General features: G+C 36.5%; 2 protein-coding genes across 3 annotated transcripts; both read left to right on the top strand.

Annotated features, from left to right (window-relative positions):
• Window positions 1–49,370: 49,370 nt before the first annotated feature.
• On the top strand, window positions 49,371–49,988 carry LOC131559346 (uncharacterized). Its single transcript, XM_058807675.1, has one exon. The coding sequence runs from the start codon at window positions 49,371–49,373 to the stop codon at window positions 49,986–49,988; it is 618 nt and encodes a 205-aa protein (XP_058663658.1).
• A 56,868-nt stretch (window positions 49,989–106,856) lies between these two features.
• On the top strand, window positions 106,857–222,902 carry PRKD1 (protein kinase D1). 2 transcript variants are annotated; one of them, XM_058806283.1, is made up of 19 exons: window positions 106,857–107,182; window positions 164,445–164,583; window positions 180,233–180,364; window positions 181,045–181,205; window positions 183,926–183,949; window positions 193,036–193,246; window positions 194,876–194,953; window positions 197,822–198,026; window positions 200,488–200,611; window positions 201,384–201,461; window positions 202,034–202,313; window positions 204,603–204,655; window positions 205,730–205,802; window positions 206,758–206,864; window positions 207,286–207,447; window positions 208,792–208,890; window positions 209,933–210,200; window positions 219,708–219,793; window positions 221,986–222,902. In XM_058806283.1, the coding sequence occupies exons 1-19, from the start codon at window positions 106,994–106,996 to the stop codon at window positions 222,202–222,204; spliced, it is 2,688 nt and encodes an 895-aa protein (XP_058662266.1). In that variant the 5' UTR covers window positions 106,857–106,993; the 3' UTR covers window positions 222,205–222,902. The 2 variants fall into 2 exon arrangements, with proteins under 2 accessions (XP_058662266.1, XP_058662267.1); XM_058806284.1 differs by lacking the exon at window positions 183,926–183,949.
• The last annotated feature ends 65,456 nt before the right edge of the window (window positions 222,903–288,358 follow it).

Genomic DNA, 288,358 nt, shown 5'->3' with positions numbered 1-288,358 from the left:
CATCGGAGCACTTATCTGGTTCTCTTCTTGAGAAAAGGTCTAGCATGTGTTGTCAGTATCTGTTCATTTCTTAGAGGTTTTCCAAAGAATTATGGTTAAGTTCCTCTATCTATCCATAATTTCCTTGAGCTGCCAGAAAGTTTTTGGCACTCCCCCAGAAATATGCTTCCACAAGTTCTGCTAAGATTCTCAGAGCAGATTTGCCTACCTAGAGCAGAATATCAGAAGATGAGCTGAAGCTGTACAGCTAATGTGGAAACAGTGCACCACTGGCTCCTAAATATTAAATCACATCAATGTTAGAGGCTCTGCAACACAAGTCCATGACAGCCTAGCTTTTGATCATATCTTTCAGGGAATATTTCCCAACTTTTCCTAAAGCCATGCTGCCATACAGGAAAGAATACAAAATTAAATGTATCTAGAAGAACATGAAAATGGGAATGGTGTTCTTTGCCACAGGAGTTTTCTTGTGTGGGAAGAAGGACTTTTGGATTCTGACATCTCTAGTTAGGGTCTTGTATTTTCTATGGACTTGTCATTAATTAAAATGTACGGAGGAAAGGGGAGGTAGCAGGCTATTTAAATTAATTATTAAATGTGAATTGAAGTTTCCACATTAGTGTGCTCATCATGAAAATATTATTTTGATACTCAATAGCAAATGAATAACAGAGTTAAAAAATTATATGTATTTTAACTTTTGCATCTCCAGATATGTTCTACTGTCTTGGAATTTGAAATTTGATGTAGACTACAGAAGTATAAGGCCACGAAATGGTCAGTTCTTTGATGGAACTTCTGCTTGGGTTTTCAGCATACTTTTAATAGTTCTCAAAAAAAAAAAAAAAAGCAAAAAAGCACTTTTATGGGGCTTAGAAGGACACTTCATAGAAGGCTTCATTTATCATTATCCTTTTCTGTCTAGCACTTTCCATGCAGACAGGAAGATAACACAGAATGGAGATGAGATCATTCTACTAAGTAATAATACCATATTGCATGAAAACTCTTTATTGCCTGTATTTGCTCAATTCAGACAGTAAAAGTAAAGCAGTGATCAATAGAATTTCTAAGCTTAACCCAGCCATATGAGATTCAGAAAGAGTTCCTCAGGCAAGTCTGTTCTAAATGAAAATTCTGTGCAGACAAGGGTAGCATAATTAGCGTGCTGCATATGCACCTATAAAATAATTTAATTCTTAGGTTTTATGAATTAGAATTCCTAATCATAAATTTCTCACAGCAATATCTGTAAATGTAGTGTTTTATTAGAAGAAGGTATGTTGATTCTTTTTTTGATGTGGGTGTTAATTTGGAATTTAAATGCTGTAAAACATGAAAATTATGATCTCAGAAGGAGTACCAAAAAAGTACCAATGAAAACACTCCCAAATGACTGAAGAAAATGAAAGTGAACCTTCTTGTTAACTGTGCACACTTTTGATCCCTTTATTTATCCTTCAGCAACAAATTTGCAAAATGAGGATACAAAGTGATGTTCATTACAGGTTAGACTATTCTTATTTCTATGTAGGCTGATTTTGAGACCCACATTTTATAAGCCCACTGTCACATAAAAAGGAAAAACAATTTTAATGACTCAAATTCAATATTGATTTTTTGAAATGCCAATTATAATCCATAAGATATGGGCGTAATTTCTAGTTGTTGAAATAGTATTTTGAGTTCTTCTAGATCACTAATCCTGCTGTCCTATATACTTAAATAGTGCTTAGAGAAACATAATTGCTTTCATTTTGATATCTCATTAAGTGCTTTAAACAATTGGGCTATTTTCAAACAAATGTTTGAAGTGGCTAAAGCTCATGTAATACATGTAATACATTTTTTCCCCAAGATGTTTCTTCTCATCTCTATTTCGTGAGGTTTTTTTTTTTTCCAGTTTTATACTGGTGATCTGAACACATTCACACTGTTGGGTAACTTGTGTCTGATTCATGGACAGGGAGTAAACTAGAAAATTCCAAGTCATAATTCTGGCTTAAAACAGTTACAAAAATATATCTATATTTTTTGTCCTTTCATATATTATAAAATACATTATATATAGTTATATATATAACTATAAAATGTATTTTATATTTTTTATTAATCTTTATTGTTTATATGTCAAGTCCACAGGACCTGTTCCCTTATACTTAACAAGAGAGAATATAAATCTAATTTTGTTCAGTCCTTTAATTATGACAACACTTTCATATTTTCTGTCTCAACTGGACTGCCTAAGCATTTTTTATGATTATTTAAAACTTGAACTTTTCTTTTTGAGTCACGCACATAATTTTTAATCACTAACTGTAGCTCTTGCAAAAAAAGTAACAGCTTGTTACTTGTATGAGTCAGAATCTAAACAGAGCTATTTAAAAATCATTTGGAAAATGTGTTATTAGTTAATTAGCATAATGTAGTTATAGAGAAGATATACAATCCAACATGTTTCACTGAATCAGTTCATAAACAAAAACTGCAATTAGCTACCATTTCCTTTGCATTATTATTTTCCTTGAGATCCTATCATATGGCCAAGCGAACCTAAGTGTTGTCAAACAGATTTCAAATCTGAAATGCCATGCTGCAGCTAGAGCACACCTTTCATTTTTCATGCATTACATTCCAACACTTTCTACTGAAATGTTTGCACCAAATTTATGCTTCGTGTCTTAATAACTTTATAATTACTTATATGCATAAGAAAAGATATCTTCTTCTAGCTTACTATTTCCATTTAAATTGCCTAGATTAAAAATCTGAAACAGTAAAACTGAGCAAGAAAGAACAATTTGTTTTTTCTGGACTCAATGTTGAGTTGAATTTCCGTTGAATTAAAAACACACTGAAACAGGAAAATTAACCAACTTTTTATGGCCATTTTAATTAGTTGTTAGAATTTTGCTCCAAAACGGGATAGTTGTAACCATTTGATCATCTTATGGAGTCCATGTGAAGTAATAACAGATAACAGTCCATAACTCTGGCCTGACTGGTCTCTGAAATTTTCATTCATCTGTGAACTTTAGCATGTCTTACAAAGCTGGGCCACATTCTCCTTGAAGTCAGCAGAGATTGCAAGGTATTCACCTTCTAGAATCCCTAAGCTCGCCCATAAAACAGGAAGGCCTGAGAGATTTCAGGGATCATTTCTTGACATTCACAGACTATCTCTACATCCTGGTTACACTATGTTTCCTGGGCCTCTAGAGAAAAAGAATGAAAGGCTTTTAGCCACCATCTAAAATTTCCCTGCTCTACGCAGACTTCTGATATACTCACATAAAAACCAGCACAGAAACCAGGATAGGGGAGGAAAATGAAAGAGAAGACAGATTATAAATGTAAAATTATTTCAGATTTTGAAAAGAAATTTTATAACAGTGTAAAAAAGTGATACCATCTGTGTTCAGAGTGAATATCATAGTTATTTCCAAGAAAAAGGACAAATTTATATTTTAAAAAATCTTGAGGCCACACTGGCTGATGTGTTAGTGATACTCAATATGCTACCGGTGAGGCCAAATTTTAACTGATTTTAGACTACAGAAGCATCAGGAACATCAAACAACATTTGTCTGAAGCTTTGTAAAGCAAAAAGCAGTACTTTTCAAAAAAATGTAGTATAATTTTAAAGCTATTTTAGAGGAGAATACTACCTGTCACTGGGCATCTGTGGTTATTAAACTGTTCCCAACATGTAATCTTTTGCAACTCTGGCTTATGAAGACAGAAAATAATTAGGGTTTTTTTTATCAGAGTTCCCAAGTATTTCATCTTGCAAATATCTAGATTTCCTGGTCTTGTGCCTTGTGTTCAGTGACAGTGCTACAGATGGTCTGGGTAACCTCACAGATAATCTTCTAACTGAGATCTTATCCTGATTCTTCAGATTTCTTCCCAAGGCACATGCTGATTGTTTTTTATGACTGCCTTTCAATATTTTCTAGTAGACAGACAACATCCTGCATTAAGCTGATTGCATTAAAAATGAAACTGAAGATTCATTTTCCTTGTTTTTTAGGTTAAGTTTTAAGATGAAATGATGAAACCTTAGACATTAGTAGTAATGGACATTATAAAAAAGAAGAAAAATGCTGAATGCACATCCAATTAAAACAAACAAATGTATTTAATTAAAAAAATCAAAAAGCCCAACCAGGCATATAGGCAAAGAAAAATACCAACAACTGTTGAGAAGGACCCATAATTGTAAACTGAACTGAGAGGGAAGGATTGAAGGAATATTGTAAACTCCAAGACTAGTGTTTAATGCTCATCATCATCATCATCATCATGATCTTCACTTGCAATGTTGAAATAAACATTGTGAAGAAGGAAGATCTTATTAGTGAGTGGATATTCTGCTCTTGTCAGTACCTGACCTTCAAATTTGGTCATGCACTAGTTCAGAGAACTGCACAGGATTTTGGGTTGCTGGTATGAAAGCCCAATTGGACAAATCATGGACAAAAATTGGCAAAATCATGGACATTCTTATGTTGCTCCAAACAGTATTTCCTCAAGGGGTGCTACAGAACTTTCACTGGTAAAGCACTATTACTGTCAAAATCAAACTTACTGTTATCCAAAGGTCATCTTCTCCTGAGACAAAAATAAGGTGAGGAGATGAATATGTAAATCACCTTATTAGTAACATACTAGTTATAGTGAACATCCCCAAACTATATACAAGCAGTTAATAAAAATGTTACTATAGTTTTGCTGGGATATTCAGAGTTTCAGCTTGGACATATCACCAGTTTTACATCTTTCATAGCACAGAAACTTTGTCTCCAACAGGAACCACCTTCTAGGTTTAGTCTGCCAACCTAGCCGCACAATGTATTTTTTTCATAGTCTCTTTGTGAGGAACAGATTTTAAATGATTTAATGAGTAAGCCTATGTTGTTCACATGACTGGAAACATAGATTCCTTCAGCAATTTCCATCAAAATGCAAAGAATCACTGCTTTCTCACACAGTTCCTGTGTAATTACCAATGAATTTGGCATCATTGTAATAATTATCACAGTAATTAAAATACTGGAATTTGCATGAAGACCACAAATCCATGCACCTAATCCTATAAAATTATCAACAGTTCAAATGAAACATACCAGACAAGCTAGTTTCTAGGTAATACCGTGTTTTGAAAATTCTCATGATACCATAAAAATATAAATATATTTTCCAAGAGAGGAAGATATCACTTTTTAAAATACCAATTGAATACTATGTAAACATGTATATGAAATAAAAAAACCCTCTGCTTGGTGTCTAGAAACTCTTGCTTATGTCCTAAAAAAATCATTAAAATTATTAATTATATTCTGAAAGATGAACAGAAGGTCATACTTTGAACCTCAAATCATCAAAATTAGGAAGCCAGTCTCCATCCATTTCCTTGTATAGCCAATGGAGAGAACTTGTCCCCTGTGAGAATTCCTAACAGTTCTCTGAGATATACTCTGAAAGAATCTCTCCTATGTTGGAATCCATAAAGTTAGAGGGTTTTTAGGAAATGGTTAAAAAAGTATAGGCCTCAGACTGAAGTTTTGTTAGCATTGCCAATACAGCAGAAAAGTTTCCCAAGCAATAGAGCATACGTGACAAACAACAATAGGCCTCTGTAGAATTGGCTTATGGATGGCAACAAGGTTATTTAATGTATCTCTTTAGAAGGTTAGCATGAATAGAGCTCCGTTCTTTGTCTCTTATGAACCAGTCTTTGTTTTAACTACCTTTACGTGTGTTTTATAAGATTGGATAGAATGCTTGTCAATATGTGTTGTTCTATGTATGATTGGCTGAAATCTAGACTGAGATGGTTTTATGTCATTCTGTAATACCCCACCTTCCTTGACATTCCCTGTGGATCAGCGAGCTGTTAACATCCTGTCTGCATTGTCTAACAATGTCCTGAGACTGATGTGCTGAGAAAATAAAAGCAAAAAGCTCTTCACTGGTCTGGTTTGTCCAGTGTTGTCCATATTTGGACATTCTGCCACGGCAAGTGGGTTCCTTTTATAAAACGTGGGTTCCTGACACAACTGGACATATATCCTCCCATATATACCCTTCCCCCGCATCCTACATTTGCAATTGCACAGAACATATGGAAACTGTCCTACTAAAGCAGGAACTAAAAGTAGTAATTTTGTCATCAGATAGAATAGCCCACTTGCCTGTTTCCAGATAAGTAAATCCCTCAGCAGTATGTTATGGAGAAATCACGGGCAGTGATGATTTTTAATTATTGTCTTATTTAACTTTTATCAGCAACCATGTTGCACAATTATATTTCACTGAGAGGATGGGGGAATCACTACAATGCCCCGCCCACCGTGAGCCAGCAGCGCCCCTGCAGGAGCGGAGGAATCACTGCAATGCCCCGCCCACCGTGAACCAGCTGCACCCCTGCAGGAGCGGGGGAATCACCGCAATGCCCCGCCCACCGTGAGCCAGCAGCGCCCCTGCAGCAGCGGGGGAATCACCGCAATGCCCCGCCCACCGTGAGCCAGCAGCACCCCTGCAGGAGCGGGGGAATCACCGCAATGCCCTGCCCACCGTGAGCCAGCAGCACCCCTGCAGGAGCGGGGGAGTCACTGCAATGCCCCGCCCACCGGGAGCCAGCAGCACCCCTGCAGGAGCGGGGGAATCACTGCAATGCCCCGCCCACCGTAAACCAGCTGCGCCCCTGCAGGAGCGGGGGAATCACTGCAATGCCCCGCCCACCGTGAACCAGCTGCGCCCCTGCAGGAGCGGGGGAATCACTGCAATGCCCCGCCCACCGTGAACCAGCTGCGCCCCTGCAGGAGCGGGGGAATCACCGCAATGCCCCGCCCACCGGGAGCCAGCAGCACCCCTGCTGGCCATGCCCGGAACTGCACCAATGGGGAAAGCGCCTGAGGCCGGGAAGGCTGGGACTGGGTTTGGGTTCTGTTGGGTGTCAATGCCAGAGCTGCTGTTGTTTGTTTGTTTTCTCACACATACTAATAAAGAACTGTTAATCCTATTCTTATATCTTTGCCTGAGAGCCCCTCAATTTCGAAGTTATAGTAACTTTGAGGGAAAGGACTTATATTTTCCATCCCAAGGGAGGCTCCTGCTTTCCTTAGCAGACATCTGTCTTTCAAACCAAGACAAGAGGAAATACTTTCTCACAATCTAGGAAACCAAACTAAGAGCTCTTCATTCTTTGCAAATGTTTAAAAATAATTCAGACCTAAATTATGGTCTGGGTCAAGTTATTTTGCACAGGAGCTCTCCAGCTCCATGTGGCTAATGCTTTTCAAATACAGTTGCTTTTGAATCTGAATTGATTATGACTGGATATGTTCCTTATCCAAGTTAAAAAATTTTAATGCTTCATTTTTGCTAAGAGCAGGAAATAAAAAAGTTACAGCAATAAAAATAATTAGTGGAAAATTTCAAATATCTATAACCTAGAAAAGATGAAGCCATTTTGAAATTAGGGAAGTATGAGACCTGACAAGATAATGGGGATAGATATTCTCACCACCTACACAACAGGAGATGAGAATGGAGTGGCTGATAGCAGAAATACTGAAATATATTTTGTAGCATGTTTGCTTTCCTTCTAAGTTAGTAAAATCATCACAAAAATAGAATATTTATAGCAGATAGGTAAGCAGGACAGAAGTATAACAATGACGAGAAAATATAATTATGTTCAGACTGCCCTTTATGGATCAGAAATAGGCAATTTGATTAGGAGTTTTTTTCTTTAGACTGTATTTATTCATTGCATATATATTGACTTCTCTGATTATGTTGAAGGGCTGTAAAGAAGCAAATAATAAAAATATAAATTGGGAGTTCTTTAGAAGGTATTTGTTGGGGGGATGCTGTGCCATTCAGGAAGAAAGTTACACTTTGGAAGAAGCGTTAATTAGCTTTTTCTATAACTCACCTGAGATCATTCTGTCTAACTTAACAAATACATATTGCCTTGCCTACAGTCTACAAAGCTTTTTCCCTGCACCTAGTCCATCAATTTCTGTTAAGGATTAGGACTGGGCTTTTTTCATTAACTGCATGAGGGGCCCAAAATCTGTTACCCAGTTTTTTCAGGTGGAAAAGCTATGTTCCTCTGGCAACGTTGCCAACAAGCCTGCTCACACACACAGACTCAGGCCTGAGTGTGTTACTGGGAGAAGTCTGTCTACTCTTTCCTAAATTATTCAAGAACATCTTAGTTCTGTTTCTGGCAGCTGCTTAGAGGGTGACCCCTTCATACTACTGGCCTGCAGCACTAGGAAGTACAAGAGAAGGAAGCTTAAAGGAACATTTTTTAACCTTGGTGAAAGAGCACTAGACCCTGATGGAAGACGCAATGAAGGACTTAACTGCAGGATTTCTATCTCATAATAGAGTAAAATGAGATATTCTCTATGAGATAAGATATTCTCAAATAGATACTACCTTGTCTAGTAGTAAAATCTTAGACACTATTCCATATACCTGAAACAAGAACTATTATTGCAGAAAAACCTCTAGACATGGAAAACTGAGGAAATAATTACTTAAGTTTAGATACGACTTTGAGGGAAAGGATTAGGCACACTTCAGTGAAGTTTTTGACTGCACATGTCTGTCTGGAAAAAAAACCATGTTTTGCTTTTCTCAACAACACACATTTGTTTATTTCCCTCTTTGCACTTTCACATCTAGAGGTTATTTTTCTTGGATATTTTTTGAAATGAAACTAACATTTTGCAAAAGAAATTCCCAGTTTCCTAAGGATTTTCATTTCTTGTTGAAGTGAGTCATACTGGATTTGTTACATAATAAATGGCAATGCTGTGACAAGAAGATGTAATCCGGGTCAAACAGTCATGTCTAAGTTCATACATGCACATAAATATATGCATTAATAGTATTTACTTGCATACATAAACAAAGCTTTTTTAAAGCAGTGTGCTTATTGAATTGCACATTGAATCTGAACTTGCAAGTGTAATGCAAACAATGGATCAAAACTCTGCTTGAAAATACATAATGGAGGGTGAAAAAATAGGCCGAGCCTAAAAAAAATCCTGCTATTTTAATTATTATATAAGACATAAATTGGGATTTAGATTATGCTCTACACATTGATTCAAGATAGCCTGAAACTAAAGTTTTTGAGATTTAATTTTCTGTTGCTATTAATGAATATTACAACAGTAGCTGCCCCCTGTGGCTTGGTATAAAAAGCAGTGTACATACCTAGCACAACATTTGCAGACCTCCTCAGTTTTCTGTTTTTAATGTGATGAAAAATTGTACAAGTAACAAAGGAAAATGTCATGGTAACTAAAACATTTCCTATACATGTATTTTAGAGGGAAGCTAAATCAAAGGTCTTCAAAGAATTACTAGGGTTCTTTCTAGGAGGTTATTGACAAATATGTAGTTTGTCTTCTGAGTTTGTGCCTCTTTCACAGATTGGTGTATTTGTGATCCCACAGGCAGGAATAAGTGTCTGTAATTCATTTCTCCTTGTTAACTAGTGTGCTTTTGTGTGTAGGATGATTGACAGCAAACTCGGCTTAGTCCCAACGGATGAGCTTGTTAGCAAAACCCTAGCATCCTATCTCTAATAAAGCATATCAGCAGTACATTTTGTCCTATCTATTAGCCTCTCTGTTTCTTTTTTGTGAAAAGCTGAGTGTCCCTTTGAAGCAATGACAAATAAACCCCTGAACTGAAGTGCTAGGCTGCCTTATGGACAGCTGGATAGTAAATGTCACACCGTGTATAGAATGCCTATTATCAGAGTGAGCCATTTGTTCCATTCCTTTCAGTATCTTAATGTAATACAAAATTGCTAAATCAAGCCCCATGTCTGTGACAGAACATAATTAATGAGAAAGCAGGAGCCAATTCAACACTCTTTATTGGGACCTAATTGGCTCAGGCAACAGAGTTGTCACTCAACAAGAGACTTCCTTTAAAGCAATTTTGTTCTTGGTTGTATTACAGAGCCTATTAAATTGTCCCCTCCTTGATCACACAAAGAAGTATCTGCATGCAATAATTAGCTTTTCCAAGGGGATTTTTTTTTAACTCTTTCAATAATAGCACATTTTCAAGCACTGCTGGAGGAAACACAGCACAGGGATATGTGCAGCCTCTGGAGTGAATAATTGTAATCCATGCATTTTGGGAAAGCCTGTGAGGATTGCATCTAAGCTCTGGCCATAATGGGGTGGCCTGATTTCAGAGAAGGTTGCAGGTCAAGCTGGGCACCTGATATTGCACTCGGTGCAAACTGTTCAGCTAAAGGAGCAAGTGAAAATGTAGAGGTATGGATTGCTTAACTGAGTGCTTTCTGACAAAATATTAAGCCACCATGAGGAATGAGAGGTCCTATTTCCCATGCCAGTATTTGCAGATTCTAGTACCACCATCAGCAGCCATTTATTTCAAGTAAGAATCAAAGCCTGGGAATCTTTTTTCAGTAATTATCCATCAGAATTTCCTATTTCCTGGGCTTTGTGTCTTAATCAGTAGATTATGGAGGCATAAACTGGGAAGCCTGTTAGTTTTAAGAGAAATTATTTTTCTGCCACCCAAAGAACAAATTGGAGTCACACTTTGGAGTTAAGCAATACACAAATTATATACCTGAGGAAGAAGAAATTCTAGAACCTGGTTCTGTAACCTCCAAAAGCATAGATTTCTGCAACTAGTCAAAAGGCAACTTACTCAAACACAAAATATATCACTGATTGAAGTTCAGTGATTTAACCACCATCAAAAATGTTCAGAAATGTTCACTATGTCTGTAGAAAAATTGAACATATTTTCCAGAAAATTTCAGCTGCAGCGACTAAGCCTCGTAAGAACTTATTTGAAAACCAGACAACAAAATGGGAGGGATCCTGAATCTGTTGAATATCTCTGTGTTTAGAAAGGCTTATCATAAGTTGAACTTCACATTTTCCGTTCACTTTGGATTTAAAGATAGTATTGAAGTGGAGGACATGGCCCATGTTTTTTCTCAAAACTGTCACATAACATCCTGCATAACATATTAATAGATATGTAAATTGCTATATTAGTTGTTCTGGAGAAAGCTAAGTGCAAGAAATCAGTGTATTTGGAGTTTAGCAATCAGGACATTTTAGTTCTTCCCTCTTATGTCTCCCAAAGACTAGAATGATGTGACTAATCATATAAATAATAGTGTATTATCACTTCTTTTTTTCTTCAGTGTAGAAATTCCAGGGATTTCAAAGGGAATTAAAAACACAGAATTAAAAGAATGCAAGGTGCTGTTTTTTCCCCAAAGAAATGTGTGTTTAATGTTTAATGTTTTATCTGCAGTTATATTAAGCAATTGTGATGAACATGTTTTGATTTGCACATTTTATGTAGCTTTTTTAGTGGTAGGAGTTCATTTACATCTGCTCTAATATGCAAGCTACAACATAGCCACTGCTTTGAAGGCTGAGCTAGAAGATAATACATGAATATATTACAAAACCATTTTTTTCAAATTTACTAATGTGCAAGACAAGATCCTAAATGCAAATGCTAATCAGCAATGTCCTTTCACAGGTGATTCATGAAGTCTCTGAAGCCGTTTGATCTGAGTTTTATTAGCTTATTCTAGTAACAAGTAAAAATGATTACAAAGACTTACAAAATCTAATTTTCTTTAATTAATCACATTCAATCAATATTATAAAAATAACATTGTATGTTATGATTAATTCTACATGGTATAGAATACTAATGGGTACTGAAGAATTAAAAAAATTACAGCTTGGGCATCTACTGAGAAGAATTTGACAAGTCAAATTAGAATGTTAAAAAATAAACATTTAAATTGAAATATTTTACCAAACAAATATTATGTGGAAAAATAGTAATGGAAAAGATATTTTGGGAATATATTCAAAACAGCACTGATTGAAATATTTTATCTAATGAAACAGTTCTCTGGTGTTTAATTTTCATTCAAAAAGTACTTGAGCTCCTATGTGAATTGCCAAGCTTCTGTAGTTTTGGGCATCATAACTGTATAACATGAGTTGGATGCCATGCTGTTTGAATATAACACAAGACCAAAAGGCTCTTTCTCATTTCAGAAAATCCTGGGATCCAGATATTAGTAACAGTCTCCTGACAACACATAGGCTCAAGTTAGATATCTCCGCATGTCTGTGCTTGAAAGGTCATTGTCACTGATGACATAAAAATGAGGTCTAATCAAGAGAGAAATATGACATCATTTGGTTGTCAGTGCAAACAGAACTAGGATGTGTGATTCCAGGACTGGTGTTTATTAATACTTCAGCAACTGAAAAAAGACAGTCCATATTAGTATTGTGTCTCTATTTAATGCATAAGTACAACATCTTGCATCTACATTAGCTGACAGTGGCTAAGAATTAAGAATTAGATGTGTGTTTTTGTGAATTATATAAACAAAGTTATTATGATGCATAAAACCCCATTGTTTAGGTCTGTAAGTTTTTCCTCCTTACATATGCGAGGACCTCACAACAGATGTCTCAATAAGGACTGGTTTACATAGTGGCTTTGAACTGTTTCCTTGTTTTGATAAACAAAGCATTGTTGTAATTAGTAAATTGGGCAAAAAAGTCTGAGTCAGGACAGAAATCCTTCCATCATTTTTGTGTTTAGTATTATCCTGTAATAGTCCACAATGTTACCCTAGGAAAATGATGACAAATTCCTCAGCATACAGTTTTCCAGAATATTAAGAAAATGTCATCTTTTTCATGTAAATACCGTCTTCTTTCTTTGTCTTATATTAATACTTGTCCTGGTATCCTGGTCCCCAGTTGCATAATTTTACATAGGTCATTGTATTTCAGAAACAAAAATATTGAACACTCTAAGTAGTCTTGGATTTCCAGGCACTAGCTTTGAGGGAGTCTGCAACCTCTGAATCTGTCATGTAACCAGACTTTTCTTCAGCACAAAGTATGATTAAAAGTAATAACACATGTCATACCACTGTGGCAATGCCAACACAGAGGATGCGTTTCTACAGAACAGATGGTACTTGCAATGCTAAGAAGTCTATTCTCTTCATTTTACCTCATTGTTGCTTGGCTTCTGTGCCTTCTCACACACGTCACACATTTGAAAGTGTGCACAATGTCCTCTTTCTAAAGGGCATGAGCATATGAACTCATATAAACAAGATCAGAATGCAGATTAATTTATCTCGAGCATAATATTCAATATAGATTTTAAAACAAAAATATTTTAGCAGATGAACCCTATAGCTGTAATTTTAACATCTAAGGAATTTATAATTTTGCAAAACTGGGAAAGGTAGTACTCATTAAAAAAACCTAGCAGGAATCAGTTCACCTACTATGTACAGATACTGGTGTGAAATGTAGCAGTTTCAAGAAGTGCTGAGTAAACTACATTACAATTTAAGACTGAGCATTATGAAGAATAATTTAAACAACAAAAGAGGTGTGAGGCGTGCAGAATTCTGTCAGACCTTCATCCAAAATTGATACTCTTGTGAAAAAATTGTGGGACAAAATGACTGTAAGAGTTTTTTAAATATCATTCACAAATTGGCATATCTGGTATTTCAGTAACTGAGAGTAAGATAGCAAGGCAAGAAGTCACACCTATAAGGAACCTAAGGAAATAGCATTATATATTATATAATCAGCAAAATATCTTCAAGGCTTACAATTTCCTTTGGAGATATGTAAAACCTCCAAATTCATGTTTTTGCAGATTTTGCAGATCAGAAACTGAGGAAGAAAGTCTTCAATGTGTACAGAAGGAAGGTACTGTTCTGGGTTATGACTCAGTAAGTCTGTGTCCTGGTCCAGCAGTTGTTCTGCTTGCTTATTTCTCAGCACCCGAAGTGATGTTCAGTCCATGAGTGTAATACTCTCAGATATTGTATGAAGAATCAGGAAGAGCTGGAACCACTTCAGGGAGCAAGCAGCGATGGTCTGCTGTGCACGCACCAAAACTAGGTCTGTTAAGGAGTGAGTCTGTATATGGTGTAATAATAAAATGTGGTTCCTTTCTTGATCAGCAAGGGTGTGAATAATGGCTCTGAAAGCCAGTTTATGCATACTTTTGGCAGACTGGAAATTACGCAAATGATCTGAAAATAAGGCAAAATTAACTGCCATGATCTATCTGTGTGTTACATGAAAAATTCTGACAGCCTGCTTAATCCTCTTCTATGGCTGCCTGTGGGGTCCCCTGTACTAAGAGATATGTGATATTCAGCCTGAATAAGTCTTGGAAAAATGCTAGCATATGTAGCATCTATATTTTAATGTCATCAACATTCTCCATAATTTTTTCTGCAATCAGTCTAGTCTAAAGAGACCTGTTATAATAAAGTGGTCAGCCTGTTACATCTGTTTATCTTGATGGCTAGACAGAGAAAGCCTGTTTCATCTGCTGATGGCTAGACAGAGAATATTGTTAATTGTATGGTATATGATAGAGTTTTCACAATGGCTGGTATAGTGACTCACAAATCATCCAAATATTTTCCTTCATTTTTTTTACCTGCTAATTGACTTTGTTTTCTTTCTCTTTGATTCATATTCTCAGGAAGAAAACATCTTGTGAATCACTGGCCTTTATTGTATTATGTCTGAAATTTAGGCAGGACGCAAAAAGTGGGCAAAAAAAAAAAGATTCTGCCCTTTTTAATCTACTCACTCAAGGGGTCTTGACTTTTTTGAACTTTGCTTCTCTTGCAAAGGCAAGACTTGCTAAGAGAATAAGTAGCAATTTGTATGAATATTTCAGAGTAAAAGAATAACTTCTTGTTAGTCTCAAGCCCTTGGATCATTCAAAGTTACAGCAGCAGAAATCCTTGAGGTTTACTATGGTCTATCTCAGTGTTGAACCTGTATATTACAAGTTATGATCCCTGTAAACAGAAGGCACTTGGTTGTGTTCCCCCCCATTTTTTTTCTTACTTTGACATTCTAAACAGAATTCTGGGATCTCTTGGCAAATTCAGTGCATTATTGGTGATCTCTTTCTGGTAGACACTTCCTGTCAGCCCAGGGAACAAAAAAAAAAAAAAAAAAAAAAAGAAGATTATGAGGAACATGAATAAAACTCCTTCAAAAGCTGACATAGGCATTGACTGTGGGTTAAAGTTCTTCACACAGCTCATCAGTGGGGAAGAAAATGACGTAAGCATTGCACTTCTTTCGACCTTTGGATACATTTTTCATTTTGGCTAGGAATTCTATGTGAAAAGTATTTTATCATCTCAACAGTTTTTAAAATAACTATAAAAACAGTTCGCCCTCAGACAACACATAAGGCTTTATTTGGGAAAGAGAATTAGTACGATAAAGCTGACAGTCACTCTTTATTCAGGAGAGATTCAGCAAGCTGTTACTACTTCTGTTTTGAACAAGAAACATTAAAAAATTGTTATTTCACTGAAATACAAAGTTACAAGGTAGACATTGAAGAGTAAGGAGTTTCTATGGTGCTAAGAAGTGAATGTGAGCATATCTGTGTGCAAATCACCTGGGAAAAGACAAACAAAGTCAGAGAAACAGTCAAAATGCCATAGAGACAAAAAGGTAAAATGACCCTGAGGAATGACTGAAAATGCCTCTGAGGGAGGAATCCTGGGAAAGTGCTGAGAAGTGTGAGAAGACAAATTGTCTCCAGCTATTTGATTCATGCTGTGTTCTTAGAAAGAAGGTTTTGTGAATTCTTTGTAAATGACCATGGTCTATCAAATAATTTCTCTCTCCTCTAATGGAAATAGCTCAAAGCATTTCACTGGGTATGTGTTAATACCAAAGGGATGCAATTGCTATTCGATTCTGTACTGCTCTTCCAGATAAGCTACACATGAAACTGTTCCGTGAAAACAGCTTGAGGGTACAGCCTCAGCTACTCCCACTTATACAGATATTTACAAAGGAATTTACATGATAAGACTCTGAACATTTCAATGTTCACTAAATGATATTTGTGCATGAAGATTTAATAAAGGGTGTGTAAATTTCCAGGCCAATCCCTCAAATAGCTGTGGATTGAGGAGCCATTGTGACAATAATTCATATGACACAAAGAAAAATGGTAGAAAATTATATTATTTCCTATAATTTATGATTAATTTTTAGGAAAATGCCCTCTGATTATGTATTTTTAAGAGGTTTAAGTTGCCTTAGTATTTCCGCTAACTTTTATCACTTCTCCAGACAAGAGTAAAAAATAAATTGATTTGTAGAAAACAAATTAAAAAAAACCTCAGTCACAGCAATATTTTGATTTATATGGGAATGGAATCCCCAGACAGCCATCATGCTATATGCAGATATGTATCTTATTATTCTGCATACATTACTGAGATTTATTGAGGTGACATATTTTCATATTTATTTTAAAAAACGATGCTATTTTATTAAAAATAATTAGATTTACTGTGCTATTAAATATGGAACATAGACCATTATATAATGTCTTATGGCTAGAGTATTTTAGGTTCTCAGATGTGGTTAGTGAGTAATACAGCACATGTAATATATGAAATAGCAAAGTTGAGCTGTATGTTTCTAACAGAATCCTGTCGACCAACTTCTCATCCCATTCTCTGTGTTGACTGTTGAAGAAAGAATATTATCTTCAACATTTTGTAAAATCCAGGCTTTTTATTAAACACTATTACATGTGTATGTATTTACTTGTTTTTGAATACTGAAAATTCTTCAAATGAGGACTCTTAAGACACAGAGAAAAATGGAAGAACCTTAGTCCAGGACTTGAAACTGCTGTAATAAGAGCACTGAGAATTCCAAATGCTGTTATGTTCATTAGAGGGGGGATTGAGAGATGTTTATAGTTTAGATAAAATAAGATAATATAATTAGTAGACTAATGAATCTAATGTAGATGTGATGCACATATTATCAATGTCAAATACGTAAAGTCTTACAAAAAATCAAGCAATTTTAGTAGTCCATTTTGCTAATGCAGGGCTAAAACATTTCCAAGTTTAATCAAGAAGCAGCCAAAACAATTAATTTTTTTTTCAAATGTTGTGTCCTTCACATTTTTTCTATTCTAGCATATGTGATAACTGGAACTGAAACTTGTGGATTTCTTGGTATTTCAGAGTACAAAGGGGAACATGACTGTGTGATGATTAAGAAAATTTGTCATTTAATCAGGCAAAACTTTATATAAAAAAGAGAAACATCAAATTTTTGTAATTATACTGGGTAGTCTATTCTTAAGAGTCTTAGTATAAATCAGGGTATTAAAAATACTTATATAATTTTAAGGTGCTGTTATATTGACAATTATTATTTAAGCAGGCATTAGAACAAAAATAATTCAGAAAATTCACAAGGAATAGGAAATATGTCCACATAAAATCCGTGATTAAGAAATCCACAAAGCCACTGACTTCAGTTTCTCATTAATTTCTTACTCTGTTTGCCTCAAATAGTGCTTCTTTTATTTTATGTTGGCCACTCCTTTTATACACAGTGTCTTTATTGTCAAATTAAATTAAGTTTAGGATTTTAAAAATCTCATTGACATGTAAAATTATTACAAAGATGTACTTCCAAATACCACTTAGGGACCCTGATGGCAAACACAATGATCCAAATAAATATTATGGCATTACAGCATTGCCATTCCAAACTGCATCAAGGCACACAGTTTCTCATGTTTCTTAGCATGTATTAGTATTATTAATCTCAAAGACCTGTGGTTTTAGTGTCTTTTTATCTACTTCTAGGCTTTAAATTAGAATTTTCAAGTAGCAATTTTTTTGTACCTTCTCATTTGAATGCATTGCATTCACAGACATTTGAAAAAGGACACAAGCCCTTTTCAACAACTTACATCAAAACCAGTATATGGCCGAGTAACTTTCAAATAAACCCTAGAATGATACATTTGTCAATGGCACCTCTTGAGATACCAGTTTAGTCTTCCTCATGCCACTAATTTACACAGCTATTATGACTTGAGACATGCAAATTAGCAGCCAAGAAAGAATGGAGATTAACTGCTGAGATTGCAAGCAATATCCTCTTAAAATTAATTAGTATTTTGGCTTAACTTTATTTTTAGGTTTAAAAAAGTCAAGATCAAAATGTTTACTGTCTTTTTGCAAGTGGAAGTCAATACTTGACATAAACAGCCAAATTTTCATAAAAGTTTGATTTCCTCTGAAAATCAGATCTCATTGTAAGGCACCTTCATTGGGTCCTGATTTAATGGCAAATGAGTCATTTGAGCCATGAACTTTTTTCTCTTCCTTTTCCCCTTTTTGTTAGGATTGCTTTTTCCCTTATTGGGAACTTGGGTCTATTGTCCTATTGTTTCCACCAGTATCTATTGTACTGCTTCTTGCATTTCTATGCACTTCCTACAATGAAGCATAGTGGCATTTCAGAATTTTTCTAAAATAAAAATTAAGTAGTAGGTACCATCTTTCAATTTTTACATTGTCAGTTAAATAAGGCTTCAAAATTAAAAACCTGAAAAATCCAATATTATGTCTTAATTTATAAAGATATTACACACACACACACACACATATATGTATGTGTATATATATATATATATATATATATATACCATTTATGATCGTCAGTATACAAATATGGAACAAGTTTCTTAAATAAAAATACCAAGAACATTTTTATATTTTTATGTGAACATGTGAGTCTTCAATGAGGATCATCAGTTATCTGTTATAATGACATAATAAGGGAATTCTATTGTTATTTTCACAGTGCAATACAAAGTGCACTGTGAAAACCTATCCTGTCTTCTGGAGAGCTTCCCATGGAAAAACAGACTCAAAAGTGCAATATCCACACTACCTGAACTTGGAGAAAAGTATTTAATGCATTTCTGCCAGTCTACAATAGCGGTATTACTCTCTAGAAAGCTTGCAGGGCTGACTTGTGGGACTGAAAATGTGTTTTATTACTGGGTCTAGTCACCAGTACAGTCTTACATACATAATCACCTTCATCTTAATATCTTTATTTCCAAAGAGATTTTTTATAGTCAAACTCATTTCTGACTTCCATGTTATTTCCTGAACCTAATTTTTCTTTGAATCAGTCAAGTGCTTTATACAATCTAATTCAGACTTTGCCAAACTGCACATCGAGGGCTACAATCTATGTTTACTTTTAAGAGATATTACATAGGCTTTTAAGCAAGTTTCCAGGTGGAAAAAATGAAAGTATAAGATATAATATACAGTTTTATCGTGAAGATTTTTTAACTTGATGAAAAAAGAAAAAGCATAGATCTTGAACAGGAACAATTATGTTAGATGCTTGCTCTTACAGTATTACTATCATGTTGTGTGATGAAATCTTACCACTGAATCTTTAGTGGTTACTGCAGTTCAGTTTAGGAAACAGTAACACAACTGTCTAATCTACTGTAAGTTTTAGATCCTTATGTAATTTTCATTTCTCTGAGGACAACACTGTATAAACATAGGTGAAATAACATCAGTAAAGTCTTCTGTGAAGTACTTAGTTCTTAGGGAATTAACAGAAAATTAGCTACTAATAGTGAAAGCAGAAGTGAGTGAAGAATCATAAGGTATTCAGAGCAAAACTAGGGTTACATTCTGATAACTATTCTATTTCTAGATGTATGTATTATGAAATATTTTTATTTGAATCACTTTGAGGTAATAGAATTTACCTTGTTTCTTCCTTCTGACTGGCCTAGAATGGGTGACATTAACCCATCTTTTACTGATCAAATGACACTGCTTAAAAATCCCATCATTGATTGTGTGCTGTCACTGAGGAGAATAGAAAAAAATCACGTGGATGAGTCATAAAATAAAAGGCATATGTAAAAATACTTCAATCAACCATCAACCATCATACTTTAATAGCATATTATTCTGTGTGTTATCTGGAAATGACTGAAGAAAAAATCCCATGAAGTAAGCTGCCCACCATTTAACAAAAACATTTTCACCTTCTGATTGTGGAGGTTAGTCAAAACTGCAAGAATAAATTGGCATGTGGGATTTATGCATGTGATAAAATACTATTTTATAACATTAGGAATGATAAATCATACAGATTTTCCAAGCTCAATTCTTCACAGTATTAAGCAGAATTACTGGACTTTCCCAAAACTTGATGCCAACTTTCATGGAAAAACTTTCAAATTAGTTGATATTTATTCTTTTTTTTTTCCTTTTGTGCTGCTTTTACAGACCATGAAATTACTTGTTGAGGGTTTTCTTTAAAGACATGATTAAGTCATCTTTTCTGATCTTTTACCAGCATTATCAATGAATTCTTGAACAATCCTGTAACAACAAATTTACTGGATCTGCATGATGAATAGTAATAACATACTACAGAAAATGTCAGACTTTTTACAGACTTCCACTAAGTGGACAAAAACATTACAATTACAGTGGCTTTCATAAACTCGGCTATTTCAGCAAATAAGATTAAAAAATAGAGTCTAGTTGCTTCCTAAAGTCGTTCCCACTGCAAGTCCACCAGAAAGACACAGATCTCTTCTTTTTGGAGACTAGTGATGTCCCAAGTGAATGGCATGAAGCCGTTTCAGAGGGGGTTTTAGGTTGCATACCAGCATAAGGTGCTTCCCCAGAGGGTGGTTGGGCACTGGATCAGGCTCCCCAGGGAAGGGTCACAGCACCAGCCTGACAGAGTTGTAGAAGTGTTTGAACAGTGCTCTCAGGCACAGGGTGTGACCCTTGGGGTGTCCTGTGCAGAGCCAGGAGTTGGACTCGATGATCCTTTTGGGTGCCTTCCAACTCAGAATATTTTATGATTCAGTGATTCTATGAAAGACGCTGCACTGAAACACACAGGCAAAAATAAATTGAATCAGATGATTTACTAAAATACATTTAGAAGAGTCCTTGTCACAGTTCTCATTCCTGGGAATTTCAGGTTCTGAGACCTGTTGTGTTTTGTAATATGGCACCTCAATTTAAAAAGAAAAAAAAAAGTCCTTTCTGAAAACTGATTAGTAGAAAACACTGACACCCTAAGTTGAGAAATTCTTTCAACAATAAAAACTGAAGATTGCTCAAATAAGTGAGCTTATTTTTGAGTGTATTTTCAAAGCATGCATTTTTGTTGAAAAAATTCTTACTATGCAGATAGAGAAGCAGGTTAAAATCAAAATATGGTAAATTTCAAAGCGGCTGTTCTGGAGTAGAAGGAGACAGATCTTTCTCTGCCAAGAAAAATGTGCAGTAGTCTATGCATCAGCTTTCACAGACCTTCCATCTCCATAAGAAAAGTTCTGCAGACACCAGTTCAAACTCTGACCTAAATTTTGAGGGAGCTGTACTGAAATCCACCGTGGAGCAATCCATAGATTTCTAACTTTTTTGAAAAACAATATATGTGTACTGTATGCAAATAGACTCCAGTTTCTGGCTCTGTAATCTGAGCTATTGAAAAATTAGTCATATTGCTCAAGCAAAATAGAATCCATGCTCACAGTTTGAGAGGATGTCAGTAACAGCTTGTCTTTAATTTCAATGCTGTTTGGACAAAGCGTTGAGCACTTTTCTGAAGAAAGCACAAAAAATTTTTTGTTTCAACTTATAAAATTTTATTTAAAAATCAAGCTGTCACTCAGTGACCCTAATCTTGAATTTAGCAATATAAGTGTCTTATAGGGAAGTTCCAGCTAAAAAGAAATCAATGTTCCCATGTAATAGAGCTATTTCTAACTCCTGTTCCTACGATAAAATGCCATATTTGTGATAGCCAGTCATCTCTATTACATCTGCTATCAAGAGCTAGAATTAACATCTTGCTGGGAATATCAAGGCAAGTCTTCATTGACACAAAGGTAAGCAGATCATACATGCTGGATAATATTTATCAACACTCAAACATGAATTTGGTTTACTCTGTTTGATTTCCTATTGGGCGTATTTTCTGTGAATTCGTAGGTATTCTAGATACACTGTGTAAAACCTTCTTGGCACAGCTTATATCTGAAAGGAACCTCATCATAAAGCCACATTACAACCAACTAAACGGGATTTAGAAATCAGCAAGAACTTTTATCTTCCCCTTATTGGCCTACAAGATTATGAAATTGTAAACTTGGTCATAAGGTAGGAAAAAATGTTTCTGAAAATTAAGTGTGCTGTAATGCTGACATGACATATTAATCACAAATCAAGAAGATTAATTTATTACTGAGTATTATGCATTATACAGGTATTGTCACCTAAAATTTGTGCGCTGAACTAGAGTTAGAAAATTTGAATGAGAAATTTGAGGATATTTTGAGATTATTTTGTCAGGTATTTAATTCCATAGAAATCATGCAGACTCAGAATCTTAGAATAACCTAGGCTGAGAGGTATCTCTGGAGGTCTTGTATTCCAGTCTTCTATGCAAAGCAGGGACAACTTTGAAGTCAGAGATAAATTCTAAAGTAAATTTCCAGTTGAATTTTTAAATATATGTAAGCATGGACATGTCACAACTTCTCTGCCAACTTTGCATCCCATAATTCTGATGTGGCAGCTATCAGCCATTTGCATGAAAAGTAGCATTGAGTGATCTTATAAATGTTCACCTCCTCAGCTCAGTGAGTAGAAAGAAAAAATAAAGACTGCTCTGACAATGGAGAGCTCTCTGTGGACATAAAATTATTTTTCTTATAACTTACTCTTTTGGAATCTCCCCTGATACAGAAAATATACCTTTAACAGTTACTGAAAACTCAAAACAGAAATGAAGATTAAAAATGTGCTATAGCTGCTGCTGATTTTAAGCTGTGTTATATCATAAATAGCTGTCCTTTGGTAAGCTTCTGTAAGGGGAGTCGGCAATTAGATTATAGACTCTTTGAGATGCACAGAATTTAACAGTCCAAATTATGTTTTTCTTTTTTTTTTTTTTAATTCTATATTCTCTAGGCTGCAGATGCCTTCCTTTATGAAAACCATGTCAACATCAAATAGGCCCTTTATCCCTTCACTGTTCCCACTGTAAAATGAACTATAGGGGCTTATCCCCCGGGGCAAAACTGGTTTAGCATATGTGCTACCATAACAATCACTTCTTCTCATCACTTGTTAAAAAATTGAAAATTATTCAATAAAAACACTTTGAAAAAGTCCACAGAAATGAAAAAGTTATTATTTCTTGTTTTCTTCAAATTTCATGCAAATGTAACTGCAGAAAACTCCTCAGCTTCTTACTGAAAATTAACTGTGAATTCATGCCTAAATAGATGCCGCGATTTTCGTCTTTGGCCTCATAAGACTGTCCCAAACTGCTCTTTTTAGAGCACACCTGTGTTGCAGTAAAGATATACATTGTATATATAATTCAAAATGGGATCTGTAATAAAATACATTTAAACATCTGCCTTTGCACTTTGCTTGCACTGTTCTACTGCATCTCTTTACAAGCACTTTACAGAAAACATTCAAAATCACATTGTACTAGTTCTGTCAATCATGTAAATTATCTTTGGTTTCAATTTGAAAAATGTTGGTGCTGGACTCTGAGTCATTTTCTGTATCATCAGTAGAGATAAAATTAAAGGGAATGAAACAGAATCATGAACAAAATTTAGCAAGAGCTATAAATAGGACCTACCCTTAGATATACTGCAATATTAGAATGCAAAATATCTTATTATAACACAGGTAAATGAGTCACACAAAACCGTTAGCTTATAACTATGGTTGAAACTTAGAATCACATGGATGTATATCAAAGACTGAATGTATGGTTACTAAGAAAGTCCAAAGGAGTAAGAGACTCCATTATATTTCAGATAATAATTTTTAAAATGAAAAATTGCAGAAAAGCAATTCCAAACTAATCTATTAGAGGAAAAGAAGGAAAACAAAGGTTGTTAGTAACAAAAATTTCCAACAGAAAGCTTAAGCAAAATTTCCCTCTATACATAGCTTTCAGAAATATGCAAACAAAATTAGTCCAAAGTAGGTTTGACGCATGAAGAAAATAATAAACCTCCAACATATATGTATAGATTTGCTCTAGATTGATCACAGTCTCTACATATGAAGAAAAAATAGGATAATCATGAAACATCAGCTGGAAATCCAACAGTGTTCTAAATTTTATTTCCAACATATGCTTGTAAAGTGCCAGTAAATATTAGAGGAAAAGACAAACCATGATACTTAGGTCTTTATCCTGTATAAAAGCTAATTTGGTTTAATAAAAATTCATTGCTTCAAGAACAGGATTTAAAAATAAATATATTCACATGCTACCCAATAAGCTTAAAAAATGCTACCCCAGATTTTTTGGTTGTGATATCCTGTCTATATTTTGTAATCCTGTCTATATTTTGCCCTGCAAATGGCAGACTAAAAGCCCAAACTTTTTTGCATTAATTTAAACATTCTGTAGCATTTGAAAATTGACAGACTGCAACTCACCTTGCATTTTTGTGATTGTGAATCAAGGCAACACACTGTTGTATTGGCTAAGGTGATATAAGAAGGGATAGAATCACAGAAATTCTTCAGATTCTATGAGCCATTGTTAGACAGTCGCTGGGTACAGTGCCTGTGTGGCACTGTATTAAAGACTGAGGCTGGCTATATTTCACCTAAGCCAAGCATTAAAGGTAATCTGGCTACCAAAATGATTCCATCTATTACCTTTGAGAAAGGCACAACTGAAAAAAGGGTGTACTAGGAGAGAAGTCATCTTCAGAGAGAAAAGGCTAAGTAATATGAGGAGCAAAAGTAGTGCAGGAACTTAAAGTGAAATCCAATTCAAGAACAGAATTTCAGTGCTCAAATATCTGGGGAAAGGTATTGCTACATTAAAAGGAGTAGGATGTTAAACGGTTTGGGCTGAGAGGGCAAGTACCAAATGCTTGGCTTTCTGGATAACTGCCAAGAAAATGCTTTTCTTAGAAGAATACCAGGCTTGTCCTAGTACAGTGAATTTATTAAAGGCTCAAGTATATTGTCATAACTGAGATTTTAAAAGGATGCATAGGCAGTAATTCCAAAATGGTAAGATTACCAAAGAAATGGTAATGTAGCTGTTCATCCTCCTAAAGAGTATTGGGATTAAACAATGCAATTGGGCCTCAATAATGGTGTCAGTTCAGGAGTGAATCCACTGCATTAGATCAAGGAATGCAACTGGGGCTTCAGAAATGTCCTTGCTTTTAATTTCAGACCGTAGTATAAATTCTGAGATATTTTTATTGTCACTCATCTATACTTCTACTAAAAAAATTCTGATGAAGTCAAGCCTTTAATTTAACTTTCATGACTCCATGATTAACATGCTTGTAATGATCTTATTCTTGTGCTAATAAAAGTAGAGTAGCACATAATACTGGGAAGAATGAAGGTCATGGTAGAAGAACCTGGCGTTCCTCCACAAAGGAGGAACAAGAGATGATGTAAGTACCAACATCATACTTTGAAACTAGATTCAAATGATTTCTATGGTGAAACTTATACTAATTTCCAAAAGTTCTTATCACAAACCTACTACTCAGCTGGCATGTGTCCTTGTTGACAAACCTGGGACTGACTAAAAGGGATAACACAACTATCCTTGCAGAACTGGTATTGAGAAGTACTGGCAGAATTGAGGAAGTCTGCCTGCAATTGTCTCAAGACAGTACTTCTCTTCATTTTAATATCACAATATCTAGCATGCTTATATAACTTAAAGAAAAACCCATACAACTTTGTAGTAGCACAACCCAAATGAGTAAAACTGAAAATATGCCAACTTGCCAACTATTAATAACTGACAGACTTGGATAGTAACTGCTGTTAATAGTTTCTCAGATTGTTTTGGGAAGAAGACAGCATGTCACCAAGCTTCTAGGTAAGGCTAGCTTACAAGACAAGCTAAACAGAAGGCTTGTTCTGTAGAAGCAATACACAACACTGTCATTACAAAAGCTTCATATTTGGCAGAACAATCATACTCCCCTTTGATCCTGGGATCTGTAAGACCCTGCAATTTTCAGACAGCAATGGCACAAGATCAAGGTCAATAGTATTTTTTTAAGATAACATTTTTTAACAAAAGGATAGAAGCACAGAAACAGCCAGGCAGCAGTTGCACATGTGGCATTCATGTTTTGTAATAATTTCAGTTTGAATCCTGCCAATATCATTTCATCTCAAGCCACTTGCTGGGACGCTGAGCACATCCATCCTCTCCTGTAGGCGTTATTTCTACCCAACAAAGAGACTGTGCTTGGCTCCAGAGACTGTTAGTCTTCAGTTTCATGGGCACAAAAACAATTCAAAATGTACTATGAATAGTGAATAGGAAAAAAACAAACCCTTAGCTGTCAGTAGCAGGCATAGCATCATGGAGGGCCTCTCCATTAGTAGATAACTGTCTTGTAAAAAAAATCTTTGGCAGAAACAGGACTTGGAGCACGTTCAAGGAAGGAAATTTTCTAGAAAGACTTCATGATTTTCCAGAGATTATTCTGAGATTTTTTCACTAATCTCCAATCATTTTTGGTATGCTCACTTACATCTTACAAAATTTCTAAGAAATTTTGTAAGAATTTCATTTCTTACAAAATTTCATAGACTTTCTACCAGCAGCTTTGGTGGTACAATTGATACCATCATAAACATTTATAAACCACAAGATAGTATTTCTGAATAGGAAATTACACCGAATAAACCCAGCTTCTGTTCTTAAAAAAACAAACTGTGTCTGCATAAAGAAATACAGATTTTAAAAAAGTCTACAATAAAAATGCAGTTACTTAAATAAGAGTGGAAAAATATTTTGAATATATCTTAACTACACTTTTTTCTTCACATTTGTATAGCACAGAGTTCATGCCTAATACCGCTGTGGCTGATATTGCTGTAACACAATTGCAGAGCTTGAGAACATTGTGTGTCATGGAAGATGTGCACGGGCCTTCGTGTACACAGATCACTCAAATGCTCAATCTTACACTGTGTGCATCAGATATCCCATTTTTTCAGAGATCATGTGTAATTGAAGAATTGTTTTTAGCCTTCTAAAGAGCAGTCTGCATGTTCCCCGCACCTAGGGACCAGCATGTGACATGATACGCTTCTGGAAGCTCCCCCAGGAAGAGGAGGAGCCTCTGCAGCACCCTGAGCGCGCCAACAAGTCTGGATGGCCCTGAGGAGACTCCTCTGCCTCCACCACCCAAAGCCCCTCCTGTGTCCCAGGGGCTCCGTTCAAACCCCAAGTGCTCTCGCTCCCCATGGCTGGGCGGTTCCTGACCGCGTTCATCCTGGCCAGCCCTCGTCCTGGCCCGCGGATTGCCATCCCAGCTTGGCCTTGCACCTGCCCTGCCAGCGGCCTGGCCTGGCCTCTGGCTGCCACTCTGCCCCCGCAGGTCTGGGCCCTGCCACCTGTGAGCCTGCGTGGCCACGTGTCACACAGGTGGTGTGGTGGGACCTCCAATACGCCTCTGAAACCATAGAAAACAAACAACAAACTCTTTAAAAAGTGCAGTTTCAGCAGTTTGGGGATTGTTTGATTTTTAAGAACCACCACATAACACCTGTTCCTTCTAATAAGTATAATGAACTGGAGCAGCAGGTTGCACTTCCCAGAGACAAAATATTCCTTTGTCTGATATGAAGATTAACATAAATTCTGAAGAAAAATTTCTCTCTCTCCAAAAAACTGCATGGAGGGGGCAATGTTTTTCAACTTTAACTGAAGCTTGTCTTCATCTTTATTACATGTATTTCACTGTATTCCTGGGGAGAACACACAGAAGAAAACCACCTGAAATGAAGACGCATGATCCTCCTTGTTTAGTCTGTACTCACAAAGCCTGTGATAGGCTCTGTCTCCAGAATATATGATGTGTGCCAGATTAGGGGCAGGCTGTGCATTGAGGCAACAAAAAAAAAAATCACTTCAAGACTGATCATTGCACCTTTTCTTGTACTCAACATTTGGTAAATTGAGAGGACAACCACAATATCCTATGATAATAGCCTATCCTATCCTATGAGCTACTACAGCAACAGATGTCCTAAGTACTGCACTCTCAGTACAATCTGGATACAAAGGACTGAGATAGCTTTCAACACTGTAGAAAAGAAAAGGTTATACATTTGTTTAAATTTATTCTCAGATCTACAAATAATATATTGTCAGCATACACTTCATCAATATGCATATCCTTCTACAGAAGAAATCTTTCCAGGGACTTTTAACAATATGTATCTTGCTTGGACTTTTGACAATATGTGTCTTGCTCGGTCAAAAACCTGATATTACTTTTCTGCTCAGTGATACAATGCAGTATGCTCAGTACAATAATGGGCCATTATCTCTTGTTTTCTAAAAGATGCCTTGAACTGCAGATAGAAACTTACATCTCATTAGAACCTTTGCTATGTTAATGTAAAAATCCCAAACACTGCTGCCTCTGCTGGAAGGTGGATTTTTCATTTTAGGTTTTTACACTTTGTAAAGCACTACTAAAAGCAAACCTTTTTTTTGTTTAAAGGAGATCTACTGACATGGTTGACAGATTATACCTAAACTTCTACCAATGAAGGTGTCATATCTTATATACAAGTACCATGCACTTGTGTCCCAGTAACACTGAATTTCCTTCTAGATTTTAAGTTTCTTCCCATGTTGCCCTCTGATTACCCAAATTATTGAGTAGCTAAGAGTGAACTGAACTGTTCCAGCAATAGTGGTGCATTTTACTTCTAGTCTGAGATAAAACACGAGGATCTTTAAATGAAGGGGTTAATGAGGAACATATGTCAAATCCAAAATCACTCAGCCAAAAATTCTGTGACATTGGTTTGGGTATTTATTCTATTGTTTAGTCAATTCCTTTGGCATGCAAACGAGGAAATCGAAATGACGTCTCCATAGCGTATTATAGGGCAAATCATGAAGATGTGGCTTTTTACAGCATATAGGAAGTGAGCTTTTTCTCCTGCAGTTATCACAACTGAGAACCTTTCTTACTCCTTTTTTGTTAGAAATTAGAAGGTGTAGTTATCTGATGGTGATTACATTAAAAACTCCTAAATCCTCCTTTTAAATTGGCATAAGCCATTGCTCTGGGCTAAGCTGGCATACTGATGCATAAATTATAAGGAAGAAGATTTATATATAGCCAATCCTGTCTGTAAGTACAGAATTTGATTCCTCTGTTAAGAATATCTGAGTCACTCAAGTAGATGTATTTGATGGGCATGTGATCTAATTGTGTTACTGCTAAACCTCAAACAGTTGCTATTAGAAGCAAATTAGCAAGAGACCTTTGGATAATTCTACCACTCAAATCAAAGCCTCAGTCAATTAGCCATCTTAATAAATAACAGTTCCCTAAAATGAGACCGGAAAAAGAGACTAAATAAATATGCAAAAACCCTAGAAGGTGAAAAATTTAACAATTTTCCAAAGGTCAGGAAGGAAGCCAGGATCTAAATTAGATTAAAGGTTTGATTTTTCTACTCTCGTCTTTATTCAGGCATATTAAAACCAAAATAAAATTCTTTTCATTGTGATCACAGGCCATACCTTTGCAAAGAATTCAGTTCAGCTGCATGTTATGAGAGTCAGGAGGGTAGCTTAGAGCAAGCAGTTTAGTCAAAAGTAATCACCAGTTAACTGGAGGCTTTTGGCTTTTTGTGGCCCTTTAGCTGTCCTGACTGTCATGAAACGAGAATTGGTGCTCTAAACAGGAACAGTTTCCTTCTCCACAGCATTTGTGCTTCTCTATGCAGAGAATACACATTTTCACATCCATGCATATATAGTAGATCTTTCTGTCCCTTGCCTTGATTTTGCCTGTGTTGTCCCAGCAATTTGCATCATGTAATTTTCTGTAGGTCTTGAAGTCAGGCCAGCCAAAAGGTTGTTAATGGAGAAAACTAACTATATATTCCATTGCTCTAGAGCATATCTAAGCAAGATTCGCATCTAAGCATGATTCTAAGCAAGTCTTTTGGGAGATATGATGCTGCATATAAATATTCTTATACTATTTTAAAGGCAAAATGTATAGAATAATTTGAAGAATAACTTGAAGTAACATACCAGCCTGTAAAAAAAAAAAATTAGAGATGAGGAAAAATATGCCTTGGAATTGTGAAAGTGGTAGAATTGATGATACTGTTTGGTACAGGGTCTCATGATTTGGAATTGAATCCATATGAAGCTTCCTCATATGCAGAGAAGAAACAACACTTAGCCCAGTGTTGCTGCTGAATAATGCATTTCATACTTGCATTTTAAAAATCTACATTTAAAATACTGACTTGGCTGACAAAAAATGCCCGGCATAGAGTGACTCCATTTCAGCAAAAAGAGCTTTGTGAGTACAGACTAAATAAGGGGGATCATGTCATAAATCACTATACATATGGTTACTGGCAGTGACAATTTATAGGAATTAACTCACCTGATAGCCTAATTGTGCTTCTGTTAAAGACAACAGTAGACTCCTTCTGTCTAACATAGAAACAAAACTGAACTCGTAATATGCTCAGGAATTGATAGCTCTATACTTTACAAATTATAATGCTGCATCCCCTTTCTTCTTAGCTGAACACACTTTAACACCGTGATTAAATAAATTGAAATAAATAAAAATATTTCAGCAAAACAGTCACAAAATTAGTGGTCTTTTCATCTGAATATATATTTGTGTACCCTCATTTATTACACATAAATGCTCAGTCTTTACTCATAACAGTTTTTCTGCATATGTAGAATATTATTCATAATGCATGTTTCATTCATATTACAACATAAACAAGATATATATAAAAGAATTAAATTAATTTAAAATTCCAAATTCATATACTTTTATTACAGTTGGCTTAAGTCTATAAAGAGCTACCTATTAAAAAGTCTTGAGTCAATCCTATAAAAAGAAGTTAAATTTATGATGTTTAGTATTACACATTATACAGTTCCTTTATTTTTTGCTCACTTGATCATGCTGTGAAAAATTCATGAATATTTAGCTATTAAATGAAATGCAAAATTTTCATTACCATTTTATTGAAAACTTGACATCTTAAAATACCATACATACCATTAGTATTCTAGTGCATTGTCACCTTATTGAAAAATGCTGCTAAAAAACAATACCACCATTCAGAGAAAAAAAAATTGTCCGCCCAAGGCTATTAACTATAGTTCTACACATACATTAGTGACAAATAAGTGAAGCAGCCAATGCTCACAAAAGATGTCACTAAAATGCTAGGAAACAACTGTAACCATAGAAACCATCTCACACTGCAATCTGAACATCTTTTGTCAGTGTTTGACTAGAAATGAGATGCTTAAAATCATTAGGCTATCAAAAAATCTGAAGTCTCTTCATTGAAATTTACATATTTAAATATTTTGAAACCTGCAAAAACTTCAACATGATACTTTCATAAAATATTGTTTCAGCTCTTAGTCCTCAACTATCACTTTTGATATAATAACAAGGATTATAGAGAAAATTACTCCCTCCCCCAAAGTCCCCCCCACCAGACCCTATTGTAACTGCATATACCATAGAAGAAGACAACCTAGGCATTTAAGAAACCCCAAAACAACTCACCATGAAAAACTGAGATGAGAAGTAAGGACAATTTACTCAGCTCTCTTTAATCAAAATATTCATAGGCATGGCATTCACCATCTCTGCCTAGTGCTTTGATATTTTTTAAAATATCTTCATAGATACCACCCCCCCTGCTAACAGGATTAGAGATATTGTATAACCTTCATGACATTATGCACAAAATATTCTACAGTCAACAAAATATTTGGATGAGAAATTTTTTTATCTGACTTTCAAAAGTTTGAGAACTTTAGAGGATTAAGTATCTCTCCATTAGGCTAATGGCTTATTATTAACTAGAAAAAAATGGCCTGTACTTCTGGCCTATAGAACAATAGTACAGCCCAGCCTTTTTGTACAGTGACTGATCCTGTTATGTTGGGCTGGGGGAGATACAGGAAGGCAGCCTTAGTTCATTTTGCAGTCAAAATCAGTGTTGCAGTAAATCTGTTATAGTCTGAAAATCCACTGTGAAGAAACAAAACAGCAGCATAAATGGTGATTAGCCCTTTAATACAACAAATTTCAGTGGTACAAAGGACTGCTAATAATGGACATGCTATTGTTTGCAAAGATATTTATTGCAGATATTTAAGAGAAAAAAAATCCAATTGTGTGTGTGTTCATGAATTTACCATTTATGAACTATGAAATTTTGGAGATTACAGAGTGAAAATATTTAATGGAATATCAAAGGATTGAAATAACTTGTACAGTTTCCTTACATTATGTTTTCAATAGGTCCTTAACTTTCAATAGGTCCCAGGTGCGTATGGCAGTGCTACTTAAGCAAGTCTCTGTTATGTAACATGTTGTTCAATTTCTGGTTTTTGTGGCTTTAAGCAAAGTTCAGTGGCCTTATTAAAAAGCTTTGAGCTGGTCCTTTAAAGCACTGTTTGCCAATGTATTGTGATTTAACTCTTGTAAAGGAATGTGGAGAATTTCAAATTCTGCCTCTTCTCACCACCCCCACCCTCTGGTGGCAGAAAAGGTCGGATTTCAAGGTCATCAATCTCATGCTTTTGAAAGTAATGCAAGACACATTAGAATTGGCAAGAATGTTTTTCTTCTGATTGGCAAACAATGGTGGTACAATTTAGAAACTAGGAATCTACTATTTTTATCAGCAAACTAGATTGCAAATTAAAAAAGGCAAAAGAGGTAGAAATGAAGAAATAAATTCATACAATTCTTTAGAGTGTTTTTATTATGTGCGTTTTACCAATAAGCTTCAGAGAATTAAACAGACAAGAACCGATATATCTTAAAATGTCATCAAACTCGTTCTGTAATTTGTGATTGACTTAACATATACTTCAGGAAGTTGTGTATATATAGATATTATGTCGCAGAACTTAAAAGAAATAACAGTAATAGAAAATGCAAGATCATATTTTCTAGAGAGAATATCATATAAATAAGCACAAAGGTAAAAAAAATTCTTCATAGGTTTTCTGGAAAAGAATGGCTCATGGTACTCTAATGAGGATGAAGTAATCCTTTTGGGATGAACTACTGTATGTAACTACCCAATCAATTTCATCTAAAGTTATAGTGAGTTTTAATTTCTGAACCCAAACTTGTCCTACATCATGTCCACATGTATATTTAAAGTCTATGTTAATACTAGTCTATTTCTTGTAGTTCATTGTCTTCTTATCACACAAAGATGTTCTAAGATAATGCCTTGCAGAAGACAAAGAAAGAGGAAAAATTATGAACAAGTATCACAACTGTTCTTATAGTTCTAGTAGTGTTTACTGGTTCTGTTATTCTGGTGGTGAAATAGCAAGTATCTTGATATTACCAAATCAGATTCAAAACTGCTTCTTTGAATGCCTGATTCATTTGTCAGACATGTTTCTCTACTTCATGTTTTATGGAAAGATTATATAAATAGGAACCATTTGACTTATCCTCACGAGTAAGTGTTGGTTTAGTTTTATCAATATATAAGGATAAAGCACACACCATAAGAAAATAACATCTATCACTTTATAAATACAGACATAATATAAATATATATTATTAACAAAGCCATCAACTTCTGCAATGCTGACAAAAAAATTGATAACTTACCACCTTCAAAACTCTTAACACATCCAAAACTGGAAGTTAGCTTGTTCTACATCCAGTGCTTATGACACCTGTATTAATTCTTCTGTTTTTAACTATCTCAAAAGTTTTTCTGTCCTGAAAAAATTTGACACAAAATTATGGAAAAGAAGCTCTGTTCCAATGGCACAAGAGGGTCTTTGTCTGATTCACAGACATATGCTGTTACTTACAGTCATATCCAATAGGAATCAAAAAATAAAATGATATTTAAACAATCTCTAAATTTATCAGAATCTTCCTGCAGCTAACTGAAAGGTATTTATTGATTATACTGATTTGTTTTACTAAGGAGAACAATTTTAAAAACTGGAGCTGTGAGGGGTAAAATAAATAAATTGTGCTTCTTGCTTTTTTGACCTACCTTGAATCATACTTTGTCACCTATACTAATATTTTTCATCAAACTGAATTCCATAGTCAGTCAATCACCCAGGAAGGAGATATTAGTTGTGGGCTTTTTTTCTTAAATACCTGTGTATCAGTGCTCCAGTATTTTTCCGTGGGTATTTAGTGTAATGTTGTTAATAATTTTCAGTGTTGCTAGGACCCTACAAATCCCTTTTTCAACTGCAAAGTGGAACAGTATACCATCCTCTCATGGTTCTGGATTATTACAGGATTTTGTTCTAGCAATGCAGTAGATACACCTTTGCTGATGAGACAAATGCAGTGGTTTCCTATTTGTTTTTAGGTACAATTTAATAATTTATTTTCTAAGTTACTCAATAATTATTACTCAGTAATAAGGTACTCAATGTTTGACTTTGGTTAGATGACTGTCCTTTCTTCTTGCAGAAATGGAAATCTGCTGAGTTAATGTGAAGTGGCTTGATGTTGTGGGTTGACCTTGGCTGTATGCCAGATGGCTCACCAAGCCTCTCTGCCATTCACTTTCTCATCAGGACAGGTGGAATAACGGTGGAAGACAACTCATAGGTTGAGATAAGCAGTTTACTCAAGCAAAAGTGAAAGGCTGCATTTTCACAAACAACGAGGAAAAATAAAATTCTCTACTTTCCATTGACAAGTGCTGTTTGGCCATTTCCAGGAAACGGGACTTCAGGCTGTGTAGTGGTTGCTCTGGAATATTAAAATTGCAAATAACAAATACACCTTCCTTCCTCCTTTTCTTACCAATTATAGCTGAGCTGGTGTCATGTGGTTTGGAATATCCCTTTGGTTAACTTGGTCAGCTGGCCTGGCTTTGTCCTCTCCAAGGATCTTGCCCATCCCCAGGCTACTGGCAAGGGGCAGAACTTTAGAGAGGCAGCATTGGTGCTGTGCCAGGGATCCTCACCAGTAGCTAAAACACTGTTTTATTATCAACGGCTTTCTTGCTACCCATGCAAAGTACAGCACTGTAAAGGGGCTGCTGTAGGGAAAATGAACTGGACTCTAGGGCATGTCCAGGCTCACTTACTTTCAGAAAAAATCATCTCTTATTGCTGTTGTCAGAGACAGAACTATTCCAGGTGGCCAAACTTATTAGCCCAGCCCCAGCAGGGCATGGCTTGGTTATGTCTTGATGAATTGGAGGCCTCCTGTCTTGGCTCATAAAGCTAATTTCAAAGTCTATTTATTTATTTATTTATTTATTCATTCATTCATTCACTAAAGTTTGGCTAAAACAGATTGAACATTAGGAAGAATATCATGGGATTATTGGATTCAGTTATACATTTGTAATGCATTATTTACTTCATTTATACACTTGAATGTTCAGTAATCTAAATGATAATTCAGTTCTTTCAGCAACTGATCAGTGACATTGCCTCATACAGTAAATTCTGTATACCCACAACTGTGAAATAATATGTGGATTTCTATTCTATAAATATTTCGTATTTCAAGATTCTTCAGCAAAATGTAACAATTTTTTTCAATAAAATAGATGCTAGCATACCAAATATTTCAATCCAAAGAGGTATCATTCATAGGTTGGTGTGAAATACCCTTCGTTTGCTTCAGGATTGTCATGGAGAGAGACCACCGAAAAATTAAAAACTCCTGTTTGCTGAACCAGTGCGGGGGAAAATCATGTGCCTGATTGCTAGCTCACTGTTTTCACAGGAGTTGTTTGCTATAACGCCACACTGAGCTCAAAGGGGCACCCTGCCCTTTTTGCACAGTAGCTCTGGAATCCTCCCCACCTCCCGGCCTGGCTGGTTTGAGCTTTGGGAAGAAGACCCCTCTCGCCCATCCTTAACCACCGTGACAGACAAGTAGAGATGTAAGAAGCCTCATCAAGGGACCGAGACATGAAATCCCTGTGTGAGAAGGCCCCCTCTCACCTTCTTCCAGAGACTGGGACTGGAACCCCCAATTCGGGGGAGGTGTGCAGTGGCAAGGGAAGGAAAGCTGCCCAATGCAAATGCAGGTGCAGGCAGTAGACCATGAAAACAATGCCTCTCGCTTGTTGCCTAGACCAAATTTTGTATACCCCTAACTAAACATTTTTCCCCCTGAAGACCTTTGTTTTGGTTGCGAAATTTATTCCCCTTTCCCCAATGAAAATGAGTATAACAGGGGTCCAGATGAACTGTGCCTTCGAGATCTCCCTGGACATGATCTGGTGGACTCCATCGGCTGGACCCCGAAGGATAACGCAGCACCACATTTGGTAGCTATAACCCACTCCTCTTCTTCCTCCCTCTTTTCCTTTATTTTCTCCTTTTTTCCCTGGTTCCCTCCCCAACGCATTTCTGCTGTGGTTATTACAATAAAATTGCACTTGTTGATTGTTACTGCAAATCCCCTGTGTCGTGTCGGTTTTTTGCACCCTGAAATCACTGCTACGAACCATCACGACACTCGTTCGTAGGGGCAGATCGTGACAGTTGGTTACTTAATTTTATTTCTTTATTCATAGCTTTGATTTGAAAAGATAAATTAGATCATAAATTCAGACTATCTTAATGCCTTTATGTTTATATGTGCAATAAATAGGTATTTCACATATTTCTGTTTTAAGATGAAATTAAACACTTTACATAAAGATTAATGCTATCTTGATCAATTATGTATAACTAACAGTTCATATCTGTGCATAATCATAATTGTTTGATGTTTTGGACTTAAAACTTTATATGCTCTTGTATAATTAAATTACAACTTTTTCATATACCTGACAACTACACTAACCTGAAACCGTGTTTTCCAACCTTTGATTGTGTCTTGACATTCACAATCATGAGCCACATTTGTAGACATAGTTGTTAGTAAACTGGAAGAACACATCTACCCCTCATTGTCTGTAGTAGGAAATTTATAGGAATGCTGTCTGATGTACAATCAAGATTGTTGCAATTTCTCTGCAGTAAACCTTTTTAATTGCTGTTACTCTTCTGCTGTTCTACCACACTCACACTTCATTTTTTTTTTTGTTTCACTAGGATAAAATGTCATTATCCAGACACCAAGCATTCCAGACATGTACTGTTATTCCCAAAGTAAGGAGAGAAGACTTTAGGTAAAATCTCAATCCAATCAAGATTAGTATAAAAGTGCCCCACTTTCCTTTATTAGACATATTTATTAGTATCAATCAGTTGAATCTGTATTTCTTGAATCTGTTAAACAGAATTTTGGTATTAGAGTCTTTAACTGTATTTCCACTTCATACTTTGGTTTCATAAATGCTTATGCCAAAAAAAAAATGTTAGAGGATGTAACAACAATGTCTCTGCCAAAACAGATCTGGTCTTTTGAAAATGAAACCCAAACCTGAGCTTTAATAGCACACAATGAAGGAATGCAGCTAAAGATACATATCAAATCATGCACATAGACAGACATTAGTCTGTGTAGAAATAACTTATATTGCAAGTAGAAAGGCTCCACACAGTTCACGAAAGAAGCCGTTTCCCATTTTTACTAAGCAGTTCTTGAAACATTCACATCAAGAAGTTGCAGAAAAGTGACTGATTGCAGTAGGTGACGAAGTAGGGAGCTTGGCTACATTGCAAGCCTTCTAATATTTAATATTTTTTATTGTTGATACCCAACTGTTAAGGAAACACCAAAGTCATACTCTAATCCTTTTTTTACAAAATCAATCTAGCTTTTAGGGTGAAGGAAAAGATAAGATTGACATTTTTGTCAAGTTTTGATATGTCACCATTAGTGCACTATCTTCAGTCACAATTTAAAAAAAATTCTATGCCTAATTACTTCATATAACCACAGGCATACCCTGGCTATTGTAATAGTGGCAATTTCTGATTTGAAACCCAAAGTGGATGTAAATATCCATTATTTATACCTTCACAGTCTATCAAGTAAGTTTACACCCAGCATTTGTGCTCCTTGACTACATGTACTGGTGCTAATGCTAAATAGGTTAAAATATTTATATAATACTCCATTATTAACAGTCTTTTTTCAAGACAATTACATCAGCAAATTTTGTTACTCATGCTTGTATAGAGACTGAACTTTGACAGTGGTTCACCAGACAGCCTACCAGGTTATCTTGGTGGCTAACTAGAAAATATTGAAATGGGATTCCAGGGCTCAGCAATATAACCTATTCCTTACATATAGAAAATGTTCATAATTTCATTGTTAATGACATAAGATTGCATTCCGACATAGATATTACATTCAGTACCCCACTGGGTAGACAAAAATATTTCATAGAATTTATAAATAATAATCTTATTTCAGTTTCAGCAGAAACTTGTTTATTGTCAAGCTCACAATAATGGATTCAAAGCTTGACTACAAATATAAGGAAAAATACTGAAACACAAGAGTAATTATCTGCGATTTTCACTGAAAGGTATTTTCACTGAATATTTTGATTACATAAAATGAGCTAAACAAATTTGATCTCAAAGGAATTTGATGTTTCAGTGGCAGATTGCAATCTCTTGCAAACATCATAAAGAACAACCAACAAAGCTCCACGTTAGATATGAATATGCTTTCACTTCTGTAGTAAATCAAGAGCAGGCCTGTGTGTAATCTCTGATGTAAGTGTGTTGGTTTCAGCTAGAGGAGAGTTAATTTTCTTCACAGTGCCTAGTGTGAGGCTAGGTTTTGGATTTGTGTTGATAATATAAAGATGCTTTTATTATTATTGAATTTACAGAGTCCAGGCCTTTCCTTCTCTTTGTACAACCGCACTGGAGGGGGAACCTGGGGGCACGTGGGAGGCCAGGAGGAGACACAGCCAGGAGAGGCGACCCCAGCTGAGCAAAGGGATATTTCAGACCATGTGGCATCACACTCCTGTACGAGGTGAGGGGTTCAAGGAGGAAAGGGGGGATGTTTTGAGTGAGGTGTTTGTCTTCCCTGTCACTGTTGCATGTGATGGGGCCCAGCTGTCCCAGAGGTGGCTGAACACCTGCCTGCCCGTGGGCAGCACTGAGTTGTCTTTGTTTTGCTTTGCTTGTGTCTATGGCTTTTGCTTCCCCTGTTAAACTGTCTTTATCTCAGCCCATGAGTTTTCTAGGTTTAACCCTTCTGATTTTCTCCCCAGTTCCAGTTGGTGAGGGAGTGACCAAGCAGCTGCCCAGGGCTTGGTTCCTGGCTGGAGTTAAACCACCAGTTCAGGACTTGAGTCTGGCCCTCTCCTGTGATCATCCACATTGTTTAGCTGTTGTGGTTTTGGTCTGGAGCAGCTGCCATTCTGTTTGCCAGGAGTAAGCATGGTGTGCAATCTGGGCAGGGAACATTTGGTGAAGATTTTAGCCAGTGGCCTAGACAGAAAACTGCTGTCCTTGATGTGACACATTCTGGGTAGGTAAAAAAGGCCCTGTGTCACAAATGAAATGAAATGAAACCAAACCAAGCCAAACTAAACCAAACCAATGTGGTGTATTAATCTATTTGCAAAGGTTTAGGTGTTAAAGTGATTGGGGACCTCAAGATGTGAGTGATCTTTTGTGTTTCTGGGTGTTCAGCAGAATATTTGGAATTTAGATTATTTAAGTCTGATGAAATAATGAGTGGAGATGAAGAAATGAGTGGGAGATGAAGCAATGTTCTTAAATGTTGGAGCTGCTGTTTAAGTATATTTGGGGAATCTCATCCTAAATGTTTTTACTGTAAGCATAATCTGAAGGACCCCATGGCTGAATGCTAGGAAATTCTTGGAATGGTATTTTCAGAAACAGTGAGGCATAATGACAAATAGACCTCTGCAAATGTAGCTTCAGCATCTGATAGAGACCTTCAAATTACACCACAAGTATACTTGAATTCATTATTTTTTTATAAGTGCTCTGGATCCAGCCCTCCTGCTACCAGTTTAAAAAGCAGTTTCTCAAAGTGAAATCGAATTCCATCATTAGGGGACAGATTGTTCTAACAAGCTGGATTAGAGCAGCATCAGCATGAATTTCAAAAACTTGCATGGAGCTATAAATATAATGTGCAATATTTTTGCAATATCTAATGTGTTTTGGTCTAATGTTGAACATGCCCCATTGTTAAAACCAGCTGTGTTCTTTCACTTTTCATTCCTATAAAGCTATGATAAAGGCTGTCAAAGCAAACCCTGCAGCACCAGCCTTTCTTGATAAAAGTTCTGTGTACACAGTGCACAGTAATCTCAAGATGGAACTTTGTTTCAAACCAGAACAAAATCTTCAGCTAATTATAAGTGAACTATATTAAGCACAAAAGGCAATTTCAATTTATACTGAACAAAGTTGCATTTTACTCTTTCAAAATGCATTTGTCGAGGTTTCTGGAATTAATTGAAAATTCATTTTGCTTAATTTTCTAAGGTTATTTCTTTTATTGCTGTAAAGTAGACTGTGTAATACTGTAACATTTAAATCTCCCCCAAAGAAGATTAGTGTGGTTTTTTCTTTGTGTTAATTTGTATTTAAAGCTTTAGAATAAGAAATGAATCATTCTTTTCATTCCTTACATCACATTAGTGCAGCAATCACTAAACTAACGGTCTTATTATGAACACATTCAAAGCACTTGGAGGAAAATTGCCAACAGAAGTTCTACACAAAAATAGGTCTGCTGTTTAAACAGAAGAGGATTAAAAATAAAATTGTAGTTTATAGGTGACTTGTTTAAGCAAAAAAAAAATATTTGTGCACTTCTGTTTGTTTTGACTTTCCTGTATATGGTATAAAGAAAACCTGTAGATTTTTTTTTAAATTTCTCTTAGCTATTTTTTTGAGGATTTAATGGAAATACCATATAATTGGCTCTTCTCATTCTCCTGAAAGATTTATGACCAGTGGGTAATTCTCACATCCCTTTGTAATACAGGATTTGGCTGAACCCAGGCAAGGACACAAGGGCTAAAATGTCCTACATATATTACCTTGCCTCTACATTGTCAAAGAACTTTTGAGTGCCTATTTTTTTTTGTCTCAGATATGTCAACAGTAAAATCCATGAGCCAGAATTCAATTCACATTTTTGGTAGGATTGATTAACAAGAAGGACATTGTTAACTCCTTACAGAAACTGTAGGGTGGCATGTGCCTTTCTCTGAATGCAGAATTAATTTGCCAGTCATCTAGCATTTCATGAAGTGGCATCAATCCAGGATGTGAGCAGAGTTTTCTATGAGCCTCTTGAGACTAGGACTGAGTTCTTTATATTCCCTGGTTTGCTTACTGTGGGTAGGAGCTGCTTTAATCCAACAACAAGCTCTGAAGCCCAGGTACAGGAGGCAAAGTTGATGAGCAATTCAAAGTTCCAGAAATTTCCTCTTGCCTTTCAGATCAGAGGAAAATTTAGGAAGAAACATTTCTAAACCAAGTTAGGAAAAAAGCAAAGAGACCGGAGGAGCAAAGGAAATTTATTTTAAATACATCACATCATCATTGCAGTTTCATCTGCCTACTCTGGGGTCTGCAATGCTTCTAAAAAAATAGGCTTACTTTCAGTGAGGAACTGCTGAACAGAATTCAGAGGCTGGCAGAAGTGACTCAGAGACAGCTCAAGTGATTTTAGTTCCCTAATGCTAAAGATAAAACTATCTCTGAGGCTATAATATAGGATAAGAGGCATAGAGAGTAGTAATTTGTCTTTCCACTATTAAAGAGTACAAGAGATGTTTAGTTTTGATGATTACTTCATGTTCATGGGCTAATGAACAGCCATATTGACATCATCTGAGTGTACAGGCAGAGATCAATAGTCTGGTTTGGTACTTTTGGCAAATGTGAACCAGAATGTGGAGTCCTAGGCAAATCTGAAATACCCAAACCTATCTCTGGTTTGGCATTTCCAGTACATTGTTAAAAGGGGCGCTTTCAATTGTGCGAGAAAAGAGAGAAGTAAGAACCCAGGGCATGCAGGGATCAGCTGCCCCCCTGCAAATGGTTATCAGTCTTCCTGTTGCTTAGTGGTTATTAAGCTTTTTAAAAAAATTCATATGGTGTGTATAGCTAGAAGACAGACAAAAATATGTAATTGTTACCAAGGTATATTAAGGAGAAAACTCTAGATCTGAGCATGGAATTCAGAGCCATAATGCAAATGAAATGTATGAACCTGTGGTTAACCTCATCATGGTGTGCTGCAGACTGGCTAATAGGTGGCTGGCTCTGTGCCTGGTGGGTTGTGTAGGAACCAATGCTCTACCAGACAGGACTTTCATTACATTACAAAGCCATAAGGTGTTAGGAGCCCCTAACACACCCTTCCTGTTATAGAAGTTGGGACCACAGGAAGGTTCTTGCTGTGTTCAGAAGTGACCAACACAAGATGCATGAGTCTTCTCCATTGGTTTGATGGTTAAAAATGGCCAGAAAAATATAGGCTGATTTTTGTCTCCCTAGTAATTTACTATTTGGTAAATGTTGCAAGTGTTGCACACCAGTGGTATGTTATTCTATTTGGTCTGGTTTGTCTTATGAGGTGTCATATTTAGTCCTCTTTCTCTAGCTTCAATGCGTAAAGTTATAGGCTTATGGGTCAATGCTTTTCTGATCAGGTTGTTATTTTCCATTTTTATTTCAATATTTCAATGGCATAGCACAGTGCTGAAAGAGGCTGAGTCTGGCAAGCTGATAGTCACAGGTAATTCGTGACCTGACAGACTCCTGTTTGTAGGCAAGACTGAGACTAGCAAGTATGATATTTTTCAGCTGTATTTCTGGTTATCAGAGGTATATCAGGAAAAGGAGGATTTTTAACCTTCTTCCAGAATAAGGAAAAAAGTAAAATCAGACACTAGCTTGGGTGAATCCTATCTTTGGTAGAATAAGATATAATCTTAGAGCCCTGACCTTGGAAGCAGAATTAGATAGAAAAATATTAATTGGGATTTTAAATACTCTTCTGTAACCTTGTACCTGGCAAAGGTACCTTCTAGGGCATTTTGTAACTTATGGTTTTGGCATCTTTACTATAATCAGAATGATGAAGGTGATGAGGATGAGTCTAAAAAATAGTATTACTTCCTGTATTAATTTAAAGGGTTTTTATTTTGGCATTTAGGTTTAAGCAAGCAGAAAAAACATAAAGTGCTCTCAGATGCACCAGAAAGGGCATTTTTCATTTCTATAAGCATTTCCAAGCATAGTAGTGTGTCCAGAGGTTCCCAAGGCAATAGCAAGCATGGACATTGCTGAGAAGGAAGGTTTACTAAAAGCCAGATTCAATTTTCTATGTGACAACAACTAGAGAACCTTGCTGGTCCTTCAGTCAGCTAGAGCTTTTGTGATTCTCACCTTGCACATTCTTTTCTTGTATGGCATGACAGCACAGCAGGGACTCTGTCCCACTTAGAGGATGGCGGATTCAGTAAATTCTCACACAGGCTGTGAAGAAGCACTTGGGGAGGTAAGAGCTAATGAAGGAGAACCAGCATTTTTGTCAAAGATGTTGAAGGTCTATAAGTCTGATCTTTAGGTGTTCCAGACTGTGTACAGGCAGATGTCTCCACTCTTTGGGATGGCATGTTACACATGGCCATGTTACACACTTCTAGGGGATGGCTGCATTCATCTTGTTGAGCAGATTAATTCACCTAAGCTTTGGTTAGGTTGAACAGGGATTTTGGATATGTACCAGGACAATAAAGGAAAAAAATTGGTTGAAACTGTCAAACTGTGGGTGGAAATATACTGGTAAAATTTTAAAGACCCTTGCTATTTAATTCAACTCGGATGGCATTTATTATAAATGCCTAAAAAGGAGTTGAAAGAAAAATATTTTTGTTGAATTCTTCACATTCTCTGATGCTGAAAGAAGGGTTTATACTTTGGTCCTATTGAGACAATGTTATAGTCTTTTCCTTGTCAGTACAATAACGTATTTAAAACAAAAAGTAGCCATGCTGATGTCAATTTAAGTATTCACAACCTCGATTCCACACAGGTATAAAGGCAGTTTGTGTTACAGTTTGCAACAGAAAGAGTTGGTCTTTAAAACCCAGCTTTTTAAACCTTGTGATTCTACAAGTAATAGAGTATATTAAAAAATCCAATTGATATTATATTCATCACCTGGTCCCTCCTCTCTCACTCGCCCTCCCCCTCCATGCTCCTCATTTCCCCCCAGGATTAATTTAAAAAACAAAATATGCATGCTAAAAATTTCAGGCATTCTTAATGCAAACAAATTTTTAGGCCCTAAAGTATTTGCTTTTCATTTTTTGGCGAATTCCTCTTTAATACACGGGTAGTAGACATGGTGTTGTGCAATTGTATTTTGAAGACATTCCATGGTGTTTGTCCTCATTTAAAAGATGGTGAAGGCAATGTAGCACCACATTTTAATCGTATTTATGGTTGATTTCTTAGGGAGTAGGACACCCTAATATGTTTAATGCAAAATTTTTATGTGTTCCCTCAATCCTTATGTGCAACATCTAAAATGGACAAGATAATCTTCTGCACCTGTCTGGTAACATTTATCTGTATAGTCATCATCTATTTGTTAACTGTGTGCTGCTTTGTGATTGACTTATTTTATGTATTTTAAATAATTTGTTTTGTTTGCTTTATTTTTAAAATAAATTCAGTTAAGCGGGATGTGCCTGTCTAATTATTTTCAAAGGAAAAATATGAGATAGTTTAACAAAGGACATAATGTAACACTTGTGAAATCTGTGGATGCCATTTCTCTTTCCTTAGGTTCTGAGAAGAAATGTTGTCTCCTTTCAATTTCACAGAAAAGCCAAAGAGTTGGAATACCATAGAAAAACACTAGTAAAAATGAGAGAGGACACACACACACACACACACACACACACACACACACACTTATACACATGAAATTACTCTTGTAATTAATGAAATTGTTATTGCTACAAATTCAGCACTGTTCCAAAGTGCACATTAAGATCAACAATTCTGTCTCTCAATATAGTATTGGTGAATTTTTCTGTCTCCTAATCAAAAAGAATATTGAATTTCATGTGGCCTTTGATGCTGTTGAAAATGAACTGGAAAAGCTTCAGAGTGGATGCCCTTCTTTGGATGCTGCATTTTTAAAATATTGGGATACATTTGATTGCAGGTTGAGAACCACAACTTATTGGTATATGCTTAATTTTAAGCATGTGGATAATTTCACTCATTATAATGGGATAGTTCAAATATTTATTAAAATTATTTTGCTGAAATGGCAAAATTAATAAATTTAATTATACATATGAGATAAAAGCACCTTTATCAATTTTTTCTTTTTCTACTTTAGCTTTACCTCTAGTCTCAAGGTGTTCAAAACCAAAATATTGTTCATGATTTCTTAAGGTTCTAAAGTCTACTGAAAATGAGATATTATATTCCAAGTTCTTTACCTATTTTTTAAAATTCTAATAATATGAATTTTTTCCTCCTAAGGAAATTCTTTCTATGAGGTTGAAAATATATTCCTTTCTCCCAGGAAATAAGCATCATCTTTATCTCTGAAGGCACTAGTATTGCCATCTTTTTTCACTTATATATTCCTTCACTTGAGAGAAAATACACATTTCAGTTTCCTCTCCAGCTGTTTCACTTCTTTTCATGTCTTCTTTGAATGTATAAGGAAAATATCATAACTGTATCTTCCCATTACATGTAATCTAATTTGAGCCTGCTGACACATTTTATTAAGACTTCTAGATGATTGCTTAGATCTTAAAAGACATTTATATTTTTATTTAATCTGTAGAAGTCATAAATGCTAATCATCAATTCGTATACCCAATCTTTAGCCCAGCTAGTAAAAAAATGTGTTCTTTAGATAAATCTTGCTTCAAATATTCCATTACATCTTTCAAAAATGTTATTACAATGTGGTATGCAAATCAATAAAGCCAATAAATTTTATCTAAAATATATTTAAAACACTTGGGTCAATTGTACCACTTTTAAATATGGAAGGTACAAATTCACTAAGGGAGTCATGGTAAGATAAATAGGTACTAGTAAAATTATGGTTCATGATTCAGTAAGATATGGCTTAAAACTGGAGATGCAATTGTCCATCCAGGTGAGACAGCTCATGTTAAGTCACTTCATGGAACAAATGTGCACGTACCAATCTTTGGCAAGAGAAGAAGCACACAAAACCAATCAGTTCCATGAAGGGCAAATAAAAAAGAGAAAAAATCTGTCAGTCATACTGCTTTCACAACAGACTTCTCCTTTTAGCCTTGCATTGTTCCCATTTAGATGAAGATCTACTGTATTTCCAGGTCTATAATGAATAGCTTGTACATCTATGCATAAAGGACTTACTACTTCCACAGTGAGTCAAATATACCATGAATAGATCAAATCTACAGCACGTGCTCAGTAAGTTCCACTGTGGCTGGGCTGAATTTTTCCCAGGATGCTCAAATACACAGTGCATTTACACAGCAAGTTCACATATGTGCATCCCTGTATCTCCAGAGTTAGAGTTTGGAGGACAAACTTACAGCTTGTGCAGTGCGGTCCCAGAGCCCTGAGTATGAACACGGCATTATCAGCCAGTGGCAGCACAGGTATGCCCTGTCTCCTCAGAGTATTCTCTGGGGTGTCACAGACATCTTTTCATTAAAATATTTTCTTAGGATTTTTTCCTGCTGAAGCTGAGAAGTTTCAGCAACAAAATGTAAACAATGGTTATCGGCTGCTGGGGAATGCAACAGGTGGATCTGTGATTGGTCTTGGGTGGGTGTTTGGATTTACTGACCACTCACGGCAAAGCTGGGTCTCGCTCTCTGCCAGGAGACAGACCTTTGTTATTAATTCCTATTCTATTCTTAGCTTAGCTAGCCTTCTGAGAACTTTTCCTTCTATTTCTTTGTAGTATAGTTATAATGTAGTATATATATATCATAAAATAATAAATCAAGCCTTCTGAACATTAAGGCCAACATTCTCGCCTCTCTCTTCACCTGCAACACTTGTGACCACCGTCACACTGGGGCACCAGGGAATTCCTGCACAGGACAATGGAGGTTCCCTCTGGCCTTTCCTCACTTCAATCTGACAACTTTAATACTTGGCACATCAAGAATCCTGCCTTCGGTTTTAAGCCTCCATGAGTGATGCCACGACACAAACAGAAGCAGCACCACCAATTCCTTTTAACTTGAGGTCCTATATGCCCTGATGCAGCTCCTGCCAAGAATTAAATTCTGAGTAGGAAAACCTGGAGAGATGTTGTGGCACCATACAGCAGGAAAACTGAATATGTGGCATTCGGCATTCCCCCCAGTTTCATCCTAGAATGCTCAGACAGTTTCTACTAAGGAGGTGGGTCAGGTGCTCTTTCTCCAAATACTGTGTATGGCACCTTGCTAGTGGGAAACAGGAAAATTAAGAAGTTTATGCCTCTCAAAAGTTGTAACTTCTGGAAAATGAAGATAAAAAATATTTTTCTTGGCTAATCTTTCTCATGAGTTGACACTTTGATGATATTTAGTCTAGAGAAATATATTAATTAAAACAGCCTGAATGCACAAGGCCATGATGCTGCTAGCTGAGTGACAAAATCCATGGAAAGGTGGCTAAGGCTAATCAGCCAAATGAAAAATAAAAAAATGTAGGTTACTAATGAGAAGAGTTCCCTGTCAAAATGATATGCTCTTCAGTGGAGTGCTTTCCTGAGGGAAATGATGGAAATGCCATCAAAAGAGAATTTTTAAACTGAAGTTGACAAAAAAAAAATGTGCTTCAGGAGAAATCCTGTATATATCATCTGCCAAAGAAATGTGCTGAGTATATTTCTATTTCTTAGATTTCTCTGATTCCACAGAAGTTTATGCCATGTAATAGACAAAACCACTGCTTTAAAGATATAAGCTGACTATGCAAACCCAAAGAAAATTATTTTCATCATTCTTGGATAATCTTTCTGAATCATCCCTAATAGCAAGAAAGAAGCAGGAAATCTGTTCAAGATAGGGACAGGCATTTTCTAGTGGTTTTTGACTTAATAATATAGATTTAATATTCATACTGACTCTTAAATTAATTTGATTTTCTATTCTTTTCCAAATAAGAGTCCTGGCTTTCTTAGTTTAACTTACTTTTTCTAAATCTCAAAAAAATCTTTAATTCCACAAGATACCTTATAACATGATTCCCATACTTTGAAAGCTATTAAAATCAATAATGTGACGAGAAGTTCCCTTTCTCAGACAAATTCAGAGCCAAATAAAAGGCAGATCAAAGACACCACAGCACATGTCCCAGCACAAGGGTGAATTTTCTGCCTCAGACTGTGTTGAAAGACCTCACACACAAGAGCTGAGCCCAAACTATTCAGGAGCGATTATATTGCTTCTCTCCATCTTGTTGATGTTTTCCATATATTTTCTTTTTCATTTGTTGTTTAAAAATCATCTGTGCTCTAATGGAAATAAAATCTCAATGTCATTATATTGTCAACTTCATGGGAAATTTCTGAGACTCTGCTTAATTCTCCACAGTTCGTTGCTATTCTGTGAAGTGGAATGACACTTCAAGATCTTTGGTGGTGAAGGTAGTTTGAGTTTGAAGAAAATTCCCATGGTTTCCCATGGTGGATGCTGAAAAGATAAATGTAACCCTAGACTATTTTTCAGGTCTGTTATAAATCTCTGCTCAAACAGTTCTGCTGCAGTGTGAGGAGAATGTCTGTCACAGAAAAACATCTGCTGCAGAGCAGTTCATAAAAAGGAAAAGCTTTTCATTTTGCAATGCAATATTACAGAAACAAAACAGCAATTTCTTTATATTTAACAGGCACTGTTTTACAAGTATGCTGAATAACAAACAAATCTCCAGAGAGCCAAGTACAGCATTCAGGAATACATATGGGAAGAGGCCAAGATACATATTTTTAGAAAATTGCAATGTAGGTAACCAGCTACAATAGTTTTTACAGACAGGATGATGCCTGACACTAACAGGCTTAATTTTGTTAAGCAAAGGAAAGGCTTATTTGTTCACGTTCCTATCAGCCTATTCTGTGAGTTTTAGAAGCTATAGATTTTACGTCTTCTTCTGGGAGGTAGCAATGTGTGAGACCCAAATCCAGAATCATACTTTATGAACAAAGCATCAAAGGCGAGTAACCTAATTTGGGCTGCTGGTTAAAAATAAAAAAATTACTTAAACTTGCATTGATGTAGATTGCAATTTTGTTGTTGTTGTTGTTAGAGTTAGACCTGAACATTGCTCATGTAAAGTAAAAGCGACGTATGGAAATAACTTTTAAAACCAGCTATTTCTTTATCGATGAGCGGCAGCTCGGGAGGCGCAGCCCCACTAGATGTCACTGCAGGCCGCGGTGACAGAGCGGCCCCGGGCTGCAGCCGCTGCGGACTCGGGGACAGCAGGGAAACAGCGAGCTCAGCCAGCCCCGCATCCCCGCCCCGCATCCCCGCCCCGCATCCCCGCTCCGCATCCCCGCTCCGCATCCCTGCCCCACATCCCCGCCCCGCATCCCCGCCCCGCATCCCTGCCCCGCATCTCTGCCCCGCATCCCCGCACCACATCCCCGCTCCGCATCCCCGCTCTGCATCCCCGTCCCGCATCCCCGCTCCGCATCCCCGCCCCGCATCCCCGCCCCGCATCCCCGCTCCGTATCCCCGCATCCCCGCCCCGCATCTCCACCCCGCATCCCCGCATCCCCGCCCCGCATCTCCACCCCGCATCCCCGCATCCCCGCATCCCCGCTCTGCATCCCTGTCCCGCATCCCCGCTCCGCATCCCCTCCCCGCATCCCCGCATCCCCGCATCCCCACATCCCCGCATCCCCGCTCCGCATCCCTGCCCTGCGCTGGCACCAACCGCACCGCCTGCAGCTGGTCCTGGCTCAGAACACCAGGCCAAGCACAATCATATCCACTATAGTATAGGCAACTAGATACCTTTTATTCAGGAAATAATTGTTTGCAAATGCTAAGCAGTAGGAAAGTTTGCACCATTTTTTATCTGGGATATCGGGAGGTGTGTTGGCAACCCGTGGTAGAAGACATATGAGTTTTTTTCTCTATGAAAAAAAATCTCATTTTTTAGGATTAGTTTACAAGTTAATAAACAACTGAATAAATGGAGGACGATATATATTGGAAAATAATTATTTTGGTGTAAATGCTTCCAAACTGGACAATTAGATGGCACAGTTTTATCTCAGTGGTTTGCAAATATAATCAAAACAGTTTTGTGGGTATGTTGTTCATGAATATATACATTGATTATTTAACCTTCTCTGATGTTGTCTCAAAAGTTACTTAAATTATTATTTGACTAGCCTTTTGTACTTTTATTACAAATACAACATTTATTGGATGGTGTTTTCATAAAAGCAATCAAATTTAGAACTTTTTGTGTTGAGAGTTATTTCTGTTTTATTCTTTCACCAAGCTATGGTACATTTGTGGAATGTATCTAAGTGCAGCAAAAGGCTGCACTAGGGGTAAGCAAACACAACACTCCATATGTGTACAGAGAGGAACTAAAGAGAAGACAGCAATGATTCGTGGCATAGAGAGAAAAGTTGAAGATTTTTTTTTCTTTCTGAACACATTGGGAACACTTAAACTTACGTGTTCATCTGTGCTAAAGCATGTCTGGACTAAGTGTAAGCAGCATGTGTAACCAGTAACTGTAAGGGACATGTGTACCCATGAGGGCAGAGCGGGGTATGAAGATGTACCTGCAGCATGACAGCAAAATGAGTGTACATAAAGGAAGGATACACTGGAGTAAGGGAAAGACAAAGCTGGTTACAATTGTAGGGATTGTAGGGATACCTGAAAAAAGTAACTCAGACAAGTGTATCTTGGAAGATTAATAGAATCCCAGAAGCATTTAGGTTTGGAAAGACTCTTAAGGTCATTGAGTCCAACCATTAATGTGTTCTAACCATTACAGTGTACTAAGGTACACTAAGCCATGCCCCTGAGCACCACATCTACTCATCTTTTAAATACTTCCATGTATAGTGACTCCACCCTTTCCTTGGACAGCCTATTCCAATCCTTCACAACCCTTTAGGTGAAGATATACTTCCTGATAGACAATTAAAACTTCCTCTGGTGCAACTTTAGACCATTTCCTCTTGTCCTATGGCTTGTTAGTTGGGATACCAAGACTCACTCCAGTACCTCCTCCTTTCAGGTAGCTGTAGAGAACAGTAAGGTCCCCCTGAGCCTTCTTTTCTCTAGGCTAGACAACCCCAATTTCTTCAAGGGCTGCTCATAAGACTGTGTCCCTCACCTTTTCATAGCTGGAATATCATGTATGTTTTGAGTTCTTTGAATAAAAGCAGTATGGAAGATCTAGTACAGTGGACAGATTTCTGTGTCAGAACTTTACGGAAATTGTAGCAAATGGTTTGCCATGCAAAATAATACAAAAAATTGGTTTAAATTACTACTGTGTCAGCATGGTCATGTGTTTGGGGTTACATCTTAGTAATATTAAGTCTACAATTCTTTAATCTGACTTTTTCTAGGTATTTATTTTAATGGAAATGCAAAAGGTATAATCAAATGTAAATATTATCAAGTTGGGCTTATTTTGGAGACGAGTAGCAGGTATTTGGTGATATGCCATACCACATGTCATTTATTGGTAATTGCCATCACTTTGTCCCCTCATCCATTATTTAATTTTTTTACTGAAGTCTGTTTAGAGACAATGTCAGCCTAAATTAAAATGATCATCTATAAGAATCCAGGACTATGTGTCCTCTGTAAATCTAAGCAAATGCTAATTAGGGTGTTGCAAAGAAATATTAATTACCAAATATTCTACACATAACAACTGTACATGATACCCATTACAATTAATAGGCACTGCACATGCATACTGAAGAGAAATAAAATAACAAGTATTTAAATAATTTAGCTTGGCTCCTTACAGGAATCCTCTAAGTGTAGAGAAGAATATTAAATAGGGAGAACACAGAATCATAGAATCCTCAACTTTGGAAGAGACCTTTAAGATAATCAAGTCCAAAATTTGACCCAGCACTACCACTGTAAGCCTTAAACCATGAAATCATCACCCAGCACCAGATCCAGATTTCTCCTAAATACCTCTATAAGTGGTGACTTCCTACCTCCCTAGGCAACCTATTCCATGTGTGATCAGCCTAACAAAATTTTTTTTCAATATGTTATCTGAATCTTCTCTGTCCTCTTAAGGTCATTTCCTCTGGTCTTCTCGTTGCAGGCATGTCAGGAGAGACCAGCCCCACGTCACTACAGCCTCCTTTCCATTGTAAAAAGTGAAGAGGTTCCCCCTGAGCCTCCTCAAGACTGAAAAAGCCATTACTCATAAGACATAATCTCTAGTCACTTCATGAGTCTTTTGCCTTGTAATTTCAGTTGGTTTTAGTAAGGTTTTCTGTCAGTTGGGACAGTGCATCTTGGATAAATGTGCAGCTATGCTAAAGTTAATGTGTTGAAAAAAATTTGCAAAGTGAGCCCTGGAGGAGAGGAGACATGAAAATGTTTCCAGTGCCTCTAAAACATGCATGTTGTTTACATTTAGCAGCAGCAAGATACACTACAAGATGCAAAGATTTCAGTGGCATGGGACCTCCCACAATGGGAGCTGTTCTCCAGCTCAAGGATTGCTAACAAGCATTCGAAAGGCAAGACGACACTGTGGCTATATGGAAAAGCCAAACTGCTACTTGGCATCCAAGCTTTCATTTTTAACAAGTCTAGAAAAAACAGTTGTGAAGGAAACTGAGAAAGCATGCCTCAGTACAAATCACAGAACAATGCCTTTCTGAGTTAGCACAGAGGTGAAGCAATAGCTGTGATATGTGAAGAGCCCATATTTATTTAGTAAAGAAAACAAGCCCTGGAATTATGGTAAATGACACTGACTCTCAGAGATGAGCTGTTATTGTTCAGAATCCTGCAGCTGTTCCAGCTAACAGTTTCCAATTAGAATGAAATTACTCATAATCAAAACATGGGCCAAAGTAAACTGAAATCCCTAACTTTCAATATAACATGAAAAGAAAGTAAAGGAAACATAAATAAATTTTAAAACCCTATCGTAAAAAAACATAGAAAGAAATTCACTTCAGCTCACAAAACAAGGCAATCTATCTTTCTTGCAAAGAGGACTGAGTTCAGTTATGGCATTCTCCCATAGACTAAGGATAACCAGTTCTGCCTCTACATGCTTGGCCATACATGGCCAATGTGAGAGGCATTTGGCTATTAGGATTAATTTGCTATTTTAAGCTGTTCCTCTATACCTCAGACTCAAAGGCATAGACAGATGGAGTTAACCTGTGGGCTACATGCAGTGAACTGTTCCCCTCCCCTGTTACAAGAAGGAGAACGAACTCCACAATCAGATATAACCAGAGCGTACTTATGGCAATTCACGTAACTCCTTTCCTTTCCTTTTTATTACTATTACTATTACTATTACTATTACTATTACTATTACTATTACTATTACTTTATGAATAAAAAATTCCAGGTTAATGAAAATTTGCATGCTGCAGATGGAAGCAGAGTCTTCTTGAATCTATGGTTGCAGAAGGCTACTGGAATAATATGTTTGCTTGAGACTGCTGAAGACATTGCTCTTTTTAATCAACGTTGCTGGAATGCTGACATTCCCAATAAAACCACAAAAAATATGTACCAGAACATGTGAAGAATGCTTTGCTTGTTCTCTGGTTTTTACACTTGTCAGTAGCAGGACTCAATATCCTGAGTTGCTTTGCATTATTTCATTACAGAAGCAGAAAGCAAAAGTTGAAGTGGATCAGCAGAGTCAGAGTTGAGAGGTCTTGATAAGTGCATAGGTTCTCAGGGAGAACTTTAGGAGGCTGGACAGAGAATTTGTACTGAGGTGGTGTTTTGCTTAAATCCCTAGTTATTTCATACTTCCTAACAGCTGAGAAGATAGGCTTACTTTTTTTCAGTTTATGTGTCATTTCACTTTAAAATTACGCCTTGCAATATTAGAAGAAGTAATATTTAATACAATATCTGCTTTCTAGCATTGTTAGAGAAGCTAGAATTAGAGATAGCTCTGGAGTCTATTGAATTACACCCAGCTTGACAAGGAGAGCGTTTCCAAGGTTATGTCCAGTTAAAAAAAAGTGTGAGCCATGTTCCCTGGGAGACTTGTCCAATATGTAATTACCATAACTGAGGCCTTAAATCAAGAGAAAGTGACTACATTACTATTCTGTATGGGTATGCCAGATTTTTTCCCTACTTTAGGCAGGTTCTAATTAACAATGTTAGAATTTGTAAGTAATACTAACTGCTGTGGGTTAAATTGTATTTCTTCCCTCAGATATCAAAATAACCTAATAACAAGGGAGAATTTTAAATGTAATTCAAGATTTTAGGAGCGTATTTATGCCTTCCTAGTAGAAAAGATGGAAGTCATGTTTAAAAACTGGTAAAATGCTACAGAGCTCACCAAGGGAAGAAGCATTTAATCAAAGAGAAGAACAGCTTTCTGTAACACTTCCTATGTTCTCTGAGAGATTCCCTCAAGCAACCACTCAATTCAGAGACTTGACAGATGATATTATTTGTGGAAATGACTACACAATGGCTGTGTGCTTTACTTTTTGCCATGCAAGTACAACAACTTTGTCTAACAAGAGACTAAACATGGGAAGTCCAAAACTACTGAGTAGAGAGGAGAAATAGCTGAAAGTGAAAAAGACATTTTTGCAAAGGACATAGGCTGCCTCCTTTACTGTTTTGTTTTGCCTTCTGTCTGCCTGAGAAAAAGGGGGAGGTGGGAGTCTGTGAAATTTTTTGAGCTTGTGTCAATAGGTATGAACAGTAAAATTCTTGAAAAATAGAACCTATACATGCTTTATTGATATAAGCAGTAACACATCATCTGTTCTCCTGGCTTTACTATAGCAAGATGTTGTTTGCATTGGGGTTGCCATTCTAGAAAACCCTCTAACTAAAAGACTTTCTAAGAAAGCAACTGTAATGATAAGGAACCAAGCAAAACATTATCAAATTTTTCAGTGAGTAAATGAAGTAGATTTGTTTTTCCTGAGAAAAACAAAAAAGAATCTCATCTAGTAAGACATTTTACTTATTTTCTCCATCATAATTTCTCCCATGGTTTGGTTGATGTATGCAATGTCAAGTTTCAACTGAGCTTAAAGAGTCTTTACGCATTAAATTATACAAAGTTATATAAAAAACCTGCTTTAATTCTTATTTTCTCTGGAAGCAGCATAAGCTCAAAATAAGTTTCCTCAGTGACAGGATAATGAGTTCATGCTACAGTAATATCCACCTTTTCTCAAGTTTTGATGACCTGAGTTGTGTTGACATCCAGGAGAGAGGCGTTTTAAAATGTGAAAAGATATTTTTAACCTACATTTAAAATAATTATAGTATCCTGCTGAAGAAAATGTCCAGCATTCAACTGAAAAGTGTGGCCAGCTGGGTCACAGAGGCACAAAGGGTTACAGTGAATGGGGTGGCATCAGACTGGGGACCCATCACTAAAGGGGTTCTGCAGGGCTCTGTCCTCAGCCCTGTGCTCTTCAACATTCTCATAAGTGACTTGGACACAGGACTGGAAAGGATAAGTGAGCAAGTCTGCCACTAATACAAAACTGGGAGGAACTGTTGACTCCCTGGGAGTCAGGGAGGCCCTGCAGAGAGACCCTGACAAGGGCAAGAGAGCTGGGCAATCACCAACCTCAGCAAGGGAAAGTGCAAGTTCAGCAAGGGAAAGTGCTGGATTCTGCACCTGGGACAGGGTAATCCTGGATGTATGAACAGAATGGGGAAAGAGATGCTGGAGAGCAGTGCCATGGAAAGGGACCAGGGGCTCCTCCTGGTTGACAGAAAGCTGAATCTGAGCCAGCAGTGCCCTGGCAGCCAGGAGGGCCAGCCCTGTCCTGGGGGGCATCAGGTACAGCATCACCAGCTGGGCAAGGGAGGGGATTGTCCTGCTCTGCTCTGCACTGGGGCAGCCTCACCTCGAGTGCTTGGGGCAGTTTTGGGTGCTGCAACACAAGAAAGATATAAAGATATTGGAGAGTGTCCAAAGGAGGGCAACAAAGATTGTGAAGGGCCTTGAGGGGAAGCTGTATGAGGAGTAGCTGAGGTCACTTGGTCTGTTCAGCCTGAAGAAGAGGAGACTGAAGGGAGACTGTGGTCTTTAACTTCCTCATGAGGGGAAGAGGAGGGACAGACACTGAACCCTGTGTGGTGAGCACAGGGAATGGTCTCAAGCTGTGTCAGGGGAGGTTTAGGTTGGATATTAGGAAAGGTTCTTCACCCAGGTATTTGGGCACCGAAACAGGATCCCCAAGGAAGTTGGGGAGAGTTCAAGAAGCATTTGGACAATACTCTCAAGCACATGGTGAGACTCTTAGGCTGGGAGTTGGCCTTTATGATCCTTGTGGGTCCCTTTCAACTCATCATATTCAGTGATTCTGTAATTAAAAACTTTTATTGCTCTATTTGTTTTACCATGTAATTATTTAAGTTATTCTGAATCCATTTTCTTATAAATCCTTGGTTAGTGTAAGAATGTTTAGAGAAACTTAATTAAAATGCCAGGACATGTACTGGGGGAGTAGTGATTGCTTCCTGTCTAATACCAGTTGCCTTTTGCTAACTTTTAGAGAAATCAGAAAATATCTATGTCAAGCATTGGCAGTCAGCAGATAATGAATGTCTATCATATTCTGATACTTTTCCTTCCTTGGCAAACCAACATTTATGCTCACATAATACTCATATAATGCTTAAATAACACAGTCTTATGCTGTCTCCTGAATGGGCCTGTGTCATTTAAATGAAAGACATGAAGTAGTTCAAAACATGACGTCAGAAATAAGTCTTAAAAACAGAGGCATTGACGTTCTCTCTCTCCAAATATGCACAATATAATGAAGCATAATTTCATGAACTGTATATGGTAGTGACATGGAATCAGACTTCCAGCAAAGACTAAAAAAGGAAGTAAAGATGGCAATTCAGATCAACCTATGAAAAAGGAATGAATAAATCAAGAATCTACCTGTCAGGAGGACTTTTTTCAGAAGGTAAGTGGGCACTGAGGATGAGACGATGGGAGGCCAGAGGCAGAGGTACAAGAGGCACTTGAATCAGAGCTATTCCAGACCTTGTAAGTGCATGTTGAGCAACTGCTTTACTATAAGCTTTACTTATACTGCTAATGGATGGTCCATTACCAGTTAGACTTACAGCCAGTTGCAGATAAACTGCTCTTAACTTCTGAAGAGATTCAGTGTAATCAGTTTCCCAGTCAGCCTTCTCTAGGTGGCCTATTTATTCCTTACTTGGTGACACAAATTTTCTTGAGCATATCAGAATATTTCACATGGACTGTGGTCTTGGCAGGTAACTAAATAGAAAGAGTTTACTGAAATTTTCTCACAGTCTATGCAATGCAATCTTTCTCTGAACAAACTGAAGTGATGGTGGCATGTGAGTGATATATCCTTGTCCATATAAGGCTTAAACTAAGACATGAGAAATGGTGGTAATGTAGTGTAGTTTCTGCATAAATTGGTGCAATCTTTCACAAGAACAGCTGGAGCATCCAAAGAATCCCTACTCCAGCCAGTGAGACGATGGGACAGTTCAGTTCAGTGGGTACTCACTAAGTTCACTAGGTACTTTCAGCATCATAGTCGACTTTTTAAAAAGGGTACAAAACTCTCTGAGCACATGAAGGACAAGAAGACAATAGAAAAAAAGACGTTTCCTCAAACAAAAAAGTTCCTTTGTAATTTTTTGCCTGCAATAATGCTTGACAAGTGCTGTGAGAGAATAGATTTGGCTAGTTGAAGAAATCAAACCATTTGATGCAGTATTTCACAAAAATGATAAAGTTTATATTATGGTGGGACCCAACCTGGAGTTCTGCTTGGAAAATGCTACACATTTCTTGTCTAAATACATTCTCAATATTTTTTATTCTTCCATTTACTCGTCAAAGGAAAATGTTTAAGTAGAAGAAGGGACGGGAAGGAAAGGGAAGAAATGGGAAGGGAAGCACATTCATGAGATTGAATAGAAGATTTGTCTTCTTGGTAAGGACTCACCTGTCCTGTTCCCCTGCTGAGAGTCCTGACAGGGACAATTCACGATTTTTGCAGAGGCAATATATTCTTTCAAAAAATTTTAATGGAATGAAATTGTTCTTGCTTACGTATCTTTTACATTACTCTGTGCACAATATCTATATTTTTTGATGGGTATTTAAAAAGTTGATTGTACTTTGTATGAATGTCCTAAAGTTTTTTAATATTCATGTTGTTCTGCCTAAGTTATTTGGCTCCTACCATTTAGATGTTGGTGCATTTTAATGTTTCTGCTCCTGTTCAGCTTGCAAACATTTTGAGGAAAGCAGTCCTGATGAGAGAAGCTGTACACTAGTAAATGTCAAGTATTTATAAAAAAGCAGCTCTTCAACTTTAATTATATTTCAAAATTAGATGCTAGTGTGTAAGATCTCTGAAAAAAGCAAAAGTTTTTTCACTGGTATACTTTGAGATGCTGGTTTTGTGCCACAGAAGTAGTTTTGAGCTAGCTCTCATACTCTCATATTTCTAAACTGACCTACCTGTATTTCATGTGAACGGAAATAAATACCTGATCTTCTCAACTAACCAATATTTCCCCAATTCCCCAGCAATACTGCTACCAATAGGAAGTGGCTTTGTTATTCTACAAAGTTTCTTTTTTTATTTTTTAGAAGATCAAGAATAGATATTTTGTGTATATGCTTATAATATTAAATATGTTCTAGTGTGCTATCCACACAGTGCACAAATTTTCTGTGGGAATGCAATGTAGATGCAAGTGCCATTTCTTAACCCGCTCAGACCTCACAATGCATCAGAACATTAAGTTAAGGAGAAGATTGCCTTTTGTACTAACCACACTTATTGATTCCACATGAAAAAAATTGTATTGGAAGTCTAGATTTTAAAGATGATGATTAAACTTTTAAAAAATAAAATGTCTGTGCAGCACTTCCTGTTACTCTCAAAATGACTTATAGTCCTATTCTCTCCTGGAAGAATTGTTTCACAGATGAATGTCATCAAAAGGCTATGCTGTATACCATATTAAACTAAATGCCTCCCTTTCTAGCTTTTTTCCCATCAATTTCAAAATGAAATGACAGGTAGAGTTTTGATGTGGAAAATAGTCCCAATTTATGTCATTCCTTATCCCATTAGTTTTTTCAAGTACAAATATCTTACCAAGATGAAAAATTAATGAGTCCTACCTAGAGTATTTAGGCAGAAGTAAGATATCAGTAGTGACTATTACACCCCTGTAAAATCTCAGCTCCCAAAGTAGGTACACAACACACAAGCCATATTTCTCAATACAAAAGTAAAAGCTGTTCATAGTCATGGTCATTAGTAACTGCAATTACTAATGGTGGCTGCTGTACACAAAAGAGTTCTAGAGTTCTTCTCTAAAATCTCTCCTAAGCATGAAGGAAATATTTTTAGTTCTAGAATTCTAGAGACTATTTCTTTATTACAAAATGTTTAGAATTATCACAGGTTTCTTCAAATAAATTATTTGAAAATAACTTATACCTGGTGCAACTTTCATTTAGTAATCTGAGAGATTTATTACTACATAAATAGAAAAGTTGCTCTTTAACAAAATCATTTACTTATGCATGTAAAATGCCATATTCACAGTAGATTGTTATATTAATTGGAAAGCTATCTGGTAATCTAGTCCACTTCAATGGTTTCTTTACAAATCCACTAAATGCAAAGGAAATTTTCCAAAGTTTTCCAAGGAGGTTTTGTACAAGACCATCCTAACCATTTTTCTAAAATAATTTCCTTTTACCCTTGGGGAGGTCCTGGAAGAAACTCAATTTAGGTACTAAAACTAGAAGAGAGAATGCCACTGAATGATGTACACAGAGAGAAGAAACAATGGGCTGTTTTTTTGTAGAACACTTATTTCATATTAGGTTTCATATTAGATAAGTTCTTCAGAAAACCTAAAATAATGTCTTAGCTCCATACCTTTAGTGTCCCTGAATATCTCTGAAATAACTAGTGGATTCAAAGACACCAGTAGTATTGCATACCTGAAATGCAGTAGAGGGGAAAAAAAGACCATGTAAATTTGATCCAAATTACTGAATTTAGCTTCATTGTGAGAAAATCAAGATGACAAGGTACTGTCAATTCATTAAAAAAGGTCATTGTTTTGACAGGCTTAATTCAACCTACAGTAATCTGATCAGCCTTCAGAGTGTAGAAAATCTGAAGCTGACTTGGCTTTATCTGTTTTGGCACTTAAACTGTTTTTTAATTAATGATGTGAACTTTGGACATATAAGGCAGTTTTCATCATATGCTAGCAAGCAATCTCATGATGTCTCCTTGTCAATACTAGTTCCATATTTTGCTTCCACAACTTTTCCAGGTATTTTAAAATGACACCCTAGGTTATTAATCCTCTGAATGAATGTTTTTGTCCCACTAGAACTTGTAACAAATGAAAAAAAAAGAATGATCAGGAGTTTTTGTCATTGTTGACAAATTTGTAATGCTTAAAAATATAGAGGCTTCTAGCAGTAGGATAAATTTATTAATTTTCAAAATCAGTACCATTCGAAGGAAATGAAAAGTCACACAATATGAATTGCCTCAAAATCCTCTTGTATTAAGTTTATAATGAGCCTACATTGTGGTTCACATTTTTTCCCATTTACATATTGCATCTTAACTGCAAAATCCCTACCTGTCCTTTAACTCTGCACAGATTAAAACAGTGAGAATGTAATTGCCTTATAACAGGGTTCTTATTGTTGTAACACACTGATGTGTTCAGATGATTGCATCTGTGTAGACAGTCTATCCTGTCTTTCATAACTGTTGTGTAAGCAGAAACATGAAGAACCTCAGAGAGTTCATCTTCAGAACTGAAAATGTAAAAACATCCTTTTTTAATAGAAAAATTAAGGTTTTTCTTTAGTGTCTGATAGAGAATAACGAGCAGCATAGGAAATGAAGGTCTATTGAAGCAAGGTTTGTCCAGGTTATGGCCAATAAATCTCTTTTACAGTGTTCAATCTTATGACAGCTGCACTCCATGCAAGAGCCATTCAGTGTTTTCAGTTGTGCCCTGACAGTGACAAGGGTTTGGTACTAGATCTGGAACTCAGAATATTTCTAAAAAATTTGTTTGGAATATCCACCTCCTCGAAGTATTTAAGCCAAATGTAAAAGTTATTCCTCTGACATCACTTTTCTGTGTCTGAAAAACATGAGTAGCTGCAATCCTCCTGAATGCCATTGCATGGACAGTCACCAAGTTGTTGATCCTTGTCCTAAAATGAGTGAACCTCAGCAATGCTCAAGATCTTGAATTTGTGGCTGTCCCATCAGGTATGGCCACAGTTGTAAAACTGTATCTCATGCAGGACACTGTAAACTCCAAAACTCTCCAGAAGCTTAATGTGCATGCCAGGACTGCAGATGATATTATTTTATGGTTGATGAAGAAGCTAGCATAACAAAGATAAAAAAAATCAATAATACAAAGCTTTAGAAAGACAGGCAAAAAAATATTTTAGTTGTTGTGCAAGTAGAGAGGAGTAGACCTCAAGCCCAGTAGACCAGGTCACCCAAGCCACATAGAGATTCTAGAACTCTGCTCTTTTATTCTTCCCATTCTGTCTAGTTAAAGTTTTCATTTGTCGGTAAATGCTTTCCTCTGTAAAGTTTTTCTTCTGGTACTTTCTATAAACAGAGCAAGCCTGTGGTTTCTAACACCAGTGGGGCAATATTACTGTTTCTAAAAAAATAGTTCAATCAAACATTCCTGACACCTTTACTAATTAAGTCCTTATCCTGCTTTTCGATCATGAAGTCCCAGAAAATTTATTGTTCTACTATATTATGTAAATGCCATTTATTAGGCTGGCTGATTGTATTTATGATGTTATCTTTTAAAATGGGTTCAAACCCATGGGTTTTAGGTCTTTCAGAAATGCCAAGACAAACAACAAAGTGCTGCCTGTATTCCCTTGACCTGAATCACATTAGCATCACTGATTATTTTACTGAAGAGACTAGAAAGATGAGGCAAGGCAGTCCTCTGAACAAAAATAATACAGCCTACCCCCTTGAATTCCAACATCCTCTGTTCAGATTTATTGTTTGGTTACACAATGGACTTAGTTTAGAAAAAATCAGTTTGTTATTTTCAAATAGTAAAAAGTTTCTTAAGATATACATTCTGTTCAATTTTTCAAATGACTAGGATAAAAACCCAGGTTCCACCACAACAAGTTTTTTCCAGCCAGATAGAACCACTGCTTTCAAGAACTGGCTGAAGTGGTTCCATCTGCATTGAGAGCTGCACCTGAAGCCAGTGTTGGAGGTTTTATCCTGCCAACATTTATATGCTGATTACTTCTTTAAAACTTGAGAGTCATTTCCCCAGCAGCACCTGGAATAATTGCAGAGTGACTGGCAAATGAGTCATGAAGGCACTGTTAAGTGTGCCAGTCACTGTTCAGCTACTAATTCTCCAGAATCAACATGAAACATCAGCACATGACCTTTTGCTTCACTGCAACCCTGATTTTGTATCCTTCTTACTTGATTTGTTTGTTGATGCTTGTAACAATGACAACAAAAGAAAGACCTATCAAAACATGATTATTTTTCCTGAAAAGGAACTATGTTCATTAAAATGAAGAATGAGAGAAAATGCTGCTAAATCCAAAAAGGTTTTATCAAAATAAGTGACTACTTATTGGCTGAAAATACCTTTTACATTGACTTGCACCAATTATGCTTTAGTTCTTCTGCTGAACAGTCACTTAGTTAAAGGTGTAACTTTTAAACAGGGAATGATAACTTATTGTATAAAATGTGGATTTTAAACTCTCAAAGAACAGCATTTACACAACACACTCACCAGATGATTTTCTGATTAAATTTTTAAAAATATGTCAGTGTTAGTATTGCATTGTATCTGGCTTTTTTCATCTGAGAATGCTAAATTTCAAAGCTATCTTTACATCCCTTCATGCAAAAATCTCTCTTTTGAAAGAAAAATCGGGCTGCTTAGTCAGTTTAAGAGGCTAGCAGAGTTTACTTTTATATTGGATTTGTGTGGCAAGGTTTTGGAAGCAGGGGGCTCCAGGGTGGCTTCTCTGAGAAGCTCCCAGAAACTTCCCTTGTGTTTGATAGAGCCTGTGCCGAGGGCCAGCAGCGGCCAAGGGTGAGCCCATCAGCAGCAGCTGCTGTGCCTCTGGGAGAACCAAACCAAGGGGGAACCTGACCCACAGCAGCAGCCAAAGAGCAGCAGCCCTGCAACACCCAGGTCAGAGGAGAAGGAGGGGAGTAGGGGCTGCAGACCCCGGTGCAGAGCCCTCCCTGCGGCCCGTGGAAGGCCATGGTGGAGCAGGTGGGTGCCTGAAGGAGGCTGTGACCTGCGGGAAGCCTGTGCTGGGGCTGGCTCCCTGCAGGACCTGAGGCCCCATGCAGAGAGGAGCCCACTCTGGAGCAGGTTTGCTGGTGGCATGTGTGACTCCATGGGGAAACCAAGGCTGGAGCAGCCTGTTCCTGAAGGACTGCTGCCCTGGGATGAAGCCAGGGGAAGAGTGTAAGGAGTCCTCCTGAGGAGGAAGTAGCAGCAGAGAACATTTGAAGAACTGCCCCAAACTCTCATTCCTCATTCCCCTATTCCAGAGGGTGGGAAGAGGGTAGAGAAAACCAGAGGTGAAGTTGAGCCCAAGAAGAAGGTTGTCTCAACCCACAAGTCTTTAATAATATTTTCTGCTCCCTCTCCAGATGAGGAACAGAGTGACAGAGTGGATTTAGTGGGCACCTGGCAGCCAGCCAGGGTCAACTCACCATGTTAGGTGTAATAATGTCTAACAAGTTCAGGACAATCACTTGATACAAAGAAGTCCTAACCAGGGGTGCACTGGAATAATTCAAAAACATGTTTATCATCAGAGAAATGTGTGTCAGTAAAAAAAGCTTCAAATTTAAAAAGATAATTTTAATATGCACAAATATATAATATGCAATATTAAAATTACATATTTATATATATATAATTTCTACAGGAGAATTAAGTATGAGATTTTCAATAAGGATTCCCATATCCTGATAGACGCCCTAAATTCTAGTCTTCTCATTTCTTTGCGTTATACCTTTTCTGCTCAGATCACATTTTTCATACTGTTTCTGAAAGGGTTTTGCTTCTCTCTAATGCAGGATGATATATTTTTACAAGCATCTGAAAGACACTGATTTTCTGTCAGGTCCTCACTTAAAACAATATTACAGAAACTGCCAAGAAAATCCCGTGTGATGACCAGAAAAAGAAGTGATGACAATTATTCATCCCCAGTCTAGTTTTATTTTAATGAAAATAAGGGCAAAGAGTTTGGGGATCAGGATAATATAACCAATATTGGATTAGGATACAATCGAATGCTATCCAAGAGAATGGTTCCCACCTATTCTCTTATTTGTAATGGGACTTGATGGCTTCAGAGTATGTATAGCATACAATTCTATTGCAAGTGCAGGGTAATTAAATTAGGAAAATGCAAACTTTGTAGGATGCTGGGGGTTTTTTTCACCTTGTTAATCCTCATTTAAAATGGTGCTTCAGAGTAGTGCAGTTACCACAATGATAATTAAGTGATCTTTCTTTGGTTTACTTGACTGACAAAACATATAGAAGATAAATATTCTACAACATATTCTGAATTCTGGGAACCTCAGTAGTCTGCCAGCTATTTCCACCACTATATTTCAAAATACCTTCTTGCTCCTTCTTTTTTGAAATGCAAATACTTCAGGCTGCACCTGAAGTATTCCTGCTGCCTAGCATCCCTGACTGATAAGCAGCCACTGCTAGGCAGATCCTACTTTCCAGAAAGGGAAAAGTGTCACTCATTGTGTTACTACAAAGGCACCTCACCACTATCCTGGAGCTAGTTTTGAAAATCTGTAAATGTAATTATCCAGTGAGTACTCATGGTAGTCTCCACTTTAATGTGGTAATGCTCGTGGCTTCCTAAGCCTTGGACCAGCAGGATTAAGCCCAAAACTAAGAAGAAAGAGACATTTGTGTATGCCAGTTTAGTTGAATAAATGCTTTTATTGTTTGAAGTTATACAGAGGAGTTCTCACATATTAAAGAACAGATACTTTCACAGCTTTATATGTCCTTACAGAAACAGCTTGGAAATTGCAGCTACTATTTTTTATTCTACTACTACCATATTATTTAAATCAATTTTGCAAGGTACATTAAATATGCTGTAGTTTAGGAGCTGCTGCTGCCTTTTTAGCTTTTTGAGAGACAAGTAAGATCTTTCAGATCAATATTTGTTTCCCCTTTGAATGCTTTCTCTCTCAGCAACGCCAAAAAGTGTCCCGTGAGAAAAATGGTTCCAATTATGCGCTGTGTCAAAACTTTCCTGAGCCAGCCAGGCAGTAAAAGGAAGAAAGTCTGAACTTCATTGGTAAAAATGGGGAGAGAAAATGGGTGGCCTTTTGACCAACATGAACAGACTCAGTATAAATTCTAAAGCAAGTCAGAAAACAGAGGAAGATGTACTCAGAACAACAGGGGACAAATGTTTACAGCTTAGTGCATATGTAAGACCAGAGGTAAGAAAAGGGAAGCTCATACCCCCTTACCTATCCCTCTGAGTCTAAAGCACACCTTCCCATCTGAAAACTCATCTGCAGGCCACTTGAATGGGACATACAGGCTATGTTTGGCATATAGGTTGTTTTGTTAAAAATCTACCTGAGCAATAAGTTCTTATTTTCTCTTTTACCTGATACACTATATACACCTCTAAAAACTCTCATATGACTAATTTATCACTCTGCTACCAAGACGGTAACCCTTCTCCTTCATAATTAAATATTTTCAATCTATATAAATAAGGTTCACTGTTAGAAAAAAACTGAGGATGAATAGCAAGGTGTGCATTTCTTTTCTTAGTGCATCAAGTACAATATTTATATATTCATGTAGTTGCCTGGTTTAAGAGGCTGTCATAAATGGGCTGAAGATACTTATGAGAGGCAGTCATTCAAGGAAGTTATAGAAGCTCCTCCATCTTCCAAGAACAACCTCCCAATTAACTGCTTCAACATGAAATTGTGAAATTCTTAACGTGATAATACCAAGAAGCACAACATTTGGTGAAGATATTTTGATATGAACAGAGCTGGTAGCAGTAATACAGCAATAATTGCTAGCTCATTTACGGCCTATTTAGCTCGTGCAGTGAACCAGATGAGAACAGCTAATGAGCACAGCTTCTTGCTGTAATTAGTAGAACAGTAGTGGCTCGCAGATGATTTACAGTTTGCAAAAGTCAGTGTATTTACTGAAAAGCTTGTGTTCTCTGTGAAGCTGTGCCATATGAGGAACTGAGGATGCCATGTTTTACTTTCTAATAAGCCTTAAGATTTGGTTTATAATAACCTCAGAATTCATGTCAGTCTAACAGAAGTACAACACTGAAGATTTCTGTGTGCTGTTTCTTAGTCTGCAGTTGAGTCTATCAGGAATTATTTAGCCAGTTGATGTATTTTCTTTCCTTTCTCTTGTTGTAGAAATAAATTTTTAAAAAACGGCATAATTCTTGCCCTACTGGCAGATTAAAGACCGTTTTGTGTTGTGGTAAATCAGTGATATGTGCTGTGCAAAGCTAGAATACAAATAGGTTAAAGAAGGGACAATAAAATATGGGAGAAAAATGTTTGCAAAAGATCAGTACTGTTATTTATGGAACCCAAATTAAAAAATAGATAATTTTAAGAAAGGATAAGTTCTCTTCCTTTACTTGACCATTGAATGGACTGCTTATAGACAAGAATGTAATTAGAAATGTCAGACAACTACACCCAAATGATATGTACTAAATCTTTGCAGAAATATTAGATATTTTTATGAAATGTCCAGTTCAGTGTTTCAGATTCACAGAACTCAACCAGAACCAAGACCAATCTTGGGTTTCTAGAGTTTTGTCTTTGTATTATTTTTTACACTGTGAGTGCTTGAGTGCTACTTTTAGTATTTAAATACTGTTTAAAAACTGATACTTTGAAACTACTAAGGTTTAGTAAAACAGTAAAGCAGAGGCTTTCCTTTAGCCAAGATCTGTACACTTAAAATTGTACCTCTAATAGCAACCAAAAAGTAATGCACGTGGGAAATAGCAATACCTCATGATGGTATGTAATTTAAAAAACACATGAATAAATTTTTAAATTAAAGAATGATATGACTTCTAAGTAAAATGTACTTTTGTTTCAAAACGCAATCAAGGCAATGACATTATTTAGCAAATTCAATTCAAAAAGGAAACAGAAGTAACCCTGTTTTAAATTAAACACAAGCAAATGATCTTTTTAAACATCTCATATTCAGCGTCATAAGCATTTCATGATAGTTTGTTTTACTGATGATAGTTTGTCATTCATTTAAGTGTTAGATTATTGTATCTTATATGCAACATGAAAACCTCAGGTCCTTCCTGAGGGTTTCCATGTCTTCATCAATGTGTCCTGTCCACTATATTGCACTGTAAGGACTGTTTATCACATTCCTCATGCTTTATCTTGCAGGCACTGCTTCATTATTTAATGATTTAGAGTAAAAGAATTCAAATGGAGACATTTAACATATTAGCGGCATACTTGGTTCACTGCCTTAATCCTTTATACTTAATAGCTCAACAAAATCTTAAGAGTGGTCAAAGATCACTCAGTCCATATGACACTGGTAATACCCCTAAGTTAATCCAGCTGCCTACAGTACTGCCCTTGTAAGTCAGTGAAATGGTTTTGAACCCTTCTGTGAAAGGGGGAGCAGAATGTGTTCTTCCAGACTTCTGCCTGAATGGGGAAAATGGGGAGGTCAGGCAAGAGGATCTCTTTCAACCTCAACCATTCTCTGATTCTCGCCTTATATGTTGTTGGGGTTTAGTATTATTATTTTTTTATTTTTTAGCGTGTTACAAAATGAGAAAAAGTATTTACTTGCAGAACTCTGACACACAATGTATAAATTTTTCGCTTGCTAGCTAGAGAATTAAAAGTCAACTATGTAAGAAAATACACAAAATAAACTAAGTGAAATTAAGTAGTGTATATTTTCATGTTCTCTTTACACTTCCTACTCACTCTTTTTTACTATTTCTTTAATGTTTTCATTGTATTGCATGCTAGATGGGAATTCTGAAACATGATAAAAAGTCCATAAAACTGTTTAACAGCAACCCTTCAGAAAAATGGCAAGTACAAAGTCATAATATCTGCAAGGTTCACATATGTTAGAGAGGCATTATCAGTCCCCATTTGTATGCTAATACAAATCTGATTTATATAATATGGCACCTGCCCATTTCTAGTTGGAAAGAGTTTTCAGCAAATTTATCAATATTTGATGCAGGGATGTTGAACTCTTTGGCCAGTGAATCAGCCACAGAATCCCAGAGATTCGTTTTGCTTTTAAATACTGTTTGGTTTCATTTTCTTTCCTTTATCCTCTAATCACCATGGCTTCTTTCTTACTTCTGTGATCATTTAATAAGAGGAACAGAATATTTACCTTCCTTTGCACAATTATTTCCCATTCCTATTTGGAATCTTGGGTTGCTTTGCAACTCTAAAGAAAAAAAGCTGTTATGGTCAAAATGTAGAAGTCTCCCTTTTAGCTGCTGCAAACAACCCTCTCAGTCCCAAACACTACTGCAAATTTTAGCTACAGAGTGTGACTAGTCTGTCATGTTTGACTTAGTGCACCCAGAAGCATTGATTATGTGCTTAAAGGCAAACAAGGGAGAACAGTAATTTTGCAGGAAATCTGCATAAAGGCATCTTCCTGTTTACCAGAAAACCTCCTAGATCTTCTCTGGGTTTGTTTTGTCAGCTTTTCTTTTTCTGTCACATCTTTAAACTTTTCTTCAGGAGAGCCATAAAATGGTCCACAAGAAAGTGAATAAAAATGTTTTCCTTGTATATACAAACTTTAAGAACTTTTCTCTGTGGGTTTGTATGAACAGAGGTTTTTTTATAGATCTAGCCACTGCCTGGATTCAAGTGGAATTATATGTGCTTGGTGCAAGTCACTTGGCTTTTGTCACTCTGACCTTCACCACAAAACCACATGTAAATATAGCAAAACTGTGAAGATCTAGATTTTCTTAGAAAATTATGTTTAAAAGATCAACAAAATTACTTTCTCTGTTTTTTTTTTTTTTTTTTCCAAACCTTATGCAGGGTTACTGTTCAGCAAATTCAGAAAAAAGTTAGTCTGGCATTTATTGGAAAAGTAAACACTATCACATGCACATACTATAGTATTTTATGGCTTTTTCCTTCAAATATATAATTATGAAATGGTAAAAGGCTTTAAGTTGATGCTGATAAACTCTGCCTTGAATTACTTCTACTCTCATGTACATAGGAGAATGTTACATTTAGTTTACCCAGAGGAAAATTTAAATTACATTGTATAATATCTTACTGAGGGACTATTTAAGCTATGAGTTAGTACTAACCTACAGGAGTAGGATGCAAAATAAAGTGTAATTCATTAAAAATGAAGTGTTTTCCCTTGGAACTTCCAAATTTGTAAACACAAAAATAAGCTCTCTCTTTTTGCATTTGTCTCTTTATTTTTCTCTTTATGTATTGGTTTTGCAGAGTTCTTTGTTCCAGCAACACTGTCACAGACACCTCCTCAAACTTTCTATTATCAGTATGATCTGTAAAGGACAAACCACACCACAGTGGCATCATGCTCAGGAAATTCCCTAGGACACAGGAAGAAGAGAGTTTTGAGGACGCAGCCCGCTGTTTTTCCATAAACACCCCTTTAGCCAGTCCTCTCTTCCCATTCAGATGAGTGAACTGATAGCAGCACACAACAGGGACCTTTGGTCTGAAGACTCCAAGCCTGCTCCTGGAGGAGCAGCCAGCCAGCTCATACTCTTCCTCTTGTTGGTATTGACTGCTCAGATCTTTTGGTGAGTGATGGAGAGCGCTCAGACTGGCCTGGACTCAGCAGCAGGCTCTGCTGGAGCCCCAGCTGCTGTGCAGATCCAGGAAAAAGCAGGGAAAGAGGACTAGAAATTTTGGTCTGGGTCAGTATGACTGGTCTGTCAACATTTTAATCCTTGTCATTCAGTTAACTGCATTTAAAAAAAAAAAAAACCCTTTTGCTTCAAAAAGTACATGACAGATAAAAAATAATTGTCTAATATATCAGGATGTGTATCACAAATGAGACTTTACATGGCGTTTTCTTTCATACTAGGGCATAATTTTGAAATGTGGAATATTAAAGAATAATAGTCTTTCAAATAATTGTAGGATTGTTTTCCAATTCACCACTGAAATGTAATTACATTGTCAAAAACTTACTCTCATAAAAATAAAAATTAATATATAGTCAAATTATAATTTTTTCTGAAAATTAAGTGATGTGTAGCACTGCTCATATTGTCAAATGGTTATATATGATAAAATGTAGGGATATTACTGAGTGCAATTCTTGTATCTCTTTAAATACATAGGTCACCAGTATGTCTGTTATTTAGATTATTTTAAACTAAATTATATATTAAAGGCTTATGTAATCCCTAGTTAGAGCTGTACAATTACACTTAAAAAAAATCTTGATATAATTGCTGAATATGAAAACCAAATGACTATACCCTTTTTGCATATAGTTCCAATACTATATGTTTTCTTTAAATTAAGGATTCATTTAAAAGAAATTTCTGCAAAGAAACAGGACCTTAGAGGCAAGAAAATATTTTCTTCACACTTGGGAACCTGAATACCATTTGAATATGACTGAACTTATGAACATGTTTTTCAGATGTTATTTAAGTAATGGTTTTTATAGTGCTGGGAAGGGACAATTAAAAAGATTCAACATACAGAAGTATCACTAATGACTCTTATTTTTAAGACTTTCATTCATCTAATAAAAGTAGGCAAGAAGAACAGTTGCTTCTTACAAAATGTTCTTTTTAAGAGGGCAAGAGTCTCTCACAGAGGAGTTTCCATGAACTCCTTGGTTTTTCTACCATAATCATTGAAATAGATACTGTAGAGTTAAGTATATATACTTAAAGACTTAATTTTATCCATTTTTTGGGAACTAAAAAAAATCTGTAGGATTCAAAATATAATTTAAAACAACAACAAAAAAAAGGAAGTTAGGAATCAACATGATGCACTGCTAGTGAAGAATCATAGTTCTCTACTTTTGAGACAGAAATTCAGACAACTCTGCCACTAGAGCACTGTAACTGCTTTCTCAATACTTAGTATATATTATAATGTTTATAATGCATCAGTGGGAAAATTATTTTTATAACATTGGAAAAAAGGCTTAAATATATTATGTGAATGTTAAATTTCATGTCTGCATACTATTCTTCTTGGTCATGATCAAGGAAGTTTGTACTATCAATGCTATGTCCTTTTTGGACTTTCTTAGATCACTATTTTATTTGGACAATACCACTCTTAGGATGTTGCAATTGAGTCATTTGCAGAGAGATGAATGAGTAATGGCTTGAAAAAAACCCATTTTTCTAAGTTGTGTGACAAGATGCACTTGTTCAAATGGAAATATTTTCCTCCTAGAAATGTGCTCTCTAACACCGGGATTTCAAATCTAAATAGAGATACCCAAACCCTAAAATTGGTACCTTTGGTATTTCTTACTTGAGTTGGAAACAAAAGTGAAGAAAGAAGCTGGCAGAACTTTAAGAAAAAGCTTTCATGCCTGGAGTTGCAGAATAATGTACATAATGATTTCTCCAGTGTTGCACAGTGTGCATCTTTGAGAATACATGAGTCCACCCAACTCCAAGTCACACACGCACAGCAAAACAAGTAATGAATAATGAGATGGTGAAACTCAACTGTCACTGAGCTTGTAATTCTCTGTGTCTCACTTTTGCTTCAGTGACTCTTTTCTTTTAGCCTGAGACACAAGCAGAACAAACAATTAGTGCAATAATTGACGATCTGTGCCTTCAAAGCTTGTGGTGGCCATGCTCATGTTTTATAAGTCTCCTAATGCAAACAGCTCTTGTGATTAGCATGCTGCCTTTTGTTCAATGACAGTGTTGGGAGGTACACCTGTATCAGACAAAAGATTTTTATCTGCACTTTGTGGTCAGTGAATAAATGATATTTTATTTCTGTTTTTAGACTCCAATAACACTTACATCTGCAATTGGTGACATCATTACATATGTAGTTCATGTTCTAGAACCTTACCTTGCCTTTTAATTGGGCTGAGTTTTACTTGAGATGTTGTAAAATAATGCTGCGAGTATTTAAAAAAAAATCAAAGTTTATATGTCTGGTTTTGCTTTCCTGGAGTTTTTCAAACATTGATTTTTTTTTGAGTCAGATTTTATCCACAGTAGTCAAGTAAACTTTCATTTATTATTAAAAAAAATTCCTAGCTTCTTTAAAAGTCATCAAAAAAATCAAAGACCTGTAATCTTATTCTTCATCATTAAGTTCTAGGTTAGGATAAAATGAAATTATATGAAGGAAGACTAATTAAACTGATAAATAGCATGCCATCTTTCATACTATATTCAATTCTTTGATTTAGAGGTTAGGATCAGATAGGAATAAGTCTAGAAAAAGTTTTATCATGGTCTGAAACCATTCCACAATAAATAGAAATGTAATGAATGGTGTGCACATTCATCATTGATTTTAAGCCTCTCTAGCACAGACACATTTCTCTAAGGCTGCTTGTCAATACTTCTATACTAACTTGCTTTCCTGTTTTAGCTAATAGGTAAAATAAACCTTAATTTTGGTCCACATTGTCAAATAAGGAAATGGAACTGCCCTAAGAATCTTTTATTAAAATATTCTGGAATCTATAAAATGAAATAAAGATACTTACAGGAACCTGTTTCACATGGATCAACTTTGATCTTTTTCTGTGTGATTAATCTAAAAGAAAAAGAAACCAACAAAAACCACTGTCATTTTGCAATAATGGGGGAATCAATCCCCCCACTGAAGGAAATCCTTAAAAAATTATTGATTGATTTATTTTCAGATATCTATTTTTTTTCATACTTATACATGTAGAAAGACCCAAGAAGTTTAAAGGGCCAACAACTGAGATTCTGTAGTATCCCATTTTTGATTCTGCAAGATTTCATTCTTATACAAAGTGTCACAGATTTGAATATTCTATGTTAATGGTGCTAACACAGGCAATTCATATATTTAGAGCTCTCAACACTTGTGTCAAAACACAACACACAGTGTTAACAAAGCACTCTGCAGTTCCTGGGTAGACAACACTAAGTGCAGTTATCCACTGTGGGAACAGTGACTTCAGATCTGTGACTTTTGGATATCAAGGGATCCTTACTGGAGGTTAATTGTCTTCCCTCTGTCATCTACCATTCAGAACTTCATCATCCTTTATCTACTTGCACACCATAAATTCCAATTCTTAACACATTTGTTATCCTCGTTCATCATCGCTTAAAAGACTGCTCTAAAGATATGCTGCTATATATTCAAAGAAGCTAAAATCTTCTTAAAATCATCAGATTAGTGATTCATTCAATGACAGCTCATCTGAGATAAAATGTATAGCCACATTAAGGCCAACTCTGACAAGAAAACCTCCCACAGAAGCATAGGTGTGTCTTGAGTGGGAAATACAGCATAAAAATGTTACTTACAACATTTTGGTGGTCTTTCTATTGGTAGGTAAAATCTTATGCAGCATCATATTAAATTAAATGGAAAAGCTGAAGGGAAATTCAGGAAACAGAAAACTAGATATCTGAACTAAACCTGAACTTATCTTTCAAATGTTGTTATTAGCCATTTTTTAGCATTTATACGTGACACAAGAACATTATTCGGGATAAGGTTTACACAGCAATGTCTGTCATGACACCCAAGACCTTGCTGAGTACTTACAGTTGTGTCAGAGCTCAGTTAAATCCATGAGCCTCTATTGCTTTTATTCTTTCCAATGTTGTTTGTAGTGAATTTATCTATTCAGAATATTTTGTGTCCTTTTTTTAACATAGCTAAATATTTTTCTACATAAATTGATGTAGAAAAATTCTCATTGTTCAGTTTAACCAGAAAAGCAGATAGTTTATGCTCTGATGCATTTCCATTTCAACTCCAGTTGCTCTCATTTTTTATCTGATTTACATCCCTATTAAAAAGAAATCTTTGTGATCCAGAACTGCAAATTAATTTTCAACAAATTGAGTCTGGTCAAAAAATCTCAAAAGCTGTTTGGCCATAGATGGTCAGTCAGATAATTCGCATACTCAAAGAAAAACAATATTTAGTTTATTAAAAAATATTTTAAAATCTGTGCATGATTCAAAGGCAAATCCAGCATATTGCTACACACAATTATGTATGACAATACTGGGCTCATATTGGCTGTGATAGGAAGGATAGTTGGTAAACAATAGCTTAACAAATGTGTCAGCTTAATGCAATGTCAGAGGTCCTGTTGTTTTCCATGACTCCCAACAGCAAACATGAAACAGTCTATACAGTTTCAGAGAATTCTCAGTGATTATTCATAACAACATGTACTCATTATCAAGCTTGCAATGTGTTTTGTTTGGTCTCAAATCCTTTGTTTTGATGGATTCACTTTAGTCTCATCATTTTGAAATCTCAGCTCAAATTTTCTCATGTTGCAGCTATTGTTCCCATTGTGAATGACTGGAAGAGGAGAAAAAGTAGGTGACAAAAAAGAGGAAAACTGAACAGATCTCAGGATGTGACACTTTGAATTCAGACACCTTTTTTAAACACAAAGTTTTCAATAAAAACAATGTTCTTTCAAGGCCAAGGTGAGACTTATATCTTTCTGCTAACAAACTGAAAGTATCCTTGAAATCCATTGGACCTAAAGCTTCTTACATTAATTGAATTTGAACCTCTCTATTGGCATTTGACAAAAGTGAATATTCAATAGAGTAGGAGTAATTTTATTGTGCTTGGTGCATGGCTACAGAAGAGCAGTCAGAAAAAAATCCCATCAGCAAACTCTAACTGCATCATCAAAATTTTTGCTACAAAAATTAAATGTTCTAAGATTCTCATTTTTCTTATATCTAAGAATGCAATGTATCCAAATTATATTTTTTATTCTTTTGTGGTGAAGTTTACTTAAAAAAATCTTTTAGATAAAGCAGGCACAAAACAAAACTTGTAGAGATTGGTTGCAGAGTTGACATCATTTACTAGCTTGTTATTCTTATACACAGACATATCGTATGTGACTTCAATCAGAACATTCAAATTACATGGCAAGATTTTTTTGTACCACTGCACTTGTTTCTGAAAACCTACTGTAATTACTTTTTTGTAATGCATATGGAACACTAAAAGACAGCATAAGAGGCAGGTGATGAGTTTTCACGTTTTGCCTAGTGGTCAAAATTAAAGACCTCTCTATGACACTGCCTGCTTGCACATCCTTAAATGACTTCCTGAGCAAGCCAGCACATAGTATTTAGTGTTTCCATTAAATTTTATCCTGCACTGCATCCAAAGCAGTGTGGCCAGCAGGGTGAGGGATGGGATTTTCCCCCTCCACAAGACTGTGGACCCACAGCAGTGGGTCCAGAGAGGGCCACAAAAACAATCAGAGGGCTGGAGCACTTCTGCTGTCTGGAAAGGCTCAGAAAGCTGGGGTTGTCCAGATTGGAGAAGAGATGGGTCTGGGGACACCTTATAAGCAGACTTCGAATGTTTAAATTGGGCTTCCAAGAAGGATGTGGGCAGTCCTTTTAGCAGGGCCTGTAGTGGTAGGGCAATGGGTAATGCATCCAAAATTAGAAGATTATAGATTTGGAAGATATTATTTTTACTGTGAGAGTGTTGAAGCAATGGCACAAGTTGCCGAGAGATGTGGCAGATGCCCCATCCCAGGGAGAACCCAAGGTGAGATTTGACAAGGCTCTGAGCAACCTGATCTAAGGTAATATGTCCCTGTCCATTACAGGTGAGTAGGACTAGATGATCTTTAGAGGTTCCTTTCAACCTAAATTATTGTGTGATTCTACGATCCTAAAAACTGGGGCTGTTTTAATGGCACTGACCTAAGGGAGTTTCATGCCTTGCCTGGAAAGAAATGCCTCAGAAAACCCCAAAAAGTTCTAGTTCTTGGCTCACCAGGCAGATTAAACTTTCATAGAATAACCACAAATAAAGTAAAGGGACAGTAAGTGGAAACTAGAATAAAGAAAGGAGTTAAACCAGATAAAAACTGGTTTAGTAAAGTAACTTCATTAGCTTTTATCTGTCAGGGAAAAAAGTTATTAGTGATAACCTTAATTGCAATTCTTATCCTACAAACTAACAGGTGTCCCTACAAATGCCAGACTGCTTTTTTCTTCAGTTACAATTAAGGTTTGTCCTGTAAGTTATTTGCCAATCTTGCAATTTCTGTGGTCTCCAGGACAGCCTCTTTCCTGAAGACAAGAATCACTGAACCACACAGATCTAGCCTTACCTGGAAAAAAATCATGTTCCTTCCCATTTGATAAACTGTGAGACTCAGCTGCTACACACATCCAAACCTAACAGAGCTATAAGTCCGTAAAGAAATACTCTAAAATATTGTGGAGTTTTTAATTAGAATAAGTTCTGAGAAAACAAAAGGCAGTTGTGTTCTTAGGGGAAGAAATATGCTTTTTCATTTATTATTGCTAATTAACAATAACTGAAAAAAAGGATCAATTATCTCTATTTAAAAATCTCTTCTGGTGATAAAATCCAGTTCTTGAACTATGTAATCCAAAACTTGACAAGCCCAAGGAAATCCCTGGTTTTAATGTGTTCTGAATTAGTAAATATATGGTCATGTAAGAGCTGTTGAGTGCAGAATGGAAATGAACATTATAATTTATATTCCTCACTTTTTTATGAAAGACAGCCCCATTTCTTCCAGCAGACCCACTGTGGTGGTTAGCAATTATAAATAAAGGGGTACCTTTAATTTTTACATTTCAGATTGATTTAGTGGTAAGAGATAATCTCAACTATGTGACAGCAGTTTCCTTGTCACAGCATATGTCACAGTCATGATGGCCATGATGTACAGAGTACCACCACACAATCTGAGAAATCTTTAGGCATTCATGCATAGAGAGTAACACCACAGCTCAGCAGAAGGCTTCAGGCACCTGCCCATACAGAGTAACATCATCTCACTTCAGAAGGCTGCAAGCATCTGCCCTTCCTGTTCTTCAGTCCAGCCTTTTATACCCCTGGTGTTGATGCACTGCACTGTGTGCCCCTGTTCCCTTTGGTGGTTGGTCAGTGCCCCTGGGCACTCCATGGCTCATTGCTGTCAGTGCTGCTCACCTGCTGCTCACAGCTGTGCCCATTGGGGATGAGGCTCAGCCTCAATTACCACAAACTGTGTGCCTACATTTACATTTCCTGATTCCAAACCAAGAAATCAAAACTACAAAAAGAACATAGAGCCACAAGATAAATCACAAGGAAAGGAATAATATCTTTTCCTGAAGGACAGTTCATGTGCTGAATGCCTAATTCCACGAGTGAATACCTCATTAAACCTTGCAGAGCAAGAATGATTTATTGGCTGGACTGGTACCTGTTCCTCATTGTCAGGTCTGCCCTCATTCTGCAACAGCAACAGAGTTTGTGCAGCCAGCAGTTGCAGCATGGACACGAGGAAGGTAAGCCAGTCACACAGGGGAGGATTTGTGTCATGCTGTGTTTTGGTTTTGAATTTCTTACAGGTCCCACCTAGCAAGTATGAGTTCTCTCTGTGTCAAAACTAGATCTAACAATCAGTAAAACATGGTTTTAAAAAGCTGAGCATCCCAGTGGGCTGAAGAGTTTAATGTGTAAATAAATGTGTGACAAAATATCCAGACCAGAGTCTGTTTGGGGTCCTGTCACAAGTTCAATAGTTGAAGCTGCAAAAGTAAACAATGAGCACACAAGGTTGTCACTTTTGTCCCAAGTAACAATTCCTTAAATAGACACTAAGTAAATCCTCACAGAATGTTAAGCATATATCTGCAGTTTCCTGACTTGAATGTCTTTTTCAAGCAGTCAATTTAGATATAGATATTTATATGATTATATTTATTTAGTAAGTTCAAGGGCATCTTAATTGGCTGAAGAGGAAGGAAGGAAGAAGGAGAGACAAGTGAGGAAGTGTTTCAGGATGTCTGATTTGATTTTTTTCTTTTTTCCAATAATAGTTATTGTGACAGCATCATGTTAGAGACTTATCACTTAGCTGCTGAAATGCACAGGCATGGGAACCAACACATAAAGTACATCTCACTACAAGTTATTAAAAGAACAGAGGCTTTCAATTATAGTCAATTAAATCAGTTTAGTGAGAAGGTGTTAGAAAAATGCATGTAATTTTTCTGATTGTGTACCCTTGTTCCTACAGTACTTTGAAAGCAGACATCTTTGTTGGCAAGTTATCCACTAGAATTTGGAATCAAAAAGTGTTCAAAGTGATATTTGAAGTAAAGACTCAGATTTCTTGGTCACACCTTTATTATCATTTGTCTTCCCCCATTTTGTTTTCCTGCCTTATGTGTATTGCAAAAAGCTGTGATGCTAGTCAGTAAAATTAAAAACCTTCCCCCTATTCTGTGAAAAATCTGTCCAATAAAAAAATTGCAATGAAAATTGATCACTTTATCACTGTGTTATCAAAGCACTGTGTATTGTTAGTCATACTTGCAGCTGATACACCTGAAAATGGATGGATATCCATTATTTGTGTTCTCATCTGGGTAAATGGGTGTCTAGGAGTCATTACAAAGAAAACAGAAAATGTCTCATAAAAAAAGGAAAATCACAGAACTCCACAAAATAGGATGGAATGGACTACTTCAGTTGGAAGGGCTGTACAGCATCATCTAGCCCACATGCCTGACCAGATCAGGACTCACCAACAGTTAAAGCACATCATAAAAGGCTTGGATATCTCTTAAACACTGACAGACTTGGGGCATCAACCACCTGTCTTGGAAACCTCTTTCAGTGCCCGACCACCCTTTCAATAAAGTAATGGTTTCTATTATTCAGACCTCCCTTGGCTCAGCTTCGAATCATTTCACATTTCCTGTCACTGGATCCTAGGCAGAAGAGATCAGTGCCTCCCTCTCCACTTCCCCTCCCGAGGAAGTTGAAGAGACCTAAAAGGAGGCACTTTCCCCTCACTTCCTGAGCTTTCTTCAGTGCCTTTTCTCTAATACTTTTGCTTAGGTGGGTGGAATTCCAAAAGTGAATGGCAGGTCTCTCCTGCATGGATAAAAAAATCTGATAAATGTATCTTCTGTGTCTTTCACCACATGAGCAATTAATAGTGTTAGCATCTGACTAATCAAAATCAGAGTTCACAGAAGACCACATTAGTTTATATGGGGGAAGCCTCAGACTTGCAGTGTTATTGATTAGGCAGACTAGGACAAGAATGCTAAATGTTCTCTAAGGGCATAGCTGAGTTTCCTGTGAACTACAGATGATGAATTTGTTTGTTCTCAGTTCCTAGTGAAACAATTCATGATATCAGCAACAAGCCTAGTGATTAAGGAAAATATCAGACTAATTTTTTATTGTTACCTTTGTGCAGTGCCTTTATGTGACATGCAAGATCCCTGTGAGAAAAGGGTGATTTTAAAAGTTACAGTTTTATTTATTTTTTCTTTTCCTGCTATTATATTTTCTCAATTAATTAATGTTTGTTTCTTTCCTAATTCAATCCTTCCCTCTGTATTTTATTCAATGAAAAAATCTTCATATCTCCCAACAGTTTTGCCTCATTTCCTTCTGTAGTATGTACACTAAAATAATCACTCCTAAGACAGTGAATATGGTTGCTAACAGAACATCATCGGGCTTTAGAGCTAAATATCACAATGAGGTTAATGACAGATGGGAAATGCTCATACATTGCAGTCATGGTTTCAGTCTGTCTGCAAACACAGTTTGCATTACTTTATGTTTTGCTTTGAAAGAACCTCAACAGCTTGGGTTTCTTTTTAAGGTTAAGGTTAAAACCTATGAAATCTGAATATACCATTGCATCAGTACTGAAGCAAAGCAAAGCACGTATGTCCTGTTGTATGGGTGTCTGATTTTCCTCAGCTGAAAGCTCAAGCCAAAAGAAGAGATGTAGATTGTTTTTTGGTTTTGTTAATGATTTCTGAGTTTTTTTTTTCACAGTCAGTAATAGTCCAAAATTCTTGGTTTACCACATTCTTGTCAGATATATAACCCTCTTATTTTTCTGAAAAACTGTCATTTTCCATCAGAGGCAGACCTGCACTCCATTAAAATACTTAACCTGCAGTGTCTAGGGGGAGATGTCAGGTGTCCTGCCTGGCAGCAGGAGGGCAGGTCCTCAGGGATGGCTTTGGCACTCTTGCATTCAAAGCCATCCATATAATTTAGCCCAGCTTGCCTTAATGAAGATTTTATGCCATGCAGAAGAATGATCATGCTGCCTTCCAGGCCACCTCCACACAGGTAATAATTTCTTCCTGCTCTCTGCAGATATCTCTCCAACTCTGTCTCTACTGTCCCAGACCTTCCTAGCCTGGGTGAGAAAGATTTCTCTTGCACTTTCCTGGTTCTGTCAACTGGTTTTATTGTAGGCAGCCTACTAAGGCCAAATCCTCATTTTACTATAATAGCTAGTCTTAAAACATTCAGACCTCAAGCATTTCCACTCTCAGTGGAGAGGAGTTAAAAAAACCCAAACTAGTACACCAATTCTTGGAAGTGTTTGATGGCATGATATGCCTGCTAACACATGATGTACTGCACTGCTGTTCAGAAAGCGATGTGTGTGACACACAACAGATGCCCCGTAGCCAACCCTGAGTAAACTTTGCAAATGGCTGAGTGACTGCCTAAGCCCAGTTATATCTATTGCTTTGCAGCCCTAGAGATGAATTAGCAAAAGAGGTCCAAGATGATAGCAGCTACTGGCAAGTATATGTAGGCTTAAGTCAGAAGGCAGAGCCTTGAGATCAGTGCTCCTATTCCTGTAGAACTCTAATGGACTGTAGGAAAATAGAGTTCTAGTGAGTTCTGGCGAGATGAAGAGGAAAAGAAGAAGCCAACCTGCCTCCTTTAGTAAGCTGTTAAAAGTTCTTCCTTGCTGGGGCTGATGGAGATTTGTTCTTATAACATTACACAGGGAATGGGCATATGGGTTTAATACTCTTAGAAATAAGATCTCTCCAAACCCATACAAAGAGGTCCTTTAAGGGTAGCTAGCATGTCTTACATTCTTGGTGCGCATGGAGGGGTTAAGAAATAAGCATACTCCATGGCCACAGGGATCACATGGGTAGGATTTCCCCTCAAGAGAAATATTTCGTTCATCCCAGGAGGGAGCTTGAATACACATTAACATCTCTGCAGCATGAACAATAGTAGATTAGGACCCTGGCAATAGCCAGGGAGTGGGCCAATGCAACAGTGTAAACATATCTTTTGAGTCTGCAATGTTCAGTAACAGTCCACAGTTCTTCTCTTCCATCTTGTCCAAATGAGCTTCTTTTGGCTTTAGGCCATTTCTCCATGATAATGTCAATGGCTTTAGCAATGCTAAACAGGCTGTGCCTGTTATCTTCACATCTTTTTTTTCTTTTTGCATTTTTTCATTGTTACAGCTGCTCAGCCAAACCATCAACAATTTATTTCCCACAAACTAAATTGAGCCAATAACATTATAATCCAGTATAAACAGAGAAGCAGTTGATTCCAATTAGGCAAAAGTTTCAGTGTTTCCAGGCTTACAGCCAGTTTGTGGTTTAGGAAATTTAACTAAGTTAAAGCTTAATCAGTTTGCTACTAAAAAAAAAATATAGCCAACAATATCCTTGGATATTGGAGTGTCAATGAGGAATGGATAAAAAGACCTTGGTAATGATTTTTCTATTTTTTACAACAGCCATCCCGAGCCACTGACAGTAGGGAATTGCAAAAATAACTTTACCATTCTACATGTGAACCAAGTTGCATAACAGCAAGCAGCAGGAACAAACTTACAAAGAATTCTGTCTTGCTGTTACTTTGCAGTTACCTCAGTGTGGAAAAGAAAGCAGCCAGGTAGACAATTCTCACAAAAATATGCCCCAAGGCTGGTGCTGCAGTTAAGGGAATGAATACATTTAGAAAGCTATGCCGATAATTCAAATCCTGAAAGAAATGGTAAGAGCTGGAAATTCTGAGAAAAAAATATAATAGTCTAAGTGTTTTAGAATCAACATACAAACATGTAAATGAAGGTTTAATGTTAATGAAGTTAGGAAAGACTGAATAACTCCTGATGATACTCTTGAAGACTCACACTGTATATGCTAATGTTTACTTCATTACAGAGTACCAACAATGTTTTTGGATTGTAATATAGGCAATGCTGTTAGCATAACAGCTGGATAACAATTAAAAAGTGTGGGGTTTATTCTCATGCAAAATTCATCACTGTAATATTGCTAATGGAGAAAAATCCAAATGAGAGTCCTCTTCCTTTATAGCTTTTTTTTTTGGCAGCACTATTCTGACAATTATATAAAGGTGTACTCAATATGCTGTGCAAAATTTAGAAGGACTACTCTAACAACCAGTACAATATAGAGAGTTTGAGAGTGGTTTAGTCCACTCAACCCATCTTTCCTTATTTTTTCCTAGCTGTCCATTTGGAACAGATTTTCTAGAGAAATTGTGGAGTCTCCCTCACAGGAATTATTCCAAAACTGCCTGGAGGCAATCCTGTGTTGTGTGCTCTAGGATGACCTTGCTTGTGGACCCGTTCTGATTCTGTGGTTTGTCTAGCACTTAAATATTTCTGTCTTTCTGTTCCTGGTAATCTCCAAAAGATACAGAGAGGTTGGACCCAAAGGGGAACGCAACACTTAAAGTTACATTTAGGGACATTTCCAAAATGCAGACACAGAATGAGACCTTAAAGCCCAAAGACAAGATTTGTGACAGCAATAAGGTTGTCCTACTTTACTTAGTGGATGGTCTGGGCTTTCATTTATCACAGAGACCTGTGAGATCAGAATTTGCATCTAAGCAGCTCACTTTCACTTCTGTTATTCTGTGCACATGCAGAATATAAACTGAGATATTTTTGGGTCAAACTGTCATTGTTTTACCAGTGCTGCAATCTCATTATATTGAAGTAGCTATAGAAGGGTTATCGCACAGCAGTGACCCACATGGCTTTTAAGTAAATTTCCTCCAAGTCTCCAGATTCAATGTGAAAGTACAGGGAAGAAAAAACTTATAGACAATGCTGGTATGAATTCTTATTGTTTTAATCCCATTCGGAGACCCTGTTAAGAAAGGCATCCACATTCAGCAAGAACATCTACAGCAGTCACTTTTTAACTACTGTAATGTGATATCTAATTTATCTAGCTGAAATGCCTGAGGTAAAGGTTAATTTAGGGCTTCCTGATTCTTCCATAAAAGGTATTATGAAAGTAATATAGCATAAATGAAAGCCTGTATATGTACTTTAATTTAAAGTTTGTGTCTGTGTAATTGCTCCAACAGTGCACCAACAAATCTGTAAATGCAGTTTGAGTAAATGTTATAAACCTAAACACAGCAGCTATTAAATCTCTTAACATCTGTAAAGCTTCTTTCAAACACTGGGAAACCTGCTCCCTCTCATGATTAACTCCTTGTTGGGTAATGTAATATAGCATGGATACACCAACTGGTGGGACTTTTTTGATTTCAGGAGTTATTTTCCCACTTTAGTTGGAAACTTGTTTTTTCCTTTTGCGAGGCAGTAACCTAGCAGGATTAGAAGTAGTGTACACATTTGATTTTCTGAGAGAAGTTAAAACAATGCTTCTAATATATGCTTTGCCTTATTTATAAATAATTGCAATTGTTCTAAATGTTCCAAAAAAAGGTCTAGGGAACTAGAGAATATATGGAAATTATAAACAGGATGATACCAGTTTATTAATATTATTTTTACTAAGGCTTTAGATAAAATTACTGTTTATTTCCAAACAAAAATCTGTGTACCTTGAGAAACAGAAAATCAGAATCCTTTTTGGCACAGTAAGTCAACACCAGAGTCAATAGCTTTGTTCTTCATTTATAGAGATCTACCTCTCAACAGTGAATTATGAGACAATATAATAAATCTACATCAAACTGTCTTTACTTTCATACAAACTGAGTCTTACTCTGTCAGTCTTGTCAACACTGCTGAATATTAATGGGAATAAAGTTAATTGCTGGGTGTATAAAGGTCTGATGCAGTCAAAGTGAAAGAAAGCACCTAACAGAAATCTGTTAATTTTGACAAGCTGTAATTTATTTCTACTTCATGATATGTGCTGACACGTTTCAAACCTTACTCTAGTCTTTACCATACATTGCAATTATTATAATTCACAGCGACATTTGACACAGAGGTTGGGACCTAGTTTACCGTGTATAAAAGAGTTTACATTTCAGGGAATTCACTTGCTAACTCCAGCATGTATTTCTCATTGTAAATCCAATTGTTTCCACTCACAGTGAACATGCACAGTAAATTTTGTGACTTGCATGGCTTAAGAAAAGAAATAGCACATTGCTTTAGCTGAAATATAAAGTGTTTATGACAAAATATTTACAGATATTTAAAAACTAAGATTGCATTTCAGTGTGACTGTACAATTAAGTAAGTTTTATAATATTAGACACTGGTGACATATAAGCCTGGTGGATTTTTGGAGTATTTTTATAACTAATCAACATTGGTATTAATAAGTGTTGTTAGCGGTACCATCAACAGCATAATGGAAGTTAACTCAGTTTAGTCCCTCAACTTTTGCTCCTCTGTTACTTAGTATAGTTTATAGGAAAGTTGTTGATGAGTATTCAGTTCTCGGACAGAAGAAAAATTCCCAAGAGACTGAGTTTATGGTGAATGTCTCTAGATCAATAACCCTAGTTTTGAAGTCTGGGTTTATTATGAGCCTCATCATTTCTAATGCTCAATAACTGTAACTCGCAAATACAAATATCTCTGTTTAAAATGATATCGATCTAGAAAGGATCAGAAAGATTGTAATGGTCATCTAAAACATCAGCTTTTCAAAAAATTTAAAATACTTCAGAAGATCCTATAATTTTAATAGTAGCACCTGTGAGTTATGATCATTGGGTATACTTTTAATTAACTACACATCTTTATTTGTCTTGACTGTACCTTTGCCTTCTCAGGCCAACAGCTTGTCACCAAGCAACTATCAATGTTCTTCCTGCCATATAAGTACCTTTTAAGAGAAAAATGATCTGCATTTTCACAAAAGTTCCAAATTCCAGTTTAATTCACTGATATCAGAATCGGCATTTTCTTCCTGCTTCTCAAGAAATTGCACTAACAGTGTAGAGACATTTAGAGAACCATAAACAGACAAAACAACAACAATAATAATAGTAATGATAATAATAATAATTTCACAGGGAATAACAGAAAGACCTATGTAAGATATCCACTTATCTTCTCTTAACAGAGCACATTTTCAGCTGCTTCTAAGCCATCAACTGGCTTTACTGAGAAAATGGTAGAGCCATCCACAGCATCACACCAAGGAAATCATACATGGAGGACTAGATTAAGCTGAGATATTGCATTTTTTTTTTTTTAGGAAGGCTTTGGTCTTTCTGTGGATTCTTATCATGGCAGAGCACAGAATAGTAAGCTGAAACCATTACTGTGTGTCTATTTACATCGATATATGATGGATGTCAAGGAATGATGTTAGAGGAGAGAGAAGTACGAATGTTTTCTATCAACCACAAGGACTGAATCTAGAAAAGTTTAGGGTCACCAGAGGAAGGGAAGTGCAGAATAGTTTACAATATTTTAGATATAATTTACTGATATGCTTTTTTGAGTAAAAACTCTAAAGGGAAGATTTGTGAAGCTACTATTTTTTGAGTCTTACATATGCTTGTTAGCCAGAACCCCTTCTGTCTTCCATTCCTTTTGCAGCCATTTGTTTTTTGTCAATGGAAGTAAACAGAAACCATAAATGTCTCTGCAAACATTTAATTATATACAGGAAGAGGGTGTTGATTTGTTTTCATGATAAAAGACACTAGTTTTTTACAGAAATATAATGGAATAAAACTGTGGCAAAATCATGTTGCCTTAGTGGACATCTCTACTGTGCATTTCTCTGTGAATTTTATTTGAAATAGTGAAACTGTCTTACAATGAAGGCATTTGAATGCTTTTTTCCCCACATCTTTTTCTAAGAGGTGCTAGAACTATTAAGATTTAAAGGTTGCATATCAAAGTTGTTAATGGTTTACATCATTATTTTTAGACATATAGACAACAATAAGAAGAAAGAAATACTGTAAAAAAGACGTCTGAATCTGAAAATTCAGACTAATATATGTGTTTTTGAAAAAAATTGGGTATTCCAGAGAGGATTCTCCATTTCATTATTTGCAGTACTGCACTAGAACTTCAAGTTTCCAAACAGATGAAAAGCAGTGACTTGGGTCACTATATGAGAACAGTAATATCTAAAAGCATTTTTTTGGTCTTTACAGAATAATAAACATTAAAACGTGGAAACTATTAACCCTGCAATTTAGAACTGAACCAAATTTTTAGTGCAAGTTACGTTATAACCTCTCCATTATGTCATTCTAAGTATCCCTTGTGCCAAGTACCCATTTAACCATGTGATTAGGCCAAGGTTTCTGCAGCCTTTACCAAAGATACTTCTGAAACAGTTCCCCTATGGCAAATGAACAAATGCAGTACATTCCAGGATTAATACATTTCACATGTCCTTCCCTTCTGAATCATTTCACTTGAACACACATATACTTACTGAAATCCAGATTGCTTAGAAAGTAAGTCCCTGAAGTATTGTTCATCTCAGCTACAAGGATCTGGATGAAACATTTAGAGCTGATCCTGGTTTAATTACCATGATCTAAAATAATTTCAACAGACACTTATAATAAATCCCTGCATATAACAAAGCTAGTTATAGCAGTTACTTGTCTGGAATTCACGATCTGATCCCACTGCCTACTGAGCGCATGTCAGAATAAAAAATAGTGATGAATTATATGTTCACTAGAGCAATAGTGTGTCAAAGTTTGGAGTGATGTGGCACATGACACTTCTTTTCCTCACTGGCTGGCCCTTCCAGGTGTGGTTGTGAAACATACTTACTGTTATAAGGTAAAAGTTCCACCTTTTTTGATCCGGAAAAGCATTTTTACTGAAAATTCAATTTTATTATTACCAAAAACTTCTTTTAGTCATAATTTCTTAGCACTTAGGGAATTAAGCAAAGAATTCAGCATTTGTCCATGGGACACGGGATCAAATCTACTATACATAAACACCTTGTAAATCTGCCAGAAGGCATACATCTGAACACCAAAACCTTTTTTTTTTCTTTGCTAGACATGCTAGGAAATGTTATGCTTTTAATAAGGACCTGGCTTGTTTTCAGGCTCATCTTTTTGTTAAGGGACAAGTGAAAGCAAAAGCCTTGGAAGTAGTTAGAAAAACAGTGTAATCACCAAGATACCATTATCCTGTCTCTTGTAGCTTTTATATTTGTGCTTCGCAAAGCTATGGACAGCAAATTACTCAAGTGATACCTGATCTGCATAAAGAAGATTGATTCTGGGCTGTTAATGATCTTTTCACTCTGTTAAGGTGTTTCTTTGTAAAAAGCTCCCATGTAGCTCAGATGCTGGGTGTCTGTATTATTCCCAGGTACCCAACAAAATACAGAGATGGAAAGTGTCCTTCATTTCAGATACAGTACTGCTGAAAGAAATCTTATTTCTGTATGAATTTTTTTTTTTTTTAAGAAGGAGTTGGAAAACCAACTTCAGCCTTCAGCCAAGGGTGAGGGAAGAAGTCACACAGTGCAGGTAGCAGATTTCTCAGCTGTGGGCTTAAGGCTCCTCCAGGCATTTCAATTTATAAAATAGTGTCATCATACATCCCAGTAAATACAGAGTTCATTCCAGTAGAACACCTTGATGAATAAATCAATTTTAAATTTTAAACTTCTTCTGTTAAAAAAGATACTAATCTCTTCTTTCTCTCCTGGGAAGGTTTATCACAGAAAACCTCTGCTAAAAGAAAAAAAAAAAAAAAGAGGTGGATTATCACTAACTAACATGGTTGTAGGAAACTGTCACATTGACCCAAATTCTTTCTCAAGAAAACAAGATAAACATTGAAGATATTCGTACTGTTTCGATAGCACATTAAGTAATAAAAATATTTATTTAGGAAATATTATTAGACATCTCCTTGAAACAAAAAGAAATTTTAAAAGAGTTCATCTATGGCAACCTCAAGAAATATTTTTTTTTTTCTTTTTAATTAATAGGCTAAATAACTTAGCAAAACCCATTGAGAATAACAGTCTTATAGGTAGACAGCATAAAACCAAAATTGTGCTTTATTCTACTGATTTTTTTTCCTGGAATCCAACCCCAAAGGACAACCTAGAATACTGAAAGGAAAGGGAAAAAAACTATTCACTCCATGAAAAGACACACAGCTTAACTTAGTTCAGTTTATTTTAGTTCAGAAGAAATAAATATTTGCAAGCATGAAGGTAATGGAAGCATTTTATTTTGCTTTTCCTCTGATTTCAATAAATCTAACTGCATGCTTGCATGCTTCCTTGCATGCTTGGAAACATCTCACACAGTAGATCTCCATGACGAAAAAGTAACTTCAGACATTTATAGAACAAAGTGATTACAGAACCTTTACACAGTATTTGTGGGGAATCACTTGAACAGATCATGGTGATCCCTTTTTCTAGTGGGTGGCAGAAGATGCACATCTGTGGGGAAGCCAATAGCACAGAAATCTGCCTGACATAAAGTAAAAGAGCAGTTCTGATTGGGAAGTCTAGAACAAGCAAATGCCTGCTCCACATTGATCTTAAACTTGGGATGATATCTGCCTTAAAAAAGAAAACATTTTAATATTTCCTCTTTTGCTGTGGACTACCCGCATCACTGCTTGGAATAATTTGCAAAACATCCTTCAGGCAGCATTTAACCTATCTAAATGCAGAAAGATGAATTTGGAATGCTATCAAAGCACATAAAGAATAAAAGAACCATTTTGTTTCAGCAGCAGCACAAGAGACCTGTTTTTCATTATGCATGTGAAGTGTTTAATTTAAACTGGTAATGGTTGACCAGGTCTGGCCTGGAGCTATGGAGAACTAGGGGAAACATCCACAAACAAAATCTACCACCCTTCATTTTTTACTTCTCCAAAGTCAAAGAGAGAGAGAGAGAGAGAAACATTTCTAGAAAATATAAAGATTGCTTATGTGATCTGTGTTTCTCCCTGATTGTGCAGAGACAAAATTTAAAAAGTGGATTGCTCATACAAAGAAGCCTAGCAACCTTAGGGTTACCTGTACCAAAATTGTAAGGAATACCTTCCAATGGAGCCTGGAGTCAGAGGTTATGAGGGGAGCACACACAAAGCATTCATGCAAAAGGTATCTTGGATGTCTGTGGTTTGCAGATGTTCAGGTGCATGTGGTGAGCTTTGCACAGAGCAATCCCAGCCTCAGCATGAGGCCCAAATGCCTCTCTCAGATGAAGGGAGATTGCCACTATTCAAAAGAGGGTTTGCATATTTTATCAATAAATGACACTATTAAAGTGCATTTATAATTCACAATAGATGAGTTTATTTTAATAAACAAATAAATATTACTTCAATAAGAAAATAACTAATATAGAATCCATGCCCTGTGTATGCTTCCAAAATTAAACTAGCATATATACAGTTCAAACAGAAGGCAAAAGTTCAAGATCTTCTTTGCCTAAAGTATTTATATTTTCCAGTGAGATTAACGATTGTCCAACTCTGTTAGTGGCATAGAAATTTCAAATATTTCCTATCCCAGTGTGAGAAAGAAGAAATTTAATTTTCAAGAGACAAAATAATTTTACTGCTTATTCATAGTTTCTCTGGTAAAGTAATAAATTATACTGTTATAGGTAACTAATCTAAAAGACAGCAAACATAGAAGAATAAACATATATGATTTCTACCTTAGCACTAGAGTCTAGAAAAGCATTACAATTTTAGCCATAAATTATTCAGAATGTAATACTCTCAGAGTACCTTAATAATGGGCAATAAAAGTGAGTATTATTACCCCAAATTAAATGGTATTCAGTATTATAGTCTTATCAAATACCCTTCCCAGGGCTGAAAATTATATTCCATAACAATCTTTTAGGAATTCAGCAGAACTTCCTCAATGACAACTGGTGACCTTTGTTTCCCTTTGAGGCCTGTCATGGTTTGTTTAACTACAGATTTAAAAAAGGTAAATAGACAATTATTTCTCTTCCTTTTTGCAGTTTGATCTGATGGAAACTCAGCTTACGAAGCAATTGATATTAGACTTTCTTGTTAATATGCAGGCAAAATACTGCTTCTCATATCAAAATGGACCTTGGGAAGTCCTATTTCTTGGAAGCTGCAACTAATTCTTTTTTCTTTCTGTTCCAAGTACTTTGGAATTAGTAAACCAAATGAAATGGTGTTTTAGTCAGACTGTCCCAAATCCAGAGGCAACAAAGGACTAATTCACATCTTTACATTTTAATGACTTTTTCTGATTTTAAGCTACCCGAGTGACCATACTGGAAAGAAATTACTGTGATATATGGGACCAGAACTAAAAGGCAAGAAGAGATGAAAATGGACCTAATGTAATTTACCAGTGTCTTAAAGATGAGATCTCCGTCAGAATAACATCACTTTAACAACAACAGGACCACTAGTTTATGTAAGCGTAATTTTAAAATACTGTAACTATTCTTTTTTAAAGTATAAAAAAAAAGACCTGAAAATTATATTTCTGCCTTCAGTGGTACACATTGTACATATCGTGAAATGGATGTTCATGTGGAATGGGTCAGGAAAGCTGGCAAAGGTTTTTCTTACACTTAATTCTTAATACTTGCTTAGATTAATTTAAAATTAATTAATTAACAATCTGAAATTTTAGGAGTTGAAAATCCATGTTAAATTTGAAGACTTCTATTTCTAAATAAAACAATGAATTAAATAATGCATGTTGAAGTTACAATTTTTTTTTTACTGAAAAAAGTCAAGTAAGAGAGTGGTAGAATGATACATGTATTGGCTGAACAGTTAGCATGATAAAACTTAAATGCATTGTCCTTGTACTTCCAGTAGATGGCAGGTATAGTACTTCAAACTTTTAAAAAGTCATAAAACTCAAACTTTTTAAAACAATAATATACTATTATCTGGGAAATTTTACTTATAATACGACCCTTTTCATATGCATGTATTTTTACATTTAATATCATTATGGAAGATATGCCAAGATGAAAATAAATGTTTAATACAAACACATTAAGTACTGAAAACAAATTATAAATTAATACAAAATAGAAAGAATGCACTGGACAACATGCATAGAGAACTGGAATGTTCAGAATAATATTCACAATAAAATAAAAGCCACAAATGGCAATCTTAAACAGGAACTTCAAAGCCTTTGTTTTTATTTTTATTTTTCATAAATTTGCCCCTTTCTAAAGCAATGGTTGTATCTTTTTCCATAATGGAACTTTCAATTTTCTATTACGCGTCACTGCAACACTAAGAACCATATTATGACAGTCAAGCATTTATAAATTCAGAGATTCAAGCAGTAAGGTTCTTGGTTAAACCAAGATAAACATACACAAGAAATGATGACTCTTTTTTTACTTCAAGATCGAGTTTTAAAACTGTGCTTGAAGCAGAGGAGTTCCTCCTCTCTCAGAACACAGAACAGCAAATATTAAGTTACAGATTAGGGACAAAACCTTTAATTTTCTTTCCATTGTTCAGTATATGACTCCATGCCTTGTTCATTGCACATTGCTACAACTTCAAACTACTCTGAAGTCTATCCTGCAAGTGTTTATCTGTGCGCTATTCAACTTAAGAAAGTCCTAAATGCCACTTTTTCTTGACTAAGTTTTAGTTGGTTGGCTTTCTGATATCATCTCTGCTTTAGAAAGGCGGAAACAGACATACTTTGAAATTAAGGTCAAAAGTATTTGGAAATCTTCCTTGGATTGTCGGATGGTTTTTTGTAGTGGTGGCACATGTTACACATTATAATAGCACAAATATGTCAAAAAGATATTTTATTAATTTTTTTCAGTCATGCTTGCAACTTGAATGCAAGCCAAGATAATTGTACACCTAGTGAGAATTTATGAGATTGATGGTTTAAAGGAAAAGACTAATATAATACACAAGCTGCCATAAAAATCACCTAAACAGAAATTTTCAGGCAGATCTTCCCATTATCATAATGAAACCATGTCTTGTGTTCTTTCTATTCCATGCCTCATTCTACCTTCTGCACAAAAGAGAACAGCACCTACTTTTTAGTAATTTTCTGTAGTTGTCCACTGTTTGGTCACACAGCACTGAAAGAAGGAGCAGAGTAATAACAGCAGCATGTTTACTGCCCTTCGTTTCTCATCTCAGACTCAGCATGTGAATATTAATTATGCTATTTCCTGTTTTGGACCTCATGTCCTCCAGCCACCTCTCATGAAATTTCAGACAGTTTATCTTTGTACTTAGTAAATTCTTCTGTCCTCTAACCAATATTGGCATTCATTGTTTTTCCTCTTCGTTTGCTTTCTATCCAACCTTCTCCCTGGCTTCTTATGCCCAGCTGTCTGCTAGACTATTTCACTTCTTCCCCCACATTCTGTGCCAGGCCAAATCATCTTCTGTAGTTCTTATCCCTCCTCCTACCTTCCCTGAAAACAATGTACTGCTATCTTGTTTCAATATTCCTATGTAATCAATTTTGACCTTGATTTTGACTTTCATTTTGTTTCAGCAATTCATTGCCTGTCTTTAATGTTCCACAGTTTGGACACCTGTGTCCTTTCTCCTGCCTATACTGTTTCTTCTGGATTCAGGAGCTCTGAGTCCCTTCACTTCAGTTTTAAGATGCCAGACTTGCATGAGATGCCGTCCTTACTTTTGTTGAAAACCACAAAACACCATATAATGAAATAAACCAGTAACAGAGGATCATGAACACATCAACTCTTAGCCCAGAGCCTAATATTGACTTTCTAAATGAAGAAGCTCATGCAAGGAAACCTGGCTTTTGTCGTGTACTCTAAAGTTTGCCTGCTCAGTTCCAGGGTGAAGATGGCAAAAGCCCCATCTTGTCAGTAATAAGAGGTGTGAGAGACATAAGCAATGAGGGCATCAACAATTATGAAACATCTAGTGAGCATGCACAAAGTGACATTCCCTAAAATCCTGTTACTTTAACAATTTTCCTATTTAAAAGAAATTGGAAGAATTTTTTTAGTAATAAAATGCTGTCAAATCTCTTGTTTATAAATATGTTAGTAGCAAAGTTTTTCAAGGAAAAGATCAGGAAAGTTTTTTTCCTTGGCTTCATTCCTGGAAACCATGCAATTAGTTTTGGTTGAATTACAAAATAAATTCTCATGCAGGTGCCAAACATGAAAGACTTCAGTGAAACAAATCAATTAAATAGAGTTGTATGACACAAATAACAGAGAAGTAACCTTAGTAAAAAGTAGAAAACCTTGATGATAACCAGGTCTGCATTTAATATGTGTTCACAGAAAGCACAGGGTAGCCACAGCTTACAAAAACCCCCATTGCTCATACCCTTCCCAGTGTTCCATCTGCACTCTGCCTGCTTCCTGCCTTGGCCATTGCACTGAGGTCATAACTTGGATCACAAGAGTTGCTTTGATTTGAGTAGGAGAGTGATTTCTAGTGAAGACAATTATGACTTTATTGCAATTTTATTTATTTATCAAGAGTACACAAATTTTCTCCTTTGTAGTTAGGAGTTACAATGTTTGTCTGGGCTGCCATGCCCCAGTTAACAATCAGAAAAAAAGCTGCTTCCAAGCTTGAAATTCTGCAGCATTTCCTTCATTTTTTGACAGATATTTTGCTGTCCCCTCACGCACATAGATATAACATGCAATATAATCACTTAATTATTCCACATTCAGATACAATTTTTAAAAAACACTGAGAGGTTTCCTCTAATTATAAATACCATAAAAATATAGGTATCAATTATACATCCACCGCAACTGCTTAAGTCCTCAGACAGTAGCCACATCTACAAGAATGTGAAACCAATACTAGCTTTTTAAAAGTGGAACTTCTTTAAATAAAAAATTGTGAGTTTGCACATATCATAAAAAATTCTAGCTAATCAGTTTTTATTTAAATGGGTTACTGCATATACATGTTACATACAGGCTATGCAAAATAACAAAAGGACACTGTTCAAATGTGAAAAGGACAATTTTCTTTTTGGATAATAAAGATGCCCAATGATGATGAAAGGACAGGATTTTTCATTAGAACTAAGTAGCAATATTAACCTCAGCCATCTTCCAAGTTTTTTGGTCACTTGACTTCACTTGGGAAAAATAATCTGTCCCTGAAAATATAGAAAGAAAAGATGAGAAATAAAAGAACAAAAGACTTCAGGAAGTAGGCCAAAATAAACAATGTTCACTACCTAATAATATTGCAAGACTTTGTCAGCCTGATTCAGTCCAGAGCCTTGAATCTATTCCCTGTGAACATATTACTGTTAAAAAAAGAGAGAATGGAGCTTTAACATGGCACTCTGTAGTCAGTTTATTTCACAAGTGTTGAAGGCTAGTTGAGAAAGTGGAAAATTTTTGAAGATCTTGTCACATGCTCTAAATATGTCAAACAGATCTAGAACTAAAGCTTTGAATGCGTATTTAGGGATAGCACCATACAACAATAACTTTTTTTTTACGCTGCTCTTGCAGCATGGTAGCAGTGAATGTATCCTGAATGCTTTGCCTTTGTTTGATTATCAACTGCAAAATATTTCTGAGGAATTAATTTCCATTTTCCTTCTTTTTCGTATTACCATACAGCAGCACAAAAACACAGAAAATTGCAAAATTCTCCTTTAATGCAAATCTTCAATATGTCACAAGCATATAAAGCAGTAAGCCCCACAGAAGATGCACAGTAACACATGACAAAGACGAATGCAAAAGAGAACAATATCTGAAGCCAAATTAATTTATGTAATATCCTGTACATCAATGTGAATATACTGCCATGTAAATTTTCAGTAAATATTATGAAATTTTAAAAGTCCTAAAAATTAAAAAAAAACCCCTCCACCCAACAATGAAAAAACCCAAAAATTATCTTGTTTGTGCAGTTTCAATAAACTGCAATGGGATACTGTTCAGTGTCACTAGCAATATAAGGATAAAAAAACCCCAAACAACCACGACCCCCACAAAAACAGATGTGAAACCCAAACCCTAAGTAACCCACAAATCCTGGTGGTCAGGACTTTGAGTCCTTTCACTGGAAAACCACACCAACAGTTTTACTACCTTCTTTCTCCTGAAATATTAAGCTCAGTCTTTTGTCACCTGTTCTGTCAGCACGGCATAATAAAGATATTTTTTCCCCTCCAAATAAAGGTCTTTAACTGAAATGTTCCAGGCTGCTACACATGTGTGGTGGAAATGGGCCTGGCCTAATCATTTTTCCTCCCTGCCCTGTGACAAATGCAGCAGAGAGTATCACTACCTCTAGAAGCTCTGCCCAGACAGAGCTGTCAGGCAGCCCAGGGCTTCTTGTTTACATGTAGATGTCAAAACCAAGTTTCCTGTTCTCTAGAGGTTTAGGCCAAAAATCTAATCACAAACACATGCATGGAAGTGGTAGCCATCAGTCTTAGGAAATTAGGTCATTGAATTATAAGGAAAAAAGGTTCTGAAGTAGACATTTACTGGGATTTTCAAAATCATTATTTAAAAAATAGAAGCTAGCTCTCTCTGAAACTAGAGTGTGACCAGACTAACAAGCCCATTTTGAAAACACTAAAATTCTTTTAAAAAACCATGAATGAATGCTGGCAGAATTTCCCCAAACAATGATAGTGGAATACAGGACTGGAGAACATGTTTTTTCAATGTGCCTGTATAGACAATGGAGAGAGACAAGAAGTCCCAGAGGCTGAGTTAGTTCATAAAACAGAGAATGCCTCTTTCACCACTGACTATATAAGACACCTAAAATAATTCACTTACAGGAGCCTTTGCTAAGTGCATTGAAAAACATGGTATTCATCTGAACTAATGGACAAATGAATCTCTAATTTGATGAGTTCAAAAAATTAAAGGGGAAGGATATAAAGTTGTTCAGTAGTAGTGTGGGCCAGATACAGGATTTTGGATAACTTTTCAATAGCACTGAAACAAGGAAGGAGCACTGAAGCAAGAAATCAAATATAAACTAACTTAATGTGCATGGCCTTAGATATCTGGAGTCTTATTTATTCAATTGTTTCTGAAGTCACTGTTAAACTTTTCCAGAACAAAGATACTATTAAGAGGGAGTAAAGAGAAATAATAATTTTCTTGATATTACAAAGATGGAAATTTTATATATGAACAACAAATGAGGACAAATATTTTCAGTCCTGAAAGGTTTCAATGATTTTTTTTGATGTGAAAATAAGATAGCTGAATGAAGAAAAGAGGCATTTGAAGGGTGTGATGAACTGACTCTAGCTAGACACCAGATGCCCACCAAAGCTTCTCTGTCACTTCCCTCCTCAGCTGAGAAGACAGAATATAAAGGAAGGCTTGTGTGTCATGATAAGGACAGTGAGAGACAGCTACTATCACAGGCAAAACAGGCTTGACTTGGGGAAATTAGTGCCGACTTTGGCCACATCCCCTGTTTCAGAGTGGAGTCCTCCATGACCAACAGGTGGATTTCTACTCCCTGTGGCCCCCACGGGCTGCAGAGGCCCAGCCTGACTCACCATGGTCCTCACCATGGGCTGCAGGGGAGTCACTGCTTCGGCACTTGGGGCGCCTTCTCCTCTTCTTCATTCATCTGGGTGCTGCAGAGCTGTTCCTCTCAAATATTCTCACTCCTCTCTTCTGACTTCTGTTGGTCTGTGCAGGTTTTTCCCTCCCTTCTTAACTACATTTTCAGAGAGGTGTTTCCACCATCACAGCAGGGCTCGGCCTTGGCCAGTGGTGGCTCTGGCCTGGAGCCACCTGGCGTCCCTTCCTCCAAGAGCTTCCCAAAGGAGCAATGCCTGCAGACCCCTCACCACCAGAACCTTGCCACACTAACCCAATACGCAGGCACGAGGTTACCATCACCACAGATGATCCTGGCCATGCATTTATTCTTTGAGATTATAAAGCCTATTTGCCTTAATCGTCACATCACCATGGATTTTGCTGTGAAACACACATTGGTTTAACTGTCTCTCCAGCAGTGAGTAACACTCCTCTAACTTAGGGAAGTGATTGTGTTAAAATGAAAGAAAAAATAATAGTCTTAATTTTGAATTAATTGCTTGGAAACTAAAGTCAATGAAACTACATCTCTTCTTACATTAAAGTGTAGTTAATTGTCTGTAGGTCATAGTACTCTTGCATAAACCTGGAATCTGCAGGTTTTGCACATAAACTAACCTATTAATTTTGTCTTCACCTCGCTGTTTTCAAATTTTCAAATTTTCCAGGATAACTATATCCAGCTGCCATTACATTAAGGCAATTCTTGCTGTAAGCCATGCAAACAATTTTTCCTGTGTCTATTATAGAGTCTCAAGTGTCACAGGCTGGAATGTGACATAGTTGAATATTTCTATTACAATGATTTTTCAGTCCACATGTTTCAATGCTGGTTTTTTTAATTATGCTTCAGAACTGGGCCAGATCACAATTGTCTGTTTTTTTCAGGGTGTAGTAAAAAAGAATTAAATATATCTCTACTCATTTAGTTAAGAACTGCATATAAAAATGATATGAGTGAGTGTTGCAAAACAGATAATTGACATGCCTCCATTATAATTTATTCTTATTTCTAACCACCATTTCCCCCAAGGCAGAACAATACCAGTATTATGGATGTTTTTCATGCAAAGCAACCCATGTACTAACCTTTGATCATGAAATATGGTGGTTCTTAATCTTATTCTGTATCTCTACAGTTTCATTCACTGCAAGTGAAGTGCTGAATTTATAGAACAAACTGCCAGACAAATGCTACCCTGAGTAGGCTGTTCTTTGCAATATGTATATTTGAATTAGAAAGGTCAACTGCATCCAGAAAGAATGCTTAGAACTTTTGAAATCTTTAGTATCAAAAGCGTACAATGTACATAAGCACCAGTATCTCATATAAGAAGAGTCATATTGGTATAAAAGCTACAGTTTTCAAGTTTAGAATATTTACAGGATCTCAAAGAAGTATGAAATATTTTTTTTCCTTTGCAGAAAGATTTTTGTCTGTAGAAATGTCTTTAAGCAGACCACAGTTAAGTCCAATCTATTCTTTAGCCAAGATCATATAATGGTTCTTTTCAAACTACTTTTTAAACATCTGTTTATCATGAACAGACATGAAAATTTGCTATCCATACTTCTTGCTTAAGAGTGATACCTAAGATAAACCCTAACTGGATAAATTTATTGTAGGTTTTATAACAAGCACATATGACTGTAGTTGTTGAAGATTATTGACTGTTTGCAAATATTTTTGTCATTAAAATACATAGCACTGTGGAAAAAGAACAGAATAGGTAGGCATATCACTGAAAATTTATTTAAAGTTTAAAATAAATTTAAGAAATATTTTTGAAATCTCTGTTTAAAATTTATGTAAAGCTTTCAAGGTAGTGGGACTTCAAAATAAAATATAGTTCTATAGACCCAGCTAAAACTTTGAAATGACATTTTCAACATGGTAAGAAAACCCTGTCTCTCTTCTGCAAATAACAATCTGTTGGATAATGTTCATGAACATCATGTGATTCCTATCCCTCCAAACATTTGTTATTGTACTCATGAAGGGAATAAGGGAAGTGGTCTCAGACCTTTGCAATGAAACACTTCTGTGACAACAGCTGAACTTTATCCCAGGCAGAATAAACTTTTGACAAAGAGCTCTGGCAGAAATGTTGAACATCTATCTTCATGAACAGCATACAGGATAAATAATCCAAGTTATATTATTACAAGAAGCACTTTGTGAGTGTTAACTAGAGAATTCAGAGCTTAATCCAGTTTATTACCATATATTCAACATAAAGATTTAATTTAATCTAGTGTTATAGATGAAAATTTAAATATGCCAGACTCAGGAAATATAAAATTGAGGTTCTCACAGCCATTGGCATTGAGCCCCTTTGCAGAGGCATTGAATTTTATTAGATCAATGTTATAAGGATATGCTGCTGGCTTCAATGAAGTTAAGTGACAGGTGCTGTGAAAAACATAACATTCAAGTTCCCAGCTTCTCCACACTTTCCATATCCTCTTGAATTAACATAAATATTTGTAATGAATATAATATATGGCATTCCACACTGAATTATTTTGGCTTTTGGAAAAAAGATAATTTTTCATTGGAAAGTACCTCTGTAATCTACCAACTACTGACTAAATTTAACGAGGTGTGATATACTAAATGTACTTCAAATCTTTACGTTAATAGCTGATATTTTCGGTTCCTGGTTTGTATGGATTGTCTATTGCAAAATGCCTTAAAAGGTAGTGTATTCTAAAATTTTATTGAAACCCATGAGGTAATGGGATTTGGGTTGATGGAAATGAGAAAAAAAATATTTTCTGATAATTTGCTTCTCTCTTTTTCCTTCAAGGTCCCTAGAGTTTCCAGCAGAGCTTCGTATCTGTATGCTTTGTATTTGCTTACTTTTAGATACCATTGAACATACCCCAGATTGAAAAGCTACAATAAGGTCAAGTCAATACTGCAAGGCAGTGACTGTAAATGAAGGGAAACTATTGTTTTAGTTATCATAAAACAGAGTCTGCTCAACTGTTAGGGTCAAATTTTAAAATCTGAATATTTTCAAGTAAGAAATTATGATGTATTACTATAGTACTCCTTGCAATGAACTCTTCTTTCCTGTGAATCTTCTCTCTTTCCATTTTTCCATTTTTACCTTCCCCTCTTCTGCAGTTTCCTTGTGATCCCCTGCATCATTCCATTTCTTCATCCTCTCTCCTCCTGTGTAAAATACCAGGTTTCCCCATAATGTTGTTCTTAGCTCTGGCTTTTCAGTGTCATGCAGTGAAACCAAAGCAGCAGCAGCAACCAACATCAATAAATATTAAAAGATCAATGATAATTTAGGTAAGAAAGCTATTGATTCTCTGTTCCTATACACAGTCTCCCCTAAGTCATTAAATCATCATAGGTGAGGAAACTTGCACTTAAGAACACAGGAGCAGAGTTTATCGACTGTATTGTATCTTTGTCTCAACAATCCCACCTGTTTTACCTGGACCTGTGTGTGGTCTTATTATCCATGCAACAATCATTATATAATTTAGGGTAACCACAGTTTTATTTATTCAAATTATATTGGACAACAACGTTGTTGTTATAAATATATAAATATAAAATAAAAATATCAAACCACATAAAAGTATGTTAAAACTGATCATAGAGAGACTAATCAACCTAGCAAGATCAGTTAGCATATTTTTAAATATCAGAGCAGAAATTCAGTAAACATTTCAGGCATATCTAGCAGTTAGATAAATTTCTATCTCAGTTTTAAAACTGCTTGTAAACCTATGTCCTTTCTGTACTATCAGACATTGCTCAGCTCACAAATAAGACTCTGTAATCCTTACTTTCTCTTGGCCACCCTGCTTGTTCTCTACTTTGTGTCCATAAGCTTTGGACACAGCTGTTGATGGACAGTTAACAGACTCTTTTTTCAGGCTGTATCCACTCACAGAAATACTAGGACAATGACACCTATTCCTACAGGTCAAAATCATGGATCAATTACAGTACACATATCTGATTCTGGAATGGCAGTATTTTCATTTCCAGGACCTGATGAAGGTCCCTTTTGAACTGATGAAGAACTTCAAAGATGAGAATGAGAAGGAGCTCTGGACAGTAGTCACAAAAATATTAGTGTTGAGTAACAGTACAACTTGATGTATAAAAGAACAAAGTTTGTAAATTTGTTATGTTCGTATGTACTAATTAGAGATTAGTGCTTCAAGAAATCTGCTATTATAATTTAAAAATAACTAAAATTCTGTATAATTGATTTTCAATTGCATACATCTTCTACTAATGGAGTTATCAATCTAGTTTCAAGAAAATCACCAAAATGCAGCAAACACACTAGCTGCTTATTGAAAATTATGCCCAGCTAAAAAAGTGAAAATCATGCAATGATTTCCGAAGAGGGAATACATATTATGTATTATTAGAAAGTATATAGCTCTTGGACCCAGAGATTTCAAGTCACTGTAGCATTGTAAGATGGTACTATTCAGGACTGTTTAGTGAAATGGCAGTATGCAAGTGACAGTGTCCTTCACACAGGATACTCTGTTCAGAAATCACCTAAGAAGTAGCATTAAGCAATTACTGAATTAAACCTGTGCTTTGTCTTCCTTTAGGCATGATGACTACCTCACTTCAGTATCCCCAGAATGGGATACTCAGCAGTTTCAAGCAGCAGTGACCATCTTGTTCCAGCCATACTGTGCTCCTAAGAACCAGAGAGGCAGTGAGCACAATTTGTACAAATATGCACAAACAATGCCAAGATACTCATTTTTATCTGAATGCATCAGTTATTCTATCATCAAGCCATAACAAACATCCTCAGCTCATACTTTGGGATAAACAGAGCCTGCCATATGTCAAAATTTTTCAAGTATTGTGAGATCAGTTTGGTACGCAGAGAGCAAATAAAACCAAAGAAACCTTTTCCCTCTCAAAGCAGCACACTTTTTGCTCAAAAAACCCCCAGACTATGCAGATATTTTGCATAAAAATGCTTTATCCTGCAATATTTCAGATTCTATATTCATTTTATCTACCTTTTATGTCCATGATCAGTTTGGTTCAGGCTGGCAAAACTGTTTGCTGACTATGGAAGCCTATCACCGGGGCAGAGTTTAACTTCCAATTCCAAGATATAAAAAGAGAAAAAAATCAGAATGTTTTGTGATCCATTTATAAAAAACACTACACTGAGTTGTATCAGATTATTGAACTTAAATTCTAAATTATTAGGCTTACTGTTTTTAAATGTTTTGTTACCAATTATCTACAACATTTACTAGAAAGCTTTTAGAAACTATGAAGCATTTTCAACAATTGGAAACATTCTTTTTAAAAAAAACCTACAGAACTAAACAACAAACAAAAAATTTGGAAGATTTACTGTATTCACAACAACCACTTAGATCCTGAAATGTTAATCATTTTCTCATGGACATAAGTAGCTTATCGGAAAATCCCTAACCAGTTGTACAGCTAACATCTGCTTCTCTCCAAATAAATACCCAGGAGCTTATCTGTGAAACTATGCTGTCACTATTTCAGATATCAGCTCCATTTTACTTACCAGTTCAGCCCTAACACAATACCAATCCCAGATTCAGTGACATTTGCATTTCTAACCCCAGAATCCTTTTACTTTCCATCGCAGTCTACACAGTTCTTCCCAAATTTCATTCCATTGTATTTACCAGTCAGTTTTTCTCTTTTTTCCTTGGTTAATTAGTTTTCAATGCTTTGCTTTTGTTTCAGGAGAGAAATTATAGGAGCATGCAGTTCACTTTAAACATCATTTCAGCATCTCAAAACAGCAAAAAGAAAAAATGTTTTCACTTTTGTAGACCTGTCTTTAATAAAGCACATTTTGCTGCTTAGCAAGAATGCAAATAACACAGTCTGTATTCAACTGTAGAAACAGGATACGTTCACTTAATGTAAACAGATTTGGCTGCATATTCCATGTTAAAATCTTAGTCTATATAAAGAACATGTAACCCACCTCTAGACATGAGAGCTACTCCTCGTTAAATTTGAGGTTTCTGCTCCAGCATAGAGGTGTTTAAGTAGATTGGGAATAAGTAAAATGAATGAAAAAATTTAGGGGCAGAATGCAAAAATGGGTATTGGCCTCATTCAGCAATGAAGCATCTTTGCCCACTTAAACATTTGATCTGTTGTTTAATGCTGAAGAGATAAATTTTCAAGGATGAAAAATGGTTATCTTCAGTAGTGGCTTGGAAAGTAAACTCTTCCACAGGCTCCTGCTCTGTGTTGAACTGCATATGGAGTCCTGCAGAAGTGCACAAGTGAAAGTGACCTGAGGCACAAAGGATTTATGCCAAATCACTTTCTTCCTAGACGGTGATGATTTCCTTCTGCGAAAAGATACATTTCTTACAAGGGAGAAAGAAAAATTACTAACTTTACATCCTTGAATTCATGTTGTCTGTCTTTTCTGCATCCCATTAGGAACATAACAAACAGCTAAAGGCAAATATCTTCCTGACCTTGGGAAACCAAAGAAGTTAGCTTGTGAGTAAACATTCAGTCTAAACTTGCAAACATCATTAAAGGTTACCTGTCACTTTCATGGTCTATTTATTCTAATGACTACTTGGTTTCACAGTGAAAATTTGAACTTTATTTTCAGTACCGTTATCCAGTGACTACTTCTTTTTACTCCTTTTTTTCTTTTTTCTATTCTTTTCTCCTTGCCAAGATACACTATACTACTGAGCATGTTGCCAAGCAATCTATTTTTCAAAATACTGATCACAGAATGAGATATGATATTCCACTACCTGCCTCACAAAACCAGCAGTAAACATCTCATTGTAATCACCTGTGTTCTACTCTCTTTGTAAACATACAGGAACTAAATTTTAGGTCAACAACTTTAAACTAGAAACTACCACTATCTAAGTGAAACAGACTTACAGAATATTCTCCATTGTTTAGGCGTATTTTGCATTAATCTTTGCTGGCTGTTTGATATTTTTTAGAAATTAAAACATATGCCATAAAATTGCTTCTGTTGAAAAGATGAAAGATAAATGGACTGCTCAAAAAATGACCAGTTACATCACAGACAGAGAAAAAAGTAGAAAGAAATAAAAACTTTATGAGGGGGATGTTACTCACTCCTGATGAATAGAACAGCATACCATCAATGCAATGCAGAAAGCTGAAAGAAGAGAAGATCACAGGTTCAGGAACACATCAAAGTGGAGAGTCAACTATACAGTGCATGAAAACATACAGGGACCACTATTCACCCGTCATAGTCTGGCAAGGTAGAGCAATTAGAAGTAATATTACAGCCACTGTACCTTGAGGGCAGCTTGGAGATGCTTTCATAATGTGATGTTACAGTGACATCCTCTGCTGACTGCCCTGTTCCTTTACATAGCCAGTTGCATGAACTGTGTAGCTGTGTCTGGCAAATTCATTTTTCCCCTGCAAGCTTGAGCGGTTCACGTACTGTTGAATTGATTTATACAGGGGCAGTAAAACCTAAGCTTCCAATGTTTTTTCACCTGTTCATGTACAGATTAGCAACCAGGCATGCACTGTCTATGAGGTCAGATACTGCTGCGAATGCTTTTTCCCTTCCCTGGCATCAGCACAATTCCCCAATCTGGAAGGATCATGAAATAGATGACATTTCAGTAAGTACAACAGGCCAGGTTGTACTCAGGATCACATCATGCGGTTCCACTGAATCCTTTTATAAATGGCATTTGTATATGACTGGCTGACACAGCGCTGGAGAAATCCTGCCCTCATCTATTCTCATTACAAAGGTGTATTCAACACAGCTGACCCACTAAACAAACAACTCAGCAACCTACAGCCTTTAAAAAATACTGTAAACTTTCTTTTTGAAAAAAAAAAAGTTGTATCTGTACAGATGATGTGGAGCTGCAGGTAAGTCATGACATATGAGCTCTATCACTTGATTTCACATACATGAGAAAACCAAGGACATGTAATTCTCAATATTGATATTGCTACCTCTGCTCTGGTTATCTGAGGAATTGCAAAAGAGCTGTGTCATGAATGAGTGGTTTAGGCTGATCAAAGAATTGCCATCAAACACATCAGCGAAAGTAGGTTTGATATGAATTTGTAAAAGCACAACTTTAAGTCTGATGGCAAGGTTCACTATATTACTTACAATATGGATGAAATACACAAAAGAAAATAAATTTCTAATTAATCCTGCCTAGAAGACACATAAGAGAAAGGGAGACCCTCCCACTGAGTGCTTTAGGTATTATTTTGATATCCTTTAAGATATGAGTTGTTTACTATGTCTGAGTCAAATATTTGAACTAGCCACCTCTAAGCTGTCATTGGGAGTTTAGGAAGTAAGGGGGTGCACTCTGAACCTCAGATTCACCGATGAAGCAGGGCTGCAGGATCTCCTAGTATGTTTCTCCCACACTGACTCCTGTATAGAAAAGCTGGCTGGGCCATGAGGTCATGGGAAGTTTGCAGTACTTCCCAGGCTGGAAATAAGCTGACAACAGTAAAATGGGTCCTACTAACAGGATCAAAATAAAACAACGCTACAGATGTAAATTTTGGCCAAAAAAAAAAAGCAATTTGCAATGAAACAAGTTGTAAATCAGATCAACTGCTGAGTTTTCAAACATACATGTATTATTTTCACACTACCTGTAGTAGTTCAAACAAACCTACAGGTACCACATATACCTAGCTTAAGAGTATTTTCGTTGGTGTTTCAAACATTTACAGCTCACATTTCCACTGCCTTTGCACATCTTCATGTGGAGGTTTTTAAGACTAAATATCGTCCTGTTATGAATGCTGCTTGTGCAAACGGGTGGGGCTTGCATCGATCCCAAAAGCTGGGAAGAGTAACTCATCCTGGTTTTGGGCGGTAGGGTGATCCTCCTTAACACACACTGTATTTGAAACTGGAAGCTGGTTTAGAAAAGGGATGGGTGCAACCTGTGCCTTGCTTCTTCCCAAAAGGCGCGGGGACAGCTGGAAGCGGCGGCACGATGCTGACCGGAGGTGCTGGCCGAGGCCGGGCAGGAGAGCCGGACTCAGACGGGAGCTGCCGCTTCCCTGGCACTGCTTTCCGTCCTCGGGGGCAGCTGTCGCCCTGCCCTGCCCGGGAAAGGGCACCGCGCTGCCTGCCAGCGAGGGAATCTCCGACTCTCCCCGGGCTCTGCCTCCACCAGCCCCTTGAGGTACTGCCCAACGGGGATCGCGGGCCAGGAGGAGGCTCTCAGCCCCGCCAGCACCGCAGCCTGGCCAGGTGGGGACACAGAGCCGGCTCAGCCGAGCTCCGCCGCGGGGAACCGGCCGTCGCCGCCGCGCTCGCTGCTGCCCGGCCGCCCGGCAGTGCACGGCCGCCGTTTGGCGGCGGAGCGGCGCGGCCCGGCCCGGCCCGGCACGGCTCGGCCCAGCGGGGCGCGGGCCCGTCCCGGCGGAGGGCGCGGCCCGTCCCGCCCCCGCGCCGCGCACGGCGCCAGCGGCCCGAGCGGCGGCACCACCTCGGCGGCGCTGGGCTGGGCTCCCCCCGCGCGTCTTTCGTCTTTCTCGCCGCCTTTTCCTGTCTGCATCCTCCCCGGTCCTCCCCCCCTCCCCCCCCGCCATTTTCACCCGGGAGGAGCTCGGCGGGACTTTCCTGAAACTTCGCGGGGAAACTCGCCCGGCGCCTCCGGGGCGGCCGCAAACTTTTCGCGGCGGTGCCCGACTCTGCCCCTCCGTCCGTGACTCCTCGGCTCCGGCGGCGGCTCCGGCGGGAAGTTTCCGATGAGTGCCCCTCCGCTGATCCGGCCGCCCAGCCCGCTGCCGCCGCCGGGTGCTGCTGCCGGCGGCGGCGTCGCCTTCCACCTCCAGATCGGGCTGAGCCGGGAGCCCGTGCTGCTGCTGCAGGACTCCTCGGGGGACTTCAGCCTCGCCCACGTCCGGGAAATGGCTTGCTCCATCGTAGACCAGAAGGTAAGAAGAAGGCCCCAAAGCGAGCCCCCTCCCCGCCAGCTCGGACCCGCTGCCCGCGGGCGCTGTTGTTGGCTGTGAACTTTCCTTTCCCGGCGGCTCTACTCCGGGGATAAACGAAACCCATCCCAAGCTCCTCGCCGCCGGCCCCACTTCCTTGCCCCCGGCGCCCCACTTGTCTCTGCCGTGCCCCCCGCGACCCCGGTGCGGAGGAGGTGCTGTGCGGGATGCTCACATGCGAGCTTGACTTTTATTGTGCTGCCAGGGGATGGAGGTGCCTGTGCGAACTAGAAGCCGTTATTAAAAACAAACTCCGGCCGGATCTATCCGCTGCTTTTTAATGCTGCGGAAGGGGGGGCGCGGGGGGCAGAAAGCTGTCAGCTGTGATGGCAGCGCGGCGCCCCGGGGCAGTTCACGCTGTTCCGGCCTCTCCTGGGAAAGGAAAGTTTCCAGTTAAAAAAAAAAAAAAAAAAAAAAAAGGCAAACAGTAACAAGGAAAAGCCAACCCCGAGAGCCCAGGATTCAAAGCGGCGCGCAGCCTTTCCTTGTGCCGGGGGCGCCGCGGTGCTGCCCGGCTGGGGCGGGCGCTGCGCTGCGCGGTGCGGGCGGCGCCGGGGCAGCCCCGCAGGTGGCCTTGGCGCGGGGGGCGCCGAGTCAGCCCCGGCGGGCGGCTCTGGGTCCCCGGGCCGGCGGGGGGAGCCCGGCTGCCCGCGGGGAGCGCTCACCGCAGCCCTCCGGAGCGGCACCGCCGTCAGGCGCGTTCACCTGCACTCCGGGAAACTCGCGCTGTGCGCTGAAATCCGCCCGGCTTCTGCCCCAGCCGCCGCTGCCTTTGTCTTCTCTGATTCCTCTGTTCTAACGATTCTGTTGTGTAATGAAGTTTTACTTTATACGTGTTTGTTGTGTGAAAGGCCCATAGATAAAAGTATCATAGTGATTGCAAAGGATAAAAAAGCCAGCCTAAATATTCAGAATTATTAAAATGGAAAGAAATTCTTCCTCTTCTCTCTTTGTTTTTACCAAGGTAAAAAAATTTCAGACGGGGATTGACTGTTTTGTTATTCTTTAAGTTGATAGCTTTGCCTTACATCTCTCTGTAGATCATCAACCTGAACTTCACTGAATAGTGGAACTCCTTTTTTGTTGAAGAGCAACTAACGAAGCGTTTTCAAAAAAGTATAAAATATGCATCCATTTTCTAAATTCTGCATTCTTTATAGTTTAAGAAATGGCGACCTGCTTTTTAAAATTAAATTTTGGAGGAAGGTGTACCCTTTCACGTTACTATATTTGTTTTTAAAGCTAAGCCAACACTTGCCCCTTGGTCACATATACATCTGAAACAGCTTAAATGCATTCCATATTTCACCATTCAGAAGTTATTGTGCTAGCAATAGTGGAAAAGCTAAGGTTGTTGTTTCATTGTTTCTATTTACTGTTCTTGAATAGTAAATTAATTAATGGACTTACTGTAAGCTTGATTTTAAACCTCATTTCCTAACAATATGCCATTGTGTAAAGAAAATTAAATGTGCTGGCCTGTGCTCAAACAGTCAAACTTACTTGAGTGAGTACTGACATAAAAATTTTGAACACTAGTTTGTTGCAGTTTCATAATTGTATAAAAGAGAGCATCATGTAGCTGCTTCTCTGCAGGGCACATTTGAATGAGGAACTTTCTTCTAGTCAGTTTCTCATAGCTGAAATATCTGCTTTCCCAAGGCAGTCGAGAGGGAAGTGGCTCAAAGAAAGGGAAAACTGGAAGAAAGGCTTTGGTTTGTTTGTTTTTGTTTTCTTGTTAAATTATAATACCTCCTCCACCCTGCAGAGCAATTCATATGTTATTTAGTCCTTAGAGCCTCCATTTTCAGCTTAAGACTGCAAGTGTATATACGCAATATACATGATTTTATTGTTTCACTACCCTGATGGGATTGTTTGCGTATTCAAAGTTACTTGCCATACTGGCAGAGACTTTAAAAAAGTTATGTGATATCTAAAACTGTTATGAGATAACTATTTGTGTGTTGTAGGTTCATGATTTTATCTTTTCCTGAAATGATTTGCAATGGTGTCTACTCTTGATTTTATAACAAAGATGTATTTGCCTATCACAATCAAGCAGGAGACTACACTGTGAAGAATTTTATATTGAAATCTCATGCTATTTTGGAAGTCTCTCTGGGTCTGTAGAGTAGTGGTCAACTAGGCAACAATTTCCTTCGAAGCTTCCTATTTGGTCTGGACAGTTGAAACAATATATAAGGATGAAAAATTGTGGTTTTGTTTTTCTTGATGGTTGTTATCTTACACTGCTAAAATCAACACTGTGTCTGTAGTGTGCTGTTAAATATTCAAGCAGTCCTCTTGCACACAGCTTTATTTTAGGATTGTGCTGACTTTTCTTCAGTATCGGAGTCAGATGATCTGCTTATAGGGAGCCTCTTCCATGGTGATGTGGGCATACCTGATTTCAGGTGATTATGACCCTTACTCTGCTCAGGTTTATGCACCCATTTAATTTACTCCAGTTCCAAATTTTTGTTAAATTGAAATAAACCTCTCAAAGTGTGCAGAATGGAGCATATGTAGGCCTGAGCAGGATGTTAATGCTCTGTGTGTGTGTGTGTGTGTATAGATACATTTATGGGTGTATATACATATAGACACTCAATTCCTATATCTTTATATGGTGTTTTTGTCTATAAATAATATACATGTGAGTTCACATGCATAAATGCTCTCTTGTTTTTAATTTTGGTAGAGAGTATAATTACATTGATGATCTAATGTACATGACGTGTAAAACGGAATGACCGAAGTGTGGCTTTTCCTCTGTTTTCTGTGTGAGACATTCCTTCAGAAGTTTTATCCTGAGATAACTGTAAAGAAACTTCCTCTACAGATTTGAAGATGAATTGGTACATACTGATTTCTGGCATAAATTCAAACACATTTCAATCTGTTAAGAAGTATTCTGAAGACAACAAAATTTGATTCCTTTGGGTTTGTGTGGTTTGCTTGTCTTGCTTAGAACCGGTGACATGAAAACCTTGAGACTTGTCAATGTGGGATTATTTTTTCTTCAGTTAAAATGGATTTTTAGCATTTAAGTGATGATGTAGTTGACAAGAAATGAGGATCAACTTTAAAATATATGCCAGTGTTTGACTTCTAGGCTGGCGTCCCAGAACAGTGGGAGGATATTGTAAAATACAGTCTTTGTTTTCTGAAGACAATTAGTGTGAATTATTGCCCTTTTTGTGTTAGCTGCCCACAGTAAAACCACTTCTCCAGGACAAAAGTGTGATGCAAAGTGCACTTTAACTGTATGGAATTACCATGTTACCAAAGACTTTTTATTCTAAAAAGACAAAGAAAGTAATCCTTATGCAACTTTTTAATACAAAGTCATGCAAGTTTAATTTGAAGGAGATATTATTTGTGTTTTGTGTTTCTTGAAATTCTTTGTCATCGTTATAGCTCACATATGATGAGTTGGGGTACTGTAGTGGCATTGCTAAGTTTTGGAAACTTTGACTTCTCAAGTAAATACGATCATAAATAGTGAATAAGATCATATGTTGGCTTAGGCCTTCAGCGCTTGAAGACTTAGAAGTTATCAGGAATACAAAAATCATAAATACAAGAAAAAAATGTGATCAGAAAGAGAGGAATAAAATTTGAGCTGCATAGGCTGCATAGTTCAGACTGATTTATTAAAATGGTGTTGTGGATGGTTTTCAGTGGTTTGAATAATTCTGCAATTTTACAGTGGGAAAAAAAAGTAATAAGGAGAGAGGCTATTTTGGGAATGGGAAAGGACAAAAAGAAAAGTAGTTGGTTCAAGTAGCATACTGCAACTGGAATACTGTGCCCAGATTCATCTTTATGTAAGGTTATCTGGTGTTAAATTAGGAGAATTGCTACAAATCAAATCAAAAACCATTTTAAGAGTGTTCCTGAGAATTGATCCAGGAGTAGGTATGCATTCACTTTTGCTTCTAGTTGTCATTATAAGGAAAATCTAACTTATTTATAAATAGATAAAAAAGGAAAACAAAAATTAACTCAGTTTTGTTTTCTCAGGCTGGAATCTCTTGTGGCCTGAGCAGAGAAAGAATTTGAGAACCTCTTCCAAAGGTTGATGTGAAAATATATTTATCTCTTTCTGCAATGTTTTTAAGCAGTCATGGAAAACTTGTGGGGTTTGTTTATGTGAATGATGGGAGATTTGTTTGTTTGTGGGTGTTTTTGTTTGGGTGGGCTTTTTTGTTTGTTTTCCCCCCAAACCTACACATTCTCCTAAAATAAACAAAAGCCGGGTGGTAATGAGATCAATTCCCTTAGAGTCGGATGGGGACTCAGTGTACATGAGATACTATAGAGATTTTTAGCTTCAGGATAAACAGAGAAACTAACAGGTTTTTGCCATGCTGACCTAGAGTCATATATCTTCATCCAAACATGCCAATGTAAACATTTAATGTATTCACAACAATGTTGTCTATGTTCTAGAAAAGTTATTCCAGGTGTGGTGTTTATTTGTGGCAGTTAAATTCTGATGGTGTCTTTACTGGTGTACACTGGTAACAAAGTGTTAATTTTTTTTTCCCATGAAGTGAGATTTTCTCAGCTCCTAATGTTTTCCTCCGCCTGTGTTGTGGAAGTATTAAGTAGTTAAATTGAATTTAAAAATGCAAGGTGCCTTGTTACTGTGCACATAAACATCTTCCAAACTCAAGGGAGACTTCTGATGTTTAGAGTTTAATCCTTTATTGACTTTACATTTATTTTTCTCCACCCTGAAAACTGTAAGTCGCTGTATGTAACATTAGTTTGTAGCTTAGTTATAGTTACTTTTGAACCATATCTGAGAAGATACTAGTAAAATATAACTTCAGTGAAAGGGAGTCAGTCTGAGTTACTTTAAAGGAACTGGAGTTTTTAAGAAATGTTAACTCTGTTATGTAATCCATCATGCATCCAGATAAGGAAAATGGGTTTAATAGCTCTCAATTGTGTAGAGCATTTGAGAACTTCCTAGCTAATGATTAAAGACTATTGAATGCATTGTCATAGAATAAAAAATAAGATGTAGCTTTGGATAGAGGACAGCCTTGTAACCAAAGCACTTTTTTTAAATTTTGTAAGCTTGTAACCAAAGCACTTAATTTTTAAAGGAATTACAGAAGGAATGTGTTGATCTTGGGTTACTGGTGCTGCTGGGGAAAGCACTCATGCTTTCCCCAGGAAATAGATAATTTCCGTAATGATTTAAAGGAAGTAGAAGATGAATAGGCATTTGAGATATTTCTCTCACTGCTGATGAGATTCAGCTCTGTTGCTGGAGAAAGGATGGAATTTATTCAATGAAGTTGCAACATTTCCCAGTCAGAGGTGCCATGTGGAAATAGTATGGCATGTGCTTAATCAATTTGAAATACCCAAGGTCTGACTGTTCCATAGAAGACTTACTGAGTGTAAACCACATGATGACCTGAGAACGCACAAAAAGCCCAGTGTATCCTGAAAGTGTGGTGGGTTTATGAGATCTCTGCTGTGGCTCGTGGGAAACACCCTGGCATGTGTCAAGTCCTGTAAGGATTTGCTTGGACTTTGACTATAGGTGTTTTCCTGTCATTTCTAGAAATCTTTCACAGACACCTGAAATTAACTTGTTCTTCTACCTAGATTTTCTTTTGCCTCCTCTGTGTTTGGAGAAATCTGCCTGTATGGTTACCATATGTTCATACTGTGTTTACTTGCAAGGAAGCAAACACACTGAGTGAAGTCTGCATATTGTTACTTTTGGTGTCTTAATTTTACTGTATTTTGTATATGAAACTGTTTCAGTTAAAAACTTCTGCCAAATATGTGTTTGCTTTTTTTAGTGATTATGCTAGCAATTATTTTTAAGATACAAAAATGTAAAATTAAAAATTAGAGTAGAGACAATTCTCAGTCTCAATGTACTCAGTGTATATCTCAAGCAACCTGTGATAAGCACCTGCATTGTTTGTGGATTTTTTTAAATTACAGTTGTGTACGTCCTCTCTGGCTTCTTGACTGGTTGACATCAGACATGTTTATGTTGATGTTATGTAATCTGGTTGTGGTTACATAGTTGCAATCAAGTATATAATTAAAATGTCTCTTTCAAGTGTTTATCTGAAGTGCAGGTGAACTGTCCTCTAAAATAGTTGATTAATCTTCCCGGTAGAACTTCCCTCTAGATACACCCTGTATATGTGGTGTATCTTTTCGTATTTCTTTAGTCAGTGGTAGCAGTTGACTTGTATATGTTTCTTGCTGCTTGGAGGAAGACTTCCCTTTCTTCTGGAGCTATTACATGCCTTTTGCATACTGTCAAATTGTCATTTGTAAACTCTTCCTTATGGTGTGTTCTGCTAAAATCATGGAATGATTAGTGGTGGAAGGCCACTAATTCTGATTCTGTGACCTTAATGATCACAGAATCACACAATGGGTGAGGTTGCGCAGAGTTGGCCTCTGGGCTGCAAGTGTACATTGACAGCTCATGTTGAGCTTTTTGATCCACAAACATCCTGAAGTCTCTCCCCAGGGAGAGATCCCTTCTCCACCCAGGCTGTATTTATGCGGGGATTGCCTTGATCCAGGTGCAGGACCTTGCGTTTGTCTCTTTGACCTTCCTGAGGTTTGCACAAGCCCCCATTTATAGCCTGTCAGGGACCCTCTGGGTGGCTTTCCCTTCCCTCCAGCTCATCAATTGCACCACACAGCTCCGTGTCAGCAGCAAGCTTGCTGAGGGTGCTATCAGTCCTAACATCAGTAAAGATGTTAAAAATTCCCATTTCAGTACTGAGGAGAATCCACTCCTCACTGCTCTCTGTTGGATATTGAGCTGGTCACCATAACTCTTGAGTCCTACCATAGAGCCAAATTTTATCTACTGAAAGGTCCATCCATTAAATCCACATCTCTTCACCTTACAGAAGAGGATGTCCTGCAGCACAGTGTCAACTGCTTTGCACAAGTCCACGTATATAATGTCCTGTGCTCTTCCCTCATCCACTGCTACTGTAACCCCATTGTAGAAGGCCACCAAATTTCTCAGGTGTGATTTGCCTTGAGTGAAGCCATTGGTGAAGCTACTGTCACCAATCACCTTGTTATTTTCCATGTGCTTTAGCATAGTGTCCAAGAGGAGCTGCTCCATGATTTTGCCAGGCACCAAGGTGAGAAAATAGTTGTTTCATTTTTCCATATCAGTCTTGAGTGTCACTTTTGCAGGGTTGATGGTAGAGATTCTGCTAGAAAGGCTGCCTCAATTTTGTAAACCTGTCTCACTTGCTACAAAATAACCTGCTCTGCTCTGGCATCCCTTTTGTTTATATTTTCCTTGCTTGTGGTTTTGGCATGAACATCTAGGATTTTGCAGACCAAAACAGATTTCTTTCACAGGCTTTCAACTTTTTCCTTCTTCATGCACTTTTAGTACTGGTAAATGAGCTCTTCCTTTTTGATATTTTTTTTTCTTTTTAAACATTTCTATCCAGGAAATGGTCTAAAATGACGGCAGACTTGTTGTCACTCAAAAACTGTGTTTATGATTAAAATAAATTTTGAATATCAGCTTTTGATCATTGAAAGTATAGAATATTGTTGTATGCACTTCATGAAAGTAAGCTACTTCATGAAGCAGATTTTTGCTTTCTAAATGCTCTTCTATTTTATCTGCTGAAACAACATATAAGGTTGGCAGGGTAGTGTAGTGCATCACACTATGTTGAGATAGTACTGTGGATATATTGCAGTGATTTGTGCATAGACATAAAATTAGGCATAAATTAAAGAGTATATCTGTCGTCTGCTTTCTCTTCCTCCACCTATTTGTGGCTTCCTTTTTCTTGTTCCTTGTATGTGTTTTCTTCTTCAGCTGAGGAAAATTTTGTCAAGAGGTAAGCTTTCACTTCTCCAACTATACAATGTGTGTGTTCATGTAGTGATTGTATCTCTTATGCAGCCTGTTGTGTATGCCTCTTCTGGAGTCAGAACCACATCAGAAACAGTATTATGACATTCAAGATAAAGCATAGGTAATTATTTTGATAAAAAAATATCAATTTTTTTAAAATTAAGAAGCATGAATGTACATCTAGTTCTTGGCTGTTTTCTAAGAGAGAAAAATAGGCATTTAAAGACTTTGATTACTGGTTGGCATAAAAAGGTCTTCCCAATGTGACTTTAGGCCCAAGGTGTATACTAAGATCTAAATGAAGATCTATACTAAAGATCCACTAAGAGAAGCTGCAAACCATGACCATGGTTGCCAGCTCTAAGCCTCTACCTTGCACATTTTAAAAGAGCTGAATCTGAACGTGTCCTGTGTAGTCTGAAAGAACGTTCTATTTCTTCTTTCTTCAAATTATTTTTAAAAAAGTCAGCTTTGAGAAATAATTTTTCCCAAGTGTTAGAAGGAGTTTTTGTCAACAGCTTGTCAGATGCAAAAGTACAGAGGAGACACAGCTGGGTCTGGGCGAAACATTCTGGCTGTGAGGCCATTTTCCTGAAAGATGCTTGTCCTTAAAAACATCAAATTACCTATTGTCTGATCTTTCCCTCTGAGACCTCCCTTTACATAACAATAGAAATACAAGTGTATGTGGGCCATAGTGGTCAAGCATACCCTGCTCTCCCTGTCAGCAGTGCTGTATGTCCTTTTGTGATTTATGGGTCCTAGCCTAGGGTCTGATTCAGGCTGAAACATTTCTTAAAGCCCCTTAGAACCTTGGGCCACAAAGAGTTAAACTTCTTAAATTGTGTTAATTTAAGAAGTGAGGTTTCCTTCAGGGCACAGACCCTCACTCCATTAATCCATGGAGTGAGGGTCTGTGCCCTGAAGGAAACCTCACTGATAAGGAGATGACAGTATGAGCTGATGCTTTCTGTTAAGCTGTAATAATTTTCCCATTTTGCTCTGAGGTTCAACCCCCTTTTGGATCAGCTTTTAAGGGCTGGATTACAGGTTTGCTGTCTATGTGACAGGACTGCAGGTGTGCTGATCATGCTGTCTAATATTGTAAGTGCTGTTCTTATCTCTCTGAGGATTGTGTTGCCACCCAAAATCAAGTACATCTAAGAAAATGTGAAAATACCAGAATAGTAAAAACACACATACTGTAGACAGCTGAAAGGTTGAACTCATACCTTTGTTCTGTTATATTTATTATACTTACCTCTAAATAGAAGGAATGCAGCAAAATATGTAGAATATGAGTAGGAGTCTGTTCAATTCCAAACCCACATGGTTTTCATTGCATTTTTTCCTAAAGAGTTGGCTGTCCTACGCTTGAAAAAAAAGTTGAGAGAAAATTGGAACAATCTGGTCAAAGTCTATGTGCACTTATATGGATGGAGAGAATTAAGTTAGGGAAAAAGATCTCTTGATTTCAGACTATGTGATTTCCTGATTTCTGGAGGAAAAATAAACATTGCTGTCTGTATGTTATCCCTCTCATGTAACAGTATACCTACAGGCCATTTTGTCACAAGGCAAATTGTCATAGCAGCAAGAGTTCAGGTAACTGTGACAGATTGTCAGGCAGAAAATATAGTCAAATCAAATAGTTCAGAAAATAAAAATACTTGTCCTCTACATCTAGAAATGTCTCTCTGGTATATCTTTAATCTATGTTTATGATCATGTATCATGCCATGTGGACTTGACCCAGGGATTGACATGTTTTTCAAACCTTACAAAGAAATGCTAGTGTCCTGACTTTTAGTTCTTAAACTAGTATAAATGAACATCCAATGTAAACCTCTTTCTTTCTTTCATTGGATTACTTTTATTTAGCAACCCTCACAAAACTGGGGAGGCTCTGAGCTGTATTCTGGTGCTAAATTGGTTCTTGATGTGACCCCTGAAGAGGAGTTTACAAAGCTGATAGAGCTAAACTCTTCCACCTGGTGACAGGGGTTGAAACCAAGAACTGAGAGTTATGGTTTGAAAGAGATTCAGATTGGACACTAGGTTAAAATTTCTTTGATAGTAGAGCCGTGCAATAGTGCAACAGGTACCCAGTGAGATGGTGGAGATTTCATCCTTCATTTTTGCACTTGGGTAAACAAAACTTTGTGTCGATGATCGTTCAGCTATAAGAGAGAAGTCAGACTAGATAACTTTCAGAGGTTCTGATGTTTCTGTGATTCTCAGAGTATGTGGTGAATCTTTGTTTATATTTGTCTATTTGTTACATTAATGCCTAATAGATATTAGGTGGCCTGTAATATAATGGAACCTTATTATAAATTGCTATATTTTGTGTACAGGGAACAAGTCCCTCTCTCCTTTCTGTGTTTTGCAGTCAAGGTGTAGTGGACAGGTGGTGATTACACCACATCTTAAACTCCATTGAATGATATCTCAGCATTTAAAGTCAGCAGTTTATTGGCAGTGTCTTTGAAAAAAACTCCTATGAGAAATCCATCTTGGGTGGTGGGCAAAAGCACAGTAATTCCTTAAGGAAAATTATTAATAAAAACTACACCAATCCTTTCCATATGAAGTAAAGACCTCAAATCTTACAGATTAGACATAAAGAGTATTTAGAGGAATGGTCTGCTGAGTTGTCTATTGTTATGGAGTGGTGGTGGGTTGGTCTGTGCAGAGATCAAAGGAAGGAGTGATACAATGAAGTAACGCACCCATCTGTTGTAAATTCGTTTCAAATGGAACAATGTACAACTTCTCAAGGAGGGAAGATGATACAGTGCTTGAGAAATGAGCTGAGGAGTACATGTTTGATTTATCTGTCTTTGCAGGGAGGACACGTGCGTGTTAGAGGTGTTTTGCAGGGCAGAAGATGCAGGGCACGTTATTTATTAGGGCTTGGTGGGAAGACCAAGGTAACAGCCCAGCTAAAATTGGTGTTTGTTGTATTGCTTCTTGTTTTAACTCCTCTTTCACCTGTGCTTATTTTTCCTGTGCTTCTTAACAGGCTTTTATTGACTGGTGACATGTAATCTAGGCATATAAAATTAATGTCCTGGGCTGGTAGACAGTTGAGTAAACTAAGGGCATGCAGTTCAACTTAAAACTTGGCTGCTGATTTTTCAACATATTTTTATGTGCTGTGCATTCCCAGTTAGCACATATGTGCAATTGTTTGTTTAAAGTGAAGAATGTTAACAACACTTGGTAGCATTCAGAGCACTGTTTCATACTGCAGTCACATAATTTTGTTAAATACCTTAGTCTACCCAGAAGTAAATAATTCATGTTGTTTAAAAAGGGAAAAATAAATTTGTGTCAGTTTTACTAACAGCTGAGCAAGTGTTATTTTCTTGGGTATAATATAGTGAAGAGAGTATAGTCCTTGTGAAGACTGATATGTGAAACAAGAATTTCTAAACTTTTTAAAAAGCTACTGAATATCACACCTGTTTGTTCAATGGTGGCCTAAGAACAAAAAACTTCATCACATCAATTTAAAAGGTCAGCAAATATCTGCTTCCTTGTTTGAGAGGTCAATAATCCCTATGTAAAAACTTGCCTCAGGAAAAGATCTGAAGGGAAAAATAACTTGTTTGTTAGTCTCAGTGCTGTACAGAGTGTATCTCCATCAGTTGATACAGAGTATGTCTCCATCAATTGCTGGTGAGTGAAGCTACACTGCTTAATTTAGAAAGCATATTTTTATTCTGTTAACTGAATTTTTGAGTAATGATGTCACCGTTTCCCCCCTCTATTTAGCAGTAGAAGAGAGAGTTTCTGAAAACACCAAAAAATCGTTACATAACAAGAGGGGCTTTCCAAAGAGCAAGTCAAAGCTTAATTTCCATCTTTTGAATAGGAATGCATAAAAATCTTTCCCTAGTGTGGCTTGACTGTTATCCCTTTCTTTTCCTTATGTGTTTCAAAGAAAAAAATGTTGAATGTCGCTTGCCATGTTGAGAACATGCTTAAATAAGTACGGATAAAGTACAGGATAAAAGTTTAAAAAAAATTTGAATCTGCACCTAATGATAACTACATTTATAATTATTTTCTTTTAATCCAAGAATGATGCTGTTTTTGATTCCAGAGTTTGCATTTAGATTCTTATAAAATGGTAATCAACCAGCTCTGTGACAATTTGAAAATGCATGAAGCTTTAAATTAGAATAATCTGTATTTTTGTTCTTTCTCTGGATGTCAGTGGGGGAATGGGAACAAATAACAGGTGAATTGAGTGGTTACTATCAAAAGAACTAGATCTTGTTTTTTTTCTGAGAATTAAGTTGCTTTTTACTCTTTCATCCCTGCCCTCTTGTGCCCAGGTTTTTGGTTTTTTTTTTTTTTTTTCATATTTATCAAATTTAGTTACATTTGATGAAAAACTAGTAATAGCAAAGAAAACTTAGTTCTGTTTTTTTCAAAGAGGCTGACATTTGGGTAGAACAAGGGGCCAAGTGATGTTACTGAAGGGAGGCTGCCTTGGACTTCAGGTTTTTAGTTAGGAGAGAATTCATATGGGATTCAAACATTTCAATAGGCTTAAGCATAGAAAAATGTGTGTCAGAATTCACAAGCTATTGTGAGACAAATACTTTGGAAATCAATCTTTATTATTACCAGATTAAATGGATGCAAATCATTGGGCATCCTTGGATTTAGTTTTGCCTTCTAGTTTCCCTCAGCAGATAGCACTAAAGAAGATTGTTACTGGGCTCTCTAGTTATGTGTAATTTCTTAAATATTGGTAGAATATTAATATGCTTTCCTAAAATTAATTGTTTGTTATAAAGGCTTTTCATCCCTGCACTGCAGCGGGGCTGTGCTGCTGTTGTAGCCAACACTGCATGTTTACTCAGATTACAGGACTGGCTCCATGGGGAGCACACTGATGTGGAGATGAAATTTAACTTCTTGCAGGTTTTGATAGCATTTGAGCTTTCCTGTGGTACCTGCAGTGTTCAAAAGTTTAATTCTGAAATCAATTTGGACCAATTAAAGATAGAGTAGTCTTTCAAGTTAATAAACAATCTAAAAGTTCTAATAAAGATCTAAGTTAGCGATCTGTTCTAGGCAATATTCTGAGTTTTTACTGTCTTACTTTTAGACTTCCACCTTTCCCCATCTGGTCCCTAGTGTATTTGGTACCTACATTCTTATGTTTTCAGTTTTTATGACTTGGGTTATGTATGATGTCAAGGATTTCTGAGTAGTGTTGAAGTCATTTACAGGGCTGCCAGGTGCAAGTGAGGTCTGGTGCACTCAGCCCAAGAAGGCTCTGGGTAGCAATTGTGTGCAGAAAGGTGGATAATGGCCATTGGAGATTTCCCTGGTTAGGTGTTACGCTGTCAGTGAACAGTGTATTGGCAACTCTTGTCCCCGATTTTAGGTAATGATCAACTTATAATGTTTGTTAATTACAAAATAGAAACCAAAAAGCCTTTAAATACATACGTTCGAGTAAATTGTTGTGAGGGGAGGAAGTTTTTAAATTTTTTTGGTTGAATTTTTATTCAGGAAAAAAAGTGCAACTCACTTGTTCTTTGTGTAATATGTGTTTATCTGCTCGGTGTCTTCAGTTGTGTGCCAGGTTGTGCTACAGCCAGGTAAGCAAGCTGCTATTGCTACAAAGACAAATTTCAGCTAGCAGCTCTAGAAACAGAAGCATGATTTGAAAGTGGTTGTTTGTCTTAGTAGGTATTTGTTTTCTTCTGACAGGAGGGGGGAAAAAAGATCTTTCCAGCACTTTACCTGTATTTATTTTCACATTTCTATTTCCTTGTGTGCAGACTTGCTTATGTCACACAGTTTCAAACACTGTTTATCTTCCACCCCCTGCTTTCTGTAACTACATTGATGTGTCTCAGCTGTCTTTTCTTCTACCAAATTCCTAACTAATGACAAAATGGTGCTTTAAAAATTAATCAGACCGTTTCTGGGGGAATGAAAGAGTGATCTGCATGCAATCACTTTATCCAAAGAGAAGAAAAATAGTCAAACACATAAATTAATAGTGCATAAAAAAGCTTAAGACTTAAAAATGTGTACACTGCTGTATTTTGTTAAAAGTTCTTACGGCTCCTCAATTTTATTTTTCGACCCATTTTTAAAATGTATTACTGCAAGTGAATCAAATGTGACTCATAAATCTGAAGGCATGTTGGATGTAGTTGTGTTAGAGTATTCAAAAATTTTTGAAATTCAAAGTTTGAAGTGTTTATAAAGCTGTGTAGCATCATGGTTTTCAAAGCAAAATGTTCTAATTTTACACATTTTTTTGGTCTTACTTAAAGATTTTTAAATTAGTTATGTATTTTTATCTCTTACCAGGAAGTACCAGCTTGCTGCAGGTAGGAAATAAATGACTAGTTTATCTTGTGTTATTTTTCCTACTGAATATATGTTGCAATTTTTTTCAAGTGTCATTATGGCTATGCTGACCCCTTTTCTTGATAAAAAATAATCAAGAAAGTCTCAATTTCACTGTAACTGACCAAGAAAAGAGCCTGTGAGAGTTAAGAAAAGATGATGAATTCTGTATTTTTCTTTATGTGTTTCCACTACTTGGTTTTATATATGGATTTGAGTGAAGTTATGGATCATCTGAGACAGTAGTTTATCTTGTCTGGGTTATGTGGAAATCAGTTGTATTTTCCCTGAAGAATGCCTCTACCTTACCGAATTTTTTGTAAAATCCAGCCGAACATTTTGCATACTGATGAAATTTGAAAATGTGCTAATTTTGCAGGCTTTCTCAATGATATTATGTGCAACCTCTCTAGAGGCCTTTTAAAAATAGATGTAGTGTAATTAGGATTTATCAACAGAAATCCAGCCAGACATACAAGAATTATAATGTGATCTCTCCTCTCCAAAATCAAGACAGTGAAAATCAGTTTAATGAACCTGAGGGCTACATGAAGACATTTCAGTGACTTCTTTTCCATCACTAATATTCTCTGTAGGAGTTAAGTAAATGGGATGGTTGTTGAACAATGCCTATTCAGTCAGCTTAACATCTACAGCCTAAAACTATCAAATCTGTCTCTCAGTATCCTAAGTGGTCCCCTTTTTCATATTGGACAAGATTCAGAAATGTGCAGCCTTGACTTTTGCTAAAATATTTAGGATGTCTCCAAGATCAATTAAAATTTGCAATATGGTAGCAGGTGCAGATATGTTGCATATTGAAAGGCATACTGTATTTCAGTTGTAAACTGATTTAAGTTTTTTGTATTTGTGAGGTTGCTTCTGAAAAGGTTGGAAAATCCTTCTGGTTGAAAGCAGCAAGATGGTGTGATTTTCCAGAATCTTCTGGTCTAAACTGACCAGCATGTCTAAAAACGTGCAGAAAATTGCCATGCTTTAATAGGATAAATTGGTTCATGCTTCACATATATTGGGAACTTTATGATATAGCAGTAAAATGTACATTTAAAACCTTTGGTCATATTATTTCTGCTTATAGCCATATAGAGCAAAACCTAGATCCTCTGAAGTTATCTTCAATTTGAGTGTTTGGTTGTTATGATATTAGTATGCATGAATGCTTATGAAAAAGGGTGTGCAGCTGAATGGGTGTGCTCTTGCTCATCATACACTAAATCTAATTTTTTTGATCTTTGTCTCATGAAATGTGGAGGAAATCTGAACTAGAGTTCTAATAATTGTTGATTGCATCCATTTATTCCCTCTCCAATTAAAAATGGAATTACATTTTGTGTGACCTGCTTGGGATAATCGTGGAGCAGATTCACGATTTTATCTGCTGTGTTGTCATGACATAGGAAATCAGTTGAGTAAGAAATGACCAATGCAATTAGAATAGGTAACTCAATTTGAAAAGTCGGGGGCAAGGTGAGAAAAAATAGCTGGAAATGTGTTTATGTTTTGGGAATATTTGACTGAGAGCAAGGGCAATTTGTTTTGAACTACAGAAACTACAAAAATACAGATCTAGGTTAGATATGTAGCGTTTTGGAACATTTTGGTTTGTCTTTATGGAGAGGGGATTGTAGAGGAAGAATTCTTTAACAAAACAGAAGATTTGGCTTGCCAAATTAATTTAGTTCAAAAAGCCTTTACAACTTAATCTGACGAGCATAACTGGCAAGTATCAGTTACATTTTTATTTCCAGCTTTTTGTTAAGAAAATGTAATTTATTCCCACAGACAAGCATAAATATTACATTTTATGCAATGGACAATGTATAATTAAACTCAGGAATAGTACGCTAAAAAACATACAAGGAAATGCTGTGCACAGTTTTAGCCCAGGATGAATCTTGTGTTTTAATCTTGACTGTGTTCTTCCAAGGAGAACAAATTTGTTTTAAACTGACTTGGAAAAATACTGCACTTTTACTTTGGTTAGAGTTTGAAGCTGTAAAACTTTAATGTGATTTGACTTTACATCTTAAGAATATACTTATATATTTAAAGCAAGGCCTTTACTGAATATTAAGGTAGTAATGTCCTTAATGCTCTCTGTAGCTGCCACGGATTTTCTCTTTCTGTCAAGAGGAGGATAGTTACCTGCATTCCTTCAAGTAAATTAAGCAACATTAAAATAAATACTTGAGCCTGGATGGAAGTGGTCATTTAGATCTGATCTCAAAGCCTTGAGAAATAGTTGCGTGTGAACTTTTGAATTTGCCATACACTTCCAGTGTTAGGTTGTTTTGTGTTTGTCTTTCCATCAACTGTTTGCACATGCATGCTTCTTGCATAGCTCCCTGAATGTCAGCCAGCACTTGAGGGCACTTGAGATTGTGTATCTACAAAAGGAATCTGTTTCCTGGGGAACCTGAAGGTTTGTCTTCTTTTAGGTTTTGAATTCTTTTTGTGCAAGCCCAACAATTCTTTCAGAGCTATAGAAATACTTAGATACCAGTTTTAGGAAACACAAGTGGTATGTGAGTGAGTTCTTACTAGTCAGTGCATGTGCTACTCTAGCTGCAAGAAACAGCCCTTGGAAGAAACAAATTTTCAGAGCCTCTCCCCAGCATTACATGAGTGAATAAGATTTTTGGAATGAAAACTAGGGAGCAAAAACAGTGGAATTTACTGACTGAAATAATGGAAGAAGTGTACCCATTTAAAAAAATTATTAATATCTATTATTTTTTTTTTAAATCTGAGAATAAGATGCTCTATAAAATGTGCAAACTGAGGTTGACCTTTGAAAAAGTAGAAGACAATTAGGGCAGAGCTGTAAAACTATTGACATCTGGTTCTTTATGCAACATCTGTATCTGGAACCACTTACATGCTATGTTCTAAGTTATTTGCAATAGTAGAGCAGGAAATCATGTTTGTACAGCTCACTGCACAAATACATTTAAGTAGTGAATATCTAGTAGATTTAAAGTGATAGGTCCATGCTAGAGAAGGGCAACATGAAAGAATCATAGAATGTTAAGGGGTTAGAAGGGAACGTAAAGATCATCATCATCATCTAGTCCCACCCTGCTGCCATGGGCAGGGACACCAAGGTCACTAGATCCTTGTCCACTCTGGCCTTGAACACTGCCAGGGTTGTCTAACACTGCTGTGGGTTGTCTAACCACCCTCACAGTGAAAAAGGTCTTTCTAATATCACACTCAAGTTTCCCCTCTTTCAATGTGTGCCCATTGCTCCTTGTCCTATCAGTAGAGTTCCTGATGGAGAGTCCCTCTCCAGCTTTCCTGTAGGTCCCATTGAGATACTGAAAGGTTGCTGTGAGCTCTCCATGCAACCTTCTCTTTTCCAGTCTGATTTGTTGCAGATTTTGAAGTGTATCTGGTGAATAAGGCAGGGAGAAAACTGGTAAAAGAGAAGAGAGAATGGCATAGTTTACAAAGTTGAGTGCCATTTTTTGTGTTTATATTTCTTCCCATACCTACTGCCAAATTGCTTTGTGGAGCAAGTCAAGTAACTAATACTGCTCTGTTGCTTTCTGTCTGCTCAGTCCATGAGACCTGACTTGCTAAAGCATCAGAGGCTGCAACTGCTACTTCAAGAAGTGCTTCATTTTGAATGAATTAAACATGATATAACAAATACAGACTTATTTTGGGTGTAGGGAAGGAGCAAAAGGGAAGAAGGTATTGGGGCTTTATCTTCTCAATTACCTTCCATCACCCTTCATGTCTATAACCATATGTATTTTTATAACTGTATGTATTTTTATAACTGTACATATTTTTATAACTGTATCTATAACTGTGTACATTTATATAAATGTATAAAAAAGTGTTTTCCCTTAGTGTTCATGCTGTGGCTTTAACCACATCCCTTCCTTAGATTTTGTGACACAGAGGGTGTGCCACCTTCATTTCTTGGTTTGCATTTGCTGCGTATAATGGGAAGTACTTTGGAAGGCAGACAAACATGTAAGATCAAACTGGGCACAGGCAGCTACTTTTGGCTTACTCTTCCTTGGGCTAAGTTCCTGACAATTCACAGACCTAATCATATTTCTCATTTCATGTGCCTGTTAACAATATTTTGAAAAAATATTGATATACTCTAGCAAACAGTATCATACAAAAGCAGTTAAGAAAATTTTTCTCAATTGTTAGTTACAAAAATGATCAGCATCTTCAAATAAGTTGCTGCATACTGTATCCAAACAGTAAAGGGAAAACAAACCAATTAATTCCAGGCATGGATTGATGGAGGCATCATGAGTAGTATAATTATAAGTGTAGTGACTCAGTAGTATGGTCCTGCAGAGCAGATGGAGTTTTCATAGACAGCCTTAGTTTTGGCACTTTGAATTTTTAAATGTCTGGCTTTGCAAACTTAAACATCTTTTTGTGTATATTCAGATACATATACTGTTATACTGATTCAGAAACATACAAAGAGAATGGAATTTATTTGTACCAATGTTCATGTGCTTTATCACTGGGTTTGAAAAGCTGAAATGCTTCTTACAGTTTGCCAATTGACCTAATAATCCAGAGAAATATGTGTAATGTTTTTGTTTTCATCCTGCAGCTGGTCATATCATCACATTCAGTGATGAAATATTCTATGTTTAGAAAACATGTGTAAATGCTTCACATTTAGAGAAATTCTGAGATAGTGTTGTAGTTAAATACTTTTGCCAAATTGGTTTTGGGTAAGTAGTTCAGGTGGTCAAACTTTGTTTCTCTTTTACTGGGTCACTTGTTGAACAGTACAGCAGAAGAAAATCAGTGCCACATAAAAGACTCTTTGATCAAGTCATGTGGTTCTTATGAATTGCACTGTTTGTACATACTCATAAACAATTCTAATTTGTACTTAAGTTCTCTAATAAAAAAGTATATTGTATGCATTTGGTTTAAGAGCACTAGTATCCTAAATGAATGTATTTTATATAGAATTTTCTCCCAGTGTGTGGTATCCAATGCTGATGAGTGGCATAGTAAATTGAATCCAGCCTCATCATCTTAGGTCAAGTCCACCCATCACTCATTCCAATGACTTGGCACTGCATGGTGCAGTTAACTTTGCATCTTCTAGGAGATTAGATGTGTCAGCTGTCCCTTCTGCAAATCTGTGCAGGCCTTCAAGGGTCCTTTAGAATGGATACCCTGAGGCAGCTACTTTCTGTACCAGGAATAAGGTTTAAAGAATTGCCTGCCTTGTGAAGGACGTTAAGTGTGGGTGCTATTTCTGACATTCTTCTACTTAGAACATCTGCAGCAGGAATTCTGCTTCCTTTCTCCTCAGTTTGTTTTTGCTCAAGGGAGGAGCACAGGAAATGGATTGAAGTGACCATCGCATATATGTAGCTCTTGTGGTGAACAATTAAAATGTTTCTTTTGGGTTTTTAAATTTTATTAAACGATACTTTGTTTTTCTTCTGGTCTCCATGCTGCACCAATTTGCCTCTTGGATCTAAGTTTTTCAGTACATCAAAGATCTCAGGAGTCAGACTGGCTCTTTGTCTACCCCAGTACATTGGTTCCCAGCAGTAATAGTTAGGTCATTAAAGAGGCGTCTCATGCCTGGCCCCCTCTTATAAGGTTATTTCTCATGCTGCCCCCAAGGTTCCTGTCATTTATTAAGGATTTTAAGGAGCATATCCATATTTATTTCAGCTTTGGACCTGTGGTCCATTTATTTATGTAATGTGTTCTTGATTCTGTTGATACTTCTGCTTCCACACTTTTTTCATATAATTTCCTGAAGATCCCTATGTGATCTGTAAAAAAAGAGCTTAGAAATTTTCAGTAAGTCTTGTGTGCTCTCTGTGTAAGGAACTGAACCTTTCTTGCTAGAGTGGTATTTCCAGTTAGAGGGAAAGAGATGTCAGTACTTGTTAGATGGAACATTTTGAGAGCAGTGTGTGAAAACCTTTTCCTCCCATTTTCTCATATCTCATATTCCTCTTAAGTATTTTGCACTGTATTCTGGGAATACAGTAGAAGGTTTTGGAACTCTGGGCCTGAATAAAGTGAATGATCGATGCAGCCAAATCAGTTGGTCTGTTGTGTCACAACTGTGCCGTGCACCTGTTTCATGAGTTCCTTGCAGGCATTCAAGAGTTGTGTGTGCAGTTTTAATGTGGGGAAAAGAGCAGTCATCCTCTGCCTTGTGATGGATATGCTGCTTAGGTTCATTTGGTACGAGCTAACTGGAGAGTTAATCAAGCAAGGCTAAATTATCTTACAGCCACATTTGATGCTGTAACTGTTTCTTTTTGGCTCATCTCACTTTCAAAGTAAAACATGTTTTAGCCATAATGTAAGCATCAATGAAGATTTGTTTCTCCATCAATCAAAATTCATCATGACTTGGGTTCTTTGGTCCTGAATTGAATATTGCAAGAATAATAGATTTTTCAGTGCTTTGGTTTTTTTTTTATCCCAGGAAGCATGAAAAACTCAATGTAATGCCTCACTGTGATAATGTATATAGAAGCCTCCTGTATATTTACCATAATTGTTGCTTCTGAACAAAGTATGACAAGTCACCTTACGTTTTTGGCTAGGTGAGGGTATCATACAGGAAAACAACAGTTTTCAATTTGAAATTTCTTGTGCCTTTTTTTCTAAGGTTTGTTCTTCCTTTTAATTTGCATTTCTCCTGGCTGTATATTAGATGTTTCTTTAAATTTCGGAGTTTGCTTATGCATATCTAAGGCATTTTAATTCAGAAAAAGATGTAGAAAGAGATATAACTGAATGTATACACTAGCAAACATGCTTCCTTTAAAATTATAGTTATTAATGTAGGTAAAGAATGGAGACTGAATAGTTCACATAGAAAAGTTTCTGGATGAAGCAATGATCTGCAGCATTCTTTGTGTCCTGATGTATTTGATGTTTGCATTATTTTTGCAACTCAGATGATCTGCTGTTAAAAAACCAGTGACTTGGACAATTACCACTTTTCCAGATGAGGAAATAGAGGGAATGTCTGCACTGCAGTCATGCAGAGATTTGCCTTCTGAAGGCCAGTGAAGATATATGGTGCTCACAAGGTGGTAGGATGACTGTACACTCTAAGTGGCAATGGACAGGCTATCAAGATTTTTATGCATTTTTCTTTGCCCTCATCTCCCAAAAAAGGTCACCAATTAATTTTGACATCTGTCTCATCAGACTGAATACTTTGTGGCATGTGCTGTACAGATATTGTTCCACAGCTGAAAAAGACAATCTGGCAGGTTGTTTTGGTTTTCAGCTGTTTGACTAATTGCTATGTATGTAAAAAACAGTAAGGGGAAATAGAAGTACAACAGTGGTATTTTTTTTCATGGTGTAGATTACATTCTTTCTTTGTATATTTAAAGTGGAATTATTGTCATGTGGTTCAAAAACAGAAAGGTCATCATTACTTGCTTGAAAAATAATTATTCCTAAGAAGTTTGGCTATGTAGCAACAAGGCATTTCAATATAAAATGACTGTATTTTGTTTGTTTGTTTTTTTTTTTTTTTTGGCTGTTGCACTTAAATGAGGTCAAAACATATACTATTTTATTTCAAATCTCTTAAAAATATTTTGGTTTCTGATTCTTTATCTCTTCTCTCTTTTGGTAAAAAATATTTATTTCATATACTGTGTTTTACAAAACTCCTTAGGAAATTTCCTTAACTGTCTTCTAAAGATTGCACGTAAACAAAGAAGAGAATGTACATACACTTGTTTTATATGTTTCTAGCTAATGTGTTTCAAAGTGTGTCTAAAAACTGTAAAAAATTTAAAACATAAGCCTTTCTTCCCTTAGTCTTTGATCTCTCTGTTTTGACATACTGCTGTAGATAGAACTGGCCTTACATATGGACTGTGATGTCAAATGTGGCATGAAAGTGCTGACATTAAGTTACTATTACTTTCAATATTTTGTCTCTGTTGTGAAAATTTTAGTCTTTGATGCTTTCATGTAAGTGACAGAGTCATTACATCACTCTGTGCCTTGTTGGGAAAGGACAATTATATTTCAGTCTTTTTTCAGTTGTGCATTTTGAGATCAATGAGCAAAGCTTACTGGAGCATTACTGGTAATAATACTAGTAATAGTACTATTAGTAGTACTAGTAGTAGCTATTAGTACTATTAGTAGCTATTAGTACTATTAGCAATTAGTAGTAGCTAATAGTACTAGTAATTAGCTATTAAAAATTATTTATATTCAGAATAAGAATGGGTGATTAATAAAGGGTATCGAAACAACTAGTGCTCTGAGGACAAAGTTTATATGTGGAATATGGGTGTTTTAAAGATGTATGTTTAATCATTCTTATAGGAATACAATTAATTTGTGATAGTGCATATCAAGAAAAAAAAGCTTTGAATTTTGGTCATATCAGTTCTGAAATCATAAAAGATAAAGACTGATGGTTTAGGCTTTACTATAAAGAAGTGACATTTCTGTTAGGATTTTGGAATGCTAACATGTGTCTTTGTGCTATGGTGTCTCTTTTTGTCATAGGTCATGTACTTGACTCCTTGCATTCACACCTCTTTGAGTGACGCACAATTGAGCGCTTATGTAAAAATATGGGGGCCAATGTCATGGTTTTTGCTTTTTTCCCATGGTGTATTGCTAAGCAACATGTGTACAAACAACAGTCTTTGCTTTCATTTTATCTTTTCACTGTCCCCCTTCAGCCCCCCACTTCACTAAATACTGATACAAGTTTGAAAGGTATGTATTACCTTGTCAGGAAAAACAGTAGTTTTAGTTTGTAGTCTGTGGAAAATGAAAGATGCAGTAGCTAGTGAGGATTTTGGATGTTTGATGCTCTTCAGTTTCACTATTTAAATATTGATCACATTCCCAGCACTTACTTTATTTTCCTTGCAATCACCTTTTTTTTTTTCTTCTGGAAGCAATGACTCATTAGGATATTTTTACACGTCCTCAGCCATATTCACTGGGGAAAATAGTTTTGGAATACTGTTATTCCCATGTACATACCTGTTATATTGTACCTGTACAAGGTATAGATAAATTATAGATGTGTTTATTTTTGATATTGCTGAGGACATTTTATTGCGCTTTTCTAGATTCCTGAAGTGTAAATGGTAGAACATGATACAAATGTGTGTGTGTGTGTAAAGAGAGAGACAGGATTTCCTGTAACTAGAGCTTATGGTGTATGGCATTTTACATTCATATATAGCAAATTAGATTCTGGTGAGAGAATTGAGGAGGGAAATCTCAATAGTCAACTGAATTGAAAAAACCTCATAGTAAACAGAGCTAAGAAAAATTGGAAGTAAAGGGCACGCTTTCTTGCCTGAGCTATCACTAAAGGCAAAACTCAGGAAGGGGATATATTCAAAGATGTTTGATCAGTTTCATTTTTATTTTCTGAGCAATAACTTTATTTTTTAGTATTAATTTTACTTGCATAGTGAAAAGAATGTCTGAGATTTCCCCCCACTTTGTGGACTTCTCTGCTTATGTATTGCTAGGTTTTTATGTGGTGGTGTGTTCTGACTACCTTGTCTTGTTTTTCCTGGTTTTCTAGAGGGAACAGTTTCAGAATTTCTGAGTATGAGCTGTCATTGCTTGTCCTGCTTGGACTTGGAAGAGTTGAGTATGTTGTTTACTGATGGCTTGCTTTGTAACTGTATTGGATTTCAAATCTGGTATTCAAAATCTGAACTGCTTTCACAGATTTTGCCATTAAAATTATCTTACAGAACTGAAACCTTGCACATATTTGATACTATCATTTGCATGTAACATATATATAGCTGAAGGTGAGTACTAGTATACTTATTTGATTTACAGTTTCTACTTTTATTGGAAGACTGGTAGCCTTGTTCCTATTTGCCTTTCCTTTTATTTTTCCAATTTTTGAGGAGAAAAAGAATGTCTTTCCCAGAATGTTTGATTATACAAAGGTGAACTCCATTATTCTTCTCATTTAATATTCATCAATTTGCATGTTAATGTTTTCAGTGGAGACTAAATATGCTAATTTCACAGCTTCTTAGCAGCAGATTCCTTAATCATGAAGATATTTATTTGTATGTCTAAAAAGCAATGAGGTAAACTGCCAACATTGCTTCATAAAATTATGCTGCAGGTCAGTCTGAAAGTTGTGACTGCTGCAGGGACCTTGTCTCCATAGAACCAGCTATCACTGAAGTTGAAGTTAACTGTAAGATTTGGGCTGGTTCTGGGCTGGTTGATTCCTCTGTCTTTTAGCTATGGTTTATGTAAACAGTTAAGCAAATGTTCAGTGAGCAAGTCAGTCAACAGGTCTTCCAGTCTTTTTTGTGTATGTTCTTCAAAACTATGTTTGTACACATAGTAAATATAGGTACCTTCTTTACATTAAGTTGTGATTAGATGGATAAGGACTTCAATGCTTTTGTCTGTTGTAAAATGGAGTTAGCATGATGAAAGCCAAGAAGCAATGCTTTAGAATTAATATACATTGGGAAAACTAAAAAGCTTTGGTAAGACTTTCAAAGCTTCTCTTATGAGGCTCACTGAATTTTTTGCTTAGCATGAAGTTAATCCCTTCCATGTCTGCAGAGCTAAGACTGTAATGTTAAGGTGCAATAAGCTAAAATACCTTAAAATAGTGGTACAATTAACAGGTTTGCTGTCCTGGTAGCACTGTAAGCAGGGACACTGTAGAGTTGGGAGGATATTTGAGATACACCTAAAATACATTGGGCTCTTCTGCCTAGTGATGGGGGGAAGTAAGTCTCAGAAAACAGTTTAGAGTACCTCTGTTAGGATTTGCACTAATGGCCTGTATCACCTCTAACAGAGTCACCCTCCTGGGCAGCTGGCAGTGGTGGGACTGAGTCCTATTGAATGACTGGGGGCTCTTTTAAATATATTGAGAGTTTTTCAATAATATTATATCACAGAACAGTTTAATTTGAACTGCTTGCAGAATATTATTACTAACTTTCTGGATATCATTTGTGCCACATTATCATTGTATTTAAACTTGATTAATATGTCTCCTGACTTAATTTTCTTATACTGTATGGTAAATGCTGAATAATTATGTCTGTAAATTCATGCAGTTTAGAGCTTATCATTGCATTTCGTAGTCAAATTTTACAATCGTCATTCAAATGTCCTCATTTAAATGAGATATGCATCTCATGAGGCTATCCCAATAAGAAAAATTTAAATAAAATGTATGTTGTCTTGTCATTATGATCTCTATGAAGAGGTTTCTCTCTTCAGCTGTGTTTCAGTGTTAACCCAATTCGCCATAGTAATTCCAGTAACGTTGTTTCAAAGGAATAAACATTAATTATATGCTTTTTCTTTAAAATGTACTCCAACCTTTAAACAATCTATCTATAATATGTATTAAGCACTGTTACTATTTTAGTAATAACTAGCTGAACCTTGACTATAGGCTGATGTCTGGAAATGGATATTTTGGTGCCCCTTAAATTAATAATTGGTGCCCCTTGTTGCAAAAAGATTACAAAGGCAGACTGATACCGTACAATCTTTTGGAGCTAAGTTAATATTTAAAAATCACGTATTTTAAATAGTTTCTTAACAGGAATAATTTGGTAACCTTCAATAAGTAGATTTGATGAGGTGAATGCCTTTTCCAGACCACATTTCAAATAAGAGTAAGTAAAATCAATACTTTAAAAAAAAATGTGTTCAGCAGAAATAAGTGCAGTTTGCAACAAAAATACTGTTTCAAACAATTTCTATGAACAGACTAAGGCAGATTTTTATTCTCTAATCATATGTTTAGAGGGTCGGCTATTTAGCAGATTTTTAGCTTTCCAGATGCTCAAACAATGCACTCTTAAGTACAGTATCCATAGATTATCCCCAGAATGCTGTAGATTAGCTATTTTAAGATTTGAATTGTGACTAAAAGCTGAGAAAAAGCAACAGCAGTTGCAGTTGCAAATGTGTTGTCTCCATTAGCTCATTTAAAATGTATTTATCAGGGAAAGAGACAAAGTAAGCTGTGTCTGCATGTAACACTGGTACTTCATTAATATTTTACATACATATGTGTGTATCTATAAATAAAACCTTTATGTGTATTCTGTCAACAACAAAGAGTATCCAAATGAGAGGCCGGTTTTGTTTGTTTATTTCACTAGGAAGGCAGTACAAGTTGTGATCACCAAGGACTGATTAGCAAATTTTGGACAATAATGAACATAGTTAAATTTTAAGTAGAGCTTCTTTCTGTTTGTTTAGATGCTCAGAAGTTTACAATTTTGGCAGATAGGTTATTTTACTGAACAGTGAAATACAGTACTTTTAATTTACATTAATTTAGTAATTGTAACTCTTGCAAAAATGTCTTTTCATTGAATAGTTTTTAGCATGTAATTTTTAATCCTTAAAATTAATGATAACATATGTTTAATTTAAGATAATTTGCTTTAAATGTTTTTCTTACTAACAAACCATACTTGCTGGATCTGTGTCTTGCTGGGCTACCTGATTTAGTCAACTTAAGGCAAATCAAGTTTGAAGCTCTGCTTCTTAAAATATTTAGATTGAAAATTCTCATGGTGTGACCGCTTCCTCCCAAGCATCCACTCACTCCAGCATGGGGCTTCTCCTCCACTGGCTGCAGGCTGATCCCTGCATCAATGTGGACCTCTCTGGGAACCGCCAGCTTCACTGTGATCTGCACTACAGGCTGCAGAGGAATGAATCTCTGCTCCTCTTCCACTGATCTGGGTGTCTGCATGTTGTTCTGCTCACATATTCTCACTCTACTCTTCTCTGACTGGAATTAAAACAGTGCTACATTTGTTGTGATTTCTTCCTAAATGTGTTATCACAGAGGTGTCACCACCATCTCTGACTGGCCAGCATTGGCCAGCGGCGTGTCCATCTTCGGAGCCCTCCGGGATTGGCTCTGCCAGACACGAAGGGAGCTTTGGCAGCTTCTCACAGAAGCCACCACTGTAGCCCCCCAGCTCCAAAAAGCAGACCACGGGAGCACTTAGATTGAGGCAGAACATTTCCTCATGCAGCTTCTACCTGTTGCCCATATTTTTCTGCGTGGCTCCTTGTGAAGAAGGGAGTTTTTGTCCTCATTGTACCCACCCTTTAAGTACTCAAATATGGGTATGAGTGGGTTAGTACTGTTGATGTTTTTGCTTCTCTTGGGGAATTTTCGCCCAAGTATCTGGGACACTGCAAAATATAAATTAAAAATATATCTCCAAGCAAAAAAGAGGATGATAATTAAGAATTTTTTTGCAGTTCTGAATTAAAGATTATGTAATATCAGCATGCTGAAAGCTAAGCTTCAGTGTTTGTTGAGCAGTCCAGCTGCAGTTGCTGGAAACAATAGTTCAAATACATCAGATTTGTCTTGTCATCCTATAAGCTGGTCTTATTACCAACTGTATCTCACATCCAGTACTGACCATGGGTTAAATGCACAGAGGAGTTGGAGGCATCGAAGTGTCAGCTATCAGTGGAGTACTGATAACCATCTGAAGAGTATTTTAAAAAAAAGGATTGTGTCATTTTTTCCATACCTCACATTCTCTAATATGAAAACATTTTTTGCTCTCTGTTGTTTGCTCAGAATATCACTGCAAGCACTGCTGGGACTATAGGACTGCTCTTGCTGCAGATAACTCACTTGAAATGCGCGTGGATTGATTGAAGTGCTGAAGTGCCCTGGGCGCTGACTCCCAGCTGTGCCCGTTCTGATTGCTGCTCACGGTGTGTGCTGGGAGCCCTGCTCATGGAGAACTGGCAGGCATTTGGCATAACCCTGCTCAATACTCACTGTGTAATAAAACTGGGAATGGGGAAAAACGGGCTTAATGTCCTCAGGTATGAATGGCCTTCTGAAAGAAAAGGAAAAACCTGGCATTACCACATAAATCAGTGTGGAGATGTTGAATTTTCATGTACTTTCTATATATAAATGCTAGCTGTATAATAGAGCACAGACTAGATGGTTTACTGAATCCTGTTGTCATAGTGGAATTTTTCCACAATTTTGCCTGTCAAGGCTAATTTTTTGTAAGATCTTGTGAGATTTTTTTTTTATTTTTACTGGACTGATCTTATTTGCATTCTTGTTTACTGATAAATACTGAAGGCAACATGACAGCAGTTTCTGAAGGAGGAATATTAGTTATTTTTTAGTATTAATCATTACTATGAAATTGGAAATTACAGAAGGAATCCTGTTACAGATTATCATATTTTATTATTAAGGTGCAAACTATGTTGCTGGTATTTAAGATGGGCAGGTGACTGCCAGTGATACCAGATCATCCCATTGTGAGACTTAGGAGATCAAAAAGACTGTAGTGAAGCCATTGTGGTAATTGTTGGAGTTTCTAAATTTCATCTGTTGGTGACTGAGCTCTTCATCTTGAACGTAATGAGTACTTAGCATGAAACAACTATGTATTATTTATTCAAATCTTTCATCCAGAAAACTAGATCATTTTCTGGGCTGATGGGAGAAGAGTGACTGTGAGTGTAATCCATGAGCTAGATACTAGAAGCAGAGGCAAGGAATAAATATCCTTAAATATACAGAGAATTGGGTTCACTGAGTTTTCAGCACTAGTTCACAGTAATTGATTACAAGTATGTACTTGTGTAAGCACTGATTCTGACAATAAATTGATGTGAGATGGGAGTGAAGAAAGCTAAGGCTAGTCCTTTATTTTATGGTATGTTTTTTTTTTTTTGTTTGTACATGTGGTTTGGTTCCAGCTAAGAATTTTCTGGCTTATTTTTTATAGTACAGACATATTTCAGATATTGCCCCACAAAGAAAGAAATTTTATGCAAACTAAATAGGCTTTTTTCTTTTAGAAAATCTAGCTATTGGCTAGAGTCACTGTTTTGAAATGTGAAAGATTTCTCACCAACACTGGGTTGGATTTTTCACTTAAATAAGCTTCTCAGTGTTATTACTGAATGAATAGTAAACTTACAATCTAAAATCTGGTAACTGTTCCATGACTTTATTTTTACTTCTACATGAATTTAACATTGAAGTTAAAGTAGTTAAAATTAATATTATATTCAAGAACTGTTTAGCCGACCCTCTTGCTAGCGAATGACTGGCAGTAATAGTTCCACTTTCTTTATTAGTTCTTAGGGAAATTAGATTTCAAATAAAAATTAGTAATGAAATTGAAGCCCCAGATTTCTCCTATAATGATCATATATGACTTAAAATTCATGTACTTAAAAATGGGTTTGAGACTGGCGACAGTTCAGTAAAATTGCTTGCAGTTTCCTTATTGGTAGATGAACTTTTTGGAGATCACCATTTAGTATTGTCTCCAGTAGGCCTAAAACTGCAGAATGAAAGATGGCTCTTATTTCACTGAAGCTTTGCTGTCATACCTTTCAACTTTCGAGCCTGCCAGTGTGTGTGATAGAAGGCATCAGAATGTGTGAGAAGTGACCCAAATGCAGAGCTGTTATTTGCAGTTATCAATACAAACTGTTATTTTGCCATAATTGACAGATGGTTTTGCACTCTAATATCTGTTTTTAAGGATATTTTTACACTGATTTAGACAGAGTTGTGTTGCGGGTTGTGGGGGTTTTGTGTGTTTTTGTGTGTTGGGTTTTTTTGTTTTGTTTATGTTGTGGGAGGGTATCTTTTTTTTTTGTTTTGTTCTTTTTCCTCCTAATGCAGCAGACTCAAACCCCCCGAATTAATGGTACTCAGCAAGAAGGAATTGCACTGTAAAAAAATTGGGGGCATATAGTAACAAATTGGAATTTGTTATTTGAGCTGGGGAGCACAAAAGCTGAAACACACTCTGAACCCCCCTAAAAGTTCTGGTGAATAGCTGGGTGTTCTAGTTTGAAATTTTTTTTTTTTTTTCTGTAAAGCTCTAACATCTGAAATTTATTTTTCTGCAGAGAGGAAAAACTACTTGAGAATTTATATATAAAGCTGGATAAAATGAAAACTGATTTGTTTCTAGTTCCTTGGCAGGCTCATTTTGCTAAAGCAGTGACAAAGTCGACTGTTGAAGTGACTTCACCCAGTTCTTCCCTCCTGCCCAGTTATTTACTTGGAGTGAGCAAATGGTAATTGTAGCTCTGCTTGAACGCTGCCATTAAAATTAATGTGTTCTTAGAAAGTTCTTATTTTCATACAGGGCACATCTTGTTTTCCTTAGGTGTTCCATTTCAAAACTAGTGTCAGGACCAAAAATAGATTTCTCCAATTTGGTGTGATTTCCACTTGAATTTTCTTAGAACATAAAATTGTATATTTTAAAACTAAATTAAATTTTCTTGGTTGAAAAACAACAGTTTACAGTTTATTGCTTAAGAACATTAGTAACCAGGTGTTTGTAATATAGAAAAGCATTGTGGTTATTAGGGAGGTGGATTTGCAGGTTAGGGTTTGCTGGCCTGTTATGAATATTGCTGTGTTTCAGTGGAGGGTGTTGCTTTTTGGGGAGCTCTATAAAAACCCCATGGTTTGCAATTATGTTCTGTTACAGAGAGTTTTGTAACTTCCATTGTGCTCCTTGGACAGATTAATCTGATGATGTTTTTGGCTCATGTCCTAACTGTTGATGGATAAGAAGACAATGTGAGCAGTAGAACTGTATTTCTGCAGCACCATAAAATTTCCATAGATCCTTTACTGGTGTTAATTACAGCAGAATTCTCCTATGAGAAGAATTTTAGTGACTGGTTTGAAACATCTTCAGCCTCGCTGTCAGCAAGGTTTTCTTCTAAAAGTTACTTCTGCAAAGTAGAAATACAGGAAGCTGTGTTGGCTGTGGAAGCTGTGGTGTTGCTGTGGCTCTTGGGTGAAATGATGGTGGAATTAAAGAACCTACTGATAATCTGAGGGTCTACCTAAACTGGAGCTTGGTGTTTCCACCTGAAATGGTTTTTTTTGTGGAGAATAGAAGAAAGTTGATCTTAAGAGACATTTAAGTGAGGTAAAATGATAGGGTCCAGGTCAGGGAGCCAACTGTTTGAAAGAAATCTGAGAGGAGAAGTAGAAGCAGAAAGGAAGAGTCATGTAAGATGAGAATAAGATGGTAAGGAATGTTAAGCTGGTGTACAGCTACAGGAAGTACAAAAAACTGAGCTCTGAAATGTTTTATTTTTGTCTATGAAACAAGCCATATTAGGTATTGTGGAGAAGAAGGGACAAAGCCCACAAAGGAGCCCCAGAAGTAGAGGGACATAAGAGGCACGAAGACAGACCATTTGGGAATACTGACTTGTCACCATTACTTCATACTGCACATGCTCACAACTCTTCTTCCCCAACATGGCCTTCTTGTATAATTGCTAGTCCAAAGTTGTTTATATGCAGACCTCTCCTCAGGCCCTTCTGTATGTTAGTAGAACCATTTCTGGCATTCAGAAGTCCAGAAAACTAATTTCTTACTACACCAATCCGTCTGTCCATATTCTAAGTCTGCAGCTTTGCTTCCTCCCAGTGGGTTTTAGGGGTTTTCCTCAGCATTTGCTGAAGGTAAATGTTAGTGTGTGTCAGTGACAGCTGCATGGAATGTGTTCATAGCAGCCACCTTTAAGCAGTATTTGAAATTGCTAGATGCATTTCCTGAAATTTTATTACAAAACTGTCACCCAATATGTTTAGTTTCATACACACGTGCATAAATATACATATATATAGTTTTTCTCTTTGTGTTTTTATTGCCTTTAACCCATTGAAGATCTAATGCTTCGAGCTGTCACAGGAGGTTGCTTTGTCTCCTGTCTGTTGCTATAAATATTTCTGTCATAATCTTAACAACAATCTGTAATGATACAAAATTTGCCAGTTTGCAAAAGTATTCTCAGAGCTACATTTATGGGCTAACAATGAGTTTGGTATTAAAAGAATAAAGAATGAGCTCCAGAAATAGCTTGTTTGTGATCTAGTATCACTTCCTACCCTTGCATGCATGCATGGGTTTTTTTTATACTGTGGGTTGGGTTTTTTTTTCTTCTCTGTTTTATATGCCTTCTGGGGGACTACTGGAACCTTTGTACAGGGTTTAAAAAAGTGATAAAAGCAAGTGTCAAATATGTTGGTGCTTTATGTAAACCAGAGTTTTAGTATGATGAACAGCAACACCTAGCCTTTAGGCATGAATGTTCAGCTGCTGAGAGCTTCAGCCCTAGGTACTAATGTGGGCATTCATACCCACTGCCCCTTGCTGTAGTAATTCCCTGTAACTTATTTACTTTATCAAAGACACCAACTCTAATCTGACAGCATTTGCAATCTGCCAAAGTGTAAAACTGTCACAAGATGCATTTACATATATAGCAGAATCTGCGTAGCTGTACAGGAGGTGAAAATCAGTCGATATAAACCTGTGTCAGTGAAGATGGGATTTTGTGTACAAAATCTGGCAAAACAGTTTATCAAATTTTGAGCTGTCCTTGGTGCCGGATGAGAAATGGAAAATTTTACAAGGAAACAAATGACAAAATTTTGTATTGGTTTATTATAGGCCAAAGTACAAACAGTAAACTAGCCGCTCAAGTATTGAAAGCACGCAGTACACGGATATTAATCACTGCCTAGAACATGTTGCTTATTTATAATTCTCTTTCAGAGGCCAGCTATTTTTCAAGGTGACCATGCTTTCCTTCAAAGCTTTGACTTTATTTCAGGGTTTGGTATCTTGATATAGTTGTTGAAATGCTCAAAGAAGATAAAAATAAAGCAAGTGAGAAATCCCAAACATGATGTATGTAACATGAGGATCAGACTAATGGCGTTGATTTTTGTTTTGATGTTTGGTTTTTAGTTTTGTGAGTTTTTTGGTGGTGGTTTTTTTTTCTGTTTGGAGATACTTTCTCTAAAGATGAAATTTGGATTTCTGTCACATGCACAGATAAATGAGTCTATTAGCAACACATGTACCTCAAAATAAAGTTTAGTGCTATGAGCTCTTTGTGCTTACTTGTATATAAGTTTCTTCTGTAAAATAATACATAAGGACAAAAAAGTTGAGGACATCTGAAATGTTGCGTCACTCTTTGCAGTAGAGGAGTTACAGGGCAACTTCCATGATATGCCAAATCACAGGCAGTGTGTTCCCTTTCCAGCTGTAATTTGCTCCACGAGGATCAGCAAAGATGGAAGAGCCATGCTCTGGATTTTAGTGCTCCTTCTCTGCTTGCATTTGGGAAGATGCTACCCTTTAATATTAGCTTAAATCCTGAAATATCCCAGTGATACTCACAATATGGGTTGATGTCATGGAGATAACTGGAATTTAAACCCCAGGAAACCAAGAAATGAAACATTATTTATGTGTATATACATGGTCTATGCTGTTAGTGGAATATAGTGTAGTAGGAACTTTGACAGAGCAGCTGGTGGGTCAGGGCACATGGCAGCACAGTCCTGGCCCATCCCAGTGGGGAGGCAGATGCAGCCAATGCTCAACATGTGATGGAAGCTGCGTAGAGGAATGCTGTTCTGGTAAACTCTGTCATTACACGTGGAAGGAGCAGCTCTGTCTAATTGCTAATGAATTGGTAATGGAGTAATAAGAATGAAAATGTTGGGGAATATAGAAGTAGCCTGAAGCTGCAGTTTGGGCGATGCAAGGCGAGGCACAGGTTGCCTATCACAGATGTAAAATTGTCAAAATTGTGCAATAAAATGCTTCAGATATTAAAATACAAGGCATGTCTGTGAATCCTCTGTCTGGTAACATTAGCAAGTGAAAAATGAATGTTGCATGGTGGGATTATAAATACACATCTATTGTGTTAAATTATCCTGGATGGAGGAGTAACGTAGAATTGCATAGCATCACGTAGCTTTTTAAATGCAAACTTGTGAAAATTGTAACTAATAGAATCATCATTAGTTTCTAAAATTACTGTTTCTATTAAAAGATGTGGAATTCAGTGACACTTTTTTTGTCAAAATGTGGCTGGTTTTGCTAGATAAAACTGTGAGTTGTTGCAGAAAGTGGAGTGTCAGGAAACTGAAACTTTGGAAAACAGGAGATGAAGCATTAACCACCATGCTGACATAGGAAGGTCAAACCCTTAATTTACTCACAGTTAGCTTTACTTAGAAGGTGGAAATACATGTGCTTTATATTGTAATGAGAATTCATGTAGATTTGTTCCAGACTCACTAATTAAGTACCACTTGAAATTAATGATTGTTTTATGCTGAAAGCATATTTATATTTTTTCTTTTTGTTGTGGCAAGGGATAGTCCAACATGAATATTTATCATAACTTTTCAATTTTTTTAACATTTTACACAGTGCTTCTTTATTAGTGCTTCTTTTAGCCGTTTGTTTTTCCCATATCAGTTTTAGAGCAGGAATGCAAGAACAGATTTTTGTTGAGATACTGAAATTGAGCAAAAAGTTTATTCCTTGTCCACCTTGAGAAAACAAAGTGAAGTTATGCGCTTGGGTTTTTTGTTTGCTTTGATTTATTTTAATGTTTATATATTACATGCATAATTTTTTAGTAGATGTCGGATCACGTGCCTTGAAAGCATCTGGGTTTTTTTGTTATATAGCTGGATAACACATCATGTGTTCACACCTTTAAGTTAGTAGTATTTAACCTTTCAATTTCCAGTACTTTTCATTACAAGAGACATTTAATGGCATATACTCATGGGGATTTTGAATGTATGTTCTTCAGGTGTACCCTGTCTTTGCATATAAGTACTCAAAAATTGCTTCTAATTTTTCAGTAAGAGATCTCTAATAAGGGGGATGATTGATCATAAAGCATTCCTGTTTACTGGCCCCCTTAAATTTAATAAACCTGAAAATTTAGGTAGGTTCTAGATTTGGTAATGTAATGTAATCACTAATATACTATAATTTTTTCCAAGACTGCTACAGAAAAAATATATATTTTGATTTCTGTCCATTACTTTGGAGTAAACATACTTTCTGATACTTGATTTTGCAAGAATACTAGGTTAAAACTTGTAAGCAAGGAATACAGAGGAAGAGGTTACAGGAGAAGTAGTCAACATAATGCATAATTTATCTTGGACTGTGTTTTTGAAAACAAAAAGATAATACTTTAGTATTTGTCAGACCTTTGAGAGGGGACTTTGGTAAGTAAAGGAAATAAGAATTTTTCTTTTCCTCGTCCAGAGTAATTACATTGTGTTGCCTGTGTATTCAGTTTTAAAATCTTGTGCTTTGACAGTCTGTTTTCTGCTCTTGGCTAGTAGAACTGACTTTATTCTTCCAAGCTATTTCATACTGTTGTGAGACTCAAAACTGTTTTACAGGTGAGGTGTGTAACCTGTGTCATTGACACAAAAAATGAGAGATTAATGCTTTCCCCAGCTACCAATACAAACAGAAATGTTATAGTGCAATGATGACTTACAGTGAAATCTAGTATTGTGCAAAAATGTCTTTTTCTTGTCTTAGCAGAATGAATCTTAAAAAGGTGATAGTGATAGATTTTTATTTTAAAATTTTGCTGCGCTGGTTTTGGACCAGGTGGTCCAACAGGTAATTAAATTTGTTTGTCCATTCCATCATGCCTAGTGTTCTTTTTTTGTATCTCAGTCACGCTGTAAAAGATGCCTCTGATAAGTGCCTGTGTATAAGTGTCTGATAATCCTCTGTGGAGACTTAGATATATTACAGAAGGTTATGATGTGAGATTGTGGACATTATGAGCTTGAATCATGAGCTCTTGTATGGCTTTAGATTTGAAAGACTTTCTATTTTCATGTAATAGATTTGAAGGACAATCTATTTTCATATAATAACTTGAAAAACAGGTGATCTGACTGTCCAAGTATTTGTCATTGTGCCTAAAGCATAACTTCAATGAGTCTTTATGGGTGGGTGGGACAGGTGAGAAAGGGCTGGACTACCAAGATGCATACTGACTGATGCTGTGGTCTCTCAGAAGCTGGTAGATGGGTCATCAGCAAAATATTCTGCCCAGGTAACACAAGTGCTTTCCCATGAACTTTACCCTACTCCTTCCTCCAGTCTTTGATGAGGTGTGAGAGTGCTGGTCCATTTTCGTTACAAAGATGTGGCAAGCAAGAGACATCAGAAAGTGCCTTCATTGTGGTGTTTTTATGCAGCAGAGACAGAATGACCCGAGTTGGTGCTTTCCTCCAGTATTCTGTGGCTAAAGAAGCCTTACATTGCCTTTTTCTCAAGCTTCAGCTGCAGGCTGCAGCCTGTCTCCTAGACAGGACTCTGCTACTGCTCCATCCTTCTGCTCTTAAGGAAACTTGCGTGAACTTTCTGGCTTGGACTTCTTGGCATTTATATTTCTATTCACTGTAAATTTTTATGTTGGTGTGTGAAGTAAAACCTAAGTGTTGGCATACCAGAAAGACGTCAGTGTCTTGGGGAGGTTGGACTGTGCATTGTGTTCTGATTTGTAGTGGTTTGCCAAAGGAAAATTCTAGTCCTGTGCTAATGGGATCTCTTTCATCCCTCTCTTCATGCTTACAAATACTAAGCCTAAACATAATTTATTTTGTGTATACGAGCATGCATTCAGATGTAAATACATACATATATGTCTATATGTGTATATAACAATGTTGAAACTTCTGTCATCTGCTAGAGAGGGCTGGGGAGAATGATGGTAAAACTGGTCACATATATTCTGCTGGGAATGATTGCTGTTGGAAAGTCTCTTGGGTGAAATCATGTAGTCAGTCAGGTAAAGTTCTTACTAAATTATTTTTACTTTTCCTGTAACTCTTGGTGTCTGGTGGTACTTAAAGTATTTGATGTAGTGTCAGGGAACTCTGCTCTGCAATGGCACACATCCACTGATGGTGTTAGCTGCTGGATAGATGTTCACTTGTTGCTGTTCTGAGGAGCAGGAGAATGAACAGGGAGAACTTTGTATAACCATGGTTTCCTTGTGATGCTGACTCTGTACAAATGCCAGAGCAAAATGAATATTCCTTAAACTACCATGGATGTTTTAGAGACCATATTCATTTAAAAGAGAAATGGGAATTTGACTTAATAGAAATTCAAACTCGATTTTGGTTTTAGTCTCTTAGACTGAAATGCAACGTTGCTTTGCCTTTTGTTTGCTTCCAGGCTGAAGTTCCCACAGGGAGGAATTTCTGGCAGTAAGTGATTAGGTATTGTGTCAGGTAGCTTTAGAAGGCAAAGGAATACACTGTTTATTCAGAGAGCAATCAAAAGTTGTGTGGTGTTACTGTAGCCTCTTTAGCTTGGGGTGCTTAAAACGCAGAAGTCTTAACTGAATTCCTATAGAGAAGTGTAAACCCCTCAAAGATTGATTGAAACCCCTTATTGTTTCTCAAGCTGTGACAAAATGCTGCTTGTTGTTTCTGTGCTGTGGTATTGCTAAGCATGTCTGCATTCATTATGGTATAAATACAGGATGTGGTTGTGCTACTGTAGCTTCTTTCTTTAAGTTTGATTTGACTGTTTTCAGAGGTATGACTAAGATGGTGTTAATGCAGAAAACTGCCTTTAAAAAAGTAAACAGTAGATCATTTTTTAGCACTGTATACTTTTTTCAAGTATAAAGACCAGATGCATGAAACTAAATGCAATGATGCAGCTCTGTCAACTCTCAGTCCCAATTAATTTGCTTCATATTTACTTTGAGTCTCTTTAGATTAAAATTGATAAGCATGTGGGGGGAGTTGTCAGTAGACTTGATGGAGATGAAAGATATGAGGTTATGAAAAATTAGATAGGAATGAATTATTTTAAAATACTAAATAAATGCATGTTATAGAATTGAAAATTACTACAATTATAATAAAATCAAAAGAAACTATAAAACCATGAAAATTGTATAAGCAGATTTAATAATTCTCATATGAAGAATACAGAAAACATTAATCAGAATTTTGTAACAGTTGCCCATTGGTATGGGAAGTTGCAATATCCAGCCCATTGAAAAAGCCATACTATCACACTAGAAGAGAATAAAGCTTAAAGCAGGAAGTAATGACAATTTGAATGATACTTGAAATACCACAGAAGGAATGGATGTCAGTGGTAGCAATGGAGCTTTATTGAAAGTAAGTACTTAAGCCTGGTGAAGATAGCACCTCTGTTGTTAACGAGAGAAGATTTATGTTGTTTCGTTATGAAATTAAGAAAAGGACAGAAAACTATGATCTTTGACTTCTGTGGTAGGAAGTGGTAGCATTTTTGTGCGTGCATTAATTGATATATTTGGTAACATCATGCCAACCCTTCATTAGGGTTGGCATGATGTTATGTCTAAGTGGCTGTACAGCTAAGTAGAACTGACATCTGCTCTGAACTTTTGTTAGTTATGTTAATCCAGTTTTCAGTGAAAAGAAGCTTGGAACCTGTGGGCAGAGAGCAATATTAGCAAAGGGAGTGGCAGTCAGTTTGTCAGCCTGTGTAAAAAAAGGGAGCAAGACAAGTAATTATTGCTTGTACAACACTAAGAACTGTTTGAAGTTCTACATCATCACAACTGCAGCACTAATTTATTTTTCTTCGCTTCTTTCTGTCAGTAGCTCATTTGCCAGCTGACTGATAAGTCAGTCCAGTTTGGGATTCCAGTTCATCTGGTGAGATGGCACCTCAGAAATAAATCATCTGTGTACAAAAAACTCACGTGAGCATTACTATTAACAGAAGTAGCCTGCTGTAAAAATACCTAAACAAAATTTGAATTTAGTATCTAGACAGTGAAACAACAGAGAATATAATAGACATATTTTATATATATTATATATTATCATGATGTAATGCAGCTAGGTATATAGAAAAAGGTTACAAAAGTTCTCAGGTCAGTCGGAAAGAGTCTCTGGGCTGATGAAAGTAGAATTAATGAATTTGGTTTTATATTTCTATTAATTTTCAAGAACTTTCTGGAGGAAAGCTGCATTATTTATTATCGTACATATTAAAACTTAGCAAAAGTTAATGGTTTCTACATTATTTCTTTGTCATAAGCCAGTATAAAACGTGAAAATTTAGCTCTGGGAGATTTCAGCTTTAGTATTGGCATGGTTCAAAAGATTTTACATTGCTTCAGCAGCTTATTCATTATGCCTACTTCTAAGAGGATAAAACTGATTAACAGATTAGTAATAATTTAGTGTTTTGGTAAGATTAATGGCAGTGTGGATGTCTTGGAGTTTTTTGGGTTTTTCTCCTTAAACTCTAAATAGGATTCTGGAACTGGCAAGGATCTCCTGTGTTAGTGTCTGCCATTGCAGACAGTCGCATCATTTAACTTTGTCATAAAATTGTCAAACTTGACTTTTAAGAAGATTTGGGTTTCTATCCTGGGGCTTTACTTGGAAAAACTGTCCGAAAGATAAATTTCTTTGGAGCTATGCAGTTATTTTTAAATATGCAGCATGATTCTCTTCCTGGTCACCTGATAGTCACTTTTGTTGGCTGTATCTTGGGTTTTGTTGTTACTTTTCTTCTTTTCTAGATCACTTCCTCTGGAAGCTTGTCTTACTTTCAAGTTCATTCAGACAGATTAATCAAGCAAAACTTTTTCTCACCCCATAAGATACATTATGTATTTCATTAATACTGTTAATTTTACCTTATTTCCAAATAATCTATTTGATATTTTTTTATTTATTTATTGGCAGAGGAGTTTAGGGATGATGCCTACCTATCATACCTACATTGAATTCTACCAGTGCTTTTTACTAAAGCAGGAACAGATCTCTCTACTGAATATACTTATAGTCAAAGGTGGGGATTTTCATCTCTAGAGGTACTTCTCCATTCTCATAGTTAGCTTCTGTTGAAGGTGAGGTCAGCTGGCCATTGTTTAACAATAAATTTCTGCTGGATACTAGGCTGAATGCTGATGTCTAATTTAGTAAGAGATTGTGAACACAAAAGTTGTTTCTGAAGGAGTTTATGATGTGTGCAAAAGGGGGTTAAAGAGGTTACTTGACATGACCTGACTCTTTTTTGATTTGCCAGTCTAAACCAGAATTTTATAACTTCTGTTTTTCCTGATAGTGGAGGCAACAGTGCCTCTGCAATGTACTGGTACCACGTGGAATAAATGAGATGACAACAAGAATATGGTGAAGCAGAGCTTTCCAATGCATTTCACAAATTATACGAATTATGAAACTTACAAAACCCTAATGGTAGAAATAAAAATTATATATGGCATGTGTCAGAAGTAAGGGTACAGGTGCTGGAAGTCTTTGGATTTAGTCCATATGTATGTCTGTCCCAGTTTCTAGCCTAGCATTTTACTTCCTTTTGAGCAGTCTATAACAGCACTAATTGTTTTGTACTTTTATGTCTCATTTTATGTACTTTTTGTGTCTCCTTCATTCCTAGAACATTTGCTACACCTTGTAGCTGCTAGTAGCCATACAAAAGATACCACTGCCTCATCAGGTCTGGTGTGCTGGGATTTTATCAGTCTTATTAACAAACAGTCAAATAGTATTTTTGTGTCTTATTGCTGAAAGGATAGACTGGCTCATATAGTCGGTAGCGAAGTGTAAAGGAAATCACGAATATATTAAAAAGAATAAGCATGGCATAAATGGAACAGCTAAACAAAAGTGTCAACCTTAGAAGTTTTTTAATTTGAACTATCAGTGGCCTTTGATAGAATATAATTGTGGATAGAAATGTGAAATACATGCTGTTTTACATTGTCAGGCCCTGCAAACAACCCCAGTCAGATGACAGAGTTTGAAATGTTTCTTTCTACTCTTCTTTAGGGGTAGGAGAGGGATAGTTGTAGAATATGAGATTAAGATCTTTCTTCATTGTAATTCTGAAATCTGTGGTCAAGGAATTTTGTGCCCTGTTCTCCTTGTATCACACTCATTTACTGGCATTGACCAAACCTAATGCTCTTGTTCTTTAAATGAATCTTCAATATTCCTTTGTTTTTCTTCTTCCTCTAATCATAGTTGTAGAGGTTAAACGTCAGAATCAATTAGTGAAATTAATCTATGTTGCAATTTTGCTTTTTATTATGGAAAAAGCTTTTGAGCTGATTACCTACTGAAGCCACTGTAAAGAGATGCATTGTATGCTTGTATGACGACACCAACTCACCTTTTTTAGTAAAGAACAATTAGTAGTTAAAAGAATTTAAAATTTTCTCATATAATTTCAGTCATCATTTTGCTGTATGCATTTTTATTTATTTCAAAATCTCAGGGGAATACATTTGTGTAAAATGCTGCTGATACATGGCAAGCTATTCAGCCATTGTGTTTGGCAGGCATGGCACCCTGTGGTTTGGTGGCTTCTTATATCTTTGTGCAGGCACAGACTTTGGAGGAAGGAGAAGGGGGGGAGGGAAAGGTTCATTTGTTTCCTTATGATTATGTTTTTATTCAAAAAGAGTTGATAAGTTTTGTTTTTTTACTAATTTGCTTCTTGCTATTTTGAAATTTTCTTCAGGAACCTGTTTCAGAGATGACTGCTGCATTTAAAATACAGGATTGGGTGTCTCTTTGAAATGCCATTTTGTTTTGAAAGAACACCTACCATTTAAGTAAAATTATAGTGCTCTGAAAGCAAAAAAATAGTCTTTTGTCACTCCTGTATATTTATGCATATTTCATTTTAAACAAAAAGGAATTTTTTTCTAGCTTGGCAGGAGTAATCATTGGCAAATTTTATTTTATTTTTTTTTACTTTTTCATATACCCGTGTGAAGACTTATCTTTCTGTTTCATAATTAATCTTAACAGCATAGATTTTTATTTTTTTTTTAGCTTCTGCTTTTTCATAAACACAACCAGTTCCATTCAGGATTGGATGATTCCATTGTTTTGGTTGTGTGGGCTTTTGGGTGAAATTAAATGCTTTTCTCTTGGATCCAGCTGTAGTTCAGGGGAAGGGAGGAGGAGGCTGATGTGATGTGGGGAAGTTGGCATGGACTCTTTGGTTGTTACACTGAGTGGGCAGAGTAGCTATGAGTGATTTGGCCAGCTTTTTTTTTTTTTTTTCATGAGACAACCACTGCAAAGTGGTCACTTTCCTCCGCTTACATGGTTTTAAAAGCTTTAGAACAAAAAAGAAACTGGACTGTATTTCAGATAGGATTTAGCAAAATATAGGTAAGTTTGCAAATTGGAAACATCCTGAGTGATGGTGAGGTATGATAGATGTATTATTGCACTAAAGAACATAAAACATTTTGTCTTCTTCCTTTTACAAGTAAATAAAAATACACGGTTGCATAGAATATTTCTAGATTATTTCTATACTACTCAAACCTTTTTATATATATATTTTCATCTGTATCATTGTAAGCATCCAGTTATTACAGTTTTCTCTGTAATTTTCCTTTTTCTGTGGTGTATTTTTTGCATGTTGAGGGAGATTATCTGCACAGACTTCCGTAGGCTGTAAACAGAACTTTTTGCTGCAGCCAGGTTTGTGGCTGTGGGCTGAGATGATCTTCAGTCTCTAATCAGATCACTCCAAAGTGGGAGCAGTGGGCAGGAAGGGAGGGAGTGGTCAGAAAACAAGAAGCACAATGTTCATGTGCCTGTAATTTAAATATGCACCTGCCCATGGTGCCACGTCTGTGCATGCAAAATTATTCCTGGCCCCAGAAATTGGTGTATATTCAGCTTTGGCTTTACGTGACTTCTTTTTGCTACTTGTTAATTTTTGTTCATTTTTTACTGGGTTTTGAATGTGAATAATTAAAATCCCTTTCTCCTTCCATGCATAATTATCAATGGTAGAAATGATGATGCTGGTGAATCTTTTGGTGTGGAAAATGTGATCCAGTATACATAGAACCTTTGCTTATATGCATCCATTTAATGGACAGGTTTGACTTTTTCTAGCTTTCTTATTACATTTTAAGTTTTAGTGTGGTACAGGTTACAAATGCTCAGCACAGCAGTAAGAAGTAAATGTAAACCAAATTAATCTAGTTCCTAAAGGTCAATTTTCACTAACATACATAGGAGCAATGACCAGATGCTTTAAAAAATCATGGCCTCAGCTGTTATTTTACCTTGCTGAAAATTCCAGAAATTCAAACTGGTATGTCAGTGCATTGTATCCAGTTTCAACTGCTCATTTACCTTATTGGAGCATAGTAATTAATGACCACTGTATGTTTCTAATGGTACATTGCATAAAGTGAATCAAAGGTGACATAGCCCATGAAGCATTCTTCAGTGACTGCTTTGGGGTTTTGAAATGTCATTTGTTGTTGCTGCAGCTATACATGTTGGCAGTTCAGCTCAGCGTGCTGGATCACTGCAGTCAGATCAGTGCTTATTTGAAATGTTTATAGCTTTGTTCTCACACAGTTGTGCACTTGCTGGGTTTAAAGGCAAAAAATAATTGAGGCAAAATTGCCTGCTGGTAATATGTTATTAGTTGAGTAAAAATACTTGTTGGTGTGAGGGGAAAAAAAGAGAAGCCATTCACAAAGCACAAATATTACCTCTGCAGTACTTTGGTAAACATTGCAAGGACAAACCCCCCCACACCCCCCAAATTTTGTTTATTCAGGTACAGAGGATCTGATGCAGCTAAACAGATCTGTTTGTCATAATAACACATCCATCCATTATTTCATGCTTTGATTGTGCATAGTAAGATTACTGCCACTTACAGAGAATCAGAACTGTTGAACTAGTCGTGGGAAACTACGTAGCTTTATACTTCCAAATGATTATTAAAATGTTTTTGTGATAATAGTGACCTTTTCAGTGCTTGTGGAGAGAGTAAAGTATTGGAGCTGGTTGGCATGGAGGGTGTTAGGTAGCATGTGGCAGTAGGTGTTTTTGTATGGAGCACCTTGAATTCAGTTTTGTGAAACACTGGTGGGTTTCACGCAGACAGAGCACCCAGCTGCAGCCAGGCTGGCTTGGTTTGGACTCTGGCATATTGTCACAATCTGTGGGCCAGCAGTCTCCTTGTGAGGGGCACTGAGAATTTGTGGCTTTCTGCCACACAAGTAAAATGTACGTGGTCAGTACTAAATGGATTAACCACCACTGTTTTTGAATTAAAAAATGGCATTACTTTTTTTTTATAACTAGTCACTTTACTTGTTGCCCCTTCTCAAGGTTTTTTTTTGTCTTGCCAGGAAAGATGTGTGTCTCAGCTATGAGAGGAAAATTCAAGCAGCTTATCTGAGTTACTAGATTTTAAAGTGGTGGTGAAAGAGGCTAGCTGTGTTGGTCCCTCTGTTTTCCTTTCATCAGAAGTTGAACTCCTAATGTTTTTACTCACATTTCTAGGGTCACACAGCTTATGGGACATACGGGTGTCTGCCCCCTTTGACTATGAACTTTACTGCCCCTCTTCCTGCCTCTGATCTATTCCAAAAGACAAAGGTGGCCCATGAACACATAAGTTTGTATATTCCCTCTCAGTGTATGAGATCTTGATCACTCAGCTGCTGGCAATACAATCCCCTGCTCCCTGCAGACTACTAGTTGCTAGGATCTTTGTATATTAAGTATCTGTCTTTTCACCCTGGCTGGCTGGGTGCCAAATGGCCGGGACTTCAAGCAAATAAGATTATTTTACAATGACTCGTTTGTTTTTAGAACTTAGAAGGGTTTCTTTATATGTTAAATGAAAGTCTAAAAAGTTTTCTTATTTTGTGACAGCTGCTTTTTCCCTGGCAGGAATAGAATTTTGACTTTGCTTGTAGTGCTCTTCAAATATTGTGGTTAATGCCAAAGACTTCAATTTCTCTATGAAAGGAAGGAAACCATAATTTCCTTGCTCTAAGTGATATATTTTTAATGTATGAAAATACCCTGTGAACAAGATGCTTCAAGGAGCTGATTCACCTTTTTGTTCTCAGTTTAAATTTCTTCTCTGCATCATTTATAAGTTAGCTGTTCTGATTTTAAGTAAGAAAAGAAAATCTTTATTTTATGGCCTTGTTCAAAAAATTGTTAGGAAGATGACTATAAAAGAAGAAAAAAGAAGCTTTCTTAAAAAGTTCTAGCATCAGTTGTGGAACACTGTTCCACAACTGAAAATTGTAACACTGCTCAATGAATGGATAGTGCATTAAAAAAGACTTTTATAAAATAGTTTTCAGGAAGGTAGGAGCCAACAGTTCAAATTAAATGTTCATTAAATGTTGATTGAGTCACCGTCTTTTCACAAAGGCATTTATAATTTTTTTAGCAGCAGTACTTCCATCTCTTCAGAAACTATAGGGAGGAAGCTACCTAAAGTCTAAAATTAGAGGGGAAGAGCCACGAGAGAAGTTCCAGTCCCCTGTTGTGCCTGAGAACAATAGTGTCAAATATCTTCTTTATGGTAGCAAAAGAAGTGAAATTTAATGAGTGTGAAATTCTGTACTGGAAAAATTAAGTACTTAAGTAGGGCAATATGGAAGTGGATATTTGAGCAACCAAACCCATGTTTAGGGTTGACAGTGTGCTCATTTCATATGTTAGATACATGTTTTCAAAGATGCACATCCCAGACACATTAAACTCCAAGACAACTTTTGTCTTGATGTTTAAAAATATTCTTGAGGCAGATAGGTCTGACTCTGAAGCTAAACTGTCAAATAATCTGTCAGTACTAGTGGATGGGGGTGGACATGTATTCACCCACGCTGAGATGCAAATACTTCCCTTGTGAAATGTGGCAGCTATTTAGGAGCTCTGCACAACCGTTGAGAGTAAAAAATGGGGAAGTATTTATCCAGTTGAACTTACAATGGGAATTTTAGATAATCAGAAAGGAAAGTCACAGGAATGTGATTCGCAGAAAGGAACATTAAACCGTAGGAATTATATTACATCGTTTCATTACTTTGCACTGAAAGTTGGGAGTTTTTTATGTCTTACAGGAGAGATATAGACTTTAAAAGACCCAAAAGAATTTCTTCCTATTTCAAGTCAGATTGAGCTCTGTCTGCACCTATCTTTGTCTAACCTGTTCTGGGAACATCCAGTGATGGAAATATTACACACACCCTACAAAAGATATTGCTGGTGTTTTAACTACCCTTTTCTCTTAATATTGAACTTTAATTCACTTTATGTGCCTGTATTACTGCCTATCTAGAGGCAGAAGTAAGGACTGTCAATTTCCTTCTATCTGTCTTCTTTCACCTCACCTTTACGTCTTGCCTTTTGTAGCACATTCTGCAAATTTTTTACTGCTGATCCTTGGACTGTCTTTGGACACACAGAACTAGACTGATGACATTTGAGGTGTCATCAATGCCAAAATGAGTGTCACGATAATTTCAGGTACCTGTTGTATTAAATACCTCTTTTTATGCCCCGAGACTGAAAGCAAAGGATGTTCTGAGAAGAGTCCCTAGAAATCTGTTAGCCAATCTCTCCAATTTAGCCTTACACTGAATGTTGTTGCAGAATATGACATTATAGTAATTTGTTCCAATACCTTTTTGTATAAGAAAGCCATAGGAGTTATCTAAATTAACTCCTTTTTAAATAGAATGTCTCTATTAGAAACAATAATCCTATAATGTGGAAATAGCATAGCCATATTTGTTTTCAGTGAGCATTTGTTTTAAATACTTAAATTAAGTAAGAAAAGAAGTTGGACCAGCAAAATGATTGTTGTGTAATGTAATTCTACATAGCCTCAGCTGCTATAAATTGGAACTTGCAGTTTCTTTATCTGCTAGGCAGATGAATCAATAGAAAATCAGATTTCACTTTCTAGGACTGATGCTTATCAAATACGATCAAATCCTGACCTGTCTTTAGAAATTAAACAGCTTCCCTACTGCCATGGACAGGAGAGCATGTCTTTCAGTTCCTTCATTATTCTATTAGTCCTTCCTGAATCCTTTTGCCAGTGGCCTGGTTTTTTAAATTTTAAATGCTAGGTGTGAGAAGATTTCTGATTGCATTTATATCACTGCCAAAACAGAGTTAGTAAATCCATACTTTTGATATTCCCCAATTTATGGCAAAAACTATGTTCACTACATGTGTTCAAGTGCATGTTCACCTAATGATCTATTACGCTGACTAAATTTCATTGTTACTTTTTAGAATAGAGTCCTTTTTACATCAAAGCAGTTTATATTCCATGTTTCCATGTGTCTGAAATAATATTTTGTGAAGACTGAATCTGTGTCAGTGTAAAGCTCTGCTTACATTTTCTTCATTACATAACCAAAAGCAAAGGTAGTTAAATAGTAATAGTGTCTGTCATATTTTATTTGCTCTATTATTTTGAGGACCCTACAGCTCTGTGCCCCTTTATGAAGAGGAGCAAATAAGTTTTCTTCATTTTGATTACTCTAGAACCCAGTCACTGACTTTTCAGCTATTTCAGTTTTGCCTTTTTAGACTTGAAAATATGCGTGCAGGTTTTGTGAGTCCTCTTCAGCATCCATATCAACTGATGTTAGGGTACAAAGTGTTTAATCATTAATATTCAGTAATACCTTTTCCCCAAATAGGAAAGTGATTGATAAATCTATGTGGGTGGTAGAATTGTTAAAGTTCTTTTTGTTCCTAAAGTATAAGCAAAATTTTTAGTGTTCTTTAAGTGTACTGACAGTGATATTTCCACATTACTTTGGGCCTCTTCCTTGGTTTTCTACAACTCTTAACATTTTCTATTTATATCTGTTGCTATCAAGTTTCTGTTTTGAACATTATAGTTCTATATATGTATATAGATATATGGAGGACATACCTTAAAAGCTCCTTTTTATGACCTGGCAATTTCTGTGTTTAATGCAGTTATTTTTTTGAAAGCAATAAAAAAACCCAGAAAATTATCCTTAATGTTCATTCATATACTTATCTTTTGTGTGTTTCTAGATTAACAGAAGGCTTAAACATATGTTGAATCTTTATGCCTCTTTGTGCTGTGTGTTCCTGCAATGAATACATACAATTAAAGGAAGCACTGGGTGTGACTGGTCCAATTACAGAGAGAGAAACTTCGTTGTGATCTGCTTGTGATCCATTCTCCTTCCAGTGGTTTCCATTTCTTTACTGACAGTGTCCTAGTGTCATGATTGGGAGTCCATTCAAAAAGTTGTACACTCCACCTTTGAAACGTTAAGGTAGGAAGGTGTGGAACCCAAATGGCCTCTTCCCAAGTGATTCACTCTCTGTATATAGATTTTGTATTACTATATAAAAGCTGCCATTTTTTGTCACGTTAAAAAAAGAAAAGTTGTTTTCCTATCTCTAAACAGGTGTTTGGCAAGGGAAATCCTTTTGGGTGTTGGAGACAATGAAACTCAAACTTCCTATGACATGGCTTACTCAGAGCTGCAAAGCAATGCTAAATCTGCATAAAACAATAATTTACAGGCACTTTTGTCCTAATGTTTTTTACTAGCTCTTATGGACAGCTTCCTTGTAATGTTTTGGAATAGGGAATTAGTGTGTATAACCTGGCATTAGGAGTTGTTTTTTCTAAGTCAGTCATCTGATGCCCAGTACAGACCTGGTTCTAGGTATGTGTGCTCCTGCTTAAACTGGTGTCCAACATGAGTGCCCTCAGCCTTTTCTTCTGCTAGAATTCCCTCCTGACTATAGTCCTTACAGAATTAGGGAGCCCAGTAATCCTGTTACTTGGTGATGTTACTTTATGCTTTATTAAAAAGGATGCCAGTTACTGATAAATGGAAGTTTTGTCCTTTATTAATAAGGATCCTAATTATTAGTAATAAATGGAAGCCAAACTGACAACAAAGGAGCATATAAATTATTAGTATTAAAAACTGAACCAATATGATCATTAAACATTCATGTTTCTGTCACATTCAGTATGAGAGTACCCTTTACAAGTATTTTTCAAATGACTCTTAGTGTATTTCCTGAAATATAGAATTAATATTGGGAGTGGATGAAAGAGTAACTAATTTTCAGATTCTCTCTGAATATTTTACTTAAAGTGTGTGGGAAATCTGCTTTTTCAGGGGTAAACCACATACTTGGGAATACTTTATTTTAAATAGTACTCTTGATCAGAGATATTTTATTTTCTGTTACTGTGCAAAACAAAAAATTATTTTTAAGCAGTTATGTAGACTGGCATCTATCTGGAAGGAAATGCAGTTGATTCTGAAAGTACAGCAGAGGTATAAGGAAGTGAAAGGTCTCTTACCTTCATTAGATCTTTTGAGATCTCTTACCTCAGGAACAGAAGCCTTGACTGCATGTAAGCAGTTTGTGTTGTGCAATCTGTAAAAAGATCAAAGACACTCGTTCTGCATCTGTGTAGTCTGTTGAGTGAGGTACGTGACTGGTGTCTGAGTCTCCTGAATTGATGTAATGCATCAATGATGCTGGAACAAATCTGGTGGTAGGCTCTCACAGAAATGGGGGGTTTGGGGTTTGTTTTGTTTTGGTTATTTTATTAATAGTGTATGGAATTGGCTCTTGAATTGTTTTCTTAATCTTTCTTAAATTACAAATCCCAGATGTAGTATATGGCATAGAACTAGTAAGACTACAGGTTCAGAAGCAGTCAGTACTTGTGAGCAAGGGGCTCTTTAGATGTTTTCATGTTAATGGAACTAGAAAAAAGACTTGATTTTTTTAGTGATTCATCATCCTTTTTCTGCCTGTTTGCTGAAGGACATGAAAGTTTCTGCTCCATTTCTCAATCTCCTTGGTGAGAAATGCAATCTGTTCATGAAGTGTCTACATAAATGGATGCCTGCCAACAATCTGGCACTTGTTGTCACATTCTTCTCCTAAGCATTTCACAGGAAGCTCCATGATTCTGCACTGGGGTGGACAGTGTTGAGCTGCACAGAGAATGTGTACAGGAACTGTGGGAGCCTTTCTGCTGATGTCCCACTGTTGTCTTAGAGAAACGTGGATTAATGGATCAGTGTAGATCTCAAACTCTCAGCGCGAAACAACTGAGAAGACAGAAACTCAAAGTGGTCTCCCTCAGTGCTTCTGCCCATGAAATTTTTCAAATCAATGATGCTGTATATGCAGGTGTGGTAGATGTGATAATATTTTTGCCACCAACAGGATGCAAAGACCAGTTTATATTCTGAGTCTCTTTGTGATTTAATTACTATTTTTTTCTAAATATTTCTATTGAATTACCCTCTTAATCTATATGACAGAGCAGTCAGCTATGCAAGTGTGTTTTGATTTGCATGGCACATTGACTCAGAGGATTTTTATGTGACAAAATTGAGTGTTTTCTCAATTTCTGAGTTATTGAACTTATTCTTTCTTTACAGCTTCTTGACTCTGTATTGTCTCCATTGCATTGGAAGTTTTAATAGAATATTCACAAAATGCTGAGGAAACAATAGTAAAAAAGATTAGTCTTAGAGAAGACACATTATATCTGAGAGACAAAGGCTATTTTAAATTAAGGTAGCCTTTGTATGCTATCAATGAAAATCAACTTCTGACAATAATCAACATATTTTTGGTAATCTACTGCATGTGGTAATTCAGAATAAAGTACTTCCATAGAAGTTTCAGTGAAAAATATATCCAATATTTTCAATGGAAATGGAGATGTATTTGTATTTTGTGATAGAACAAATAGAGTAATACTAATTATGCTAAAGTTCTCTTTGTTTGAGGCAAAAGTGTTATTATTTTAGAATTTTCGTGTTCAGTTGCCATGGTGGATTGACCCCAGCCAGCAGCCACTTGCCAGACACAGTTCAGGAGCAGTGAGAAGAGACTCAGTCAGGTCTGGTTGCCCTGAACTGGGAGTTCTTAAATCTGCACGGAAGTAGCATGAGTAATGTGGGGTATACTCTGTAATTTTGGCAGTGAGCAATTTGCATGACAGAAGGCAAACTGACATACAGTGACAGGAAGCATAGGTAGCAAGAGAACCTGTTTGTTTGAAGAAATGCAAAGGAAACAACTCCTACCCTGAATGGGCAGGGTAGGAAACAACCTGTACTAAAAAAGGCTGACAAATAGATTGTTAAGAGTTCAGGCTCTTTCCAGAAAAGCCTATTTTTATGTTTCACCATGGCCATATTTTTCTTTTCCGTGAGTAGTTCTGTGAAGGAGCTCAGCTGTGTTTTAACTCTGTGGATCTTCATTGTTCCACAGCCAGTCCAAGTCAGTGTGCGTGGGCAAGATACTCTGTTCCTGCTGTAAGAGAGATGAAAGAATCTGATTTCTGCAGCAGATCACTGCTGCAGAGATAGAAAAATGTTTGTATGTATGTATTTGTTATCTAAAATACTGTTTACGCCATAAAGCAGTCAATAAGAAGTTTGGTGTTTTCAGATGGCCCATTTGGAAGATGCTTACTAACTGGTGTTCTACAGGTGATGAGTCCTTTATAAAACATGTTTGTACATCAATCATTGTAGTAAAAATATAAAAGGAATAATGAATACTGTAAGTAAGGAATGATGCTGCCCACAGTAAAGCATTAGGAAGCTTAACTGATGTTTGGAATGTACCACATGGTGATAGCTCTCTGAGGTTATATCTAAAAATATATTTATAAATAAACTGAAATGAGGATGCAGGCTCAAGCATTGGCCCAAAATCACGTAAACTTTTCAGTTGTTTAATTGCACGCTTCCTGATACGGTTTGATCTGTGCCAAATCGCATTCCTTCAGATGATGCTCAGACAGTTTGGGTCCTAGCATGTGTAAGAGACTGTTGAAAATAGGGAGTGGCAACGTCATCTCCCTGCTTCTGGGGAAGGAGGTCATCTGTGTGGCAGTGAGCACTTCCATGCCACTTAGCTGTGCATCCAGAGAATGGTTCCTGGCTGGTGTAGTCAGTATATTCTTAGTAACTTGTCTGTTTCACTTAGCAGTTAGATTGGAAGGAAATTGCTAATGCATTTTTAGGAATGCAAAGGCAAAAAGGGATCAAAGACCTATGTTGCTGTTCCCATTTACCACTTTAACCCTTGTGAATCTTGGCAATCCTCAAGGGTCATGAGACAATCAAGGTCTTTCCTGTGTCTCTCTTCTAAGTGTATTTTCCTTGCTCTGGTCATCTCTTCCTCACCTTTCCAGATTTCTTCAGTTGCCCCATTGCCTTTCCAAATCAAGGTACTTGTTCTTGATTTGGAAAGGCATAGGGATAGATGTATCATTTGCCTGTTTTTCTGAACCTGTGACAAATGGGTTTGACCTGGGCCTGTCTTGGGTAGTACTGCAACATAGGCAGCATCAAGTTGATTGGTAATACTCCTTATATTTTCCTTTTCCTCCCTATATAACCGAAGACTGATTGCCTGGGGAATATAAAAAAGAAGGAAAAAAAGATAAGGAAATAATTTGTTGCCTGTCCTTGCTGTTTGTCTGCCTGGCAAGTGCAAATGAAGTTACTGGAAAGGTCTAGGGTGAGTCACCATTTCTGAGATGTCTTAAGCATGGAATGTGACATCCTGGATTGAGGTGGAGATGCCACTGCTGCTGGAACAAGCTCCACCTCCTGTTTGTACTCAGATGTTGCTACATATATTCTGTATAACGTCCTGTAAACTTCTGTTTAAACTCCAGAGTTTGTGTTCCTTTGTAGCAACTGTAGTGGTGTAAAGTCTTTGAACACTAACTGATGTTTCTTGCAACAAAACCATGAAGTCTTGTGGTATTTCTTTATGCATAAGACTAATATTTTCATGATAGCATTGGTAAATAGAGCCTTTTAAAAATCTCTTGAGTTTTGCTAGAGAGTTAATAATGACTGCCACAACCAAGTGAAAATTTAGGCAGTCCTCTTAATGAAACATTGGCTTTTCAGTGTCATGATTTTGCTGTGTTCTGACTTCTGTAGAGAAAGGAAATTCTGACTTCTAAAAATCAAATGCACTCTTATTTTAAGAATATAAAAGAAAAATGTTTCAGTTTGGTTGATGTGATTGTTGAAGTTTTGTATGTGTATATCTTTATACTAAAACAGGAATATTGATGTAAGACTATTTATTTACTTATTTATTTATGTATGTTGGGATCAGATCAACACTCTTGTTCGAGTTAGATCAAGGTTACTTGTGTTTTAGCCAGTTAAGTTAACAAACATTCAGTGTGACTCAGCTTCTCCACATGCTGTGAAGACATTGTTCAGCCCACAGCCCTTATGTGTGCTGGGTCAATATCTTGGTGCTGTAAAAGGCTTCCAGGTTTTATCAAAGTTTTTGTTGCAGGTGCTGATATGAAAATCACTAAGGGCTTCTCAAAATCTAACTAATCTAGAAGAAAAAAACACTCATCATTAAAAGAGACAGTTAAATTTAATTTTAAGGAAGAGTTCAATGATGACTGAAAAAAGTAAATAAACAACTGTCATGACTTCCTAGAATAAAGCAACAGAAACTAAACCTTACAGAAGATGTGCAAAATTGTAGTAACATATAAAAAGACAAAAACAGGAAGATTACTTTTTTTTTCACTCTTAGCAGTGAGAAACTGTCTGCCTGTATGTTTCAATTTTATTATGTCAAAAGAAGTATTTTTGCAAAATTATCACAGCAACAGACTTTTTTGACTATTGGACCACATTATTAATTAAAATGAAGCATAATCATTGTTTAGAGTATATGTTTTCCAGTTCTTCTAGGTTAAGTTCTTCAGTGGAAGAAATTTATTTTTCATGTGGTTTTCATTTGACATAGCTACTATGCTAATCTTTCTAATACATATTTATTAAACCAAACTGGTGAAGTGTTGTCTCACCTTAGAGAGTCTTATCTTTCTTTGAAGTTAATTTCCATTCTAAATTGTGGTTTACCAGAAAAGAAGGAGGCAGAGTAGGTTTCCATTCAGATAACCGTGTATATGATTTGTTATTATTAATTAATTTTTGAAAGCTTCACAGTTCAGTTTGGAAATATGTTAGCATTTAGATATATCAGGTCTTGTAAAGTTTCTGTCTCTAATAATAAAACCATTTGATTGTCACAATAAATAGAGTTTTAAATATAACCAGCATTTTCTTCTGTCAGCCCCTCTTTGATCCTTATTTTGAGGAAAACTGTCAATAACAGCACAGTTATGCCTGTACATAATTCAGCTCATATTTGCATGTGGAAGGACCAATGCCATTGAAATTACTGACTGATGTGATGGATAGTGGATTACATGAATTACTGAATCTTTAAAGTTAGATGTTTTAGTTATTGAAATTTGAGTCTCCTTTTTTTTTTTTTTTTTTTTTTGTAGTAGCACTTGAAGGCTTTTTAATTGAAAATCCAGAATTTGCATAATGACTTGTCTTCTATATGGTTATTGGTAAAATATTTTGGTGGATTTTCTTGAGATTTACAGTTGCTAAGGGTAAAAACACTTCATTGCTTGCTTCATTGCTTGTATCTGCTGAGGAAAGATTAGTGCTGAGGCTCCTTTTACCCTGTTTTATGGATGATCTGCTGCCAAAGTGCCCACAATCTGGGCAATAAAAAATGGACTTAGAATAACTTGAGATGCTGATCAGCAGTCTTTTTCATCTGAAAACATAATTTTATTTTATATTTCTTTAAAGTCTTACGGGTAGATAATCGTGATGTAATATTTTTAGAAAATGGAAGAAGCACACAGTTTCAGTGTGCTTATTACATACAGGTGACTTCAAATGATAGTAGCACTTCCTCTTTTTACCATAAAAGCTGCTACAATATCATATAAGATATGTTCTATACAGATGTTCAGACAGCATTTATTTTAATGCTCAATGGTTGGAATAAAAGTCTGTTATTTGCCTGTTGCAGTTTTATTTGTTAGTAAATTTATTTTTTCACTTGTATCTGTTCATATTTTGTTTCTGCTTATTGGTGGAAAGGGATTGATTAAAACAAAGGGGGAGAACTCATTTTAGAGTGTTTCCCTTCACATTTTCTCAAACCAAGACAAGAGGGTATCTAATAAATAACACTGGGGATATACTTGAGTTGACTTAGAAATTTTGCTAAATTTTAAATCTGGAACCTAGAATTTCTGGTAAGTGATCACGTTAAAAATCTAATATTTCTGTTTCTAAAAAGGGGGAGGCAGGAGATGTTTGAAATACACAGCGAAACTGTGGCAGTTTAGCAAGTTAATTATGCTGTAAAGGTCATTTACCCAGTTACACTTGTAAACTGAAGCACCTTTGACTGAAGCACGCTGAAAGGCCATTAAAGTGATTCATTTTGCTTCTCACTTGGAGTAGGCAAACAAGGTGTTTATGGCCAGCTTTGATGTCTTAATTGCTACTGATGACTTGTTAAGCAGCCAGAAATACATCCTGTTTCTGAACCTGTAAGCAAGTCTTCCACTCCTGATTCTCACACATGTACTGTATTTCCTCACTGTGGCCATTACAATGGCCATTTAACTCTGGTAATTCTGCTTTAAGCAGCGGTTGTACTGAAACAGGCCCTTCTGTTGGTACTGGGGAGTTCAGCTCCAACACCATAAATTCCCTGCTTTGTCTCCTGTTCAGCAGAACCGAATGCTGTTTGTGGTGGTGTAATACCAAAAGCATCGTGGCTTCTTTGTGTTTACTTTGGTCTGTGCATATCAGCATTATTGTTGGCAAGAATAAGTTTAGCTGAGGGAATTTTTGTCACTGTTGCAGCAGTTGGTCCTTATACAATGTTTGAGAATCACACCATCAAAATGACTGTTTTGACATGAGAGTAGTGTATCTGGGGAAAACTAATTCAAACAGAAGATTTCTTGTATGTAATTTATCAAAAATGTTGTGGTTGAATTTACTTTTTTCTACAGAATATAATAACTTGTACCTCATGATACACGTATTTCTACATACATACATAGAATGTGTAATATTGCAAATATTTTTTTAGGTAGAAAAAGTTGAGCTATTTGAAAAAAGCAAATGGAATGGTAATGTAAAGAGAGAGCAAGCAATTTAAATCATAATGAATTTAGAGGGAAATGCCTCTGGTATTTCTGAAATCCAGTGAAATGAGAAAAATTTTGCAGTTTTAACAAGGATAAGCAGTTTCCATTTTGAAGAATAATATTTTACTGCCTCTATAAAGAAAATTCTTAGGAATGCCACTGTGTTTGTGTGTAACCTCAAAACATACCAGTTTATTTCTCTGGCTGTACTTGTCATTGTGTTTTTTTCATTGTATGTTGCCAAAACATGGAGTTGTGCATTGATGTAAAATTGAGTGGATTGTCTTGTAACATAGAAAGGGTCTCTTGGTTGTGTTTTCAGAACAAAGTCATAGTTCTTTAGGCTGGGAGTATGAAAAAAGCACAATTTTTTTTTGCTTCAGAAAACAAAAAAAGAAAAGGAAAACAGTTACCTAGATAATAATCTCCAGTGTATAACCTCAGATTTTTTTAAAAAAACCTTTTTTAGTTTAAATAGGATTTATTATTATTTTGAAACTCCAGTTTCTCTGCATTGAAACAAAAGATTATGATTAAATTTTGAAATATTGTTTTGAAACATTGTTTTATGTGCCTGGTAACTTCAGTCTCAAAAACCAGATATTTCACATTGAGTTGTCATTTAAGCATTGCATCTTAAGCAGAGCTAAGATATATTTCTTTTGTCTTCTTTTGGGCAGACATCTGGGGAGAGATCATAGAATCATGGAATAATATAATGTAGGGCACTCCAAAGAACATCTAGTCCAAACAGCTGCTCCAGGTCTAATTAAATTATCTTACTCAGGAAGTGTGAGGAAAAAGTTACCAGTAGTGGCTGCAAGATACATTCACTTCTCTCTCATTTCCTAGTGGATACTGCATTGTTCACAGCAAGAAAAAGGCAAATGAGCTTACTTGCTTGGTGGTAAAAACATTTCAGAATATAGTAATAAATATTTTCATAGATGAAAAAATATATATCCTATTTGATACTAGTCTGAGAAGTGATCCAGTCTGCCCTCAAAATTTCGTTATACATTCATTGTGTTTTACAGTTTTGTATTTTACAGTTATGTGTCTTACAGCATAGTGAATTCTCGTGGGTTTGTGTTTGCAGTTTCCCGAATGTGGTTTTTATGGAATGTACGACAAAATCTTGCTCTTCCGCCATGACCCTACCTCTGAAAACATTCTCCAGTTGGTGAAATCAGCTGCAGATATCCAAGAAGGAGACCTAGTTGAAGTTGTCTTATCAGGTAACTAAAAAACAATGAAAATTACTGTCATTCTTTTGCAAATGAAAATATCCAGAGTAGTTTTCTCCCAATTGGATTTTAACCCAGCATGGGTGAGAGTCCTACAACCAAACTTTCCTTTTTCTTGATTCCTTTCTCAGATGTATATTAGGCATATTATGCCTTTAGTTTTTTTTTTCTGTTGCCTTGTGTATTTTGTAACAACTCCTTTCATCCTTATTACTAGTTAAGCAACAGGTTAACTAGTTAATAGTGTTAATAAGCTAGTAAACTAGTTAACATTAACATTAATAAGCTTTTTGCTAGAGTGCTATGAAAGTGTCCGCTGGAAATAGAGTAATTGCTTTTTCAAAGCCCTGCGTAGTTTTGCTTGCCAAGACTGCTCCGACTCTTTACATGATCTATTTTTTGGAATTATGAGAGGAAGGGGAGAGCACAATAATGTGACTCAAATACAGAAGAAGTCAGAGGATGTCATTAGGTGTCAATAGGACTTGTCAAAAGCTTAGATGTAAGATATGAGCTTTGTGACTTGGAATGGTGCAGAGTTTGCATGGGTGTGCAGTAGAGTGAATGCTGGAACCTTAAAGATGTAAAGCTGCTATTTGGCAAGTAAAACTTGGAAGAGGATTTAAGGGCTGAATTTCTGCAGTTGGAACATGCAGTTAGAGCATCTGGAGAGATGCTTAAGTACAGAGACATGTATGCCATATGAAAGTAAAAATTGCAGCTGTAGAAGGGTGTAGGATAGTGAAGAAAGGTGAAGTCCTAATGGATGCTGAAAAGAGTGGAAGTTAGGTCATATAATCTAAGCCAACTGAGCTTTTAAACATAGATTTCTTGTGTAGGACACTATTCCATATTCTTTGTTTAGAATAGGAAAGAATGAAATAAGGAGTAATGCCTGTCATTCCTATAATTCATCATTCACCTTTTCCATATCAGGAAATAAGCTTTTCACTTTCAAAAAGATACCAGTAATTTGAACTTAATATTTTCCACAGAACATAATCACGTCAGTAATTGTGATGCAGTGAAAAAAGTTAACAAGGGCTTTAGTGCTTTATTTGATATATTGTTTATATGAAGTGTAGATCACACACCTTCTAGTTTGCCAAAATCAGGCAAGTAACTGTTTAAATCTTTAGGAGCAAAGGACAGCAAATGAAACTTCTAATATGTCATGGCCTGACTGATGGCTCTATTACAAATTAAAACCTTCAGTTAGATGTCTCAAATTAAACACATTTCCTCAATAAACACTTGAAAGCATTAGTGTCTTCCCTCAAATGAAGACACTTCGCTCAAATTAAACTAAATGCAGCAATTCATTTTTGCAGACAACTCCTGTGTCATGTAAAGCAGGGGAAGTATTCCCAGTTCTGCAACACTGAAAATGGGAAAGAAATATACAAACAATCTGTAATGTTTAAGGAATTATTCAAACTAATGCAGGCAGTTTTTTATTGAAAAATATTCAGTTAAAATAGTTTAAAATTATTATGGATTTTGACAATAGTGCATATCAAAGTAGCTGTAGATGGTTTATCTCCTTTTTAATTAAAGGACAAAGTCTATCTAAATACACGGCCATAAGAAGTCTTTTTCAGGATGTTTAATAATATGTACTGAAAATTTATTTTGAAGGGATTAAAAAAACCTTCTGGAAACAGAAGAGATTGGCCTTCAGCACTGCAGTGTTTGATATTGAGTGCTTGAGTGGTGGAAGGACAAATGAAATACAATATGTGCTCAGATGCATATGCTGAACTGATCGAAGTGTTTTATTTCTAGCCTTCATTATAGAGAACTAAACAGAATATATACTCTAAAGTTCTGTCAATTCAAGGTATATTATGGTAATTGTTTTTGAGTGTCATGTCCAAAAGAGGCAGTAGAACCCATTGTAGCTGCTGTGGCTTTGCTGCTTAAAACTCCTTGTGCTTTGGGTCAGCATCCCCTGAGGCACTGGTATCTGATGTCAAAAGCTGTACTGATCCACTGCATTCATTTTTTATTGCTCGGGTCAATACTGTTCAGAGTACAGAAAGCTGAACTGTCAGTCCTTGTATTCAGGATTATACATTCATTAGTATGCATTTTCTTTTTTTCATTGTAGTTTACTTAAAACTGTATTAATAAAGCTGGACCACCCATGATTTTTTTAGTACTGCATATGTTCTTGGCAGTTTAAGAATCAGTAAACATGATTGTTTGCTGGTTTAGAGCTTCTATTACAAGTTCTTGAAAGAGCTGAAATTTATCTGCAGAAACTTAGAGGTGTTGCTCACTGTAGCTGAAGCACCTTAGTCTGTTTTAGTGAAGAAAATTGTACCTGTAGATGTCATGCAATGTAACTGAAACAGTTTGTGTTAGAGCAAAAAATTTCTGGTGAAACACGAGAAATTTACTCAGCTCATATTGCAGCACCTGCTGTGCATTTTTATTCTTAATGAAAATTATTATTTGCATTTTGCATTGGTGCAATACAATGTAGTATTTTAATGGACTGCAAGAATCATGTAATGTGCTGAACAAATGTTGTGTGTCTGTCTGCTGACTCCTCCAGAGGAGATGAGCACACGCTGTTGCAGTCAGCCAGATGAATTGTGGTTCAGTGCCAATATAGATTTTGGCATTTTGGAACTGAAAGGTCAAACATTGTTTTAAGGGTGGAAGCAAAAGTGTATGTTGAGTGTATGAGATTTGGTTAGCTGCACGCTAAAAGAGGAAAATGGAAATTTTATTATGAATGTAGTAACCTTAATAAATAAATAGTTTTACTTCTATTATTTTTTCCTTTTATTTTATGTATTTTTAAAAATATCTGTTTGAACACTTTATTATGGGATTCTGATAGTTTGTATAGGAATATGGGAACACTTCAGAATGTATTAGAACCAGAAATGTTGAATATATTTGGTTTATTAGGCTGGACTCCTGGGCATTCATTAAACAGTATCACTAATACCCTTGTGGCTGTAACATATAACTCACCATGTTTCTGTGTTCTTAGCTGTGTATTTTCTATATTATTTTTTCTTCAAAATATTGGAAAATTCATCTTGTCTTCAGAATGCCCAAAGGCAGAAAATTCTTTACTACTTCTGTGGAAATCAGCGCTAATGTGTTAATTGAATCCAATAGATACTTAGTTCTCTGCATTTCAGACTGAAAAGGTCTGAATCTATAGAGAAAGGATTTTATCCAAGTGTATTTGTAGGAAGGGTTCCTTTTATTCGAATACTATCAAAAATTAGTAGGAAGCAAGGTACAGAAGTGGCAGTTTAAGTTACAGTCAAAAGATGGCTAGAAATGAGTTGTCAGTCATTAAAAAACACTTAAAGGAATAGAAACCAGAAGTTACATCTTTTTAGATCTCTCTCTCTCTCAAATGTAGTTTTCCTGTTTGCTCAAGAGAAGGAAACATATTTATGTAAAGTGAATTTAAGCTGAAAAATGTCCTTCAGTCTTGATGTGATCAAGTAGTATTTGCTGAAATCTTCAGCTGGACCTCTGAGAGGTTCACTTTCATGTTCCACTCATGAAATAAAGGATGCAAACATTAATTACCAAAATAGCATAATGTAAAATTCACCATAAATTTGAACAGAACAGATTATTTTTGCTGTGATAAACTCACTTCAAGTTAACTCCTAGGTTTTTGGAGATCTTCAGTGTTGTTTTGACTAGCTTATAAAAATAACTTATTTCAACTGCAATTTGTTGATGCCAATGAATTGATATTAATGATAGGTGCTGCCCTATGTACCCTTTCTTTGCAGAGAAGGTAAATAGTTAACAAGTTTTTAATTTAAGTTGTTACATGAGATCTGGAAAGTAGATCAGTTAGCCCCTTTCTTAAATGAATGATATGTTGAAGATATTATTTAAAGCTGTTTGTAGATGCAATTGCCAGCCTCCATCTGTGTATCTGTGACATTTTTCAGAATAACTGTATTTGTTGTTTTTTAAAATAGAGGCACAGACTCTGTAGAAGAAGCTGACAGATGAGGATTGCTGTGCTTCTGTACATCTGTATTCTCTTTTTGAGTTCTGATTTTGAGGGCTTCAAGGAAACAATTGCTTTAGATGTCTTTAGACTTGTTTTTGTCAGCATAGTTTGTTCTCTTCTGTACCTTGTTCATGAAGTTTATTAAAAACTGCTGTGTAAATTTGCCAAGTCTATTCATGATATACAGGGAAAAATTGTGTATTTACAGTTTTAATATGGGTTTGTTTATAAAAATTCTATCTTGTTTTTACTGGGCAAAGTTCCATTGAGATGTAAGAGGTTTTTGTCTGCTGCTGGGAAGCAGACAGGGAAACGTTAGCATCTTGTGTGAATTAGTGGAACGTACTTCATCTGCTTGCTGTGACCAGTTGTGCTCAACTTGGCAGGATTCCTGAAGCAAGAAAGTCAAATAGGAGCTATTTTACGTTCCCTTGCTGAGCTGATGAGGGCAGGAATTGATCCAGTGCTTTTGTTAAGAAGCTGTTTCTGTTTTAATACCACATAGATGGTAGATCTCCTTGTTGTTAGATGTGGACCTTTTATTTTGATTCAGTACAGTATATACTGTCTATGATAAAATATACTGGGCTGAATAAAAGCTGTGGATAGCTGTACAATTACAGTAAATGCCTTTTATCAACACAGAGTGTTGCTAGTAGTGTTAGTTCAACTTGAGATGAAACACTGTGATATTGTATCTCTATAACATAATGTTACAGTACTTATATAGTTGGTCACAGTTTGTGATTTTGCTTTGTTGTGATTGAAGAGCATCCTTCTCTTGGTGCCTTCATGGCTATCTTAGCATGCAGTTTTTTGGTGTCTTGAGAAATACAAATATCTTTATTCTGTCTGAGATGAAATCTTTAGCAATTATTCTTCCTTTGTGTCCTTTCAATTTTCTCTATATGTCATTTTTCTTATTTCTGTAGAGGTAAGGCTCATTCGTGATTAGGTTAAAGTTGATTGATTTTGTATCCCTCACTGTTCATTAGTCTAATACTGTTCTTGGGTCATGAATTTCTGATAGATGACTGTTTAAAGTTGTCAGAACTGAAAGATTCTTTCCTTTTTTTGTTTATGTTGGCGTCATTGTCTTTTTTCCATATATAACTGTGTTAATTGTTAGTTTCTGTTAGTGCCTGTATATGAGAGGTCACTGTTCCACTGCTACCGAATAGATCAAACATCCAACCTCATACATCTCTAATTGTCTGATCTCTTCAGAGAATACATTTTTGGTTTGTGTGGTCTTTAATGAAATTGTTGGTTCATTTGAGATATTTCACTTGGTTTTCCAGATTTAATGCAAACACTTTCAGTCCAAATGCTCATAAAGAAATTATGTTTTCATGACAGAACAGGGTGAATGCTCACATGGATAAATAACTGTTTATGACTTAGGAAGCAAAGGGTAGATGTGCATGCTATTTTCACAGTGGAAGTAGGTTACCAGCAAGGCACTTAAGTCTGTGCTGTTAAATACATTAATGAATGATCTGGAAAGCATTACTAATAAAGTGTCAGGTGTAGCAATGGAACAGAAAATGGCTTGTAATGTCACTGCCCTTGTGTCATCTACCTTTGTCACCTTCTCTGCTTCAGAGAATGCTGATGTTGCTTTGAGAACTCCCCTTTCAAAACAGGATTCCAGGCTTACTGCATTTTTGTCTGATCCAGTAATTCTTACGCTTTTGTATTCCTATCACGTGATTTCACTGAAAAGAGACATAATTCATGTCACCCCACTTTAACAGGCCTCACCTCAATAAGTTGTACAGCTGGCTTTTCAAGAAAGGTGGAATTGAAGCTGATTAGCTACATCAATTGCACTTAATGTCTTAAAAAAATGCTGGTCAACTTCCAAAGTGGACCAAATTAAATCTTGATTTTACTTGTATATTATCTTTATTTCAAAGCCTCTGGAGTTTAAAAAACCCCTTTATTCTCCTTAAAGTATTCTTAGTTCAGTGAGGCAATTTTTTAACCTTTCTTATTAATTTTTTCTCAGTTTTCTTAATATATCACATTTACCCTTTTAAAAAAGATTTTAGATACTATAATTTTGACTGAGTTTAGCACAATGCACTTCGTAACAGTAGCTCAATATGTTATTCATGATTAATACTTCAGCAGCCCCCATGTCAGCTGATCCTTTCTGAAAAGACTTGAGGTGATGAATGAAACCTGGACTCTGCAAAAGTTGTCCAATGTTTTAGTGGATATTTGTGTGCTCATTTAGATTTACAATTATGCAATTCCGAATGCTAATGAGATTATGCAATCCCATAATCTCATTAGCATTCGGAATGAAACGGAAGGCTTATAATTAAAAAGGCATTGGTGGAAAAAAGTGCATGATAATAAAAAACATGTTTTCATAGAAGGACTCTGTTTATTGTTTTATAAATTTATTTACTATTTAGTCTTTCGTCACATCTGTGGTATGTGAAATTTGCATATAGCTATAAATTATTTCGCTGGATATGTCTTTAATAGCATTTGACCTTTTCTTTAAGATACAGTGGCAAAGTCCAAATTTCTTTTTGTGCACCTCATCACTAAAAATCTTCAAGCATATACCTTCAATATGTGTGTGTTTATTTATTTAAAGTTTATATGTGTAGCTGAAGTTATAAGATTTTCTTTCTGTACCCTAATGGGCTGTCTTTTGCACACCCAGAGATGTGTGCACCTTGCTTTGGAGACCACTGCTATATGTTCAGTTGAAGTTTTATATAAGGAAAAAAAATTCATCTCTTTTTGAAATATTTTAAACTATTTGGGTAAGAAACCTTCAATTAGTTTTTTTTCTCCTTTTCACAGTTCTTCATAGTCTGCCAGTTGTTTTTGCTACTAATGTAGATTTTAATTATAAAACTGCCACTATTCAAAGAATTCTCTTTTCCTCACCAGTCGCCATCCCCTTTCATCAAATAATTACCTCCCCAGTAGGTAATTCTTGCTAGCTACTTATTTAATGGGGAGCAAGCTTTGCCTCAGCTAAGCAGAAAACTCTTTGATTTATCATAAAGGGCTTTGTTAGATTGATTTGTTCAATAGTTTGTTTGACCAGTATGTGCTTGATGAATCAGTGTGTTTGTTAAATGACAGTAGTGGTCCTGAAGAGAAAGTACCTATAAATGATTCAGCATATTGAAGAATAATGGGTAACCCACTTGGAATAACTTGCCTCCTTGGAATAGCATCAGACAACTCATATACATGGTCAGCAGTGTATTCTACACTGCTCAGATGTACGTCAGGAAAAAAAATCTAGTGTTTGGAGGATCTCTCTGCTTTTTTTAGTTTTTATGAAGTTGTTGTCTCAATAACTCAGTACTTCACTAGGCTTCAAATCAAATATGGCTTATGTAAAAAATATATCTTTCAATATCACTATTAAACTCATTGAATTTATTTCCTTTGGCTGACTGCTGGCTTTGGTTTTGAAAGAGCAAATAGAAATATACAGTCTCATAATACTTTCCAAAAAATTGTGTTTGCAGCATTTTGTGCTAAGATACACATCTTCTAGGAAGTGCTTGAGGTTTGTAGCTAAAAGTGGCCTGAGTACAAACAACCAATCCTCCTTCCCTTGGGGAATATAACAATTTGAAATGGCAACCAAGGAGTAGGAACTCCAGAACTGCCACAGATTGCAGTCTGCTGGTTTTTGTATCTCGATGGTAGTTGTGACTCAAGCCTGGAGATATTGTCATTCCAGCTGAAATCTGGCTCGCTCTGACTTTTAAAGAGGCCCCAAGAATGTTTCTGTTAACATAGCTAAGATGTGACTTGTTGCCAAAAAGAAGGTTGGAAGTCTTTCCTGCTTCTTAGGACATGAAGACTCCTCTCACTGTAGTTGGTAGTGCAGAAGGTTATTCTGCAGCAGTTATGTTTGTTTCCTGGTTTGTTGTTTTTTGTTTTGTTTTGGGGTTTTTTGTTTGGTGGTTTTTTTGGGTTTTTTTTTTTTTTTTTTTTTGCTTCCTCTGCTTCTTGAGTCCAGTAAACTCTTACTCATTTCCTTTCCAAACAAAACAATTCCAGTCTTCCAGTCTTTTAATCTCCCTTTAAATGTAAGTCTCTTCCATGCCTCTAAAGGTTTTCCTCATCTGTCACAGCTGTTTAAAGCAACTGAACACAGAATGTCATATGGGGAATATTAGTATCACCATTTCCTTGTGTTAATTTCTAGTTATTTATGTGCATGGGTGAAATATTGGGTAAACATGTTGTGAGTAGAACACTTCTGTTGTCTTTAGTGAGGAACTAAACATTTTACTTCTGTAATTTTGACCTTCTGATTCACCTGGCTAATAATAAATTCATTATTGAAGTTTTGTAAACAATTTTTAAAAATCACCCACAATTCAGAGCAATAATGAATTTATTTCTTCCAGGTTATGTCATCTTGCGCATTTCTTTATAATTTTTAATTTCCCTTTTTCCTTTTCTAGTGTTATCGTAGAAAAATTCAAGTGGGGCTGAGAAAACTGGATGGTTATATACCGTCATGCTTCTGTTCCATATCTCTGATGGTCTCATCAAAGATCTGAGACCTTGAGAAAGCCTTATTAATCAGACAGACACTAAAGCATATTCCAGAAGTGGTCATACTAGGATGTGTTGTTTCATCACCTTTCAGAGCCTTCAGGTGAGGCTGTCTGGCATTTAGTTCCCTTGGGTCTTCTTTCTCACCCTTCTTGAAGGTGGAAATGACATTTGTTTTCCTCCAGGATTCGGGCATTTCTCCCAATCTCCATGATCATTCAAAGATTGTTGAGATTGGCCTCACAAGGACATCAGCCACTTCCCTCAGTACTGCTGGGTGCATCCCATCAGGGCATCCAATAGAACTATGCAAAAAAAAAAAACCCAAACAACCCACTTGTATTTGTTCTGTAATGGTATATGTTTATAAAATGTTGGGGTAATTCTAAAAGATATCTAAACATTTGCAGATAGGTAACAGTATAGTTAAAAATAATTTAATGTATGCAGAGGTGGTTCTTTCATTTCTTACTGAGTTCAACATAAGATTGTACTGATTGTACTTTAAATTCCATTATACTTTTAGCCAGTAGCATTTATTCACCATATAACAAAAAAAAATCTTAACCATGAAAGAAACTTGTGGGAATTAAATATGTTTTACAAGTGCTATTAATTCTTTTTGAGCACCTCTTCTTTTTGAGCTTTTTTTCAGAATCCTTGGAAAATAACTGTGAAGATCATTAAAAAAAAGTCAGAGGAAATAAAAATGTAAGAGACTCACAGCATTTACTTTAAGATAATAGATTAGTCAGAGCATGGAAGAGGAGCAAGAGTCTTTTTTTTTTTTTTTTTTTTCATTTGGGGTTGCTCCTTAATGCCAGTAGTCAGATTCAATTTTTAACACAGCATCAATAGCTCCAGTAAACCTGCAGAGTATTTAATTTTGTTTCCTGTGCTAAATTGATACCTTTGCAGTGTTTTGTGATTAACAGGGCCTGAAGCTGTGAAGTAAGGTATTGCTGTTTTTTCCACTTGGGTGAGAAATGGGTAAATCCATAATGAAAGAATTGTGTGATGAGATTTCAAATGAACTTAAACCTAGTGAGCTATATAGTTTGTAGATTTGAAACTGTGAAATCATTCACAAACAAATAGAAGTACATAAAAATCGAACTTTAAAAATTCAGAGTGTACAGATGAATCACATTGACTCATAAATGTTAATCTTTTATTATAATTCCTTTAAATTCTGAGCTAGCACTGGACAAATGCTTGCAAATTGTTTATTGTTCCCTTCAGTTTATTAGTTAAATCTCACATCACTGATGAGACAGTGTAAACAACAGCCCATAGGGAATCTGGATACTGGGACTTCAGAAGGAAGGAGATGAGAGCCTTACTTGGATGCCTCCCATGCTGGCTCATTTGCTCCCTTCTCAGCCTTACATTTGCCAGCTTCCCACTGCCCCTCAGTAAGGAGGTAGCTGCTGGCTAGGGAAGGCTGGGCACAAAGTCTTGTTTGTTCGTGCTGAGCCACTACTTGCAGCTACCAACCTTGGGCATCACTGATCAAAACTATTGTGGAGGTTCTCTGGCTTCCATCTCTCTCTGATCTCTGGGATCTTCCCCTATTTCCAGCATTTTCCCCTTCTTTCTGTCATTACTGTTTCTTTTTGGGACCTTTCTTTTCCTTTTCCATGGCTTTCTGGACACCCAAACTCATGTTTCCAAATTAAATGGTCCAGGTGCAGCAGCACAGCATGTTACCAGCCTTGTAGCAGGTGATTCTGTTTCTTCTATCTCTGTCAGTAGAGGATTGAGGACATGCTGCTTTTTGTTAGTCTGGGTATTATGAAAAAATTGCAGGCAGCCTGTACTAGTTGCATGTAGAAAGTAGCAGGCTTCTACTCAAGAGCTCTAAATTCAGTTCTGAAAATGTACCTCTCTCCCTTTGTCCCCACTTCCTATCTGAATGTCAATTTAACATTCCTAATTAGAACTGTTTTTACCTAAAGCATTGGGATAAAGCAATAATAGGTAAAGAAAACAAAATGAAATTTATTGTATTAGAAGGATTTTCCCTGTATGTAAAATCTAGAGTGGTAAAAAACTCACATTTGTATCCAGAAAGGATTCAAATTTTCCATATTAAAGTTACCCTACTTCAAAGCAGAACAAATAAAGAAACAGAATGATTGTAAATGTACACATTTTGTACACATACATAAATGTACACATATAATTTAGGAAGTAGTTAGTTTAGTTTTTAATTCACATTTTAGGATGGAGATCAGATATGGAGTCTTTGGTCTGTATGAACTGCCAGAACTCTGCTAACTTAAATGAGACTCTGGAAACTCAGACTGTATTTGATTGCCAGGATTGGAACATTGTAAAAAATAAAATGGTTTCCTTTCTCTTAGTCCACCTGAGCTGTATACTCAGTCATTACTTGTTATTGTTTAACCAGTGCCTGAAGTTTAGTAGTGTATAGTTTTGAGTTATATTAATTTTTTAAGTGATAGATGCCAGCACTTCTTGTAAGTAAGGACTCAAGTTACAAATGCCTGCAGGAACTCAACAGAATACATTACTCTTAAATGCATTCCAAATGGGAGAAGGTAGCAGGAGAATGCCTGCTTTTTGTAGCTGCAAGATATTGCTAGTCTTGTTATTGATGGTTTCTTCTGCCATGAGAGGCAGGGATGCAAGATGACAGTGGCCATTATGTGACGCTCTGTTACTGATAATAGCAGGATCTCACCTCTGCTTATAGTTCAGAGTGCTTTTGGACTTGGAGCACAGAATGGTGAAGTAAATCATTTGCCTCTTTCTGAATGCAAGGCCTTGCCTCTCTGACTTGCAATGTTTTACTTTCCAGCTGTGCTGAATGATGGGTCTGCTACCGAGCCCAGAACAAGGAGTAATAGCCATTAACAGCCAGGTCATTAATAGACCTGATGAAATAGTCTTGTCACAACTGCTGCAGTTTCAATGCCTGTGTTTTGGTGATACTAGGAAAGCTTAAATCAATGATGATAAGGTAATCTGAGAGTTAACAATGCAACAGTGTCATATTAAGGACATAAAATTGAAAACTTTTCTGCAGAGTAATTAAGTTTTTTAGGATGTGCTTATAGCCATATTTGGAGGCCTCCCTTTTTTTACAGCACAATTTTACATACAGCCACAATATTGTCTTCATCCCATCAATACACTGTCAAAGCAAAAGGGTAGCCTGATTACAGAAGGTTTTTACCAATAAAAGCCTCAATTTAATTTGCAAAAAAAACCCCTATCTTTCTCTTCATCAGCAGGGCTTTTGTTTTAGGGTTTTTTTCAGTGAATAACGGGAATATTCTGAAGTTTAAAGCTTTGAACATTAATGACTATATGAAAGGTTTCCTAGATATGTAATTTTAAAAAAGTTGACTGACTAGATGATAGGAAGAAGTTTGAAAGGAGGACCTAATTTATAAATCACTTCCTAGGGCAAAACTACTCATGGGAGATTTTGATTTCAGGTTTGCTTCTACAGGGGAAAGAATATATACTCCTCACAATCCCCAGTTTTTTAAAGCTGTTTCAAGATAATATATTTTTAATCCATTATCTAAATTATTAAACTAATTGAAGTTAACTTGAGTTACTGATTTTTATCAGGCTTTTTGTGGTTTTGGTGCACTGTTCATACTATTTGTAAAACTACCCAGTAAATCAATGTACAACTCCTCTCCAGTCTTCCAATTTAGTAAGCACTGTTGATTCAAAATAGAACTTGAATACAGGCATAATGTTAGGTTATTCAATGCAATTGTCATGAACTTAGATATGTAACTCCTTTGCTAGATTGAAACGTGGACTATTTTCATTGTACATATCTCTTGTTTTAATAGTGGTTTGGTTGTTACTTGTATGTTTCTAGAAACAACCTCAGGAAAATCTGTTTTTATAAGCAAAAAGTTTACATCTCTAAAATGCACATAAATGTTATCAAAATTCATGGCTATCATGTCTTGAGGGTGTTAATAGTAGAGTCTTCCTTGTCTTCTCCTAGGAGAGCAGTGCATATTCACTGAGTATCTTGTTTCCATCAGCTTCTTGATTTTATATTTCCACATGTAAATTTAAGATAGAGACACAGCAGCAAAGAAGGGTACATTGCAGTTGTATTGGAAGGTGGTAGTGCATTGTGTTCCAGTTTTGGTCTGTATCCTTGAAAAGGCTCCTACGTACATGTATACATATCTTTTCCATGATCGTTTCATTTGCAAAGAATCAGAGATGTAAATCACAACATTCTTCATAAAGCTGTAGGTAAATATGCTATGCAAAATCCATGAACAAAAGCCTGGAACATAAGAGATGAGGCTCGAAACTCCAGATGGGAAGTCTGAAGGAGACAAGTGGAGAGATGGGAAGGCTTAGTGATATGTTTATAGTTGAGTTCCTGAGCAGATGTCGTAGCATGTTGTAGTGTGTTGTGCGACAGGAGTTTCCAAAATGTTGAAGACCATGTCTTCATCTCATATATATCATGATTTCATAGACCAGACTAGAGAAGAGGAAGTGAATTATCAAGGGTCAGTATGATTTGCATCTACAGTTTGATCTTATCCAGCTGCTGACCTATCACAGCTCAGTTGGTACCCATATGTGGTAGGACCAGAGAGGTGTCTGCTGCCTGACTGGGACAACTTCTCCTCCTGTGGCTGCATGCTGGTGATAATAGAGGCCCCAAAAAAGAAATCCTTGTTGAACTTCACAGATCAGTGATCTACTGGGAAGGTGTTGTCTGAATTCCTATCTTCAATATGAAATTAAAGAAGGAAGTTAATATACCTGTATTTTGTTTTCTTTGTACAAGTGAAATATACAAATGTGTATTTGTATTTTAATAACATCAAAATAGATTTTGAAACTTTGAGTGCTTTATCCTTCCAGCATATTCTTTGATTTGGTTGAAAGTGCAGAAAAACATCTGTCAGTGTCCACAAAAAGATGATTCACTCTAAGTCCTAAAGTCAAATCCCGAGAAATCTGTTCAACATCTAAAATGTATTCTGAAGGGAGGGTATCAAGAAGCTGGAACCAGGCTGTTTTTGGTGGTGCCAAGCATTAGGACAAGAGGTGGTGCACAAAAACTGATGCGTGGGAAGTTCCACCTGAATATAAGGAAGAATTTCTTTACTGTGCAGGTGACTGAGCACCAGAACAGATTGCCCAGAGAGACTGAGGAGTCTCCCACACCAGAGATGTTCAAGAACCATCTGGAGCAATCCTGTGCCATGTGCTCTAGGATGACCCTGCTTGCGCAGGGAAGTTGGACCAGGAGACCCACTGTGGTGTATTCCAGACCCAACCCATTCTGTGATGAGCTGTGTTTTCTAGGAGACCACTGTTGTATGGAAAAAAAAATGGAAAAATAATATATTTGAACAAATGTTTGAAAGCCATTGAGTGGAAAATATGCCTTACCTAACATTTTTAGATAAATACAAAACTATTTAATTTAGTTTCAGGATATTTAAAATATGTTGGACTATTTTATGAGGTCCTGGTGTTATGAATTAGGTAAAATTTTGTAATATGGCTTTTTATGATATAACGCTGAGAGAAGAAAGGGAGATCCTGAAATGAACAAACTGTTAAATGATTTGCATTGTTTTAGTAAAAACATTTTGAAAAAGTGAAATTTGATATTATTAGAATGATTGGATCCTAGTTTGGGGTGATATTCTAAATACTTTTATTAATAGATCTCAAGACTGGTTGAGACTAGAAACTTATTTTTCTGTGGACACTTTTGGAAAAGAGTAGCAGGATTTTGCAGAGAAGCAACTGAGACCAGGACATAAGTCTTTATTGATACCCTCTTGTTAATTAAAAATGTTTTCTTGATCAGTATGCAGATTTTTGGTTCTCTTTTCATTAGTTGATAAAGTAGGAAGCCAGGGTATTTGGATCTTTTAGGAATTCCTCTTAATTGAACCATTAAAAACCAGGGCTGCGTGGGGGAAGGGTTGTTTTGGTTTTTGGGTGGGTTTTTTTGTTGTTGTTGTTTTTTGTTAGTTTGGTTGGGGTTTTTTCTCTCTTTCTTTCTTTCTGTCAATTGCAAATCAGGAATGTGTTTCTGTTGAAAGAAAGTATTTCTGTTAAATGCCTACATGCCTGTTGCATTCACTCTGATATCAGTGAAGAGTAAGCACACAAATAACTTGTTTAAATGGCAATCTGAATGAGATCAAATGTTTGCATATGTGATTAGTATTTACTACATTTGACCGATATTTCTTTAGATTATCTGACATATGTTTAAGATAATAAGAAAAGGAAAATATTTAATTTAAGTCTGTTTTTCAAAGTGTTGTGGTACTGTCTCTGTGTTATAAATAGTTTAAAAAACATTTTAGTTAGTTATTTTTAAAGTTTGCGCTAGTGCCTTTAACTAGCCCCTCTAACTTTTGCAGCTGTTACACCAGTTACAGGCTCACGTCACTTTGTAAGAAAGGCACAACCATCTTCCAGGTTGCCCTGCAAGGTTTTTTTTCTCTATTGAAATTTGGGTATATCATTACATGTTTTGTTCTTAAGCTCTAATATATATTTTTAGCTTTTGTGATCAGTTCACTGATGCCAACATAGGTGGCTGAATTAATTATACCAAGTGATCAGCAGAAACACTGTTTTAGATGCACTTCCATTTGTCAAAAAAACCTTACAGTATTTCTTTACTGGATGTGTTCAGTTTATTTTATGTACATGCACCTTGAAAGTGTAGTGAGTAAAGCCTGTAAAAGAGTATTTTGAAAAATTTCTGACGTTTTATTGAACTGTGACAATTTTGCTGTTACACTCCTGTGTTTGATTGGAAAAATGTTGTCAGAGATGTCATTGCTGCAGGTTTGTAAATGCAGCTTTAAGCTTTTTCCAGTGGTTATTGTAGTATGAAGGCATATCATCACTCTTTTTGTCTTCAAAATATTATGCAGTGAACAATTCCAAATCCAAGGTTCATCATCGTAGTGGCCAAAAGGAGTTTTGCATTGTTCTGTGGTGAAGTACCTAATAAGTGAAGAAGAGTAGTTATGTTGCTTTTTATTTATGTTAATTTTGTGTATGATCTTACTGCTTTAGCTTCTGCTACATTTGAAGACTTCCAAATCCGGCCCCATGCTCTGTTTGTTCATTCCTACCGGGCTCCAGCCTTCTGTGACCATTGTGGAGAGATGCTCTGGGGGCTGGTGCGTCAGGGACTCAAATGTGAAGGTAAGCTGCAGTGAGATGTAATTTTTCAGTCTAAAGAAGAGACTTTTCTGTGTGTTGTGTCTAATGCTGCTTTTAAATTAGTTGGAGACCGTGAGACCTGTCAAAGGAGTTAACTGATTAGAGAACTTATCTTTTTGACTGCTCTGAGGCATCTTAGATATGGCTCTGTAACCTTGACTGTAAAAAAACTTTGGTTGATATGTAGTTTTAAGAAAAGACTGGATGTCTTACTCTTTCCTTACAATTTTTAATGAGCCTGTGTCTTGCAGAAATTCAGATTATTTAACTGAAATTACTGTCAATCCATATGAAGTTATAGGAGCTAAGTTTTCTCACTTTGCCACACCTGTTTGACTTCTGGTAGACTAAATCAAATAGAATATACCATTTGCAGTGAGACTTCCTTTACTTCCAAGTGCTGGTCATGGAAATTTCCTGCACTTTGAGACCATAGGTTTTGAAAAATCAGAGAAAAACCACTGGTTGTAGATGTATCTATTTGGAGCTGATAACATTGTCTCTCTAACAATTTGCTAGAATAAAAGAGCAGGGTAGAGGGAAACGTTTCATCAAATTTAAGGCTAATGGTTTTGAATTTGTGTTGCTCTTGAAAAGTCCAAAATTACTTGCTTTTTTGTCTAGTAAACCATAATGGGATGGTTTTAAATTTCTCTTTTCAGGATGTGGTCTGAACTACCATAAGAGATGTGCATTTAAAATTCCCAACAACTGCAGTGGTGTACGGAAAAGGCGCCTGTCAAATGTGTCCCTGACAGGAGCCAGCACCATTCGGACAGTGTCTGCAGAGCCCTCACTCAGCGCCTCAGATGAAGCCCTTCTGGTATGGCATTCCCTAGCTGTAGAGGCCATGGGAGGAGCTGAGAAACAATGATATTTAGTGCTGTAGAATCTGGTTTTGCCTGTTACGGACTAGAGGAGGGTGGTATGTAAATTATAAATTAAGGGAAGGCATCTTGACATAAAAGGGAGGTCACCAGCTTAAGGTATGTGGGTTTAAGGTATGTGTGTGTCACTTCTGATACTCCCAGGAGTCTCCTCACTTGTCAAGAATTAGGTTATTTTTAAAGGTCTAAAGCTGCCACCCATGTTAAATAAGTAGCTGGATCTTGAAGAATCTCTTCTGGAACTAGATGTTGAATTTCTTCTGTATCAGGCCATTATTTCCCTTGGCTTATTGAATAGGAAAGGTTTGCCTCATTAGAGCACTGTGACCCAGACACCACAGCACTAAACTGGGTGTCTGTCACAGATAGGCCTGTCATTAATTAGTTGGAGCCTGTGTGTTTGGCGTATTTCTGGATGTTCACAAGAGACTGGCAGAAATCTCCATTAGATCCTTAAATGGCTCTTTGTGGTGAATGTATTTTTATGTCTGTACTTAGATGTATAGAGGTATATATAGATGTACAGTATACACAAAAGCACATAAACATATGGTGCACTTGTATATTCATTTATATATTAGTTTTCTGAAAGGAAAGCAAGATGTTGATTGGAATAAGTGACAATAGTACCTGTTTTTTAGTTATAGCATGTTTATTCTTTTTAGCACTCATGGTCATAATATACTTGAATCGTTAAGATTTTACACAGTATATAAATGAATCCACTGCTAAGTGAAGGTTTTGAAAACCTTGAGGTTTAAAAGAGAGGAAAGAATTTATAAGTACACACAACAATTATCATGTTTTCCTCTCAATTAGAATATTAAACTTATTAAACTTGACATACTAAAAGGACACTATTGCAAATTATGTAGACATGGTGTTAGATGCAGTACCATCTATGAACCATAATTATGTACTTATGCTACTGATTATCATTAGTCTAAAGCTACTTGGAAATTAAGGTTAACATTATGAATCTTTATTTTTAATTGAAAAGCTGCATAAATGAGTAAGGTGCTTAAGTTCTGCAAACTACAGCAACAAATGTTTACGGATTAATCATAATTCTCAGCAGGTTGTGTCAGAAATTACTTAGGCCAAGACAGAAAATTTTGAGGAAGACTGGCCCTAATTCTGATCTCATCTTTAAAAAAAATTCTTAACAATATTTTATGAGTGAGCATCCTGGTATACCATCTATAAATATTCACTTCACTGTACAGTTAAAATGTAGCAAAAATTTTTCAATTTGAAAACATTTTAAATTGACTGTTTTGTTTGCTGACACATTCTTATACAAAACACCTGTTTTGCAAAGCTATATATTTCAAAATGTTTGACAGCATTAAAATTGCCAGTGAAGAGATGCAGTAAGTATTGTCCATACTGCAGGCTATACTTCTCTGAGACCTTGTAAACATTGGAGTCCCTGTGTTGATGATTCAGAGCATCACACGTGCTCACACACGTGCATGCCCAAAGAAAATATATTTGCAGTAGGTGAAGGGATGGACCTGGAGAAATCAAGTAGTTTTCTTATCTTACTTTTATTTCATGAAATCCTGGTATCATTTACCAGGTTTTTGGAAATGCTCTAACACATGGCTTCTATATGTCTTTTTTTCTGTTTAGTTTTTTTTCCTTTAATTGTATTTCCATTCCTGTCCTCCCACCCTGCTTTTTTTAATTGGCATAAGCTTTGTCAGTTCTCATGTACCAGGTCTGTCCTTTGGACTCATATCTTCTCCAGTGCTTATGAGATAAGTTTTATGGCAGTTCATATGGTGATGCCAAACAAACCATGCACTTTGGAATGTCTTTCATTTTTCTACAGTCTGTGTGAATATACTGAAAAATATCAACTTTGTTCATAAAAGTGTACCATTCATTGATAATATTGATGTGTTACTTGAATCACTGCTAACAAACTATAATCTCTGTTATAGCTATCAGTTCTTCAAATAGGACTAAAATGTATTTTTACCCCTAATTACCATGTAGAGTCAGAGCAGTTGAAAAACAATAATTTCTGGAGATCTTTGATAAAGATATAATTATCAAACTGAGTTGTTTCTTATTTTTTTGTTCGTGCTGTGTGCACCTGATAGGAGACACAGCATGTAAACCTGCCTTCTGGAAATGGCATGTATAAAGTGAATAAGTTATGTCCTGTCTTTTGAAATTTTGTAATCTAAAAATCTTTGAGGCAGGGTAGTGTGGAATAACGCAAAATGTACCTATACTTTAATTATCCTTGCATAGGGAACCACAGAAACAGTTTAACTTTGGGTATAAATGTTTTCATTAGCCAAAAAACGTTTCATTTGAGCTGAAAATTGAATGGGCACTGTATTTGAGTACAGCTTTAAAAATCTACCTCCAAAGAATAAAATCTTCTTTTGATTCTTAACTTAGTAGTGTAAAATTCATCAACAGAAATACTAAAAACAAAGTAGAACTAGGAGGATACAATGCAACCCAGATTTTTATGTCTCAGCTCAAATGCCGTTTTAAGCATTTATTCTATAAAAAAGAATGAGAGTATAATATGTTCCCACATTCATGCTTGCTTCTAAAATAACATTATTTTCTGTCTTTTTCTCCCCCTTATTTCTTTGTTCTATTTTTTTTCTTCTTTCCAACTACCTGTCAGTCTCCTGTCAGCCCTGGCTATGAGGTATGTACCGAATTTACTCCCTACCATGCTATTAGCAGCATCCTCTTTTATGATTATCAGTATGAATTTGAAGGCATGCAGAAATTAAATCAGATTTCTTAAGTCCAGATTCCAAAGTGAAGATCATAATTCTTATGCTAAATAGTAAAATTAGTAAACATTAAAATATTTCAATACAAAAGTGACTTTTACATTTGGTTGGCATCAAAGAGGTCATTGGTTAGACTGAAGCCTTATTTTATATTGTAGTGACACATGGGGAAAAAATTGCCTTCTCTTTCGGGACTTGGTAATTTGCTGGAATAGAAAATAAACATTTTATTTTTAAGCTGTAACAAACCTCACATTCAAATGCTCACCAGCATACACCATACGACCACTGGGACAGCTCTTTCTTTCATGAACATTGTACAAATAAGGTACAGCTCTATATAAAAAGAGTATCAAGTCTAAATAAAAAAAAAAGAAATTTAAGTGGGTGATTCATTTCAAAGGTTGCTCTCTTTGACTTTCAGTTTGGATTTTTTAAAGAAGTTTCGTTTGTTTAAAGTTTCAAAAGCTTTCGAAACTAAGAAGTGTTGGCATCTTTCCCTTGCAGCATGTATTTGGGATGCACATGTTAAAAACACTACATTTTAGAAATACAACATAGTTAGTCTGAGGAATATTTTGTTGTGCTAAAATGAAGATTTCCGTGGCCAAACAACTATTTCTTTGCAATAAGTAACTTTATTTCCTGTAATAGGATGGCTTAGGTTGGAAGGGACCTTACAGATCCTATGTTTCCAACTCTCTACAGTGGTTAGGATCATCTTCCACTAGAGCAGTTGCTCAAAGCCCCACTGAACACTTGCAGGGATGAGGTTTCTATTTCTTCCTAAAACACATACATTCTTACTGTGTGGCCCAGAATTCCAGCTCCACAGAATATCCATAAAGCATATATAAATATAAACCAGTATATACTGTTTAATAATATAAACTGTATATATATAAACCAGTTTTTGTAACATCTAAGATAATTGTGTTCTAAATACAGTCTGATAAATGATGAGTCCACCAATCTGGATGATGGTGGTTTACCCTAAAGTAGCAGTAATTAAAGATAGGTGTGAAAAAAAAAGGTATTTGGAGGAAAAAAAAATTGTATTCTTCTTGTAAAAAGATGTTAGCTATCTATGGTTTTGCTTCAAACTATATTTATATGACACAATAGTATTTTATTTCTATTTTTTAATATATGTTTCCATTATTTTGGGAAGTTTTGTGTTCTAGAAGTAACAAATATAGTAAGGTCATTTTATAAACACACTTGAAGTGATTTTTCAGAAAAAGTCTAGCTGAGCTTTGTTTTTAAAATAGGAGTAATGTGTCTCATGGGGCATAGGTAAGTGGAATGTTACATATTATCTTTGCTTTTTGATGAAGAATCAGGATTTACAGTTCTTTTTTGCAAAATAATTTAAAATTTAAAATGTATATAGTTTTAGTGGAAAAGACTACTTTTGTATCACTGACAGAATACAAAGCACCAGGTGCAGCTTGCCTCTGTAGATTTGTTATAAGCAGAGCTGGCTTGAGGCTTTTTAGCTATATATAGAAGAGTGATTCTGTAGAACTAGGACAGGAGATGCTCTGGGAGGGAATTGTCTTGAGTCGTGGGTGGCCATTTTCTCTTTCTTCCCTCACACCCAACACTTAATAGAGATGCCCTTTTGTCATGGCCCACTGAAATAAGGAGTCCTTGTTTCCAGTGACTCAGAAATAGCCACTCTAGGAGGCCTTTGTTTTCCACTCTCCTGCAGAAGATGCATCTGCTTTTCCAAGTTCAGTCCCTACAGTCTTGTGCAGGGACTCCCTCCCCAGCTCGCTGAACTGGAAAATAAAGGCCCTTGAGGGAGGGAATAAGAGAGAGCTGGGATGTTGCAGCTGAGGGCATCTTGGTGCCTTAAACCACTCCTAATTACAAGTCCTTTTCTAATGGCTGAAGTAGAGTTCATTAGACCAAAGATCCTCAAAGGCAAAATTAATATTTTCTTTTGAAGGCACTTGAGTTAACTGTGAATTAATACTGTTCTGTTATGTTTATTCTTGTCACCCTCAAGTTATCTTTCCATGCTCCAGTGATACACACTGCACATTCCTCTCTGTCTGAATGGGAATTTGCTTTCATTGTGCCCATATGTTTAATAAAAACCCCTAAAGATAGAGCTCCTGGATTTTTGCTCCAAAATCTAGAGTTTATTTAAAAATAATAGAAGGTGAAATAGAGGCTTTGAGTAATTGAACTGATTAGTGCCAAATGCATCAGGTGAATGCAGGGTCATGCACTAAACAGAACTAAGAATCGAGAGCTCAGTGAATCAGACACTGAAAATTGAATATAGGAATTTTGATTAATTCCACAATCTTTTATGTATTTTTAAATTTTCTTGCCTTTTTACAATAACTTAAAATAGTTAAACAAATTAAAAGTCAAAATCAAGAAGTATTTCAAATGTAATTCTCTTGAAGTGTTGCATATCTATGATATTCAAAGTGGTACATCTAAGGAAAATTAGGAGCTAGGTTCTTGTAGTTTCTAAGTACTAGCAGTATTGAAAATTGCCAAATGCTGCAGCACACATTTCACTTCCCTGTTGTATCTCTGAGACATCATTCATGATTATTTGGGTTATTGTGGATTGGTAAAAGATGTCAAAACATTATTTTGAGGAATAATTGGAATCAGCACAAGCTTTTATCTCCCATTACCTGGTCTAGGTGTGTTCAATGGTGCTTGCCCTCCCTTCTAATATATTATCTTGTTATTTTGTTTTGGTATCATAGTACTGCCCCCAAACTTACTGCAGGCCTCACCTAGTAGGTTTGTCTATATCTCCTCTGTCCAGACCCAAAACTTTCCAAACCAGTGTCTATGGTTAAGCCTAAAGACATGTCAGTTATCCCTGATTTGGTAAGGATGGTATGTAGACAGTGACAGATGGGACACATTTATACAGGCGGGGGAAAAACCCCAAGATTTTATATGGTAGGATAAATCAGAGTAGTGCAAAGACTATCTTAAGGGTTTTGTATTGAACTATAATTTGGCTGTGATACCTTTGAGTCATCATGTGTGCTTTGTCTCCCCTTTTTATTAGCTTTATTCAGCAAGCATAACGAAGCTGCCAGGTCTGGCTTCTGATGTGGGCCTTCTAATACTGCATGATACTTCCATGGAAATAACTTATTAATTAATATACTTAAATGAAGTACATGATACAAGATCAAAATAAACCTAATATTTTTTAATGAACTTGTGTCTGTAACATGCTGGACAAAAAGCTTTGTGCCATGTAAATCTTACTGTGGCTGCTGGTACTAGCAAATCCGAAAAGAAAGGGCTTTTGTTTTGGGAACCCCCTGGTTCTGAGGAGTCAGCATAGTCCTACAATGCCTCCTGAAACCCAGTAATCTTCTATTGGTACTTTCCAAAATAAGGCAGGTTACAGACAGAGCATTCAAACCACTGTCTGCTGCTATTGATGTCTGAGTAGAAGAACAGTGTATATAATAATAGCCATCTGTGGATAGTTTAATATTAAACAGCTTGTACTGAAGTCAGTTCTTTGATGTGTTTACACATGGGAAAGTGAAATGTTTTTCAGACCATAGCTATCTAACTGTGGTGCTTGTGGCTTTAAATCATACACTTGACTTGGAGAGGAGTGCAAGAAGCCTTGAAAGACAACACAGTTGATTGCAGTCTAAGTGTGGTATTTCAGTATATTTAACTGAAGATTTGTTTCTTTGAATTCACTTAATTGCAGTCACATAGTTTAATTTGTAAAAGAAAGTCAACATTTGCATTGCATTAAAAACAGAGTTCCTGTGGTTACATAGATATCTAGCATCTCACTTGACAGTAGCTTCCTGTGAGGAAATTGTGTGTGAACGTATTAAGGCTTTATCCTCTGCCTTTAATATGGGAAGGAAATGCATGTTTCAACAAGTCTGTTTCAACACTATAAATGAAACTTCATCCAAACAGTTACTGCTGTTTGTTTTTTTTAAAATAGACATCAGTTTTCTCTGTTGTCCAAGTAAATAAAAATCCCTAGATTGTGAAAATTTATTCTTTTGTTGAGGCAAACATTTCAATATTGTAGGAATACTTTTGTTATTTCTGATTGAATATCTCAGTGTAAACTACAGGAATAATGTTGCAACACGTCTTAGATGTTGAGCCTGCAAAAGGTTAGCACTTCTTTGTGTAAGTTTTGGAAAAAACCCAAATATTTAGTAGAGTATAGGTTGTGTGGCCTGATCTCTTCTGAGTGAAGGTTACTGACTTGAGCATGTTTCCACAAGCATGATTTGCCAAAATGGAAGTAGTTGCTTTCTGGCTCTTACAGAACATGAATGTTTTGGTAAAGCTTTTCAGAATCCCTGGGATGTATTTAGTGGGACTGTCAAAACCTTTTAAAAGGGGTGAGGCAAATAGCAGTCTCTCTTATCTTTTAGACTAGTCCATGCAGCTGGATTGCAGAGCTGGTCCTTGTCTTTGTTTCCAAGAGCCCACAGGGTCCAAGCAGTCAGCTTTTATTGCTTCCCGTTAGTCCCTTCAGCATCTCCCTACAGTTTCTTTCACTTCTGTGCCTGGAAGGAATAGATGTGAATGCAGCATGATGGTCAAACTCATCCAGGTAATAGGAACAGCTTAATCCATTGGTGGGGAAGTCAGTATTTATTTCAGTTTCTTAATTGCAGTGTAATTTTGCAGTGTATTTGGACAAGGTAGAAAAGACAGGAAAGATCTGCTGAGCTATTTTTACCTTTGGGGGATTGTCTTCTTCCTGCAATGACTGTACAATGATTTTGTGCTTCTGGCTAATTAGACAAATTGTTGTGCCTTCTAGTAGCTTTCAACAAAGCTCACCAGAACTCACATGAGGGGCTTCAATGTATTCCAAAAATTCAAAGAAATTAAACAAGAAGACGAAGAAGCAAGCCATCAGTTAAATAAAAGTCGTGAGAAATGCCCCATGTTGGGGAAAAGATTGGCACATCTGCCTTTTTGGAATTAAAAAACCAAAAAAAACCTAAACGTTTTCTTTTTTTCCCCAAAGTAAGAGTAAGCAAACTGGATTCTATTACATATTGTCAGAGTTAAAACATTATTGAAGTGTCTGGATGTGATCAGTGTCACTGGCTTGGTCGGACCGTCCAGTATTCAGCATATACACACATTTCTTGGTGTTTGTTGTCACTTGAAAAATCATACTCTTGAGCTCTTAAAGTATAGAGTACCTTGCTGGGATGATTGTTCTAAAGGACTATTTAGTATTTGGAACTGTGCAGGCTGTTAGTTTCCATGGTGTAATCTGGTTAAGCAATCATTTCCTGGGAAGTTTCCAGACTTGCTGAGTCAGTAGTCTGGCTGGCTACCAGGAAAAACTCATTTATCTTTCTAACAAACCAGACACACCAGCTGAAGGAGGAGATGCTTTGTGGAGGAGATTCTTGCTTTTCCAGTGAAAATAGTATAGTTCCTGGTTTCCTATGCTTTCAGGGGCTTAACATTGTGGCATCTGATGCTGAGAGTGCTGGAAGTTAGAGTTGAGGGATCTTGACAGGACTTTCGGAGAGTGTTGGGAGGAGAAGCTTATCTGGCAAGAGAGAGGAGGTGCTCCAGCTAATCAGTCAGTCATCAGAGGGTGTGGGAGATGCTCCAGCTGCTGCTGCCATGAGTTATCTGTCAGCAGCTTCCCTTCCCCTGCTACCTTTGAGTGGGACCCAGGGGCACATTGCCTCTGGCTGCAAGAGGGAGGGAATGGAGTCAGGCATATCAGGACTGGGCATACAGGAGTGAGACCAGATCCATGAATTCTGATGTCCTTTCTAGCATGGGAGAAGGTGAAACTTGCCTTTACTTCTTGACCTTAAGTCACTGTAAGTTGAGAATTGCTGGTGCCTTACATGGTGTGCTACGGTGCTGGCACATAGCAGCCCAGCACTTGTGGAATGGCAAAGGAAAGCTGAAATACTTTTCTCTATAAATTTGACTTGAAGACTAACATCTAGCAGTAGGTTTTCCAGAGTTTTATGTTTTGTTTAGTATCCATTACTGCTTGAGCTGTAGAGAACACTTACGAATTACTAACAAAAGCTTAGTTATTTGTCTGTTCAGGAACACAGCTTTGCAGCCATGTGAAATGAGACTTGAAGTAATTATTTCAGAAATTATAACTGTGAATTGACTAATACAAATTTTGAGAAAAGAACCCTACCAAACAACACAACAAAAGCTTTATTAATCATAATTCTATTTGATCAAGGCTGATGGTATGATGAGTAACTGTTTCAGAGTTATCTCAGAAACAATCAACTCAATGTAGAGCATCTGGAATTCACTTTTTGTTCAACCTGACATTTTCTCAGAAACATACACTAGCACATTAAAACTGAAAAATTTGCCATCAATCTGAGCAAAAAAAGCAAATATTTTGCTCCATACTTGTACTGTACCACACCTGAGATTTGATCAGACATCTAGGTCGGAGCCAAAGCTGTAGGGAAGGCCGTCTCTCTCTGTTAATCATAACTGCCCAAGATTAGTCTCAGTACATTTCAGCGACACTGCTGAAATTTCTAAAATCTGCAAGGCATTTGGTGAGGAAAACAGCCAAACCAGTTTTCTAAAATCCTTTAAGCATGAAGTCACCTAGGTATAAATAATTTGGACTTTGCAGTATTCGGTTGCCAAAATAATTTTTGATTAGGCAGTAATTTGGAAAATTAAGACAAAGAGTGATCATAGAAAATAGGTTTAATTTAGATTATATTAGTCGGGATTTTAAGAGAGATTATAGCATTAGGAGATATTTGGATCACTTTTACTGCAGGCAAGGGTAAGTTTGTCAAGAAATAGCTCTAGTGATAAGAATGGTAAACTGAAATATTAGTTTGTTGCAGTGACATTATGTAAGGAAAAGAGTTCTAATGATTGCTTTTATTGTCTCACTCCTTTTCAGTTAAACTTCATTTTAAGAGACTAGCATCACTACATGTCCACCAAATGTCCATTGCAAGTAGTGATTAGAAGTAAGAATCCTTTCGGATTTTTTTAATTCAAAAAGAAAATATGTACATTAAATTGTAGTATGTCGCAAGTAAAACTCTTCTTGTGGACGCTGAAGAGCAAACTCAGGGCTAACTTTCTGGTCATAGGGTAGGGTTGAGGCTGTAACTTGTAAGGCACTGAAGTAGGACTATGAGGTAGCATCAGTCTGGACCAAAATTGTTTCTATTCTACACAGGCGTAAAACTGTCAGAACTGCACTTCTGTTTCTCACTGCTCCTTGTGAGCTTTGCCCTGTCCACAGACACTGAGGGCTGTAATTTCCAGCCGGCTCCTACTAGCTGAGCAATGCAGTTTGTGCAGAATATGTGGCTCGTTCTTCTGTCCTGATGGTCTTCTGCCTTCCGTTTTGCAGCCTGTCCATGTTGACTCCATAAAACTTAGTGCAATCTGCCTTAGAAATATTAGGCAAATTTTATTAGTAGGTAATAAATATGGAAGAAATGTTGTCTCAAATTGAGACTAATTAATTGTTTGGATTTTTTTAATATGCACAAGTGCTTTGCAGAGCATGAAGATTTAAACCTCAGGAAGTAATAAACCCATAATATCAGACTACGTACTCAGAATTTTTCCAATTTTATTTGTGATAAAGAAAAGACAGATGCTTTTTTCTTTCAATCTAGTTTTTTTGTGGTGGCCATATGTACCTGGCTCATACAATGTATTTTGCATATTTTTCCTTTATTTGAAAGGACTATTAGTGCAGTGGATCTTTATGCCTCTTGGAAAAGACACCTAATTCTACAGTATAATCAAAGAATTCATCTTTGCAGCAAGAAATCTTTATGAACTTTGTAAGGAAGAAATTTATTTTCCCCCATGGCAAATACACACTGAAGGCAAAGCTGGAAACTAATTCCTTAGGTTCTTCTACCATTAAAATGGCTTCTCAATTCCTCTTTACTCCAAAAGATAGAAGCATACAAAAATGTATTTTTCTATATTTTCATGACTGGAAAATAGTAATCAGATGGAGGAATTTCTATAGCATTATGTGTTTGAATCTGAGCAGTGTTTCAAGTTAATGTCTACGTGAAGCTTCATCTACTACAGTTTTTGAACAGTGCAGGCTCATTCTGAGTGATTTGTTTTCTGGTGTTCAGTTATCTGATTATTTGTGGATGATAATGAGAAGGTGTTTTAAATAATCAAGCTGCATTTTCTCTTTTTTTTCTCCTTTCAGTGTTAATTGTGGGTGTAGTTTGGTTGTTTCTCAACAGCATGTATTAGAAGAAAGCAGTTTTCTAGGCGAGTTAGTTTTCTGGGTTAATTATCATAAGTACATCTAAATTTAATAGAGAAAATATGGTAACTCATTTATTCCAGAAATTCTTTGGATTTCATGCCTTAAACTGTATGTCTCACATATATATATATATATATATATATATATATATACACACACACATAATAGGTATTTAAAAGGGTGTGTGTGTATATATGCACACACACACCTTTAAATACCTGTTGTGATCTATTGTGCATAATCTAAATGTAGTAAGGTTAGCAGTAGCAAAAATTATAAAGAAACAGTTTTTCTATAATTTAGCTACAATGCATACAGAGTAACGTAATAATTTTTTAAAGTTTATACAAAAAATACAGCCTTCAAAAATTACTTTTGGTGTAAAATAGAAAATAAGAGGTAAAAATGGTTTTATCAATGTAAAATGCTTTTCTAAGAAATTTTGGTGAGCATTTTAATTTTGATTAATTTTTTTTATAAAAACCTGTTTCAGTTACAACTCAAAGTATATGATAGTAGTGTTGGCAAAGGTGTTCAATAGCATCCAAATTTTTCAAAAGCAGTTCGAGAGAGGCATGATGCATGTTCTATTAGTGTTCAAAGGCACTTACATGACTTTTTATCACATATGACAGTGTTATTGAAGAGAGGGAATATATGAATATGATAGTCTTTACAAAATGAATACAAAGCTCCTTTTTATGTATTTTACAGCAAAAGACACCATCAGAATCATACACGGGGCGAGAGAAGAGGTCGAATTCACAGTCCTACATTGGACGGCCTATTCAACTGGACAAGATTTTACTGTCTAAAGTTAAAGTGCCTCATACTTTTGTCATCCACTCCTACACACGTCCAACAGTTTGCCAGTACTGCAAGAAACTTCTCAAAGGGCTTTTTAGACAGGGTTTGCAGTGCAAAGGTAAGTAAATGTCCTTTAGGAACATAAAAGCTAAGCATAATAAAATTAATGAATTAGTGTTTGAGTGGTTGCTATGTAGCCTTATTCATGATTTCCTCACTAAACTGTCTGCGTGTAGGCACATGTACAATTACACTGGATTAAGCTGCAGTCAAAATTACAGTAATTGGTGTTCTGTAGGAGCTGGCTGCGTGGCTGTTCATTCTTACCCTTTGGTGTATGTGCAATAGCTCACATTTTTCATTCAGGTGTAAATGATCTTGTATTTGGCATAGGGGAACCTGTGCTCACAGGAGAATAGTTAACATAATGGACTATATTCTTATCTTCATTGTTGTTGATCTACTAAAGTCCTGTGTGTAAATTGAAGAAGCATATGCCTGAGCCTCAGCAGCTCAGTGCTTTGGGGAAGTTGTAATGGAAGTAAAATAGGATGGGGTTATATGAGAATTTAAACCCACATTTTTTCAGTGTGACTAACGTGCTCTCAAGTGTCATGACATTGTATACCTTAGTAGGTGCTGAAGTGAGTCAGGCCCCTTGGATTGCTGGCTCACCTTGGCCAGCCTTAGCCTGTAAATACAAAGCATTGTGCATGCTATGGGGTTGGAATGGTGGCTAATGGAGGCTTAAAATCACCTTCCTTCTATTAGAATAAATAATAACTATCATAAAATTAATCAGTATACTTTGTGCTACTTCTTTAAACTCTGCAAAATTCAAAGTTGCATTAATTTAACTTAAGGTGTGATTCTGATGCAATTTAACTAAAATAAAATATCTATCAAAGCTTCACCTATTTCAGTTCATTTTGAATTCTGGTGATCTAAGCAAATATTAACCTAATTAAAAAAATAATATTTATCTGTATTTTGGCACTCCTGTACCTCTAGTTGGTGTTTGGATCAATCTTAAATAATTGCAAGGTATGGACAGCCTTAGAATTTTTTTTTCTTTCTGTCTCTGGTTTTCCTGGTGTGTTAGTTACTTACAGGTCTTAGTTTAGGTAAAATGTGTTCATAAGCCAAAAGAAAACAATTCCCATGACATATAATGAAGTGGAACTTACACATAAGAAAGGAGTAAAAAAAAAAAAAAATTGAAAAATAGGGAAAGGACTGAAGTAACCCGTAGTTGGAAGCTGTCCAGAAGTTGCCTTGTGATATAAAAAAAGAAAAATTTTCTCACTGAAAATTGTTGGCTAGGGTTCTCCTGTTTCAATTTTCAGTCATCAGTATTTCCTATGTAGTCAGTTCCTTAAACTGCAGCTGATACACTGCAGCCCATTCTGCTTCTTTCACTGGAAAGGCAGCTCTGGCTTTGGAGCCAGGCATTTGTGTCTCCTCATCACTTGCCTAGATGAGCTGAGCACCACTTTGGCTGCTGTAGTGCTGCTGTACCCAGCTACCCTTGGAAAGGCATTTTTTCCCCTCAGAAATGTGTTTCTAGCATCTTCATCCTGTCCCTTCCACTGACAGGCAGCATTGAGCCGGGCTAGTGCACACTCTCTGAACATACGACTTGTATTAGTGAGATAGGGCCTAATAGCTATAGGCTGGGTAGCAGGGAAAATATAGTTGTGTCACAGAAAAAGAAATAATTTGGCTGTTTCCCTTTTTCACTTATCAGACTGTAGATTCAACTGTCACAAACGCTGTGCTCCGAAAGTGCCAAATAACTGCCTGGGGGAAGTTGCCATTAATGGAGGTAAGTTGCGTTAACAATTGCTCCTGTCATTGTTTCAACCATCAGTTAAACAAAAGAAATGTAAAACTGTGATGTGTACAAACACACATTTTTCCATTGCTTGGGAGTGGCCTTTCCTGTGCAATATTTCTGTTGTATGTCGAAGATGAAGTGTGGGAGGAATGCTGCGAGTAGCTTATACACCATCCTTTAGGAGGGTTTCTTCCAAATAGGGGGCACTGGCAGACAGGCTAAGCTCTGCCACAGAGGTGGTGTCAGCAGCAAAATGGCCCCGTGATAACACCTGGTAAATGCAGAATGCCAGAGGAAAGCCAAGCATGTGAGAAGTTGGTGCTCACCTGTCAGCTAGAAGTGCAACATTTTCTTTCATTGGGAGTGGAGAAAAAAGTGGTTATGGATGATCTTCCTGAGAAGGAAAAACACACCTACAAGGACTAGGAATGCCCTTCAGAAAAAAAATCTGCCATTCACTGGTGGCATAAAACTAATCATACCAGTTGCCACAAATCAGGTCTTGACTATCTGCTGATCTTCCCATGCATGTGCTGCTGGTGTTTGAGTTAAGTATAAGGGTGTATGGGTAGGCTTGACAGACAGTACTGGAAAAAAAGGAGTGGCTGTAGATGAGTTGTTGATTGCCTTGAAAATATCACTTTCCTGTGTGATAAGGGAATGAGAAATGTGGTAAAGTGCTCACTTTCTAATCTATATTACTGTGTTGTCAGCCTAAACTGCTTCTGAGGTTAATTATTACCTTATGATGCCTTCTTTTTCCTTTAAATCAGTGGTCTACTTTATTGAAGACATATCAAGAAATTCCAAAATTAGGAACATTAACTAATATTTTTCACAGTATTTCTCATAGTAGTGTTACTCTATCACTATGAAGTTTTTATGTTTAATAGGAAAATTCCTACAGGTACTAAGTATTCCACTTGAGATGTGACAAAGTGCATGATTTTCTGGAAAGTAGATGATGTCTTCCTGTTGAATGTCCTTTCTGATGCACCTCTCATTGGATTCTTGGAGTCACTGTTTTTTTTCTTTTTTTTAGTCTTGCCCCATTTATACCTCACTTAACCATTTTAGTGTTGCACCATTTATACCTCACTTAACCATCAACCATCGCACAACACAACTATTTCTTCAGGAGTGCAACAATGTTCCATTGATAGGAGTGTAAAGTTTGCCCTGAGATTTGTAGTCAGAGAAAGTAACTAAATCTGCTCATAAATGATAACCATTTTTCCACATAGATGCAGTTTTAGAGAGGAGCTATTGATCTAAAGTGATGTGAAAAGACAGGAAGGAACATAAGTTTTGTTTCTGCACAATATAACTAAATGAACAAAATTTACACTTGTTTCTGAATTACTCCTCCAAATTCCCACTTTCCATCTGAGGTAGGTGTATTTCATCCCTACAACACACCCCCCCTGCCCTCTCCCCACCTTTGCTTCACAAGCAGCACGCTACTTTTGTTTGAACTTTCCTCCTGACAAGTGAATCTGATGCTGAGCTCATGGGAAGTGATAGTTTGTCTCAGGACAGCTTGTGTAGAATCACTTGGGCTGAGAACACATATTCTGGGCTTATTCCAAGTATATTCCTTGAAGATGGCAATCTTAAAATTTATAGAACTTGGCTTTTATACACCAAATAATATTCTTAGTATGGTATACATAGAATCCTCATAGTACTCTGAATTGTGTGCCCTGAATGATTGATAGAGGGTGCCTGTGATTAGCAAAGGCAATTTTATCTTGTATCCCATTTGTATTTCCTCAGTAATTTGGTTCACATTATTTTCAAACTTAATAAACAAAATACAGTATCTGTCATTTTGTCCATCTGCTGTGTGATGCATCTTCCCTAAAATAGTAAGTGAAAGAAGAGTTGAGTAATGAAATTTCAAGTGTGGTCTCTTTAGTAAATGCATTATATACAAAATGTAAGGAGTTATTTTTAACTGATTGTAGGTTTATTAAAAATAGATATTTTAAAAGTGTTGTAGGAATAACAGAGAGAGAGAGCTTTGCACTGTGGAGTATCATTTATGACTGAATGACTGGTTCTGCTAGAGATGAAGTGTGTGTCTCTTAATCACACATCAGTAGTTTATATCCAAATATCTTAAGACTACTGTACATGAAAACAAACTTTTCTGATGTGCCCTTCTAATTTCAGTGAAATGCCATCAATTCCAATCATTTTTCTGTCAGACAATTCAATGTGCTTCTTCCTGTGTTACATTGCCTGCACTGGCTGTCAAGAACCTTCCTCCACACAATTAGGCAAAAGTTGCTAGGAGAAACTATTTGATGCGTTCCATGTGATTTTAACCTTACTTCAAATTTCTGAAACATTGCAAGATCCCAGAGAAAGCAATGCTGTCTGACTGAACTAATGATTTTATATTCCAAATAAATCCATTCACAAGCAACAATGCAACAAAAAATTGTTTCTTACTCTGATCTTGCTTGGGCATATTTAATTTGGAAACAGGAAAGTTAAATGTAATTTAAATGTAAGATGGATGGTGCTATTAATGCTATGCCACAGTCAAATCAGCTAAACCCTAAGACTTTAGTTTTGGTGCTTGTTTAGTATTTCTTTTCTAATGGCAGGGAGCAGTGTTTCAGTGATATTGATGATTGTGCTGTTTTGTGCAGGCTTCACAGAAAACTCTGTTCCTGTGCAAAGGAATATACAGTTCATGTGATAAGTAATTGTCTACCTATATTGTCTAGATGCAGGCAATAGACTTGCAAAGAGAACTTGAGTTTTTTGGAAGCTTAAAATGTGCCAAGATGTTGTAGTTGGAGTATCACATGTTTTTAGATAATAACTTGAGAAATGGTATTCCAGACCTTCTTAGTCCTGGGGCTGAGTCTGATGTGGTCATGGAAGAAGGGAGTGATGACAATGACAGTGAAAGAAACAGTGGCTTTATAGATGACATGGAAGAATCTATGGCTCATGATTCAGAGATGTCAATGACAGGATGCCATAGTGACAATGGAGAAATGCAGGATGCTGATCTGGATCACGATGAATCTAACAGGATGATCAGGTGAGCTGGGCAGTGAGTGTTCCTTCCATCTTCCTTTGTATTTGTTTGTACAAATCACGTCTAGGGCTCAAGGGGGAATGTACAAAGTCACTGTTCTCACTCATTTAGAATGGGGAATGCTGGTGAAGTGTACTGAGACTGCTTCACTGATTATATGCATTTGTAATTTAAGAGAAGCTTTATTGTCAAGTTGAAGTGGCATTTGAAAACTTATGCAAAAATAGTTCTTACAGGTCTGTTCTCATATGAAAATTATGTGAAACTATTTGTGCATAATTACTAGTAAAATATTTATTTATTGTTTACTTAATTTCCAAGGCATTCTTTCCCTGGTTTAACAGTGCAATGCCTTGACATTTAGATAAATAAACAAAAAGTGTAAGTGGCTATGGCATACTTGGATCTAGATTTTTGTATTTTTAGATGCCTTTATTAAAAAGGAAAGTTTGACAAACTTAAAGTAGTAATTTGAAGCAAATTAAAAAATAGATTAGTGCTTTGAAATGACTGTTCAGGAAAGAAAACAGGAACTGAGTTGTGCAATGTACCTCAGAAGTGAATTAAGAAGAAACATTGACTTATTGGAACTGTCTAAATAATATGGAAAAAATAGAGATTATTCCTTATAATTAATGAGGCACCTAAATGAGGAACATAAATGAGGAAATTTAGGGAACTTAAAATGAATTAAAGAAATTTCAACTGTAATTTCCTTGATGCAAGGGATCTATAACTTATAAAACATTTTTCTTTAACATGTCTGTTTGACTTGTAATTTCCTCTTTTATTTTGCTTGTTGGGAGTCTCTCTCAGTAATATGTTCTTATTTCTTATTTATGTTCCCTTATTTCTGTGTTGCTGTCATACACCTGTTGCACTAATAGAAGGCAATCCATTTCAACAATATGCAGTTTTACTTCATGCAGCAGTAAACTACTTCCATATTTATCTGCATAGATAGGGATGATATATGTATGATATATAGACACCTTGTAGCATTGGAATATGAGCCTGTGCTTAGATCACTAAATCATTGTCACAGAACATTGCAAATTTCCAAGTTTTATGAAGCAGACAGCATTGCAAGTTTTCAAAATTAAAATACCCAATTGTGCTAATAAAGCATTTATGACTAAGGTACATGTTTTACTTATGTAAGAGAGATTCCTCCAGTAATACCTCTCTGCACTTATTTCTAAGGGTAATTTGTGTATCCATGGATATTTTTTAAGTGATCCATATAAGGCAAATAAAAAATAAACCTCTTGTCAGCACAGACAAGAATAACTGAATAGAAATTGCAGATGGTTAAATCATTTTTAGGCAGAAAAGAGATATTAAGTATATGTTATATACTTAATTAAACTTTCAGATAGTGCTTTCTGCATTTTGATGGGAAACTAACAATTCATAAAGCTTATTTCCAGGATGCATTACAGCGAAGCAGGGCCACCTGCAGACATCTACAGTCACAACAACTTTGGGAACTTAACATACTATTCTTTTCCTAACCACTGTCAGCCCTTTTTTTTTGGAGTTGTTGCACCAATAGCTTTGCTAGGAGGGCATAATACAGAAGCAGTTCTGTGCTCTGTTTTCACAATGCAGCATCACTGTTTAAATTTCTGCCAGAAACAGCCAAGTATTCATGTCTAGGACTGAGCAGATTGAGTCCATATTCCATTACACAGAATCTGCTTTAGGAGTTGCTAACTCTAACAGCGAGGATGATGGGCTAGGTTGCCTCTGGTTACTACTAGATTTTATCTGCTGGTGCTATCAGGCATGCTGTCACATTGCCATGGCTTCCCAGCTTGCTGTGTGTTGGCTGAATGGTAGAAAGTTGCAGTGTGCAAACCCTACCAGGCAGTTGGGTTTCACCTTTAGTCTTTGACCGTAGAGTAGCTTAAATCTCTTTCTCTGAGAGGTTCCAGCAGATTCTCTGCTGTGGCTGGCCAGGGTGTGTGCAGCTGGGCAGCTGACATGTTTTCTACTCTGTAAGGTGGCATCACTCCATTGTGTGTTTGAGCCCAGGCAAGATCACAGGACAGTAATCTGATGGACAGTGTCTGTGTAGGTTGTGAGAGATTCAAGATCAAGTACTGCTCTGAATCATGCATAGCACAAGCTTGATCAGTGCTCCCACAGCCTAGCTAAGGCCCTAGTCATTTGCCCATTTTCTTAGCTCATCTTTAGAAATATTTTGGAATAGTGTATGTAAGCCTTCAGAAGGTCTCTGACGTTCCCTTGGTGTAGCATTACAGCCTTTTTTCTTTGTAATCTCAAGATAATTTAAATGACAAAACAAAATAGTGTACAAACCAGGTTGGCTAACAATGATAAAAATACATGTGAATATTTTCTATGTGTGTGTATACATGTATTCTGATTTTAAAGGTTTTTTTTTCTTTCTGTCCAAAGTTATCTTCTTTTTAAAAGCCTTTAATGATTTATTCTTAAGCCCTTCAACCAGCAACAATATTCCATTAATGAGAGTGGTACAGTCTGTGAAGCACACAAAAAGGAGAAGTAGCACAGTAATGAAGGAGGGTTGGATGGTTCACTATACAAGCAAGGACACACTGGTAAGAAATGTCACGGAAGACCTGTCTTCCACTAAATGTTATGTTGTAGTATGGAAACAAATTCTAACAATACTCGGACAATTTACAGTCACTCATGTAAGGCATTTTTTGCAATTTTTATGATTCCTAAAGTCCCAATACGTACCATAACTGGGACTGGCACTGCTTGTGAAAACAGGAGACAGTTAAAACATGCAAAAACCATCTAAATAAATCCATTGCATTATCACAGGCAGCCAAATGTAAAATCATTCTTAAGGAAGTGAAACCTAATGTTAAGGGGTTCTGTAAAGTAGCTTTACTTCCCAGCTACACTTTCTCTGATACCTTACTGCCAGTTGAATTGAGACTTTTGTAAAGTAGGTTTAGTGTAGAAAAGGCCTATTTTCATTCTAACCTGCTAAAAAATGAATAAAGGCTTCAGTATGTGACCTTCAAAATTGAACTGGGGTGTTAGAAGGGATACAAGAAGAAATTTCAATTGCATTAGTATCATGCATATCAGCAAATTGTGCTGAATGTAATGCAGACAACAGAATGAAATTTTAAATTTTTAAAACTTGTACATTTTTAACACAGCTATTCCTGAAATAGCAGAGCATAAGAAGAGGTCTATAAATTCTAAATTCAATTAGAAAGTTTTCATTAAAATCTTGTCATGTAATTGGGTCTTTTATCGTTCACAGTACATCTCTTCAAACTAAGGAAACATTTTGGCAGTGGTGCTTTTGCAAAATGAACATTTCATTAATTTACTTGTTTTTCACTGCAGAGAAAGCGACACTACTGGAGGCTGGACAGCAAATGCATTACACTTTTTCAAAATGATACTGGAAGCAAATATTACAAAGTAAGAAATATTTTTCAACCTCTTTTCATACCAGCAGAATATAAGGACTAAATTGCTAAATTGATGCTTACTAAAAGTACAATAATAGTGTAACTTCTGTCTAGTTTTTGGTTCTTTGGGTTTTTTTTATTATTTAAGCTGTGTATGTGTGTTTTGCTTTTCAAAAACAAGTCTCTGATCAGAAAGGTATCAGCTCACAAGGACCTATGAGATGTGTGTTGTGGAAATGAAAAGTTTTTGTTTGAGAAGTCAACAAGGTTTTATTTTCTAAAGGAGTTTTCTTAATATATGGATGGCCCCGCTCTTTCTCTGAAGGTACCTCTCTACTGTCTTTGATAAGTTCATTTAAATAATTAAAGTTCTATTTAGTCTTGGAAAGAAACATTTAGTATTTTACCATCAACAGTTGTCTGTGTCACAGAGTTTCCGGTTACAAGAGGCTTTTTGTTTGTACAAGAAGCATGTGGTAAAAGGCAACAACCGATATCATAAACTAATCAAATAAAGCTCATGCTGAAGTTCTTTATGTTGATAATCTTTGCACAGAAAGTAAAATATTTTTTTCATTTTAGGAGATCCCATTGTCTGAAATTTTGTCTCTGGATCCTGCAAAAACTTTCACTTTGCTGCCTCAAGGAGCCAATCCTCATTGTTTTGAAATAAGCACAGCAAATATAGTCTACTACGTTGGAGAAAACGTAGACAGCCTCTCAAGCGTTCCGCTGAATAACAGCGTTATCAGCAGCGGTGTGGGCGTCGATGTGGCGCGAATGTGGGAGATGGCCATACAGCACGCCCTGATGCCTGTCATCCCCAAAGGGGCGCCCTCTGGGTCAGGAGCCAGCCTGCACAGTAAGTCTGCTCATTTCCTCCCTTTCTCATAAGGAGAACCACCTCTCGAATGGCATGGCTCAGTCCTCTGCACACCTTGAAAGGATGCATTGCACAGCTGGTAAAGGCTGTTCTGTCATGGGTTGTCACTTGTCTTCTGTATTTTAAACACCATGGTTTCTCATCCACGTGTTTTCAGTAGGACATCTGTATTGATATACAAGATATAGATATTTTAGTAAGCAAATAGTTGTGGAATTAGTAAGGCTTCTAATTCAGGTTTCTGTTGTTGGTGTGAGGAATAGCCTCCTTGTGCAAAGGGATGAAATTTTCTGAGCTCCACTTCAGAGCTGATAGAATTTTTTTCTCATCCTGACTGTAATTAATGTTTCTAGCTGTCTGCAGAAGCAGCTCTTCAGTCTTTAGGTCACTGCAGCACAGATGATATGCTCCCTTTCATCATATTTGGCTGTACATCTGCCTCAAACATTGTCCCAGGCTGAGATGCAAAGAGCTCAAGTGTGAAGAAAGCTATTCTAGGCACAAGGCATGTGCGTTATCCAGGACCAAAAGAATTGAATATATCTTAGCTTCCAATTTACATACCTTTGTGTAATTCTCTAGCAATGGTGACAGTTTATGTAAACCAAATATGAGACCTGTTTAAATCTGTCTTGGGTACTGATAGTAAAGTAGCACAGAGCAAACAATTCCTCACCACTAGCCGTGTGCTGCTGTGGCTGCTCTGTACTTCTGTTCAGCCTAGTGAGTGTAAAGAGAATTTGGATATGTCTACATAATTTGGATTAGACCTTTTGTTGCAATATGCACCCACTTTAGCACTTGACATCTGGATGCTGTTAATGCAGCACAAATGCTAATGAGACCACAAGCCCTTCAGGAGCCAAGTAATACAACAGGCTGTGGCATTGCTTCTCCAGGCACAAAAGCTCACACATCAGATTAGATCAGCAATGTCCTTTGCTTTCTCAAATGGGAACTTGTATAAAATAGTGTCAAATTCTGGATGTCATTTCTGTCAGACTAGTTGCCTAGTGCCCCTGGTTTGAGTCCACTGTAGCTAAACAAATCACCAAAAATGCTGTACTGGGCATGACAGCTGTCTTATCTCCCTCTTGGGAAGTTTGAAAAATTTCTTTACAAGTTAGTAGCTGTCTTTGGGTTATATGTGCAAAAATTAAGGTTGTTTGAGACCTTTAGAGCAATTTCTTGTGGACAGTGAGAATGATAGCAACCTTCTTTCTTTTGCTCAAACTCTAAGACTTGTCTTTGTCCATACATTTTTTCATGTAAACACAGCAGTGCATATATTTGAAGACAGATTGGCAATGATTAAAAGCCTCTCCATAACTGAAATATTCTATGCCAAAAGCACTCCTCCTAAGGAAAGGGAATAGGCCATGTTACTCATGTTACTTACTGCAACTAGGATTACTGCTGATGGGAAGTAGCAAGTGTCTTCAGTGTGTAGTATAGGCCTTATAGTAGGGGACACTGTTTTGAAATTTTTACTTAAACAAATAGAAATTCAGCATGAATGGGATTCTACACAGAAGTAGGAGACAGAAGTGACCATGCTCCACAGAAGCATGCTTTCCTTCCCAAAGTATTGTCGTTGTGTAATGCAGTTAGCAGTAGGCATATGCTGAATTTTGCCTCAGTAAGTTTGCAGTTCAAATGCTTATGACATGCTTATAACATCCTAAGCTCCACATTGATAGAAGTTGGATCTGGTATTTCTTTTATTACAATGCAGGTGCAAGGTTTTGTTTCCATTATGTCTCTTTTAATTTTTAAGTTTTAATAATGTCTGTTAAGCCAGTTGAAATGTGTATGCAGTCTAATTTGAATGTGTATTTGCCTTCATCTGAATATCATCAAATACGTTTTAGGTGACTAAATAAATGAAAATTATTATTAAATCCCTAAATTAAATAACTAAATGAAACCAGTTTAATTGCAGTTGTTACTTGGGTGCAGCCTCAAAATAAAGCCTCAAAATAAAATGGGAAAAAGCAGTTAGAAGCTTATTATGAGACTTCACTATTAAAAAACTTATTAATGGATTGTATAATTCTGGTTTTTCCCCACACTGCAAAGCTGTTGTTAAATTCATGTGTTGTGGGCTGGTATAATTTTATATTAGCTGGTAGACAAATGTGCTGACCTAATTGGTCCAATTTCTAGAGCTGTCAGTAGATACTGATGTAATATGAATGTCATTTCCTATTACTACATGTTTGAACTAAAAGCACAGCAATCTAAAGTATACTTTGCTTTCTTCCCCAGGGGATATATCCATCAGTATCTCTGTGTCAAACTGCCAAGTCCAAGAAAACGTGGTGAGTGTTCTCTTGATGCTGGTGCTAGACATGCTATTATTAAGCTGGCACAGTCATTGATCTGATTTTCAAGCGGAGTGTTAGGGGAGTTCCCATCAGCCATTTCTCATTTACTTTGAAGAAATTAACAAACAATTAGCTTTTTAAACTTTTGATAAAAACCATCTTCGCGGCACCTTTTCTTGAGATGCAAGAATTATGTGTGGGTAATTTCACAGGCTTTAGCTGTGGGTCTGTGTAGGATGTTAATTACCAAATGGAAAAGCGAGGTGTAGAAATACTGGTTCATGGAATTTGTCAACTGAACTTTGTAAAACTGACCACAAAACTTGAAAAATATACCATTTCCTGTCATAACTGAGAGATCAGATATTCTTTGTTGTACAAAGATGAAACTCTGTGTATGCAAAGAAAGAGTTGCATACAAATATCAAAACGCAGAGAATTCTGGGTTTCTTTTACTCTAAGACAGTTAGACATAGGTCATGTAGTCAAGTTAAGCAGTCACACTGCTTGCTTTCTATCTCATGGCAGATGGAAAAATAGATTCTCCCTACAGCCAGCTAAGCTTTGGGACAGCTCTGGTAGTTGTCAGAAAAAGACTGCAAAAAGATTGCCTGCTAGGGATGTGTCCATTTGTTTCTTAAAAAGTAAGACAGCCTTTATTATGAACTAGACCCTCTTTTACTCTGTTGTATATGCTGCTGGTTAAATATCAGGAAAATAAAGCTGAGCTGCAAGATTTGATGTTTGTTTGAGTCTCCCAAATGAATCTGCTAACAGCTTGTGCTTTAGCCTGTGTTACAGCACTGAGAAATAGTGAGAAATGAGACTGCCTCTCTGGCACAAATGGAATATTTTACCCCTCTCAGTGAACCTGTTGAAGATTCATCAGCTTTTACAGCAGTTACAGTTACTATGGCTTGTAAGAAAACACACCGGAAATTTTTGGCAGATAATATATTTTAAATGTACTGTACTAAAAGGATGCTACTTCCCACTAGAAAAAGCAAATGAAGTGCAAATTTTCTTTCCATATTCTTAGGGCTTAATATCTGTTGTTTGTATAAACAGGATATTAGCACTGTATACCAGATCTTCCCAGATGAAGTTTTGGGATCAGGACAGTTTGGAATTGTTTATGGAGGTAAGGCTTTGGTGTGTTGTACAATTGTGCTTAAGATAAAAATCTTCTTGAATGGGGAAAATACTTGGACTCTAAAATGTTTTGTTGCAGAAATTAGCTGTCTGTTGTTTCATTTAAGACATATACGTTCAACAAAATATATGTTTCGATATACTGCAGAAATTGCATATATGTTTATATTTTATGTGTTTATATTTTGTGTTGATGAAGTAATTTTGTAGATTGAAGTTTTCTGCCCAGTGGTGGGTCAATGTCCATCAATAGCTTCATATTCTCTGTAAGTTCTAATAAAACTGTTCTTTTTGAGAAATGTAATGCATGAAAAAAACATTATTCTCCCTCTGTGTTTCTTTACATATTCCAGTGAGGCATTTTTTTGTTTCTTCAGTAGCTTGTTAGAATCTTTTTATTTTCTTATTAATTTTTCCTCTCTCTTTTCTCCTTTTTTTCTGCAGTTTTTTGGGGGATGTATTTAGTTACAGCTGTTGTTTGAGACAGTGTGAAGTGAGAACTAACAACAAATTTCTCACTGAGGTATCTCTGACTCTCTGATAAACCTGGGACAGGCACTAACATGCCTGAAGGCTATCACATATTTCATTTTTTGCTAGTGTGGAGCTACCAGTGAAGGACTAAGGCTACAACGAGCCAGTTGCACAGAATGCAGCTGCAGCTTACACATATATGAGAATTAACTTTGCATCTATACTGTTGAAATGTAGAGCTAAGTTTCTCATGTTTGTTTCTTACATGTTTAAATGGCTTTGTCAGGTGATAGCAAGTACTGTTGTCAAAGGGTAGAAAGAAGAGAAATGACAGAAATCTTTTAGTGTCTTATCTGCAAAACAGGTCTGAGGATTACTTGGTTATGGCCATTTGTACAACCCATTAAAAGGGAATGCTTTTCATAATTAATCATGTTAATTGATAGAGAGCTTTTCTTTTATTAATGCAGGAAAGCATCGCAAAACTGGAAGAGATGTTGCCATTAAAATAATTGATAAACTAAGATTTCCAACTAAACAGGAAAGTCAACTTCGTAATGAAGTTGCCATTTTACAGGTACTTTTCTGTTGTTTTTTACTGTATTAGCTCCATTATTTATTTCTGTAAATATAAAATGATAATATAATGATTTTAATTTATAATCACTACTGCCTTTGCAAAAATATTAGTATTTTTGCTGCATATTTTCCATAAAAAGCCAAATGGGTCAGCAGTGTCACACAAGGAGTTACAATTTCTGCAGTTTTAAGCACCAGATGCAATAAGGAAAATGTATGTTAAACTAATTTGAAATTCATACATTCTCCTGTACTTCCCGTAGAAATTTTGTCCCTGTGGCCTACAGGTTAGGCACACAATTTAAATTACTGAATACTGAAACATTGTCTGGTTTAGGTGGCAGTGTGAAATCTGAATATGCAATGATAAAAGCTACTGATCATATTGAGAAATCCAGTGCTGTATTTGTCTTTAATAGAATCTTCATCATCCTGGGGTGGTAAATCTGGAGTGTATGTTTGAGACACCAGAGAGAGTCTTTGTTGTTATGGAAAAACTCCATGGAGACATGCTGGAGATGATCTTGTCAAGTGAAAAGGGCAGATTGCCAGAGAGAATAACTAAGTTTTTAATTACTCAGGTAAGAAATTAATTATAGACCTGGAAGGACATTTGAGGTCAATTATTATCACTATCAACATTATGTTTCTTCTGTTTTCCTTTTGACATAATTTACCTGGCTGGTTTATCAAAATCTGAGTAAAACAGGGGTGATAAAACAGCTTTCTTTACATGACTCTATGCTACTATCTACATTATAGATAGTAACCCATTAAGAGGACTTAAAACTGGACACATATAGAGCTGTTGGCTGCTGGATGGAGGGGACATCAACCTACAGTTTCTCATATGGTGGAAGAATTAAGCACAAGAAAGGAAAGCACTAAAAGCAAACAGTTGGAAAACTACAAAAAGAAATTTGAGCCTCTTGAACTGCCTTATATCAAACCACTGCAGTTCATACTATACACTGTTAAATCTATTTTCTGTGCTGAGATTGGATCTCAGTGCTACCTGTGTCTGAGTCTGGATTCCATTATTACTTCTATTAACAATTTGGTATGGGATTTATTTGAGCTTCCTGTTGTTATATTCCTGTAATATTGTCATATTGTTTCTTTGGCTGCCCGAAATACTGGTTTAAATTTAGATACACCATTGGTAGTGAGCCACCTCACAATCAGAGAAGCCCATGTTTCAGCAGTCAGGAAAAATGAAAGTAGCAGGAGCAACTGTACTATGGTGTTTAATATTATAAATTCCTTATTTGTTGTAGAACTTAACAGGTTTCCTAGTTTCCAGGCTTTAATGGGCAAAACTGCCACTAGCTTTAGAATTTGATTTCTTCTGTTCACAGGTTCATTCAGCCTCCTCACTGTTCACTGCTCTAATGCAGTGGCAAATTCTGTCAGCCCCTGACCGACAGAAGTTGAATTAAAGCCACACAAAAAGGATGGATATGTCACACTATCACTATATTTGTGTTTGTAACAGAACAGAAATACATACAACACTCTGCATTCTTTCTGCCATCAAAAACACTTCAATTGGATCATATAATATTTCTGTGAAATGTTTTTGGTTGAATCTAGATATGAAAGGTCATTCTGCAAATGTTGCTACATTCAAAGATGTCATGCACAAAAAAGTAAACAAATACTTAGAATCCAGTTTTTAAAAGATGTTTATAGTGTAAGCTCTTGGAGAGGGAAAAATAGTTGATGCAGTGAAACATGAAGAAAACTTGAGGCACAGCATTTTGGTTCTTGTTAAGTTTTTTGTTTTTTTTTTTTTCATTGTTGAAATTCTTGTAAAAGGTACATTTATGTTGAATTGTTTTTCTTCACACCAGTCCTTGCTTCTCTGCTCACTGATACTGTTCAAACAATATAAAACAACCATAATTTGATTTCTTTATTCACAGATCCTTGTTGCTTTAAGACATCTTCATTTCAAAAATATTGTCCACTGTGACCTCAAACCAGAAAATGTGTTATTGGCATCAGCTGATCCTTTCCCACAGGCAAGTAGAAAATACCCTTTCTTAAGATAAATTATTGTAACTAATAAGTATTTATGTAACCTGCCTGCACAGAATTTTAAGGTAAGAAAAATTGATCACTTATTCAAGCTACTTCATAAAGAAGTTATGTTTGAAAATCCTTGATTCTTGTCATTTGTTGAACTAGATATAATTAAAATATTGAACTAGAATTTCAAGTGTGACATAGCTACTTGTGTGATCATTTCTAATTTGCTCACCATTAAACACAAATTACTTGGCTGGTTGATTTACTTGAGAAAGAAAGTTATTTTTCTGAAAGTTTAAATAGGGCTCATGAAGAACAAGAGCTTCTTCTTTAATTCTATACATTTAAATGACATGTAGATCACAGGATATTTAAATACACATTCTGACTGGTTATATTTCTCATTAAAAGGTGTTTTTATCAGCTTCTGTTACCTTCAGTCTACAGAGTTCATCTATAATTTCCCTCACCCATTTTCAAAATGAATACTATTGATAATTTTTAGATAATATCAGTATCAGTAATTGGAAGGGAAGGATCTGTATTGAGTTGTTTTAAGTGAGAATTTTCAAGCTGCCTAATCTGTTACTTTGTAGAACTTACACAAGGAAGTTTGCAGAGAGGCAGAGTATAGCTAGATCCATAATAAAATAAAAGTGGAAGTTTAAGAACTAACTTTTGTTGCTTGTTTCAAGAGAAAGCCATAGGTAAAACATTTTTTCTGTTTGCTGTGTTCTTATGCTGTGAATGAAAAGTATTACTATTTATTACTACTTTTATCACAAACCTGAGCTGTTGAGCCTATCCACAACAGTGTTTTATTCATGGAATGAAGGAACAGAAGAGATAAAATGGACTGATATTCCAGTCTACTGTTTCAGTGGAATAAGAATATTCCTCTCAAAGAGGAGTTTAAAAAATAGTACCCGTGAAGGAGCAGTAGAGATGCATCTTGCAACTAACTGATGATTCCCCAACTGTGTATTTGATAATAAAATTAATGTATGTCTTACTATAGGATTTTTCATTAAACAGGTAAAACTTTGTGACTTTGGCTTTGCCCGAATCATTGGAGAGAAATCATTTAGGCGTTCAGTTGTGGGAACACCAGCCTACCTTGCTCCAGAGGTTCTGAGAAACAAAGGCTATAACAGATCTCTGGATATGTGGTCAGTGGGTGTCATCATTTATGTAAGCCTCAGTGGTACCTTTCCATTCAATGAAGATGAAGACATACATGACCAAATCCAGAATGCTGCTTTCATGTATCCACCTAATCCATGGAAGGAAATTTCTCTTGAAGGTAATACCTGTTTGTGGTTGCTCTTATTTAAGTGCTCAAAAGAGTGGATGTGTTTTGCTTTTATATTTTATTCTTTTCATAATAGAATTTAAAAAAGAAAAAAAATTCCAGTAATGTAATGTGTCTGTTTTGTGCTATCAGCTGCTTTAGGCATTTCCTACAGAGCACGTGTAGACTGCATATGGCATAATTTCCTAGCATGGGATCGCTCCAGGAGGTGTTGAAGGAGGCTCATAACCACCTACAGATGAGATTGCTATAGAATCTGTGGGGAGCTTAAGCTGCTGTAATTGGTCTTGTGTATATTCATTTATGTACCTCATCATTCAGCTCTATTGCATCTGCAGTCTGTTTCTTGTTCTACTTGTTCCAGTAATTGAGTTTGGTTTCAATTGGATGCTGTACTCTGATATCTTTGTTTGGGGAAGATAAAAGTGAACAATTCCGTAGACGAGATTTCAGGAACAGTGTGAGAAAATGTCATACAAGAGACTTTATGCAGGGGGAAAAGGCTTGGAGATAACTGTGAGACCTTTGAAACTAGAGTTCTGGTCAATGGCATCAAAGACTTTTGATAAAAAACAAAAGAACAATGTGACTAATTCACTAGGAACATCTTTAAAGAAGGTAAATTAGTTCTATTAAAAATGTGTCTAAACACAACTAAGTAGGCCATTTAAAAAAAACAGGCACTTCTAGTTTCACTAACATTTTCACGTACGTAGCATTTTCAGGCAATTTGATTTTCTTTGGGATTTTTTTTTTTAGTCCTGAGTTCTGCAGGATTGTAAGTCTTAAAGCAAAGAAACATTATAAGCATCAGATCTTACATCCTTTTCTGAACTGTAATATGTGCCAAACTGAATTACAATGCTAGCCTTTATAATTTCTGGTATTTACAGTACCGTTTTTCTGCTTTTCAGGTGATGTGTTTAACATACTGGTTAAGCATAGTTTAGAGTAGTGTGCCTAATGCTTACTAAATATTGCAGCCATGTGAGATTCTCTTCTGAAAATGCTCTGAGAGCATTGTTTGTTATTTTATCTCAGTGGCAGATGAAGTTTGAAATCTGTTGGAAAAAAAAAAAGCTATAAATCTGCACAATTACACACTGAAGTTCTCCTGAACCTCCACACACTTTGATATGTAAGCTGACAGAATCTGTTGGCAGCAATGCTTTATCTGTCGCTAGAGATAAGCAAACAGCAATCAACACAGGGGAAGCTGCAAGAAATTGTCTCCCACAAGTTTCTACTGTGGTAGACAGGAGATCAATTTTTGCACTCAGAGGTGAAGATTCAGTAGAGCACCTACAGAAAACTCACCTACTTGGGTGTTATCTCTCCATTTGTAGAATCACAGCCTTCATTAAGGGTTGATGGATAGCAGGCTGCAAGCATGCAGAAGGGAGGGAAACACACTTTAACTAATTACTAAATTAAAATCTGCTTATACATTGTGATTTTATTACATATTTTGGATTGCTCAGTGATGAACCACTCTATTGTGCTAAATGAAAACCTGGAAAATGTCTGAAGAGATTCCATTATGTCTAACAGAGGGAGTTGAAGTCTCGATCTCTGTACAAATATTACTCGATAAGGCTGATTTTTCGAGCTCAATTTTGAACTCAAATTCCATATTACTTAGGGAAAATAAAGGAATGTTTTTCTCAAGTCCTGCTTCACTCTCCTGCACAGATTGTGAGAGAGCAGGAGCTGCCCCTGTGGACCTGCTGGCTCCATCCAGTTTCTGTTACCTCTGACAGTGCAGCATGGTTAAAATGCAAACCTGCCCTGGTGTCCTAATGCATCTGATCTGATTGCAGTTCTGAACTGTGCCATGTTAATTAATGCCACAAATTATTGGATAATTTAGGGGACAAACACAGATTATTTTAAAGGTTTTATGAAGGAACTTCTGCATGCCTATTGCAGAGATTGGTGCTAAGGAAAGGTGAACAGCAGTTAAACCTTTTGTGTCATGTCCATGATCATTACTGTGACTCAGAGAGCCAAATGCCTAAAACCTCTTGCAACTGTAGCTATTGCAGTGCTCTCTCCAGACCACTGCTCATGTAAAAAGTTTAAGAATGGCTAAACTTCGTTATTCCCATCTTCTATTTTTATTGTAATCAGAGAGGGAAAAGCATTTATTTCTTTGAATTCAAAAGATAGCACAGCAGTTAGAGTGAATTATGCTGTGTTTAGTACCATTTTGGCTTTAGTGCACACCACATGCTTTTCCTGATACTTCCTAAACAACAGCATATTAATTTGTGAGCTGGAAGGCAGAGGGTAGCAAAACTTTAAAAGAAAAAAAAATGAAACTCATCATATGTAAACAATGTGTCTGGAAAAGTAACAGCAATGGTAAAGTAGCCTTAATATTCCCAATATATGTTACTTAGTCAATTACTGGTCTTTAAGTAAAATTGGCTTTTCAAATTTTAAATTGCACTGATGAGGTGATAGATTAATAAAAACCACATGACCCATAACAATTCAAACTGCATGGTAATATAAATAACGTATTTAATGTCTAATGGATTCAGAGGAAAAGCACATGGAGCTAAGTTGTGTCTTAGAGGAAAAGTGGGCCATATTGGGTAATATTCTGGTCAGCGTTAATTTTCTTGATAGTAACTTTTTCTGTAGCATTTTATAGCAATTCTTAAAATCTGCAGTCACAAGCCAAGAAAAAGAACTTATTCAAAGATAATATTTTCTGAATGCTTAATATTTTTAAGTCACAATCAACAGTTGTCTTCTCTGCCAGTCATTTATATGGTCTAGTCATTCATTGAGTCCTCTCCTTCCATAATGTGTCTGTCTGATGTCATAGCCCCTAGACTAATTTCATCAACTCTTCCTGATGAGAAATCTAGCTTTTTTGTGTAATGCTTTGTCCTTCCTTTTATCCATTTAAGATATCCTTTATCCTACTTAAGAAAACAAAGACTTTTCAGTTTTGTAGGTTTCTCCATAGGGAGTTCTGATTTTTGCCTAAGTGGCTGCATTTTTCCATATTCTTCCAGTAACTTCACTCTTTCAAAAGAACATATATCCCAAAATCTGATTCTGTTTTGAGATGTCTAAATAAGATTGCAATACCTTACTGAAGATAGGTAGTTTTTGTGGTAGATGTTTGGTATGTTTTAGAAAACCGGGTTTTGTTAGAGCCATTCAGCAATTCATTGCCCAGTCTATTTCTGCTCTCTCTTCAGTGTTTGTCAAGCCAGGCCGCATTTCCAAATTCTGAATTGCTGTATGACAATTTGAACTTAATTCAGTCCTCATTGTGGCATTTTGCTAGATACTGATGTAGAGGAATCTACTTGCAGAATTCCTGTCTATTTTATAACTTGAAATTTCACATGTCTCAAACGTGGAACCTGTTTTCAACAGCTTTGCTGTTTGTTTCCAGTTTTAACCTTCCAGTCTACCAAATTTGCATCATCTCAAGAGATTTATTTTTACTTCACTACATGACACAAGAAATAAATATTGCTAAATATAAAGATAGAACTCCATGATGGATTTTTTCTCTCTATCTGTTAGTATATTTTATGTACTATGACTTCACTGTGGTAGCTATTCTTTTGAACTGTATGGTCCTAAAATGTGCTGTATCAAGACTGGAATTATTCATAGTGTGTTTCATTCTGCTGTCCTATTTTCATAAAACATTGTATTCATAATTCTTTTTTCATCAGCTACCACCAACACAGCTATTGCTACCAACGTGATGGGCTGTGTAATGTACATCACACATCATTAATTAGGTGCTTCATATTACTTAATATTATTTTAATAACTTGGGAAGAAACAATGCCATTCCTATCATGCATTAAATTTGGTCATGGTGTCCCTGTTACAATGCTTTGTAGTCATATATAAATACCATGGCTGGCTTTGAGTCAGTATTTATTTGTACTTCTTCCAGCATAATGTGAATAGAAACTCTGAGTGCTTCACACATTAATGAGAAAGTCACATGAATGAATGAGCATTGAGTATCAGGAGGTCAATGCATGTTATAGCTCAAAGATGCTCTCTGCCTCTGTAAATGTTTAGCTAGCTGTTGAAGAGGAGGTCTTGGTTCTTCTTACACATTTGCTTGGATAAAGTAGTACTAGGAAACCTCACTTGTAGGGTACAGCTTAGAATTGATAAGGATTTCTTTTGAGAGTACAGCTGAATCTGTGTGCCTGAAAATCTTAGCCAACTGAAGATCATTTTATGCTAAAATAACTGCATGTACACTGGAGCATTTGTAAGCAAAGCTGTATTGACTAGCAGCAGGAAAGGGATGTGTGTGTATGAAAAAATTATAATAATGATGACCTCTAATCAATTAACCTATTCTTAGAAAAATCCAGGGTCTAGGAAGTCCTGGACATCCTGTATTAGTGGAAGCAGCTTAAATTTGTCCAAATGATGGCAGGAAGAGTAGGTAGTATTCCATTTAAAATTCTTAATCAATTATAAATTTATCATTAATTTAAGACTGCTTTTTTTTTATATCCTTCAGGTGATTTCTTGTTTATAACTTATGCAAAAAGTTTAAATCTGTAGGGAAGGACTAAATTAATTATATGTTTGTAACAGGGTTTTAAGATATTTTGTAAACTTTTGCATTTATATGCAGGGCACGTTCTAGCTGAGTTAAAGCAGTCATTCCTGTGAAAAGCAATTATTCTGTTAATTTGATACTTAGAGTGAAAATTGTGGCTTTGTCCGTACTACAATTAATTATTTGGCATATTAATAAACTTGCATAAGCAGTATAGAGCCATGAACCTCCTGACTGTGGAGGTTCTTTCCAGTGAATTGAAAGAGCTATCTTTCCTAAAATCAAAGGGATACAGAGCTTTCTAAAGTTTGCATTTGAATTTTTCTGTCGGGGATTCTGTGAATGATCACTTGTCTAAAAGGCCAGTACTCATTCTGCTGGAGAAGTTGGCTAGTTTATTCCCTTTAACAAAGTCTCCAGCTCCTAGAACTTTATAAGTCTTCAACTGACTTGCACTATCATGAAAGGTAAGCCAGGAGCCCATAAAAAGGTAAACAGGAGTCCATAAAAGTGTTAGAAAAAGCACTTCCATAATCCTCTCAGAACTTTCACTCAGGTTGCCTTCTTGGTGATAACCTGGTGCATTCCCCTAGATTGTGTGCAGAGCAGAGGTGTTCTTTCTTAATGCTCTCAATTTACTTAATTATAGATTTTACAGAGGAATACTATGAAATTTTATAAAGCTCCTAAAATGTCTGGTTTACTTTAAGGATTACTTTAAAACCTGATTTAAAATAAAAAATCAGTGAAAATTAATGAAAATACTTAAAAATACTATATAGTTACTACCCTCTCCTCAAAACTGCTTCATCTTCCTAGACAGAATATTTAATTTTGTAACAGGTGATGCCCAAATTTTGCTCCCTGAAGTTGTATGTTGAAAATAAATGTTAATGCCTTTCAAATTTTTATCTTCATTGTTTTTAAGCAGTACAACTCAAAATTTAGTCGTCAAACAATTATGTGTATTTTTTTTTAATTCAGAAATTGAGGGAACATGCATCTTATTGTTCATTCATTTTACATGAATTGCAGCTAGACTAAGCTTTGCAGGATAGTGGCTGTCAGGATGCTGTCAGAACAGGATGGGGGTTTTGTGAGTTTAAACACAGAGAAAAACAGTGAACTTTTCACAAGTCTTTTAAGCATTTTAATTCTAGCGCTCACAATCTCCTTATTAGACTTCCTAGATTCTTCTTTGCTTTACCCTGCCCTGTTCTTTTGTTGCCTTGCCTGTATCTATCACTTGCATCTTGGCTACTGTTACTCAGACAAAACTCTTACAGGTTCAACAAGTGGCATTTCTTGAATTGCATGATTTCCTGATAAAAAATAGCAAAGACTCTTTGCTGTTGAAGCTTTTATTTTCTTCTTTCATCTAAGTTTGAAAACTTTGAGTAATAAAGCAAATAAAATTGTATCAGATAGTTTGAGTTTCTACTTCAGGTGTTCTTCTAGTAGGCATGTTTAATTTCTGCTTATTTATTTATTTGTGCTTATTTCTTAAGAGGCAAGGGATAGACAAAACTTTCCTGGCAAAAAGAACTCTAGATAAAAAACAAAACTAACAGCAAAACTGGTCACAGAGACAGCAATATTGCAGTGGTAAAACAAACAGCCTGTCTGTGTAAACTGTTTTCAAGTGCTTGGTACTGACAATTGTAACCATCCAGGGAAACTGCCTTTTCCCCCTCATCATATTTTTCTTCCCTGTCTTTTTTTGTGCACCTTCTCTAGTGATTTTTTTCTAGACCAGTCCCTTTCTGGTCTGTTCAACAAGCCATTGGTAATTTCCCCCAAGAATACAAAGAAATATGTTATTAGACATAATATATCCTTGTCCTGAAGCGAAAAAAGGGGCCCCTCGTCCTGTTGTAACTTGAGGGAAGTTGAATAGCTAAATATGATATCCTCGCTTGTGAGGCTCACAGTCATATCTGCCTCCAGTGGGTTGCACAGAAGGAATGTAATAGAGACATTATCAGCCCTCAGTGGGTGCTTGACAGTTACCGAGGGACACGCTGGGATATATGCACCTACATCACAGCAGTTACCAGGACAATCAACCTCTCATCAAGTTCTTGACCTGTTTTCCAAACTGAGATTCATAGTAAATGATTGAAAAATGAACTCTGAAGATCATACACACCCAAATACCACTGAAAATAATAAAGAAATGGTAGCCCTACTGAATTCACATTCAGCGCTGGCTTATATACCAAAAGACAGACTGGAGTCTTACCCTTAAATTCAGCAGTATTAAAGTAAGTTGGACAGTGTTGCAGAAGATGCTGATGTTTGTTGATACCCAGATCTTCTGCAGTGGGTAAGGGACTATGTTTTCCTCTTTGAAACATCAGATAAAAACAACTATCACAATTTTTTGATAGGTGGCATCAAAGCCATTGTGTACGACTGACTTCCCAATCTCTTCCCCATAGCTTCGAACCTGAGAATGTCTCATATGAATAAAGAGGAAGAGGGTTACCCCAGTATTTTGGAAAAGAAACGAGTTTTAAGAATGATGCCGTCTGTCAGTAATGGTCCTACTGGATATCCACTGACTTTCTTATCCTACATACAGTTCACCAGCATTTTGAGAGAGAACAAAATAAACACGAGTTAGAAAATTTAGCATTAACTGTACTTGATGCTAAAAGAGTAAGTAGATAACAATCTGTTTGTCCACAATAGAAGAGTAAAATCAGGACCATCTGTTCCAGGAAAAGAATGGCTCAGAGCCTCTGGCAATGCTTTCTTTGTCAAAAGTCTTGAGATTTATTTTCTGTCATTCCCATGATTGCTCTGATTTCCAAGACAGTATTCATCACCAGGAAGTCAGGGCTGCTTTAGTGATAGTCTCCCATTGCCAAGAATAGGTTTGTCTGTCAAATTAACTGCATAAATTCAGATAGACTGTCATGTGCATTCCCATTTTCCTGGATATTGTTTTCATTGTTTTCTGCCCCATGACAGAAGCACACATAAAGCCCTAGATGGCAAATCGAGCCTGCAGAGAAGAAGCCTCTGTTAAAAAAGAAAAGCTTTTCCTTATTGTTGTACAAAATACAACCTCAGAGATAATTGGCTTAAAGAATTCTGTCTCATCTCATACTCTTAAAACAGACAAGATGATTATTCAGCTCCTTTAATACCCAGCTGGCAACAATATTCATCTGACGTGTTTCAGACCCGGTGCCCCTCAGTGGTGCCATGGGTCTGTGTTACTTTCAAGACCATCTTTCCCTGTCACCATGATATAAACAGAGAAATAAAGATGTAAACCAGCATACTTTGGACTAGCCAAGGGATAATGTGATGAAATGGAAAAATTGCAGGAATATTATCATTCCTTGTGGCTAGTCAGTTATTCTGGAATAGCAGTAACTTTCCACCAGAACTAATGCTGAACATTTAGCACCACCTAATATGATTTAACCTCCTTTCATTATAGCCTCTTTTTTTTTTTTTTTTAATGTTTTTCTGTAATTGCATTCAAAGCTCAGCAGTCTCATTACAGAGATTTTTCCAAATGGGTCACTCTTTGCAGTTCCATGCATTGGTCATTGGCTCACGGGTCTCATCCCTTCAGGCACCACAGCACACATACCTACAGGGTGAAAGAGTTGGCTTTGTTCAGCCTGGAGGAGATCAGTTTCCAGGGGAGTCCGTATAGCACCTTGAACTCCCTAAAGGAGGCTACAAGAGACCTTTTACAAGGGCATGCAGTGATGGGGTAATTGCTTTTAACTGAAAAGGGCAGGTTTAGGTTGGTTATTAGGAGGAATTTCTTGACTCTGACGGTGATGATACAGTGGGACAGGTTGTTCAGAGAGGTTGTGCATGCCCCATCTGTGGAAGTGTTCAAGACCAATTGAGCAATCCAGTCTAGTAGAAGGTCTCCATACCCATGGTAGTAGAGTTGGATCTTCAAGGACCTTTTCAACCTAAACTATTCTGTGATTCTGTAAACCTCAGTGAATCATTGACTCCAAAACCACAGAAGTCATGAAATTGTTAACGACGCCCTTCTCACTTTTCTGACACTGCCAACTGTTGACTAGCAAGTAGAAGCAATGCTCAGTTCAAAAGAATAGTATTGCAAGACTTGATGACTTACAAAACCTAATTTCTCCACTCAGGGACTGGGAAGGCGTTGCTGTCAGTTGTGACATTGAAAGTCTAAGAAAAATATATACATGTATATTGTTTACTGTGGTACCTGAAGAATGCTATTCTTGGGAGGAAAATGTTAAAGCTGGAAGATTTGGCACCAAGGGAGTATTTTTACTTGAAGTGACCTTGCACCTTGCTGCTAAAAATGTTGGTGTAGGAAAGCTCCATTTATTATGCTGAGTGTTGCTCATCCGCTGCCTCTTTTGAGAAGTAGAATTCACATGTAGAGACAGCACACTCTCACAGACAGGCTTGAGCCTCGTGCTGGAGAGAGATCACAGAAGCACAGCCTTGAGATGGACTGGGGGTGCCCCAGCCCTGTGATACATCGGGGCAGGCAGTGCCCCCCTTGTGCCAGGACGAGCTGAGCCCAGCAGAGCTGGTGTCCCCGTGCCTGTGCAATGGAATAAACCTTCTCCTTGCATTTCACCTGTGGCTGGGTGGTTGCCTTGGTTGCCTCCATGTGTCAAATCACACAACGGTAGACCTCACATGAGTTTTTTTTCTCTTGAGCAGGATACGCGTGAGAATTATTTTCAAGCAACTGTTCAGTAAAACAGTTTTAATCCCATTAGGAAGGGTTGCATGGGTGCCTTCAGGTACATCAGCATTGACTGCAATTTGTAAAAAGCTGGAGTGAGAAGGGATAACTGCCCTCTTTTTACAAGCACCATGTCTGTGTAGCTCTCTGTTTGCATGTCCTAGCTGAAACAAATACATTTGAACTAACATTTTCCAATATTATTTCTTTTCAGCTATTGATCTCATAAATAATTTATTGCAAGTGAAAATGAGAAAGCGCTACAGTGTGGACAAGACGTTAAGCCACCCATGGTTACAGGTATTTCTCCAAATTCCATGGTTTTACCTTTGCATTCGGACTCTAAACATATTAAAAAAATCTTCATCTTTAAGCACAGTAGAATCTAAAAAAATCTACTAACCTGAATACTCTACTAACTTTAGAAGCTCATGCTTGTTCATCAATTTACCTATGGTTTCTCATTAATTTCTGAAGTATTAGATTCCAGCCTCATGCTGTCAAAATACATTTAAAAATATTTTATCATTTTTGTCTACTTAGAAAATTACGTATATTAAAAAACTCCTTGTAGTCATTTGACTTACATTATTTCATTGCCTGCAGTTTACTCTGATTCACTTCCTATTAAAATTATTCAATGGGCTTTCACTTCACAGTCATCACAAAAACTAATGAAATTGTGTGCTTGCCAGGAAAATACATTAACCACATTCAACTGAATTCTTCAAGTAAAAACTGAGATGTAAGGAATTTTTAAGATGCTAGCAGTCTCTGTCTTGTGCTCACCATATGATATGGTAATATGTTTTTTTTATCCTGGCAGCAGCCAAATCACTGCAAGTTCAAGGCCCAAGACAAAGCAGTGAGGAGCCAGGGTCTGTTCCAGCATTCCAGCCAAGGAGCAGGGAGGCCTGGGGGCAGCCCAGGCCAGGGCACTGTGTCCCTCCCTGGAGATGAGGACAGGCTGAGGCCAGACAGATGCATCAGCCTGTCAGATCTCCCAGAGGAGCTCTGTTTACATCTAGGAAAGTAATCATGGCACAGGCATGGCATAGACCAGATACATAATCCCCAGTCCCAAAGGAATCTTTATCAAACCAGGAAACTGAGTCCTACTTCAGTGTGTTATAGCTGGTACTGTGTCTCAGAGTAGATGATGACCTGGTACAGGAGGAAAAGGGCTGTAACTGCCCATGCTGCACCCCACCTTTCTCAGGGATGTTTATCTGGAGCTTGCTCTCTTACCCTCAGATTTCCTGTCCCTCACTAGTTTTTTCCTCCAAGACCACTCCTCTGCCTGGCAGCCATCGCAGAATGCATTTGCTTGAGTCTGTGGGGACCAGAAGTGTCTGGGCTGAGGTCTACAGCAAGGATGCTGGCTGTCTCATGTGACAGGACAGGGTCCTTCTCCTCTAGATCCACTTTTATTGCTTGTGTACTAGTGAGTGGAGGTGAACTAAGATGGAGCAGTTCAGCAGTAGCTCTAGCCCCAGGGACGGGATGAGTACTCTGTCTAGAAGAGTCCTGCCTTGCAGGCTAAGGAAAGATAACAGTGGTTATTTTTCCTTACAGGGCAGTGAGACTTAGTGGCGTTCTCTGAGAGGATGACTCTAAGAATAAGCCAAAGTATATGTGATACTAAAGATGAAATCTTTATGCATTTACTTTGTTTAGGCTTTCTGATGCTTTGGCTATGTGGTTAGGGTTGTGTCTTAGGCTGAGACAAGGTGAAGGAGAAAAAAGAAAACTGGATACAGGATCATGAGGAGAGGGTTAGTCTGCATGGGGCTAGGATTGGCTCTATTACTGCAGCTTCATGTGTTCTTTGGGTGGGAATAAGAAAATAAATTATTAAACTTGCATATTTTGGACAGATGAGTGGCTGCAGTGCATAATGGTCTAAAACAGCATGAGACTCAAACTAACTTCCATCCTTAAATTTGACTGTCAACATGGAGTTCCAAACTACCTTAATGTTTAGATGTATACATTTCTTTGAGGAAACCAGTAATTGCCCATGTTCAGAAAAGGAGATTTTTCTAGCCCAAGCTGAATTTGTGTTCTGCATTATTATACTGAGATACAGACTTAGCTGTCTTGACTGATACAGATCACTAGAATGTATTTGTATGATTTAAAGATGTTTCTTCTTCCTTATTCATCTTGTGACTAGAAGGAGGAATTGCTTTACCACCATGCCTCAGTTAGATATTATGGCAATCTATACATTTTGCAAAACAACCTCTAATTCTGTAAAGCTCAATGCTATAATTGTGACAATTCAATTAAATTAATTTATTAAAAAATCCTCTAGGGATGAAATTTATATCTTTAGGCAGATTTCACATTTATATAAGATTTTTTCCGTTCTAGAGCAATAGGGATGATCCTTTGATAGCTGAGTTAATAGCACTTTGAGTGTTATTGATAGCAAAGGGAGTATAATTTATTTTAGGAAATCTAAAAGTAATACTGTTATTCTTTTTCAGGACTACCAAACCTGGTTAGATTTAAGGGAACTGGAATGTAAAATGGGGGAACGTTACATCACCCATGAAAGTGATGACTCCCGGTGGGAACAGTATTCAGAAGAACATGGATTGCAGTATCCAGCACACCTTATCAGTCCAAGTGCTAACCATAATGAAAACACCAAGCTAGAAGAAACAGAAATGAAAGCCCTCAGTGAGCGTGTCAGCATCCTTTAAGTTACATCCCCTATAATCTGTCAAAACACTGTGGAATTAATAAATACATACGGTCAGGTTTAACGTTTGCCTTGCAGAACTGCCATTATTTTCTGTCAGATGGGAACAAAGCTGTTATGCTGTTACACTGTTGATATATCTGAGTTGCCAAGACAAATCAACAGAAACATTTTTGTGTGACCAACTGTGTTGTATTTACAAAAGTTCCCAGAAACACTAAACTTGTTATTGTGAATGATTCATGTTGTATTTAATGTATTAAAACCTGTCTCCACGGTGCCTTTGCAAACTAGTGTTTTTCTTACTTGAGCCTCATTTTGGTAAGAGAGAACTTTCCCGGGAAGATCTCGGGGGTATTTTGTGCATCGTTAGTATTGTAATTGTAAGCAAACTCTTGAAGAGTAGATTATAACTGCTGTTCTGTGAACAACTTCTACCATTTGGATAAAAGCTTTATCTAGTGTTCTAAAAATAGAAAAGGCAAAAAATAATGAATTGCATAGAATTGTACAGTTTCAGATAACCTGTGTATTTGTATGTTCATGTATATAGATACACATGCACACAGTACAACTTGCTCTTAAGCCTAAATGCCTTAGTAAAATATAAACTGCAGCATGTCAGTTGTATTTCCCCTTTTCTTAAAATATTCTTCTCTATTATGAATATTCTCTAATATGTACATTCAAAAACTAAATAACGTGTTGACTTTGTGTATGTTTTCAATAAAAGTCTTGTTAAAATATGTTCATTGATGAAACTTCTTGCTTAAAATAACCCTGGAGTGGCATCAGAAGTATATAGAATAAATTAATTCATCATTAAGAAGACAGCATGGAGGTAGGTGGGAAAATGCTGCTGGACAACCTCTGTTCCTTTCACACATATTTTATGAGAACCTAATGGGTCTGATTTTGTTCAGTTTTGAAACACACTGAGGGAGTGGGGAAGTTGATGCATTAAAAGAATTTTAGTTTTTTGAGAAATGCGCTGCTTGTGCTTTTCCACTGAGTTCCACTGAACTGCAGATCTTGCTCTTCTTCCCCTGAATACTTAAAAGATGCTAATTTTCATTTCTAACTATTACTTAGACTACCAGTGCTAAGCTATTTAGTTGTAACAGTGAGAGATCTTCTGGCTGCACTATAAAAACACGTGACAGAGGAATTCACTGAAAAGCTGAAATTTATTCTATGCCGTTTTCTGTCTTGGAAAAATAAAAACAGTTAATGTATAGGTTGTATGTAAAGATGCATTGGGCTAGAGGCGGAAGTACGCAAAGATAAGAGCTAATAGCCACATATGGTAAAGCTCCACTGCTCAAATATTGGCTTTATGTTAGAGTCATGAGCTCTTCATTAGATAAATTCATTCTTTCATTGAAGAAGAGCTTTGTCCTGAGAAAATTTTTGCTAGATACACAACATCACTAAAACCAGAAGAATTTTTCCTCTGTATTTTACACGTCTGCTGGATGTTTAGTATGTACTATAGAGGAAATGAAGAAAAGGCACCTCTATTCAAACAGAAAAAATTATATTCTAGAAAATTAAAAAGTACTGTGAAAAATTATTTATAAATCTCTTCTCCTTCTTCCCCACTTTCTTTCGCTACTTCCACTTCCAAAAAAACCAAAATCCTTTTCTGCTTAAGGTCTCTCATAATCATGGCCTTTTGACATGTTCTGAAGAAGTTCTTGTTGGGCAAGGTCAAACGTGTCGACTATTCTGCCATGCTGCATTTTTCTGCCATATCTATATTTTCTGTCAGGATGTTCCTACCAGACTAAGTATTGGCTAATCGTTGGCCATTGTTTATTTTTCTTTCGGCCTTAAGCTTAATCGTCAATTGACAGTAAAGTAAACATAAAAATAGAGTTGGGCTGAGTATCAAATTTTCTGTTAGTAAAAGTGCACGTGCTTGAGTATATTTAAAAGTAAGTCCACTTACAGGTGCACTGGTGGACTCATGGATGTAGGAAGATTATATCTGTTCCATTCTATGAGTACTCCAGGGATCAAGTCAAACTAAATTTTCTAAGAGGAAATCAGGAGAATTACCAGTCATATAAACTTTTTTCAGATGCTGTTATCATGACTGCTCATAAGGAGCCTGCGTATCACAGAAGTGCATTAATTGTGTTGTGTCATTCCCTTGGTATTAACCATTAACAGATTTAAAGTTCTGCTTTCATATTGATCAATTTAGATGAATGGGGATTTTAGTAGTTGTCTTGGTTTCATTAATTAATTAATGAATTAATGTACTAACTCTTGAGCAAAGGTGGTTTTCAACAAAATATTCTCAGAAATATGAATTAACATACCGGCAATCTGTTCCTAATCTTGGACAGTAGTGTAGAAATTAAGTGAGAAAGCAAAACACTGTAATTTTCAACAGCATGTCTAAGAAGGTGGGTGACAAAAACTGCAGCTTTCAGTGAAAAACGAAGAACATTGAGTACTTCCATTAAATCCCAGTGTCTGCTGATTTCTTCCATAACAAAGGTTGTCATGCACATGTCTTTGCTCAGCACAGACCCATGTTAATCAACTTTTTCAATCTCATGGAGCACTTTCAATAAACTGTTTGCCAGTGGAGCAGAGACAAAAGTATAAATAAATTTCTTTCCTAAGAAACTTTCTGAGTAGTCAGTAAACATGGCTTCCAAGAAACTGTTATTACTAGGGGCACATTTCACTTTTTTTCCTCTCCATGCCTGTTTTATTTTTGTTAAGGTTTTTGAGTGCTGAAACTTGCTTCATCACTTTAAGAAATTTGTGCAATATTCATTGCTTTTCAAAAATAATCTGCCTTTAGCCAATATAATACATTAATTTTTTCCCTGCTGTTGTTCAAAAAATATTACACTCTGAAATTTGAGTTCTTTGCATTTGAGCCAGACAGATGAATTCATTGATTCCTAACTCGTAGCCTAAATGGAACAAACACATCAGCATCAAAGTGTACTGAAGCAAATCTGGGGTTGTGTTGTTCTGTATTATTTTCCTTTCTTTTTTTTTTTTTTGTTTTTGTTTTTTTTGTTGTTGTTGTTGTTGTTGGGTTTTTTTTTGTTTTTTTACTCAGGAAAAAGGAATGGTGAGCTATTCTGTGGCAGTACTTCCATGGCCTTTACCATTTTCCACTAGGCCAACAGTTCCTGTACTGTTGCATCATGGAAGCAAAACCAACAGTGGTTATGCTGCATAGAAGTGTTGACCTGTTGATGGTATTTCCTTTTCTGCCACACCATATCCTATGCATATCAAACACATGTGCACAGGTAATACATCTGAAGACACATTTATTGTGTCAAAGCTTAGCTGTGGAGTGCAGAGAAGTATCCAACAGATACTTGGAAGTCAGAATTTCTGATTTACGTGGAGTAGCCATTTTCATTTCTACAATCTTTGGTAATTCAGGAACAGTTTATCCAGTGTCTTGTCCAGTTTAACTAAAACAAAGTGAGCAAAAGGATGCCATTGTGCAATTTGTACAGCTCAAGTGTCATGCAGCTGCTCAGCCAAGTGTCACCATCCATCCATCCATCCATCCATCCATCCATCCATCCATCCATCCATCCATCCATCCACATCTTCACAGGATGGAAAGGAATTCCCATCAGTATTCCTTTCTCTCCCATTGTCTCAGATATGTATCAGACCTCCTCATTCTCATCTTAGCAAGATCTCTTCAAAAGCAGTTGGATACTCTACTTTCTGTGTTTTTCACCCTCCCTACTCTTACCCTTCTTCACCTCACTCCTGAAAAACCTTCCTAGTCTCATCTCTCCAGGAGTTAATAAACAGCAAATCCTGTTCTCGTGTCAAGGCAGTAGCTATTTTTTGTCTTTAAAACAGGGGGTTTTTTTGTTTGAAAGATTATTTTTTTCACATTATTAGATAAACCAACACCTCTTCTGCGCACCTGAATTTTTACTGGACAATGAAGTCAGAGACATGATAGGGAAAACGCTAAGCTGATACAAATATTTAGCATTTTTTCAAATAAGGGGAAAAGGAAAAGAAATCTACTAAGCAAATTTTTAGAATTAATCACTAGGCAGGTTAATATATATATTCTGCAGTCTATAAGACTGGGCAAAAGATTACAGTTGGATAATGATGAATTATGGTGCAGTATTATTCAGCTGGGTGTACTAAAATATTGGCATCCTGGAAAAGCTCTACTTCATGCAGATACTCCAGAGACTAGTGCCTGTAGTTGCTTAGCAGCCCAAACTTAGCTAAACTTACCACTTTGATGGAGAAACTAGTAAGTTTTTTTTCCCCTAGAAAAATAGACCAAAATGTATTCAGCAAAGGAAGTCAGGCACATGCTGCAGTGGATGTCTTCTGCCTCACCATTCCTGTGGCATCTGAACTAAAAACTCATATTACTGGGGTTTTCCATGCATATGCCAGGTGGGAAATAAATCAAATGTAAACCAGAGGAACTCTCTTGGTAGATCAAGCACTTTCCAGTGGTGACAAATTTGATGTGTAAGTGGAATGTAATTTCACTTTGCTTTTTGCTTACCTTGTTTCTAGCAACTTGAGGGAGTCAATGTTGTAACTGGAGTCTACTGAGTGAGCTAATATTTGTCTGTGCTTCTTGATGCATCATTGCTTTATTTCAGAGAAGAACAGGGAGCACACATAAGAAGTGTAAACTATTTTGCTGCCTTACTAAGCACATCTACAAGCTTGAGCATCACCTGTTCACAAATAAGAATTTAATAAAAGTCTTCTTCAGTTTCAGACTGAAAACTTGCCCTTTTGAAAGGCTCTATGAAATGAAATGTTTTGCATGGACTTCCAAGCACTAAGGTCCTAAACTAAGGGAGTCTATCTCTTCTGTGAGTCTGGAGAACCTGAGGCCTCACTCTGCAGAAGTCTGCCAGGCAGGGTGCCAACCAGGGGAGCTAAAGGAAAACAGGCATGATGAAAATGTGCCTTTAAGGCAAATGCCAAAATCTGTAAGCATGTGTGTGCTGCCAAAGTTTGACAAAAATTGGCAGATTCTGTTGAGTATTTCTATCAAGACAAACTATTTTTCAATATAAATTTATTATACATTTGCCAACTATAACTTAAATAGTTTTCTGTATAACTTCCAAAATGAATAGTGACTTATTGGTAATGACCTCTGACACTTTTAATGAGGACTGTTTTTTCAGAGAGTCCTAATAACTACCCTGTGAAAAGCAAGTAGATGTTATGGTTCCTCTGTTGACTTAGGCATATAAAAACATGAGTTATTCGAGCAGTTAGGTCACTGAATTTAATACATGGAAACTTAACTGACATATTCTTAAAAAAATAAAAATTGACTTCAGGGACCTGGCTCACATTTACCAAGTAAACAGCTGCAGCATTTTAAGATGTTACTGTCTCAGCCTCCAGCTGTTTGTTACTGGCCTTATAACAGAGCAAAAATAGAATATTCCAACTCTTCTGGCTGACACTCAGAAGAATCCAAGCACAGTTTTTATTTTGATGTTTAAGTTAATTTTTCCAATTGTGAATTAGAGCTAGGATGCTTCATTCTGCCATCTCTGCCATCTGCAAAAGGGGCAGGAAGGAGAGTGAGGGCATTCTGCTGCTGTAGTTGAGTTTGCCAGAAGTCACAGGTCAGAGTGCTTAACTGTATTTCTCAAAAGTGAAATATGCTTGAAAGCATGAATCCCTGAGGGTTTTTAGGTGTGTCAGGCTTCCTGGTTTCTTCTGCAGTAGGATTTAAGGTCTTCAGAGACTAATTAAGCACTGTTGCGGTTTCTAAGCTTGCCACTTTTGCTCATGGCATTGTACTCTATGCTCACCACAGATGACCACTATGTGTTATGGATAGGAATCTTAATAAAAACAATGACTAAGGTGATTTTAAAAGCCCATGCTCATGTAAAATGTACGTGTTCACAGGCATTACTCTGTCATCTGCCAAATGGAAGTACAATCAAGAATATGCAAGAATATGCATGGCACTAAGAGGTGAAAAGGTAGAGTAGGCATTTGGCTCACAGATCCAGACTGGAAAACCTCTAATATGCAAAATGAGACCTACTTGTAAAACATAGTGGCTGTAGTTTTTCTTAGGGAAATAAGGAGATCTAAATAAGGAGCACTTTTAATGTTTCTGGGTTGAACTTGACTTCACCTTTATCCTAATGGGAAATTTTGCACATCAGAGTTCCATCTGGAACATGGGCCAGTTCAAGATTACCTGATTTCACTCTGGTAATGGCCTTTTCATATTCATTGTGGTCTGAAAACAGCCTCTCCTGGCTAAAAAATGAAGATTTATGTATATGCATATACACTAACATTACATTTAGGAGAGTTCTTACTAAACAAACAGAGTCATCAGAAAGTGTTTATTTAAAGCTCAAACATCCCTCCTTGTTCCCATAGCTCAGTGAAACGTGAAGGAAAAATTCCACACACTGTTGCTTTCAAGATCACTACACTTCAGGAAATTCAGAGAAGGTTTTTTGATTAGGAAGCTGAATGCAAACATTCAAGCAAAACTGCTAGGTATCCAGTATAGCTGTTCCCCTCTTTGCAACAACTGAAACGCACAATGTTTTTTTTTTACATATTCTAAAAGTTTATGATTATTAGCCCCTTGCCTGTGAGGAAGAATACAACTGTTAGAGCTTCAAAGCTGGGGTGACACAGGTTTGCATGCATGAACTGGCTTGCTCTAAACAAGCTCACATTAATAAAAAAATCAGTACAAGGTACAAGCCTCAGTACAAGGGTACCTACACAGATATCCTGGCATATCTTAGTCTTCTTATGGATTACTGACACTTGGAAAATGCAATATTCAAAAATATGCAGGAATGTACAATATTCTCAGTCAGCTCCTCATTATGTTTCTATATTTAACTACATTTGTAGATGGCAAACTGACAAAAAAAAGTAAATGAATGACTTGGGCAGAGAGAACAGTCACCTTGAACCCAAAGCCAATAAAAGGCAGGCACACTAAGTGATATATTATCACATTTCCAGTTAGCTTAGATGCATGCAAAGACCCTTAGATGAGATGTTCTGTGGGAGGAAAGGGGTATACTGTGTCCATAAAATGTGAATTATATTTCATTTACAAAAATCTCTTTGTCACATATTTGAAGTGCTTGTAAATACACAGACTCCCTGTAAGTACAGCCACAGCTGCCTCAGAGGTCACAGGGTCTGCAGGCTGCAGTCCTAATGACAGGCACTAGTTAGTCATGGCACATCCATGTAATTCCAGCCTTGTTCAGCACAAATCTCTCAGCACATTGCTAACAAAGTACTGTGACAAAGTAGAATATAGTGTCATAGTATGTTAGAATAAACTTCTCCTGTGGATATCCTGTTTCTGTGCAAATGTGGAGCTCGAGGTAGTAAAGAATACACACACAAAGAGATTTGTTTGTCCATGATTGGTGACAGCAGTAAAATCCCTCACAGTGCTACAGGGAAAAGAAGCTGTTTGCATGACATAATTCACTCTTTTGACCAAGAGGACAGAGGTGTCAGTGACTGTACCAGAAATAGAATTTCTCCTGTGTCTTGTTTCCCAGCCTTGCAGTCAAAACTGATCCTGTTTGTCCTTGGAAGCATCTTGTGACTGGTTTCCAGTTCCTGGGGCAGAGGGCACTCCCTGCCCTTCCTTTAAAGGCCTCAGGGCTCTGCCCTTGCTCAAGCCCTTGCTGTGCCTTTTTCATCTCACAGACCCACTGTTTCCCCATTTACTGTAGATCTGCTTTTGCTTCTGAGGAGGCTCAGGCAGCTTTTGGACCAAAGGAAGGAGGCTGTCTTCCAGCTCTTCCACTCTTACAGCATATGAAAATAATAACTCCATGATTCTGAGGAGGAGACAGCAGAGTGTAGGCAAGGTACTGCAGAGGATGCAGGACTAGTATTATAAATGCTGCAATATTCTGCATGCTTAATAACTCTCCTATCACACCCATTTAAAATCTTGATTCACATGTTCCCTGTCTAATTGGTTTTGAGCAGACTTATTCATGTATTCATAGCCTTAAGGGTGATGAAATTAATTTATTACTCTCAATAATCCTCTCTCAATATTTGTACTCTTTTGTTGGCTAAGCTGGGGCTTTTACCAGTAAAATTATATTGGCACAGCTTCTAAAGTAGATATATTTAAATGAGCACAAAAGTATCTTATAACTGTAGTGCTTAAATCCCTACTCATACAAAAATAGATATACAAGTATGACTAGGTCCAGACATTATCACTTGAGCAAAATTCTAATAAGTAGTTCAACTTTACTGTTCAGACAAAGCCTCAGCCTCCTCTTTCAAATCACTTTGCCAAGTAGCTGTCATCATTTTATGATGCAAACAACCATGCATTTGCCTGAAACCACCAAAGCAATCTCTTTTGAGCCAAGTGGGTAATACCACAATTCTAGATTGAACTCAAACCAGTGATCAAAGACAAAAAACGCCTAGGCATTGCCAGTTTTCTGAGCCATCCAGTAACTATTAGCTTATGCCGTCCGATTTGCATGATAATCGCAAAATAAGAGGCTGTGTGATTTTACTCCATTACCAACATATTGTCATACTCGGAAGTTTTTGAGGTGTGGTTTCTTTTGTGGTTGTTTTTTTTTTTTTTTTTTTTTGGTCGTCGTTTTGTTTTTGTTTTTTTTTTTTTTTTTTTTTTTTTTTTTAGTAGATACGTATTACCAACTTCCTATTCCCAACCCCGTGCAGGCTCGAGCTTTAGGCCGCAACACTCGGTTCGGAACGGCGCTCGCAGAATGGGGCAGCGCTGGCTCCTCCGCCGCCGCGCCTGGCGCGCCTCGCCCCCTGCTGGCCGGGCCCGGCACTGCCGCGGCCGCTCCGCCCGGCGCCGCCCGCCCGTGGCGCTGCCGCCGCCGGGGCATTGTAACGTGAAAACGCAGCGATAGGCACTAACTCTCCTTCTGACTGGTGCCAGAGCGCTTCGCAGTCTCCTCTGCTGTTAATTACTCTGCGTATCAGAACAATAAGGTTCCCCCTGCCTTTCATTTGCATTAAAAAAAAAAAAAAAAAAAAAAGCTGTAAGTTCTTTTTAAATATAGAAGCGAACGCCAACAGCTAGAAATTGATATGGTGCTTCTGGCAGCTTCTAGTCAGCGGAGGTCACGGAGCAGCGCTGCCAAGCAACTTGCAGGCAGCCACTTCCAACTAAACTATAAAATAATGCTGCATAGGAAGACTGCTGAATGTCCCACTTTCAGTTCAAAAGCATGAATATATAAGACAATAGTAAGAGACATTCATTGAAATGATTAGCGGTTTAATTGATAATTAATGTTGGGCAAAAAGCGGCGGTGAAGTTAAAAGCTTAGCTTGCATGAAAAAATATTTCAACAATTTGAATATAAATAGGACCCTGAAATCGCCTTAGAAAAGTTGGGCAAAGAAAAAAAATGTATTCATGAGTAAAAATTATTCTGGTTTAATTCCATCCAGAGAAGGCAAACACAATATTTTTATCTCTAGATCAAAGTGATTTTTCTTTGAAATAAAGAAGTGTGTTTGGAAAGGCAAGTTAAAAATCACAGCTAAACTGTAATGAGATACACTTGGAAATATAAAAAAGAAATAGGATATTCAACTACCTACAAGTAGATGGCAGCTGATTATTGCTCTTAGACTTCTTTTACCTGTTTATTTTTTTACTTCTTGATATTCTTCCTGTTTGGTCCTGCATCTCTTTTGCCTTCAGACTCGCCAGTATCTGGCATCTAATATATATTGAAAATGGTGACAGTTTACTTTGCTATTTACCATTCTGATTGTAATGTCTCCCTAAGTATGTTCTGAAGTCTTCAGCTGTTTTTTGCACAACTAGATACCCAACAGTATCAAGCTCACATCTGTCTGTCATTAGAGCTCCCCAAGTAAAAACTCTGCAACTTACATAATTTGACCTTTCCCAGTAGGTGTGCAATTCGCTTCTCCATTCCCTTGCAAATTGTTCTGTTGTAATCCACACACTATTTGTGACAATATTTTCTCTATTTCTTTTACTACTATTTCAGCTTGTCTGCACATTAGGCATCACATGGTAATAGAAATAGTCTCCTCTTCTGGAATATCTTCCAGCATGATTCTCGTGGGACTGCTCCCAAAACAGACCATGGTTGGGTCCTTTATGAATTTATTGAATAAGACCTACTTCCTGCAAAGCTTTTCTGCTGGAGAGTCTTTACACTTGTCAGGGAAAACTGGAAGTGGTTTGGTTCTGGATTACCTTTGAATCTTCTTCTGCTCTTTTTTGGGGAAGATTGAGACAAAGGCAACAGGATGGAAGCCTAGAAAAACCTGACAAAATAGGTGGCAAGTTAAAATTCAAGACTGCTTTCCTCCAATCAAAAAGACAGAGATTTTGGCTGATTAAAATGTGGAGTATGATAACACTGTTCAAGTACAGGATAGAGTAAATTTACTGCTGGCTTCTGAGCATAGAAATGTGAAGAAAAACAAATATTGTATCAAAATGGAATCTGCAACAGTGAAGTCCTTACACAGAATACATATTAATTCCTCCTTGTAAGTGGAGGTTACCCACACATTCAGAAGGCTATGTTCCTGTAAAGGTAGCTAACCTGTCATCCTACAGAAATTTGTGTAAGAAATCTAAGGACAGTAAAAGCCAAATTCACCATCACAATGAAATTTTCCAGTCTCCAGTCACTGTATTATAAGTTGCCTACTGTGTGGTTCTGAACTTAGTAGTATATAAGCCCTTTGCAAATTTTATTTCATTGATCTTTACAGAAGTCATGTGAAGATCAAACTGCCATAACTCCTGTTACATATTCTTTCTGTTTGTTCAAAGCATTGAGATGCATCTCAGTTAAGCATCTTTTTTCACAGTAACAGCCTGGTCTGGCAGAGCCAGAACAGAAAGAGCACTGTAGAAAACAAATTTACGGTATCTTTGCCACAATGCAACTGTACGAATCCTTCTGTATCAGTGAAAGAAATTACTGATTAAGTACAGGAAAACAGCTTTCCCCAGGGTAGCATAATGGAATTAGATACATTACTTGTATATTTCACTTATTCTGCTGTGGTGTCTTAGTATTTCTGAGTTCCACCCCACTTTATTTCTTAGATCTGAAAAGTGAGTCCTTATAAGGCTCTGAACACACCATTCAAACATTACTAGTCCCACTCGAAATCTGAATACATATTTCTTACTGATTTAGGCATGCCATCAGTCTCTACCCATGTACAGTTCCTTTGTTTGTCAAATTAACCCACTCTAAATTGCACTATTGCTTCCCCAAAGTGTGGGGGCTTAGGGCCTGCACTGGTATGCAGACTCATTGCTCTCTGTCAGCATCATCTAACTTGATTTTATATTGTTTGATTCTTATGGAAGAAATAAATTAAAGCAACTTGAGGAGGGAAAAAGAATCTTTTCCAGAAGCACTCGGTCTATATCCTGGAAGTTCAGTTCTAAAACACACTGTTGTTTAATAAAAGCTTGTTTCCTACTTGAATATTCCTTATTAAACAAGAAAACAGACATTAGCAGACAAAGTGATCTAAGTTACTTTGTTTACCTCTCTTCAGGGGTATGGCATTAAAATACAAAGTGTAAGAAATTTGTGGGGGCAAGGATTAGCTTAGCAAATTGCTACCAGGAGATGGCACCATTAACAAAATAATTTGAATGCCACATATAAGTTCCTCTCGATCAGCTCTGTGTCTGAATGCTTTGGCAATTCCAGGTGTTGTCTGAGTGTGATCCTGCATATCATTTATCCAGGCAATCCTCACATGCCAGCAGTCCCAGGAATGGTGAGAGCATCCTGCCATCACTGGTGACTTTTTTGCTCCTGTTGGGAGATCAGGACTTACCAAAGAGAGGAAGAGGCTAGGAGATTCTGGGCAATGTTTTCCTCTCTGATAAGTATAAGCTGATTTGGAAATAGGACTGAGGGGATATAGGGGTATAATATATATCCATATGTAATAGGTTGGGGGCTTTATTTATTTGTTTGTTTATTTATTTATTTAGTTTTGAATTTTATTTTATACAGCCATAGGCCACTAATTCACATGAAGACCTGAATGCAGTGTCAGAGAAGGGCTGATGTGAAGTGGACTAGCTCCAATCACAGCCCTAGAGCCACATGCAAATATTGAAACACTCTTTGCTAGAGGCTGAAGGTATGACATTGTCATCCTTCCAATGTCTTTAAAGAATAGGATTAAATGATTTTATATTTGCAAGCCTGCAGGGAATCCAACTGAAAATGACAAGAATTTAAAGGTTCTGAGACCTTACCCTACCCTGCTCTGAGAGCATCCTTGTGGTCGAATTGGCTCTGTGAAAGGTGAAAGAAAGATTTTGGCTGGCAACAACAATGTCAGAATTTCACCTGTTAACTGCAGACAAACTGGAGCTTTGCACTCACACAGCTTGCAGGATCGAATCCCCAGTGTGACAGGAAGCAAAATATTTGCCATATGTTTCATTTCAGTTTTAAGCACTTCAGGTTTTGAATCCTCTCAGTTAAGTAATTGATGTTTGAATGCCCTGTCTCCTGCTTGGTATTTTAAAATAAACCTTGCTACAGCACAGATTATGAATCAAAACAGCTGCTGAAGCTGAAAGTGTACTTAAGCAGTAAGATGGTTCTTTGTGAATCATAGTAACTAGTCTTTGCATCCAGGGAGCTAAATTTCATCTACTTTGGTTTTAAAAAATTCATTATATAGATCTGGTGTTTGCAGATTTTTTTTTTCCTTTCTTTTTTTCCTAATGTGTCGCCCATGACTTCTTGCAAAAAAAAAAAATGAACTAAAAAAACCTCTTTTTATCAATATCTATTGTCAAACTTGTGTTTTTCATATGCCACGCCATATGAGATTATGAATAAATCTTTTGTCTTCTGCAAGTACAACCAGAAGCCATCAAAAATCAATTTTTATAAGCATTCCAGTAAGCTGGAGTTTAAGGGGACTGAATAAAGAAAAGAAAGTGAGGGCTCAAAATTTGACTTTTTAATGGGGTTAGGAGCTGTGTGTATGTTTCACTGTAGAGAAGCCAGGTCATGAAAACATGTGGGGTTAATCAATTTCTCTGCATTAAAAATTGTGATGAAAAGACTAGATACAATTCTCTTGGAGCATGCAAGTGCCCATGTAAAATCTAGGTGTAAAAAACTTCCCTGCTTAAACAGAAAGGGAGGTGATTCTCCCCTTCTCCTCAGCCCTGGTGAGACCATGTCTGGAGTACTTTGTCCAGTTCTGGGCCACCCTGATCAAAAAAGACATGGAGATCCTGCAGAAGGTACAGCAGAGGCTACAAAAAACTATTAAGGGACTAGAGCGTCTTTGTTACGAAAAAAGGCTGAGGAGGCTGGGCCTGCTCAGCCTGGAGAGGAGAATGCTGAGAAATGATCTTATCAATGCGTAGGAATATTTCAAGAGCAGAAGGCAAAAAAATGGGGGCAGAGCCTTTTCAGTGGTGCCCAGCAACAGAACAAGGCACAATAGGCACAAAATGAAACACAGGAAGTTCTGTCTGAACATCAGGAAAATCTTCTCTACATTGGGGGTGACAGAGCACTGGAACAGGTTGTCCAGAGGTGTTATGGAGCCTTCATCTCTGGACATATTCAAAATCCTGTGCAGCCTGTTCTGTTTGAATCTTCTCTAGCAAAAGGATTGGACTAGATGACCTCCAGAGCTTCCTTTCAGCCCCAACCATGCTATGAGCCTGTAAAATCAGAAAGTATAGAAGCCATTGCTCAAAACACAAAAAATCAATCAGAAGGTATAATAGAAGGAGCATAGTAATTGAAAATAAACACTAGGCACTGAAAGAAAATTAATGTAGAGTCATCAGGAGTCCAGGAGGCAAAATTCAACAGCTGGATTAGCAAATGGAGATATGAGCAAATATGTTCTCAACTTTTTGTTATCTACAGAGAAAAGAGAACTAAAAAATTATGCATGTCTTTGTAATCAACCATAACTCAGAATGCATTTTTTGTCATAGACAAAAGCAGCACACAGAATGCTCCCTGGCTGCTTGGAGTCATTAATAAAAGTTATAGTATTAATCAGTCTTTCTACTGCACAATGATGAGCTGCAACAGCCCTTGTCTTTCCTAACTTATAGCCTTACTGCTGTAGCTTATTAAACCTTGTTCTCTGAGCTTCAGCAAACCCTCTAAACTACATGTTTTGAGAAGCTATGCCCTCTAAAAAGCCATATTTAGTGCAAAATATACCTTACAGCACACATTCATGGCAAAAGACAATGGAGTCAGAGCTCTCTGTACATGCACTGGGTTTATCTGCACTTCACATACAGGGAATAATGCTCAAAGACATTTGAGAAAACATGTTTGGGGTTTTTTCCTTGCCTATTACTTTTAGTGGAATTATTCTTTGATTATTACACCAATTAAAATGAATAAGGGAGGGTACAAGTTACAGAGTTGAAAGCAGGACCAGCTTTAGTTCTTCGTTTCTACTGGCCATTCATCTGAATGTCATGAGGGAATCCAGCCACTGAATGCCTGAATGTTTGGAGTATCTGGAACTGATGGGAAGCCTGAGCACTGCCCTTTAACCTTCTGGCCTCTTGGCTTACTCTTAGATTCCCTCAGAAAAGCTGAACCTTGCTGTTCAACTTCCTATCCCAGCAGTAAACTCAAACTCCATTGTTACCTAAAGTCCTAGAATCTCTCTGAAAAGTGAGCTCTCTGCTTTACAATTTAACCCTTCAAGCACCGAATCAATGATGCAATCAACTTCCACTGGAGCAAAAGTTTTGTCCTCCTTTTTTAAAACCAGATTGGTTTTTACTTAGTACAATGGAGGAGATTATAAAGTTCTGGAAAAAAGAACAAATATCCTAAATGTAATGCCTTTTTTTTATCTGTCCCTATTTATGAAAATCTTGGAAATTCATCTGTCTTCAGAAAGATGGGGAAAGACTCTGTGTCTTCCCTCAGCAGAATTCCCCATCAGCTCCACGGCTCTCACTCTACCTGCTGCAGTTTGCAAGCACACTGCTATCCAGAAGGGATTCCACTGCCAGAGCAACTAGAGCTTATAGCTGTAGGTCTGCAGTCCCTAGAATAAAAGTAGAGGAGCAAAATAGGGACACACATCTTAGACTTGAAAACAAGGTGGATTTTGCAATCTAATGTGATTATGTTTACGTTCTGGAAACTATGCATTGATAGATTCACACATTATGTGCATTTTTCCAAGGAGAATATAGAATTAATAAAACACTCCATCAAAGCAGCAAATAATTATAACTAGACAAGTCAAATTGAATGTTGTGTTGCATACTAAAAAAGCTGGTATAAGGCTTGTGAAACAACAAGGGCAAACTTGCTGTGAGGAGGCTTCACTGTGTTAAGATGAAACAGAGAGACAGTAGTGTGCAGAAAGTGCAAAAGCAAGGAGGTAGACTCTCAATGAGAAATCCAGAAACAGCAGGACAGAAGAACAAGGATGAGGCTCATAGAGACGATTGGGGTTTTTTTAACTTAAGAAAAAATTTTACACATAGCCACTCTAATTTCTTCCACATGATAGATGTAGAATCTCATCCTAGTTATCTTCCCTATCAAGTGCAAAACCTTTTGATTGAATATTGTGCAAAGAATTTCAAGCCCCCATCCTGACTGGGAGGCTGGAAGTTGTTTGGTACAGTACCTATGGAAAACTCTTTTCCACAAACTTCAGGCATTAACTTCTGTCTGGCCTATTTTTCTTTTCTCAGGTTTCTGTTTTAGAGTTCATTTGAGGAGAAAAAGAAAAAGAGAAATATTCCACGTGCTGGAGTAGGACTGCACTTCTGCTGACCCTGATCTTCTGGTCTGACAAAGAATCAGCTGCGCCCTCAATCATCCTCCAAGCTGAAGGCACTTACATCCAAGAGCTTCAGTGTAAAAAATCAGCTGACCAACAAACAGGCAAACACACAAAACATTGACTGGTTAACAGTGGACTATTTTTCAATTAGTTCTTAGTCTCTGTTGTCCTGGCCAAAACCTGATTTGGAGACCAATCTAAGAGTCATGAAAGGCTCACCAACAGTAGTGCAAGTTGTACCTGAAAGCCTTTGAGGCGCACTTTGGTTCCAGGCTTAACATAGCAACACTCTGAGGCATGTTTGCTTGTACTCCAGATATTTACCAACAAGCCTACTAAGCTCAGTTTCTCTCTAGTTTTAGTGAATTTTAGCAGCAAATTTATTAGTGCTGCTCCTTGCTTATGTTTTTATACAAATTTTAGTCTGGATTGCAAAACTTTAGGTCCATCTGCCCATGCAAAATTACAAAACCCTATGACTTTAAACAGAGTTGCCTAAAAATAACAGAACTGGGGTAACGTTGAGAAACTTTCCTCTCTCCTTCCTGCCCAGTTCACTGAGAAACTGATGACTATTTTGGAAAGCAGATCACCAACATCTAGAACTTTGGAATCACAGGTCAAATATCTGAGTGTTCACTCGACTCTTCATCCTTACAAAGTACCTAATGGAAGTAAACATGGGGCTTCAGGATGAAACCTTGAGAGAGGAGCACCTTCCAGCACTAAGTTAAAATATCTCCTAACAGGTCAACCATAGCCAGGTACTCTGCTGGTGGTCCTGAGCAAAATTTCCCTTCCAAATTTCCCAGTCTTGATAAAGGTCCCTTCTCCCTTGTAGGAGTCTGTATGAATGTAGTCTTTGAAGCTGTAAATAAAAGTGGTCAAATATTCAACATCCAAAGTTTTTTATACAGAATTTTGTTTTCAAGTGTCAAGAGTATCCATCCAGAAAAAAAAAATAGCTAAACCACAAACAAAAAACCCACCAAAAGAAATAAACAGAAACTCTATGAGAATGTAAGAAACTTACATTTTCAGACAGATTAAAAAAAAAAAAAAATCAGTTTTCTTTTCCAAGAAAAAAAGTTGAGGCCTGCAACCCTACAGTTTTTGAGAAGCAGTATTTCATGCTACTTATAGGTTTAGTTAGATTTTCTCTGATTGCTTTAATCATAGTAGGCAAGCCAGTCCATCAAAAGGGGCATGATCATGAAAGGCATATATTGTATATCTGATAAATTTCTTAAGTATAAACAAATTAAGTATTAGGAAAAAAATTCTTCACTGAAAGCATGGCCTAGCACTGTAATAGGCTACCCAGGGAAGTGGTGGAGTTACTATCCCTGAAAGTATCCAAAAACCATGTAGATGTGTCACTAAAAGTCTTGCTTTTGTGGTACAGCCGGCAGTGGTTAGACTTGATGATCTTGGACATCATTTCCACCCTTAAAGATTCTATGACATAATCTTTCATACTTACTTGAAATGGGGATGACAAGACACACCTTCCAGTCAGTGTTGTAGTGGTACAATAAAATGTCAGTTTTTCCCCAAAGTTTACCAATAAGATAAAATTAGAAGTAGGAAAAATACAAACCTTTGATAATATCAAATCCAAGTTATCAGAATTGTTTAGCACTTCTAGACAGTTCAGATACACTGAGATCTGAATAACTTCCAGAGAAGTGACGCGGTCTTGTTTTTACAAGGTTCCACAGCTGTATTTTTTTTTCCAAAGTACAAAGAAAAGCATAGAAAAGAAAAGCCAAACCACTGGGATAATCATTCTTCTAAAACTGGACTAAAATCACTAAAGCAATCAAACAAATTGTAATTGAATCAGTGTTTACCAATAATTTTGCTATATTGTACCTTGAATTTAATTTCTATTCTCTACATAGAGAGCTCTCTCTTTTATTTTTCCCTATGTTTTGTCCATACCCAATATTTCTTTCTTCTCCAGCTTTTTATCCCACAGTGCAAGGCCTAAAAGCTCCTTCTAAACCACAAAAGAGCCATGCGTATGTCACTTCCACATAATTTAATGGAGAGCAGTAAAATGAATATTTAGACTTTAATCATCAAACTGTACCTAAGATATATCTAAGAGTATATGAGTGATGCAGAGTTCTGGGAAAGGAAGGCAAGGTGGGGTAAAGCAAGTGGAGGAAGGCATGGAAAGGCAAGGCAAGGCAAGGATATGCATTCACAACTTTAAGATCTGAATGTCCACCTTTTATTCTTAAAGTTGTATTATTATTTATTATTGATATTATGTTAATATTACATTATCACCTTTTAGCCCACCAGTTAAGGATCAAAATGTGCAAATAATACCTTAACCTCAGGGCAGCTGGTCAGCAGAAAAAGAATTTTTTTCTGGAAGAATTTGGAATCCACAGGACCATTTTAGTTTTCCCTCATCACATTTTCTTCATATTTGAAATACTTTGTATGCAGCTGTTCTGCAAGAGAGGTTATGGTCTTATTCTCACTAGTTCATGATATTTCCATTACTCCAGAGATTTTATAGAAACTGGAGAAATCCAAGGATGGAGAATCCAATGGCAATGCATAACAAACAACCATCTCTCTCACTCTTGTATCAGCACAATTTGTTTTTTATCACTTTACCCTAGGAATTAAAAGTGAAGTAAATTAATAAAACTCATTACAGACAGAATTTTGATAACTACACTCATTAGCATATCTGAGTTTGTTCCGTGTATTAGCAGCACCAATGCTAGGCTGAGGCGTAGCAAAGAGCACCTGTCAAAACAAAAGAGCTTCACGCCTCACAAGTTTAAGCCCCAGGTAAGAAACTCGGCCTTGTGGATAGGCTGAAAAGAAGATGTTGCAACCTGAAACGAAATAGACTTGTAAGAGAGAAAATGAGATCCCTCTGGGTGCCAATAGTCCTCTGTTTGCCATGATTAAATCCTCTTTGTTTCATTACATACATCAGTGGAGAAACAAACAATGAGATCAAGATAAAGAGCTTGCAACACATCTTTCTCTCTTTTTCCCTCTCCATCAAAATTGCCACCTTTTTCCTTGGATAGGCTTAAAAGAACTGCCTTGCTCAAATAAAATTGATGAGACCTCTGAGCAGGTGTACAAGACAGCTTTTGGTTTTAAAAAGTGTGAAGCACTTATGTCAATGACCTGATCAAATGATAAGCATGCTGGCTTCCTTTGCTCTCTAATTAATTTTCTCTCTTGAAGAGAATACCTAGCATTGCATGATGCCTAAGCTAAGTCTTTAAGTCTTAACACCAGCTGAAAGTCAATGAAATAATGCTTTTCTAGGAACATAAACCATTGTGGAGCATATGCACCTCACCAGAATTACAAGAGTATTGTAATTCTCCAGCTTGGACCAAATGTTTATTTCAGCAATTGTCTTAAGTATTGTTAAAACAACATAGAGTTTCATTGTTAATGCCACACAGAGTTTCTTTGTCTAAACATAACAAAGATGCTGGCAGCACAGTGGCTACATAAAGCTGGCAGGAACTGGAGTCAGATAGACATACATTTTAATTATCTCTTTGAATCAGTAACTTCATTCAGAGACATTTGTTATCATGTACTGCATTGTAAAGCAATTACAAATAATTGTGCAACCTCTTCACAAACACTGATTTCTCCCTGTAGAAGTGGTATAGTCCAGTGGGGGAGTGACCAGATCAAGTAATGAGTATACACTGAAATAATAAACAACCCTTTGCACTTTATTTTTATTGAAGTGGAAGGAGTTAGCATCAATACTGTTCAATGGTAATATACATCCTATAATGCTGAAGTGCAAAGCTGAATGCTAAAAATGAATGCTTCTTTAGTGGAGGTTGATTGTGAAAGAATAGAGTTAACAAGCAATTTGTACTTAGGGATATCTTTTTGTTTTGTAAAGTTAAAGTAGTTTGCAAAGCTTCCTCCTCCTTAACCTGTTTCTATTCTACAAATGATATGGATGTACTACTTCTGTCAGTAAAAATATATAGAGGACAGACATCGCTGCCGAATTAGTGTAGAACTAATTGCAGTAACAGTTTGTGTTATTGAAGTTAAACTGATACTCAGCTTAGGTATCCTCGATGAGGTGAGATAAGGGTTCACTCAGGTGCAGATACACAATACAGTTGAAAAAAAGAGAAGCTAGGCTAGTCTGATAATTACACTTTTTTTTGTTGATGACTTCCTCTCAATGGAAGATTAGGATTCCACAAATGAAGTATGCCTTACTGTGTTTATTTACCCACACACACAGACACACCCCCCACAAGCACCTGGATATAAACAGTTCTTGCTTTCAGACTGTGAAGCCTTTGCTTGCTTTGGCCTCAGCCTATGGTTACTTTTGCTGACTCTAAGGAGTTTAGAGCCATTAAATATTATTCGTAGAAACATCACCAACAACAAAAGAGCATGCTGTAGAGTTAAAAGAAATACAAAAATGACAGAATAAGAATGGAAAGGGGGTTTCAAAACTTCAATGATATTAAGTAAGAAGAAAATTCTCAGTGGACTAAGCTGAGCAAACTTTTGGTCTTTCGTTACTTTAAATGTCTAAGTCTGAAATTGCATGAACTTTTTAGTTCGTGACAAATTTTTAATCAAGATTTTCTTGCGCCCTCAACACAGTGTAACAAACTTCTAACACCCACCTATAGCTAGGATGTTAAACTAATATAACATAAAGGATAAGGTTGTGGTGATCCTCCTAGTGTTATTTTATGTAATTTCTCTGATCCGCTGGAACAGCTACTGCTGCAATAAGCATTTCATGGTGAGTAAAAGTAGGGCATTCATGGTGAATCCAGTGGGATGCAGCAGCTTCTTTTCCTTGGTATGTTTTGCAGCCTACCAAGGGACTAGAGATTCAATAGTTTGCGGCATCAAATATTTGGAATTTCAGCTTTGGATTTCAGTTCTCATGGAACCCTGAACTGACCCAATCTTAGACAGTTCTTACCCCTGCAGTGACTTAGATAGCAGACAACCACTTATGACCAGGCCAGTGTCCATCTGTATCACTGCTGTATTGAGATGTAAAGATAAGAGTGCTGAAGCAAAAGAAATGCAGCATAATTATATATTTTATTTATTATTAGAGGGTTTTTTAAGTTTTCAGAGGGAAAGATTAGTTGTTATGAATTTTTAAACTGGAAATATTAGTCACACAGAAGAGTTTTAATTCTGCTGTTGTCATAGGCAGTTGCACTCAGAATTCACACTTGATCTCTCTGTAAAGGCATAAAATAAGAAAAATTTAGACTCTCTCTCCTTACATACACTTACATACACTTACCACCCAGTGCTGTCCTGCCATAGACACTTCCAAGACATAAGGCAAAAAGGATAAAATACTTCAGTGGGCATAAACTAGTAACTTCTTCATTTAGGGAAACTGGCTTTAATATGGCAGCCAACACCCAACCACTCTGATGAGAATCAGATGGATTGTTTTGTTCCCACAGGATGATCCAACAAACTGGTGTATCCACTTCTTTTGCATGACCCTGAATAGTCAAGGAAACATCATTGTTCATCTTACAATTCCTGTTTGTTTTACTGTATCTAGTGCAGGGATAATCCACTATAGGAGTGAGCACTTCTATTTCCCCATGAAGATGCTGGTATTAATACATACCAGAGAAGACAAAGCTTATGTAAAACATGGCATGAGAAAGAGAAATACTGAAACATGTTTTTAAAAATTATAAGAATATCAATCATTTTAAATTAGAAAAGGACCAATATTTGCATTTGTAACAAGAAAAAGTTGTGGGTTTCTTGCTTTGTTTTTTTTGAGGGTTTTTTTTTCCTTTGAGAAGAAAGATGCAGAAAAGGGCACTGTATTAGCTAAATATTGTACCTTGGAACATCAGTCATTTTCTACTCAATAATACTGAAAGGGTCTAATTTATAAGTTTTTCCATTTCTCTGTTATGCTGGTTTGTAAGTTCTGACATTGCTACTGGTATGTTAATGAGAAGCTAGTGTTCCATTAAGAGTAAACCATATGCTCTACCGCATACTGTGAAAGAGAAAGCATATAATGTGACTGTTGCCTTAGTAACACATTAATTCATTTTGTCAGTGTTGGCACAGATCATTTCATTTATAAGAAAACAAGTATAATAGTTTACCACATCTATAATATTTACAGTGTTTCTGTTACAAAACAGTGACAAAATGAGTTTAAAAAATAGAGTTGGGGTAGTATTATTAAAATATGGAATTTGTGGTAAAAATGTTCCCATACAAATTAAAAATAAGATTGGTGTAAATTTCTTTTCACATTATAGCACCAAACTGTTTGGTTTTTTGCATATTTGTATTCCACTATTAATATGCATAAAAATATAGTCCATGAAAAGCCACAAGTACATTAGCAGTTTTTAATGAATGCTAAACAAAATATTTCATGCAACAGTTCTGTTAAGTTACAACCATTAAAACCTAATTGTATGTTAGTGTGTTATTCATAACAAAGCTAAACATTTCTCTCTTTTATCTGGTCTTCCAGATGTTTCTTAGAATTTTAACACTGCTAAAATGCTGTAATTAAAGTATCCTGTTCCCTTAAGTGATCATATCTTACATATTATTCATTTAAGACATAAGTATATATGAATATATATATATATATGTGTGTGTGTGTGTGCAGACACAAATGATACTTAATGTGGATTGAGGGACTGCAAATATTTGATAAGGAAAAAGAAATGCAGAAGGAGGAAAGGTTACTCCTCTCATTATAGTCTGAACCTTCAGAATGGCCTTGTTCAGGCCCCACTTGTTCTTAGATCACTGTAGATCTGTAAATGCATGTTTTTAACAACAAACCTCTTACATCTAGAATGCACACTGAGAAGCTTATACTAAAATAAACAGCATTATATTTTAGATACCACTGTTGTGAATAAAGCATTTTTCTAATGTGACCTCTCTCAGTGGCACATCACAAAGAAGCAGTTAATAAGTCATCAATGTTTATAGCTCTTTAGTTATTTGGACTAATGCACATATCCTATAGAGGTTCAGTACAATTCAATTTCTTGTCACAGTTTAGACAGTGGGGCAATTCACTTTCTCAAAAATAAAGAAGAAATAATTATTAAAATGCTTTTGGACTATACCTAGCAACTCTGTAATGATGTGGGGTTTTTTATTTTGTTTTTGTTTTTTTAAGAGGATTTAGGTAAACACAGTTATGGAACTTTGTAATGTAGCTCACAAATTATTTCCATCAAACCTTGTCAAGTCTTCTGAACAACTTTGGAAAAGTTAAAAGGAAAAACTTATGGCAATATAATGCACAACAATTTGCCTCTGGAATACCAACACGGAAAGACTCAGAATTATAGAAAACAGCATTTGAATACTGTATCTAAATTTTGCAGCTACTTAATATTTTGTCTTATTTATTGAAGAATAAAAAGAAATCTTATAAGTCTGAAATAAGACTTCTTTTAATTGAAGGTACTATAGCCGTTAACATACTTTTGTCACCTGTACAACCAAATTCCATTTCTAGTCTAAGATCTTAATATTTTTTCAATTAATATTGTGCAATTCAAAGATTAATGGATATGATTGCTCATATTGGATGGTTCTCAAACAGTATAGGTAGCATATTTAATAATCTCCAGATATTGCAAATAAACCAGCTATAATTATGAAGAGCTAATAGGGTAGCTAAAATCTCTTGCTAGATGCAATACTTCAAGCCCAGTTCTGCATTACTGGTAGCTTTTTATAGATGTCTGCTAACATCCAGCATGTGGTTAACTTGGCTGAGGAAATCAAATGTTACATTTTCTTAGCTTCTAAAATGAAATTCCATGCTGGAAGCTAGATGTTGTACTGATATAAGATCACATGGTAACACTGAACACTTCATATTTCTAAAGACCATATCTAATAAGGAAAACAAGAAGGAGAAAAAAGGAGAAAAGCTTGTAAGCATGAGGATTGAAGAACTTTTGTGGGAGCTATGCATCACATTTGATCCAAAGACTGTGTAGTGCACTCAAATTTTCTTTCACCTCGTGATCAGACATCCCACCACTGGTATGACAGGAGAATCAAATCCATAATCTCTTTGTGTATATACAGCAAGTATGAAATAAAGAGTGGTGACTTACAGAATAAATAAATAAATAAAACCTTTACCTCTTGTAGAGTGCAATATCAATTACTTTCTAAAGTTCTCAGAACTCTGAACTTTCGGAATACTTTAGTTCTGACTGATTTCTGACTATTTAAGGCAATAAAGAAAACTCAATATACCTAATTTATTGTGTTTTTCTTTTGACCTAAGTATTAAAGATATTTTTCATTATCAGACAGAATGGTGTATTCTTTCTTTAGATGATTTTGCATATTCCACAACTGTTATGGAGAAATAAGATAATTAAGTGTTACTAGAAACATATGTACTAAATACATATTACACTTAACCACTACCATAAGCTTTCTCTGCAGAAGTTATTTTGTTAATGTATATGAAAGCTTAAATTCAAAGTTTTCTAGATACACCATATCACCACTTATGCAAGGTTTCAATATTGATTACTATTTCATAAAAAGCATAGTTATAGGACTTTCTGTGACAGTGATTACTGCCATTTTCTTCGTAAAGAGCCAAACCAACCAACATTGGAACATTTATACAAATAGTTCTAAAGATAAAGACTGTTTTTCAAAAGTGGCTGCTGAAGTTTAGAACACAAGTGTGTATTAGCACATTATTGAGGAAACCTATTCTCAAGAAATGTGCTTTTCTGAGCATGCACTTTTAACAAGGAAAGAGATCCAAGTGTGTCTATATTTAATTGAATATTAGACTCTTATCTGAACCCAGACCTGGGGTAAACTTTGCCCTGATTTCAAAATCATGGATGTGAAAGATCTCTTGCATTTCTGCTGGACGCCTCACATTGCTTACCAGTGCTTCAAAGGCAAGTTAAAGACAATTTCAGTGTCCTACTTCTTTGAAGGAAACCTGTGGCCGGGTAAGTAGACGGAGCAATGCCTTCTGCTGAGTTGCTGATGCTAAATCAGCATTTAAATTAATTTCAAAATATTGGGTACTTTTGAAAATCTCGGTCAGAATTTTAATTTTATGTTTTTCATCTAGTCAGTAGCAAGCAGAATTTTGACCTGGGGAATGCAGAGCAAATTCAGATTTATGCCAAAAGGTTTAAGTGGTGGCCCTAAGGTGTTCTCTCCAAAATGACAGTCTGCCCCTTAGACACAGTCACTGCTAACCAATGTATCTGCTTACTTTAGGCTACATGTTCCCTGCTAATCTTTTTTCAAGAATTCTGGACCTGACACTGTGTATAACACTATACACTTACTCTATGTGTGTATAAAAGACCTGGGCTAATGTTTCAGCATTCCTGATGGGGCACAAAGAACAGCCAGGAAAAACAAAGAAAAACCAAGTTTTGTGTTGGATTCTCAGGGGAAACATGCAAAACCTAGTTCTTCTCTACTAACTGACCTGACTACTGAAAAATACCATTTGACAGATGAAACTCAAACAAATTATTTAAAATTCTTTAAAACTAAGGTACAAGCTATTATAGTATCCAATAATTACTGTCTTAATTGTTGGACATGTCTCAAGCAACATTCACAGAAGCAAAACTTAGGAGGCTTCCTGCAGTGTTGGCCTCACTATAATATGCCATTTCACTTATAAAGCACATTATGAACAAACAGTGGTGTTCTGCTGTCTTGACACTGTCCCTGCATGCTGGAGGGACAGGACAACCAGCTATAGCAGCTACTGTAAGAAGACACTCTGATCCTTAAAAGCGACTCATTTTTTTTCAGTCTGGCTCTACCACTGCTTTTATCCAGAGCTCATCAACTAGATAAACACAGCTTATGAGAAACAATTAGTAAAGAAACGGGAAGCTGTCAGAAAGGATAAAGAACATTAAGTGCAACATATAATGTTAGAATATTTAAAAGCTATCGTCCTCTAGTCAGTGGCAAAATGTTTAGCTTGTGACAACCTTGCAATATGTCCATGATAGCATGTAAGCACAGTAGAGCTAGTTGTATCTGGCACACAAACATTCTAACTTGCTTCTGACAGCCAGATCACCAGAAGCTTATTTAGATTTAGGGGGTGGTGGTGATGAGTCTTTGCCAGTTGTAGAAATAGTAGCCTAACAACTTGTAATACATATAATTACTCTCCATATCCCCTGGTCAGCATATCTTCTGATATGTAAATTAGATGGAGCAAGCAGATGTATAACCTAGGAAGCATTCCAGATTCATCTTGATAAAAGTATGGTATTCATACTGGGCAGTGTTCCTTTGTCTATAACAATGACACACCAAAAATACATGCAATGTAAAAATAAAGCTATTCATCATTTCCAGGGGTACAGTCTACATGGAATATTTTTATTCCACCTGTCATATCTAATAAGCAGTATTATTTGTCAGCATCACACTAAGGTAAATATGTGACAAAAACATAGGAAGAGACAATAGAACCTGCAAATATCTTATAAAGAAATTCCTATGGCTTTTGAATTTACCTAAAAATGAGAAACTAGAGAAAGATGAAGAAGAAAGTGGTAAAATTCATGGCTAAGGGAGTTACTTTTATGTGCATTTAAAAAATTTAGAGAGCTCTCTACCTACCCACCTACCTACCTGCCTGCCTGCCTATTACAACTTTCTCCTGCACAAACACTGAATCATAGAATCCTAGAGTGGTTTGGGTTGGAAGGACCTTAAAGATCATCCAGTTCTACCTATCTCAATGTCCCAAGCTCTGACACTAAATAACGCAGAGAGTCCTAAAGGAAATTATTTTTATTTCTTAGGGAAAGGAACAGCCATGGCACACTTAAACAATCCTTTTTCTTTTTTTCAGTCAATACTAAGACTTACTGAGCCTTTCTGGTATTTTAGCTAACTTCTAAAATAGTGAAAATTAACATGCATGATCTATGTCACCACTTGTACTTACAGTAGTATAGGCACAGTTTTAGGGATTTGGGTCTTCTTTTTTATTTTGTGTGGGTTTGTTTTGTATTGGGTTCTTTTTTGTCTCTCCTGAGGGTGCTTATGCTTGTGAAGCAAACTAGGTTTTGGGACATATTTAGATTTAGGAACACTGAGTATAGTAAGTCCTATAGTATTTTAGGAAACATCATGATTTGGCATATTGTCACACACAGGAAAAAATCAAACCTTTTTCTTAAGATTAACTTGTTGACACAGCTAAGATATCTTTATAAGACATGATTTTCACTGTTTAATGATGCATTTGAAATAATGTAGCAAATCAAATCTGTACTCACTGTGACTGCTGAGTGCTGTTATTCTTTAGGTATATTATCAGAGCATTGTAAAAGAAGAGCATTTCTTTGCTAACTCATGGAATAACAATGGGTTTTTTGTTCTTGGCCAGATTCCCCAAAGAGAATTGAATTGCAAGGTATGACTTTTTCTTTGTTTATACATTTGTTCTATCATGTTAGAATGTGTTATTGTAATGGGGTTAAGGCTATCATAAATTTGAAATTATTTTTCAATACAGATAGTTTGGATCAAACCAAGTACTGCAAAAGCATTCCACGAAGTCATTGCTGGAATGTTTCTGGATGCCCTCAGGCAATCTTGTTTTAGTATCAGCAAATTCAACTAATTTTATATTGCTTTAAATTACATGTGTAATGCTTACTGGGAAAAATATTAAACAAAGATAGACTAACCTGATTTTTCCCTAGTTTCTATTAGTGCATGCAGTGTTTGGTTAAAATGTTTCTAATACAAGCATAAAATGTTTGTATTTATTAACCTGATCCGTTCTACTGAATGTCCAGGTGAGTGGTGGGAATTGACACAGAATATTTTCTTACCAGGCCATCAGTTGGGTAATGGCATATTTTCCTTACTTTTCCAACTTCTAAAATTCTTAGTTTTCTTAACTCTTGACAGTTCTGAGCTACTGCCTTCATGCTGCCTTCTGCATTTTCACACTAACCGGGAAAGATTACCTTGACCTTCTCTTAGAAATATTTCCAGAACTGCCTTGAATGAGCTGTAAAATAGAGTAACACTTCTGAGGAAAATTTTCAATTGAGTGAGCAAACTAAATAGCATGCAGTGCATATTTATAAGCTGGACAGTTTTCTACTGTTCCTATAAGTTTTACAAGGGAAAATTTTAAATATTTATTTAATTATTTATTTGTATTAACTTGATAAAATCCACGAGATGAAGAATGGACACTCTGTAAGAATAAATGATAAGTGCTCCCAATGCACAGGTGATGCAGTGGTATAAAATTCTGCAACTTTGTCACAAGCTAAAGAAAAACTATCTAGAATACATAGGGACATTTATTAGATAGACAATTAATAGTTTCCAATATGTGTAAATAATTTTTGAGTTTACCTGAAATTTTGAGGAAAGCACTTTCAGTTCAATTTACTGATCTGATCTTTATATAGATCTTTTTATAGTTCAAAAAATGTTTTGATGGCTTTTTTATGGACAATTTTTCTGATTTCTAAATCATCAGCATTGCTTTCTCTTTGATCTGTTGGCTGCATCTCTATTTTTCAAATTGCTATCTAAATAAGTTAAGGTCTTCTATCATACTTTTCTTGTGAACAGCATTTTAAATCCATGGGAATTAGAGTTGCATCAGGTCAGTATTGCTATTTCTTCCCTTAGAACCTCAGGCTTAACCAGCCAAACAAAAATTGAAGAAAGCCTTCTATACACAGAAGTTTAATCTGTAAAATTTCTGCTTGCTTACTTTCTGTTATGATCTCAATATTAGTTGGCTGAACTACCATGCAGGTGATTGAAAAAGCAATATCAAAGGAAAAACTGCTTGCATTTTTTGAGATAGTCACCAGAGGGCATTTATGGACTAAGTCAAAACAAATTTCTGCATTCACTGTGGGAATGCTGAGAAGTGTTCTGAATGACACCTTATTGCTATCAAAACTAAATCACTACTTTTATAAATGGAAAGATTTGATTTAAAATGAGATCTTAATTACAAAGAGAAAAAGAGAGATGACCAATATAATTTTTGGCTTCTCTAAAGTTATTTGACTGCATTATAGATGTCAGATGGCATGAATATTCACACCACAATGGGAAAAAATGTAACAGGAAAAGGAAAAAAAGGTAGCAAACAATGTTTTCTTTCTTTCATCATTTTAAAAATATGTAGTTGAAGGAAGAAGATAGTTCTTTTTAAGACTACTACAATGGAATTGAAGTACAGCATTGCTGTTTTTTTAAGAGACAGTTCCATCTTTTATGTTAGAAGATGTGCTAATTATTATAAAATAGCTGTCTTTCAGTGAATATAATAATAAATAGTCTAATAAAATGATGACAACTTTGAGGAAATAGTTAGGGTTCAAATATTAAAAATATCTGTGATATTCAAAATATAGGGGGAGGTCCAGAATATAAATTTGCTTAAATAATGATGAATTCATTATTAACCAATTTTGACTATCAGCTTCTGTGAATATATAAAACTCTGTATTTTGTGCATGGCTACATTTCATGATGAAATAATATCTTTAAAATACCTTCTATATCAAAAAGAATGTCTTTTTGTCCCAGTTCTCCCAAAACAGAGGTCTTGTCAGTATGGACTGTATAAAATAGAACTGAAATCCTTGAGAGATGTGCATAGACAGGAAACCATATAAAAAGTAAAGCTCAGCTTTGATAGTGGAACTAAATACCATGGAAACTCATGTCTTATTTTTCAATTGAGAAGGAAATGGAAAGAAAATGCAGGGTGAAAAAATATTTTCAAAATTAAGAGAAAAGTCCTAAAGATCAATTAAAAAAAAAAAAGTTCACTTTTTTGTAGATATGTGCACTCTCCTGAGTTCAAAGTTAGTAGGATTCAGTGAACATTATTTTAGAAAACACCTGTTTTAAATTTCACATTGTTTTTCTAGCTTTACCATCCAATATTTTTTTCTAAAGAGATCATAGACATTGGTAGAAATAAATTTGAGTCTGAAACCTTTTGCAGAGAATTGCCATATATTTAGTAACAAACAAATCCTGCTTTTTTTGGTAATGTGGGTATATTGCATGCTCTTTCTTTTCCACACTGTTTTTCCCTTTGCGAAAGGCTATACATTGTTTATATGTTGCTTATTTCCAAGCAGCATTTTCATTTGCATTTGTAAGCCAATGCTTTCAGAATGTAACTCAGAGCAAGTTCAAAACACTTCCATGCTCTCCATTTGAATTGTAGAATCACACTGGAGTAGTCCATGCCATTGCACCATGTTTTCAGTCACCTTTCATCCCTTGAGACTGAATACAGATATTCCTCCAAAGGATCTACCCTGACTAAAAGTTTTAACTTAAATAGTGTAAATCAGATATTTCCAAGTAAAAAAAAAAAAAAAAAAAAAAAACACAAACAACACAATAAATATATTGACTATGTGATAGAAATGCAAAATAACCAAAATCATATATTTGAAATATTGTAGTTGCAGCCGGAACCTTCATTTGTATGTCTCAGAGAAGTTTTGAGTTAACTCATTTAATGACTTAAAGTTCAGGTGAATCCTCCTGTTGCTGCATTGCATGAAATATCTCCAAATAAAGGGTTACTGCTGGCAATGCCTTGCTCTTCTATGTCACTCTGAAGGTTCAGGTGTTTCATTATGTTTACATCATTGTAGCTAGAGGGAGGTGAGTTGCTACCTTGGTGTTTAACTCCAAGTTAACTATAGACCAGATCATCAACAGAACCTCATTTAAGTTAGAATAATTAATTACATGGTAAAAGGATATCTGCTGTATTTCACAGAACAAACCAATTCACTGACTGTTACAATGGCATTGCTGGCAGCAGAAAAGAGACATGATTTGTGAAGTGTCTTCTTGATGACCATGCATTTCAGTGGTAAAGATTTAATTTGAACTGTATTTAACTTACTCTTATTAAAAGTATCCTCTCAGAGGCTGGGTCTTTAATAATGCAACTATATACAATAGATAAATAAATTAAAATTAAAAAGGCGTGTTAAAGTTGATGTCTTCTTTCTTTGGCTACATAATCTTTCAGAGCTGTGAATTCTATAGTGGTCTCTTTCCTAGCTCTCTGAAAGCAGTGTGACACTGCATGGAAATCTGCCTTATACATGCTAACTACTTTGGAGTAACTAGTTCAGGAATATTTTAGATTTATCTACATAAATATTCATATGTACATGTATGTGCATATATATATACATACGACCATGCATGGAAGCATTGTCTCTATATATTTATATGTTGACAATTGTTAAATTGCATTTTTTCCTTCTTTATTGAATATATCCAAGAGGCCAAAGATCTACATACTTTAGAAATAGCTGGGAAAATATTTTTTCCAGAATTTCAATAGCATTTATTATTCTTTAAAAATGACTTAATTTTTATGAAGTTATCATAGTCCTAGAATACTTGTGCCACAAGGAGCTAATCACACTCCTAAAGGACCTTAAACACATACAGTCTTGAGGTATATAATTTCATGAACAAAATTCAGGTATCAACAATGCCAGAGGAGAAACTTGGTGAATAATTTGTTTCTCTGTGGTATAAAAAAAGCTTTTAACCAGGCTACTGTGTTCAGAAAGAAAAGGCAGAGTCTGGAGCTTGCCATGAAAAAGAAATGTGACTACAATCAGAAAGAAGGGATTGAGAAGACAGAATTTCATACTTTGGAAAAATGAGAGAGATCTAATGGGAATTGTATGGAAGACAGTGGAAAAAGAGAATGTAGGGGAAAGAAAACAAAGAATCAATGGCCTCTAGGACTTGAGAAAACAAGGTTAGAGAGACACAAGGACAGTGCAGAATTTCTTCAAGCCACTGCATTTCAACAAAGTAATCATCACACTCATTTTCATGTGGAAATGTTGCATATTATACAAACAATCTAAGTCTATCCTAACTAGCCATTAATTGGACAGACATTAGAGGACAATGAATAAAAGTGATGTAGGATTACTAAGAGGGACAAGAATGACTTGGACTGAAAACAAATTGTTAAACTAACAGATTACCCATTTCTCCTGGTATTTGAGCGGGATCTTATGCTACTTAGCATTTTCATTAAATAACACTGACCAAAAAAAAATTGTTTTGAAATTTTCTAATGACACGAGAGAGAGAGATTCATAATCAAAGTGTTCCACAGGACAGCATCAAGATAGTAAGGAGTAAAATTAGAGAAATGTGAGGAAACCTATATGATAAATCATCTGGAAAAATCAGAGGAAGAGAAGCACTTCTTATATTTAACTGATTCATGTTCATTGCCAAGGGATAGATAAAAAAGCAGAGACAAACCTCCACTTTACCAACTTTGGATTAATCAAGTATTTCCAGAACAGCCATGTACCTGCTAAGGCACAAGAAACTGGTAGGTACATTTTACTATTTTATATAGCTGTGGTCATCCATAGTCACTGGAGATAAGCCCATACTGAAGCTGGTGAAGAGACCTACTGGAACGATTTGAGGTGGATTTTACAGGAAGGGATTACTAGATTGCCTTGGTTAGTATAAGTAGATGAGGCACAGAGAGATGTCCCAAAGAGTTCAGGAACATGTGTGAATACCCAGTGCAGGCAAGCTGCTTAGCCACCTTTAAAGGCTTGGTGCATGTGTTTATTGCTTGTCTGTGTGGTGGCATTGTGATGGACAAAGTGATCCTGAAGCTCCTTTCCAGGAACGGCAGCAGAACTGAATATAAACTTTGGCACAAATGGAGACAGAGCCTGTATAGGCCTGTAGGTAGGAAATTGTTTGTTCTTTTTGTGTTTACTAGATGTGCAACTGCATGGAATTATGCAGCATGGCTAAAACATACAGCGTTCGGATGCAAAATAACCCTTTTTCTCATCTAAGCTCTTCACTTAGAGGAAACTGTAAACTGTAAGCCATGGCATTTGTTTCCAGTCAGACATGCTCTAATCCCCATGATTATGGCATTCCATCACCACCATTAGAGATTTATGGTGGAATAAGAGGAATTTTACTGTAAGAAGTGCTAAATGCAGATTTTTATTTATATTGATTGAAATAAATATTTTTAAAATATTTTTTTAAATAATAGTGAGGAAGCATGAACAGAAAGAATTTTTGGATGCTGTAATTTATGACTTCATAGCTGACAGATTGGCTGACAAAGACTGATGATGCTATGGATAATAGATCTGTTCCCATCTGTGGGGAGAGAAACACTTTGAATGGCAGCTTTGGAACCTCTGCTAGACAAAGGTAGCAGCAGAATGCTAGAAATATCTGAGGTTGAAGTGGAGAGATGAGCAATTGAAAGCTTTAGGAGGACTTATTGTCCTTACAGATAAGGAAAATAACAGTATTTTTTTTCTTTTTTTTCTCCTGTCTATGAAAAGTGAATAAAAATTGAATCTAAAGAATTTTGAGTGCACTGATTTGTTTCACAGGGATTCTCATCCAGTGAGTCAAAATGAGAGCAATATATCCATGAATGAATTCAAACTCAAACTTTTTTCAGCAAAGCACTAAATACCTGTTACTAATTGCATGATCTAAAAGCAATTATTGACAGTTAGACCACTGTTTATGGGTACAGGACCTCTGAAAATTGTCATCCAGCACTGAGGCTTTTGTTCTGTATTCTTTTGCAGAATTTGCAGTGTTGTTTGAGAAGAAAAACCAGACATTCTGACATTGTTGCTGTTGAGATGATCCTCCCTTGTAAAAATGGCCTTTGTGGACAGCAATTTCTCACTCTCCCATGGTTGCTGGAACTTTGCAGTCGCTCTGAGTGTGGCATTCAACTGACCCAACATCTGCTCTGTAAACAGCTGTCCAGAGAGCCTTGTGCTGTCATCTGCATTCTTTTTCATAGCAGTGGAGAAAGCAAGAAACGCTATTGCCCCAGCTAGCTGCTGTGTTTCTCTGCTAGAGATCGCCACCCCATCGGGGGAGCTGCTCAGTGAAACAGAGCTTTGCACTCCGCATCCCAGCGCAGGTACTGCACCAGCCACCAGTGAGCCAGGGCAGCACCCTGTGGTTTGGGCAGTGGGCATATGTATTAGCTTCTCTTCCATCTCTTCCACACTGGAAACAATCAGCACAGGAACAAAATAGCTGTGGACTGCAACAACACAACACAAAATATCACGGCACCTGTACTTATGCTATACAAAGCCTATGCCTTCACTTGTCTGAGCATCTGCTTTCCAATGCATAAAGAATGGTTAAAAATAATTGTCTGGTAAGAATTACTCTAATGTGAAAAAACTTGCTAGATCCCACTCTCCATATAATCCGTCAGGATTTTAAAATACTCATGAGTCCAAATATGGGTATAGAAGGACATATTTTTCAAGTATTAAAAAACGAATAATGAAATACCATAATTTTGAAAATGTCATTATTTCCTTCTGAATCAACTGCAGAATAGAAAATAGATATTTTTTTTGCTGTTGTTGAAAACAAATAATACCTTTCTCGTGAGTATTTTGCCCAGTTCTAATCTTTCAGAAGCAGTGTTGGATGCTCAAAGCATTTGTCACATAAAATAACACTGCTTCAACTTTCAAGCCTGCAATGATAATAATTAATACTTTCTATCAGTACTTTATATTCATTGCAAGTACCAGTAACATTAGTGACATTGTTAAAAGTTCCTCATCTGAATGCTGCTGGGATAGATGAAATGCATGATTTTGGATAATAATGCAGTATCATTTAAACCTGGATTTACTTGCCACCATTTTTCTTGGCTTCTACATTAAATGGTGCTTTGTCGAGATTATTTTGGGACTCAAAATGTTAACTATTCATTGGAATGCACTGTACAAACTTAGAAACATGATGAATAGTATTTTAGGCATAAGCATTTTAAACATATCTGTTCTGTGTTTAAATGTCAGAACAAAGCATATTACAGGAAAAACACCTACAAATGCAAAAATGCAAAAAAGCCACAAAATATGGGTTAAAAATTTCCATATTTGATCTGGGTAGCAAATTATAGAGAGAGCAAAAACCCCCTACGCATAACCAAAGCTGCCAATTCTGGATCTTTCAAAAAGCAAGGGCAGGATACCAAGTACATGATTCTGCCTTGTGCCAAGCAAGCATCTATGAAAATGTCACCTTTATGCAAGTGAAACACAAAACGAGTAGAATTTGCCCTTAAATGTGAGGGGGAAAGTGTTCTGAAAATAAACAAATTGCTTTTTACTGCTAATTAAAACATGAATCAATAAATATTTTCAAAGTTAAATAATACTGTTCCTCTCAAGCTGAGCACCAATCTGCTGGGCTCCAGCCAGGAGAGAATCTTTTCTAGCATAGTTACAAACAACTGATGAGTGGAGCTGAAAACAGAAACATGAATACAACTTTCACAGTAATTCAAACAAAACTGCATGACTTTTAACATATCATTTAAAGGTTCTTTACTCTTTCCACCTTTTTGTATGGTGGTCAGCGCATTGCTGGTGAGATAATGACCTACAACGAGCAGTCAGATTATGGGAATTAAGATGTCAGTTTCAAAATAAACACCAGTTGGTTCAACAAAGCCTGCAGCTAGGATTATGTCAGGACTAGGAAGACATTTAAAACCCAATTGAAACAGACTTACTGTTTCTGAACAGAAAACATGCTGTAGCATCCTGTTTTACTGCAGACTTAGAAAACTGCTGTTGCTGACTCCCTGAAACCGATTTCTTGGCTAGAAAGGCGGTCAAGACAAAGTCCTTGCTTTGGATGCAGAATCCGATCAGATTCTTGACGTTTTGTACTTGGTATCCTTGGTTTTCCAACAACAGTTTTCCACAAGTGAGTCTGTGATCCCCAGTTAATATCATCTACTCTTGCTGCTTTGCATATTGATTATGGGATAACATTCCCAGCAGAGAAGTGTAGCAGGGACAACAAGGTTCACTTGAATTATAGAAATGTAGCTACTAAGATTTCAGAACTAACCCGTGATGCTTACTGACTTCTCAGGAGTTAAACCATGTCATGTTTGTTAGTTACATGAGAATTTAGCTTAATCTAAGAGTACTGAAAACTCTAAGAAAAAGTTTGTACTGAACATGACTAGATAACTCTACAAGAAGTTTCTTTTTTCTCTCTTGCACTTATTTTGAATATAACAAACAAATTAAAACACCCCAACACTCCTATCCTCAACTAAATTTTAAAAGGAATGAAAAAGGTGCCTATACCTGAATTGGGGGAAGTTTTAAGGAGCACTAGATGCCAGTTATACACCATTGAAAAAAAAAAAAAAAGCAGTTTTATGTTGTCCTTTAAGCAACATTGTAATTTTAAGAAGGCAAATATTTTTATTAGTATTTTATTTCTATTCTGGGATACCTTTGCTAAATTCTTAATCAAATAAAGGTGAATCACCTATGAAATTGTGATGTGATATCCCTAGAAACTGCCAGTTGCCATAGATGTTTTAGCCAAAACCCTTAGTAAGCAGTTTCAATTTAAATGCAGTTTCCTTGAGTCGTGGGTCCTGAGATTTTGTGGTTGATCCAAAGTGTTAGGTCTAACAAATATATACACACAACCCTTTTGTGCCTCTAAACCCCAAAAGTTAGCAGTATACCATCTATTCTGGACAAATTTATCACATTATATTTTATGTATGCCCATTAGAACTTAGACTACCTCAAGTAGTGGATGCATACATTAAATTTCCATGAAAAATATTCAACAGAACAGTCTGACCGAATTATACCTCAAATAGTCTTCCAAGTCACTGCTGATATTATTTCAAATATCTGGATTTTATAACAAGCCTGTTGATTTAGGACTACCTACAGTACTTGAAACTTTAGCCAAACAGTTGGAGATAGATTTCTAAGTCCTGTTACCTGGCATGGAATGAAGGTTTCAACCCTATTCAGCTATACTGGACAGATTTCTAGCAAGTACAGGAGAAAGAATACTCTTAGCACAGACTGTTCTGGCCAAGGATTTACCTATGGCTGTGTCTGATCTCTGCATTCAAAAAGAATGTTCTGGATTCTTACTCTGCATCCCAGCCTTCCGCTCAGTCACTCTGTCTTGGCTGTCTCAGTTTTGCTTGTCTACAGCTCTGCTACTCCTCTGTGGGTAGCGTGGGGGTATATATATGTATATTGCACATATATTTTGAAGCACTTGGATGGTGGGTTTTACAGCATTTGGGTGATGAGTGCTAAAAAATACTGAGCAGTGTGTGAAGTCAGGTGGCGGGGAAGCATCAAGAACAGTAAGCGGCAGCGATAGTAGTGGCGGTGGCGGTGGGGCGATGGCACAGCACAGGCTTAGGGGCCCTGGACTGGCTCATGGGTCTCAGGGCGTTCCTGGAGGCAGCACAACCCCTGCGTTGGTGTGGTTATCAACACAGGATAGGGGACAGCCATACAGGAGCACCCTGGGAGGTACAATGCATGGGAGAGCATGTGTCCTGCCAAAACATTTGAAAGTCCACTCTGTGGTAATCTGAATGTGATTAAGTAAGGTTGAGATTCAAATAATCTATTGGTTAGTGAACCAAAAGAATGAGCTGGTTTTCACACTGCAGTCATTTACATTATCTTTGTGAGCAATTGTGGCAGGATGCAAAGGTTGCATTATGCAAGCAAAAATAAAGAGCAGTAGAATTTATAGCAAATAAGATTGTTAAATCCTGCATTAATGAAAATTTCAAAGAGTTGCTGTAGCGGCTGCATGGCAGTAGGAGTAGGCTGAAGATTATAATTTTAAGAATAGAGATATATTATTAGAAAGATCATTGCTCTGCTTACAGCTGCATCACTTCAAACATACTTAATGGTGCACTTTATTATCTTTTTTGTTTAAGCATAGGGCAATGGCATATAGGTAAATAAGCCTACCTCTCCCTCTCCCTTTTCTTTGCTGTTAAATGTGCTACCTGCATGCACCGACTGGAACACAAGGCATTACCTCGCTTCCTAGGTAATGCACAGGGAATACTTTACAATTCCTAAATGACTGTTCCTTGCTTGATATTAATACTTTGCCCTTCAACCCTCTGTTTTCTTTCACAGGTTACTTGTTTTCACTCCTTTAAAACAGGGAGAAAATGAGTAATGTGATGGATTAAATGAAAGCTGGAAAAGGAAGATGAGACTAATTTTAGTGCTTTATAGAATATTTACATGAAACTTTAAACATGTAAAATCAAAGAAACAATCCTTCTGAACTCATAGGAATGTGATGTAAACGCATACAAAAAGAAGATTTCAAAACATTTCTTCTACTACAGTGGGTCATATTTGTAGTTCATACAGAGACTGAGATATAGAATAATAGCCTTGAGGTTTTAAAAAGAGGTTATAAAAAGGAAATCAAAATCTTGCAATGCTAAAACTGTAATAGTTGCAGCACTTTTGTTTTGGCCCCTTTATGCATGTATCATTATCATGGTTCTTTATTTCAGCCTATCTAATTTTGTACAGTCTCTGACTCTTTTGATAAAAGATTAGTTATTCAAATATTTGACTAGTTATTCAAAGTGTTAGCTCTCTTTTTTTTTTTTTTTTGGTATTCACCACAGATTTGTTCCTCTGTATCTTGATACACCTACTGCAGCATCTGAATGCTATAAAAAAATCTAATTAATTTATCTTCACAAAGTTCTGTGAAGATAGATGGTGTTGTTATCTCTGCTCTGTAAGTGACAACCTAGGTATATACAATTATTGGTTTAACTGAAAAAGATGTGGCTTCTCTAGAAGAAATTGAATAGGATTATCTAATGAATGTCTGCATCATTATGCAGTTATATCAAAGTATTTATTGCAACATGTAGGAAATAGACCATCTTTAGTTGTTTTGATTCATTAACTGAGGAAACAAACATCTCATGTCTAGAAGAGTTTCTAACTTCAAAAAAAGGTCTTTTATGTCAAAAAGAAGATTTCTGAATCTATGAAATTTCTGGTATCAAACATCAACACGGTAGCTACTTTTTATGTTAACCAACTCTGGTCCATGTATGAAATTATTAACGTCACTACTTTTAACTGAGAAAAGCAAATCTCACTGCACATCTGTTTTTAACCCTGATTGTAGAACATAATGATCAATTGACTCTGCCTTTGCTTTCCATGTCCTTCCTTTTTCCTGGTCATGCGCAATCCATTTCCCCCTTCAGCCCCGCCTCTGCAATTATCTGCTATCATCATACAGATCACATTCCCATCCATAAATATGTTGCTTGAGCTTCTGCTACTTCCTGGTTTTTGGCTATATTTCTGCATATTTTGAGCAAATGTTTACTTTGGTCAGGCTGTACCCACCTCTGCCTACATTGCATGCCAACCAAAAGGGACAATATGTGGATATCTGGAAGGCCAGCTTCTTGTCTGACATTGGGGATGGATTGCCTGGAGAGAAGGATGCTGATTACATGTGAACTCAGATTTTTTTCATGGTCTTGTAACTGTATGAATGTTAAACAAATTTCAATAGGTACCTTAAATGTACATGAGGTGCTATGTACTGGAGCGTCTAAACAAATGAACTACAGTGATTCAGTAATTTTATAATATGAAACAAATTCTTTAGGGGTGTGTTTGGCTTGTGGTGGTTTTTTTCCATCTACTAGTTTTAGAGACAGCAGCTCTATGGTTTTTTAATGTATCTACATGCGCATGTATGCACACACAAATAATTAAATATAATTAGCTTGAAGCAAAATACTGAAATGTCAAATTTCAGGTAGAAATCTGGGTAGGGTTCAGGTAAATTTGCTAAGCTTTGGCAAAGCAGCTCTTTTAATGGAAAATAATTGAACAACTTTATTTCTGGGAGTAGTACCTGGGACAATGAATCATACAATTTAACCACTACATGGAAATTCCAGGAATAAAATTCTCAGAGTCCCTTTGCATGCTTGAGTAGCCTTCTCCTTGCAAAAAATAACAGTGGACCTGCAGATATTATTTTTAAGATATTATTTTTAAGGCTTGTTTATAACATTGGAAACTTCACTGTCCTGCATTACAGGTTATCAATCTATCTATATCCCATCTTCAATACCAGCATTTTCTGTTAAATTATTTCAAAATTATAAACACATTTTAATTAAAATTTCTTGCACATTAGTTTACTTTGCAACAGATATAAAAAATATTTTAATTGTAATTTTCTATCTTCATTTCTTTTTCTTTAATGACAATTACACTTTTTTATTTAAAATATTTAACTGTCAAACCAAACACTTTCCTGTCTATTTACTTGATTGATATCTTTTTTTGTTGTTAAGGCTCAAACATTCCAGGGATGAAGAAATATTTAAGAAAATTAACAGATTAATGTGTTGCCAAGAAATGTTCACATTACATTTTTCCAAGAAAATTAGCATGGTACTGGGCATCTAGAAATCATCTGCCTAAGGAAAAAAAAGTACCAAATTCAACATTTTCTTCATGGCCCATTTTCCATGAGGTGCTCCCACCTCTAAAAGAGTTTTCCAAGAAACTCTTTGTTTTTTAATTTAAAACTACCTTTCAAATTAATCCCTTTATCTCTCTTGATATCTTTCTGACAACCTCCTAATCTCTTCAAACTGTTGGTTAAAAAGTGCACCACTAAATCAGTCTGTCATCAATTTTGTCTCTCACCACAGTGACTCAAAGAGTTGCATCAGCTAGATCATTTAAAGAAACCACAACTTTTTAAAAGAACATCTGCTGCTGTAATTTATAATGTATAACATAATCTGACATCCAAATTTGACAGAGTTTGGTAATGTCTTCCAATAACGGGTTGTGAGAGATTCTGTCCTGGGATGCCACAAACAAAGAGGCAATAAATTATTAAGAGATGCAGCTACTAACCTAATAAGAAAAAGAAAAATAATCGTCTCTACTTTGAATACTGACAAATATGATGCCATGCAGACTCCTTTTTAAACAGCCTGTTTTAATTTTAAGTATGTGCCGGTTTCTCAGGACATAATTTCCTGAGATTAGTGAATATGAATGAAAGTGCTAAGTGCTGACAATTTGAATTCTCACTTCTTTTAACACTCAAGTGCTAAATATTGCCCAAACTTTTGCTAAAATGTTAAGTATCTATCTTTTTTTTCACTGGTAAATTACCATTGATTTCAAGATCTGACAGCTACAGCCATAGTATAGTAGGAAGAACAGTTAGTGTATAGAAGAGGTAAATTCCAAATACTGATGAGAAAAAAACATCCAATTTTCATGAGGAAGCAGAGATTTCTGAGAGCAAGGGAGTAAGGCAATGTGGGCTCAGTCTAGGCAGAAGCATCCGAGGAGCGGAAGGAAGTAGGGTGGGTAGTGAGCAGTAGTCTGCAGAAACAGAAACTATAGCATTTCCAGGGACAAATTCTCACTGAAACTCTGTCATTAAATCAGTTACTTTTGTAACTTAAATTCATTGAATTGTTTTCTATCTACCAACTGGGTGTGCAGGTACTGTAAGGAGATGAAATTGGGATGGGAAGCCTAGAGGAGATCTGCAGAGATAAAGTGGATTAGATAAATACTGGTTGCATTTAGAGAACTGCTATTAGTACCACCTAGCAATGAAAATATTGGTTGCTATCATGCAATTGCACTGGAACGTGGGTATCTTTTTTTGCTAGCTTCCTGTAAGTGGTCTGCTATGAAAAGTTGCTTCTGATGCACACGAACAATAATGAAAAGGAGGAAAGGGACTGGTGGAAAGCAGGTTCATATTTTTTAATGGAAAAGTTATCCACTCAGCAACAAAGGTGGTGAAGTTCCCAGTTTGAAAGTACTTTACAATCAGAGGCCTCATCAAGAGAGTCATTTTCAAAAAAGCACCACACTCCCTCATTGCAAATGAATAAAAAGCTGAGAAAACAAGCAGAGAATAAAGCTACTCTCAGCCTGGGGTTGGCTCCGTAGTGCGGCCTAAATCAATCCTCATCCTTTTTTATGCAGAGTGCACTTACATGCTGATGTGATGGCACAGATTTGTACAAGAGGTCCCAGGTTTGGTAACTTAAAAGAGGCTTAAACAGTTCTTAAAATACTTTAAAGGAGAAGGCATGTTGTCTGCAGTAAATACAAATGTATACTGCAATTATAAACCAGCATTTCTTCCCATTAGAAATAAAATATAATTTCTGTCCTTCATGTTGTATTGATTTTAAAGAAATTGTATCTTACAGAATCTCCAGATCATTACTCATTTTTATCTTTGCAGCATAAGACACTGTAGAAATAAATGGTGTCTTACCAATGTGAGCTATGCAGCAGATTGTGCAATCTTCATTTTCCAGGACTTTGTACCCTTAGTACACACTGTCAATAATCCAGTACTATGATTACATTAAATTAAAATTATATAAAAATATTTTGTGTGAAACTAGAAAGTTTTGGTTCCTTTCATTTGCCTACTCTCGACTGAGTCTTTTAGGGCTTCCAGCACTTCACCAAAACACTTTTTTTTAAATGACAGTTTAGTGTCTCTTATATTTAAATGTCTCCAAAATTATGCTTGAAGAAAAATACAAAATATTGCGAAGACTGTAACAAATGGAAAAAGTGTCATCACAACTATGTGAGTCTATTTTAATTTGCATTTCTGCACATCATTTTAAAAGAAAGTTATCTTTTTCAAAATACAAAATAGATAGCCAATGCCCTAACTAACCATGAAGTGGGTACTGCACTGGTGAATAGCCTGAATTATCAATCTGCATCTCGTGTGATGGGACCTGACTGGTAAGCTTATAGGAATAAAAAGCAGTTGTACTGGGTGGGATGTGAAACTGAGTGTATCGTGTTACATCAATATCCTGAAATTTTCCATCTAAACAGGATGTGGAAAATTGGCTTATCAATTAACAGATGAGAAGTCTATTAAAATATTTTAAAGGATCCTAAAAGATCCATCATTTAAAATACCCATCTTTTAAATGTGGCAGTACAGTACCATAACATGACACTCCTACATCATGATTTCGATGATGTATAGAACAGATAATGACAAACATCAGCTGCACTGCATGTGTTCCTCATGATGTTCATAAACCTTAGTTTAGGAATGCACATATTCAGGAACTGGCAGAAACTGTGTAAACTAGCAGAGATTAACGTACCACAAAATAGAATAAACTTTTTTCCAGCTCGTGTACTTCTGCTACTAGAACTAAAAGATGCATATATTCTTTGAAATAATCTGCTATCTGTTTGGAAGTTACACCAGATCCCCTTAGTTAGATCAGAAAGCATATTTGTATTCTAAGAGTGAATTTTGGTGAATTTAATTTGTGATTACTAGTTACCACATTAATAGTAGTATCATTTTTATGTTCACCATTACCAAAAAAAATGATGAAAAAACCCATAAAAAGCCCCTTTACCATAAAATTTACCATTTATCTACCTGCTTTTGGCAAAGCCAGATCACCATATTTAAATGCCATATTTGGAACTCTTGAAGAACTTCATGTTCACAGATGCCATTATGAGGACTGTAAATTTCAATCCTAATTTGTACCTCTATGAATCTATCTGTCTACTCTATTGAAACATGGTAATTTAGGAAAGAATGAAGAACAGGCAGTGAAGATCTGTTGCTTGAATGTCATTACCTGTCACTCCTTGCTTCACTTACATGGCCCATTTTGAAGATCATGCTGCCTTTTTATACTTGCTGGATATCCATTCCTTAGACCTCATTTGCTTGGGTGGTTCAAGCTGTCAAGTGCTCAGAGTGTGTGGCAGCAATTTTGCAAATTCCCTGAAGCGCTTAGCCCCTATTTCATCTTTTATACAGATGACTATTCCTGCTTACCTACAAAAGCTTTCTATTCAAGAAGAGAATTTTTTTTCAGTCACATTATTTAGAATCCAACTATCTCAACTAACTTAAGATAATGTAATTAGCAGAACGTGATTATTTAATTAGTTTTCAATGTGTGTTGTAGTACAGAATATTTATGGCAGCAAAAATAATATCATAATTGTGCTAATAAAGCAATATTTTATATTTTTATATTCAAACTTGTAACTCCAAAAATATGACCTATATCTGGGAATAAAAATATATCTATTTGAAATTTCCTTATAGAAGCTATTGCTGAAATCCCTCAACACGTTTCAGGTTCAGAGTTTAAATTGTCAAGATTAACAAGACATTCTTCCTTTACAAAAACAAGGATTGTATGTCCATCTCTGGCACATACCTATTCCCAGTCGATGCCTTTGGCACACCTGTCAAGATTCTCTAAAGTCTTGACACAGGTGCCTACAAAAGACTGAGATTTACAGCTCATGCTCTCATCCTTGACTGACTCTCAAATCATCCCTTTCTGCTTTGTCTCGCTGTATCTCTAGAGGCCAACATATATCTGATACATTATGTTATAATAGCTAATATATTTAACCAGCTAGAGAATATAGGTTCCTATGGGTTCCTATATTCAAACCTGTATCTGGCAACAAAGCAGCCCTAGGAGGGACATAATTTAGTCCTTACTGCTTCAGGTTTGGGCACGGAGCTGCAAAGAATTCAGAGATAAAGACAAAGGGACACATTAAATCTCAGACTTGTGATGAATATTTTCCCACTAGAATAGTCTGGGTAACCCAGTCCTGACCTGAAAAGGTTGAATATTTTTTCAGACACAGACATGGTCCTTTTTCATCATTATTGTGTTGTGTTTTGAGAACATTCTTCTCAAATTGTTCTAGCCTCCTAGTATGTAAGAATTTTGCAGGAGGATTGGTAACCATTGTTTTGGGATAATTCCAAATTCACTCTGTTCCCCATATAAAAGGATGAAGTTCACCACTGGGTGAGAAATCATAATGGATTTCTCCAGCTCATCAATTTGTATTGGTTTCTGTGAGTTTATATGATTTTGAGCATGTTTTCAGGGGAAAATATACTTTTAATTTCAGTATGAAAACTTATATTCTGTCTAGTATCTCCAAAGAACAGTTATCTTTTAAGAGAGCTTTAATAAATGAGTGGGGCAACATTTACAAAGTACCATTTGTTCATTCTGCAGCAGTCCTCACACTGTCTGTTAAATGAAATTGGCCTTCACTTCTGTTTCTGAATGTGATGAATGGCGTCATTCAATAATATATGTTTGTCGAGTTGCAATCTTGTGCAGTGTTAAGTGAGGTTCAGCCTGCATATAAAATATATTCTCTAATAAAAAAAATTTAAAAAATAAAACCAAACAAAAACAAGACAGGAAATGACAGGGAAAATCTTTGATGCCACTACAGACACTATCGAAATTACGAAGATGACATTAGTCATTGGGAATATTGTTTTACCTGGTGCTTGCTGTGCATAAACTGGTAGGGCAAATTGTACTTTGGGGTTTAAATAAAAAAAAATCTTTTCACATGCAAAATTTTTTTTTACTCATGAAAATAGGCATTTCAAGGCATGAGTGGAAAGGCAAATATATATACTTACATGTTCTAAATAAAAAGATTCAGGGCACAAATACACAAAAGCCTGCTCCTAGATGAGGAACCTGTTCTTTTCACATTTTCAGAAGAGATGTGAAATTGTAATTCATAATGTAACAGCAATTTTTGTAGGGTTTTTCCTTTCCTAAGGAAAAGAAAACTGGCAGGCCATATACTATCCAGCAATTCCATGATTCCATGTTGAATCTAGTTTTCCAAAAATATTTAAATAAGGTTGTGGTCTTCCTTAGTGATTAATGAGAATCCATCAATACTAATCACAACTGTTTAAAGCACATTCATTGTAAAGCACAAAAATTTAAAAAAAGACAATTAATGGCACATTGAGTGGATCAAGTTTTATTTGTGCTAAGCCTACTCTCTCAGGAGCATTTTCTATTAACATTGCTTTCTACAAGTGATAGAAGTTTTAACCTTGGTGTAGCAGATAAGCCATTGATCTGTCAGCAGACTTTTCCCTACCTCCCACAGTATGGCGCTTCAAAAGTTTGTTTGGAAATGAAACCAAATTCTATGTTTCCTCTACAGATGGTTGACCTCTTTCAGTTAGTGGCTGCATTACTCATTTAAACAATTATACAGGTCAGAATGGTGTAATCTAAATTATTTAGTCTCTGAGTGTTTTTCAGACACCACTGACAGTCCGAGAGGATCCAGCTGCTGGTTGTACCTGGATTTGAACTCCAGAAGATAACAGAGCTTTGGTTAAGAGTTTTAGTCACCATACATTGTTTCATCTTTGAAAACACATACCTAAAGCTAACTGCTCCTAAGGGACTCCAACTGCACAGGTATCAAAACATGCCAATAGCAAGACTAACATTTCCCAGACCAAATGTTCAACACAGTTTCTGCTTTATCTGAATAAAAATACCTGGATGCTCCTCCAGCATGCAAATCTTAAAAATACCTTTTCTTGTTTGTCCCCCACAGGGAGCAATTCAAGTCTACCAAACAGTCTAGCAAAATATTATGATAACCTTTTCTATCCTAATTTGTACTGGAGGCTGTGTGTGTGCTAGGATCAACATTAATTACTGTATAACATTTCAGCTGTGTAGTTCATAGAAATGTCAGGGAGTTAGCTAAAGGGGATGTGGGGTCCTGATATCAGCAGGGGGTAAGTGGCCTCAACCATTGTGCAGCATGTGGATGATGGGAATTTACAAAAATAGAATCCATAACTGAGGTGTTAAAGCTAACTAACCTCAATAAAAAGTTCTTTTTCACCAAGAAAACCATCACATAGATAAAGTGTTCGCAAGCAATTACTTGCATTTTCTAATAAAATCTAAGTTAATAAAGTCTGGAATCCAACAGTTAGCAAAACAGACTGTAATAATGATTCTACATAATAATTGATCTACTTTGTTAAAGTTAATATATCAGTTTGAATTAATGCATTTTAAATTCAGATTCCTTTTGCAGCTTGAATCCAAACTAATTACAGGTTTTAAATTGTCACTAGTAGGAGCTCAGCCAAGGCATATTTCCTCTCTTCTTTAGTTGCACCCTGAGAATTCATGAATCAATTTTTTTCTGGGTCATGACTTCGCCCCACCAGGAGCAGAGAAAACCCTTCAGTGTGAAGAAAATTTAATGGCAGAGATCCCAGTACAGGCAGAATTTGCACGCAAATGGCTAGGAAGTAAATGGCAGGGGAACTTTCCAACGTATGAGAAAGAAACCTTAAAATCATTTGTAGTCATCCAAACGGCAGTGAATTAAATAAATAGCTTTAAGCACGGCAGTATCCATGTCTGTCTTGGCAATTTAGGATTGTTGGATGATTTAAGAGAGGGCTGCTTTTGCAAGCCTTTTTTTTAAACAGTAGAGGTCACCTTAGTACAAGTCTCTTCTAAAAAAACAGCCCACAACAACAATAAAAAACCCTTTTCTACCCTGATAAATTATGCACTTAGAAGTACTCACAACTTCCTTCCAATGTTTTATATAAACTTTAAAAAAACCAAGATTATATTGTCGGTTTAATTTCATTATATTTTGCTATAGGGATTATTCAATATGAAAAGAAGAATTTTTTCTAAGCACATTTACAGTTTTAATCAGCAATCTACACATACAATTCATTCAAATATCTGAAAATTGGTTTGTGTTTTAAGCTTTACAATTACATAAAGATCTGTCAGGACTACATGTTTTTTTGTCTTTTATATTTACCATGGGAAAAAATGTGACAAAGTAATTTGTTTCTTGGGAGGAGATACTCAGACATAAATTGCATCTATCAAAATTCACTCATCTTCATTAAAAAAAAAAGCATTCAGAAGCCTGACAAATCAACAAAAGATTTGGTAAATTAACATAAAATATATTCAGCTTAATACAAATTGACAAAGCTCTTTCTACAGTATTTGTTTTCATGGCATGGCTACCTTTTATCAGCGTTGTACCTAACATCACCTTGGAAACTGCTTTGTGGAAAAGGTTTACCAGACACTGAGAATGAAAGCAGAAAATTATTTGTTAACTACTTAGAAGATTCTATACATAGTGAAGGAATTTTTATAATAATTTAGGAGCATTCAGAAGTAAATGCTTTGCAAAAGAAAATCTGGCTATTTAAAGAGATTAAAGGAATTCTGAAAAATGGCACACAATATCTTCTTGTTGTACATATAAATATATTCTTAAATATTAAAGTAGTATTTTGTTTACACTACCAGTATTACCAAATTTAAATGGAGTAAAGTAGCTATTTTGGCAATCTTCTCTACCAGATAAGGTTATTTAAATAATGCATATTAAAAATCCTACTTAATATCTCAAGATTATTATCTTTGTACATTATCACTTCAGAAATGAAATGTCTGGGACATTCTTAAATGCTATTTTACTTCTAAATCACTCTATTAGATTTCCTGCTTGAGTGATTTGTGAAGAAAACATTACATATATATTTTTTCTGATTACCAAACCACATTATACACAAAAGTCTACTTGAAACTAGTTTACAGTTTAAAAACAGGTCTAATAACAGGTGAATGCTGAAAAATATGCAAACAAAATGGCAGACATGAATGACTTCATTTAAGGCATAATTGCTTCTCATCAACCCAAGAAATCATGCAGAAACAGTCCCTGTTTCAGCCAGCCAGGCAGAGACTGGAGAAATCACTCAGGCATGGATTCTAAATGGAAGGTCCACTCCTGGGTCTCAGCCAGGGAACTGCTCCACACACAGATCCAAGCCCAGGGACAATAGTCCTTAGAATCACAGTTCATCATAACAGATAATTATACAGCAAGTAAAACAATAAGGTATTTTGGCCTTTCAATGGATAGACTAATTGTGGACTAGGGAGTTCTGCCTGGGAGGCATAAAACACACCCCTCTGTGAGTCATTTTATTGTGGTGAGGAGTGGCATGAATTTTGTGGAAAGGGATTTTAGGAACTGGTGAGTTCCATATGTTGTTTTTTGCTGTATGTCTCAGGCACATAGCCAGAGTTTCCACGCACACAGCTAGAAGCTTTTTTTTTTTTAATTCTTCCCACTTGCCCATTTAAATGTTTTAAGGAACATTATATTTTCTTTCCCCCAGCAAAGTCGGTAGAGGCAATTATTTTTCTCTTTTAAGCATAATAACATTTCAACTTGGATAAGGTGGAAAAAACTATATTGGTCTTTTCAAAGGGAAAATATGTTAAGATTACATATTTTATGTATGGTTTTCATATCAATGAATTCATAACACTGGGTTAACATATTCCCTGAAACTATTGTGTACCATTTGTTTTCTGGGTTGTTTGTAGAGACAAAAAAACGAAGAAGGAAATACATGTAGTTCAAGACAGAGCAGCTTTTGAATCTTTTTAAACGTGTCATTCTGTTTTATGCTCAGCCAGTTCTTTTTCTTCTCCTTAAAAAGATGACAAGCAAGCAAACTCTTTTCTAGCAAATAAAAGTGTTAGTTCTTGGATGCCATGCAAAGAGTGCAAATGCATAAGAAGGCTGACCTCCTGCACTAGGAAACAAGTACTCTATCTCTGCAATTTGTGCAGCCCCACTGCCAGCCAATTAACTCGAAGTTGAGTTTTGACTCAAACTCATGACCCTTCAATCCCCACAGTCATGTGTTACATCTGGTATCATTGAATTAGTCCTTCCATTTTGGCTTGCTTTTTTTTTTTTAAACCGTCCACTTTCTTTCTGCCAATTTTTTTTCTAACCACTAATGATGATTCAAGAAGCTTTCTACAGTATCTGCATATTTGTTTGTTTTTGAGTAGAGCTCCCTTGGAAAAAATCTGGCATACATTTTTTTTCTAAGAATACCATTCAATTCTGCATTTCATGATACCCTTTTTTCCTGTTCCGTACTATAATGGTGACCATTACATCATGTACCCTGAGGGCTGTGCTTAAAAAGAGAAAGGATGGTGAAATTAGCAAAAATAAAAGGAACTCCCTGACTTGAATTCACAAACTGTGCTTGTTTTTGTTAAACAGAACAAAATCTGCGGTGACGGTAGCAAGTTCAATAACGTGTAGCGCATACGTTTTTCTCTCAGCTAGAAAGCACCTTCCTTAAGAAACGCTTTTAAAATATTCAATGTAAACTACTGAAGATACTCATATTAAGTAGTACTCCCCAAGCTGTGAGTACATTTCTTGTTTTATTTTTAGTGTTTTTTAATGGAATACAATTTATTATCTGGAGCCTCTTTGCCTCCCAATTATTTGTAAAATTTTGTTTTAAAAATTCTGATGAAATGAAACAGAGCAGTTGATTTATTCACTTTTCCAGAAGTCAGACCTGAATAAATAGAGAGTTGAAAATACATTTAGACATTTTTATTCAGTATTGCTTTTCTAAGAATCTCTCTTATTCTAGCAAAGTACAGTGAATGGTAGCTGCGGTCAGTAAATACAGATCATTCCAACAGGGAACATGTAATCAGTCTTTAAGGGCTTAATACATTCTTTTTTTTCCTCATCATGACTACACTGGATTTTCTCACTCAGCTATTGTATGTGCACTGCTTCATCCTTATGTCAGTATATCTCCATGTAAGTGTTCTGCTTGCCTTTTGAAACTACTTGAATGCATCATCCCTCATATATATACACACATGTGTATGTATGTGTGTATGTATGTGTGCATATGTGTATCCAAAATAAACTGAAAAAAAAATTATACCCATGTCAACCACACTAGTGCGGTAAAAGCAGTCGCATTTTAAGTGCTTTTGTGCGCGTAAAATATTTTTGTAGTTACTGTGTGAAAGTACAATAACATCATTGTATTATATACAGCAAGATTTATAACCACCACTGAAAAATAAATGCATTATTATTGAATGATGTGATATTTAAATATAAAAGCAGTTGAGTGCCCTATCAGTTTCCTCTTAATATTTTGCTGGTATGAATGTTTTTCTGACTTCTATATCACACATTTGCTAAAATGAGCTCTGCTAGATATCAGTTTGAACACAGGCACAATGTGTCTCAGTCAGATTCATAAAACAGATAGCTGAACTAGAGTTTGACTTTTGACATCAACAATCTGACTTCAATATTTCTCCACAAAAAGAGACTTCTGACTCTCGTCGCTGTTTCAGTGTGATGGATAGCTTTTCAGCTGCTGACAGCAGTGAATGTAATAAATGTAATCATCCACACTGGGGGCTGAATATTTCTATTTTTTAAGTTTTCCATCTTGTGCATTACGAATGACAAAGTAACACCTGCACTATTACAGTCCCTCCTTTCTTACAAAACAGAAATACAAAAATATTATTATAAGTTGTCTATGTATTAATACTTCAGTGCTAAATAAGCTTTTAATTACCTACATTTGTTTTTTTTTTTTTCTCTAAGAAACACTTGCAGACACAGAGCTTAATTTTAGCTCTGTTTGACTTCTCTGATCATCTGGGTTTTCATTGTCATTGCTTCATAATAATTTAATGTCATATATAATGACATAAAACCAGAGAAAACCACAGAAGCTGCCAATCTGAACTGATCTAAGTGTTCACTAGTATAAGCATAGAAAAGCCTGATTTGTTTGTGCCAACAACATTCAGCGTGGTCTGTAACTGGGCTAGTGTTCCTTTGCTATTTAATTTTCAAATAGTCTTTCAGTGTACAGTGTAGCTGCTTAATCAGAGTGTTTTATCTACCACAATTAACAAAATGAGTGAATGTATATATTGGCAATACATTAAAAAAGTATTAAATTTATGTTTACCATTTTGTCAGCTAAACATTTTACCATCCTGTTTTTTCCTCTCGCTTCATCTATAAGCAACTATTATTATGTTTGCTGCTGAAAGTGTAGAGCTGAAACACATGCCTAATTCAAAATTAGTTCCGAACTTTCATTAAAAAGCTTTGCAGAGAAATATCTTTTGTTAATGAAAAACTTATTTGGAAGCACATAAAGCCACAGTTTGCATTTTCCCCAGTCTCTGAAAGCAGTGACTTATTTTACTTTACATCTAATTAAAAGTTTATGGAGATGCAGTGGATTTTTGTGCAAATTAGAATTAATTAGAGTTATTAAGAAGCCATGAAAAGAAGGATTTGAGAAATAGTGAGAAATATTATTTAAACCCTAATGGAATTCAGCGAAACCCACAGGTCTATTACAGGTCCCTGATTTGCCAGGATCACTGCAGGGAATCTAACATTAATAAGCACACTGGTAATTAAATCATTTGTTACTTTGTCTGTAATGTTGTAATGTTTCACTGATACTCTGTCAGAGCTCTTTGTGCAGATCAGAGCTAATCAAAGGTAATCAATTTTCAGCATTTGAAAAATCTGTAAATGATTATACATTCATCAGATCATTTAGTGGAGTGCAAGGAAAGTGCAATGCAATTAATCTTCCTGCATGAGGAGGAATTACCACCACAGAATTCAACAGTTATAATTAATTTCATTGTCTTGCTGTGAATTTTGATTGCTTTTCTTTGGACTGTATAGTACAAATGATGATTCATTGCAAAGTATTTGCAAAGCAAACACACCAGTGTGCTATGCAAATTAAAGTAGCTGTATAACAGATAGGTTTCAAACTTCCTATTTACTCAGGGTTGTTGAGTACTAATTTGCCAAATAATTGCTTGTTAACTTTATACACTCTTCCTCTGAATATTGAGATTGGTAACCAATATAAATAGAAAGCACATGCTGTTTGATATCTCATGGTAAGTGTTTGAAATACTAGTTAGCACTTAAACTTGTACTCAACTAGAAAAAAACATAATTTACAACATTTCTTTCTCAAACCAGTCATTCTACCTTCTTTAATATTTTATTTTGGTTTTTTTCAGTGTGAAGTTCACTAAAAGACAAAGAAGGAATTTTATGGCTTTACCACAAACAGCCACATAAGCTTAAATCATAACATTTTTTTAACCATGATTGCTTTAATACTAATTTTCCTTCATTCACATTACTAAATATCAAGTAACTTTTCCAGGATATTATCAAATTATAGTAGGTGGTGTGGACCTTTCTAGAAAATTGGTCTGAGTGCCAAATACCAGTGTCAAAACCAAATGTTGTGCTCAAGGTCCCCATACCAAACTACAGCCTACCTGAAGGAGCTGGAGTGCTGAGCAGACAATTTAGCTGCTGTAAATTCAGCTATAGGTCTGGAATTTAATTTTAGACTTCTGTAAAAGCTAGAGGCTACAATCAATGATTTGCATGATTTGCTCATTGTTAGTAAAATATTAACAGAGAGATGTTCAGATTTGAGAAATGCCAAAATTTCATTTAAAAGGGCCAATTGATTTCAAAAAGTGTTGAATTAAGCTTTGCAAACAGAAATATGGGATTAAGAATTTATGGAAAGTGGTAAGAATGTGTAGCTGCAAGTTATACATTTAATATGCCCATCGATTTTTAAGTAATTTCAATCTATTTTAAAATCTGTAATACTTGATGAATATTGGAAATTATCTGCAGACATCTGGTTAGTCATTACTGGCAGCATTATATGTTAGGTGCTGCTTCATTTGTAAACAGCTGGAAGTTTTTTATTGAAAAAGGTAAAATACTACAATACTGCACTATTTTGCTCTGTACAAATGAGGTTTGGTAATAGTAATAATATAATAGATGTATAGTATAGTAATGTATAATATATGTACGTATGTCTATGCATGTATATATGATTATGCAGCATATATACAACAAATATTCTTCAAAAGCCAATTCTTCCACTGCTGTCTTTATGACAACATCATGAATAACACATGATTTATTTAAATTTAAACACATGATATTAGAAAAAAGAGAGTCATTTCAAAGAGAATGTTAAGAGCGAATGACAGTCTCTTTTCAATAATAAATAGTAAAATTTAAACATTGTACAGATAATTAGTGTAAGAGACTAACAGAAGACAGAATGAGAGATGTTCAGAGAAGAGAAGTGCCAAAATGTGAAGCTGTAAATCCTGATTGTCTGAGTATTTCTGAGAGCCCTGGAAAATTCTTAGAATGAATGCACACAGAAGTTTGAGACATTCAAGCTCATCTCCTCATTTCAACCTACTTGGTCATGAGTCAAAAGGCTGAGGCTGAGTCAATGTTTGCAGTCCACAGCTGAAATTACAGACATATAAATCTAGATATGAAGTAAATACCATTTTCCAAATTCAGTGCTGAACAGGAAAAGATTCTGAAACTTATAATCTGTTCTGATAACTCTCTACAACTCGTAGAGATTTTTTACCTATTACATGTTTTCTTGTATCAATGAGAACTAAAACAAAGACAAATCTTGAAATTTAGATAACAGCGCATTGCACATATATAAGGAGTCCATGCTGTTACTTTTTTCAGAAATGTCTATTTTTTCTATGTCATCAATAGTTTCATCATCTCAAAACCATTGACGTGCACATCTCAAAAAGAAAAACTCTTCTTGATGGATATTTGGTTTATAGTGGATTTCTATCTTTCTGTGAAAATTCCAAAGACTGCAAAATTGTACTGGGAATCTTAGAACAATAAACCTTTCCATGTTACAATGAAAGCATTTTGTGACATTTGATCTGGTTTGGACCATCCTCATAAAAGCATTCAACACAGACTTGTTCATGACAACTGCAGGGAGAAAATACTGAGAACAAAATATTTATGCGCTTATCAACAAGAATTTTCATTTGTATCTGAACAGAGGCTGAGAGGTTAAAGTGAAAGGCATGTTTTCCAACTTGTGGAGTTTGTTTATCTTACAGTCACAAAACCTTCCATATTTTATTAGGGATGAATCAAGGCCAATCAGCATGATATTATTCAATTTGGACTGGAGGTCCATAGACCTTATATTTTTTTATTCCACATTTGTTCCAGGCAATGATCTTCCTGTAACAAAGGGCCTGAAAATGATGATTTTCTCAGGTAAAATGAGGAAAAAGTATTATAAAATGTAATGTCTCCCAAACCCACACATGCATATTCTACATTCTTGTATATAGGTACAGACAATTTCTGCTCATCTTCTCATAACAGATACACTGCTTCTTTATTAAAATTCTTCATTTTCTCTGACTGTAGGGAAGACTTCAAAAAATTCAGATTTGAATGAATGATAAATGAAGAGAATTGTCAATTTAGTGTGGCTTTAAGGATATCCCCAAAATGTACACTGACCTCTCGTTGGCCCTATTCAGTACACTTTTCTTTGTCATCATAACCTCTGTAAACATCATGGAAACCTGCAGCCATTCTATGCTCCAAGCAGTTTAACTTGTCTGAATTGCACTATGTTCACTTTTTGAGAGTAAAGTATCCCATATTTAAGTTCATTTTTTTTTTATTATTTTGCTTTTTCTTTTACTTCTTTCAATGATCTTTTATTGTCTAAAGTCTAGATTTCTGCCGAGTTTGTGAACTGCGCTTGTCAGAGTATTGCCCACAACTTTGGATTCCTTTGTTGAAGCTGTAGAAATAAAATGAATAGTATGAAAGCTTGATGGCATCTGTGGATAGGAAACTCATTAAAAGCCTCAGCCTTCTGTTTTATTTCTAACCACATTGCCCTGTGGGATTTCAAGGTCTTGCAGGATGAAACCAGCAGGACTCATTACTTCTAAAACAATGTTTAGAGTTCTATTGGTGGTGGAATGTTCTGCCAGTCAGGTAAAAACCTAGGCCTTTATCCTTCCTGGGACAATACCAGGCAGCTCAGAAGCTGCTTGGAAAAGTCATGCCTTTGAATGCAACTGCAGGTGTTGCTCCTCAAAGACTGTTGGTACCCTCCTATGCACCCTTCAAAGGAATAATAGAAAATTCACTTTGGGATTCAAATAGAGTCTAAGAAAATTTGAAATAATAGGAACAAACTTTTGAGACTTCCTACATTTTTCCCACGAACCTATGGACCATGACTAATACCCTGAGGGCAAAAAAACATCCTTTTTCCCTCTTACACAGGCATAGAATTCATGGTGTCAGATAAATAAGCTTCATGACCTCACCTTGTTTAAGGCTACCATTCAATTACTAGCAAAGACTAGTCACCACAGTGAGAAAAGAGTGTGGCATTCTGATTGCTCACATTAATGAGAAATGGTGCAAAATTTATATCATAGGAGAGTAAAAAAAATTTATTAACTCTTTTCACAAAACAAATTAAAAACATTCAGCCAAAAGTAACTAGTATTAGTTTGAAAAAAATGATGGCTCACATTTTCAGTGTAATTAGAAAAAATTATGAGAAAATTTTAATATATGATAGAAAAAAGTAAGGACCTTGCAGGTGTGGAAGCTATTTAGCCTCCTAAAGTAGTTCTACAGCTGTGTTAAGTAGAATTCCTTTTAGAGATTTTCTAAATTATTTATATGTAATATCAGAAAATGTCAATAATTTCTTAAAAATGTTGAATGCAGTAATAATTAATAAATTTTGTACACTGCAAATACACTTATTAAAAATACAACTTGACTGCATATCAAAATGCTATTTAAAAATTCAATGCTGCAGTTATACAAAACAATGTGAATTATATAAAATGCAAAGAATTATACATGCAAAACTTAACTGATAGATGATATATTTTGAACTTTAAAATCTGAGCAAACATGTTTTACAGAAAAAAATGTTTAAGCCACAAACTCTATCAAGTTACATAAAGATCAGATTCATGTAGTTCATAAAGCAGCAAGACAGGATGACACTTGGAAGAGCATAAGAGAGCTGAACAGCAGAATATCTGTCTTGTGTCAAAGAATTAGATTCCTCCAAGAATAAGAATAATGTCAAATAGCTACATTACCAACACAGGAACTGCAGAGATGTTCTTTTTTGAACAAGTTTCCCAGCAATAGATTTATTAACACACAACCTAATGAATAAGTGTCAGTATTTAAACATTTAATGTCTCAGGAACTAAACAGACAGATAACCTTTTTTTTAATCAAATTCCAGGATGAGTTTGCCAAAACAACCGCCATTGGTAAAAAAATTTCTCCTTTTGTTTTTATTTTCTTTTTCTGACATTATGTCAACTCCTGGAGTTCTCCGATAGTATCTCACTATTTTGAATTTCTAAGGCATTCTTTTTCTATAAAAAACATCAGTAAGAATCCAATCTATAAACTGCAAACTTGTTTCCTTATTCAGAATTGCATGCTCTTAATACAAGTGGCTCTAAATGGGTCATACCCTGCAAGGTTTATTTACTTAGAATATGAAGTCCTTTCTTTTGCTTATATTTACATGAGTAACAGGAAACCATAGGATTATTTCTGGTGGTAAATGAGGGGGCTGCGGACTATTGGATGCAAACAAATGATGGCCCTCAAAAGAAGATACAGTTGGGAGCTTTGTGTAATTGTTTCTGCATTACTGCTCCCACAGGACCAGCTGAAGAGATTACCAACCCCAGCCAACCCCCGACTGTTTGTTGCCATCCTCTCGCCAGAGAACACCGCCTTGCCAGATCCACTGGTTAAATTACTTGTGTGATCACTCCCTAATTTATTTCAAAGAGACTTGGTTAGCAAAGCAGGCAAGCAGAAACGATCTATTATTTCAACGGTTTATGCTGGCTCATTTTAATTTTAATAGCCTAGAAAGCAATCTCAACAGCAGATCAGCCAGGAAACTAAGGATGGCAGCCACTGAAAGCAGTCTTGGGCTGGTGAACTTCAGCAACGGAAAGAGAAAAGATGCGAGGTTTAAACCAAAGTCCAGCAAAATATTTAGGCACCTCTATGCTTAAAACACCTGGATCATCCTACTGCTGTAAATGAACTATTTAATAAACTATTACCTCTGACAATTATGTTTTTTTTTTACAAAAGCATATGTCAGAGGATGATATTTATATATGAAAATTAAACATCTTGTTAGCATGAATCTTCTAAGGTCTTCCTGTAGTCAATGGAAGAACTGGCTCCAGAAGGGCAATTCCCCAGCTATCTGAGAAAGGAGGTGTCAGCTGCCTTCTGAAGATGCTCACCACAGAGGACAGTCACCCCTTAGGCTGGAATATGCAGCCATCTTCTAGGCTGCTGAAGGTAGGCGAACTGAATTGTACCCTATCTGTACCTCACCAAGTGGGCCTGACAAACACAGCAATGTTATTTCTGGAAAAACATTCTTAAATGGGACAATCATCTTTACCATCACACCCTTACCATCCATTTTGGAAAAAAAATTGTATAGTATCTGGTGTTCATTTAGTAGTAGAAGTCAGTATTTCATTAATATCACATACATATACATATACATATACATATACATATACATATATATAAAATTATGTATTACTGCCATTACTTATTACTTTAACTTCCTTTACGCCAGTAGTTTCCCTGGTTCCAAATAAATTTTTAGATTGCAATTAGTTTTTCTAATTATGTACACTGTCATGCAAAACCCATAAATTTTTTGGGATTACCTGCATAGATGCATGTAAATTAGCTACATATATGTCTTTATATATAGAGTCGCATAAAAATAGACATTTTCAAGAAATATAGAAATGGTATGAAATGCTTAGAGTATAGCAAAACAAATTTTACAGTCTCAGTTTGAGATGTGCTGTCCATATTTATTGTAAAATAACTTGCTAGAAAAGATTCTAACTTTCTATGGCCTTTAGTAGTCTTTGTTCACACAGCATACAAAAGTTAAAAGATTCTTTATCATCTCAGAAGCTCCTTCATAATTTTAAATCAACCTGAACTTGTATAGTACAGTTCTCCTAAGTACTTTAGTCACTTGCAGCTCAAATGCAGTGAATTTGCCAGTTAGTTGTCAAGTACTCAGGTGTAGGTGAATTGAAAGCTTTTTAACAACTAATGGAAAGTATTATAGCAACAGATTAAAACTGAACAAGGATGACTTCATGAAATCATCCTTCTTTTGACAATATTAATTTGATTTCACAAAATGACAGAATCAGATTATGGGTTGGCAGGGACCACAGTGGGTCCTTTGGTCCAACCTACCTCCTCAAGAAAGGGCATCCTAGAGCACATGGCACAGGATTGAATCCCAATGGACCTCAAATATCTCTACTGTGGGAGACTCCACAATCTCTCTATGGAAATCTCTTCCAGTGTTCAGCCACTTGCACAGTAAGGAAGTTTTTCCTCACATTCACGTGGAATTTTCTGTGTATCTGTTTCTGCCTGTTGCCTCTTGTTCTATTGCTTGGCACCACCAAGAAGAGCCTGGATCCATCCTCCTGACACCCTCCCTTCATATACTGCTAGACATTTATAAGGTCCCCTCTCAGTTGTCTCTTCTTGAGGCTGAACAGGCCCAGCTGCCTCATTCTATTCTCATAAGAGAGATGCTCCAGTATTTCAATTATCTTTGTGTTCTCCACCAGACCCGCTCCAGGACCTGCATGTCTCTCCTGTACTGAAGAGCCCAGAACTGACTGACACAGCACTCCAGACGTGGCCTCAACAGGGCTGAATAGAGGGGCTGAACCATGTCTTTTGACTGGCTGCAAATGTTCTTTCCAGTGCACCCTAGGACACCACTGACTTTCTTGCCCCACCAGGCCACGCTGTTGGCTCAAGGAGATCTTGCTGTGCAGCAGGACTCCCAGTTCTTTCTCTGCAGAGCTGCTTCCCAGAAGCTCAGCCCCCAGTCTGTACTGTTGCCTGGGGTTATTCTTCCCCAGATGCAGGACCCTGCACCTGCATTTGTTGAATTTCAGAAAGTTCTCTTCTGCAGGACTGCACAGCCCTCTGGGGTATTGAACACTGCTCCCAGATTGGTGTCACCAGTGAACTTGCTGAGCAGGGATCTGCACCATCATCCAAGGCATTGATGAATAAGGTAAGCAATACCGAGCCGAGTAGTGAACATTGATTTGACACTTTCTACAGTATTTCTTGCACATCCTCCAGATATGGGGTCAGAGCTGTGCAGAGGGTGAAACTTTTCTGACAGTGGTTATGTACTCACTAGTAGAACTATCAGATCCATTCACTAGTGGTACTATGGTGCTTAAGGCAGAATGACATTCTTCATTGTCCCACCATAAAAATTACCAGATTGAAGCAGGGGCTTGATAAGTGACCACAAGTGTAAAGACACAAAGCTGAAGTGCCTTAGAGGCTAGCTACCAAACTGTACAAATGTGTACAGTCAGAACAAAAGGATGATCCTTTGTGAGTGCATTTGAAACAGAAATTGGAAGCAGATAAATGCGCATGCCAAAAATGAAAACAACAACAAAGCAGTGAGGTTGGTGTGGTTCTTACACTAACAAAGGGTTATTATTTTTCCTTCTTAACCGGCTTAAGCAGGATCAGAAATTGTATTTTATAAGAGCATTTTTCCTCATTCATCAAATGAATAGTTTTAATGTATCAATACATGATGTAGGATATAATTCTAAAACTTTTCTTGTGTTTTAGGAACCTGGAATCTGTGGAAACTGCCATATGGGGGAACACCATTAGTGAGGAACACAGTTACATTAAAAATTCACAAAATACAGAGTGTTTTAGAACATGAAACATCGATGGAGTTCAGTTACTGAAAATATATATGTCTGTGGTGCAGTTTCATTCTAAATGGATGCTGCTCCTTGCTCCAGGCTGTAAGTTTTCTGCAGTCAGCTGCCGATGTGATAGGATTTGCTTTTACATAATCGTTCTGTCTTATCTGTAAGCATCCCTCACTCGGACAACTTGAGAGGCATTAAGGGTGTGTGCAGATGAACGAGTTACCCTCTGAACTCATGTTTCTTATACTCTGCAAGAATTGCCTGCAACACACTTTTATGCTGCGTTGTACCACTCAGAATGAATACAAATATGGAGTAGATGACAGGAAAATAGTTCATAACACCTTACATTGCTGATAAGGTGTTTTTCATCTTTCCATAGCTGAGGTTTCCTGCTATCTCCTTCTTAAGGCCAGTTACTCATAATCTGTTGTGGTTTGCTGGTCTCAAAATGAAAATTAAACTTTTTTTTCTTGCTCATTATGAATACAAAATTTAATCAAATTGATCAACAGGACTTGGGGTTTTATAACTCCACAGTCCTAAAGTACTTTGTAATGATCTTTCTCAATTAATAAATCCAATGTTGTGTATATGTATATATAGATATATAGAGAGAACTCTCTAAAACACTGATTCAGTGTTATCCCTATACTGTGCAATTATAAAAAAGTTATTCCTTTGCTGAGTTACCTCTGCCCAGATAGTAAAATTAAAAATCACAGTTCTGTTAGAAACAACAGAGAACAAAAAGAGAGCATGTTGGAAAGGATTAAATCCTGCTGCTTAGTGGATTGATACACACAATTAAACAATTCAGGTCATAAGTGCTCATGACTATCTTGTTGACAGTAAGCTACCACACAATAATTTATGGAATGTTTTCCATCATCTCCAGCCAGCTATAAAAAATTACTTCCATCCTGATGGATGATGGCCTTGATTATCTCCTATAAAACTTATGCCATGCAATATGCCTATGTTTGAAATGAATTAATTTTATTATGTTAAGCTTTAATACCTGTCCCTTAATATCCTGAGAGGGTCAGAGCTGTCATCTGGCCCTGCGTCAGTTTCTTTAAAGGCACTGCAGTCACCCACACCAACCCTATTCTCTCACTTGTTTCCTAAGTTACTGCTCTTTCTCCTTATTGGACTCACTGATCTGCTCTGTTTATACTGACAAGAATTGAACTCAATTCCCTTAACAGAAGTAGCAAGAAATGTTTGTTAATGCTGTAAATTGGTTTAAGCAATAGTGAGGTGTAAAAGTTCCAGAGTGCAAAGAAAATCTGGTTTCAAGTTAACAAACCTTCCTTTTTATTCAGAACTAAATCTACACGCTTTTATTGCAGCTGGAGCTGCTACATTGTAGGAATAACTTTTTCGTCTTTTTATTTCTTCTTTACCCCAGAAACAGGGGAATTCATGGTCTGGAGGTAAAAAACAATAAAAATCTATTCTGTGCTAAGTAAGTTTTCATATACAGCAGCAAATACAGACTTGTCTGATCAGGCATTTTGGCATTTTAGAATGTCCTGAAAAGAAGTATGTGCCTTTTTCAGTCATTTTTCTGAAAGCAGAACTGAACTTAGAGTGTTCCTTCTTCTTGTCACATTTATTAATCATTAAAGTTTCTGACATGTTTTCTTATTGTTGTTTAATAGTAATGTCAGTGTTAAACCATAATATAGGTGTATACATCTGTTGTTTACTCTGAGATGACTAACTACCATATATAAAAATTCATATTAAAAATAAGTGATAACATACCAATGATATAATGATTTTTAAAAGCCCTCTGCCTCTGAAATACATTAATATATTTAAATAGGAAAAGAGATCACAGTTCCGCATCCTACCACTGACACGCAGAGAAATAAACAAAATCGAGTTGGGGAACAGACCAGCACAACATACGGCTCAAGGGCTTGGTGCAGCCTGCAGAGCATCTTTCCTAGCCTGCCAGCTACTTAGCAGCAATGTGTAGTGTCACAAAAAGCAGGGTGTGCGTCCTGGCTGGGCTTCCAAGCAGCCCCGTGGCCCGAAGCAGGGGATGGAGTGTGCATCTCCCAGCCAGGCGTGCGGCTGGGTGGGTGGACATTGCTCACAGAGAGGGAAGGGCACTGGGCAGTCATGGCAGGAAGGCAAACGCGCTGATAGCAAGGGAGGTTCTGCACTGGACCTCCTCTGAAGGTAACAGATTCCAGCTGCCTGCATACAGGGTTCGGTCATTTCAGAACGACACCCATCCTTGCCTCCATAATGCAAACCCTGCGTTGAGTCTAGCAAACTCCCAAGGTGAATGAATCCTTGTGTCTGCATGATAAAATTTTACACTATCAAGTAAAAACATATTTGATACCATGTAAGTGTTGCATGCTCAGGTTGAATGTAAAATTTCAGGACATGTAAAATCCCTTGCACTCACAGCTTGCTAATAACTTTCCTTGTTATCTTTGGTTTTATTATTACATATGACATTTTACTGAATTATTCAATTTTTTTATAATTGTGGTATTCTAGAAAAAAATATTAAACTTTTTGGAATCATAGTAATACTTCAAAAAGCTCAAAAAGATGAACTGTATGAGTAAGAATACTCTTTCCAAATGTGGCTATCTCAGGGTGCTGAGGAATTAGATTTCCATCTCAAAGGCAGTTATCTTGACATAACAGATTACTGCTGCCAAAAGAAAAAAAACAGTATTTTCCTGTCCTCTCATACTTCTCTCCCTCTTTCTGCCACTTTTAGTGGTTGTGAGCAGTTAAATATCATGTCTCACAGAAATTGAGCCCAAGAACATGAATATACCTCTGAAGGTGGCTCCTTGGGAGTGCTCCTGAAAGCATTCTCTGTTGGAAATCTCAGACAGCAGCTTTCTCACACGGAAGTTTCTCTCTCCATGGCCCTGAATGCCACATTTTCAGGAAGGACATGAAATCAGCTGGGTAAGTGAAAGTGAACAATGCACCTCATGTATCCTTAGTGTAAGCAAATGACATATGCTTTCTTCCTTCCATTTCAGCATTTCTGTCCTCTATAAACAGTCTCAATCATGTTGTCTGCTTCAGCTGTCATAAGTAAATGCTTGCATTAGCACTTGTCCACAAAATTTAATTGTGAATTACTCTACACACATGAAAATGGCAAATGCTTAAACTGGGAGGTTGGACAGCATTAATTTCTCAGCCTTCCTTCTTTGACTGCACCACAGGCCAGATGAAGAACCCAGTGAGGCCAGGAGGGACAAAATTTGCCACAAGAACATGAGCTTTTTGGTCTGCAGTGAGATATCAAGGAAGGACACTTACATCTTCAATGTCTTAAGAAACACATCATAGTGTCAAGTTATAATATGCTAATGATGAAAAAGTCTCCTTGCTAACAAAAATAATTAGAATCATCCAAACTGTACGTAGATTAAGTCCGAGGTTGGTTATTATGCCAACAAAAAATGAGTGATCTTTCAAGGAAAGATATGGGCAGAACACAGAATTGCTGAAATGAATCAAGGGACTTTAACTATAATTGTTATATGTTCTGCATCTGAGAGAAAAATCCTAAATAAAAATCCAAATTAGCTATTTCCATTCTTCAGCATTGAAATAAAAAGCCTAGAGTGACAGAACTTGGTATTTCTCTGCCAATGAGGCTTACATAGTTTTTTTTCTATTTGCTTTCTCACACTTGATTGTTCTCTTGGTAGTGTTTCACTAACTCACTGTTATCTTGACTGATAATGAAAGCACCAGAAAATACAAACACTTTTCAATTCCTTCTTTTTCACTTATATTGCATTGTAATCCCACTCTGAAGTGGTTTTTTTAATAAAGTATTTCACAAGAACAAAATATAATTACAGATGCATTCGTATATCCTAAAAGCTGCCTGTACAACGTAGCACTGATACTCTATTTGCATTTTAGATTGTTTGAAAACGTCTCTACAGTTACCTTGTAAAAACTTCATACCATATGTGTTATTAGTCTAACACTGTTCTCTCATTTGAACTAAGACAAGTAGATACTGTCAGATACTAGACTGGTGAAAATAACTTCAGTGATTATGAGCTGAGTGTTTTCTATAAGCTGTTTTTCCAAGCAAAATTTTTGCTGATATATTTCTAAGCATTTAAAAATTATACATCTGATTCAGAAAAGACTATATAGTGTTCAAATGTGCACAAGAGAAATTTGCCTTTTTATTTGCATATATCTCATAAGTATGCCTAGGAAATATTACTTATTTACATTTATCTTGTTACTTCTGTATAAAGGGTGCAGACTCCAAAAGGACATGTTTCTCCAGTATAACAGGATGTATTTGTTTATTTCTGCACAGTGTTTGTGCCACTGTAGTTAAATTTGCAGCCCACATTTTGAGGATATACCACTCAATTTGAAGTTCTGATGTTGATTTTCTTATCCATGTTTTTCCCCTTGAAGCAAGATGAAAAATGTTCCAGCAAAAGCATAAGAAAGCTATTTTAAGATCTTTGAAGAAAAATTAATATGTTGCGATGATGATATTTCATCTTAATCTGGCATCGCCCAGACTTGTCTCTTTCAAGGAAGGGAGGACATCTGGAAATGAGTGAAAGCCACAATAAAATAAGATTTTTTTACTGAAACTGAAATGTGATGGCATAGTTGTTTCTTGACAGTTATATATTCAATGAGTAGGAATAAGTGGTATGATAAAGGTACATGATTTATTGTTATATGCAATTACAAAAGCTACACAATTGAAAATTTACAGGGAACTAAACTGATATTTTAGAAATAAAAACATGGAATATTCATGGATATTCATAGCCTAAAAGCAAGGAAAAAAAGCACCTCTAAGTAGCTCTAGGAAGAAATTCAGTGAGCAGGGATAATACTGCTGTAAATTAATATGTTTTCTTTGGTGTGATTCTGGTTCTCATATATAATGCCTAGAATATATGAAGGGAAGAAACAATTTCACTTTGATATTTGAGTTTCATAATCTCTGCCTTTCAATGCAAAACGTGAGGTTGACTTAATTTCCACTTATTTGGGCAATGCAATTAGTAAAAATAAATACATACATATACACAAAATCTCATCTGAAACACATATATAATTCTGGACACCAATAATCAGAAAAGGTAAATTCAAAATGAAAAGGAGCAAGGATCACCTAGTAGGATGAACAGGTGATTGGTGCGCTAATCTTTTTTAAAGAACATTGAAAGACCTTGCTGATTTGTCTAACCAAGCAAAATAGAAGTTCAAAAGAAAATAATTTTTATCTGTGAATTCTTCAGCCAGGTATCAGGGGAAAAGACTAACTATTTAAATGATTTTGGCAAAAGAACAATCAGATATTAACTAGCCCTAAGTAAATTCAGGCTAGAAATAAATAGTATTTATAAACTTGACTGTGTTGGGTTTACATGGCCAGATTTTGGTAGCAGAGGGAGCTACAAGGGTGGCTTCTGTGAGCTGACAGAAGTTTCCCCCATGTCCTGCAGAGCCAGTGCCAGGAGGCTCCAGGATGGACCTGCTGCTCACCAAGGCTGGGCCAAGTAGAAATGGTGGTAACACCTCTGTGATAACATAGCTAAGAAGGGGCAGTAGGTGCTCCTGTGGTGAAAACAATGGTGAAGCAGCTGTGCCCCTGCAGCCCATGGAGAACCACAGGGACACAGAGATCCACCTGCAGCCCACGGAGGAGACCCAAACTGGAGCAGATGGATGCCCAGCCCATCCCCTGGGTTGATGGTTGTCAATCCAGGAGACTCACACTCAAGCA

Source organism: Ammospiza caudacuta, chromosome 6 (genome assembly GCF_027887145.1).
Source record: "Ammospiza caudacuta isolate bAmmCau1 chromosome 6, bAmmCau1.pri, whole genome shotgun sequence".
NCBI classification, from domain to species: domain Eukaryota; kingdom Metazoa; phylum Chordata; class Aves; order Passeriformes; family Passerellidae; genus Ammospiza; species Ammospiza caudacuta.
Note: the sequence above shows the minus strand (reverse complement) of the source record. Positions and strands in the feature narration are given on the sequence as shown.

Coding starts and splice junctions, on each gene's coding strand:
- LOC131559346 (XM_058807675.1), top strand. CDS start 49,371: ATGAGCGGCAGCTCGGGAGGCGCAGCCCCACTAGATGTCACTGCAGGC.
- PRKD1 (XM_058806283.1), top strand. CDS start 106,994: ATGAGTGCCCCTCCGCTGATCCGGCCGCCCAGCCCGCTGCCGCCGCCG. Junction 107,183..164,444: donor GCTCCATCGTAGACCAGAAG/GTAAGAAGAAGG, acceptor TTGTGTTTGCAG/TTTCCCGAATGTGGTTTTTA. Junction 210,201..219,707: donor GAAGGAAATTTCTCTTGAAG/GTAATACCTGTT, acceptor ATTTCTTTTCAG/CTATTGATCTCATAAATAAT.